The 288,358-nt window shown below is 43.0% G+C and overlaps 3 protein-coding genes across 3 annotated transcripts; 1 reads left to right on the top strand and 2 right to left on the bottom strand.

The window, feature by feature from the left end:
• Window positions 1-25,639: 25,639 nt before the first annotated feature.
• Window positions 25,640-174,584, bottom strand: KCNH5 (potassium voltage-gated channel subfamily H member 5). Its single transcript, XM_068192164.1, has 11 exons — window positions 174,405-174,584; window positions 161,755-161,878; window positions 155,036-155,142; window positions 150,625-150,753; window positions 136,181-136,296; window positions 131,839-132,231; window positions 116,115-116,544; window positions 76,000-76,199; window positions 64,530-64,782; window positions 53,706-53,902; window positions 25,640-27,362 (listed from the first exon to the last, which is right to left on the bottom strand). Exons 1-11 carry the CDS (start codon window positions 174,475-174,477, stop codon window positions 26,415-26,417), a joined length of 2,970 nt encoding a protein of 989 aa, XP_068048265.1. The 5' UTR covers window positions 174,478-174,584; the 3' UTR covers window positions 25,640-26,414.
• Window positions 174,585-219,696: 45,112 nt separating this feature from the next.
• On the top strand, window positions 219,697-280,280 carry RHOJ (ras homolog family member J). Its single transcript, XM_068192165.1, has 5 exons — window positions 219,697-220,603; window positions 264,458-264,516; window positions 269,936-270,100; window positions 271,193-271,288; window positions 272,588-280,280. Exons 1-5 carry the CDS (start codon window positions 220,426-220,428, stop codon window positions 272,732-272,734), a joined length of 645 nt encoding a protein of 214 aa, XP_068048266.1. The 5' UTR covers window positions 219,697-220,425; the 3' UTR covers window positions 272,735-280,280.
• Window positions 280,281-284,274: 3,994 nt separating this feature from the next.
• GPHB5 (glycoprotein hormone subunit beta 5) lies at window positions 284,275-286,737 on the bottom strand. Its single transcript, XM_068192166.1, has 2 exons — window positions 286,534-286,737; window positions 284,275-284,814 (listed from the first exon to the last, which is right to left on the bottom strand). Exons 1-2 carry the CDS (start codon window positions 286,735-286,737, stop codon window positions 284,626-284,628), a joined length of 393 nt encoding a protein of 130 aa, XP_068048267.1. The 3' UTR covers window positions 284,275-284,625.
• Window positions 286,738-288,358: the final 1,621 nt, after the last annotated feature.

The raw sequence follows: 288,358 nt of genomic DNA on the forward strand, positions 1-288,358 counted from the left end.
GCACACGTCAAGAAACATGCAAATATGTCAATAAAGTATTTCACATGAAAACAACAGCCACTAGAATAAACAAAATTAAAAAATTAAATTCTTTCCATTCAGCCTTTGAAAAAGCATGAAATAAATTCCCTTGTAGAAATTTGAAAGTATGCCCAGGCAAGATATATATGGAAAGAAATCTAAATTTGAGGTAGGAACATGCATCTTGTATAAAAACATTGTGAGGGCTTTTTTTTTTTTTTTTTTTTTTTTTTGTTTTTGTTTTTGTTTTTTGGTTGGGTTTGGGGCTTTTTCAGAATAAAACATTCTTCAATGAATTTTTTAAGACTCAGTTTATGCAGGGAAATGCTAATGTTACTGTGTAGAGGCAGCTGCTGGGCCAACTCAAATCAAGTTTGGACTGCATCCTATAAAGTCTGTCTGGAGGAAGCATATGCATTTTTGGTGCCTGGATTTGAAAAGTAGTCTCTGAAATAACTTGGTTCAATATTTGGCAGACAGGGAACACAGGAAAAAAGCTGAATCTTCAATAAAATTGTCACTTGTATTCACAAGAGTAATATAGACCAAAGTGAGGTGCTTTGAAACTGCACAAAGGAGCAAACAGGAAGATGGAGCAAAAGCCACACAAAACCACAAGAACAGATAAGTAAGAGTCAATTTTGTGGCAGAATTGACAGACTGCCTAAATGAAAAAGGAAATCACTTCCACATGGCAGCTAGGAGCCAATAACAAATGATAGATAAGAACAGGAGACAGCAAAAGAAAGAAGATCCTGGGCTAGAACCTGCAGAAACGGGATGAGGGAATGGTCCTGGACAATATTGCTTACCTATTAAACTGGAGAGTTCTGCTTATGTGCAGTACATAGGCAGCATACAAAGTGTATCCTGCCATCCTTTAAAACAAAGGATGCACCAAGTGGCTGGTGGCCTGGATCAGCAATCTTTTTGTAATTAGTTTTGTGGTGAGAAGATAATTTTGTGAGGATGCACAAGCCCACCTCCTCCGAGCCCTTGCTGGTGCACAGAGATGTGGTGACCAGTGCAGGTGGAGCTGGACTGAGCTGTCCCTCCACCAGCTGGCCAGAGTGGTGACCTGTGGTGGCCTTGGATTGTGGTGGTGATAACAGACTGAGCACTTCAAAACTTTCAAACTCTCAAATAATATCCCTCTCAAATTTCATTACTTAGCCCTGGCTCACTGCAGCTGGAGCTGTTCTGACTGCACAGTAGGGCTGGATTTTTCCATTACATGTCTCATGGAAATCCATAATGCAGAATTTTCAAATTGGACTATTGAGATGCTAAATTAATGGGTTGGCAATATTTTTCTTGTGAAATACTGCAGAGAAAGGAACCTAGATTTCACTGGTTTCTTTTTTGCTCATTTTTCTGTGTTAAGAATTTGTACAGGAGGAGTCAGGCTCTCTGCAGTCATCTTGGTCTTAAGGTTACTCCTGACACTGGACAAGTCATCCTGCAATTCTCTCAGAAGATGTTTTCTCCTTGGTTACCACAACTTCTGGCATTGGCCAAATCCTCGTGGCATATTTCAGGAATGTTTTCTTCCATGTTACCCCAGGGCCGTAGGAAATAGGAGCTGTTGGTAACCCTGTGGCTCATGGCACTTCCCAGGAGATGGTCTGAATTGTGCCTGGTCAGTGGTTGCAAAACACAAAGAGATCCAAAAAGATGGTAGTTAGGGAGTAAAATTAAGAGATCCTGGGCCACAAGGAGTCACTCTGATCAACCAGTCTCACCATTTGCATAATGAAAGACTTACTGAGGCAGAAATATATTTATGAAGATCAGAGTCCTTTGAGTTGCTTTGGAAATTTGGCCTTGCACAAATTTCTAGTAAGGTAAATTTTTTAAGTGTCTTACAAAATAAAGTTGAACATGGTTTGAAAGTAAAATTCTTTAATTAATTTCTCCTCTATGTTCATGTAACATTTTAAAGCAAGAATGAAATGTTAAACTTCAAAGATCCTTGAAACACTAGGATGTGAGATAGCCTGACTTTTTCCTTTTGTTTTGTTCCAAAGACAAAATCTTTGCAGAAAATCAACGCGACTTTAGTATTGATTCATAGTTTTCTTAAGCTATATTTAGTTACATTCAGGTAACATCTTTTCAGATTGTCATGGTTTGACACTGGCGCGATGCCAGCGCCCCCATGAAAATGTACTTTTTTAAATAATTGCTGTGAGATGTGATCAGGAACAGAGCAGAGCAGGCCCAAGCTTAGTAACAAATAAAAGAACTTTATTAAACTACTACTACTATAAAAACTACCAACACTAAATCCTGGATGAAGACTTTCCAAAACACCCCTCCTCCTCCCACCTAATTTTCCAAACAAACTCAGCAGTGAGACACCACCCAGGATCCTGATCAAGTTGTTACCCTTCAGATATTCAAATACTCAGTCTTTCAAGGGAGACAGGTGTCTCTCCTGTGCCACAGACTCCCCAGGAAACACAATTGCCACCCTTGTGTTTCCATGTCACACATGGCAACCGCCCGGAGAAAATCTGCCATGGTGACACTCTCCTTTCCATGTCACAGTGCTCTCACCACCGTGCATGGACAGACTGCTCATAGGGCTCCTTTAAGGATGCTTTGCCATGGACCAAAAGAGACAACAGTTCAGTTTCTCATTTTGGGACTACAGACCCCCCCATTTTCCCCTGGGGCTGAGGGTCCAAGAACAGAGGTCTTCTTCTCCTCTTCTTCTTCCTTGAAGACAGAGGGCTTCTCCACACCTTCTCCAACTCTCCTCTGTTCTCTCTACTCCTCTGCTGGTAATCACCGAATCAGGTCTCTTGGCACACCAACGCACCACCCTAAGTGCATCTTCTGTTAGGAGAATTTGGTTCAGTCTATGGCTAACAAGAAAAGTCCAGCCACAAGCCACTCCATCATCTCCTTCCAACTCGAGAATTTCCTCTTCCATCATCTCGGATCCCAGACTGTCTCTCTTCTACTCCAAATCAAGGAGGAGTAATATTTTACAAAGCCTTCATTTCTCAGGAAAGGGTTAAAAGCTCAGACTCCCTGGATGGCTGAAATCTCTGCCCAGCAGCCGATTCCCAAGGCCAAGGCTGGGCGCCTTCCCCCCGCTCCTTCTCCTCCGTGCCGGCAAAGTTACAGGTACCGTCCGGTCTCTCTGTCTCTTCCCTCTGTGTGGGGGATGACAAAGACATCTCCGCTTCTTTCCACCCTTCCGTCCACAGGAGCTGGCTCGGTTCCAGTCCTTCTACCCCTCGGCTCACCAGGCCGCATGGCTTCCCCTCCCCCACCCAGCCCCATGGCTGGGCAGGGGAGGTCTGCACAGCACCCTGACTGGAACCAAAGAGAGAGAGCTCTTGGGAGTTCCTGCTTTTAACCCCCTGTGTTCTCAGAGGCGTATCCATACCTTCAGTGGTCACTTCAGGTGCCAATATCCAAACTTGACCACTGATTGGTTTGACTCAACTTCCTGAAAAAAATCACTTCCATGTCAAACCACGACACAGATAAACTCAAACTTGCCTGAATCTGTTGATGGACAAATCTGACCACACATCTGGGGCTGGCATTTTTACTTAGCAAGAGAAAGAATCTACCATTGTTTCTCCCAAGATTCGATGTTATACACTTTAATTATTGCCAGTCATATCAGTGAAGCTGTCTGTGTAGTAAGGTACTTGTAAATGTTCAGAAAAATTATAGAATCCAGCCCCAGCTCATTACCATGGCTATACTGAAATGGTAATGGTGGAATAAATTGCCTGGTATAATTATGTATATGCCAGATGCTCTTAATCATTCCACTTCAAGCCTCCTTTGCTAACTGCAATTTTAAGCCTTTTCTGAATCGGAAGGAATTGGTAAACATGAGTAATTAAAAAGAAATTAAATGGATTTTAGAAGTGAATTACTGCAGTTCCTGCAACACTAATAGAATTAGCACCTCTAAAATCAGTCTGAGCTAGAAGATGTGCTTTATATGGCACAGAAGATATTTCATTTGTGGTTTGCACTAAAATATTAGTCACTGTGTTAGTGTGGTTACACATCTCAATAGAGCCATGCCAGGCTAGTAAGGAGAAACTTATTCTCTCAACTGATTTATTAAAATAGAAAGCCACATCTCAGCTGGTGTAAATCACAATATTTCCACTGACTGTTAGATGCTGAACTGGTTGAGCCTGTGGTCCATCCTCTATTTGGATTCATGCAAGCAAGGGTCTGCTGGTATCCCTACCAATATTAAATGATTTTTGGCTCTCTACCTAGAACTTCTCTTTCAAATGAGACAAAGTTCCTGCAGTGAAAGCAGAAGATACCCTACTATCAGTTCATTTTTTAAAATTATGTTGATATTTGAAGTAATTTTTTTCTCCATTTTTAATACTCAGGGGACATGAAGGACAAAAACAGATTGCCACAAAGAAAACAAATTTCTGATCAAAAGTTTTCCTCAGAGGCTCAAAGACACCTGTGTTTTGTCAGAACCTTGTGGCATGTCACAAAAGTTCCATTTATGTGGGAGAATGAAGGTTGACCAGCAGAGGAAGGTGGGTAAGAATGACACATCTGTTGCAGGAATCACCCTGGAGATCTATAGTCTCATTTACCAGTCAGATGTGATTTTGTCTATCTGTGTCTTGAAAGCCACCAAGAATGAGCCTAAAATCACCTGCCTGTGCAGCTTGCTGTAGCATTGTAACACCCTCCCGAAGACAGGTTTGTCCCTCAACCTCCAAAATGGCAATTTGTGGGGATTTTCCCCTGCTACATTGTCTGCTTCTAGTTGATCTACCTTTGTAATTCCAGCTGCAGGAATTTGCACATCTTTTCTTTAGACTCCATGAGTTTTCTGTCGTCCCAGTTGAATTTCTCAAGATCGCCTCGGACCAAAGTGAGGCATCAAGAGATAAGATTCCTTTTCTGTGTATTTTGTGCTAAACACAAGACACCTCCTTGATTTGATACCAATAAATTCTTTATTTGCACCTAATTATCTTATCCCAAGGGTGCTTCCTACAGACTGGGGTGGAAGAAACACTATTTGTGTTCTTAAATAGAGATTTATTGGAAGCTAGGACACACAGCTAGTTTGCAGAAACACAGATACTTGGGCTCTCAGAGTAGTACCTTGGCTGCTGCCTGCCTCTTGGCTGTGGCACCAAACAGGTGGGGATTTGTCTCCTTTCACCAGGCTGCAAGTTGAAAAGTGGAAAGTTGCTCCAGCCATCTGTATGTTCAGAAGTATGGAAAAAATGTGAAGGGGAGTTTTTCTGCTGAGATGCTTGTCTGCCTCCTTAGAAACACAGTGGACCAGATCTTCTGCTGAAGATGAGTTGGCTTTCACTTCATTGAAGATATGGATTTTTTCCAGCTGACAGCAGGGCCTGAGCAACAGCACTTTAATGGTTTTTGCCTTATTTAACTATTAACATTTGTTACGGGATCGTTCATTAGATGAGGCATAAAGTACAAGTATTTTTATTAGGTTTTCATCTCTCCTCTCCCATTAGGGAAAGCTTCCACTTTCAAATTAATGTTAGAAGGACTTTAAAGTCTTAGCTGTCCCCTAATCTTTATGGTTTCATTCGTGTTCCTAATACATCGTTTGGTTTATCCTGTGAGCTGGGAGCTATGTATTTGAGGGACTTAGTCCAAAGATACAGTATAAGCAGATAGTTTGGTTAAGCTGATTTTTGCAGTTTAAGTGGGTCTAAAGCCCATCATGTCCAGGATTATATTTATACTTGTGGTTAAATTTGACAGAATTTGAGCATTCTTTGTGTATTGCAGTGTACAGCTGGGAAAGTAGAAGGCAGCAAGGTTAGTAGTTTATATGTAAAGTAGAGATTGAAGGAGCACGTAGACAATTTACATTTTCATTCTTTTGTACATCACTCAGGGAGAAAGTAAATATTTTGGCAGCTTAGATCATGTGATAGCGAAACAAGAGACTTCATTAATTCAGGTATTTCAGATTCAGAAACAGCAGAAAGGAGGGATTATGAGTGCCCAATTTGAGCCAGCTGGAAAAAACTAAATCTAGACCAAGGTCAGGTATATCACAAATGAAGGAACGGTATAAAATGCATTTAATTTCCTGAGAGCTGTGATAAAATTAAGATAAGAGCCCTGGGAAGAGAGTGTAATACACCATTCAGCCCTATCAAGCCTTACAGGTTTGCTAGGTGTGTCATAGCTGATTTTAAAGGATGATTCCTAAAAAAACTCAACCTGCAGAATGTTCTATTTTTGTTCTTTTAAGAGTTCTTGTCTTTCTGAGTACTGAATTATATGATATTTTTGTGCAATATTGCTTAGTGAAAACACTGGTGCTCTGTGTCAGTAATGAGGGACAAGACCAGCCTTTCACTCCTGCAGCCAGCCCCCAGCTCTGTGAAAAGCTGTGAAAAATCCCCTCCCGTGGCATTGCAGACCCCAGCACTGCAGTGGGCTTGGCTGCCTTTAGCACTTGCCCTTCACAGCACAGGCTCGCTCCTGGTGGAAAAGGCTGCTCCTCACAAGCAAAGCAAAGCCCTGGAGGAGTCCTGCATCACTGAGGCTGGGAAGCATTTCCTCAAGCTTAATTTATTTTGCAGAGGCCAAAAAGGAGGGAGCAGCACTAGCCAGGGGAGAAAGAGACTGTGGGAACGTCACTGCCTTACACTGCTGTCTCCTCAGCAGTTATTCTAAAACCAGCTTTTGTTCCAGAGGGTGAAAACTTGCCATCTTCCTCTACTTTTTTTCCTTCTCCCTTCAGTCTATGCCTTCAGTAATTTTATTTGCATATTTGCATGCACATGGGAATATGCGAGTGCACAGGCATACATTCATGTGTGTAGCACACGTTTTTATACAGGGGTGTGTGTACATTTTGATTTGAACTGAAATCATGTTGCTGCTCGTCTCTCCCAGACTAAGGGCCCTGTTCTAAAGGGTAAATTTTCATAAATATTCACTTCTGCTTGAAAATCACACCCAACATTTTTTTATTAGTCCTGATCTAGGCTACAGGGGGAAGGAATTTACGCTGCCCCCTAACCCAAACCTATTTTTAATTCCTGACATGGCGAAGGTTAGATGCGTCCATGAAAGATTCTCTCTGTCTTCTGCCCACTTCTTTGTTCACTCAGGTAACAAAAATCCTCTGACCTCATCCAGAGTGTAGCAGCTGGCTCTGCAGCTCAAGCAACAGCAGTCAAGAGCAGGAGCACTGAAAGCAACCAGCAATGGAAAGGGAGGATGGCAAAATACCTGCAGGCCACTGAACATTTCCCAGCACTCAGCAATGGCCAGCTGTGAGTGCTAATTAGAGACATTGCATCGCTGACCCGCTGTTAAAAGGGAAGGGAAATGGGGCTGTTTATCTTTGCCGTGTTCAGTTCTGCTTCCAAAGGAGTGGCTGCTGCTCCTGGCCTTGCCAAGCGTGTTGCAGGTCTGATGCTGTGCCCAGAGCACAGCTCCAGCAGCAGCTGAGAGGGTACAGCCGGGCAGGGGAGCAATGAGAGCTCAGCAGTGAACTGAAAATTCACCTGGACTCTGATAAAAAAATCGGTATCACTGTGAAATTCAGTTGTGCAGAGTATCTCTCCAAATCAAAGTTAGATTAAATTTATGTTTAAACAGGAAAGAAATCAAAGGTGCTTTCAGAGCACCAAGTCTAGTGTCAATCCACAGTAGCCAGCACGGTGAGTGCTGCACAGCCAAAATCCATGAGCCTGTTTCCCCTCAGAGATCCAGGTGGTGCACGCAGCAGTTCGAGGTCATAACTTCCTCTGACGTTTGCATGTTATTCCCAAGGGTTGGTGAGCATTGATTTGCCTTGAAAACCTGTAAATGATGGCTCTGGTGTGTTCATATAGCTGTAGGGTCTAATGCTTGTACAGCTGCCACGTGTCAAGAAATTTTCCATAAAAATAGTAATAAAAATACAAGATTATTACTTTCTGTTACCCTCAGCCTAAGCAGGCCTTGTGCTAGATTAAACCCCACTTCTCCTCTGAATACCTCTGTGTTACCTGCTTGTGCCTGCTCTGCTGCTCTCCTGATAATCAGTTCCTAGTTGCAATTGTCTGCCACACTTCTCTGAAGGCAACACTTTGCTTCATTTATTTGGGATTTTATTGCCCAGCGTGGAAAGATGTGACTAGATAAAGGAAACATGAGCCGATTGTTGTAGCCCTGTACCAGCAGCTTGTTTTGGCTTGACACCAGGGTTTAAATGGAACACACAACTGCGAGCCTGAGCAAGCAAGGCACAGGTCTGAATACTCTCAGCACAGGGGCCACTGCAGAAAGGGCAATGTGGTTTCTGCAGAAAGGGCAATGTGCTCCCAGGAGCTGTGTCCAGCTGGGCAGGCATCTGCAGTGGACCATCAATCAGCAGAGCCAGCAGTGGTGTGTACAAGAAGCCCCTCTGATGATGGAGAACCTCAGACTGGAAACCTGGACTGCAATGTAGGCTGAAATGACTTCCTCAGGATAAGACTGGAGACTTCCACTGCAAGGGAGGAATTACCAAGACACCTTAGTCATCTCTTAGGAGAAGTTACACAAGTATTGAGCCCTCAGTGGTTTTGTAATAAACAACCCAACAAGCTCATCTTCCTTTGGTGGATCCCCAGTCACAAGGGTGAAGAATTTGCTGTTTGCTACAGCTGAGCACAGAACAACCTGCACTTCTTAGTAATGCCAGAGTAATGCTGATTTTATGCAGAAAGGATCAGCTGAATGTTGTGTGCTGCCTGTTTGGAAAGCAGGTTTTCATATGTGCCACGTGGTCAGTGAACCCTGGGATTCCCCAGGACCTTGCAGGTGAGATTTACCCTGCCCTGGGAGAAGAGGAGGGGCTGCACCACCCACCCAGGCTGGCACATGGCTCTGGCAACATGGCAAACAAACTCCACAGAGACATTATGCAAACTACTTCAAGACGGGTTAGAAAGAGGATCTGCAAATATCAAACCAGGGGCTAATCATGTCAAACATGCAAAGGGAAGAGATACTCACAAAGCAGCGGCACTGAGAAAGCTCTGCTGAGCACCCTGTTTAAGCCCCAGTGAGCCCAACAGAGTTTCAAATTGATAATCTGAGTAAAAAAAGTTCTTGTAGCCAAAACATGGAACTTGAAACAAAAGAAAGCATGAGGGCAGTAGCCAGGCTGCTGTAACCAGAGGCTGGGAGCCATGCTGCACTCTGGGGGCCCTGGGACCAAAAGTTTGTAGTTATCTGCTGGTCACAGTGGGATGCTTTGCCAGATCTTTGCCCATCTCAAAGAACAGATAGGATTTATCCATGCCAAAGCATGCACCTGCCTTTCTGTGAGGCCTAATTTAAAACAAGAGAGGAAGAGATGCTCATACAGCATGGCTCATCTGACCTATCTAAATGTTTTATTTCGAGAAAAAGTTTTGCTTAGGGAAATTCTAGGACCGGATCATCTTCTCTCTTCTTCTCTCTTTCTGCTGGTGTTACACAAATCTTTTGTCTATTACCCTAGGCCTTCAGGTGCTCAAATGGGCAGTACCTGTGTTAATGAGCACTGCTGGGCTCCAGGTGAGCAGGTCAGGGCTGAAGAGCCCCGGGTGGAGCTGGACATGGCTTTAAACAGAAATGGGAGCACAGAAGAGCCTTTTGGGGTGAAATCCCAGTTCAGCAGGTCACCAGGACACCAGCACTGGCAGCATGTTGGGCTTGGGTAGTGTCCTCTCTGTGACTCCAGCCCAAAGGCTTGGCATCGATTTTTAAAGTATTTGAAAGCCCTGAAAGGTTCTCTGCACCTTGCTGCTAATGAGATTTCAATGTAAAATAAAAGGAACATTGTCTAACCCAGATTAAGCTTGCTCCTGAGTTATTTTTAGCTTGCCCAAACTCTTTCAACCCCTTTGGTAAAACTCATCAAAATTCATCTCTACTAAAAGGATGTAGCTTCAAAGAAGGCATATGCATTAAATGTCAACATGCTTTACTCATTATAAATTACAGTATCATTAAATCTAACATGAGTTAAATGGGAAAGATTTAATTTCACTATCTTTAAAATGAAGGCATTTTATCTTGGGAATAAAATTTTCTTTTAAAAATGTTTTTAAAGTAAAAGAGGGCACAGAAGGTTTATTTTACGCGTTATCATATTTGTATGTAAAAACAAAAGAAAAAACTCCATTGTTCTGAGGAAGATGTGGCAATAGTAGCTGACTTCTCATTTTACAACCCTCTTTTTGGATACACTTCTAATTTAAACTGTGGAAACCAAAAACGTTCCTTTAAAACTGGTTGTCATGGTTATAAAATCCCGAAAGAAATTATGTGCGTCTGCATCTGCTGAGGGAAACATTTATGGCATGATTTAGCAGAGGGGGGGCCAGCAACCACCCACCACAACCCATTTTCAGACTCGCTTATTACATTACCCAAATTAATTTATCGCCCTCCCCAAAAAGCCACGGAAAGGATTCTCACACATTTCTCACTGCATGCAGCTCATTAGCAAATATCATATGGTGAGGGGTTAGTTCTGTTGAGTTCTAAGAGGTTGGGGGGTTTTTGTTTGTTTGTTTTCTTTAGTTGTCTTTGTTTCAGGCAAGCTTATCTAGAAATATAGAGTGTGCTAGACTGCCAGCATACAGTTGCTGTCACAATTGATGTCTTGGATCGCTTCCATTCTTTTTATTTTCCCTGATACCGTTAGAAAGTCATCTGGCCAGAATAAAAAGCCAAGCTGAATGCTGCAGGTCAGACTGGCCTGGACAAATGTCTTCATTTCTGCATGGAGCTCAAAAGGATAAAGCAAAGGACAAGAGGAAAAGAAAGCTAAAGAGGAAGAAAGAAAATAGAGAGAGAAAAGGAAAGAATAAAGGGAAAGAAAAAAGGGAGAGGAAAATGGAAAGAGGCATCACCTTACTGAAGGAAAACTAAGTCTTCTGTGAAGCCACTGTACTCCCACTCATATGCTCCCAGGACAAAGTTTACCAACCTGTTGAAACTGTAGATTTATTAGAAATGAGCCTATGTTCAGTGAGGCTCCTCTCTCACAGGGATGCAGAAGTCTGCTCATGGCTTAGAAACCATGGTTTGGCACATTTCATTTTTCATTAAGAAAAGCTGACTGCATAGACAATTAAAAAATTACACTGTGAAAGGCTGAGGTAGCATTTTTTAATCTTTAGGGTGAGTGATCTGTTGACTACAGGAAGTCTGTGCTGTGTCTGGCCCTGTTAATGTAAATAGCAGATAAGGATGATGAGGGCATTTTAGATGATCAATGCATTTTGTGTTATTAGACTGTGAGTCTGAAATGGGATTCAGAGTGTCCTTATAGCCATTGATCCAGGACTTTACCCATTCAAAAACTTCTGCTGGAGAAGGCAGTCCCAAGCATGAAGCAGAACCCTTGTGAGAAAGTTTGGAATACAATAACAGGCTGAGCTACTTCTGAAAGGCTGTGGATATTCTCAGACTCCTTGACTTTCTGCCACCCATGAAATCAGGGATGTCATTCTTCACTGTCCTGTTTCTGTGGAAAATTATTTCAAGTGAATATTTTCTACATTCCTGATGGAAGCCCTTAATTTATGGCAGCTGAATGGAAGAATATAAGAAACTGGAGAAGAGGGAAATCATCAGGGACAGAATTGTGCTTCTCCAATCCTCTTGCCTCCTTCCTTTACCTCTCAGCAACAAAACCTTGCCATTGTTTCTGAATCCTTTATGTGACTTCTGAATGTTCATGTGCTGCATGACCACAGATCTGGCTTTCCTCTTGTTGCCTGTTAAGTGAAAGATGTGCTTTCCCATGTCTGCACTACCTAGCTCCTCACTCTGATGCTTCCTAATGACTGGAATAAACCTGAGAACAGGCAGGCAGCAGAGCTGGAACCATCCAGCTCCCTTCAGCTGTTCCCACTGGTACCTCCTGCCTCACCTGCCAAGCTCTGGAGTAGTGCAGCTGAGGTCTTTGAATGTTACAACACACACATATATATGAAAAACAGGTAAATATGCCCAAATTCCCCTCACATATTGAATAGTGTCTGCTCTGCAGTCCTAGATCTCACACAGTGAGGTGCTTTTCTTTGAGTAGTGTCTATGTCACTGATTTATAATCCTATAAGTAGATTGCAAGACTGATTAATCCCTCATTTCTCTCTGTCCATCTATTTCTCATCTCAGTTCTTTTCTTTCCCATTATTTATTTACCTAGCAGGAAATAAATTGATTCAATCTATTTCTTTATCCTATCTTTTTTAGTTCTCTGCTAATTATTAGTAGAAAAACACAGCACTCTGTGGGAGGGTCACTCTCTGCCCTTTGGGTACCTTTGGAGCAGCAGTCTCACCTGCTCTCAGCTGGGATGGATCACACCCTTCTGCTCTCTCCAGGGGCTGATGACAGCCTGCTTCACTGCAATCAGATTAATTTGGAAGCATGTTACTTCCCTGGAGAAAATGTCACAGGATTACCTAGCGGAGGGATGGAAGAGTTCATTAAATTGGTCAGTCCATCTTCCTGCCAATCAGTGGCAGCTCCTGGCAGGGCAGGAACTTCAGCTCTGTTTCCTAGGTTCCTGGTGATGTGCTGCCAGCCCTTTTCCTTGACGAGGTTCACAGCCAGCACCTTCCCAGGTCAGGAGCACTCAGACCCACTCCTCCTGTGCTCTGCCCTTCTGCCTGATCACCCTTCCTCCTCATATGCTCCCCTCTGTGAGCACCACAGACAGTTCTTGCTAAAGATGTTGGGTAGCAGTAATTCCTGCAGCAGCACTTGTGAAGGAATCTTCCCTGGGACAGCTTTGCTGCTCTTTGGAATGTCACCTCTGTGCCCCTGTCCCATGCTGCCCACACACTTCAAACATCCCACTCTCAGGCTTGCAGGACCAACCTGCTCATGCTTGAGAGTAATGATTTATAAACTTTCTTTATTACAACCAAGTGAGCAAGAGGCTTTACTCAGACAGACCTGGCTAGATGGAAATTATTGACCAGGAGAGGGTCTCAAAGTGGCTAGAAAAATAGCTGACACCAGTGGCATACCTCTCTTTATCCATTTCTGAGTTGTGCATTACAAAAGTTCAGGTGGCTTTTGATGCCTGGCTCAATTTGTGCCCTGAACTGAGCAGCTGTTTTATTTCTGTGCAGACAGAGAATTTTCAGTGCTGAAGAACCTGCTTGGTCCATCTTCATTACTTCATTTAATCAGATGTGTAAGATGATTGTTTTAGCCTCATTCTCTGCCAAATCACAGAATCACAGAATGGTTTGGGCTGGAAGAGACCTTAAAGCTCATTCAGTTCCACCTCCTGCCATGGGCAGGGACACCTCTCACCCTGCCAGGTTGCTCCAAGCCCCATCCAGCCCAGCCAGTTTAACATCACTGTGGACAATTCGGGAAAAACTTCTGTAAGAAAGGTGCCTGTAAAGGGTGCACTGATGTGAGGAGGGAGCTGGACTGAACGAATCCTCTGTCTCTGCCCTGTGCTCCTGCCCTGTGTTGGCTACATGTTGTTTATATCTGGATCCCAAATCAGGAGTAGCATCAGCCATGGAGAATAAATCTTCATCCCGGTGTGTTGGATGATGCTCTCCTAAAGGGATTGAGGTGTGCATATATTAACTTGTTTCTTTGCCTTCCACAGGGCTTGTTTAGGCAGAGGTTATATGCCCAGGCAAAGCAGTCTGCAAAGCAAAATGGGTTCCCCAGGGCCTCAGCAATTTTGGTGACTGATCCTGCATTTTGGAGAGCATCCTTACCGCTGCAGGTTACCGTGCAAACCCTGTCTGGGTTGTGGAAGGAGTCTGGGATCTGGTGAGGGCTCATCCCATGGATAATGTCAGAAGTTGCCAGCTTGCTCAGGCACAGCTACAAGACCACACAAACCAGTGCTGTCAGCCAAATCAGTTCCTGCAAATAAATCCATTCTTGCTTCATGCCCCATCCTGACAGTTCCCTTTCCAGCAAGGCTCCCAGGGCTGGGATGTACAGCCTTGACATTTCCCAAATGCCCACTTGGAAGAAGCTGCGGCACTGATGCTGCCAGCTCTCAGTCTGGCAAAAGCCAACCCCAATTACAAAAGACAAGCAGCAGGAGCAGTCCCTGACACTGTTTTCTTCAGCAGTGGAAATTATGGCCTGTTCTACCAGGGTTTGAAGGCTTTAGCTTGTTCTCCCTCTGTGCTGAGCCCAGGGTCTTCTCACCCCAGCTGAGGATGCTGACAGTAGGCTCAGAGAGTCAAAAAAATTAAAAGCTAACTAATTAACATTTTACACCATAAATTGAAGTAGTTTTCTGCACCTGTCCCTACAGATGGCAAAACCTATCTGTGGACAACTAGATTTGGATGCTTTATCCTCAAACTGAATTAATGCCACTCTGTCTCTCACAGCTGTGATTACACCACATCCAGACACCATTCCTGGCTGGGACCAAAACCTGTAGGGTCTGGTCAAAGCCACACAGTGGAATAGAAAAAGCTCCACCAATTTCCACATGCTTTGGTTTCTGCGCTGAAGGAGCACCAAAGCAATGGTGGTTTCAAGAACAGGTCAGCAATGTTACGTGTGTTTATGTCAAAAAATCTCTTGTACCTTGGCAAGTCAGTTCTTTTGGGAATGCATTTGTGACCAAGCTAATGATGCAAGAAGCAAAGGGAGCCATGTCTTAGAAATTATTTAAATTTCTAAGTGAAATACTTCTGCCTCTATCCCACTGTCCTTCAAAATCTTCATTTTGTATCTGAAGTGTAATTTTTTTGAAGCAAGGTTACCCATTTGCAGCTAATAAAATTGAACATTTTATGAACAAAAGGTTATAAGAAAATACTTATTATCTACTTAGATAAAGTATTCCCTCCTCAGCCTGATTTGCTTGAGAGAGGGAATTAGAAGTTTTATGGATGAGGTATCTGTGACCAGCTCAACTTGATTTATTTCCTATAGTCTTCAGGCTAATGAGGAGGAGGGTCAAGAACTGTTTCTATTGTCCTGTAGAGAAGCTCTATTGTAACAATAGATTTATGTATCTCCCTCATCCCCAAACCACCTAAAAATAAGATTATGTTTTGCTCATTAATCTCAACAAAATGCGTTCTGCTTTGGTCAGGAAAACAAGAGCTATGGCTTTTATGGTGCTCAAGAAAAGTAAGGACACAAACACTCAAGGTCAATAAAATGCACTTTTTATTCTGTATCAATGAAAATATAGCCACATGTAAATAAAGACGTGTGGAAAAAAAAATCAACATTGATCCTCCCTGAAGAAGTACAGTTCATTGTGCTAAAACCCATTTTCCTTTGGGTTAGAAACAGTTGTCTGCCAATGCTTTAAAGTGACCCACGATTTTCCTTGTTGTTGAATTTTAGCAAACAGGAAAGTGCAACAAGAAGCTCCCGACAGATAAACCAATTTCCCCCGACCACACACGGCAACGTCCAAGAGTGACAGGAGAGTCACAATTAACCAAAGCGCTCCCACGCCTTCCTCCTGGGCAGTCACAGGGGTGCCCAAGGGAGCATCCACTCTGCACAAATGATGTGGGATTTTCAGCAGAAAGATGGTCCTTCCTTGATGCAATTCCTGATTGCTTTGCAGGTTTCAGATATGGTAGCAGAGATGCATTCCTTTCATAGCTGTTCGCTTTCAAACGCTTTATATATTTTTTTTTTCCTCTAGGTTTTTATAAGCTTCCTGCTGTCAAAACACAGCTCTCAATTGCTTTTGTATAAATAATCCTGAAAGGCAGAGGCATTTAAAATCCTCCCAAATCCTCAGTATATTAACAACAGCAAAAAAGATAGCTGGGCTGTTCAAAAATATTGTCGGGAACATGAATGTCATTTGCATTGGCTAGTGTACAAAGAGCAGCAAGTAGTAACAAAAGAAACATCACCCGAGCAATAACCCTTTCCCCCAATTTCTTCCTTGCAAAAAAAAGAGTTTTCTCAAAATACTTTTCCTCCCCACAGTCCAGTGTCTGTGACTCACATACATTCAAAAGCAGCAGTTACTCTGTAGATCAGGTTTTCCAACATGAGCTTTTAAAACCAGTTGTTTTGCCCAACTTCTCCACGAGGGTTGCACAAACACAATTATACCAGCTGGTGCTTTTTCAACTAATGGGACACCTTGAAACTTGAACACAGAAAACAAGGACCTCAAGGTAAAAAAAAAAAAAAAAAAAAAAAAATAAAAAGAGGATTTAAAGCTCACTATGCTTTCAAAGTCCTGCTAATGTTTGTGGAAAGATTCCCACAAGCCAGGGATTAGTCCCTGTTAGGTGCTCGAGGGTGGAGAGAGACACCACAGCACAAATGTGCCACAAATGTGGGGTGGGGAATGCTGAGCTGGCAATACAAGGGGAGAAAAAAAAATTCACATTACGATTTCAGCAGAAAAACAAAAAGGAAATAGAAGGCAGGTTATGCCAAGGTGGGGTGCTCAGCACAGCCCCATGGGTACCGTGTGAGGGCAGGCTGGTTTTTAGGTTCAACATCTCTGTGCAGGCTTGTACAGCAGCTCCTGCTCAGTTTAGTTTTCAGTTGTCATTTTGGGCGAGGGGAAGAAGCCTAAGGAAAAAAACCTAGAAAAACAGTACAATATTTTGACTGTAATGAGGTCCCCTGCGATGACAATTCATTAAAAAATAATCTACCCCTGCCACTAATTGTGATTATTCTGGGAGCATGCTCCTACCAGGATACTTCTGCAGACACCACTGCAAAGCTGAGGGTGCACAGATCATGCCCATCCCTTGTCCCTCTTTCTTCCCAGCATAAATTCCCTAGATTTTTCTTCATTTAGGAGCCTAGGATGACGAGTTGCCTAAATGTGTGGGAACTCATAAGCATATCAAAGGGATGGGGGAGGCAGGGGAGGAAGCCTAAAACCCTCACAGAGCCAGGACTTCAGCCTTCAAAGCCTGGTCTGGGGTGGGGACTACACCTCAGGAACCCCCACACAAGCTGCCCATTCCCTGCTCTGCTCTGCTCCAGGTGTGGACACGAACAGGACCCAAAAGTTGAGCACATCTGCCCACAGCTGGATCAGCAATGCTCAGATGGAGGGCTGCATGGCAGGATTCAGCCTCACAGCACCTGGGGCTGAGCCTCTTGTCTTTGTCATCATCTCTCTCTGTGGTAGCAATAATAGCTTTATTTTTAACTTCTCCCCAGAGAGAGTTTGCACAGCCTATGTACATATCTGGCTTGTGCAAGGATATTCTAGACAGTCATGAATTTTGAGCAGTTACTTTGGATGGAAATTACTGACAGTGCTGACACCAAGAATGTGTCTTTTGGATTCAAATATGTGTTAATTAAAAAGTGCTCTTTCCCTGATCAGGTCAGGTGATTTTTATGGCAATCCACCTTGCTGTCCCAATCTTCAAACACATCCTCTACATTTCTGCATTCAGCATGCAGCATTTAGTAGGGCATGAAATCTTGGACCCATTTGCATTAGACAAGGGCCTGAAATTAAAATTCTAGTTACCCACAGTTCTCAGTTTTGAGAAAGCTCAGCCCACGCTGGGACTCGGTGTCCTGGTGCCTCTGCAAGAACTGGGTTAGAGTTAGAGAAATTAATGGAAAGACTTCCACTGACCTTAGAAGGAATATTTACACAAGATGCTCAAAGCTTGAAAATATTTATCTCCAAAAGGTAGAACACAATTTAGAAGATCTGCTGAGACCACTTTACTGAACCACTCAGTCACTGGCTAGTATTTAAGCAGGACATTAAAAAATCAGCTCTTGCTACAATTCTTATTAGCATATTATTTCTTCTGAACACAAATAGCAAAACAGATCATTACCTCATTAAATCTGCTGATGCAACATCACTTAATCAATCTCCCCATTTCTACAATTTGCTAGCCTAATGATCTAGGCAAGAAAACACGGGAGGAAGTAAGGAGAGAGAAAGAGAAAAGATATAAACAAACAATTAATGAAGGAAAACACTGCTTTTCATTGTGGAAAAATATCCTGCTTCATATTATGTCACTTTCAAACACAAAAATTAACTCAAGATACGCAGCTACACCTGCACAGACAAGCCCAGCCAAGTCTCTACACAGAAGAACAGTCAATAAGTATGTAAGGTTTATGAAGCATATCATGTCCTAATTCAAGTGAGAATGGCTGGCAGTTCTAATGGGATTTTGTTACATAAACTGTGCTGATAAGGCATTGGAGCTTTAAACAGTTAGCAAGAGTATTTTTATGGCTGGCATGTTTTCCAGACAAGATATGATGAACCTTTACCTCTGCTTGCAGCCACACAAGCTGCAGCTTGTTGGGGAGTCCCACGTCCCTTACAGGGCTGCAGATCTCTTAAAGGGAAAATAATCAACAATCAACAAGTAAAGGGGGAACAAACCTGCCCTAGGAGAAATACTGCAGCACCAGCTTTAGGAGCATCTCTGAATCCCTGTGAAACCAGGGGCAGGGGCAGGCTGACACTGAGGTCAGCTGTGAAATGTGCCCATGGAAGAGAAATAGTGCCAGCTATTGCATTTGAGAAAACATGGTTTGTGTGCAAGTTTTCTGGGAAAGCTCATTAGCCAGCTCTAGCCTGCACAGAAAGGAGCCACAGCTCCCCTTGTCTGAATGCAGGGATTTTACTGGGACAGCTGAAAGGAACATTTACAGACCTGCTTCGCACTTCAACGTTAATGAGCTTTTCCACTGGTATCAATAAATTCTCCTGCTCTCAAGTTTAGCATTCCTTTGGCATGCATTGCCAGATAAATCCTTTATTGTCTTTCTGGTAGCTTGCCCAATTCCCACCAGGCAGATTTTTAAAACCCAAATCCTGCCTTACTGCTGGCTACTGCCTCTCTCACCCGATAAATTCAATTTACCACTTGATAGAATTAGGCAGTTGGTGGCCCTCAGCCCTTCCTTTAAATAGAAAAGAGATGTGTCTGGGAATCTACAGACCATCAACAGGCAGTAGGAAGAGCTGGGAGGTGCCATTGCATCCTTGCAACCATAATCCTTCTCTAAGAGTCCCACTGTGGGAGGATCCTGCAGCATAAAACCCCTTGTGTGACTGATTTCAGGAGAAGGATGTTCACACTCACCTACTGATGACTTCAAAAGGATGAGCTCTGAACATACACTGAGTGCAATGGGGCTGCTGGTATCCAAAAGCTGGGTATAAACAACTAGTTGAGGTGATATTTCAGCTCTGAAATTTTAAGGTACAACCTGACTGAGCTTGTTTGTAATACCAGGATTCCAAATTATACTTAAAATAAAAAAAGAAACTGTTGCCAAATAGCATTTGATTATTCGAGTGAAGAAGGCAGTAATTAATCCTGCAGGGACAACAGAGGACTAATTAGAAGCAGAGCAGAAATTTTGTTTTCCTTTAGAAAAAAAATGCCTTTTTCCATGAGAGCTCAGATAAGACACCCCATTTACAAACTGAACTGTGACCTGCAACTAATGGTCCTGGCAGAAGCCTTGGATGCAAGTGAATTCCCAATGATTAGTCAGAAAGTGCTTTTTTTTTTTTTTTTCCTTTTTTTAGGAAATAAAAGTGGTGACAGAGAAAAGAGGTGGAACATGTCAGGGAATTCTACTGAAAACAAGTCCAGAACAGGAAAGTGCCCACATGTCTTGGCATAGGACACGTGGAGAAGCTGAGCAGAGCCCTAGGTTTGCCTGAGGAAATACAGAGAATTTTTACTATCACTACATGGCACTGGTTCAAATTGCTGCTAGGGCTGAAGTTCACCCAAAGTGTAACTGGAGTAGGAATGGTCACACACATGGCAAAACTGGTGTCTCACTCGAGTTCCCCTTCTCAAAATGGCTCACTGAAACCCACAAACACCCAGTCCCTGCCATTCTATGGAACACTGTGCTGCTCAAGAGTGTACAAAAGGGCCAAAAATAAATAAAATAAAATAAAATAAAATAAAATAAAATAAAATAAAATAAAATAATAAAATCGAAGGTTTGTTTAATAAAATAATGCCCTGAGAATGGCAGAAGCCTTGCCCTGTTATTCCTGTTTAATTTGGAGACTTGTTGCTAAGCCACTGATTGGAAAGGACTTTGTGAGTAACCCTGTGAGCCATCATAGAGATCGAGGAGGTTACAGAGTCTGGGAAAACATCTAATATTAGAGCCAGGTGTAAACCTTTGAATGTGCCTGGACAAGCAGGGAATAAGCCTGGGAACAGGGCTTGGGCAGACCCTAGGAATGTGCCCAGACCCCATGGATGTGCCCAGATCCTTTGGACAAGCCCAGGCGTTTTCATCAATGGTGTTCACACACCGTGAGAGGAGCAGGCTGAATCCAGAGGGATGAGAATCCAGAGGGATGAAAATCACCTCCAGATCCAGCCACTAATGAGAAACCTGCACATTTCCTACAGCCTTGGATGTGCACGTCTGCCAGGGCAGCACTGAAAACCAGCTCAAATGCTATTGATATCTTGATGGTATTTTCAGACATTGTAATCACCTTTCACTGGACTGGGGAAGAGGCTGGAAGAGGGTGTGGGTGTTGTTGATGTATCCATATCAGCCCACTGCTTCCAGAAACTGCATAGTCACCGAGACATTATTCTCAGTGTTTGGCACCAAGTGTGGATTTTAGCTGATGCCCGACAAAATGCTTAATTTATTTATATGCAATAGTTTTAGAATATGCCAGATTTCTCTGCTGTCTGTTTGATGACTATTGGCTCTCACAGCTATTATCTTGAAAATTGGCAACATGCTCCTCCGCATGGCATTTAAACTGAAAACCAGAAAAAAATATGACATAACTAAAAACCTTCAAATTTTACCTCCTGTTTGTGCTATTAAAATCTACAGAATCACCAAATGATAAAACAGAGCTTGGGACTTTCTGGAAATCACTTGGTCCAACCCCCTCCGTTCATAGCAGGGCCAGCTGCAAATACAGAGTCCATACACTGATGCTACATAGTTTAGATCTCTATGCCCCTTTCCAATGGGTTTTTGGGATACTGGAAGAGTTTTGGCTCTCCTGAAGCCCACATTTTCCCCTAACAGCATATATGTGAGTATCCTTTAATGGACTTTCCCTGTCCCACAGCTGTCACCCCAGAAAAGTCTGCCAGCCTCATCCTGTCCTGGAGCAGGGAGGGCTGAGCCCAACCTAGTGCAAAATCCTTTTTATAGGGCTTTTAATTAAGGCTAATTGATGTATTCATGGCAGACAGCCAGACACAGAGTTGGTGCACACCAGTAGTCTCAGACAGTGGGCCAAACAAGCTTGCATCTCTGAGAAGAAAATAACAAAGCAAATAACTTATCTGCTTTACAGAAAACAGAATAAAAGGATAAAAAGGTTTGTGTGAATACTGCCTCAGCTTCCTGAGGTTCCACGTGCCATAAATCAGAGGGCTGATTAACATAATATAAAAAATAAATACAATTTATTCAGCATGGCCTGGTCAAGCCCTTTTCAAATGCTTCTGCTATTTGAGCATACAAAATCAATATGTGCCTTCTTGTCCCACTGTGCACTACAAGGTCAATTTTCTGCCTGACTAAATGCACCCTCAGTAAGGATGATTTTAGTTTGTCATTTGTTAGATATCACAGCACTGATCTTTGCACAATATTCTTTATGTCAGTAAGAACATTCACTGCTTCTCTGCCAGAAGAAATGTGGACTTTTTGTCAGTTTTAGCTCCATTCAGCACTTTGCTTTAAGAACATATTTAATTTGGAAATGCACCATAGCATATTAAACCAAATAAAACACGTAGAGATTGTGTTATCTGCTTGCACCCAAAAAAATTAAGGGAGAATTATAAAAAATATTCCCAGATGTGGAAATCTAGATGGATCAAACTTTTCCCCCTATAGCCTATTAAGAGCAATGTTAACAAAGCCCATTCAAACCCTCCTCTGAAGGAAAATGTTATTTGAAAACCATTTTTTAAAAAAAATAAAACAGGTATCACTTTGACACCACCTCACTTAGGGAAAAAGTGTTTATTTTAAGAGACAATCTGTCCAATTCTGACATCCAAAAAGATAGGCTTGGGTTTTCTAAATGCTCAAAATCCAAGTAAAAAACAGTGTAAATTTCTCACAATATATCCCTCTATGTCCTCACTCCCAAATTCCATATTAAACCTTTGCCCTTTTTTTTTTTTTTTTTTTTTTCCCTTCCAGTTCAGGACATCTTTTCCCCCAAAAGCCTCTAAGCTATTTCATGAGCACATCTGTTTTCTGACCCAGGCAATGATGACATCTGTGGAACGGTCTCAGTTACTTCCAGAGCAACTGCTCTTGGCTTTGCAAAGAGTGCATTTTTTTCTGCAGCTTCCAGCCCTCTGAAACTGTCCTGGGATTCAAAATACGTATGAAAGTCCTCTCTGATTATCAGATTCAACCTTCACACCTGTGCAACAGGGTTACTCTGCATGTGGTGCTAAATGAAGAATGAACTTGAGGCTAGCAATGAGCCCAAACTTTGGTGCAGCACCAAGCCCCTATAGTTGTGCTACTTCTGCAGAATACAGAAAAGAAAAATGGACAAAGCTAAAGTAGTTCACTTCCAGAATCAGCTCTGCTCTAACCCCTGTGCCCTGGCAAAGACAGGAAAAAAAAAAAATTTACAAATACAAATTCAGAAGAACTGAGTCCTCACTACAACAATATTATTTTTTTAGTAATTATCCTGAAGTGCTGTTCTATGTCTTATATGCAACATTACACAAAAAAAGCTATTAAAAGTACTCTAGTTCATTTGCTTTGGGAAGTGTTTACTTTTCTGTACACATTTTCTGGACGCATTTTATTTCTATTCCAAAGTCCAGAAAGATAAAATCCACTCATGTGCAGGTAAAATGCTTTGGACACACAAAGCACAGGGTAGGGTGCTAAGGATGCTGTTCCCAGCATCTGGCAGGAACATCTGTACAGGTTTTGAGTTCTTACAAGAAAGGAAAGGAAAGCATGCAGCCAAGAGCTCCCTCCTCATGGTGTGTCACTGCTTGAGCACTGGCCTGGGTGGAAGTGACACCTTGGTGTCCTTATTGCACTTAATGACTACAGCTGGTTGCTTTCAGTCCAGCCTGAACTACAGGACTGTGAATCATGCTTTTTAACAGAGAAGGAAAGCCCCAGTCACTCATCACATCATGCACAGCGCGAGGGGACGGGAGACGAACTGCTGACAACTCCATGAAGCAACATGTAATGCTCCCAACATGGATTTTGGAGACAGAGTCCTTCAGAATTGCACCAGCCATAGCCAACCCCACACACTGGGCCTCCCCCAGCACACAGAGCCTGGGACAGCCCATCCACAGGCTGTGCCTGCAGGGCATCCATCACACCACTGCTTTGTGCAAGGTACAGGCTGGTTCCACTGTACTTGCAATGGACAGTGCTGGAATATCAGAGTCAGAGCAGCACTAGAAACAGACGTGGAGACACTGTACTTGTCTCATGAACTTGGTATTTTACAATATTTAGCCATTACACATTTGAACCACTTAAGCTGTGCTTGAACTGCAATAGACATTCTGGGCCTGCCCAAATGATTTCCAAGGTCAGACTACTCCTGTTAACACATTCTCTCATTGTAAAGTGGCACAAAGTTACACCTGACTTGCAAGATAAACCTAAACAGAGATCCCTTTGCATGCCATGCACTTCTACCTAGAATTAATATCAGTCATAGAGAAAGAAAAGCAAGTCTGTCACAAAGGCAGAGGAATGCCATTAAGGCTAAAGCTTTCTAACAAAGCCAACCCCCATTATCCTGCTGTGTCTTTTACAGCATCATTTCATGGCAGGTTCTTATATTCCAGGAATTTTAACAAAGTCTGGCCCCCAGACTGAGCCTGTGTGGCTCAGCTATTCACCAGGCAGCCCTGGGCAGTGGCTGTGTGTCTGTCTTAACCAGCAGACCAAGTCAGGCAAGAACATTCAACACTTGACATCTTGGCACTTAAACTGTACCCACAAGGCGTGTGCAGACTCCTGCAGCAACCCTGTAACTCCCTAACCCCATAACCCCTCCCATTCTTTCAGAGTCCCAGGGTGGGACTTATCACAGGAATGGGAGGTCCTGTTGTTTTGCAGGTGCGGGTTGTTTTTGCAGTCCAAACCATGGCTGCAGAGTCATGGATTTGCACTTGTGTCAGAACAGCAGCTGCAAATTACAGCTGAAAATTTTGACAGAGGCAACTGCAGCTGCGGAGAACTAAAATGAGCGGGTGGCCTGATCACCAGGCTTTGGGAAGAGCTGTCCCCTACTGTGGCTTTTTTCCTAAAGAAAGGGCAGAAACGGGACAGAAAAAACTATCATCTCCCAAAAAGCCTCCATGAGTTGAGGCACAAAAGAAGCAATGACTTCTCTGGCTTTCTTATGAGCTTTTGGAGCTCTATGGGTTTGGATTTCACAGTCAAAGATATGTTCACTCTAAGATGTAGATTCCTAATTGCCACTACTCCAAGTGATGGTTTGTTTGAGTTTTAGGGATATTGTTAGTTTTTCAGGAAGTGATTTCATTTAGTCTAGTTTTCTAATGTTAAAAAAATTGATTTAATACTGGTGTGTGTTTAGAATGCTCACTAATTATACCCATGTATTTGATATACCTGATAGTGATGCCTTGTGGTACATACATGTTTTACTCCAGGCACTTTTGAAAACACAGGATCTTTATACAAGAGGTCATTTAAGCTGGAGCCAGGGGGGGATCCTTCTCTGAAGGAGCCACTGTGTTCTGCTGGGCTGGCCTCAAACTACACCAGGTAACATCTCTGAAGCTGCAATGGCAATTTCTGCTTATGCATCCTGTGTACCTGGATTCAAACCAGTGCAACTTGAGAGGTAAAAACCCTCACCACACTCAGGGGCAGTGTCCAAAATCCAGCTCCAAATGAGATCAAACAAGAACGAGTGCAAAGCCTGCCCTGATGCAGCCCTGCAAAGCCAGCAGCTCCAGCACAGGAGGTGGAGAGGGGGTCTGAGCACAGCCCAAGGCTGGGAGATGCCAATGGGAGTCAGCTAAGAGGAGGGACAGATCCTCTGACACCGACCTGAGGGACTCAGTACATGTGGGGACCTGTGGGCACTGCAAGCCTGCTCCTGAAACGTGGCCCCTCCATGCACTGAAACCCTCCACGAGCCCAAGGCACGAGCAGCACTCCAGGAAGGGCTCCATCCCACCCACCACTCTCCCACCCACACGTTATCATCCAGGCACCTTGGACTAAAGCGAATTACATCCTGACCAGTTATTTTCTTTCTTTCTAACGGCAGCTGCAGACTGATAAATGTCCTCATGACAGAGAATGGAGGGGGATTTACTGCAGCCTTTTAACTTCAGGCTTTCAAACCTGCTCATGTGGTTCCCAAGAAACTGAACTACGAGTGTTCTCTTCCTTGCTCGGACCTCGTGCAAAGTCTTTCTGCCAGGGGCAATAGGGGGGACAGTGGGAGAGCAACCTCACCCCCACAAAAATGGGACATACTAATGAAGATACTGACAGAACCAGACACCACCACTGAGTGCTGCAAAGAGAATTTACATAATGTTACTCTAACAGTTCAGTAAAAATGGCATCAGTAAAAGGAGGCTTTCAAGAAAGAAGTTACCCCCAAACACTCAGGGAGTGCAACTGAGAGAGTTTCTGTTAGTTTCATTTTGTTACATAAATCATCATTGTTATTATTCTTATTACTATTATTTCTTACTTACGATGTTAAAAGAGCAGGAGGATACTTGAAATAAAAGGCTGTGCATGCACAATACCCACACAAATAAATTCCAGTGATCCATCCTAGCACCAGGCACGGTGCCCTTCCCTGCCCACTGATCTGAACCCTCCCTTTAGGAGGAGTAGGGGAATTCATCACCAAATATACAGTATATTGTCATGGAATGATACCAGGAAACAATGCTAACAGGAGTCTGAACATGTCCTTCACGTCATATTAATCTACTGTTTAACTCAGCAGAAAAGACAGTGAGGAAATAAAAGCTCATTTCACCCAGCCTGAGATCAAAACTGTCATGGCAATATTGGCAGGTTAGACCCTGATTCTTTAAATAGTACATTGCCTTTGTTAAACAAAAGTCATTCTTTTATTACATAATAGAGATTATAAATAAATGTAAAGTGTGCATGCAGTCAACTGCATATTATACAAGCAATATCTATGTTAATAATTGCTTTCTTTGGCAGGCCAGAATCCAGCTGGACATGCAATATTTACATATCAAAATCCTTGGTGTCTTCAAGTCATATTGGATGCAAGTGAAAATATATATGTATATATATTTACCGTATACACACACATTTATATATATATATATATATATATATGTATAAAGGTATATATACACCTCTGCATATATACTGTATACATATATACACATAGGTATATGCTAAAAGTGGATTTCATCTTTTTCAGATTCAGGTGATGCAGGCCTTGAAACACTAAAAATATCCTGACAGGGTATCTGGGGAGGGGACTGGGGTGATAAATGAGACTTGGGGGAAGAGAGCTGAGATACGTTCTTTTCAGACAATATTTTTAAAATTTCTGCCACCTGCTTCTCAAGGGCAGCCATCCTACTGCTTAGCAGCTGGATATCTTCTTTGAGTTCGTGCTTGACTTCCTGCAGCGTGGTTTGTAAGGCCTGCTCAGGAATGGGGTAGAAAGGACACCTAGCATCCGCCTGGATGGGGCTGTGTTCCAGGGGGCTGCGAGTCTCACCAGCTTTATCCAAGCGAAGGTCACTTTTTGTTATTCCACTGTCACAAGAGTCTGTTTTCCTCAGTGGGTTTTTATTTACACCGTTCTCCGAGTCATTGGACTTGGGGTCGTCGGACAGCAACCCCATGGACTCGGCCTTTGTGACGTTGTTCCAGTCCTCCTTCTTCTCCTCGTGGGTGCCCATGGTGTTCTTCAGCCGAAGCCAGCCTTTCCCGTTCCCGTTTTTCATCCGCATGGGGCTGTTCACTTTGAGGCATTTCTGGTCTCCGTTTCCGTTTGGCTTGAGCTCCATCACGTCGCGGTTGTTCTGCTTCACGGCCTCGCTGGTTTTCATGTAGGCCAGGGTGGTCTGGATGGGCGTGATCTGGGACACGGTGACCACGCTGGTGCCTGTGATGGAGGCCCCGTTCTGCACGCTCCTGCTTTCCACCTGCAGCTGGTTCCGCTCGGGGTCGATGTGGGTCGAGCCTTGATTGCGCATCTCCTTTTGCTGCTTGAATTTCTGGAAGAGTTTCCGCACAGGGTGGTCCACAGGGATGCTCAGCGTCACCTCATTCTTCTGGCGCAGGCGCTCCTCTTCCTCCTTCTTGACATCGCTGATCTTCCTGAAGATAATCTGTGGGGGATAAATCCACAACAGAGTCACGACCCAAAGGACATTGCATGAAAATATTAATTTGAGATGGGGAAAAGGTTTTGAGAACAGCCATTTCTCTGTTTATTCTTAATTCTGATCTTCCTTTCCATGTTAATTTTTTGTAGTGAATTCAAATAAAGCTGATCAAGACACAGCAACCTCAAGGTTAACCACTACAGATAGGTTATGTACACATACATACACACACTTTCTTAACACGATACATTGAAAGTGGGTTTCATCTTTTTTCTTGATGCAGAAGATACTACTACTTGAAGAACTAAAAATATCCTGACACCAACAGAAGGAAAGACACTGAACAAAGAGAAGAAAGCCATTGACAAAGAACCCAAATACTGTGATGCCAACCTACCTATTACTCACACTCATACCTGCTCTGTCACTATCTTTAGTACAGATCAAGAAGAAACAGTAATTCAGCAGGGACTACACAGCTGCAAGATAAATTCAATGTACACACCCTTCCAGAGGCTGGAAAATCACAGCTTGCTCAATACCTTTTGGTTTTGCTGTTAGGGTTAGGGTTTTTTAGGAGTGTTGGAGGGTGCAATTAGGTTCCCCATGGACCACATGTGTGGCTTCACACATTTTACAAGCGTTTACTGCAGAATTAGTCTGTCTAATATGTGTAGGTGAACTGGAAGCACCACAGAGAAGCAGTGTAACAGGACTGTGTGTGGCTCTAAAACCCAGCAATATCCACCATCTCAGCATGCCATGCCATTTAATTCTGAGTTATTTAACCTGGCATCATGTCTCAGGCTGCTACAGAAAATGGAATTTGAGCCTCAAGCTGGGGAGGATCCACTGAGCGAAACCTTTTTGTTGATTTTCTGCATGTTACTCTTATGATTTTATCTTTTTTTAGGTTCATCCAGTTTTCTTGAATGTGGGACTGAGGCAGAGTGGGGAAACTGGTTCTCTGACAACACTGTGAAAAGCAGCCTATGATTAAATACAAATATGGACTGTGAAGGCATAGTGTGGTAAGAAAAAGAAAACAAAGCCCTTGAAACATACAAATAAAACCCTGTGTCAGTCAGCTGTAGGTTTTTGAAATATCACCTTAGTATCCATATTTGAGTTTCTATTTACTTTCAAGTCTCACATCTTCAGAAGTCAGCGGAGAAGTGCCACGATGGCTACAGATCCTTCACTGCATGAATCTGGAATGAGCTGGACTTCAAAGCTTCATTAGAGAGCTTTCAAATGCAGTAGATATATCCTTGCCTGCTGCTGAGAGATGCAGCTGCTGATAGATGCAGCTGCTTATAATAATTTGGTTAACTCGCTTATTAGAAGCCCAGTTCAAAAAATATAAACAAAACCAAGGGACAACCATGGAAGTGACTTTAATCTGACTACTCTGACCTAGATGCAGTGACACATTCCCTCATTTGGGGGCACCCCTTTATTAGCAGCTGCCCTCATGGAGCTTCTCTCATTCTCTCTCTCTTTTGGGCCAGTGGAGAGAGCAAATAATGGCATGAGAAACTGCCCTTGATTCAAAATTGAGTGATTACATTTAATGGAAGCCACACTCTCTAAAGGCACATTTGGAAGATGGGTTGTGTGTGACGTTTTGGTTGTACCTCTCTTGCCCTGGAGGGCAGCACAGCACCTCTGGCAGAAGACACAACAGTGAAAGCAACCAGCTGCAAGGATGTGTCCCCAAGGTGGGTCTCAGGGGACATGGCTGGCTCCTCTCCTGGTGTCCCCATTTGGCTGTGCTGCTCTTCTTTGTGCTGAGTCCCTGAAAACATCTGCAGCGGGGGAAACATCCTCTACCCAATGCTTTAAAAGGTTGTGTAGGGACAGGACAAAGGGGGAATAGCATTAAAATGAGAGTAGGTTTAGACTGGAAGCTAGGAAGAAATTATTTACTGTGAGGGTGGTTAGGCATCGACACAGGTTGCCCAGAGCAGCTGTGGCTGCCTCATCCCTGGCAGTGTTCCAGGCCAGGTTGGATGGGGCACTGTGCAACCTGAGAAAGTGGAAGATGTCCTTGCCCATGGCAGGGGGTTGGAAATGGATGATCTTTAAAGTCCCTTCCAACCCAAACCATTCTATGTTTCCATGATTCCTCTGCTTTCTGGCCACAAATCTGTTTCCCAGCTTGAGCACGCTGCTCTCCTGCAGCCAGCCTGTGCCTGGCAGCTGCTGTCCAGAGGCACTGGGGGGTGCTGGAAGGGAGGCAGCTCCAGCAGTCTGGCACAGGCCCACGGCACTTCCCTGGCCAGCGTGGCACGGGATGTGCCATTGGGAAAGGCAGGAGGCAACTCTGACAACTTCTGTGCTGCTGCATGTTTATAATAACCAGAATGACAACAACAAAGACCACAGCAGCAGTTTTTGATTCCTCCCCCAGAGCTTGCACTTCACTGAAAATTACCCTCTGCTCCCTTTCTCCCCCCACCCAATCTTGGTTCTTTTGTCCCTCTTCTAGACTCAGTTCAAACCTTCTCCAGACACAGGTTATCTCCCTGCACAAAATATAATTACCAGTGACTGCTGCTGCTGGGTTTGGCAGAAGAAAAGCCAAAACCTCTCTAATCTGACACCACCTGTACCTCATACTCCTGAAGTGTGTCCTTATAAAAGTCAGGAAATGACTGTGAAGCATTTTACCCCAGAACCACTTGGCCAGGTGTCATTTGGATGGGTTGAGCCCAGTGGCAGGGGGGTCTGAGCCCAATTGCTGCTGCGACTCAGAGCAGGGCAAACACTTTGGGAACAGCAGAAAGGGATGGGTGGTCAAGGTGGCAAATGCCATCAGATACACCATGCAAATCTGGTCTGGCTGTGTGAGGCCAAGGACCCACTAACCACTCACAGCCATGAGCTTTACCCCTCCTTTCTGCCCATACAGTGCAGAAGACACACACCAAAGCCCTGCTGTCACCTCCTCAGAACACACTCTCTCAGCTTCTTGCAGGACACAAGCTGGCAGAGCTCTTCAGTTAATTATTTCCCTTTTCTTCTCTTGGGACAGAAAATGCTCCAGCCTGGAATGGTTATGGGCAGCTCCTTTGAAGAAGCAGGTCTGCCAAATGCTGAATTAGTGCAGAAAATGCCCAGGGACTCAGAAATCCAGGGGTTAGATGAGAGTCAAGAATTCAGGACTGATCTATCTCAGTGGAGCCCTATTTCCAATGGAGCAAAGGCGGGCTGATGCACAGCCCTGGGCCTATTCCCCCCTTGGCCTTCTCACGTAACCTGTATGTGTTCATAGCTGTTTGTTGCTTTCTTTTTCACTCTGAAATGCATAACCAAGCAGACCCTCACATCCCAACTGACCCTGTGGGATAATGGCACTTTGGATGGAGACTGAGGTCTTGGTCCTCACTCTCCCACTGAACCACTCTGCCAAGGAAATCATTTCACCCCGTGGAGAGCTTCCCCTTCTTCTTTCCCTTCAACCAAGGAAGATGCACCCCTAGCACAGCAAGGACCTAGTTGTGGTCAGGAGTACTTGAAAGCAGTAGAATATGTACAAGTAAAAGAAAAGAAAGATCCTACACAGACAAAGAGCTGATGGAAAAAAAAAAAAAAAACAAGATGTGAATTCTAGCACTAAAAGAGCAATAGTTATTTCTCATTAACAATTTTTTCCATATTAGGAGATTTTTCATGCGGCTGGATTTAATCCGCTTCCTCAGTGGTTTAAACTAAACCAGAATAGTTAAAGTGTGTTTACATTTACAAATGTTTACATGGAAACTTAATTCTATTAATGTGTAATAACTTCAACCAGGTTTTTTTTTTTCCTTTATAAATAAGAATAGAAAAACATCTCATGCAATCTGACATTTCTCTGCAGATTGGGAGAGCATTATTTTGAAATCTTAAATTGGATGAGCTATTTAATTTGTCCCTGAGCCTTCTAAGAGAAGTTACACATAGGCCTGCCCAAATGTATGTCCCAGGAACAGTCACAATCTTCAAAGAAGAAGCTGAATTTAGTGTGTATAGAGTTTATTTCAAGGAGTAAAGAGCCTGTCTCACACCAAGTTCTAAATTCATTAATGTAACAGACATTAAGTGCAGGACTCCACATCCTTTATGGATCAGGTTCTGAAAAGCTGTTCCATGTAGCACAAATTTTGTCCTATGGGACCAGATTCCTGGGTTTCTCTTGGTGAACTTATTTTGGGTAGAAGGGGCAACATTACATTAATGACATTACATTGATGACATTAATTACTGAGCTGGCAAAGATGCAGTTAACTTTTAGCCAGCCATGGGGACTGAAATACTCAGTCCCCATGGATATGTCACTGCTGGAGCAGCTCCTGTGAGGTGCCAGCTCGTATAACCAGCCCCACAGCCAAGTGCAGATGAGAGCAACAGCAATGAGGAGTCAGGGAGCCAGCTCAAAGCTGAGCCACACACACTGAATTAAAGAGTAAAGCTGTGGCCTTTTCAGGTGCTTTGAAATGCATCCCTTGTCTGCTGTCTTTTTTTGTAGCAGTACTGTGAAAATCATCCCTCCATGACCTTGCTCCATACAGGAGATCTACACAAAGATCTCTTAATAAGTGACTCCAAGGCAGGTACGTGAAGGGATTACAGAACTGGTAAAAGTCTTGAAGAATTACAGTGAGTATAAAAAGTGGCAGGTGTTTGGCCAGAGATCATCCTGTCCTGTGCCTGAACATCCCATGCTGCTGTTAGTGGTGTTACACATGTGCCCGCTCCTCTCCACAGAAATCCACAGAAAGGGACAGCCATGGATCCAAAGGGAACAACACAGTTGTCATGGTGATGGATGCAGAGTGTGTGCACTGACTGGGAGGCAGAGAGGGAAGGAGGGAGGGACACCCACACAAAGCCATCAAAAAGCAAAGATTTTCATAGTGTGAAGACCCTGTCCTGGGAGAATTGGTTTGACTCAGCTCACTGGACATTTCTTCAGCAGAAACACCACACTTCAGTCCCCACAGCTAACTCAGTAACCACAGGTCACTCTCATTAAAGCACAAACCAGGCTGATGTCAGTGCTGATCATCTCTCAGAAGTTTGTTTCAGGGGTAATTATCCTGTCTGCATCAATGTCTTGGAGAAGCCCTGTCTCCCTTGCATCTGATTGTTCACAACCCAATGTATTTGTCCAGATCCTTGTATTTTTGTTCCTATTTGATACAGCAACTTCTTAGAAGGCATCTGAGATCAGTGAGATAAGAATCATAGAATCACAGAATCATTAAGGTTGGAATCAAGATCATCAAGTCTGAACCAGGTTAATAAATCTGAAGAAATATAGGGCTCTTTTTAACCTGGACCCATCTGGCAGCACAGGTCCAGAGCTGTTCTTGAAAAGACTGCAGATGGAGTAAGTGGGATGAGCAGACAAAGCGAGTTGGAGCTTCCCAAGTGATGGAGGCAGGATCTCAGGTAAAAATGCACCTTCCTTGAACCACATGCAGAGCTGGCAGCTGGTTTGCAGCTGGCTAAGACCCACTCAGCAGCTCCTTCACCAGCTTTCAGATCCCACCAGAAGGATTTGGACTGGTCCATCTCCTCCACAAATATCTAATTCCAATACAAAAAGGGAATTAGAGTGTCCTCACAAGGTGTGTTGGTCTTGGCACCCTTTTTTATAAGCCTTTTTGCTTTCTTTTTTTTTTTTTTTGGAAGTAGGAAAGCTGCCTTCCCTTGCCTCTTTGGCCTGAAATTACACAAGCTTAACTGAAGCTGGCAAATGGATTTTAAAAGTTTTAAGTGGTATAACCAATATCCAATACTGCAATAACACAGATCTCATTTTCTTTGGAAATAATGCTACGAGGCCGTACAACATAAATTTCCATAAAGACGTCTGCAAAAAATACTATTAATTTTCACATCTTGGAGTGCACTGTACAAAAGTAATTTACATTTTTGTCATGCTAATGTGGAAGGCAGATTTATGTCAGATCCAGGATTTAGACACAGGATACCCAGGCGCAGACGTGTGTGCTATTTCCTGCCCCTGAAAATACATAATACATAAATACATTTCCTGCTCCATAAAATACACCCAGTTTCCAGAACACAGACACTCGGAACAAGGCTCACCTACAAAGCCTCTGTCTGCAGCTGAACTCACCCTCCAGGAGCCCTGCACAGCGGAGGGAGGAAGACAAAGGCACTTGGAAGGTGTGAGTCATTTCACCTGCAGCTGGATGTTAAAGCAGGTCAGACAAGCTGTACCCTGAGCTGCCTGCTTGTCTCTGGTGTCTGTACAGGGAGCTCCGTGCCTGTCGCCTGCGTGCAGACACCCTCCATAGATGGTGGGGATGGAGGATTCAAATCCCCACCTCTGGCAGTGCAAATGTCAGGGTTTGGTGCAGAGAATGTAAAAAAGCCTCCTGCTCAGTTTTTCTCTGTGTATGTGTGTGTGTTCCGCACCCTTCATCTGGTGCTATTTTTATTTCCACCCCAGCGTGTTGGGGTATTGCCAGTTGCTGGCTGGGATGAATTCCCCACAGCCTCAGAGCCCGGCCAGTCCTTACAGACAAAACTTTATTCTTCCAAAAGCTGCAGAGGGAGGACAAGCCACAACTGCCCAGGAGACCCTGCCAGACTGGTGGCTCTCAGTGAGAGCTTGTTGAAAATCAGATGGAGAACTGGATGAAGCACCAGCAGGGAAAGGAAATCCACCCCTTCCCCCTGGTTCTCACTACACTTCCCAGGAAAACCTTCCAGCAGGGCAATGGAGATGCCCTTCCCACAGCCCCTAGGAAACTGGAGACCACCTGAGATGTGTCTGTTCTGTCCACCCACCTTTTTGCACTGCAAAGCTCATCCCACTCCCAGATGTTGTAGGACAGATCCTGCTTGGATCACTCCCACCACTGGCACAAAACACTGCCAAACCCAGCACACCCTTCCCAGGCCATTGCTCTGATGGGCTCAGGGGGGTCTAGGATGCTTCACCCCTCAGTTCTTGAGGACTGGTCCCCTCTAGGAGCCTTTAGTTGTCAAAACAGGGCATAGCTGGCATCCTCTTTTCTGATATTCTGAAAACTAGGCCAGTCAAACCCAATTCCTAATGTATAACCCTTGGTGGAAAGGCTTGCTCCAAAACAAACGTGTTTTTAAAATCAAGGCAGGTTCCAGAGAACTAGACTCACTATTAAAACTTGATGTTGAAATGCTTTTAAATCTTATTTTTCAGATTTTTTTTTCAGAAAGCTCCCAAGACATTACTAATATCTGTTATTAAAATGCTTTTAGATCTTATTTTTCAGATATTATCTTTTTAAAAAAACAAAAAACTTCCATTATATTAAAAAATTTCTTTATTTGTTTACATTAATTACAATGCGAATTTAAAAAAGTCAAACTATGAAAGACTGGACAGAAACGGATTAATAGGAAATGACCCCACACAAGCCTTTAGGCTGTTTCCCCTAATTCACTCCTGCAAATCTCTGTAAATTTTTAGCTCACTTTATTAATCTGCACTCCAAGGATGCAGAGTAGATGGTTTGAAATGATGGCTTTATTGTTCCTCTGCTCTGTACACTCTTCAGATAGCTTCACTTTGATGTGAAATTCAGCCTCAAAAACAAACTGCTCTAACAACTCTTTTAATTGCTCTCCAGTAAATTCCCCTTAATCCTTCTGTCCCAGGAAGTGTTTTGTGTTAAACCATTGCTTCATCTGCATGTGAGAAAGGAATCGCTGGCCTTGGCTGTGCAGTGAAAATGACTGACTGCTGAGCAATTAGTTAATCTCCAGGATAGGGATGTTTCACTAAACAGTCTTTCATGCTGGATTTTGGAGGAAAAAAGATTTCTGCAGGTTAGTCTCTGCAGCTGCTTGAAGAAACAGTAAATAATAGCCTTTCTGCAAATTTCCATTGATCCTGACTTCACAGACACAGTAACATGCTACAGCAACAGCTTCCTACCAAGCACATTTTAATTTTGCTTTGGAGAACTGTATTCACATACATTCTTCCTAAGCAACTGTTGAATTGGTCTGCAAAAGATGTGAAGATTTCCAATCCAAATAACAAAGTGATGTCGCTTCAAGGAAATGAGAATTATTTCCATGATGCTGAAAAAGCCCTTTTAAGGGACATTTAATGGCAGTTTATGTGCAGGGAAGAGGTTCATTTTTTTATGATGACTTAATAAAGACCTTTGTCCCCCAAGCTGTTAATCTAAAGAAAAATCAGGACATGTAAGGAGGGAAACACCCTTCAGAAAAGCACAGCAACAGACAACAACTGATTTCCAAAGTCCAGAAATTCCATCATCTCTTTACTGCTTGTCCTGTGGTTTAGAAATTGATTACTGTAGGTCAAATTTTAATCTGGTTCCATTTCATGTTTGCAATCAATTCTCACAGCACCTGAGCACTCTTGCAGAGAGACATCTGTGCACGCTGGCAGCCAATTAGGCTGATCTGCATTCGTGAATATTAAGAAGAAAGTGGTTGAGAGTTTGACCCATCCACTTCATACTTGGTATGGATCTGAAGCCATCCTGGTTTCATTTAAAACATGTCTGGATGGAAGAAGAAAGAGGAGAGAAGCGGGCAGAGATCCAAGTCTCATTTGCCACATCCCCAGAGCATTGTGGCCAAACACAAAGAGCACCAGGCTGGGATTCACAGGGATGGATTATCCTGCTGGCCTGACCTTCAGCCAAGTGGGAAGTCCTGTACAAATCACTCTGCCTCTCCATGTCTCCATCTCCCCCAGTGTAACAGAGGATAATAACACTGCCCTCATTTCCCCAATTAACTGGAAATCCCTCTGTCACTGCTAACTATTTACAACTGAGAGACTAAAACCCATGGCTGACAGCAGAGAGAGGTCACTGTGCTGGCCTGTTGCCAAAACTGAGGCAGTTCATTAAAAAAAAACAAAAACAGTGACTGAAAAAATGCAGATAGGTGTTCTCAGGGTTCCAGCTCAAGATCAAGGGCACAGGGCACTGCTGCCCTAAGATGTTTAGGGCAGTGCACGATGGATGCACAGCGCCACATGAAGTCCCGTCCTCATCCCCTGAGACATCAATCTCAGATTGATTAAAGGTACTAACACCTACTGACACCTACTCTGCAAGGAAGGATCAGTCAGATCACTCAGCTGGCATGATGGATTCTTTAAACGGTGTGATTACACATTCAGCCAAGTGTGGGCTGAGCTATGGAGTCAGATTTCCAAAAGAAATGCCGAAACCTTCTCCTCCCTTGGCAAAATGATACAATTTTCCACCAAGTAGAAAAGCGTTATCTGAGAGCAGCTCAGTTTCCTGAATCAGGAGCTCTCCTGTTCTTTCAGTCCTGTTCTTGAGCGCCTCCTGCCCAGAGATGCCTCCATCTTTTCACATCCCAGGGGAAAACAACTCATGGATTTCCTGTGGCTGCAGGTTCAGCTGTTGTCTCTGATGTCTGCTGGGCTCTGTTTGTCTGCTTGGAAAGGGATGCTGAGGAAGGGCACTGTGCATCTTTGGAAGTGGAGACCTTTGCCACTACTTTTAAATGAGATTCTGGAATTGGAATTGATCTCTTATTTTTGCTGCTTTTTAACTCACTATTTTCTGTTTTCTTTGCTGTAACCAAACAGCAGATGCTTTAGCATGTTGCAGAGCAAACAGATTCAGAATGATTTCGGCAATGCTATCCAAGTGAGCAAAATGCTCCTTCCACATACAAAATTATTTCAATCAATAAACCAGAAAGGCTACACTCTTTATGAATTTGTGGTGGGTTTCAACCATGGTCTGTTACTGCTTGGCCTTTTTTAGGGTCAGTCCATTGCAGAGTGAAGTATTGATCTGTGTGGCCTTAGGACTGTGACCTTGGTCCAAACACACACAGCCCCTCTTGGGCTCCTGTCACAACTGGGAGCAAAGAAGCCCAGCTTTAGCATCCTAATTCCTTTTCAGGACCCTAAATCCTACACTGAACTCAATAAAAAGACAAAACTGGATTGGAGAGCTGAAATAATGCATTGAGTCAGAGTCCAATCTGTTTTCTGTATATAACACAGAATTGGTTAAACATGGGGAAATTGAGCAGAGAACAATTTGAGCATGACTGCTGCAGTGTAAATATTACTGAGCACTGTCTTGTGGGGACCCCTGTTCCCTCTCACTGGTTAGGTTTATCCACTTTGGGATTTAAACTCACGCCTTCCTTCACTCCCTAACAACCTTCCCATGTAAACAACTCTAATTTGGACTGGTCATTTGGTGGGTGAGCAAACTACTTGTAGATGTGCTCTTGGAGAGTATCACATATTCATCTCTCCTTCCCTTTTCTCTTTTCTTCCTTGAGGATGCAATTATCAGAGAGCAACGGGCAAGGGAGATATTTCTCCTGTTTCTTTGTCTGGCATTAAGGCAGCAAGAAGAGCAGATTCCTTTTGACAGGATTTCTTTTTTTTTTTTTTTTTCATTTTTCAGATGTATCTTTCTCCTGCAAGAAGGCAAGCTGAGGTACTTACAGAGGGGGAAAGAGGGGCCCTGCAGATGGCTAAAAATCCAAGCCCATTAGACCCAAGAACTTTCACTGCACGTGGAAGTGAATCCCAGCAAGGACAGCCTCCACCCACCCCAACCAGACCATCTCATGACTTTCAGAGAACCCCACTGATGTAAGGAGATGGTGACATCTCCTGCCAGCACATCACCATCAGGTACCCCAGGGCACAAGAGCCAGAGGGAGCTTCCCACTGCCTCCCAGCCCAGCTGAGGGGTGCTGTGCTCACTGCCAGACAGTGCCCTCTTCCACAGGACTGCTCCCAACTCCATCAGGCAGGCTGGGTCCTTGCAAACTTATATTGACTGGCTGCTGGATCAATATCTGCTATTGGCACTGGCCTAATGAAATGTCAGTCAGCAGCACTGCCAATTGATCCACACTCATCTGTGCTGCAGATTAGTCACTGTCTCTGCATTTTACCAGAGATGATTAAAAGAAGAAAACAGCCTTCAGCTCTCCCAGGATCTCCTAAGGGGGCCACGCTTCTGGGCAGGGAGAGGGAAACACAGTTCAAAGCCTCTGCACGACAGCAGGGTGGTTTGAGCTTGGGGCACACTGCAGAAACAGGGAAAAAGTGCCAAAAGACTTTACAAGTTGCTCTTCAGCCTGATTTAACTTGGAGCAGAAAATCAGTAACAATATGCAGCACTAATCCAGCACTCCCCTTTCCCTGTATTGGAGGAAGCTGGATTTACGTAGCTGCCATTTGTGCCAGAGGCCAGCACCAGGGCACAGAGAGGTCATGCATCACTGGCCCGGGGTCATTGAGCTGTTTAGTGGATAAGCTTGGGGGATGGAACCAAGGTTTCCAACCTAAAGCCCCTATAGTAGGAAAATCCGTACTGCAAAAAGATTAAACATATATTTTTAGAAGTAAAAAAAAAAATATTAGTATAATAACAACCTTGCTTTTCACCACTGTCCTGTCCAGTGTGTAGAGTTCTGTATTTGAAATAATTGAAAGGCCTCACCTTTAATTGCAGTTAATTGCTGAAATTAATTCCAGACCAGGACAACTCACTGCTGCTCAAGTTTTTGTTGGAAGAGTGGTGAGGAGGGAGGCAGAACTATTTCTGTTTATTTAGTGACAAAGGTTGTGCTTTTATTCCAATGAAAAATATCAAAATCCTCATGTTTGGCTTTTGGCCAGCCCTGCTTGTGCAGTGTTCCTGCATATCCCCAGCACGAAGCCACACAGAACATGGGCACAGAGGATTTGCAGAATTTGTGTTTTCTTCTCTGCGTTTTTGCCTCTTATTGCTTTTTGCCTTAAGACTAAATGGTCTCCCTAAGTGCCTAAGAGTCTCTCCATTTACTAAGTAATACATCAGCAAAAGAATTGCAAATTGTTCCCCAAATATACTACTCTCTGCTGTCTGCTTTAAGTGGAAATTTAAATAAATTGGAATCATTACTGCTTTCTTTTTTAACTTAAATATTACTGTAGCAGACTATAAAGTGCCTGAAATTTAATCTGAAGTCTTCAGACCTGAAAAAGCGTTTTGTAACTGAAAGATGTTTGACTTTTTTCCAGCTATACCCAACTGGCCCAATAAAAAATAACATCCATTGCTATCAGCCTGGCTTCTGACATTGAGAACATTCTACCTGGCTTTCAGAAACCTTGGTTTTGTATGGAATGTGCCACCAGCTACTCTGTTGACATCATCACTTTCAAGGTTTTGTTAATTTATTGAAAAGCTTTTACAGCAGGAGCTTCAATTAAAACAATGCACTTCCATTGCTATGCAATGTAGAACACCATCAGTTTTGTTTGGAAGTGCTAAGTCAGAAATGAAGAAAGAATTTTAAAAACCCAAATGGAAGGGACAAGGGGCAGCCTCTGTACCTAGAGGAGCCAAGACACCACCTTGTATTACAAAACGGGGAGGTAAAGCATGCTGCTCAGTCACTGTCAGATATTCTTCACCTCAACCAGGGCTAGTAACAGAGACCAATTTAGTGGAGAGAGTCACTGACTCCAGACCCAAGCTAACTGCAAAACATTCCAGTATTCCTGATCAGAGCAGATTTACGTTGGTGGATAGGAAGTCATTTGTTTCTTTCCCATTTGTTTCTAGATTCCAGTCAAGGACCTGACCTTTTGGGGCTAAAAGTGAGGGCCTGCCTATGTCACACCACGTGGAAGGGCTCCAGGACTCCTTCTGTCCCACAGCTGTGTCCCCCTGCAGAAAGGCAGGATCCTGGAGGATGAAGCCAGGCTCTTCTCAGTGGTGCCAAGCAAGAGTAAATGGGCAGAAACTGATGCACAGGAGTTCCACCTGAACATGAGGAAAAACTTCTTTCCTATGCTGTGACTGAGCACTGGAACAGGTTGCCCAGAGAAGGGTGTGGGGTCTCCCTCACTGGAGACATTCCAGAGCCATCTGGACACGATTCCATTCTGTGTGCTCTGGGATGGCCCTGCTGGAGCAGGGAGGTGGGACCAGATGATCCACTGAGGTCCCTTCCAGCCTGACCCATCCTGGGATTCTGTGATTCTCTGATAGGCTGCACTCAGAACTGCTCTCATCTCTCTCCGTTTTCAAACCCAAAGCTCACACTGCACCGTGGTTCTGTGCTCAGCCAGCCAATCCTGCCAAAATTACCCCAGTTATTCCCTTTCCTATACAGCCTATTGCCATATCAGAGAAGACTGAAGCTGTCTAAACCAATCTCAGACACTTCTGCCAGCACTCACTCCCTATCTACAGATCTTTTGGATGAAACCTAAGTTCAAATGACCAGTGACCATATCCCAGTGCCCACCTTACCCATGGGATGCGCTGCAAACAAAGCCACAGGAATGCTGCCAGGGAGAATGTGCTGGGGCAATTCAACAACATCTCTACTTCTCAACTCAGTGACACAGCTCAAAATCCACTGGCAGGGTGACCTGGCAATTCTTTTAGTTTGAAATCAAGACTTGGAAAGGATTAACACTTCTGAAAGACAGGGTCAGCCCACTGCGCAATAGATGTGAAATAACTCAGTTAAACCATTGGGAAATCCAAATTTGACAGGAAAAGAAGACCAAAGGGTTATTTAAACTTTTAATATCTACTTCACTTAATTGCAGAAAGCTTGGTGAAATAACCTTAAAAAGTATCCCAGGGATTCTTCAAGTGAAACATCTCACCCAGCAAGAGCAAAGCTTTTCCCAGTTGGGAGCTCTTAGTTGGCTGTGTGTGATTAGGGAGTGCTGGCTGTTGGAATATGCTGAAATTGTCTTTAATATGACGACAGTCACTGCTTCAGTGGGGAAAAAAAAAAAAGACCCAAGACACAAGCATGCAAACATTAAGGAGTATGCTGTCAAGAAGAAATATACCATTAAGAGGATGTGCTACTTTCACCTAAAACGTCTCCCTTTAGCCTTAAGTGGCTGGCATAGCTCTGCCACTGATGGTGCTTAGGAGACTCGGGAATTACAGCTCAGGAGACTGAAGGAATTACAGCTTTTTAGAGGCATCTGTAATTGTTAGCAGAGCAGGGGCCTTCTATTTATGGCATGATCAAATCAAATTAATTTTTAGAGAGCAAAGACCCCATTTCAAAGATTTTGCTAGTGTTTCCTCCTACTTGAATGTGCACCAGCGAAGAGCTCTTCCTTTCTGGTGCAGAGTCAAGGGAAAGCACTCACAGCTGGGAAAGCCAGGAGGAGAGCTACCCACCAGCTAGTGAGCTCTCTACCACAGCACAGAAACATAGCATCAGCCATGTGAAAATTCAGAGTGCTGCTCCCTGAAGCCACTTGTGCAGAGATGGAGTTGCTGATGACAGTCGTGGCAGAGCCACTCGTGGACAGCACCACGGGGCTGCCTATGTGACACACACCCCCGAGGATGAAGTGCTCTCCCTGCCCCCAAAGGGACCACTGCGTGTTTTCCCAGCTCAGGAGATGTGACTGAGGCACTTGGCAAGCAGTGACTCTGCAGAGCCTTACATTTATTTCTGAAGGGCACCCGCAGGAGGAAGAGGCAGCACAGGAGAGCTAGCTGGTGGGGTTATGGGGATGGCATGAACAGATGGTGTGGTGAAGAGCCATTTCCTTCCCACTTGCACACTGACTGCATTAAATCAATCCCTGGGCTTTCATGGCAATGAGCTAAGGCTGTGCTGTGAAGGGTTTTAATGATCTGACCATATCCTGCTTGCGAGTATCATTCTATGGGGTCTCCACACTTCATCCACTCTCAGGGAAAGCTCCTTCCATTTTTCTCACGTGCCTCTTGGTGATCTTCCCTGCTATCTGTATAGCAGCCATCTCCTCTTTGCCAGCTGTGGATCTCTGTAAAGCTCACCAGCAGTGTTTTTGTTCCCATCCATGTACTCGGGCACTGACACAGGATGCTCCATAGGGGCTGAGCCTGCTGGTTTTGCAGCCTTCGCTTATCTCATTGCTCCAGACCTAAACAAATTAGTTTGTAATCCTCAGTACTGTATACTCTGGAAAACCTGGCTTTAAAAGTGATCAGAAATTACCTCATGTAAAGCTGGAGTCAATCTCCTCCTCCTGTCTGGGGCTAGAAGAAAACCTTGTACCTGCACAAATATCAGGTCTTTGCAATCAATCAATAATATTGATGATTCTGTATTTCCCTATTTTGGCCATGCTTCACCCTGTTTACACACAGTTTGTATTGCTTTCTAACACTCCCTGTGCACACACAATTAATGAAACACCAGCTGGTGCAGGATAAACACTGCTGCAGGGATGTAAAAAGACACTACACAAAAGTACAGATCTCTACCTCTGTTATTTTTCATCTCAGATGCTGTGTTTGCCTCCCAGAGCTCCTTCTGAGCTCAGAAACTTTGGCTAAAGCATCTCCCTGTTTTTCTCTTTTGAGTTGTTTTTTTTTTTTTTCTCTGAAAAATCCAGCTAACCCCAAGCCACCCACACAAGACAGCAATTCTTCAGTCACCTTCTCCTAGGAAATCCTTGTCCAGGAGGCTGACTCTCCTCAGGGGTGTTTGCCACTTGCCTTAGATGCTGGGGGACAAATGTGCAACTGTGTTGGATGTTAAAACCATGAAGGGGCTCAGAGGGCTGGAGCACCTCACCTATGATGACAGGCAGAGAGAGCTGGGCTTGCTCAGCCTGGACAAGGCTCCAGGCAGACAGACCTGAGAGCCCCTTCCAGTATCCATGGGGCTACAAGAGAACTGGAGAAGGACTTTTGACAAGGGCATGCAGTAACAGGACAAGGGGAAATGACTTTATACTGCCAGAGGGCAGGTTTAGATTCAATTTAAGGAAGAAATCTTCCCTGTGAGGAGGATTTGCACATGGCTGCCCAGAGAAGCTGTGAATGTTCTACCCCTGGAAGTGTTCAAGGCATCACTGGATGGGGCTCAGAGCAACCTGCTGTAGTGGAAGGTGTCCCTGCCCATGGCAGGGGGTGTGGAAATGATCCTTAAAGCCAAAGTGACTCAAACTATTCTGTGATTCTGTAATTCTCTGTTCCCCCATGGGTCAGGGCTGATCCATGGGGCCAGAGAATCTTGCCCTCAAGAAGGCCAGCAAGGCTAAAGAAGGTTGTTGGGGTTTTGCAAGCCCAGTCTCTGTCCTAGCAGATTCCTGACCATCCCTATTAGCAGCTGCCTGACAGGTTGGACTGAATTTGAGCCCAACTGGTCTGGCAGGAAGCTCTTCATGGGGCACACACTACTAAGATTTCTAACAAATGTGTTAAGTTATGGCTGATGGTTCATCAGGCTCAGCCAGGCATCTGTTTGGGACATCAATGCATGGCTGCACTGAGCTTGTAAATTATTATTCATGTACTTTTGTAGAACATCTTGAGGTTGTTGGCTGAGTCCTTCACTAAATGGGAACAGGGACAATTATTCACACATGAAGAACATGCATGATTCAGTTCATGCATTTACATTTCTAGTGCAGCCTTCCTTGGCAGGATGGCCAATACAGCCTGGGAGAAGGATGGTTATTCATAATTGAGCTGCTCTGACCAACAACTGTCCCATTTAAAAATGGATTTACCTCAGACAAACAATGGAGATGGAAATTCACTACAGTGGCATGGAGTCAAGGAAGGCAGAATTGGTGAAAATAGTGAGGTTAGACACAGAAATTAATTATGGAGATGACAGGATGCTCTAAGGCCAGGGACATGGACAAGGAAAACTGCATGTCTGCACACTGAGAGGGAAGCAGTGGGCATGAATGGAAAAGAAAATTTAATCATAATGAAAAGGCTTCATTTCATCTGATCAGTTAGAAATACCCTGATTAGAAATGGCTGTTCTTTGCTGCTGTCATCTGCTGGTTGCTTTAGCCCCCATTTTCACATTTTTAAGGGAGTGTGAAGTGTTTTAGGCTCTCAGAAGAAGCCAGAGCCTGTTCCTGAGGTAACAGGAGTGCTGTTCATAATAAAAAAGAGGACAATGGACTGCTTCCAAAGGGATATGTACTCAGAGAGCAGGGAGAGGTAAAGTCCCCCTGCTCTGCAGGTACAGTGACTGATGGAAATTTAATACAGGAAACAGTATATAGAACCTTTTTGGCAGCTGAGACAGCTTTGTGGAGTACTAATAAAAAAGTCTGATATTCACCCAGAAGTCAGAGAGGAGGTCCCAAAGTTCAAAATATCAAAAGATCACTGACAGTTTAATTAAGGAGTTAAGAGAATCAGAGGCTTTTATAACTGCTCACAGTGCTCCCTTTTTAACAGTAACCTACAACTAAAACCTATCTTATGGTTTTGTTATCTTCAGGAAGGGAAACAAATTAAGAGCTAGGGCTGTAAGCTCTGAGAAGTAAAAATATGGGGGAAAAACCAAATTAATAATATATATTCCTTCCTAAATGCACAGAATATTTTTAGCTTTCAGTAAGTTGGTCAGAAGTGCAATAATAGGGGACTCAGCTTATTTCAGGTGCTTCCCAGAATGTCCCTGTCCCTCCTGACAGCTATGCCCACCTCTGGAATATATTTAAGCATCTCCTGAATTTGTTCCTCCAGTCTTTCTTTGCATGGGACCTAAACTGAGCCAGCTTGCTAATCACAGCCACTGGCAGACAATTAAAAAAGGCACAGTCAATCAGCCGTCATCAAGTTGGAAGTGACAGGCTGGGTTTTATTTTTAACTAAAACTAGTGGGATTTATGCACCTCTTGCACTTTGTTTACAATTTAATACTTTCCTACATGCTCTGTAGAAAGCAGGCCCCAAAATACCACTGAAAACAAGGTAAATCTAGGATTGCAGGACTGCAATGATTATTATGTGCTGAACCAGCACGTTTGGGTATTATTGCATCTGTGAAGTGTGAGCTGAAAAATAATAGATTAATGGATTTATACTTGCACAGAAAAGAAAGGCCTTACACAGGGAGTTTTATTTAGCATTTGAGAAGCTATTTATTTATTTATTTATTTGAGGAGCCTTTTTGTTCAAGCCAAGGCAAAAACCTAATAAATAAAATCAGTGCTGTCTCCATTGCAAAACTGCTGTGAAATTGTTACTGACCATTTCTAGACGGGTCAAAATGGATCCCATTTTGGGAAGAGCCAGACAATTCCCACTTGGATGAATGCTCAAGCTCTGCCTGTGCCTTGTGAGCCCATGGGAATCCACTGATATGATCCCAATGAACAGGCAGAAGTTCTCTTTCCCCAGCCATGGCTTTGGGTGCATTCCTACCAGCATTCCCAGTCTGGCAGAAGTAAGGTTTAGGGAATGAGAAGTCTGGGGTAGAAGCTCATTTTGTACCTTCAAGTCATACTGTGCTGTTGCTAAAATGTCTGGTGTTTAGCTCCAGGAAACAATGACAGAATTAATCATCTCAGTTTTTTAACATCTCCCCATTTTCTTGAAGTTATCGGGTTGAAAAAAAAAATCATACATCCACACAGCAATTAGACTCAGCAGCCCCTGTAAGAAGAAATCCATTGCCCTGGAATAATTGCTTGGAGGAGTGTGAGGTAACAAAACACACCTCTGTCCCCACTTTCTGTGTGAATCCTGCCTGATGGTAAAAACTTCCTCAACTGGAAATCAAAAATGAAATGGCAATGTTCCTTCCCATTGCACCATGCACATTCCCTCCCTTTCCTCTGCAGTGGGAAGAGATCAAAAGCATCAATTTTAATCAATGAGGGAAGGTAAACACAATTTTTTTTTTTTAATATTTACAAGATTAAAAATAGCAAACCTTTGATTTATTTTTTTTATTAGCAGTCTTGTCCTGTGCAAGCAATGGTGCCTTGAACTGGTATTAGAAGACAGTCTGCAGAATGCTTTCTGTGTCAGCCAAGGAGAATATCTTAAATATGAGTGCTTTCTAAACAAGAAAATAGTATTAATTCACAGAAAGCACAATAGCAAATAATCATCAGTCTGTATCTTCACTCTAACACAGCCAGTCACATTTTTGTCTCCCCATGGACCTGCCCATCCCTGACATTCTTGTTTAATGACCTTTCCACACACAAACAAATCACCCAGGCTGCACTGCCTGCCGGAGGAAGGGATGCTCATACCTTTCACGGGGGTACATCAGCTGAGTGCCTTTAGTACAGCTGCTGAGTCTCTGTGTGCAAAAAGCATCACACCAGCACACGGGATTTTTTTCTGCAGCCAGACAATGCTGTTCAAAGATCCTTGAATGAGAAGTATGCTAAATTGCCTTTCATTCCTCATTAAAGACCAGCAGACAAACAACATAAAATGACCTTTTGATTTAGATTTAATTTAGGCAGGGAAGTTACACATACAGGAAAAGAATAAGTGTACCTCTGTAATGCCAAAGGATTATCAGAATTGGGTTCAGTCCTGCTTTTAACAGAGCTGGTGGTTTGTCTCTTGCTCCTACAGAAGCATGGTCAGGATGTCTGAGGAAGGTATTTAACTCAGAGATTATATCCAGAATAGAATATTGGCCTGCTGGTACCCTGGGGGATTTATGTGGCTCTGAAACTGCTAAAGATGATAGTGCACTGGCTGATCTCTGCATCTGCCTGCAGTCTGAAGGCAAGATGTGCTAATCCAGACTGTGCTGTGAATCCACAGTACCCCAAACCTCCCAAAGATCCCATGGGATATTCAGTGCCCTGGGTTTTGGGAGAGGAGAGGAGAGGAGAGGAGAGGAGAGGAGAGGAGAGGAGAGGAGAGGAGAGGAGAGGAGAGGAGAGGAGAAGAGAATCTACAATCATCATCTAATTCAATTGCTTGACCACTTCAGGGCTGATCAAAAGTTACAACATGATCTTAAGAGCAATGTCCAAATGCCTCTTAAACACTGACAGGCTGAGGGTATCGACCATCTCTCTAGGAAGCCCATTCCAGTGTTTGACCATCCTCTCAATAAATAAATGCTTCCTAATTTCCAGTAAACTTTTCCTGGAGCAGCTCTGAACCATCCCCACACATCCTGCCACTGGACCCCAGGGAGAAGAGATCAGCAGCTCTCTCTCTGCCCTCCCCTCCTCAAGCAGCTGCAGGGGGAAATGAGGCCACTCCTCAGCCTCCTTTTCTCCACACAAGACAAGCCCAAAGTGCTCAACTGCTCCCCACACTCCTTCCAGCCCTTTCACCAGCTTTGTTGCCCTGGATGCATTCAAGAGTTTCACACTTAGCGCCAAGTTCTGCACTCAGCCACGAGTGCAGCCACAGCCAAGCAAGAGAAAACCTCTGTGCTCCCTCTGCTCCTCCAAGGAGGGGATTCAGAGGTGCCACAGCACCTCATTTCCCACGGTCAGTGTGACCTAAGTGCCCAGAAGAGATGACCTGAAGAAGAGATGAGTGTATGGGAGATGAAGAAGTGGCAGAAAGGAGAGGGAAAGGAGTGAGGCACAGGGAAAAGAGTCCAGCTCACAGCTACAGAAGTGAGACAGCAAACCCACAGCAGCTCCTGCAGCACTCACTCTGCTCCCACAGCTGCCCCAGGCCATCTGGCAGGGGCTGAACTTGAAGCTGCTGCAGTTCTCCCTTTCAATTTTTATGCTGCTCTTCTACCTAGCAAAGTCACACACAGTCCTCCCAAGGACTCACTTCCTTGCTTTGAATGCCTTAAATTCAAATCCCCACATCCCTGAAGAGGGGCAAAGACACAAGGAATTGCTCAGGGGAGCAGGAGATGGGAAGGAAGAGCTGCAGAAAAAACTCTCGCTTGGAAGGATCTGTGGGGCTCTCAGTGGCAGAAGGTGGAGGATGGCCTTTGCTGGGCTGTCTGTAACCACACAGCTACAAATACACAGGGAATTACTGCATTATCTGTACCGATAAATTCCTCACATGGGCTTGGATTGCTCAGATCGCTCAGATCCCTGAGCAGTTTCTCCAGAAATTTCCAGCCCAGGACCACCATCCAACAATTTGGACAGGGTCGCTTTATTTGAAGGCTTGGAGTGAGCTCTTCTCACCCAAGTACATTTGATCTACAAGTGTAGACACCATCAGAAGTGGTATTAGATATAAATCAGTGGAACTGTCCTTTAGGAAATATGGCAATTGAGTATTAACATATCTGGAGTGAGCAGTGAATGCAATAAAGCTAAACAATACAAATCTTCAAAAATTTTCCAAAGTGAAAGTCTTTCCAAGCATAACAGCAGCTGCAAAGTCTGCTAAGATGTGAACAAAATAAAATCAAAAATTATTTTTGAGGATGTAACTTACTTGCTTGGTAATCACACTAAACAGTCACTAAAGATAAACTACAGCTATAGGACTTATTTTTTTGGGACAACATGTTCATATAAAAGAAAAAAAACCCAAACAACTGAAGACCAGAGAGGGAGAGAAAAGGCCTGAGACAAGGACAATGCTCTGACCCCTTTCCATGCAAGCAAGTCACTCCCCAGGTCTGGTGGGGACTGTGTGTAAGCACCAGCTGGTGAAGTGCAAACAGCTCTGAACTAAGCTCCTGCAATTGTGAGTAGCTTAATCAGAGCTCAAAACGTGTGAAAGTCCCCAGGGTCACCAGAACACAAGTGACCTTCAGGGGCAAGGCCTGATAGCTGAACAACGCTCTCTGTCTCTGGCATTCTGCATCAGGACTGTCACTAATACAGCACACCATTGGGAGGGTCTGGAAAATGAAAATAGGGATGGTGAATGAACCTTGGGACAACCTTCACTTTTAGGACACGTGAATGCAGAATTCAACTTAAAATAAAGCTTTTCTAAGAACCACGTGACACAGAACTGACGAGTGATTCAGTCAAGAAACCATGTGTGATGCATTAAAACCTCAAGCAAGAAGAGGAAGGCAATTTAAAAAGAAATTATTCTAATCTGAAGGAAAAAAGGAAAATAGGACGTGTGTGTTAGCACAGTCTGATGGCCTCACCTGCTAAAAAGCCCCAGAGATTCTGTGTGCTGGAGGTATTAGATAACTTCAGTTGCTCACAGTGCTGTCTCTGGCTTTAAGAGCATCACAGGGAAAAAAACCTGAGCCCCCCAAATGGGATTTCGCTGCCTTGAAGGCACTCATCTCTCCTCACATCTCCTCGGCTCACTCTCAGCACACCTTCCAGGAGCAAACACGCCAGGGGTCAGACAGGAACAATTGTCCTCTTCCCCGGCTGCTCCTGACTCATTCCTTTAACACAGCTCATTCTGGCCACGGTGGAAAGCAGCAGGATGTGACTGCGTGCCTTAAAAGCCGTGGCTGAAATCTTTGCTGGACGGAAGCACAGAGGAATTTTAGCTGTGATTTCAGGAGGGACGAGGTTTCATCTGGATTTTTTCCCAGTGCTTGCACAGGCTGTGCTGGGCTCGCAGTTCAGCAGAGGTGGCACATTAGCAAATGGAAGCAATGATGAGAAAAGGAAAAAAAAACCCAGAATGTGGCTGGAGCAGGGGCCTCCATATGGAGGTAGGGCAGCACTTTTCCAGGACAAACATTCTTGTTCTGGCTCCTGGAAATAAAAACAACACAGCAAAGCACAAGTGCAGGAATGAGGTTGAGATGTGGGCATGGACAGTAGCAGGGGATCAAGACCACCCAGGACCCTCAAAGCCTTCCAATCCAATGCTAGGAAGGTCTGGAAGAACTGACTGTGCATAATAACTAATTTGCATAGAAAATGAGAAACTTATCTCCAGGATGGGAAAACCTGTCTATAAACAGGTGCCCCCACAAAGCCTGGGCATGTGTGCACCCCACAACCCTGGACACTCCAACTGGACCTGGAGAGATCACAGGACTGGTGATCTCTCTTCCTCACCCTTCTTTTGCTTGTTTGCTTGCTTTCATTCATCTCTCTCTTTCTCTGCTCCCTTTCACCCCACTCCTTTCTCCAAAACCCACTGCTGTGTGCTTACACAAGGAGAGCAGGTATTAACTCATAAAAAATTCCCATGCCAGGTGTTTAATTTACTAATGAAATTTTGCAACCATTTGCAGACCCCCTGCCTTCTGTTGTTCCTTTTGACCCAAGATTTCCACCCTGGGTCCTCACTTGACAACTGGAAGCCACAGAGCCTCCTAAAAATCAGTCATGACTCCCTTCCTCAGGCCAAGCTCCATGGCTCAAGCTTGCAGAGAGGCCCCCCTCCAGCTGTGTGAAATCTTGAGAGGCACTTAATGAATTAGATATTATTAATATTCTCTTCCAGCATTAGAAGGCAGTAATTAACTCTTTGAAGACTTATCCCAAACCCCGCTTTATTACTCAAGCCTCAGAGGCAGCTATGTAATCTCATTGTGATTTTAAATAATATCTTTTCAGAATAATTTTCCTTGATTGAAAATAAAAATAAAAAAAGGTTCAAAGTCCTGATACTGCCTTGGAGTGTGCATTAGTGATGTCAGACACGCTGTAAAGATATCAGAGCACGAAACATGATATGCTGCAATATTTTTGCTGAGCAGATGCCTTAAGGAGGTCATTCAACATGCCAGGCTCTAAATGCTATTTGGGAGTGAGAAAACATTATTTTCCCACTTCAACAAGACTTTCGCTCCCCTGTCATGTGGAAATAACCTTTTGTGCTCAGCACTGTTATTAATTTATTAGCCTTTTGAACGTCTAAATGTTTTGCAGTCAGTGGACTGCATCAAAGTTCTGGCTGAGGGACAGGGCAGCACAAACACATGGTGTGTGCACCCAAATCCATGGATGTGTGTTTCAAAGAGCAGATCTGGTGCAAGAACATTTCTGCCTATGTATTTTTGACAGTGATAACAGCCATTTTCTCAGGCACAAACCCCCAAGGAGTTTATTTAAGTTATAATTAAATGTCAAACCTTATGAGTGATGACTACGTAGAAAAAGTGCTAAGTATATATTTCTATAGAAATCAATTAAAGGAGACAATTATTTTCTTTCCATTTAGGTTACATGACTCCAGCACAAGCTGCTGCAGCACAGTGCAGCTGTCAGCCCAGCTTCACTGCCTGAACAATTGCTTTCTCTTCACCTGGTGGAATCCTCCTGGACGGCACCGATTTTCCTCAGGGGTGAACGCACCGCCAAACGCTTCTGTGATTCCCAACAGGGAATCACGTATCCTTCCAGCAGATAGGAGGTTTGAAACAATCCCCTGAATATCTTTATGTAACAGGACCTGGATTGTGTCCCTGGTGTTGAATGTAGCATGATCCATTTTGTTCCCAGGAACAAAGCACAGAATTTCTGCAAAGAAATCTCTGGCTCAGCGCATCTGACTGCAATGCCAGGTTGCTTCCAAAACAGTTATTGACTGAAACTGCAAGAGAGGGGTGGAGTTCAGCTGATGTATGTGAGGTATTTAAAAGTTCGTGATCATGGACTCTGTGAAATCAAAAGGGGATGGTTTTCCCATCCCAGACTGGGCACTGAAGAGGTGCCGGGTGATTTCCTCCCAGAAGAACCATCCTTCATGGGCTATGAAGGTGATTGGTGACTACCCAGGACATCATCACACAATTTTTAGTGAAATGAACCCTACTCTGCATGCTCCACATTGACACAACCGTTCTTTGACTCTTCATCCACTCTCAGACTCTCATCCACAACCGTTCTTTGACTCTTCATCACTTCTCATTTGAGGGAATGTGCCCACACATTCCCTCAAACAGCATTTCCTTTCCTTCTGCAAAATCTAACGTTTCCTTAGGAATGCTGTTCCTTCTCACTGGGAGTCACTGCCCCCATGTCAAAGTCCATGTACCTGACACTGAGCTAAACACCAGGTATCTCTACTGGCAACTTGAGTTCCATGAGTTTTTCCACCTGGGTGATTCTCCATGCCAGGGCCTGCAGGGAAACCAATTCTCCTTAACAAAGGTGTGTGTGAGAGAAGAAATTCTGTGACAGCTCAGCCAGGAGGCTACTCCCCATATGCATCCCTGGACTGCAGAGCTGAACTCCAGTACACTGCCCTGTCAGGAATAGACATGTCCCTGTATTTCTCAGGAAGCCAGCCGGAGTGACAGATTCACAGTTTTAAGAAGGAAAGAATACATTTTGGTACACTATATGTGGCATTATCTTGTCCCATGAAATCACCATCAGCAATGCCTGAGCAGAGTTGTCATTGCAGGGCTGTAGCTGGTGAGATGGCAAGAGAGGGAATGCTCAAGTCAAGGCTTGGAGCACTTCTTATCAACAGACAAGTGATAAGCTAGAAACCACAAACCAGTTCCCAAGCCCCAAAGCCCTCCCTCAGGTCTGAAGTGGAGCTAACAACCTTGAGTCAGAGGTAAGCTGACAAGCTGGAACCAAACCTGAGTTATAAACTCAGCTCTTTCAGGCTCCAGCACAGAGAGAGGGGCACTGTAATCCCATTGCATCTGCTTCTTGCCATGGGTATTTTGTGCCATACTTGAGGTATTAATGAGCACAAGCAGTGCACAGAAATTGAAACCTCTGAAAGCAGCTCCATTGGCTAGAGAGAAGCTAGACTTGAAAAAGTAAAATTGTAGTTTTGTTGAACTCCTCTTACTGCAGCAGCTGAAGTTGTCTTGTGAAATACTGAGGTAGCCTTGGTACATTATCAGGTGAGATGCCCAAGGTGCAGTTGCAGAAAAACGTGTTTCAGCAGCTAGAGGATCACAGCTAATGCTCAGCAATCTATAAATCATTATTATGGGATTTCTCTATGCAAATGAAATTTATATAACCCTCATCAATCGTAAAAAAAAATCATAAAGATGAAATTTTGCAGCCTCAATGTGAATTAAAGGATCCCTTAACCTGTTTTCAAGATACGTCTTCATAGCTAATTAATTTTTAGATGGAGTGTTCTTTGAAAGAACTAATGGATAGTGAGCATTGCTGATTGATTATAAAATGAGCAGGAGGGTTTAAGAAGTGAGCTGTGAATGTAAAATCACTACCCAGCTTTATTAACTTCACCATATTAAAATTCTAGACTATGCAACTGCAAGAAGCAGGTATTAATACAGTACCTTTGATGAGTGTATTTTATTTATTTAACACCAATAAATTTCTCTTAGTTGGTCTGCAACATGGAGATCTCTCAGATTGTCCTCTGAACTGTATCTTAGAGACTTCAACTTTGAGAAAACCAGAATGTGGATTCTATAAAATAAAACTTTATACATTTATGCAATGGGGTGGGAAAAAACCAACAAAATGAAAAACAGCAGCTACGAAGAAAAGGAAAAGAAATGCAATCTATATGTCATCCTGCTAGGACTGCTCTCCAGAGCTGCAAATCTACAGGTAACTTTTATTGAGCCATCATTACCAACAGTGACAACAGCATTTATCGAAAGGCCGCTCAATCTGCGATAACCTGAAAACATCAGGAGGAAAAGGGGAGTTGTTAAACACTGCAAGCACCTGCAGGACTGTGCCGTCTCCTGGTGAGAGGAAGGGGAAAATAAAGAGCTTACCCGTTTCCTCAGATTGCAGGTGAGCGTGAGGTTCCTCGAGAAGGAGTTGGCAAAAGCGGTGTAAAAGTCCAGCACTTTCAGCAAGGCTTCTCGCTTAATTATATGCAAATCGCAGTAGGTCAGAGCCCGAACGTTGGCACATGCATGGGCCAGGCTGGTTTCCTTCCAGAAGATATCACCAAACACATCACCTTTACCTGAAAAACAGCGGGGTAGGCAGATTTGTTAAAAGGTAATGCTTAGGCAGAGTTTCTTACATGATTTTTTCATAACCTGTCTTATGCTCCCAATTATCCCAACGCAAGCTCCCAGCCATGAAAACTAACAAGGGTAAAAGTTTTAAAATTAGCTGAGGTACTTGAGCATCCTTAGCAGTAGCCCCAGGTTTTTAAGGTATTTATAGATTGCTCTGTGAAGTGTCACAAAGCATAAGAGCCAGATTGTAAAGGTCTCCTTGTAGCTGAGGATTCAAGTAATGGATTTTTCAAAGGCTACCGAATATAATGAGCACTTAACTAATGTTCAGGTGATTGAATATTTCAGGTGTCTGTTCCCAGGTGATTTAGGAGTCCTGGTCTTACAAAAACCTTCTGACATCTAGGTTCTTTCATGCTCATCACTCCACAGTGAGGGGCAGGAGCCAGCATCCAGGGCCCAAGGACCACATTTTAAAGGACTTTTAAACATTTTTAATTCAGTGTCAGTGGTAACACTCCTTCTGGAAAACCCACCAAAAGCCTCACTGAGACTTTTAACTTTTACATAACCACCTCTAAATCTTAAACACATCCAAAAGTATAGTTCTAAACCCAAATTCATCCATTTAAGTAGAGGCTTAGACTTAAGTCTGTATTTCAGTGTTTGCTGAGTAAGAGAGGGTTTGACACCTGAGACTCCTTCATGTATAAATACCCTCAACCAGAGGGGAAAATTACACCTGAAGGCTACTGCTGCAGTGTAGCAGAACAGCTGATTGAGGACTTGGGACTAGCAGTAGTCCAGTGTCATCCATGGAAGCATTCCAGGGACTGGAAGTGCTGTGACTTAGCCCAGTTTTCTTTCCTCTGCAAGGAATCCACACCCCCTAAACCTGTGCTAGACACCCAAGCAAGAGAAGAGGATGAGGACACCAGATTCAAAATCCCACTTCTGACCCAACCAGAAGCCCAGCATGGGTGCAGATTGGAGATATGCTTTCAGGTTTGGACCTTCTGGCTGTTCTGAGAAGAGGCAACAGAAAACACACTGAAACATTCCAAAGTTGCCTCTTGCTGCCTGGTTTGGCCAGGACCTTGGTGTGTGGTTTGTGGCTGACACCTCAAATCCTGAAGCAGAAACCATGGTACAAAGGATATTTTTTCTTTCAAGCCCCAAGAGATATCCCAGCTCTGTATTTTAGCAGTTATGAAAAGGGAACTCAAATCAGTCAGCCAGTGGCTATTGATTTCAGGCACCTCGAGCAGCCCCTTGATGAAGGTTAGGGATGTTACAGTTCTGGCATAAAAAAGGTCATGAATTTTAGTATTTCCTCTTTTAAGAACTTTTAACATTTTGCTCCACTCTATTGTGGAAACACAGAGGGGTAATCTATCCAACCTTATTACTTTTAGGGGTCAGAGGCTTGATTTCTCTATTTCCATTTCTGCTTTTGGTATTGTCTCCAGTAAAACATATCTAACATTTCTCAGGCAGACTGCAATAAAATGTGCAAGTCCTTGTCTTCCCTTCTCTGTTTTTATTTTCTAAAAAATATCTCTATTACAGAATCATCCCTTAGAAAGGTTATAACTGCATCTCATTGAGCTTCTTTTGATTCTACATATTTTTATGTAATTAAATTTAACTACAATACATAACACAGCTGGTATAATTTATAAAACAAGGTGCTTTAAAATGTTTCCTTTAATACAGAGCATTTTCTAGTAACATTATAATTTATCCACTGTACTCTTTTGAAATTACCTTTTGCAGTTAATTGTCCTTGTCTCAGAGTTCAAAACCCAGTTTACAGACATGCTTAACAGAGTTACATAATTTATAGAAAACAGTCCATCTCTGAAATGCAGAAAATTGCTTAATGGATTTGCTCTCTGAGGTGGATACAGGACAGAGCTAAATCCTACTTTCAGAGCAGAGTGCAGTTAAAAGACAGTGGTTTTACCACTGAAATGTGAGCAAACCACTTGTTCTCTTTTCAAATTTAGGCTAATATGTGATTAATTTTACCGAGAGGTTGAAATCAGTAGATGCTCACCCCGAAACTCAGGACAACAGTGTGTTACAGAATCTGTAATCTGTATATAGACCATGGATACATGAAATAATATTCATAAGCTTGAGAAGATCTTGTCCTTCAGTGTGGCAGGGATGTGGGACTGCACTGGTTGGGACTTAAAGGCTGGGACAAAATGAACTGAATTTATTCACTCTTCCATGAGCCATCACTCACTGGATTTGGAGGGTGAAACTCTAAACTCCTCTTACATTGTGGTTTATACTCTTCAGAAAGTACAAAATCTTGGAAGTCTTTAAGGGATCTTGAATTTGACATTTCCCACACACACTTCTGAGCTTGTTTGCTGGTTATAAATGTGCTAAGGAATGTACAGAATGAAAACAAAACCTACCAGATTCTCCAAAACAACGCCTCTTTTTTCATAAATACAGAGATTAATGTGCTATACTTTATCCCTATTAACTGAAGTTCACTGTGCAGAGGGAGGTAATTATTCACTCAGGACAATATCAGAAGTTAGGAAAAATTCTTTACTCAGCGGGTGAGGAGGCACTGAACAGGATGCTCAGAGAAGCTGTGGGTGCCCCATCCCTGAAATGCTCAGGGCCAGGCTGGATGGGGCTTCGAGCAACTTGGTCTAGTGGAAGGTGTCTCAACCCATTCCATGATTCTGAGGGTAATTTTACACATTGCAACTAAATAAAAACAAAATTTTCAGGGCTGCAAAACAGAAAATTTAACTGGCTAGGTCTGTCACAGCTACCCAGGGACACATACAAGTATTTTTCACTTGCAGGGGATGTTCAGAGCTCCAGGGAAAGTGCTGCTGGGGCTGAGCTGGGAATACAGAGGTGCTGATGCAGCCTGCATAATTTCCAAAGATTCTCTGGAGATTTATCAAGGCCTTAGTACATTCCCTCCAAAATCTGCCCTGTCCTGAGTGCTGACACCTCTTGAATGGAGGCAAAGCTCTGGGAAACCCTCCTGCTCCTGCTCACAGTGCCTGAAGCATTGCTGGAAGAAGGAATGCTGTAAATTAGAGTACAAGGGAACTACCTGCATACATTTTACACATTACAGATTCATAAAATCCTCTGGGTTGGAAAAGACCTCTAAGATCATCAAGTCCAACCCTTAACCCAGCAATGCCAAATCCCCACTAAAACATGCCCCTAAATGCCACATCCACAGAATTGTGGAATCATTGGGTTGGAAAAGACCACTAGGATCACAAAAATTCAGATTTTTGCAACAGAAAGGAGCATAGACAGCAAGAGGACATGTGAAGGGTGTTGGTGGCAGGCATAAGTTTTGCTGAAATACCTACACTGCTATAATTCTAAATACTATGTATGTGTGCCTGTACATAAAATATACATACTTTTTTATGCATATTCACATAAATATATTTAGGGGCAATCATATGGTATGCAGCTGTGTAACAGGTCAGGATATTTCTATGCACTGCTCTACCTTCTATATTCTGATAACCTAGCCAAACAGATCTGGGGGGACAGATGTTCTCTGCAGCCTTACACCATGGATTGACCTGCCAATTTGCAAGACAGGAGTTCATGCCTGGACCTTTCAGGTAGAAAAATTCTTAAGGGCTTTATGGAACCACCCAGGAGCTTGCAGATGGAATGAAAAAGTGTTTGAACTCAGAAACACTCTGTTTAAACAACATCTCAGAATCCGCATGTGTATTTATGTAAAGAAAAAATTTATCCTTCTTCAGATGGGGACAGAAACTGAGCTAATAAATATCCTAGCCAACATAAGAGCTTGATGGATCCTTTGGACAAAAGTTTAGACAGGCAGTAAAAGAATAAATTCTTGGTGGGAAATAGCACTGAGTAAAAACACATAAAGGGAACCAAGTCGTCTTAAGGAGGTGTTTTTCTGTGCAGTCTTAGCTAATAAACCAGCTACCCTTTAACCATTTCAAAATATCTGCAGAGCCTCATCAGTCACACTAGCACGAGCCGGACATGATGAATGATGTTGGCTTTCCATCAGGATGCACTCAAATCTTAATCTGCTCATGAAAAGCAAAGGCTGATGTTGTTTGAAGATCAGTAAAACTGTATCACAGAGAGAAAATATTCATCCAATCAGCTCAAGTGCCAAATACCATGAAGTGATGGCAGCACGCACACAAATGGAGGTCATAATTACATATTTTGGTGTCTATATTCATACAAATTCACATTTCTGTGTATCTGCAGTGAAACCTCCTGCTGCAGGACAGACATGTCCCAAACTTATGTAGAAACCCACTGAGCAGAGAGTGAATCAGCTCCTGAATCAGCTCCAGAGCAGCTCCAGGATGGGTCAGTGAGCAGTTCTGCATCTCCTTACCACAGCACACTGGGACTGGTTGCACAGGTTTACAAAATGATGCAATATATTCATGGAATAAAATCCATCTATAGCTACTAAACAGAAAAGATTTCCCTCTGGGTGAAATATGTGTCCAGTGGATGGCTGGAAACTTTCTGGGGAAGCATAACAGTTTCCTTACTTCACCTTCCTACTTTCTCCTGCACATCTGCTATTGACCACTTTTGGAGACAGGCTGCTGGGCTGGCTGGATTTCTGGGTGTCCCAGTTGGAGACAAATTTGGGAGGAAAAAAATGTGAGAAAAATAGGGGATACCTGAACATAAAGTCACCCCAAGACATTTGGCTTAGCTGAAATGGTTGTTTCTGCCTAAAGAGGGTATCTGGAGAAGGTGGGGGTGATGCAGTGGTGCAAATCCATCAGGTGCACTTCCCATCTGGGACATCACTGCCAGCACAGCCCAAGATGTGCAGAGATGATACTAAACTGTGAGAGAGGTCTTCTTGCCCCTGTGAATGGCTCAGCCTCAGCTTTTTCTGGGGCACCCAGAAGGGCCAGAACTTCCTTGAAAGTCAGATCAGAGCTGATCACTGAGCTGCATATAAACCCACCCCTATGGGACTGCACGTGAAAGGGCAGAATGACAGGAGAAAACAGCATTTCCAGCCTCTGAGGCATTGTCAAAGCAGTCAGTAAAGCAGCAATGACAAGAGACTGTGCCAAAGCCCTGGTCCATGCTGGCAAAGGTACTTTGCATTATTTAACACAGTGCAACCTTCCCCATCTGCACCTGGAAACACAAAGGAATTACCTTTCTTCCACCACTCAGGACTGCTGCAAGCAGGGCCCAAAGTCCAGAAAGATTTCTCTCCTCATCTCTCTCATTTTTGCGCAAGTATCATCACTGCCTCACATCCTTCTAGGAGCCCCAGCTCCTGGAGACAGATTATTTCCATTTTGATTTTATATAGAAATAGGTTTCTGTCCTTCCTGACTGAGGAAATAAACCTGAAAGCATGACCATTCCTACCACCTTGAAAACTCGTAGGGCAAATCAGATTGCCTCAAACTGTAAGTCTGATTTAAAAGAAATGTACTACATGATTTTTAAATAATTTTCTTATTCTTGGGCTGGCAAGACTTTCAAGTTTTGTCAGTGAAGCATGCAGATCTAATTCAAAAACATATCAATTCAGAGAAAGGAATCTTTCTGACTCTGGAGGCTGTGGATCAAATCTGTAACACTAGCTAGCACTAAATTAAGACTGATGTTTCTTATAATAATTAACCATCATTCAGAGACACAAAAATATATTAAATTTACAAAACAATATGAAAAATCCAGGTTTGTCAGCAAGAACTAATGCCACTTTTGAACAAGCATCAGTGGGACTAAATCTTACAATGGTACTGCAGATGTCAACCCAGATCTGCAAGACCTGACTGATTCCAAGGCATTTAAGGAGAACTGCACAGTGCAAACCAGCAAATCACTCGTTTTCAGACCAAAACCCTTCAAATATTTTGCAAAATACTTTCAGATTCAGCACTTAAAACCCAGCCTAAATCACATTAATCATTTCAGTTCTGCAAGCTGAAAAAAATTCAGCCCTTTCCTCTATGAATCATTTTCCTCTTAGTTAATTTAGAGCTTTAACTCATTGGAACACAGGGGACTTTTCCTATAGATGAAATAGGACACAGCCTGTTCTGTAAATTGCTACCAGGTGCATGCTACTAACCTGGGGAAATGTTCACAATTAGTCTGCCTCGGTCGACTTCACATGGAAAACAACATAAAAGTTCAAGTATAAATTAACAAGAGCTGATTTGACACAGGGGCCGATTCTGCCACCCTCATTCCACTTGAGAAGAAACCCAAGCTACAACTAAAGAAATTAAAATCAAGCAATTAGCCACTAATACTGTAAGATGAATTGGACTAGCAGGTTTTCATGTCACAACGTGCACCACATGCACAGTCAGTCTTGTCCTGCACAAAGCACATGCCCAGCTGCCCAGGCATGGAAATTCAAAGTGCTGATGCATGGATACCAAATATCATCTTGCTAATGCCCATGGATGAGAGCTATGGAGCTCCTGGGATTCCTGCTCACCCAAATGGGAGCTGCTACTTGATCTTCCTCTAAAGAACTTTTCTCTGTGTGATTTGGTGGGACACTCAACCTTTTGACCTCCAAACACAAGTAGCACTAAGAGCAGAAAAAGACTCATCCCTATTTTCACTCGCCGTACCAAACTCAAGACACTTGCTTTACTCCTCTGATACTGCATCATATCCCCTTCCCAGATTAAAAAATGGAAATATGTGGAAAATATTTCCAAATTATTTCCAAAAATTATTTGGAAATAATTAATGAATCAGACTTTTAATAAGGTCTGGTTGTCTAATAACAATTAACAATGGGTTACTTTGGAATTATATGCACAACATGCTGAGAATTAACATGTAATACATAAAGGCAAATAGCTGAATACTATGGGATCAGGACCCTAAGCGTGGCTGAAACATGAGCTATTAAATTTATATTCATTCTGACCTGAATATCATACTGAGTTCACTCAGCAGCAAACCCCACCAGGATTTCACTGCTCAATATATTTTTATCGCTATGCAGCTTGAGCAATATTTTTGATCAATTCCTACAATCAACATCTGAACGCAGTAGACCATTATTTTGCTGCTGAAAAAACAACTTCTTTAAAGCTTGTTAATCAATATGCCCAGTTTAAGTTACTGCACAACTTAAACAGCCAGCTGTGCAAGTAGCAGGAGCTGGAAAGCAACTTTCAGAGCCACTTGGCTGGCATTGCCACCGATGTGTAACTCCTCATCAGGAGCAAATTCAGGTTAATTGCAGCAGGGTGAATTATGAGGTGCCCTCTGGTAGCTGATGCCTCTTTTCATTAGCCTGGGGACTCCAAACCCCTGGTCCTCCCTGAGATCCTTTGCTGGTAACACCTCCCCGTGCAGAGCAGTAGCAGTTAAATTGTTTACTCCTGCTTGAGATGGTGGAAAATTACTGACGTGCCTTCTCAGGGTCACCTCGCTTGCTGGGAAAGTTTGGATAATTAGAGACAAGACTGTTTGCCCTTCTCCATTCTCCTGGCAGCTGCAGATGAGTTATGTTAAAAATGTCCGTGTCTCCTTTTCCCCAGTGTAGCAGCACCCTGCACATGGAGTGCTCCCTGCTACAGCCGGGACCTGCAAAAGGTGGGACACTGCTCTCGAGAAGGGGAGGTAACTAATGAGGGGAACATAATGGGGCACCTGGATATCTCCTTTAATGAGTCCTAAAAACTGCAGGTCTACAGTTGGAGTCATTCTCTTACTGTTAGTGTTTCTGTAATGCTGATTGCTGCAGCGGCTGCGCGTTTAATTATCCACAAATGAGAACAAAATCAAACTGGGGGGAACCAAATGTCACAGTGCTCCAAGTTGCCCTGTCAATCACCAGGCTTCACCTGATTTCAAGCACAGAGAACACCAAAGCTGGCATTGTTGAGGTGGGAAGAAAGCTGCTGAAAAAAAGGATGGCTGTTCCATGAAGGTGGAAAAAAAGAAAAGCACCTGGACAGGATGCCAAGTCTCCTGAGGGCACTGTTTCTGCAGACAGGGAGGCTGGATGTGCCAACTCACCCTGGCTGGAGGCAAGGGAACATGATAAGGGAAGATGGACAAAGGGAAAAAGCAGCAAAATCCATGGAGTGATGCATGCCAGGACCTGAGGGGGGATGAAGCCCTGCACTTTGGACGGAAGCACGAATGTCAGAGACGGGACATGATGGTTCTTAACCTGTTTTAATGTTCCTACCTGACTCACTTCTCTTGGATATTCCACATTTAAAAATACATCAAACCATCCATCTGTGGGTATTAAAAAACCAAAACACCCCTTCTCTCCCTCTCTCTCTCTCTCTCTCTTTCCTTAAGTAAGGCAAACAACACACTACTGTATTAAACCACATTGCACTATTATTTCCCCTGCAAGGAGCAGAGGCTGCAGACAGCATGTCCTGTTCATTTTCTGCTCTCATAGAGGAAATTGATGAGGACAAGTTTCCAAAGGATACTTATTGCATTTCCTCTACTCTAGGTCACTGCTGGGTGGTGGAGAAGATGGACAGACGGGCAGCACAATCCTGCAAGTTGTCTTTCCCTGGGAAAACCAGTGTGGCAGCAGATGCTTGGAGCATTCAAAGCAGGTACTGAGGCTTTCCCATTAGTCAGTTTTTTTAAACCTGGTCTCCCCCTTAGGCAGATTCATGTTCCTTGTGCTTGAACTTCTCAAGGCAGAACAGATCAGTAAAAATTATGTTTTTTCACTGTCTGATCTGCAGTTAATGTTTCAGGTGCCACAGCTGCCACTAGAAATGTCTTTGCAACTACATCTGGGAGAGATATTCTTGCACAAGTGAATTTTTAGGACTCAACATCCCATAATTACTCAGTTCACTACTCTGCTAAATAATCTGTCAGAGCAAGTAAAAACTCTTCAGTGTGTTCTAGGACTAGAGGAAGCAGTTTATCTTGCTTTAAGTTGCATTTACAGGTTCTGCCAATCCCTGTAGTACATGATGAACACAGCTCTGAATCATGAAAGCATTGAAGCCACTTTTGGTAATTAAAGGTAATTCATTTAACCAGATATGGTTAAAACTCATTCTGGTCAAATGGGGATTAACATAGATACTAGATTTAATACATCTAAGAGGTAGAAACAAAAAGTTCTTACTGTTGTGTCATTCCAAAACACAATATTCATTAATAAATGCAGTCAAGTTTTGCATGTAATCCAATAGTGGATTGCATAGCTCTTAGTTCAGTAAATTACATACTTATTGTTTTCATTGTAAAAACCATTTATTTGTTTAAGTACTGCTACTTCCTCTTAAGCCTTTTGTTTTTTAAATAACTGTAAGCAAATACAAGATATCATCACTGAGATTAATTAAAAAATGAAATGGTCCAGTGAGCTGGAATACAAGGAATACTTTCCTATGGAAATTGTTGATTTAGGAGCTTTCATCATAATGACTTCACGTCTGAATATGGAAACAGATTCATTCTTACACTAAATCTCTCCTTTTTAAAAACTTAGTGGACACTAGAATACAGAAAGGTGCAGCAGGTATTTCCAAAGAACACGGATGTGAGTTTTCCTGAACTCATACTCCAGCTGGGAGAATCCAAGGGATGCCCTGGGGGAGCTGTTCCCATGCAGCCCCATCCACACCCTGCCCAACCTCACCCCAGCCCCAGGCTCACACACATTTTTAGGGAAAGACATCAGGAGCCCTCTGGAGCCACCCTTAGAGGGAAGAAGCAGTACAGAGTTTCAGTGGGGTCTGAAAGCTGCCCTAGAACTAGGAACCCTCTGGATTTGCCCTCAGGGACTGACAGCACTACTTTAAGATAAGGCAAATATTCAGCAGGATATGAGTTCTACAATAAATGGGTCTATTTGAAACAGGCAAGACAGGCTCTGGGTAGTTTTTCTGCAGAGCCACCAGATTTTCCTCCACATAGTTCTGCCTCTGAGGAGGATTCCTGCCCCCACAGCGGTGCTGACCACTCAGTCCCACACGTGCTACACCTTTCCCAATCCCATACAAGCTAATGAGGCTCTACACTGGGCTCTTTCCCAAAACCAGACAGCACAGTGGAGGGAAAGGGTGATTTACCTAAATTCCCCCATTACTCAGACCTCTCATGACTGTGGTTTGATACATGGTGTAACCCCATCCCTTTGCAAAGTCAGATCAGTCTCTTTTTATTTTCTGTAAAGCCAGCTCACTACAAGCAAAAAATTTTCCTCCTTGCATAGACTGTTTGCAGGCGTTATTCTGGGCTAGATCACAGACAAATGAAAATCCCAGTGCGAAGGTTAATGTGGAAATCCTCCTGAGGGAGTAACACAAAACAATGTGCATTTCCTCCATTTAAAAGGTGTCAAGCACACAGATGCCATTCTCTTCTGCTCAGAGACACTGTAGCTGTGCCCAGTGAGCCATACTGGGCAGAAAGAGCACTCCCAATGGCACAAAAGATGAAGGATTTGCTTCTAGAAAAGGATCTCTGGACACAAAGCATCTCCATCTTATGACAACTGCCAGCTTCCCGTAGTCCCAGCTGATGTTAGGCAAGACTCGTTAATATTCAAACCTCAGCAAAAGGAAAACACACACAGACCAGAAAGCATTCCAGCAGAGATCACAGTACCTAAAATAGCCACCACCTCGTCGTCCTGGATGACTTCCAAGGATCCTGAGACCACAAAGCAGAGAGCATCAACGCTTTCCCCAGCGTGGTAGATGAGGTCCCCCGGGGCACAATGGATGGTCTGGAACTCCACGGCCAGGGCTCGCAGGCAGCCGTCGCTGGCCAGCCGGAAGGCAGGGTGCTCGTTGAAAACCTTCCGGTTCAGGTGCACGCAGATGTCTGCTCTCATGTCCTTTGGGCAGATCGAGAGGACCTGGATAAAAGAAAAGATGGAAAAATAATCAGCTGGGCATGCGACACCAAGGCCACCGCTGTGTGAAATAACTGGGTGGGTGGGTCTGAAGATGTGCCTGCGGGGGGTCTTGAAATCCATCCATCCATCCATCCATCCATCCATCCATCCATCCATCCGTCCGTCCGTCCGTCCATCCATCCATCCATCCATCCATCCATCCATCCATTTCATAAAGCTTCTAGTGGGAGTTTTATTCTGATTTGGGGTAATCTTTTCCTACCCATCTACTGCTTTCACTTCGTCTGAAAGGGTGATGTTCTGTTACACTCTGCTCACTCCTCACAGCTCTCACACTCATTTCCAGAGGTGGAAATGCTCTGTCCTGTCTGTGGGTGTCCCTCCAGACCTGGTGCCCAGACTGTCTGCCTGCTGCTATGCTCAATCTCTGCAGGAGCACAGAACAGAGCTGAAGGAGCTCGAGGACATGCAAAGACAGACCATCCACAATAGAAAACCACCACATTTTGTTCACACTCAGAAAACCCAACCTTCAGAAGTCTTGATGTAGTGACCACTTACCAACACATGTCCAAACATATCCAGGGCTCAGTTTCAGTGAGATATACAAGGAATTACCTGCTCAGGAGGGCCTACTAGACTAGAAAATCCAAAGAGATTGGAGGAAAAAGTATATTGAAACCTCATGAAATGTAAAGTAAAGGTGAGTGAAGAACCGTCCACTAAAACATCTTCATTGTAGATCAATGAAATAAGACCATAACTAGTTTCTTACCTTAAACACCTTTCCCTATTGAAACAGTAACACAAATACACCTGAAGAAAGAAAGTGAAAACCTGTGGGTCTTGTTGGGTTTGTAAACTGTGTTTAATATCTGCACAGCCTCCTAAACACACTAACATTCTTATAGCCCCAAAATGCACAGTAGCTAATTGCACTAAGAAACACATAAAGCTCTTAATGTTTTTTCCAGGATAAATGATAGAAAAGACCATGAGACTAAGAGCACCCTGGAAGTCTCATATCAGGAAGACTGCAGATCAATAGCACTGATTAATTTCCCATCTTATGGAATTAATCTGGCAGCTTGCTCTGCAGACAGTGCAGGAGACAGGGACACTGGGTTAATGAGTTGACTATCATGGAATAATAGCAGAGGGAGACTCTGGTAACCCTGACTAAGCTTTGAGGTAAATGGTCATGTTAATGAACTCAAGCCATGATTTTAATTTCTGTTTAATGCAGGAGAGGTATAAAACAAATTACTGCAAAGTGTTATTAAAGCTCTTAAAGCACAGAATGTGAAAAGAATAAGTAACTTCTATTTTAATAATAATAATAATTAGTCATTTTCTTATTCAGATAGATCAAAGTGCCTTTGGGATCAAAGACATAATGAATGCAGAAAGGTGAAACAAAAGTTATTCTCCCATTCTCTGTACTGTGACAGTGTGTGGTGAGAAGGGGCTACTGTAACCATCTGCACTAACCTCTTCCACTCCAAATGTTCCCATTAATCCCAGAATACCTAGTAAAATTATATCCTGGAAGGCCTTGACTTAATGTCTGCCAATGCTACGGGGTATTTGTTCCAATGGACAGTTACGCTCTCTTTCAAAACGTGTTGTTTCTGAACTCACTTTATTTTTTTAATTTTCAGCCAACAGCCAGAGAATATATGATCTTGTTGAGATAAAAGACCTGCAATACTCATAAATCTCTTCCACATGTAGGTGTTCGTAGAATATGACCATGTCACCTCTCAATCTTGAAAAAACAAGAGAGATAGAAGATGCTTTTTCTGTCTAGCACTATGAAGCACAGGCTCTCTTTGAAAACTTCCCCCTGCATGAGGTATTCTCACTTACAACCAACTTCCCAGAGCTACCAGATCACTAGTTTTTATTTTAGTTAACAAAGAGTAAGTCAATTTGAATTAATAGTATTTTTTCTGTAACAAAATGTTGTACAGAACACATTCAAATCCCATGCATAAGTACCTTTTATCACAAAAAATAGTAACAAACACATTTGACAAGGCATATTCTCTATAAGCCATCATTTGCATTAGTAATAGTATCTTGTCTGAGTCACTGTAGACCATATTCTGTATCACATTTCCATAATTTAGTAGGGGCAAATGTCAATTTTACAAACGTCGATTTACCTGAGTCATTCCATTTGCCAGTAGAAATATGGGCATGTCTTATTTTCTCAGTTAAAAAAAAAAAAAAAAAAATTACTTTTGAGAGTGATTGTTTCACCTTGGCCTTACTTGTGGATCAAACAGAAGGTTTGTCTTTATTACAATAAAACAGAAACATGCCATCTTTCTTCATCTCAGTAGTAACTTAATGAAAAATTCTGCTTTCTTTTCTACCATGATTGATGATTTTGAACATTTTTATCTACTCTTGGGCCTGAATCATGGTTATAAGTTTTTTATGTCCCTTTAATACTTTCAGAAATTTAAGTGCTTTTGACTTAACAAGGCCACGAGCTAGAAATGCTCAAACATTGCTCTTAAGAAAAATGTCTGTGTTCATACATGACTGATTACCAAATTTCAGCTTTTGAGCTTCCAAACTGCAGAAAAAAATCAGTTAAACTGTTGCAGAGATTGTTCCTGTAAGATTCTGAGATGTTCCAGGACCCTTTGTTTGTCTGGACTCTAAAATAATTGTGTCCCTCAAGAATAAACGCCACTTGGATGCAAAGCAGCATACCATTTCCTCACAAATACAGACTTAAATTCAGAGTATTACAAGTGAACACTCAAAGAATTATTTTTTTTATAGACACAAGCAGCATATCTATCATTACACACTGTAATAAGAAGAGACAGAAAGAATATCCATTGCACAGAGAAAAGCCAGTCTTAGAAAACATAATTCAGGAATTTTGTGATGCCATGATAAAGTGATTCTCCTAATGACAAATCACTGTACAGAGATATATGGAAATATCAGTTATCAACGACATCAGCAGTAAATGAGTAATGATCTAAGAGTTAGCCAGGAACAAATATGCTTAATTTGATTTTTCTTGCCTGCTACATAGGCATTGAGAACAGAGAATGAAACAGATGACAAGTAAAACAAATATTTAATATTAGAAGATTTGGCAAGGCATTGTTGACTGCTATAGATAAATGTAGATACATGTAGGGAAAAAAAGAGAGCAAAGATAGCAACATTCAGCTATGTGTTTACTGCATGCTCTTCAAAGGAGCACTCCAAATTCAGATGAATATTCATGAAAATGACCCCTTACTGACAATACAAGACTTTGGACATTCTTATTGCTCTCACTGAGATCTCAGCATTTTTAAGGCAGCATGAAACCAAAGAAATACAAACTAGTAGCACCATGGCTGTCCCTGAGTCCATACTGTGTACAAATGCACACGTGTGGGTGCAAATAAAAAAAATTAGGTTAAGGGAGAGGACACCCTGCAATGCTCAGTCAGTCTCCTCACTGTGAGGGAAATGCCTCCAACACACCCTGGTAACACAACCAAAGCTCTGCTGGGACACTGGTTCTGCCCTGTGTGTTCTTTCGGCAGCGCAGCAAAAAACCACCAAGACAAATTTCTTAAGAGGAGAGTTCCTTGGAGATTCCGTGACCTTTTGAAGTGAAACATGCAGTTTGTAAGGCAGGCAGGGTATTCAGGTGGCTGAGGGCAATACTTTGCTAAGTGAGGGGTTTGGAGCACTTGGAAGGGACAGGTGCTTGTGCTGCTACAGAATTTGCTCTGTAATAAAACTGCAGCCACAAGACTGCAGCCAGATCTCCCCTACGTGTCCAGGCAGCATGAAAGTACTGAACCTCCTACATATGAGTGCAAAATCAGAGGAGAAAGCTGAATTCTACCCAGAGGAGAATCTTTGCCGGCTGTACCAACTCTGATTTTACCAGGAAAGAAGCAAGGCTCCCTGAACAGCACACAGGTATCCACAAAGACCTGAGCCACTACAAAGCTGAGGGAGGAGAAAGGAAAGCACAGAATAATATTTAGCACCTTCCCTCTTTGCACAGGAAAGTGAATCTCCTCAAAGCCAGTGTAAGACAATTGCTGAGCTCTGCCATCACCACCTGGCACCCGGCTGATACAGACCCCAGCACGACGACTCCCAGAGCAAAGACTCAACAGCACCATCATGTCTAGATCATCTCATATGGAAAATGCTGACAGTGAGAATGGCTTGTGGTTGCTGCTAGAGGCAGGAACCAGCTCTGGAAGACTCATAGGGTATTGGCACAAAATGTCTCACAGTCTTTTCAGCTCGAGATTTGCCGGGATGGGGAATTAAACTCCCCAGGAGGTTCCATCTGATTTTTTAACTCTCTCATCCATTTCCTCAGCATGTGCAGGCAGTTCAAGATAAGCTTCCTGAACAGCTCAAAGAGCTCTACAGGGAGCAAAGATTATAAAAAATCCAAACAAAAGCAAATTAATCAAAACAAAAACTGCACAGATTAAGAATGTGTCCAGACAATATCTTTTAGGATGGGTTTACAGGTTTAAGTATTTGCTAAAAATCTTCCCCAGCTGGAAGACACTACAGGATGGCTTATCAGGTGTTACAGAATCTGTTAAGACTTGTCAACAAAAAGGGCAGAGGCCAGTGAATAATGAACATTAGCTATCAATCCTCTTTCAGCACACAGGATTCCCACATTTTGGGGGTTGTAGGTAGGGAATATATTGACTGATGGCCAAGCCAAGAGCTTTGACATTCTATGGTGTAATAACTAGGACTGTTTCCTGAATGAATAACTGTAACAAATATCAGAGATACTAAAAATGCCAGCTTTGAAAATAAAGAAAATAAACTCCTCCAACCTCAAACCCATTTGAGGCCACAGAAAGGTCTTTTTATTTTGTGGAGAAAGGCCACTCTGGGTTTTCAGACATATTCAGCAGTCAGAATCAAGGTCAGCTCTTTACCAAAAAAAACCCACAATACTCACTAGGCAGCTGACCAAGTTACTCAGATTTTTAGAAAGATTTGGCTCATATGAGTATGGAATGCTATTTCAGGCCTGGCTAAAAGTGTTACATTTTGCACTGGATGGAGGCCAAAGAGACAAAGGTAAGAAAACAGCTGATTGGCAAATCACAGCATTTTTCTGTAATAATCAGGTAATTTTGTAAGGATCTCAAAGATGATGTATGGAGCTGAGCAGTAATTAACCCTGCATGCATTAGGGTAGTCTTTAACACATCACTGAGTATCTTGGCACTAAGAACTGAATGTCAGCAGCAATGGTGTGCTCTGTTTTAATTGCACTAAGATCCAAGGTCACTTGGATTTAAATGCTCTGAAATCGAGATCTGAAAATCACAATTAAGTTGAGTTTGGGTTGTTTTCTTATTAATAATATATGATCTGAACCAGTGACTAAAATGGATGGATTTAGTGGTATCGCAACAAAATTAACTTGTTTCTTTAACCGAGTAACTGGTTAGAGACATTAAAAAAAAAATCTCCAGAAATTGCCTGTAGAGTCCATTAAATTCAGTTTGTCAACACAGATAGAACCTGGCTAAGGGTTTGAAAATCAGGGCAAGATGAAAGGCAACAACATGTCTTTTAAGGAATCAAGTGGTTCAACAGCACAGGGACTGCTGGTCTGTCTAATGCACTGAAAAGTGGCACACTAATCCACAGATGACCCCAAGTAGTAGGTCCAAGGTTGCCTAAAGGTTGCATATTTAAAGGTTTTATAGTTTTCAATTTTGTTGTCATATCTACAGCAACCAAAATTATTGCACAGCCTTTTAATGGGGCAAGGGATAGCACACTAGTGGGAAATCTATCCTTATAAAACAACTTTTTATATAAAACAAGGAAAAGAAACAGCAGTAAGAATGTGTCATACATCAAAGAATTTCTCAAGTCACAACAGTTTCCGGCACTTTAGGTCACCCTTGGAAGAATGGAATTGTTCAGTGCACTATTTCATTTTGTGCTTCTTCTGGAGGTGGCTTTATTTTCTCACATGCAGCATTGTGTAAAGACACTTAGGGAAATGAAGGATGAAAACAGATGTGGATAGACCTTCCACGAGATGTGGTCAGGAAATGACAGCTCCTTTGTCTCCTCCATCCCTTTGGTGACAGTGCCCAGGAAATTGCCTGGCCCATCCACTCAGGGACTTATTCCCCCAGGAATTAAGCTCATGACCTGCTCCATAGCCCTGGCATCTCCTGAAGCATGACAAGTTCACCATTTATTCTGTATTAATCCCAAGATATTACATCCAAGAGGCGGAGATAACTGTGAATACTCTTTCATGGTCCTGTACAGTGCATCCAGGAGGCAAACAATCCAGAAAGGGGAAAAAGGAAGCCCCACCAGTGCACAGGCCCCACTCACAGACCCATGGGAAGGACAGTGAGATCTTGAGCATCTCTCCTGCATCCCACTCTCCAGAGATCTGTGGATTCCAACTGTACCTGTTCCTAGCTCAGCTCTGGGAGGTGAAGCATGGCTCCTTGTTCACCTTGTCCTGATCGGCAAGGAACGACCAACAACCCCTACAACAAAACAAAAATGCTTGTCCAAATGCTTTTTACCTGCCCTTCCCAGCAGGGAACTGTGTGCAGCTGTCACAGCTCGTGTTGTGGAAGTTCTCTTTGGCCACAAAGCTTGGCAGGCTTCTACTCCTTGGTCATCCACAAGGAAATCCAGCCAGCACTGATGGGCACCTCAGAGTGATGGGACATGGCAGGAATGGCAGCCTGATTCCTCTATTTGCCTCAGGGCATCACTAATTATTTCTACAGCTCTTGAAGCTCTTATTAACAGTGAACATTAATAAGCTGCACTGTCCCCATGTAGATTCATGTTGAATGAAGTTACAACCTGTGTCTATTTACCATAAACCCATCCCCTTTATGCAAGCTTAGCAGTGAATAATTCTAATACTGTGTTACGTTCCGGTGATTTCCGTTTCAGTCAGTGCAATGTGGAATTGGCTTTCATTATCCCAATTGCCATTGATGTTCAGGTTGAAACTAAATAAGATCACTTTTTTCTCGTTCAACCTATGGCTTTTCTGAAGGAAACTGTTAAAACATGACAGACATTTATTTAATTGCTTTCTGAGCAAATTGTAAGCCATACAACAGCACAAAGGTCAAGATGAGAAAATCTTTGGGCTTTACAGACATTTCAGAGTGTTATCATTAGATAAGACCTTGAGACATCTGCATGTTAGTTAATGGTTGTTCTGCTTTCCTGGATAATGACCTATTTCTTACAGAAGAGCTAGTATCTATAAATTTCTCATTTGCTGCCTGGATATTTTAATAAAAACTAAGATATCTGAATTCAGTGTGTTTCATATACCAAATTATTTCTGCAAAGATTTTTTTAATCTACCTAAAAATGGTCATATACACAGAAAGTACTGCCTCTTTTACCTCTCACAAAACAACCCCAGATTCTGATGGATGAGAGATACTGCTTAATATATAAAAGCTTTTCAGTTTTGTCATGTTTATAACCCTGCTCGTTATTAGGTGAGTAACCCCAAAATCTGCATCACTAAACTTAAAAAAAAAAAATTTAAAAAAATTCCATCTTGTCTGAGCCACTGTCACACCAGGAGATAAGTGTCCATGTATTGCATATCTCATCCCAGCTGTCAGAGGAGGGCTCTCATGTTTAAGTGATTTAAGATTATGGATCAGAGGCCACTTGCTTCTCCTTAGGTAATAATAATAAATATGCTAATGCTTTTAGTGTCATTGTTAATTCCTTGTTTGTGAGCACTCAGAGACAGGCTGAAGCAATGTGGTCTGAAGGTAGGATTTGAAGATGAGTTACTCCCAAGGAGATCAGGGAAGCCAAAATTCTGAGCTTAAAGCGCCTCCACTTCAGTGTGGGAGACCAAATCCTCTTCCACATACAAGGAAAACACAATGAGGTTTTAAATTCTTTTCAGGACATCCTGCTACACAGGCAGCAAGGACTAGATCTTCACTTAACCTCCTCCACTCTAACTTCCACTTTGTCTTCAGTTCTCATGTAAGGACTCATCAGTTTTGGCCAAAATCTTCTTTGGGACTACACACCAAATGTGCTATTCAGGGATAAATATCTGAGGCAACAAATCAACAGATGTGAAGTGTTAGCAATTTCAATCAAGTTTTTAACTTATATTTTGATCCCAAGCACATCAATTTAAAATCTTCAGTTATCAAAGAAACACGTGTTAACTCTTGCTCCACCAACACTGGGATTGTTCAACACCATAGAAACCTAATGTAATACTCATATAAAAAAACCTCATTCTTTCTTCTTGTTCTTTAAATTTGGGTTTAAAAACAAAGCCATTTCAATGTGTTGAGTGACTGAATGAAATGTACTACAAATTTATTATTATTTATTACAACTGGGGGCAAATGATGTCGCAAAACACACTCCGGTGTGATGATGGAGATATATTTGGAACAATTTGGATGTAATAGAGTATATTAGGTTGAAAAACATCCTCGGATGATAGAAACTGTCTGATCTGTCTGATGGAAAATGAAAAGCTGAAAATCCTCAGTAATTATCCTGTGTCATGAGCACGTGTGTGTTTTGCAGGATAATAAGAAGCTTAATGAAAAGTTCATAACAATTAAGCAAAATGGGAGATCATGTGATGCAAATATATCTTCACAACAGACTGCCCAGAATGTCATTACTGGAGCTTTGAAAATGAAACTGGCAGAAACCTCTAAGGTCAGGTCCAGGCTGTCAGAAGAAGCAGTGCAGAGAAGCAATCCAAGACCTGGAAGAAGAATCCCCTCTTCCAAGCTGGAGCACTGTCTGGACTCAGCAGCTCAGCTGCAGGTGCAGTGCACCCCACCAGCCCCTCTGTACCCACAAAAATAAATCTGCTGTGACACTGGGTACCTCGGGGTCCCTCTGCTCCCATCCTCTGGCTGCTCTAGGTTCGGTGCAGATGGATGCAATTTAAGTGCAGGGGGTCTTACAGCAAGGCTTGAAGGGTAAATGAAAGACCTGAGGCAAGAGAAACCACCCACCCTAGATGACCAATCTCGAGGACTGTACCTCTGTTTCTATGATTTTTTCAGCTGGAATTTACAACGGTTTCTCATTTGTGTGGGTGATGTCATTACACCTTCCTGAGCGGAGATAAATGTGAGACTGGCTGCAACACAGCTTCCCAAGCTTTTGCTAAAGGCAAGGTTTTTGCAGCAGAAAGCAAACTGCCTGATCCTTGCCCTCGTACAGCCCCTGGGATGCTCTGTGCAGGCACTACAGGCCACTGGAGCTGTTGCTTTTGTAAGGCTGTAAGGGACACAAAATACCAAAATATCCAGCCCAGTGCTCAAGTTCTTCTGTTTCTCTTGTCTCTGTTCTTCCGTACCACGGACTTTCCTGGGAAGCTCGATTAGCTGCAACTACTGATGTCCAGATGCAGAGGTCCCTGAAATCCTGTTTTAAACTGGATTTGCATCCAGGCCTACGTATAGGCAAGTCTTCACCAAGGCAAAATTGTTAAAAACCTAAGTCACAGATTTTACAGGTAAATTATTTATCTAGCTAAGCAGCCACTCCATCTTATAGACCAGAGAACAATGCTTGCCATGAGTCAGAGATTAGGGCTCTAACTGTCTTTTTATCATCTATAAAACCGGACATGCGGAAACTGTGGTAGGAAATTTCAGTAATTAAAGCATAGGTTCTCCTAATTAACTGCAAAGCATCATTAAAATCTAATGAAACTGTAGTGGAGTAACACAGGAATCTGACTTAATAGCAAGGAGATAAATGCAAATGGCAGTTGAATTTTCATGTAGTTGGGAGTTTATACAATAGGACTGAAGGCACTTACAGGAGTTTAGAATAGCAAAGCTCACTTTTAACACTTTCCTAATCGGGATTAGGAAGTTAGGGTATTAGTGTATAAGAAGTTAACATATTAAAGAATGTGGCATACTGAAGCATAAGAATCAAAGAAATAAAGATTTTTGCTACTTAAAGTAGTTGTATTTGTGGTGATAAACTGAATTTCTCAGCAGATGATAAATAACAGAATTGGTGTTGCATCAGCATGATGTAAGACTAAATTTTTCTGTGCAGAGACTTCATCCTGGCACACTTGGACAATCTGCATCACCCTCACCCTCCCATATTGCACCAGAGATCCAACTGAAGAACTTTAAAACTCTGCAAGCACATGTCAAGAGTCATCTGTCATCTGTCATGACTCTTCCTTAACTCCTTTGGACCCTTGGCCTTTAAGTTCTTAGGATGGAAATCATGGATACTGGAGCTTGAATGCCTAATTTAAGCTGACATGTACCAGGTCCACAGGAGCCACAGGAGCATCGCTGATCCTCACGGAACAAAAATCTGAACCTAAAACTGTTTTATCTTGCCTTATGTCCAAGGCATTGCAGCTGGAACCCTTCCCTCATGTGACTTCAGCTCTCTGAAATATTCAAGGCTGGACAGGCTCACTGCACAGGCAATGCAGAAAGGGAGTTCTTGAGGACAAGCCATGAGGTCAGTCCTGGCACGTGATGAATCACTCTCCAAAGATGACCACCTTAAACCAGCTTTTGAAGAAGCCTAAATGAGATTCCTGCTGAGGGCTAAAGTCCTGTAGGGCTTCCACCCTGGCATAGATGCCAAGGGTATCACATTCTCTGTACCTCCCTACCAAAGGCCTGAGGTGCCAGTCCAGAGATTTGAGCTCAGGGAGATCAATCTCTACTGCCATCAAATCTTATGCTAATTATGCTGATGGATACGCCGATGTCCTGGGCATCAGCAAAAGGTCCAAGCCAATCAAACTCATTTAACTGCAGTGCACAGATGCCAATACTTCTCAGAATAATGCAAATGTAGTTTAGACACCAAATTATGTTCTTGGGCTAATTTGAAGACCAATTTCCCATTGATTTCAATAGTTAAGTACATTAAAATTATTTAGTATTTAGACAAACTAAGACTGGAAAGCAGAAAACATGAAAACAATGAAAAATAAAGGCATACATTCAAAGCAGCAAAACAGTCCACTTTTAAAACAACCATATTTTTTTCCAAACACAAACATAATAAAGGCGTAGCATGCAGTTAAAATTTTGTTAGTAAATTATAAGCTGCTATATAGTCCACTTTCTTAGAAAGAACACAGTGGACACAAACTCTTGCTGTCTAAACTGTTACCTCGGGTACTCATACCTTTTCTGTGTCAATTCCTTTAGACATGGACCAGGTTGAGACAATGTAATCCATGACTCTTTCACTAAGGCCTTTCGGGACTTGATATAATTTTAGGAAATCCCTCACGTTGTTCAGCATCTCATGGTACCGGTTGGTGTTGGCATACATTTGCTGGAAAATGGTGGTGACGTTTCCAAAAATAGTTGCATAAAGAAGAGCTGGAAAAAAGAAAAAATTGAAAGTAAATATGTATGCTCTAGTAAATGCTAATCACAATTCAAGGATAATGTCAGAGAATTTTATGTTTTACATTCTTGCATTAGACATTACAGACTTTTCAGAAAGGAGAAATATTCTGGTATCTCATAATACCAATGTGCTGCACTACTTCTGTTTTTGACATTATCAAATACACAGAAATGTGCCTGTCATTTTTAATAATCTTTGCTCAGAGGTACTTTATAGCAGAATTCAGCTATGCATTTCCATATTGCTTAAAAAAAAAAACAGCTGCAGCCTATAAATGGTAAGAAATAAGCCACTGTGAAAGGAGAAAATGCCTTCCATCACTCAGTGCACAGTCTTCCCTCTACACAACCCATTTCTACCTCATTCCAGAAATCTCACTTTGTTTCAAACCAATTTACTATTGTACATCACCCCTACGTGAGAGGTGGCATTTTTAAAGAAACATGGTATTCTCCTAAAACCTATCTAATAGAAGAACTGTACTTCCATTTCACACTGTGATATTTATGTGTCCAGGTAGAAATCAGATGTCGAAGTTCATCACAAATACAGGATTCAAACCAAACAAAGTCACTCAATACGTAGCACAAATGAGCACAAGATTTCTGTTTGAGAAAACAGAGCAGAATAACAGTGTGTGCGATGTTACAAGGGCAGGTTTTTTTCCTTGCTTTTCTGATTGCTGTGTCATACCTGCAAGCTACGGAAAGATTTTCTATACCTCTGTATCCATTCAGACATATATCAACACTTAAAAGTACAAGCATATGGATTATAAAAAGTTTAGATGGATGAATGCCACATGACTTTTTTATTTCTTTAGCCTTCTCTGCTCTTTTGGACTTTTGCAGCAGGACAAACCTGATGAAATATCACTTCTCTTAAGTGCAACATCCCTCATCCTTTTGAACAGTGGCTGATTTATCATGCACTCATCTCATCAGGTATGTGAGGGCACAATATCCCTGATGTTAGACGCTACTGCAAATCATTATAAATGTACAGAGAAGCCCTAACTTCCCCCAAAATATTGTGTTTTCTGCAGGAGTAAATCCCCACAACCTCTAACTACAGCTAGACTGCATCTGCAAATTCAATGCCTACAACCCAACTGGCCATGCAGACCCACTCAGAGGACACAGGCTGATTGAAAATGTGCCCTGCAAGACTGGCACAAAGAGATGCAACTCTGTCACCTGCCAGGCTGGAAACAGCTTGTCTGAAGCAACTGGCACCTACCACCTCCTCTTGGAAGAGAGGATTTGTAGAAAAATATAAAGCCAGAGAAGAAATTCTAGTTGTGTCTCATAATATATGGTCCTGGAAAAGTTGTACTTAAAAAAAATAATGTTTCTTCAAGAAATTATGGGTAGAATCAAGCACAAAAAAATCCCTGTAAACACCACCCAGCAATATCTCACTAAGCCAGAATCCACCAGGCTGTGGAGTCTGCACAGACAAACTCAGCATTATTTCTCTCTGTTGGAAACCAAAGCCTTCCTTTCGAATTGGAAATGGTAAAAATGGTTGAGTTCACCCAAATACTCCACTTCTCTCACAGGTGGGGAATCTGCATGGAGAATCTGCATGGAGAATCTTTGGTAAAGAGTTCAAGGGAACCTACTTAAGATCTTCACGGCTTTGGAGCTGTGCCTCAAAGGGTCTCCTCACTCGTGGTGCTCCCCCATGCCCAAACCAACCCAGCTGAGGGTGGTTTGCAGGTTTTGGGGGGAGAGAAGATTTTTCATAATTTACCTCTCTCTGTAAATCCTCTCCCCATCCTTGTTCTCTACATGATAACTAGAAAAGGAGGTCATTTATAAGAAGGTGATTTTATAATTTTGCAGGTCTTGGTATGCAATGAAAGTTTGGAGATGCTGACAAGCATCTAATGCTGCTGCCACCTTCAAAGGGTTAAGGCTCTCCATCAATAACCCATACTCTCCATAATTAGCAAGTGAAGACTTGTCACAGAATCTCTATTTAATGAGCAAATATTGAAGTGACAAGTGTGAGTCTTAGCCTTCACCTATTAAAAAAACAAAGGCAGATAAGCACTACCAAGGGTATTTCACTTTTGCTGTATTTTAATTATTTTTGGCAGGTGGAATTGGCAGTAAAAAACATGTGCAAAAGGTTCTGAAAGAAAATAAAATGCTGTGCCTCTCTTTACAGTAAAAGTATTTAAACAACCTCTAAAGAAATCTCTGAAGGTGTTCATACACTTAAAACTCAATAGTTTTAATTTAGTCTCTCTGTTTACAATAAACAGGAGAGATGAGGTTGAAGGTGAAATTACCCAATTTCATGAAAAGACTGCTTAGGTCAAACTGCATTTATTCACCTTCTCTTTAATGACTTGAATTTCTCCAAACATTTCCTGTTATTTTCCTACAGTCATGCAACACTCATTACCTCAATTGTTCTATGTGTGTAAATCTGGAACAGTCTTCACTAAATTTTATAGAGATAAATTTGGTGTAATGATGCAGAAATATTTTTTTCAGTCCTAAAGGTGAGATAAGTGGTTCAACTGTAATTGTAGTTTCTATTTTTACTCTTAAGTGTGGAAAATCTCCCCAAAATTACATACAAGAACCCAAGTACTATATTTTTACATATAAAATCTGTTACTACATTTGTACTTTTAAAACATTTCTGAATGATTTAGCAATGGTGTTATATAAATGTTTTAGCCTATTTAAAAATAAGGAACTTTCTGAAAAAAAAAAAAAATACTCAGAGTTACCTAAATAATCCCAAAGCATTTCAGATCTCTTATTATCCTGACTGTATGTTAAATACATCCAGATAGGAACATCTGCCTTAAGGAAGTGAAGGCTTAATTGAGAGATCTGATTTTCCTTATGTCCTGGAGTATTATTAATCCAAGCATATACAATGTTCCTCTAAACTGCAATTGTAAAAAAGATTAGTGAGGGGGTACCAGCCTCTTCTTCCAAATATCAAGTGGAACAAGGACAAGTGGAAATGTCCTCAAGTTGTGCCAAGGAAGGGTTAGATTGGAAATTGGGAAAACTTCCTTCACTGAAGGAGTGTCCAGCAGTGGAACAGGCTGCCTAGGGCAGTGGTGGAGTCACCATCCCTGAAGGGATTTAAAAGACACACAGCTGTGGCACTTGGGGACGTGGTTTAGTGGTGGTCTGTACAGTGAGGGGTTAATGGTTGGACTCAATGACCACAGAGGTCTTTTCCAACTTAACCAATTCTATGAGGCTGTGATCCTGGAAAAATATTAATTTCTGCATGTTGAGGCTAGCTGCGACTTCTTCTTCAACTAATTTTTGAAATTAGGTATTCCTGCAAGATTTTTAGATAAGAATCATTAAAGTTCTATCATTCAGGAGGGATTAGATAAAAACTCCAATATACATTTTTTGCATTGGGTTTGCATGGCCTAATTTTGGTACTGAGAGGGTGGCTTCTGTGAGAAGCTGCTGGAAGCTTCCTCCACGTCCAGCAGAGCCAATGCCAGGCAGCTTCAGGACAGATGTGCCACTGGCCAAGGCTGGGCCAATTAGAAATGATGGTAACCCCTCTCTGATGTCATATTTAAGAATAATAAAGAAAAAAAAAAGGTATTGTGCAGATGTAACTGCATCCAGAGAAGAGAAAGGTGAGAATGTGTGACAGGAACCGTTCTGCAGACACCACGGTGGGTGCCTGGCATCCAGACAGGGTCAAAACACTACAATTTACTAAATATAAATAGAGAGAAACCCAGTACCTAAATATCTGATTTATGCTTTTAGAAGCTGTGCAGTTTCCTGTTATTTCTTTCCACCTCACCTTAATACCTCTGCTCAGACTGAAAACATTTGCAGGCTCTGTTTGATGTAACACCAGGCAGTGGCCATCTCCTAACGTCAAACAGCCTTGCTGAGATGCTGCAGCAGCAAAAAGCTGCTACTTTCTTAACAGAAATAGCTTTCCTCAAATCCACCAACACATTTCAACCAAGTTACTACTTGGGAGAAAATAATCCTGCTAAGCCCCCTCCCCCAAGTGTTTTATAGCACTTCTTTGATGCCAGCCCCAGCCTCCCACCTCTCCCCCTCAAGGACACTCCTGTCTGCCAGCTGTGCCAGTGAAAGCACCAACACAGCCCCGTGGTTTTACAGCTCTTCAAAAGGCCAACCTTGATTCTGATCCCTTGGCCCTACTAAACATGTTGCTGTTAAAATACTCTCCCCCATCGCAGCAATGTTTTACATCAGTGTTCAATCACAGTTTTTCCCCATTTACAGGGAGATGCCAACACCAGAGCACACTAACTTTTACATTTTTCTTCCAAAACCATAAAAAATAATAAAAAAAAATACTTTCCTCCAATTCACCCTGCAGCCAGATCCCTGTATAATCCCATGACACATCATCCAATGTATTTATCTTCCTGTAAGTGTGAATTGTCACACCCGCTTTGCAGAGGAGAAGTTAATGGGCAAAGGTCTGGATTCAGCCATGAAATTCAGCTCTGAACTCCTCACCAAAACCATCTGACTTCTGAAATCAGGGGGGAGTTGCAGACAATTGTGTCTGGTCAAAAGCCCACCATGATTGCAGATTCCAGTCTGGTTCCACCAGCAGCCTGGCCCAGATGTGTGTCCTGCATTTGGTGGCATTCCTGCATCTGACTCTGCAGTCACACAAGGTGCACAGCTCCTCCCTAGGTCCAGCTGACATCCACCCCTGCTTTCCTGGCCCAGCAGCCTCACAGAATTCACAAAATTCACAGAATCATGAGGTTGGAAGAGACCATAAAGTTCATCGAGTCCAACCCATGCCCTAACACCTCAACTAAATCATGGCATCAAGTGCCACATCCAGTCTTTTTTTTAAACCTTCCTGATACTACAGTAGTGCAAATCCTAAATTAAGAGGATAGTGATAATAAAGATAGGCCTATAAAATTCCTGTTAACATTGATATTTGCTTGACAAGAACTAAAAGATTATGTAAATTAGAATACTATCAGTAGTAAACTGTAGGAACTCTCACTGTTCTTCCCCTTGCAGGGGACACTGCACAGAAGGGAGGGGCAGCTGCTTTGGAGCAGTTGGGCATTTGGCATTCCTTATGCATAAATTCTTATTAAAATGAAGACTTTCAACTGCACTTGCACGGTCAGTCACTAATTTTTAAATGGTGAACCTCGGAGCTTTTTGGTTTTTTTCCATGAGCACACTCAGCTAATGGAAAATATTTACTTTAAAACTCCAGTGCCTTGCCACCACACAGATGTGATGACCTGACCACCTGCACTTTTGCACAGAGCTGCAAGCCAAGACTGGCTGAAATGGTATTGCAAAACACAGTCTTAAATTAAAGCTACCATTGTCCACAGCTATCAGTGAGTTTGGCTTCCAGTCCTGTGGCAGTGATGGGCAAGAGCTGGATTCGGCTAAGGTTATTCAGCACCACAGACAACAAAATTCCTCATTTCAACCCTCTGAGGATGAGGGGACAAGGGCTCCCAGGTCTGATGCTAAGCAGCTTCAAATCAGTTTGTACACACATTCCCTGCTCAACATCCCCTTCCACAGCCACCTCAGCTTACTAGATTATTGTTCCTTCACCTGAGAAACATTCCAGCCATCAGAAAGAGAGCCCTGCACAAGCTCAGGGGGTTCCTGTTGGTATTTGGATTGAATTTCCTGCATTTCTTTCCATCTGAAAGCTTTACAGGTCTTGGGACTGCCAGGGTCTGCTTCTTCCTCATCACATTAGTCAAGGGTGTTAAGCAACATATGGGAAGGCACAGCCTGAAAAATGGTGGCAATTACACCACAACAGGCAGCAGGGCAAACAGCAGTACTCTGTGTTAACTGAATGGTAAAAGCATCGCTTTGCTGGGAAAATCCTTATTTTGCAGTGAAAAGGCCTTAATTCTAGAATCTTTTTCTCTAAGAGCTCTGAACTGAAAGGCTGATTAGGGCTTCTTTTACCCATTTCAGATGCAGGGGAAGCTGTGTTTAATGGGTCACAGCTTTTGATGGTGACAGTTGGGGCAGGAATATTTAACTTACCATTTAGCAGAACAGTATGACACAAGCACAGATAAGAATTAACCAGTGAAATGAATGAAACTATTTCTTATAATAATGCTTCATCATTCCTGTTTCTTCAAAAACCCACCACCTCCTTGCCAAATGGCATGTCTAGCATTTCACACACTCACAAAGTCCTGTGCAAAGGTCAATGGTAATTAAAACACAATCACTTCCCTGAAGTAATTACAGTAGGTGCAGGAGGAAAGTAGGGAAGCAGAAGTTAACCAAAGCTCACGAGAATTATGTTCACCATGAATTCCAGCAACTTCTGTGCCTCTATCCTTATTTATCATCTTCTCCATTTTGAATATTATCTCCAAAGTTGCCTCATTTCCATGCAAATCTCTCCAGTATTTCAGAAAATGCTGAATTGTGTATGTCAGACAATCATCCACCTATCACATAAATCTTTCTGTTTCCTTTCTCCATCAAAAAAATATTCTCAGAGTGCTATATTTACTCTTGTTACTGTCCAGAACTAAGACCCAGGGATCAAAACCATCCCGAGCCTCCCTCACTGTGCCTCAGTGTGTCAAAACTGTCACCAATAACAAGCACAGGACACAAAGGGTCTCCAGCACTACTGAACTGTAGCACAGGAACCAAAGGGATCATTGAAAAAAAAAAGTTTCCTGAGCAAAGCTGGCAGCTGTCAGTATCCCTGTGTGAAATGACTTTACAGCTCCTTGCTGGATTTGAGCCACAAGGCTTTTTTCTCTTGTTGATTTTTTGGTTTTTTTTGGGTTTTTTTTCCCTTTAATACTTTTAAAGGAATTTTTTTTTTTTTTTTAGTGGGACACCAAGTTCTTGTCACATTGAGATGAACTCAGGACAGCAATGCTGCTGGAGGCAGGATGCCAGAACATCACTCGCACACTGAGAACACCACCTAAATTGCCTGTCTTGTTAAAATATAATGGAAAGTTTGTAAACACACCTTCAAAGTACTGCTCTGTATGAAAAGATGCTTCTAGCTCTCTGCTCCAGGGTTCTTTTTTTTATGTGCATGCCAGTGCAGAAGTTTGTGCTGTATAAATCTGCGTGCTGGTGTGGTTTGGATACTCATAAATATACATATATATATATATGTACATACACACATACACAGTGTAAAGGTGAATGAACATACAACATCCGTGGGCTCAGAATTTTGGCAGCTGCAAATTTTCCTTTGAGTCTTCTAATTTGCTCGTTCTTTCGAGTTCTTTAAAATCCAATTTTGCTTATTTATTTACTTAAATGTTCAGTTTTATCTTAGCACAAATAACAAGAATGGATTTGGGACAATTAAAGGAATTATTCCAGCTTTAAATTACAGGCCATGTACAGCCTTGAGAGATGTGGTAAACACACCTGTTACCATAACAGTGAGTATTTATACAATATCTGTCTGAAAATATTAATGAGGCAGAGAACAAGTAAAGCAATATTGCTTCTATTCAGTAGAACTCAGCCTGAACTCTGTGTGAAGAAGGATTTTTATGAGTAATTATAGAGTATTTTTAGGAACAAAGTAAAGTACTTAACCCTTAACATTAAAAGCCTCAAATTTGGAGATGATGTTTCCATCCTGTTATTTTCAGAGTAATTCTGCTTCATAAAATGACCACAAAACTGCTTCACTGAACTCAAGAATAATATTTCTTACTCATCTAAGTCATCTACAGAAGCACTTTCCCTCTAATTCTCTATCCAGCAAATTCAGCACTTCCAGACAGAGCTTAGCAAACTTTTGTATCCAGAATTTTCTATCTGATGTTGACAGATTAGCTCTGATTAAATTTCTCTTCCCTGACATGTTTGCACTAAAACCAATGGGAAAAAAAAAGGTTCCCAAAAAGTTGAAACAATTCACCTCCAGGCTTTATAGAACTAAAACCATCCACAGCAAAACATTGTTTCCTCCAGTCTATTAATTTTAAATATTAGAAACCTGAACAATGGAAGAAAATCACATTTTGATGCACAAAAAAAAAAGAGTCTTAACAGCCTAAAAGAAATGGAACATTCATTATCTTCACACATACCCTGAGTTTATATTGCAATGGAATATTTTCCACAAAACCAACCCATGAGTTCCTAGCACCCTGCTAGCAATAAGGGACAATCCAAACTCCTTTCTGCCCAATTTATTAGCACCAGATTTCCATTTTATCAGAACATTTGTGCACATGACTGGCGTGAAGCCTGCTCCCCGCTCCCACACTTGGGCAGAGCTCAGGGCTGGGCCTCAGCACCTCTCCTCTTTTGCTGGAATAATGTTGGTTTTGTCTAAAAAATTTCACACCAACGTTTCCAGACTTTCAAGGTGAATTAGCTTTACTCTACTTTGATTATTCACTCTGGGAACCTGTCCTCCATGGCAGTATTGATTTAGCTGTGACAGATGCTGAGCTGTCACCAAGCCTGACAGCTTCTTCAGAGCTTCCTCTGTGGTTGTCTTGTAGAACAGTCAATAGCCAAGTGAAACCCAACTGTGAAAACAAGCACGTTTATCACTTTTATACTCTGTGAAATCACGTGTCCTGCTCTGTGCTGCATCCTTCTGGGAGGAGGAAAGAAGCTGGCCTCTCAATTTGGCACTCAGCACTATCAATTAACCCTTTGTGTATTCAAAGCACATCCACCCCCCTGCCCAACACGCTGGTGGGACCGTGTTTGTCACGGGTCTGTGGCATGGCAGTCACCCAGAGCTGCCACAAAACCACTTCTTACCAGGGGAGAAGGCTCTTTGGGGAAGGTGTATGTGCTTAAGGAAAAGGTTTCATTCCCTGAACGATGTTGATTTGAATTCCAGTGTATTTGGGGAGTTTTTACAGCACTTCAGAGAACACCTATGGTCCTACGAAAACTCTCTGTGCTTACCTTTGCAAAGTGACACAAGGCATCCTTGTGAAGGGCAAAATGGCAGGCAACACCCCAAAAATGTTTTTGAATTGTTCATCAGAGGATCACAAAGTAATATAAATTTTATATTTCAAAATATAAATATAAAATAGGTATTACTTAATATAGTAATATATTTTTTAAATTACTTATTTATTTATTTATTTATTTATAAATTTAGGTATAGAACTGGACATCAGCACTCCAAAGGCTATAAAAAGATCTGTTCTCAGGTGAAACAAGCTGTGCAAATACTGTACCGTTCACATTACCTCCACTTCTCTCCACCAGTCCCACAGCTCTGCACCATCCCTTTCTCCATAATACCAAAAATGAAAAACATTCCTAGAAACATTGCTAGCCATCAATGTTGTCCTGGCAGAAGGAGTTTGAGAGTATTTAAAAGAAAAACAAAAGATTGCACATACTGTCAAACTAAGACCAAAAACAATGCCTGGTTTTTCATTTTGGCCTCAGTGCATGTATTGCTGAACTCTCCATGACTATGTGAGACTGGAAAAGTATCTTTATTTCCTGGCAGCAGCTCCTGGAGCTCCTCTCCTCCCTGTCCAACTCCTGATCAGCACTTGTTTCTACCTGATTACCTCTCTGTTTTCTTGCTCACTATTCCAGGAAGGAGATGCTGGAATTAGATTTGCTGCATTTCCATTCCTACATTAACACTAATTTGACTGAAGTCAATGAAATTACACTGGTGTCTGGAGAGTGTCTGAGGAGAATAATTGAGTGTGTTTTATCACTTTCCTTCGACTTTTTTGGTGACTGTTTCATGGCATTTTTAAAAGTCCCATTTCACTAAAATGCACTTACTCTGCTCTGGGATGCTGCAGTGAAGTTGCTCTGTGGGACCACGGAGTTGTTGCTGTAAAGCTCCAGACAGTGCCTGGAAGATGCCCAGGATGGAACACGGAGATGTGTACAGTGATAAATGTGACAAGCAGCACCACACCAACTGCTCACCCAGCCAAAACCCATCCCCTGACTGCAGCCCCCTCCAGATCTTTATGAGAAGAGCTCAAGAAAGAGGGTGCAGAGTCCACTCCTGCCCTGGGCCACTCCTTTCAGATTTCCACAAACCCAGAGAGCCCAGGGACTGCACTCACACCACGTATTAGCCACCAACCATCTCCACTGGAATATCTAACACCACTCCACAAATCCATTTCTGGATTTTTTTCCTCACCAAAACTTTTTTTTTTTGTGCTATTCTGCAAGCCTGGCTGCTCCAGCCTTTACACTGACCACCCTCAGCCACCCTTTCTACAAAAAGTGAGTAATTGCTCCTCTCCATCTCCTTCACACCACTCTTGATTTTTTAAACCATCGCCCGCTCTGTGTTTCCAGTCCTCATCCCATGCCTCATTCCTGTCACCTTTTAGACACCCTTTTTAATCTTACAGCATCTTGCTGCAGAGCAGTGCAGTGTGGTGCAACAACATTAATTTCAATTGCCTGCCCAGGAATCCTATTTGCCTTTTGTTGACTGGGACTGAATATTGCACCGATATTTTCAAGGAACTCTCAGCAGCAAGAGTCAGGTGTCATCCCTCAGTGGGAACTGCTAATTTAGAAAACATTACTGTGTAGGCACAGCTACCTACTCATTTGTGTGCACTGACACTGAATTTCATCAGTCCTTTCCACAATCCCTCCTGTGGTGGGATTGCTGGATCAAGCCAGAAAGCCTGATTTCAGGATTCAGCAGATCTGCAGCACAAGGGAGTTTTCTCCTGTGCTTCTTCTAAGCTAAATTGTCTCCTAAGCTGCATTTAGATACAACTGTGAGTTTAAAATAAAAGTCTGTGCAAAATTTAATAGTTTTAATTTTTTTTAGGTTTATGCCAGTATCCCAGCTTTGGTCACAATAATTGGGAAGATTTTATCATCTTTCTACTACAAGCAGGACTGACTGTTTCCCAGAGCAGGACAAAGCTGCTCTTGGATGTTACCCAAGAGTGACTAAGCCAACCCTGAAAGTCCAGTGAAAATAAACAAGAGATTGTACAGAATAAAAATATCAAGATTTGACCCAACAATTACAACACTTATGGGATGGGATATCTCTCAAGCATTAACTCTTTAGGAGCAGGAGAAAGCATTAATTTCTAAAAGACATGTTCAACTCTCCAGTCTGGTAGCTTGAATGTGCCATTAACACTGAACATCTTGTTCTCTTTTTTCACACACCAGTGAGATCAGCCACAAATGCAAGAGGTTAATTTAAGTGGCCTTGATGCCTTTGACGTATTTGTTCACAGGTTAAGAGCTGAGGGAATGACTGCAGGGTCTCTCCCCCCAGTTATTTTGCCATCCTCAGCTGTTTCTCAGCTGTTGCAAGGCACTCATGGCTGGTCATGTGTGCCAATAATGTCCTTTTTTAGGGACAATGACATCTGAAATTGCACACAGAATAGGCATTGCACATGGAATGGGGAATTTGACAGTATATTGATGTTTTTTGCATGCTACTAAACACCTGCAAGTATCACTCACATTGAGTTGTCCTACCACCAACTACTTCTGTAAGAAACTGCTGCAAGCTCTGCAGGATGGAGTCTTCAAACCCCAGGAAAAAGATATTCAACAACCCATCTATTAGCACATCTCTTCAGGCCTTCCAGCCTGCTTCTCCCCAAGCCCTTGCAGTATGGTACATTAATTTTATACTGAACTATTAATTGCAGTTGACTTTGCAAAGCTCTTTTCTTTACATTTTTTATTCAGTTTCGCAAACCCAATCCCAAAGGAGTTCATCTTATTCCCCACAGTTGTTTGATCAAATTGCAAATATTTCCTTTAATCTTTTCAGGCATTCAGATTTATTAACTACAGAGCAGAGCCTCTTCATCGCCTCTACTGATGGTCTGGGAGAAACAATCTTTCACATATTTCTCATTTCATGCAAGTGCTTGTTCCTGCGAGTACACATTAGTAAGCATAACATTAAAACACATTTACCTAACCTAAATAAAAACACTTTGAACAAAATTTGCAAGCTAACCTGCTTTAGTCCTTAATGATATTAATCTGAAGTCATTTTTCCCAGAGGTTGTGGTCCATAATTCACTGAGGTCAATAAAAAGTAGCTGCTGATGTAAGTGAGTTTTAGGTTTGGCAATAAATACGTGTGAGTGTATTTTCCTTTGAGGAGCTGTATGAGACATTTCCCAAAGGCAGGAGAAAACGCCTTTGGGACACAATTTTAATTTTCTTCATGCCTATTCATAGTTAGAATTAGGAATAATAACAATCATCATCATCATCATTTCACAGTCATTTCACATTTCTCATTAATACATATATTTTACAAAGAAAGGTAAATTATTCAATTTTGTTCCATACTTAAACATTTATGATTAAGTTTCACACTTAATCATTTATGTCAATTGTCCATGTTCTATTTTTTAATAGGAAATTCAGAATTAAATATTTTATAAAATTGAGACGTGCACTCATGGTTTTAAAAATTACTATTTCCCCCTTCATTATTTTGCTGCTTTTATTCTATGAAATAGGACAAGCTTTAGCAACAAAAAAAAAGTAACACCGTAACCTGAGTCTTAGTCTGAATTTGTAACTGTAGAAGACCTTCTAAAGTCAAAGTAGAAGTCAAATGTCATTTTTTTTTAATATGTTCTACTTTTCCACCATTCAAGTAAAGTATTTTTTAAAAATAAATTAAGATTTCTTCCCATTTTTTTCCAGCAGAAAAACCAAGGGAGGGATTTTTTTCATTTCACTGTAGTGTGAAAGAAAATATCTGAAAAGCAGAGTAAGAGAAGGAGCAAGAGAAGACTTTTCAGTTCTCTGGAAATCAGGGACATATTAGTTCGGATGTAAAAAAATATTCACGCTTGTGTATATCAATTGTTTTCCTCAAAATATGTAATTTAGAATAAGAATAAATTTTCAACAAAACTAAGGATTTTCCAAAACACTTTTCATTTTAGCTGAGCAAAGATACCACAAGGTTTTTTTCACTCTCTCATTAACTCCCTTCATTTCTTCCTCCTCTCCACATCTGCCTCCAGCCTCTGCTGAATTCTTCCAGAAGTGATACAGCTTATTTTTTATTTTGTTTAGTAGCTCAGCTGCCTCCCACCTGACATGACTCTAAGGTGTTTTTCTTAATTTTACTCGACGTTATTCGTAATTATTTAACCTAATTGATAGGATGCCTCCTCTGAGTAGAGCCAGTTGCCATGACACTGTAAGAAATGACTCCATATTTCTCCATTCCTGGATCTTCCTGAAGAATTTATGCAGAACATCTTGCCTTCACCAGCTCCCTACCTTCTCACACATCCATAAAAAATAATTAATGAGCTAATCCTTGCAGGCAGATTTCACTGCCCTATTTTAGTAATAGGGCTAAAATTGAGGGTGTTTTTTTGTAAAACCTCCTTCTGTTGATAGTGACCAAGACTGCACAGCTTTATGCAATCACAGAATTGTTTAGGTTGGAGAAGACCTTTCAGATCGTTGAGTCCAACTCTTCACGCAACACTGCCAAGGCCACCATTAAACCCCAAATGCCACGTTCACACCTATTTCAAATCCTACTAGGGATGGAGACTCCACCACTGCCCTGGGCAGCCTGTGCCAGTGCTTGACAATCCCTTCCAGGAAGAAATTGTTCCTAGCACTCAGTCTAAACCTCTCCTGGAGCAGCTGGACACCATTTCCTTTTTTTTCCCATCACTTTTTACCCAGAAGCAGAGCCTGAGTCCCACCTGGCTGCATCCTCCTGTCAGGGAGTTGTACAGAGTGATGAGGTCTTCCCTTGAACCTCCTTTGTTCCAGGCTAAACACCCCCAGCTCCCTCAGCTGCTTCTCATCTGACCTGTGCTCCAGACCCTTTCCCAGCTCTGTTCCCTTCTCTGCACATGCTCCAGCTCCACCATGTCCATCTTGTCATGAGGGCCCCAAAATTGGAGACAGGATTTGAGGCGCAGCCTCACCAGTGCCCAGCACAGGGGGACTATCGCTGCCCTGCTCCTGCTGGCCACACAGCTGCTGGCACAAGCCAGGATGTGAAGACACATAGGCTGCGCTTCTTGTGACAAGCCAAGGGCACCCAGAGGAAGGCAACAAGCAGTGAGGTGGCACAGCACCATCAGCATGAGCCAGCTCATGAGGATATGGTTTAGGAGTCAAGCTGGGTCACAGCCGAGTGCTTTTGCAAAGCCCCCCCACCATTCACATCAATTAAAAACAGGGAAGGAAAAAAATGCAGTTTACAGTACACAGATGCCTAAGAAGATGGAGCCTCACCCTAAAGTGTCAGGCAAACTTCCCATAATTGCAGCAATGAGATTTGAGACATTGCACTGCAGAGCAGACATGAATGGCTGAGATGCTTTTCAGGGCTCTGCAGCTTTCAAGGAGCTTTACAGCTACAGAAAAAGGGCCACCTTGAGAGGAGTTCCTGCAAAAAGCAGGGGCACAGTCAGGAGCTCCAGATTCATTTGACATCCTGCTTGTAAGAGCGGTCCTTGGTACAAGTTCCCCTCAATTCTGGCAACCCCAACCCCTCCTGCCTGGCCCCTAAATTGCTCCAAACTTTAATCCCAATTTTATTACAACCTCCTCTACCTCCTGACCCAGACCATTCCAACCAGGACATTAATTTGAAAACATGAAATGAAGCCAAAGCATGTTAAGTACACACCAAGCAGCATTCACAGCTCAATCCCTACAATCCCTTTTGACCTGGCTTTGGACAGCGATCACACTGCTGGTATTACAACCCTCTGGGCAATTATGAGCAGTTCAGAGGACCGCAGTTTGTATCTAAGGCAGTCAGAAATGCACAGCATGGACATAGCGTATTTGTCCTTGTGAATGTCTATAGCAAAACAGAATATTAACTATATTCATTATTTTTACTTACACACACCACTAGAGCTGCAGTTCTGCTCTCCAAAACCATGCACTCAATACTGCAGAAATTACACAGATTGGGAATAGCCAAGCTTTGCATGGTAAGAAAAAATGCATTTATTTTCATTTATACATTATTAAGAAACTTACTGAGCAAAACCTGCTTTTATTGTTGTTGATGAGGATTCATTCACAAGGCTAGGATAAAAAGCTAATGAAAACTTAAGGAAAAAGTCAAATAACAAAACTGTATCTGATGTCCTTGATGTTATCTCCCTCTCACACTTCAGAGGCATAAGGCTATTATGAAATCCCATTTTTTAAATTATTATTTCGGGCATATTCACACCAGATTCAGGAACAGATTTATTCAGCTAATATATTTATTTTCATTTGTGAAACATTTCCGAGTGCTGCAACCAAAGTAACAGCAAATTAAAATTCTCAAAAGTTACAATTTACTGATTATAATTACTAAGAGCTTGCCCTTCTCCCATCTCATTTACACAAAATGAATTTGCAGTCCATTTCCAGGTTCCTCCCCTACAAGTAGTCAGCCAACAGCAAGTATTTCAAAGAACATAGAGGGACTGTGTGGAGGGTGAGAAATGATCCTTCTGGCCCTGCACAGGGCCCACAGATAATTTAGGCAAACCTGTGCCTACCCCGTAAATCTCCTGCCACAAGCAGACACAGAATCATGAATTGCTCCATAATTTGACAAGTAAAAGAAATTCATGTCACCAAGACATTAATGCAGCACACATGGCAAAGCATGTCCCCTTGTGCTCTCCTAATTAACAGGTACCATATATTCTTTTATATTTGCCTTTGCAATCTCCCTCAAAATTATGTAGAGATTGATATGGCTCAGATTTTCTTCTTCCCAGGAAGCTTTGATTTTGAGTACAAATGGGAAAGAAAGAATAAATTTTAGATTTAAAAACTGTGGGCAGGTAGGGGTGGGTTATGGTGATAGGAATTAAAATTAAATCGGTTTTGCAATATTTTATATTCCACTAGGTAACACGAGACAAAAATCTCAAAGCTAAGGATGGTTAATGACAAAAATGATAGGTCAGTTTGTCCCATATGGAATTTATCAGCCCATAATGGAATGAAGGGGACACAGAGTACTAACATGTTTTTAAAAGATGTTTTGGCAAGATCAGTTAAATGCCTCCTTTTTTGACAAATTAGCTTCTTCTACTGAAATAATATTCTCCCTCAAAGATTTTAACTGGCTTTAATAACCTCCCAATTTGTTTCCTAGGAAGGGATTTCTGCAATGCTCCAATGGTATTTGCATTCCGGGCATTCAGACTCACAATGGCCACATTAAATATCTTTGTATTGAAACTCATGAGGATGCTCAGGCCAGTTACCACTGTGGCACACTCCAGTACTAAATTACTATGATCAATTTGAAAGCAATTGTTCATCCAGCATCTTGATTTTTCTTAATTACTGGAAGAAGAAAACTCTTCTCTTTTTGATCTCATGATCCTCACATAGGCTGAGACAACATCTGGGAAAGGCTACTGAGCACATTTACCCTGACTGATCCCCACATGATATTTTTCACTTTCCTTCAGAGAAAAATAAAAAATAGAACTCCTCAGTGCCAACTTCTAAAAATACACAGCACAGTCTTTCAGAAGCAAGTCTATTTTTCACTGTGTTTCACCTACTTTATTTCAAATAGAAAGCGAATCATTAAAACTCTTCTTTGTTAAAATGATGACAGGGGCAGCACACCTGTCCACAGAGAAGCAGTGGCTTTGTCCTCTGCATGGATCTAAAAGATGACTTAATGCTGTACTGTCACTGATGAACTGGAGGCTCTGGAGGCTGTTCACCAGCTCTTTGTATCCAGCAGTTGGTCAGAGAAAAGAACATTACCCAGCACTTTCTTTTCCTAACTAAAAATAATTTTTAACAGGTTCTAAATTTATGGGCTTTACATTTAAATGACAAAAAGACAAGAAGAATCTGTATTAAGAGTAATGTCTTCTATTCAGAGAAGAGTGACAATAGACATTCAGGAGGGAAAAAAGTTACATAAAACTGGAATCAGAAGAATCAAACTCCAGTGATTGCAGCAGTCCTTCTCTGTGAGCTGACAGAACTTCTTTTCAACAGCCCCTTGCTGGGAAGGGAAAGGAAGAGAATGGAAAAGGGTGGAAGATGAGGAAGGAGGACTGCGGCTAAACTGAAATATGTAATATTTTTTTCCTGTTGTTTGTAGTAACGGCTTTAGAATCTTTTTACCTTTGCTACATGAACTTTTCATGCTCCATTCAAAATCGATACAGAAAAGCTGCCACCTATTTTGAGTACCCAAAAAGTGTCTGTATCCTGACAGTTTGACATTATCTGCATTGTTGGAGGTACTGAATTAACAGCACTGACAACAAACCTCCAGACTGACTCCTTTGCCCCAGGCAACTCCAGAGACGTTTCTGGGAGCTGTGTATTAGTTTTAGCACCAACAGAAGTAAAGAGGAAATGAAAGGGAAAAGGCAAAAGAATTTAGGTAGTGCTTTGCTGTGTTAGCCAAGCACTATTTTTGACTGAGAAAAGAAATGACAAACTGGGTGATCAAAGATTTTAAGAAGTCAGCTGCACTGGGATGGCAAACACAGGTGCAATCTTCTCCTCTCTGCCTGTATCCCCAACAACACCTGACCGTGGTTATTTTAAGCTGCCTGTTTTCAGCTTTTCTTCTCAAGAAATGTACTATAGCTGCTGCTTTTCCCACAAATAGCAGTAAACATGCAGTGAAAGGCATTTGACGAATAAAAGCCTAATACTTATGCAAAAAGTATACCTTTTTAAAACAGGCAAAACATTATCTTCATTTTCTCCCTTCTTTGTAAGGAGTATAAAATGGCTATAGTGTTCTCAGATGTTTTTCAATTGCTTATTAAAGTACTCAACTGTTTTTGCAAAAGTTGAAAAATAAAGCCTTCAAAAGTAGGAAGCATTTGCACGAAAAATATAATCTTGATAATTTGATTTTTTCCAAGAAGCAGGCTTTTTTTTCCAAGTCTATTAAAATACCAATTTTGGAAGAAGCACTCCATTTTAAAAATTTACTTTTTCTCCTAATGCAATTATGTAATTGTATTAAATGCTCTTAGTCACAAATTTATTTTTTTTTTTTTTAAAGGAACCAGGGGCAGGGTACTGCAGGCAAAACTGGTCTGTACACGCAGCTCGGCTGCGATGCCAGGGCATTTCAGCATAAACATTCAGGACACAGAACTTCACTTGGATGAGTGCCTTGCAAAGTGAAATCTGAATCATTGTTAGGGTCTTTGGACAGCGTGGAACAGATCCAGAGAAAAAACAGAAGCAGAAAACAAACTTTTAAGAAAATTCTGATGCCTGCATCATTGTGTTGCAGTAAGGACTAACCCTGGGATTACTCAGAATCATCAGCTGCTTCTCTTTTTAATCTAAATATTCCCGAGTCACCTTGAATGCTGCTTTTCTGCAGAGACTGAGAGACTCAGCGAAGATATGGGAGGGACCAGGCAGAAGGACCTGCAATCAGTGGAGGTTGCTGAAAACTCAGAGGATGTGGGAAAGGGTTCAGAAGAGTGGCCAGGCTTGGTCCTAAATGAGTGAGTTCACCTGGGAGTGAACACCTGGGGAAGAAACAGGCAGGAACCCAGGGAAGGGTGCAGGAAGAGGGATAAGCTAGAAAGGTGACCTGGAACCTCTAGAGGGTGAATGATGAGGGGCTGAAATCCCTCAGCCCACGGATGGTTCCACAGGGAGATTTTCCTAGGGAAATGGATGACCAGCTCCCCCTCAGGACACAGGGGAGGACAGTGACTCTGCCATGGGGAATCACTCCTGGCTGCTGGCAAAGAACAACTTCTGACTCCAGCAGCCTTTGTGAAGCTGCGTCCCAGATGAGCAGAGCATCCTGGTAGCTACCCTGCCTTATAACCTTCAGTTCATGGGGTTCCCAACATTTAAATACCCACTGTGTTCAACAAGAAACCCACTAAACCTCAGCAATCTCGTCTGGCCATTTCTACAGTGTTCTGCCCCCTGCTCCAGTGCAGGAAGCAGGGAAAAGGCACCTTTCCTTGGCCAGAATTTATAAAGTTTGTAGCTTCAGCCACTGCTTTGAAGATTTGTCATGGTGGGGCATTTTTGTAACCTCTGGTGTTCATCCTGCAAAACAAATCCTTGAAGAAGATCCTGTGGATGCAGTTCAGCTGTCCACGTTAACTCACCCTTGAAAGTGGGTATTTATTTTTGTCTTCAGATAACACTCCAAAGCTAGTTTCCTTTCACTAATACATCTCTATTAAATTTCTCTGCTAATTAAAGAAGCCAAGGCCATAGCTAAGGAATTGAAAAGTACCCTAATGGAATTACTACTCTGAGGTGACTTGAATGTCATAATTTCCTTCTCCAAACATAGCAAAATCTTGACAATCACCTTAAAGACAAAGAGTAAGAATAAATGCTGCTGGCTTTTTCAGGGGAAATATCATTATGGATATTAACACCTTCTGTGGTAACAGTAATACGGGCATTAAATACAGCAGCCTCAGTGGCTGAAATGCCTATAAAGCATCTGCCACAAGATAAAGCATAAAGAAAACTTTGGGCTGAGAACCACCCTGGAAAATTGCAATTAAAAGATCTCCAGCATAACTAAGCTATGGCTTCCATCTAACTACACACACAGTCCATTCCAACTCTTCTTCATATTTAAGAAATTATTATCTAAGCTACTTTAACATCAGGTTATGCAGCATTTGTGGTTTTGTCACAATATCAAGGCTTCTTTTCACTGTAATATTCCTATAAAATAGGGGTACAGTCTTTGCACTATCACATAATCTTAGGGAAGAGGTTAAATGATCCCTCAGCTTTACCCAGTGAACAAGGACAGGTTAAAGAGCTGTCTAACATCAGGTCTCTTGTCTTTCACACCACCACTGTTTCTGCATTTAACACAACTAAGACCAACAGTAAAATGTAGGATGCACTGACATCCCTGGTTTTGAGGAGTTTTTCCAAGAGTTTTTTGCATTACAGCTCTTCCAATGTTTCATCTTTGAAAGTCAATGTACTGTCAGGTATTTAATGTTTAAATTTCTGAGGCTGTTGAGTGGATACAGAGCTGACATTTAATTTTTCAAAAAGAGGAAGGAAACAAAAAAACAGGACAGGTGGAAGAATAGCAGAGAAAACCTTCTCTTTAATTAAAAACAGTATTATTTAAATAATTATCAGGATGATAATTTGCACTGATGGATTTTACCCCAAGTCAGGCAATACTAAGAAATAGAGTCATCAGGATAAAAAGGAAGCAGAGGATCTTCAGGAACAAATTTGACAATCCATTTCCTCCTCTTTTTTGTTTGATACTCTTGATGAGTGTCTTGTCAGCAGTTTTAATATGTACCTCTAGAGCTGATCAAAAGCTGGGATAAGCAAATGGAGTAGTTGTAAAGCAGTAATCTGTGGGTTCTCCAGCACAGTGAGAGTAAAAAATAAACCAGTATTTGAAAAATGCCTTCCTGCTGACAGTAAGAATAATTGCTTAGCAGTGGTTGAGCATCAAACCCCAAATTTACTCAGATTAGCCTTTCCCCCCTACATCTTCTAGAGAAGGTGGAACACAAACCAGATCTTCACAGGGCCCAGAAAACAAATTACTGCACTGCTGAGCTCAAGGCTATCCTGAAAACCATCTCTAGGCCACAGCTGCACAACAGCACATCCCTGCAAAGCTGCTCGTGTGGATGCTGGGAGCCAGCACCATTCCCAGCCTCCTGCACTCACTCTGCCCCTGGAAAGTCAACCCTGAATATCTGCTGCACAAGGGTGTCACAGGACCTCCGAGCCTTACTGTGCTTGCCAGCCACTGGACTCACCACAGACAAACACTGAGCAACTTCCAAATCAAACTCCCAAATACCATGATTATTTCCACAGAGCGGCAGACAGAAGGTAACAAAGTAAAGAAAGGGATTGAGCACTCAAAGTGACAAAATGTAAACAGCAGATGGTTTTACATAACTGGCAAAAGGGGAAAAGTAAAGGAAAAAATCAAACCTTCATTAAAGGGGCTAAAATACTGTAGATTGAAGTCTCATTTTAAAAATTGATGCATGCTGGGAAGCTGAAAAGCTCAAAAAGAGAGAAAATTTAGGATGCACACGCTTTCATCTCTCCATCCTCAGCCTCTGCTCAGTGCTGGCCAGTAAACCCATATTCCTGGATGGGTTCAAATACAGGCACAGTACACTCAAAGCCAAACCTTCCTGGTATTCTCCCAGCCTCGACATCCAACTCATTTGCAAATATTCCTAACTCAAATCCTCCCAGAGGACACTGCTGCAATAACAAGGTAATCATGTTCACAAGACTCATCACAGGAGTAGTTTAATGTTCATCCAAGCCAGTGATACCCCTGGTAAGGTAACTTGCCACTGCTTGCCAACATTTCCTGCCCTAAATGTCTCACAATAACTTCTGGGGTCAGAAATCGCCGGTTGTCCTTTGGAACGTATTTGGATATATGCATAAAAGCATTTTCTAATTCTCTTCCCACCATGTCAGCCTTTAATAAGAAACAAGGTAAGAAGGCACTGTACCAGATTCAAAGATGTGCTTACACAAAACTCCACTCAACCTGGAGCCCTGGAGTAGAATTAGCAAAGGGATTAAAACAATGAGGTCGAGAAACAAAGTTTCTGATGGAATTAGGATCACAAGGAAAAGGAATAAACTTCTCGAGGAGGAGAAAGTGCCTTGAAATTCTCCCCTGAGTGCTCCAAGCAGAAGATGCTGTACTTCTCTTTTCCTTCTTCCCCCACTGCATTTTTTTTCAGGCCAATAAAAGAACTGACAGACTAAAAGCTCAGAACATTTCAATCTGGCTATGTTGGTTGTTTTACTTAGAGAAATTTTAGAATTTAAATGCACTTATTTTATTATAAATAAAATAATGCACTGTCCTTTCCATGAAGGCATTTCCACTGCAAACAATCCCCTTGCACGGAACAACCATCCCAGTTTTACCTAGGTTTTAACATGAACCCAAGTCACTACTGACACTCCAAAGTCTGGGCCCTTCTTCTTCCATGAGGTCTGGATCAGGAAAACCACACTTCTCTGCCATTTTTCCCTTGGACCATCTCTGCCTGTAGTTTTGCTCATCCTTTACTGAGGTGAAATCTCAGAGAGCTGCATAAAACACACAGAAACCAGCTCTGCCAATGCAACCACTGGAAGGAGGAGGCAAACTGAATCCTCCTCCTTGGAGAATTCAGCACAGCTATTTGGTACTTGTACTTCCTTGAAAGTGGGAGTCTTTTGCTTCTGAAATAAGTTTGCTCTACTCTGTACTAAGTGCTTGATTAATGGACAGCTCTGTAGGTGCTGACTACAAAAAGGTGGGAGCCTGTCCTTTGTGAGGGAAAAGTGTGCATCAGATTTTCCAGTGAAAAATAGGCAAGATTAAAGCCAAAGCAAACAGAATGACTGCTATGAAATGGGCCCAAAGTGCCTTTTCAATAGATGTTTAAAATGTCTCAAATATTCTGTACTTAAAGACTTTGACAACATAATTCTGTGAAAATGCTTATTTATCCTGAATAAAGAACACAGAGCACTCACCTCCCAAAGGAAAGAAAATACTCATGGCTGTTGCTGTGATAAATGCTTCAGACAACAGCAGAATCTCTCTCTTCTACTAGCACAAAGAAACACAGGGAGGAAGCCTCACACCCCAGTTCATTTAAATAGCTAGGGATGGAAAAGAGGAAGAAAAAATTCCTGATCATAATTAATTTTAACCTTTTCTAATTTCATCATGATTCATGTTCAAAAATATTTTCATTAACTAATCCATACAATACTGAGCTACATACCTAGCCTAATTAGATTACAGAAATGGTTTTAAATCAGGATAGTTTAATTAGCAGCAATTATATATCCCATGCTATTTCCACTACATGATGGGATCACCTGGATTTTTCATAACGAAATTAAAAAAGTATTTTTCTTGCAATTCCATCACAGTAGAATTACTGTGATGCACAACACAGACTTCACTCTGCCTATACAAACAGATCAGCCATAAAAAAATAACACTGATTTGAGAGATACTTTTACATCTCGACATCACAAATGCACCCTGACTAAAGCCAGCTTGGTGGGAGAGGAGAGGAGATGGGGACTGAGGATTTCCTTGTTGCACTGAAAGGATGCCCCGTAAATCAGTCTCCAAGACAACACACTCCATGCTCTACCATGTCACAAAAAGTGAGCTGAAATCATTATTACGTGGCACAGCTGAGCCCATGCATCCTGTAGGCCTCCCCTTATTGTCAAAACAACAGGGGTATTGTAAAATGCAGGTGAACACAGTAGGAAGAAATGCTGATGTCTGACTCCAGTTCAGAAGACTGAATCATTTCTTTATTATAACTATGCTATAATACATTAATATATACTAAAACTACATACCTACTTTTCTAACTACCATATCTAACTCACTCACAACTCGTGACCCTCTGTCGAGAGTCCAGCCACAGGTGGATTGGATTGGCCATCGGGCTCAAACAATCTTCACCAGAACCCAATCAAGCAATCACCCCAGGCAAACAAGTCTCCAAACACATTCCACATGGGAAAAACAAGAAGCAGAAATAGAAATGGTTTTCTCTTTCTGTCCTCTGTGCTGCTCTATGAAAAATTCTGAGAGAGAGAAGAATGTGCCTGCCACACAGGGGTAACATGGACATCAGGATTTTGCCCTGGAACAACACAGATGGCCTGATCCCAATGGCCAAACAGAACTCCATAGCTGCATGTACAGTTGGGCCACAACAGCAATCTGGGGAGAAAGATTAGGAAAAAAAATAATTATCATCTTCACAGAAACCTTTTCAGGAAAAACAGTGTATGAGGATAGAATCTCTGAGGGTAATAAAAGAATAATTGACAAAACATCTCAATCTGATCTATGAGACACCCAGACTGCTTAAATGGAATTGAGTAAAGTCCATTGTTTAGTACTGGGTTCTGAAATTAATTAACAGAATCAAAACCTAAGAAATGGATTTGTCAAAAAATTAAATTTGTCCTTATTTTGTGATACTCTTAGCCAAATCTTCTGAGTAGGATATTAATTTTCTACCTAAATTAATATTAATTTTTTACCTAAATTTTTATTTAGGTATCTTGAATGTGAAGCAACTATAAAACGAATGGAAGAGGATATTGCAAATATAAAGCTGATTGCCAAATTTCATTTGGGGGAGGAAATGGAAGTAAGGCAATACTATGTCTCACAAAAGTATATTCAGCATTGGGGTTTTTTTTAATTAAAAAGTAAGAAAGTTAAACTATCATCTGCAGACTGAGCACTGCATTCCCCAGCTGAGACAGTTTCACCTCCCACTCTAAATTCCTTCCTTTCGTCAGACTAATTTGTTTTGGCCTGATATTTTCCAACGTCAAGGTGAATGTTCCCAGGAAATTTGAGGGAAAATTATTTTGGCTGGTTTTCATCTGTTGTAGCTCTACATGAAAAATACAGACTTTTTCATTAATTTTTGGAAGTATGTCTAAGAGTAACAGCAGCTATTGGCACACACCTCAAATTCAATGTAATTATTGATCACACTAGGATAAAATGCATATAAAAATTTTGGAAATATCCTTCTAATATGAAAAGCATTCAAAAACAACATTTGTTCATTTACAGAAGGAGTGGATTTATTGTGGGGGGGGGGGGGTTAAAGCTTAATCCAAAATGTTTCAGACAGAAACAGGTTGAAAGAACAAAAAAACCATGAAAATCTAATGCAGAAAATGCACAACAATATAAAAACTGAAACCAGTGAGACTGTGGTTTCCTGTTCTTTATGAAACAAAAAAAGAAGTGTCTAATATTAATTTACTCTTAAGGCTTAGCACTCCAAGATGTCATGCTCAGAGGTCAGGGGCCTCTGAGTGGTAGCATGATGGCTTTTCTTAACCCTGCTATTATCTCACATTTTCTTTTTGTGACTAATATTTCTGTGTTGTTTTGGAGAGCAAAAGGAGAGTGAGGTTCAGATCCTAAACCAGTTTGAAATGTTCGATGTTGATTGCAATGGGAAAGGCTTACAGAAAACAGGGACGTGATGCTAAAGCCGAGATCTCTCTGAGAGTGAATGGGACATAAAACTCCCCAAAGCTGTGTTGGTGTTTTAAATATTTGCATATTATCCTATACAACTCCCATTTCCAGCATCTGTTAGGGGTCTTTTGCATATTTGTAGCAGATACCTGTTGGGGCTTTGCAACGTCAGCCAGGCATTTCTTGCCATTCAACTAAATAATAGTGGATCTGCCTTAAACACGTTACTCTACCAATTTAAAAGATCGGGATGTATCAGACCATTGCCTTTATGCCTACATATGTTCATCACATTTGTCTGAGAAGCATGAGACAGGGACTAATTTCAGCACAAATCTGTCCTGTTCCCATGTACCCTGGCTATAATAATCCTGGAACTATTTACCATGGAACACATTGCTCCTGGTAGAAAGAATTTCCTCCAGCCCTACTTGTTAGGTTCCATCCACTGAAGCAAAACAATGTATGTATTTTATTATTTTTTAAATTAGGATGAGCTACAAGGTCCATAAGATTTATTCCCACAAATGCTACAGCCTAGGCCCATGCGAGCTCTTGGCTGTCATGGAATATCCTGACTGCAGACACTTAGACCAGCCAGTGCAATGCACAGTATCCTACATTTACCTCTGCCTTCACCTCAGCTTTTAAGCTGTAGATTGGCAAAGATTAAATATCTCCTGCACTCTTTGAACTTAACCCAAGGTCTGTGGAGTCAGCTACAGAAATTCAGATTAATTCAGTGCAGTAAGACTTTTTTTTACTTTTTTTTTTCCTTTTGATTCCTGGAATATTTTAATTTGTTTTTCTTCATTCCCTGTAACTCAACTCATAACATGAGTTAGAGGGAATGAAGAAAAACAAATTACAATATTTGGTAGGCTCTTTACAAAAACATGTGGAGTTCCTGCCCCCAGCCATTTAACATTTAAACCAACAAATCAGGTGTGGGTTTGGAGAGGAATAAAGCACCACAATATTTATCAAATGCCAAAGTTCACAATTCTACAAAACGTCAGATTTGGAAATTAAACTAAAAAATTTCACTTTCCTAGATGAAAGCCTCAACCTTTAGACACCTCTACCCAAAAGCTTTTGTTTCTATATTAAACATTCCCAATTGAAAGCAGCAACAGCTGAGTCCTTCTCCTTTTCATGTACACATGAAAACACATCAGTAAACAACCTCCATGTGTTGCCATTACACCTGACCATGCCTTGCTGCTGCAATTGTACCCTGACAGACAATAAACTTATAAGAAAGTCTGATTAATTCTGACATTTTCATTGTAGCAACACAAAAACCATTAAAGATATCATGCCACTGCAGACATGTCTGTGTCACATTGACATCATGATCTGCCTTTATCCACAGCAGAAATTTGGTTAGAAACAGTAGAGCAGCACACAAAGGAATAAAGGGATAAATGCCTTTTGCAGAGATAAAGAACAGAGGACTCTGTTCCCTTTGAATTTGTAATATTTCAGCAAACATCCTCTTTGTTGCCTTCTCAGCTGGCTGAAAGTGGATTAGAAGGTGAGGATGCATAACTTCTCCATGGCCCATTATTTCTTATTATCATCCAGATGGAGCGTGGCTATTAGAGCACCACTAAAAACTCTAATGAACTGCAGTGTTGTAGATTACTAATTCTGCAACAGCATGTTTGTGCATCAATAATAGACTGTAAAAACAACAACAACCTGACTAATTAGGCTGGATCAAATCTGCTCAGCTCAACTTCCCATCCCTCCTGTTCTGGGTGTCTGTGTGGGTGCTCAGTACTGCTGCAGCTTCCATTAAACTCCTTTCAAAGCCTCTAATCACTCATGGAATATTGCAAACACTCTGAAACATTTGTTTAAATGCATATAAGAAGCATTTAAACAAGAGCACACACCATGTTTAAACCATATGAATAATTTTCTCGCTATTTTGTGTGTAATGCAGGGGAGTTTAAATCTCAGTTGTTCCTAAGACAGGAAGAAGTGGGAGGGCCCCAACATTTATCATTAAATCCTCTGTTTAGCAAAGCACTCAGGATTTAATTCATTAATACTTTCTGCTGTTCCTGGGCTTGTTTGGGTTTTTAACAGGGTAAACAGAAACTTGTTCTAAGCTTGTGCTTTCATTTGCTTTGCTCCCTTAGCAGTTGGTGGAATATAAAAAAAGAGCTGCAGTGCTGGGCCCCACTCAGAAGCTTGGGAAAAAAATACTTTCTTCAAAAACATCCAAAGTCTGTGGGATCTATGAAGTAAAATTGAAAGCCTGCTTCAAAGCTCATCAACACACACAGAAATAAGGTGCATCTGTTGCAACCCCTGAAAAATATTAAGGAAGTTCAGCCAATAAAGATTTATTATTTTGACATAGAGTAATGTTTCAGATAAATCTCTCCAATTCTGTCATTTTACATCCCATTTCATAGCCAGTGCCACCCCTTGACTTCCCAGAGGAGACAGAAAGTGCAAGATGTGATGGGGCTCAGCACAGCATCACTGCCATGGAATCACACACACTCATCCTGGCTCCTCACTGGACAGGGCTCTGCTAAAATCACCTCGTGCACAGAGCAAGGCAGGGCTGGCCAAGAACCTCCAAGGACTGTGGCTGTGCCACAGGTTTTGTAGGGCTCTCACACACTTGTCTTCCCCTTCTCTCCCCCTTCATTCATCTTCAGATAAGAAGATTTGGTTACAAGATCCTTCTTGCATGACCAATCTTCACCCACACGTAATTATTTCAGACTTACAGCCATTAAATGCTTTCCTATTTTGGCACTGATGCCAGCAGCTTTATTCTGAACTTCTTTCTTACCTTATTGACTTTTTTTTTTCCTCTTTCAAGATTGTGTTTGATTCACTAGAAAGTTACATTTCCTTTAGGTAAGGTGGTTTATCAATTTCAGCAGGAAATGCTTGCATTAATGAAGGTCAGTAGTAACCTTCTTTATGCCTTGATCTCCTATTCAAAAATAAGGGAGTGGAAGCAGACATCAGATTTTGTGCTTTGAAATGTTCCTGGATGAGGAGGAAGAAGGATGAAAATGAAGCTTGTCCTTTCATCATATACAGGAATGATGGTTTGTTCCAATGTCTTTACCAATCAGGTGTCATTCAAACCTACCATGTAAAAAAAAAAAATTCCATACATGGGACCTCATTGAAGTGGATGCTGAGGATTTTACAATACACATACATGGATTTTAGGCCTGAGCCTAAAAATGGAACTTATTCCCCCCTAATTCCCTCTTGCTGATACTTGGAAGATTCACCAATAAACCTGAAAAGTCAGAAATGTTCCCTTCATCGTGGTTTGTGGCCAGAGAACACATAAATGTAAGTTCTCATTAAGCAACAATGAGGTTAGTGGGACTTGAAACACACCATGGGACTGGGTAAAATGAATTTTAAAAATAGACAGGAATTCATCCCACCTCATTCTGCTCTTCTAGCCTTTAACTTAACATCCTTTGATCACGTATGAGGCAAGAGAGATGAGACCTGGGGGATGCAGCACCCATTCAAAGAGTGACAGTGTTTGCCTGGGAGGCACTGATGCTGAGTTCAGGTTGCTCAACCTTGCTCATACAACATAAGAATCACAATTTTTCCATAGCTGCCACCACTGCTGTTGGAATGTACATGCAAAACCACAAATTTTGTGGGGCTGTGGATATGACTGCTCCTCCCAGTGTTCCAACTTCAGGAAAAATCCAATTTAAGGGGCTTTTACCTCAGAACTGACCACCTTCCACTGAGGAAGAACTGACACAATTCTCCCACCACGATGCCATTGGTACAGAGCTGGGCTTTTCCTGCAGAGGAATGCAGCCTCCAACTCCATCTCCCATTGTCACATCACCGTGCAGAAATCAGCAGCAGATATTTATAAACCCTTATCCATCAACTTCATCCTGTTTCAATTCTGATTACACTTCACAATGGAGAGGGTTTCAATTTTCATGAGACACTTTGGAAGAAATTAAATATTCTGCTCTATTGGAAAATCCTTCATGTTGTTACGCAACAAAAATTTAGACAAAGTAAGATAAAAGCTTACTAATCTTTCAACTTTTTAAAAATACTTTTTCTATCTGTTGGTCTTCTTCTTTTTACCTGCTTGCTTAGTTTCTCCTGGAAAAAGAGATAAATAGCTGAAAGTAGGAAAATTGCTCCCAAATGGGTCTTTTTTTTCTCAGTCTTCAAGTAAAATTTTACTTCCATCCTTCTACTATACTTTCAGCATATACTTTTGGTATTTTCTTATACCAAAATATGCAGCATTAAAAAAAACCCAAACTTTAAATAAGGAGAAGGGGGGGAAAGGGTGGGGGGGGAAACAAAATATCTTATATGACTTTTTTTTTTCTTTAGTGTGAATCTTCATTAATGAAAAAGTCATTATGAAAACCCAGAGGCAAGAACTTTTAGCTCAGAATTATATTTCAGTTACAACAATTTTTAAAGCCAAAAAAAGTCAGGAACTCCTGTACTGAAATTAATTAGACGTTTAGAGATGGTCAACCACCTAGAAAAAGTGAGCTTTGCCAGCTTGGCCTTGCTAAGACAAAACAGGGATTTGTAGCTGTACCTTACTCTCCCTCCAGCATCAGAGATTTTTAGGCTTGGGAGGGACCTCAAGGGAGTGCAATCCTGAGGGAGCAACAAAGATACCTGTAGCAATGCTCATCAATGAACCGGAGTCTAACAAATCTGGTGCTGACTCTGCCCATGATCTGCAAAGCTGTAAAATTTCTGGTGGACTGGTGTTGGAAATCCCTGTTTCCAACATCAGTCTTTCGTTCCCTCCTAAGTGACCTGACTGCCCTCCAGGAAACACAGATGATCAATATCTTTTTCCCTTTCAAGCACACTCTTTCCATGGTAGAAGTCAATATTTGTGCTCCCCTTAAGCTTCCATCAGCTTAAGCCAAAGTCAGTTCTTCCAACTGTTCCCTTGAGATCCTGCCTTGTAACATTTTTATGATCTCCTCTCCCTCCAGCTGGTCTACAGCTTCCTTAAAGTGCTGTATCTAAAAAAGAAAGGATCCTAGTCCTAGTCCCAGCAGAAAAAATACTTTTTCAGCTTGTTTTTAGAACTGCTCCTGATACTTTCCGAAGTGAAATTTACAGGTTTTACCCCACTGCCGTCTTGCTACTTTAATCTGAGTCACCTATCCCTTTCCTCCTCCAATATACTCCAAAATCCTCTCCAGCCTTGCAGCACCAGACCCAGTTATTCCTTAGACTATGCTTATGCATTTGATTTGCCCTCTTTGCATGTGGTGCACTGCATTTCCCTCTCTTGACATTCACCTTGCTGATTTGGGGACGCCTTTCCAGTTTATTGGGATCATTATGGATTCTGATGCTGTCATCTGAACTGCTTGCAATCCTTCCCAGAAATCTCCCAATGTGCTCTCTCTGTTCTGTCACTCATCTCTGCTAATGAAAGTGTTGAGCACAATCACATGCAGGGCAAAAATCTCGCTGGCAGTTCCCTCCAAGTTTGACAGCAAAGCCCTTGATTGTATTTTGGGAGAGACTGTTCAATCAGTTGTCACCAACTTTGTTATGACCGTGTTGAGATAATCTTTCACTCATTCACTGTAAGGCCACTAAGTAAAAAACTGTCAGAAGACTTCTAAAAAGTTCAGATATATTGTATCTACTCAATCCCTTTTATTCTCTAGGCAGTTATCTTGTCAAAGAGAGAAATCAAATTAATTTGCCATGAATTCATCTTGACAAATCCACGCTGGCTGCTGGCCAGTGGAAGAAAACTAGTCTTAATAATTCATGACCAAAATATTCCTACTGAAACGCAACTGGATTTGACTCAACACTCGCAGGGATGCACAGCAGGTACCCAGGGGAGAGATGCCAGTTTGGATGCTCTCCTGTCCTTCCTCCAAAATGGAAGGGAAAGGAGTAAAGCTCTTTAAGGAGGAACCCGCAGTCATACTCCCACACAGAGTATACTTATTTTTCCCAGTTCTACCAAAGTTATTGCAGAAGAAGCCACAGGAAAGATGAACGAGGATGAAAGACACACAAGCTGAGTCCTCAGTGCTCAGAATGTTCAAGAGGAACATGACATTGTACTAGTTCAGACCTACAGAAAGGAAGAAACAAGAAACCAAGAACTGCTATCTGTCATCTTTCATCCAATTACCTGATATCCCCAAGTACCACCAAATGTGCTACAGCACGACAGGCAGTACTGTGATAATGAAACCTCCCAGACACTGGGGCTTTTTGTATATTTTACACAAAACAACACAAAACCTCCAGCTCTGTCAGCGTCTCTGGATGTGTCTCTGGATGTGTGACAGTGTCACATGGTTTTTCAGTTCTCAAAGTCAACCTAATAAAATTTAAGCACAGAAATCTCTTGTTGGACATGAAAAATAGTATTTTAAGGCATGATTCAGTGGTATAATTCAAATTTTCTACAACAGGACACTTATTAAAACAACTTATCTCCTCACTGAACTGCCCATCCTAACTTCCCCTCCAGTTGATAAAACACAGCAGTTATCTGCAAGCAAAACTGGGCCAATATTAATGAGATTTAAGAGAAAATACCTGGTTTTCCACTGAAAGCAGGGCCCAGTGAGGAGCACATCTCCAGTGATATCAGGCAGGACTTACCTGTTAACTGGCCTGACTTACTTGGGTAACTCTCCCTTTTAAATGCCAAACACAGAGGTACACAAAATAAACCAAGGATCTCTGTGCAGACACAGACTCAGATCACTCACTTGGCTCTCTGAAACTTCAGAACAGGAAAACACAAAGGGTGTCCCGAGCCCCTTCCATCCAAGCAGTGTGATACCTTGGGGGTTATCTTTTATCTCAGATTTGTTTATCCCTCTAGCACAATATGCTGTAAAACTGAGCTGTGTTGTGTTCTTAGCCAGTCAGATTTATTTGCTGATCTAGCTGGGCTAATTAAACTTTCCTGAGAGATACAGTTATTTTGAGTAATCCAGGACTACTTGATAATCCCTCTGGGACCATCTCAGGTGATTGCTTGTACTCTGTGTGTGAGCATAAAGGTTCATTTTCAACATCTACGTATCATTTATTCAATAACAATTTTCAGTTGTTTTAAATAATATAGCTCAACAGCATGAAATAACATTTCCTTCTTCATTGTTACCTCTCCCACTCACTGTCCTATCTCTCTTGATACCATAATTTCCTTTAAACACATCAAGCCAATGACAATAAAAGTAAACCTTATATAAACACATGCTAGCTATAACCTTGACAAAAAAAATCCCATAAAGCTTCCCAAGGAGGTTGTTTTACAGTTTTAAAGCTCTTTATATAAAGACATATGTTTTTGCTATAAACTAGAACCTGAATATCTAAAAATCTCCTGCTCTGACAGAATTACAGCAAAACAAGGTACATATGGCCCCAATCTGGTGGATACAACCAGGTGCTGGAGCATGTCCTGAGAAGGGAAACGGAGCTGGGGAAGGGTCTGGAGCACAAATCTGATGAGGAGCAGCTGAGGGAGCTGGGAGTGTTTAGCCTGGAGAAAAGAAAGATGAGCGGGATCTCATTGCTCTCTACAACTCCCTGAAAGGAGGGTGCAGCCAGAGGGTGGTAGTATCTTCTCCCAGGTAGCAAGCAACAGGACAAGAGGAAACAGCCTCAATTTGCACCAGGGGAGGTTTAGATTGGCTGTTAGGAACAATTTCTTCATAGAAAGGGTGTCAAGCACCAGACCAGGCTGCCCAGGGCAGTGGTAGAGTCACCATCCCTAGAGATATTTAAAAGACGTGTAGATATGGTATTTGAGAACATAGTTTAGTGGTGGGTTTGGCAGTGCTGGGGTAATGGTCTGGCTCAATGACATTGCAACTCTTTTCCAACTTAAACGATGATTTTACGATCTCACTCTTACACTCAAGTTCCATTAAAAAGTGGATGAAGCTACATCTTTTACTCCCTAAGAGGAATTTGATTTTTTTAGTGTTGAGATGTGATTATACCCTTAAGGCTTTTTCATGCAGCTGCTCAGCGAATACTGAGATTGCCAAGTTCAACTGCTGCACTGACACCAATAACCTGGCTCAAAATATTTCATCTGCCCCAGCTGTGAGACAGAAGTAAGATTAGTAACAACTAAAAGATATCACGGAAAGACCCTGATATCCTTTCTCTGTAGAGCTAATAGCACTTGGGCTATGGCTCAGCAATCCGAAAGTGTCAAAATGCTTTTTCAATGGCACTCAAGAGGGGAAATTTTCCTTTGCAAGGCAACTTCTTGTAACTTTCTGTGCCACTTTCTTCTTTTTGCACTAATGGGTGAATGTGAATGAACAGTTTTACTCTCTCCTAATTTGGATGTAGCAGAACAGGTTGCACCACAAAATTGTGGATGTGCCATTCCTGCAATTGTTCAATGCCAGGGACCCTGAGCAACCTGGTAGGTGTCCCTGCCCATGGCAGGGGTTTGCACCCAGATGATCTTTAAGGTCCCTTCCAACCCAAATAATTTTATCATTTTGTGATTCTAAGAAACAATTAAGAGGTTGCTAGCAGGGCTGTATTGTTGTTGGAAGCGATATTCCCCTCACTGGCCCCAATTTTAAGAAACTTTAAGAGCAGCACAAAAACTGGCACCAGTCCTCTACTGCTGAAGAGGTCGAACAAACCCTTCTGCAGCTCCTTGATGCAGAGCGACATCTCTCCCACATCCCAGACCTCTGCAGGAAAAGCAACTGCCCTTCCACAGTACTGACTCTTGTAGGACACCCTTAGGGCACAGCTGGATTTCAACCATAGCTAAACACTCCAGCCTATGAATTCCTACAGGTGTAAAACCTTCTCATATTAGTATCTGTTGCTAGGAAAAATACAATTTAATCTACGTTGCTGGCAGTGATTTTTGCTGGAAGGTGCTATCTTACACACTTTCCTCAGGATCAAAAATGAAATTCTATGGGCTCTTGGGATTGCTTGTCTGGGAGCCTGCCAGACAAGCGCTTCCCTACAATGATACACTGTTGTGTCAGCGCGTGGGCTTAGCCACTGCTCGACAAATTTGCTAGATAAACTTCCATGATTCATGCAAACGGCATTCAAGTGGCTAACTCCCATATATTGGCAGGGAACTGACGAACGCTGCTCGAACAATGAGAGAACCCACTTAAATAATGAATTAGGTTTGACAGATCAATGGAGACTTGACTGACAGCCCCAGGCACCCCACGTCACAGCTCTGAAAGAGCTGAGCAGCAGCAAGGGGGGTGCCATGAGCAATCAGCAGCCTTGCAGCATTGTTTGCCAAATACAGGAGAGTTTAGGGCCAGAGGTGGCTCAGACGACAGCATCTCACCGGTTCTAAAAAGGAAAGAGCAAGTCCTATTCTCTCTGTTTAATAAAATTAGGAGGGCAGGACATCTATGTGTTTAATACAGGTAACTAAGATATCAATGATATATCTATTTATGTGTCTAGCAGACACCTTCTGGTGAAACATGTCCCAGCCCATGGCAGGGAGGTTGGTACCGGGTGATCTTTAAGGTCCCTTCCGACCGAAAGCATTCTGTGATTCTGTGATATCAAGAGGAACCCACCCACACTCTCCTTCATCATCTCTCCCATGAACAGTAATAACTTGGGGTCCAAGTGACAGCAGTTACATCTGTCTCCTTTTCAAATCTGAAAATCATGAACCTGGGTATTTTAAGAGGAAAACAAGAAGTTAGCATTTTGAGCCATTAAACTAGAAACTCTTGGAAAAAGGAATCTAGAAAATACTCCCATTTCCAGAGAAGGTATCCTTCAATAACACTACGACAAATTTTTCTGCTCATACAAAAAACGAATGTGAATTGCCAGGCCTGTTTTCACCATAATTTAAAACTAGTCATTGAAAAATATCATCTCTCCCACAACCATCTCCCCATAAATCTGGAGTAAATAGAAGCCAAAGTAATTATGTATATAGATAAAGTATTTCCCTGAAGGAAGAACAACAAAGCACTCTTTGCTCAGCAATTCCAGGGACCAATAGATAACTAAGAGATTCTTCTGAGTTTTTCACAGCCTGAGAAACAGTGAATTATTCAATGTTCATTGACACCCCTGGCTTCAGTATCTCGTTCTGACGTTCTCTTGCTGCACGGATCATGGGAGCATTTCAGTGACCGGTGGAATATACTGGATTTCTCCAACTGCCTGGATGGACATGCCAGGTCCACTCAGCTGGACAAATAAACTCCTCTAATTGCTGTATTTATGGGGCCAGACTGATGCTGCAATCTGCTTTTTCAGAGCCATTTCACTGTTACGCATGGACAGGGACAAACCCATTACTCCAGGTTACACCAGCAGCATGAAATGTGTCAGACACCCTCTGAGCCCCAGGCTGGGCGCTGTGCTTCAACCTAGCAGGCAGCTAAAACTCCCCCAGCCACCTGCTCACTCCCTCTCCCCCACTGGAATAGGGGAAAGAATCAGAAAAAAAGTCAAAACTCAAGGGTTGAGATGGGCACAGCTTCACAGGACAGAAAAGGAAGTGGAAAAATAATAATAATGATAAAAGAATACAAAAAATGAGCGACGCACAATGCTATTGCTCACTGCCTGCTGACCAGTCACCCTCCAGCCCCCCCAGTTTTACTGTTCAGCACGATGCCATATGGTGTGCCATGTCCCCTTGGCCAGTTTGGGTCAGCTGTCCCAGCTGTGTCCCCTCATGGCTCCCTGTGCCCCCCAGCCTCCTCGCTGGCAGGGAACGAGGAGCAGAAAAGTCCTTGACTTCATGCGAGCACTGCCCAGCAACAGCTGAAACCTCAGTGTTCTAGCAACATTTTTCTCATTCTAAATCCAACACACAGCACTGTACCACCTACCGGGAAGAAAATTAACTCTATCCCTGCCTACACAAGGACTTTGGGAGGCTGGCTGCTGTTCTCACAGTTAAAGTGCAGGAAGGAAGAAAGCATATGACTGTACTGCTGTTCAAACATTCACACTTGTTCCTTCAAAAAACTCCGTCTCTCCTGAACTTTTTGAGCTGTTTCACCCAACCACACGGCCACCTTCCCCAAAGTGCTTTCTCCCTCTTATTTTCTGCTTGCTAAAGGCCTGGCTGTGTTGAGTTGCAAGATAGTGATGGTGGTGTATGCACCAAAAAGTTTCTTGCTGTTCTCTTTCTTGATATGATTTGTGATTTTTTGGTGATTTTTTTGTTTGGTTTTTTTTTTGTTTTTTTTTTTTTTTTTTTGGTGGTGGGTTTTTTGAGGGTTTTTGGTTTGGTGGGTTTTTTTTTTTTTTTTTTTTTTTTCTGAAAGGCACAAACCCAATCAGTTTTACATCTGCATCTATGGCTGTGCTGCAGGAGACTTAGAGCTGCTTGTGGACAGAAGTAGAGCAACACACAGCAGCACAGGCTGAGATTTGGAGGCTCTGAGCTGACAGAAGATAATGGGGGGGTTACAACAAAGGTCCTTCCTGAATGATAAACGATTCCTGGTGCAGACAAAGGATCTGACAGACCTACCTATTTGTTCTGCTCTGCACAGAGAGGGGATGAAATGACCTAGATCAACACAAAAGACGTTACAAAAATCAGATTTTCAATGCATATTCAGCATCTCTAGGCAGCAAACGCACAACAGGTATTTAAACAACAACCATTGTAAAAACCTTGCTCATGTGTCATAGGATGCTTTCTTTGCTATTTTTAGCTTTTCAAATGTCAAGAAGCAACAGAAAAAAATATTGCTGAATAGCACTGGACACCAAGATAAAGCAAGTGAGGCAAAAAGAAATCTGAAGCAATCTCCACAAGATGAGGTTAAGATATTCAAAGCTCTCTTTCCTGCAAGACAGGTGATGTATTTCAGCTTAAATATCCCACTCGATCTGTCCTCAGTGAAGAAGCAAGTGACAAGCTGCCAATCCGACTGAAAAGCTCCCCATCCATCAGGGCTTCTCCCGCCCCTGCCCTGCACCAAGCAGTGCTTCATCAGCACCTACAGAATCTGAATCTGCCTATTTTTAACAAGAACACCATCCTGCAATCCTGCCCACCAGAAGGATTTGCACATCTCTCCAAATACTCCTCCCAGGTCCTGATAACTTTACCAGCATGAATAGGAAACTTGGGGCTTTCAGACCAAGCTGCAGCTCGCTGACAAGGCTGGCAAGATTTCCTTTCCTATCTGCAGTTTGCATGAGTAGGCAGCTGGGATTGTGATGAATTACTATCTCTGATTCCAGTGCTAAGTTTAAAACATTTATTTGGCATAGTCTGTTAGGAAAAAAAAAAACACTGCCAATATCAGCTATTGGTATTAGCAAACTTCTTCAGGAGAACTACCAAAGGTATTTCACAGCCTCTCTCTGCTTATAACAGGAGCGTGTTTGTGGACCAGACATATTTATTGACTGAACTGTAATTGAATTTTACTGAATGTTTATCTCAAAACACTGTTTCAAAAGAGAAACAAGAATATCTTGGTTTGAAAATAACTCAGTTCTTAGTTACACCTTTTCATGAGGCCAAATCCTTCTCCAGACCTCAGTGGTCACTCTGAATGCCTGAGAAATTGCATTTTCCATCAATTATTTGTTGTGCCTCCCTGTTTCATTTGGGAGCTCAGAGTGCCAGGCTTTCAGCAGCCAGCTCTGCAAAGCATGTCTATAGAATCCTGCAGGTCTGATCTCTCTGCACAAATATTGCAAATATTAAGCCCACGACCAGTGCCTGTTCCAAAGCTGATTTATTTTCTAACCAATGGAAAAAGATCAGTCAGGTTTGGATTTCAGTCAGGAGCACTCATCTCACTGATGTGCATGGATTAGAAATCTTCAAATCTGCACTGATGTTGTTGCAAAAGATTCACTATTTGATGATAATTGAGCACTTTTACTTGTAAATTTTACTTGTAAATAAACCAAAAAGGTTTCTCCTGTCTATAGCCTTCCTGCCTGCCACAGTGCTCTTCATTCCACTCACAAGAGCAGGCACATTTATTTTGCTGCTATTATTTTGATGCAATAAGCAACTCAGTAGTCCTTTTGCCACCCTTCTTATATTTTAGATTCTACTTTTGACTTGGTCTAAAAGCCTATAAAACTACACACAGTTGCCCAACTGCTAAACTCACAGCTGCCACTTATAAAGTTGATGTGAAAATTTAGTAATTTTGTAGGTAACACTTGTGGAAATTATTAGCCAGTGCCACATACACAGGCTGTTGTCAGTGTCAACTTTGATCCTGCTACTTTGTATTCCCACCTTTAGGATGAGTTTCAGAGATGAAAAAGCAAGGAAACAACCCACCTAGAACAGACACAAAGCAGGCTACAATCTCCCCTTCCTTTCACCTGCTGAGGCCATGCATGTATTTGTTGTTGTTGTTATCATCATAAATAGTAGTAGTGGCATTCATTATGTTTTTATGGCTCTCATCACACCCTAAGTCATTTACCACTTAGTTTTTTTCTGTCAAATCCCCCTCAACAGGACAAGAGAAGGCCCCACAAAACAAAACAAAACAAAACAAAACAAAAACCACCAAAAAAAAAAAAAAACACAGAACAAGGGAAGCAAATATTACAATGAATAAAAATGTTCTATGTCCACTTTATTCTCCAAATCCCCAGGTTCTGTAAATACCACAAATCAGTGTCAACAAACAGCACATCAGCTCCTATGGGCTTTTGATGACCTATCTGCAGTAGCTCACTAGTGCTCTGGCTTGGGGATTTGCTTTTTTATGGACTTGGAAATGTTTTGCAACCCATCATGTAAAAATGGTGTTCAGCAGAAATTTCATTGCACCACACTGCAAGAGTCCTAAAATTGCAACCTCTCTTCTAAAAAAGCATTTTAAAATTGACAAACAAATGTCTTTAATCTTCTAAAGATCTAGAAAGACTAAGGCAAGAAAACTTCCTTTTTATAGTTCAGTATTTCTCAGAGATGAGCTCTAAGTGTTAGCTGAGATAATTATCAGAGAGATTATGCAGATCTTATTATCAAAAGGTTTTGTTTGCTCTCCTGTTACATAATTGCTTAGTGTTTGCAAGGTGCTCAGCAAATAGAAAGCACCAGAGAAATACCACGAGTTATTGATTTAATAGAAAAATAATTCTCCAAATGGTATTAACATTTTAAGTTGTGTCTACTGTATTTTGAAGATTTCTGGTTATCTGTAGAGCCCCTCAGTGACGTAACACATGAAATGAGAGTTGTGCCTTACCACTCCTGATTTTGGACTATTTCAGGAGAGCTGTGAAACAGCAGGAAACAGAAAAAAGGTGCAATATATAGTCTCATAATTTCCTACACTTCCAGCTTTGCTAGTTACAAAGGCCACCACATTCGGAAGATAAAATGAGGATTTATATCTCAAAGCAGTGCCATAAAGCAAACAATCAATTTATGGAATCACTAAATGTTTCAAGAATTGGATAAGACCACATCACACGATTCCAGGCTTGTGTAAGTTTATAAGCAAAACTCAGACTACCTGACTTCAAATACACTTTGTAACTTTTAACCAAATTCTAGCAAAGACCTTACAAACATGTTAAAAGACATCTTAAAAGCGTAAAGATAAAGCCCCAAGTATAAACTTGCCATCAGGCACATTTACGTACCCAGACCACTTAGCCTTGCCAGAAATTTAAAAGGTACAGCAACGACATAATTTCAATACCTGTTTTCAAGAATTCCAAGTTCATTTCATGATTTTTTACAGGTAACACAGGTTTTCTTAGGATGTCAAGAAAGCTTAAAGCAAGTGCACTATATAAGCAGGGTCCTGGCCACAGAACTTCCTTTAAACACAAGAAAATCAGATTTTACTTACAGCCAACCATCATCATGGCCACCGAAAAAATCTTCTCCCCGTCAGTGGTCGGTGCTATGTTCCCAAATCCTATGGTTGTAAGGCTTGTCATGGTAAAGTAGAGGGAGGATATGTACAAGGAGTCTTTGCTGGGCCCTCCTTCCCACTGGCCCGAGCCCGTGGTGTTGTAGCGATATGGGGTCCCGATGCTCAGGGCCAGCTGGTAGAGCCAGCTGTCTGTTTTGATGGTGTTGGTCAGTTCATCGATCACTTCGTAGTCCCCAATGCTGTACCAGATGCAGGCCAGCCAGTGGGCCACCAGCCCAAACACACACACCAACAGCACCAGCACAGCAGCACCATATTCCAGGTAATGGTCCAGCTTCCTGGCCACCCGACCCAGCCGTAGAAGGCGCACCACTTTTAAGGAGCTGAAGAGGCTACTGATTCCCTGGAAAGGAATAAAAAGCATTATTTGATCTGAAAAATCCTGCTGGTTAGCACAGAAGACTATACAGCAATTCCTGCATCCGCTTAAAATCTTCCTATGCAATTTTTCAGGCCTCAAATAACAGAATACAAGATCAAACCCTCCTGTCTCTCCAGTGCTTTTGTCCTCGTCAGGCTAAATTCAGTTTGGCACTCACTAGGTGGATAAATTATTTTGTTCAAACTCGGTCTTTCAAAGCAACAGAAGGGTTCTGTAGAATACAAAGTGGAAACAGCAAGTTTATTACAAAAGGAGTGGTTCAATGCTTCACCAGTTTGAAGCAAATTGGAGACTCTTTTGACCCCAAGAAGATAAAAGGAAGTGGAAGAGGAGTCACAGATGGAACTACACCAACCCTGTGGAGCCTTCCTGAAGTTTCCCAGAGAACAGCCTTCTAATAAATCCAAGCAGAGGATTGTTATTCTGGCCAAAACAGGGGCACACCTCCTTTAAGAACCCTCAACATTAAGAGATGCTAGAGAGAAACATCAGAAAGTAATCGCAGTGGGAAACTCAGAGAAATCTGCCTATTGGTACTCTCATCCACCAAACAGGAGCTGAGTAACTTTCTCTAGTACAACACTCTCCACCTCTTATTATCCTTCAAACTCTGGATATTTTGTTATTTACAAGAAGCCTCACTGACTGAACATGGAATTAAACAACTGTGGGCACATCACCTTCCTGAGCAAGGGAAATATGGACCACAAGGCACGTGCCTTCGCATACAGGGTTAATTTCCTCTCCAATCAATGGATATTTTTCTAAAGCAAGTGTTGGTGCAGTGTTGTTTTTTTTCCTGTCACGCAAGATAGATGACATACAAGTAAATGGAAATACAAATATTTAGGGAATAAGAGCACAAGGACCATCAGAAAGTTAATAGAAACATCTGAGAAGGGATAAGAAATGTGTATGTCCTTCTCAATGCACAAATGGTTTGGGAGTTTTAGAGATGCAGAGAGAGAACAAAAATATGCTCTTGATCTACTGCAATCCCATGATATAACTAACTTGTGCATTAAATTAATTAGTGGCTCAAAATAGAAGGTTTGTAAAGGAAGGTTTCTAATATAAAACATTCAGAAGTTGAAGACATTTAATTTAAAGTAGAAATTAAGACATAGAAAGCAATGAGGCAAACATTCCTAGTTACTGTGCCAAGATTAAATTGCCCTTTTCTATGCATCATTATCAAATCAGTCTAGTCAAAACACTGGCTAATTATATTATCAAACAGTAAAAGACTGGAGTTTCTGGAGTTTTCCATACCAGAAAAACACTTGTCTCTTTTGCACCTCTGTTTCTTCTTCCTTTGCACCTTCTTTCCCTTTTCCCAGCATTTGAAGGGTAACATACATCTGATATTTCTAGATGTAATCTGTTTGGCACAGTTCTTCTATGCTTTTCAAATCCTGTTGGAATGTGTTTCAGATCCCCAAATCCTTAATAAATTGAAGCTCTATATTTGCATTCAAGCTCTCATGATGACTAATACCACAGAGGGAAGTGGAATTTTCCCAATTTGATTTCTGCATTTTGCATTTACACAAGACAGATATCAGAGTATCATCCTTACTTCCATCTAAATGTATATCTACTTATTTGCTTTAGGATTTATGACTGGGACACACTCTGAGCAACCAACTTTTCCAATAAACTGGGAAGTCCCTTCCAATATTTCTGGCACAAACGACTATGGCCAATGGACTACTGAACAAGGGTCCAACAACACAATAACAATATCTACATTAAAAAAAAAAAAAGAGAGAGAACTTCAGACTAGTTTCATAGTTATTCTGCAGTATATTTTACTGAGTTAACCTCAACTTTGAAAGCTTACAACTTTCATAAGAGGGAGAAAACAGCAGGGTGTTTTTCTCATAGGACCAAATCCTGTTGCATTGGTCAAACGGAGATGTATTAATTCTGTTTTTATTAGAGTCACCATTAATTTCCAGGATTAAGGCTAGGGAAGTAGTTAAAAACCTGGAATTCAAACTTGGGGGGCCCTTTTTTACACCCAGTAGTTTAAGTTTGTCCCAGTGGCACAGCTTACACTGTACTTTTTACTGCACAAACAACCCTTGAACAGAAGAGTTTACAGACTGCCCTCCATCTCCCACCCACACTTCATCTTCTCTAAGTTACATGGACAATTTAACAGTTATGCAAATAATACAAAAATACAGCATTTATTTCAAAATCTGGGAGAAAGTTTGTTCTGTCATTTTTTTCCCTAAGCAAAGGTAACAATCACATCTCTTATGTATTAAACAAAATATTTCATTTTAGCTGACACTGAAATGTATTATTTCCAAAGAGTAATTCATTTAAGTAAGTTTCACTGTAAATCTTAAAGCCTGTTCAGTTTGACCCCTTACTTAAGGCCAAAAAAACAAGAGATATATTGAACATTCACATTTCATGTCTAATCTTCCAAAATAGAAAGACAATACTGGAAGCTTCAAAAGCCTCTCATAAAGCACTTTGTAGGAAACAGCAACTAAACAAATGCTAAAGGAATATGTGATATATCACATATGGAGTGTATATATATATATATATGTATCAATCACATATGCACTAACTACTGGTTGGGTCAAGCTGGTACCTTCATACTTATAACATTGTCAGCAATTAATACACAATGAAATAATTAATAGGCAAAGCTCTGCCTCAGATTCAGCAACATCTTTGACAGAAGTTATGTGAAAGACTAGCTGCCTTGAATTCCATTTGGGCAATTAAGAAATTCAGTTTTCTAAACTCAATTGATTGCAGGCTGCCTTTAATTTCATTTTTCTTTTAACTGTATTTATGTTCCATAATGAATACTTTGGAAACTCTCCTACTCCAGGATGAGCATCTGCTCTGACAGAAGTAACTTCAGCACTCAAGGAATAAAAAGGTGATTAGAAACTGTGAATGGGCCATGTAATCCAGTTTGGATTTTATTTATGGTGTGAATAAAGCACTTGTTGGATACTGGAGATCCAACCTTCTGGGAGGAGCATTTGTGACTCCACTGCCATTTCAATGGAGCCAACTGTCTGTAACAGCTGCTGGGCTGTGTTCTCTAATTGAGAATATCTCCTTATGTTATCAACCATCCAATCCAGCCCCTTGGGGTTTTGGCTAATGTATTTTATCACTTCCTAATCAGATGAGGACACTCAGCTTGCTCATCATCAATCATCTCAGCTGCAGAAATACTTCCACTGAAAAACCACCTACTCCAAAACTGTGTTTTGGGTGTCAAGTTTGGAACCAAATTCCCATCTGACACACATCATCCATTTAACTATTCCAAATGTGAGTCACAGGAGTCCTTCCCAGGGACTTTTAAGGCCAATAGATCAGGAGAGGACAAGAGCAGTGGCTCTGAACCAGCCATTTTTGTACCACCATTTCAATTCAGGAGACAGCTGAAGATGTACAAAAGAGGTAGACTCTGTCAAATTTATCCAGAAAGATATTTTTGAGGGATGGATGTTTAACTTTGGAATTAATTTAGACATTCATGATTAAACAAAGCCCAAGTTGCTTGACACGACCACCTTGCAAAGTCTGTGTTCTCAAACCCTCTTGATACACTAAGAAGGGAAATTAAATTTGATAGTGGAGTCACAACTGATAACAGCACTCAGTCTGACATGCAGAGGGACCAATCCTTCCTTTTAAACTACTTGACTCTTGCCATTTCAGACCCTAGATGTTACCACACCGTCAAACTGCCATCTTCCAGAATGAAACAAGTGTCTAAGCTGTGTGTCTGCATCCAGCTGAACTTTTCCAGCCACAGGACTGAGACAGATGTTTCCCGAAATTGCCATGCACGGCGTGGGAACAGATCTCTGCACCTTCAGCAAGAACAGGGAGCAAAGTTCTCTTGCACTTAATGAATCCCTGATAAGCCAGTCAATAGGAATGATGAAGCTGATAAAGTTCTGTTATACAGGGGTCAAGAGCCAAACATGCAAGAGGATGAAGGGAACACTGTCACCAAAGGAAAATGAAGGTTAACAAGGGCAGGAAATCATCTGAGTCCACAATGACTCTAGCTAAAACCTCCTAAACCAGGGAAAAAAGAGTGGAGTCTGTTCTACACTAAAGGAGCAGCAGAATAGCAGCGCTGTGTGTTTGTAAAATCTGAAAAAGAATAGCTAGTTACTTGCTAATCTAATTAATCTTTTCTGAAGTTGGAAATTACGGCATAAATTTTTTTTGAAAGTAAAATAAAAAAACAAAAACAGCCATTAGTTTCAACTATCTAAATATACAAAATTCTGCTTAAACCTCAAAATTAAATCACAGTATGCTGAAATGGTAAATCATGCATATCTTTTTCTTTCTACTAGGGAACAGTGTGTTTTAACTCTAGGCACTTTTTCAATTAGATTTCACTCCATGATTATTTATTTATTTGTTGTTAGCTGTGGGTACACACGCAACAACAACAAAAAGAAATGAAATACGCATTTTAAACGTGTTCTAAACTGAAATACTTTAAAAATAAGCTTTAAGAATGGGGATCAGTACTGCATCATTTAATATAAAACACTGTCTCAGAAAAGGTCAAAGAAAAAAAGAACTTTTCACTCAGTTTTAACATTCAGCACACTGTGGCTTTGAAGAATTTATGGGGTGGCCAAGAACCAGAGCTATGAAATCTTGGTAGGACATGTTGCAACTGCAATCAAAGGGCAATCGCACCATATATACAGGTGTTAAACTAAATTTAAGCTAGTATCTTTATGCCGGACACAAGCAACTACAGCAAAACTTCCACTAAAGTGATCCAGTCCTCAGAGGATTTTGCAGCCAGGGCTCACCTCTGTGCAAATGAGCAAAATGGTTTTGTGTGGCCACAGCATGGACTGAGCTCCAAGCACCCTCTGGATCCCACAGAATGCTGCAAGCCGATGGCCAACCACCCTGTCCTTGTGAGCAGCCCATCCTTCCTCCCTGGAGAGGAGCAGTGGGGCATGTCAGGGGAGTGATTCACCCCATCCACCTCTGACAGATGGGGAGGGGATGAATCACCTCCCTCCCCTCCCACTGAGCACACAGGAGCTGAGGGCTATCACCGACACAGCTGCTGTCAGGAGAAATCAAACCCACCCCCAGAAACGCAGAGAGCTGGATCTGCACAGCAACCCAATCTGTGCTGTGTATCAGAGAAACAGACACTACAGAGCACTGCCTCCCAAGGTGAGACTGATCCTGCTCCAGATGAGCTTGGGGAATAAATGCTATTAATAACAGGAGGCTGAGATGCTCTGCAGATGCAGCAGCATGCTCATTTCTTCACTTAACAGCAAATTACTCCACATAATGTGATGCCACACTGCCTTCGGTTCTGGCAGGGCTTTGCAGAAGTCCCCATTGGCTGGAAGAAGGAATTGAATCTGTTCATAAAAAAGTGAACAATCACAAAGTGAAATGGACTGGGGTTCTTGCTCTCTAAAGGGCAAGAGCTGGTAAATTGTAAATATTGAACTAGAGATAGTAGTAAGTGAAGACACGTGGACTATGAGAGGTAGAAGAATCAGACACCTGAAATGTTCTTACATCAAAAGGTACAAAAGAAGGGGAAAAACTTGTAAAAAGAAGGGGAAAAACTTGTAAAAATGGGTATCAGTTATAAATAATAATCACTCAGAGGAAGAAAACAGAAGCAGAGAACTTATATGAAAAAATACTAAAAATAATTTTAAATTATATAATTATATAAATATATTTGTATAATTATGTAACTATATAAAATATATATTTATATTCTATATTATAATAATATAATGTAGTATATTTTATTAATAATGCAATGTATAATATATATTATATTATACGTAATATCTATTGTATAATATATAATATATAACATTATATATTATATATAAATATTATGTCTATATATTATATATAAATATAATAGATATAATATATATAATATATATAATATATTATATATTATATATGTGTGTGTGTGTGTATATATATATAAAATTGATCAACAGAAAACTACACCTTAGAGAGGAAGTAGTGATGAAGTAAGACTTGCTAAATGCCAGGTTGAACTTTTCCTTCCAAAAAATACGAAAACAAATACCCAAAGATCCTTCAAATTCAAAATTGGAAAAAAAAAAAAAAAAAAAAAAGGAACAACTAAAGTAATCAAGCTACAATGAAGTAAAAATATTCCAGGCTTTGGCTAAAAATTAAATTAATCATGAGTATTCATTTCCAAAAAGGATGTTGATATTTCCCAGAAAATCTAATGCATCAATCAGAAAATAAACAGATACATTACCTGAACAAATGTTAAGGGAAAGAGTAATTAGAAACTTTGAGGTAAATCAAAATGCAATCAATGGAGCAGTAGTTTAGCTAAGCTTAGCCTAGCTGGGATTCATTCATCCAAGGTTTCCTGATAGCCTTCTCTGATAACACAGACCATTTTCTAAATAAAAGAAATTCAGTATTTCAGTAACATAAGAGGTGAAATAATTATGAAACACAGGGAAAACGGGGACCACCACTGGGATACCAGGGTGACTGAAGAACTTGTGGACATGGTGGAAAAGTGGAAATCCTAAAAAGGGAGTCTAGCAGGGATTACAAGTGGTGACTCTTAGTGATTTTTCTGGTTTCTTAGTGACATAGGCAGAAATAGTATTTGGTCACTGAATCTGCTAATGGCACCTTTGGAACACACTGTCAGGAAAAGAGAATAACCATGTGGGAATAAAGGAAAATGTGATAAAGCTTGACAATATAGAGTCCCGAGGCATCCATTACAGCACAAATTAACAAAAATGTCTACAACTACAAGGATCTTTAACTGAAGATTTCTGAGAAAAATAAATATTTGGGTATATGGGTTAATCCCACATACCCATCCCACCTGACTCAGAGCAATCAGTGAGCTGCACTCACAGAAGAGGTCAATCCAGCTCCAGGACAGATCAGCTGAACGTTTCCATCATCAAAAGGAAAAGCCAAACCCCAGTTGCAAAGTGAAGATGAATTCTCCACCTGGAGTAATCTGTAAAGCTCTGCCCTAAAGAGATGTATTTGAACTTCACTTCCTGCAGAGAGAGGCAGCTGGAACAGCCACAAAAATGCTCATAAAATTTCATAAATGAGTTGTCTAGACAAGATCAGTCTGCTTAAACTAAGGAAAGGAAAATAGGCGTGTTTATGCAGGGGAGGGATGACTCTTCTTTCTAAGCACATCAAGGAGATAAACAGGAGGGAGGGAAAAGAAATATTTCACCAAGGAGGTTGGCACAGGGAGGAATGCACAGACTGCAAATTAAGAGAGATTTATCAAGACATCATGAGGAAAGGTGGATTTTGACCCGTTTATGAGGGATACAATGAACATATTTGACCAGGATGGGTGATACAATGAACCTGCTCACTAAAGCTGATGACTCAGAGACTCAAAACAACCCTGTGAGTTTTACACCTTTTGTTTTTTTCTGCTTTTGCTTTTATCCTTTGAAAAATGGATAGTGAGGCAAATATAGTCCCAAGGGGGGACATATTTCACCCCAGCCCGAACTAGACCACAGAGAAGTTTGCAACTGAGCTAGTCACAGTAATGTCACTACATCCAAGGACAAGAAATAGAAGTTTTAGGGCAGAATGACTCCTCAGACCTACCCTGGAGGTGCATCTTAGAACATGAGGAGCCATGCCCCAAATTGCCTGTACCTCCTTGTGGACAATGCCTGGCCCCATGTTTCATCATGAGAATCCCATGCTTAGCACATTTTGAAATACAGTCCAAATACTTTCTTTAAAGATGCGTGGGCAAAATTTTCCTTACCTTTCTCCCACCAGAAGTAAAAAACAAAACCAAAAAATCACCCAAATAAATCACGGAGCTGATTCTGTGAATTCTGTAATTAAAGTATTGAAGCAGTGAAAGGGGCAGGATTTTTGTAAGCCTTGGGCAATCTCCACCAAACAGTTGTTACACGATGTAAGAGAAAGCAAAGTGCTTAGAGATTTTGGGAATGATTGAAATGGTGAGCCCTGCCAACACGAGCAGGTGAACCTGCAGGCACACAACCAAAAAGTCCTGTTCTGTGCAGTGCAGGAGGAGTATCCTGGGGGAGGTAAAAGGCTGTTTGAAATGCAACCAGCAAATCATTCCCAAAAGAAATTTTCGAGCTTAGCTACTTAAATAGAGCTTAGCTTCAAAATCTCTGGTTAGCTCCTTAATTCTGCTTTACTGGAGTTAACGTTAAAATAAATCTTCCAACTTGTCTCAGAAATCTTTATTTCTTGGTAAACAATTAATATAATAAAGTTGCATAGTTACAAATCAAAATGAGTGAATAAAAAAAAAAAAAAAAACAAAAAACCAGTGACATTTCTGATTTGTCACCACATTAAGAGCAGATTTTAGAGTTGTATTCAATTATGTAGATACACACAGGAGTAAAGGGCTTCCCTTCTTCTGTACCAGCTATCTAGATCCCAGGTCCAGATACAAGCAGAGCCCAGTTAATACTTTACCCTGCACCCCTGGAAGCAATGGGAGTAGTGACTTCAGAGAGCAAAAAATTGAGTCCTTACAGCAAAATGTAAGCAAGTAGGTTCCTTTGTGCATTTTCTGAAAGTACCCCTAAATTTATTGCTTGGGATTGATCTTCCAGTTTTTTACCAGGGGGGTGGAGAAACTTTCCCTTTTTTTTTTCCCTCTAACCCAAATGTCAATAAGCTGTAACATTATAAATAAATTTCCAGTGAACTGTTTATGGCACAACCACACAGAGCAGCACATGTCAAACAATAAATAGCTGAGGTTATAAAGAGAAGGGTGATTTCAAAATATTTCTTCTAGATGCAAGATAAGGGGGATGCGGCATCTTGCACTACTTATTTGTTAGTGCATCAGTGTGCCCACAAAAAAGGGAGAAAAAACAGTCTCATGAAATATGATAATTTTCACTCACATAGGGAAAGTGGGCGAAGGACAAAATTTGTGGGAATTTGTGCTACTCCCATCAGCATCACTTCAGTGAGCATCTGAACAGATTATTTCATTTCCTCATCTCCTTTGTAAGCCTTCCCTTCCTTTGTGAGCAAAAGGGATCACACAGGACTCCAAGCTTCCCTCGAAAGTGCTCCACAAACAATTTCCTCTGCTGGACTCCGTATCAGCTTATACAGCTCTGCCTGAAGACTTGATTTAAATGGTTTGTACCCAACATCTGCTTTGCAGTAATATGTACATCACATTAAAATAAAATTCAAAAAAAGAAGAAAATGAATTAAAAAAAGACCACTGGGACATCTAATTACAGTTCAGTATGCCATAACCCACATCAGAGAGGTGTATGAGGCTCTCAGGTCACCCACCACCCCCTGCACTGGCTCTGGCTCATCTCCTTCCTTTCACAAGTTGCCCCTCACATCATGGAGACTTTCAGGTGGTGTCTCCACAGGGAAACCTGCAGACATATCCCAGACCTTGTACAGCACTAAAGTAGCTGGTTAATTAATTAAGGAAAAAAAAAAATTAAATGCTGATTAATTAAACAGTTGCAGAACTTTAATAAAACCTTAGAATAAAAGCCAAAGAGATGCAATTCTGCAAGTCAGTGCAATGGGGTGATAGAGGTTACAAAGTGAAAGTGGTGAAAATGGTTGAAATTCTACAAAATATATACCTACAGTGGACACATTTATAAGTTAATATCATACCCATGCCACTGTATTATTCTATTGTGGGTTTTCACACACTACAACAGAATGACAGCATTCTCCATATTTAATTGTCTTCTGAGTGCATAACCAGGGGGGAAATGCCAGGTCCCAGGGTTAGTGCTTCTGTCATTACTTGCTAGGAATTTCCATCGAAGTTTAACCCTTGGTTCCAGCCAGGATTTAGTTCTGGGAATTATTTTCTCCCTGTCAGCCATCTAGATTTTAAAAAGCTAGCTAGCCATAGACCGTACTTCAGAGCCAAAGTCACACTCTTGAAAGACACCAGTTTATCTTCACCTTGCATACACCACTTAGCCTGGTGCCCAAAAACCCTCCTCCAAATACCTCCCACAAGGGGAATGTTTGCAGTAAAGCACTGCAGGTGTGAACATGGCTACACCAGCTTAATCAGCTTTTATTTGCTTTCAATTTACAGACATTGCAATTTTAGTTTTTATTAATTGCAGTGATACAAAGACGTTTCTGACAGTGCTGAAATAGATCAATAACAGCAATTAAAAGAAAATTACAATTACAAGGAGTCTGTGCTTTACTATGCCCTGCATAGATTACTAAATTTTAAAGGCCAGTGGGTCATGTAGTCTTACATTATTAAACAACAGGCACAGAACTTTGGTTTAGGTCATTTAAATTTCTCTGCTTTCAATTCCAGCCATTGGCTTGCAAAAATTAATTACTGCAGAAAGGATGATCTTTTATACAACTCATCTGAAAATCTTTTGGATACCACCCTGACTTCGTGTCCCTTTCTTCACAGTATGTGACATATCATTCCAGGACCATGTTTCTGGCACAGAGGAGATCTAACTTCTAGGTTTTATTTCATGACAAACTCAGAAATTCATGAATCTCAGTTAAAATTCCCGGGGAAAAAATCATATTTTTCAAAATAGAAAGAGGCTTTCTCAGCTGAATTTAATCCTTGATTTGCGGAAGAATTTTCCATTTGGCCAAAAGCTTGTCCATCCATCTAATTTGGGGAATATTTACTCAAAATAGTTACTTGCAGAGGCTCAAATGCACGTGAAGACAAGAGTCAAACACCTGCCCAACATCCTGGTGTCCTGGGATGCCAATCAATGTATTTGGTGCCAAAGGGAGATTTTAGCAAGGTTTGACTATACCTGATCAGCATCCTTGGGCACCTGCAAATTTGCTGACAATTTCATCACAATATGAGGCTGATAATTCTGACTTGTATGGAGAAAATGGTTACAAACAACTTTTTGGTAGCCCAGACTGAGCAAGGTCAGATATTTCTCTCTCTAATAGGCAGAACACATATAAAGGCTAAGTCTCGAGATAACATCATTCTCCAGCTTCAAAAGCAGGGAATCATGATTCTATAAATCTTATAAACCAGTGCATACAGCAGTGGAAGAGTTGTTACATGAAGCTCATTACTCAGGGAAAAGAAAATGAGAAGCAATACAAGCAACATGTAGCTTCATGACAAAAATCCAATTTCCAGCCATTGCACACTTCACATCCTAACACCTACAGGAACCTCATGGGACCAAAATCTTTGGGTTCAAACACCCTATTCCCCTTTAATCCTAAGTTTAGTGTCTTTTTTTTTTTTTTTTTTGGCATAATGTTAAAAAAGAGACAGGCAGACACTTTTAGATTAAATCTGAAGTTTCAGAGAACTTTTATACTTAAAAAAAAAAAAAAATCAGCCAAGTTTCAGAGACTCTGAGCACACACACTCTGTTTTGGTTTGTTCCTTGAAAACTGCCTGGATTCCACACTATACTGTCCCCTGTCCCATTTCTGTATAGAAAAAGTTTTCTGTATGGTTTTGGTTTAGCCAGAATGTATTTCAGTGCAGGATATGCTGCCCAAATAGAAAAGATATACATTTTTTTGATTTTTTGGGACTATAATCCTAACAAGTTTCCTAGATCTAATGTCCCACTAAGGATTCTCCATTAGTTCATTTTTCTCCAGCCTGTTTTACCTGTTTTCCTGCCCTTTCAATACCACTTAGCCACTTAATTCCTCATCCATCATATCAACTTAGATCACTCTGTGCTGTGCAAGGTGTCCCTCATTATGTTCCCTTTCCCCCTCCCTCCCTCTCACACATCCCAATCCCCCTGAGCAGACTCCAACAGCCTGGCTCTGTAACTCCAATCTTGGAAACCTACACCTCTAATTCTGCTTCAAATCATCTTAATCCCCCCCAGTTCTCAATTTGTGTGTCATAATCCTCTCCATCAAATCCTTCTACCAAGCCTCTACATGTACTCAGCAACAAAATAACTTTGATTTGCAGTCATGTTTGCCTCAGGTGGGAACTCCAGCCTTCACCTAAAGTTGTCTGTGAGGGAAATAACACCGCTCCTACTCTGGCCAAGACTGGCTGCCTTTGAAGAACTACAGTCCTTGGTAAGAAAACACACATTTCCTTTTTTTCAACCTTTTTTTTTTTAATCTTTCAATTTATGTCCTTAATTTTGGCATTATAAATAGCACTCTAGTGCTTAAGGCATCTTAATTCACTTCAAGCATTTGTACCACATAAAGCATACATATACAACAAAGAGAGAAAATCCCAAACCTCCTTGGCCATATCCTTCTTCATGAGTGAGAGATCTGCCCATAGGGAGAAAAAGAAACTGCCTCCAATAGTGTTCCCCCTTCTCATCTAGCTCCTTAACAACTAGCAAAAAGGCATTTAATGCTTTTTGTGGGACTACAAGGGTCAGATGTGGGAAAAACAAGGGAAATTTGTAAAGTCACCTTTCACTCAGCTGGCTTTTAGGGCTATTCACTCTGATTTGGGTCCATCCCTCACCACCATATCAAAAACCCAAAGAGCACCAGGACCTGCAACTAAGGTTTTTACTGCTAAACTCATTTTCTGCAGCTTTATCTGAAATGCCACAATCATCAACTTTAACACTTTTATCCAGCACCCAGGGCCAAGACAGAGAGCTAAAACCTAGCAGAATCAAGAGCTAAAAGAACTCTACCCTCCCCTACTTGCCTTAAGAAGGAAACATCCACTTTCTAACGAGAAACATTGCTTTTAATCAGAGTATCTCTCCCAAATAAAGATTAGGGATTTACTTATTCTTTACAGTGTTTGAACACCCTGGTGCTGGGGAGCCAAAAAGTTAAATCCCATGCAAAAAGCACCAGTTAAAATAAATGTTAAAAACCAAATGAAGATAAAGAGCATTAATAACTGCAACCACCCAGAACACACCTATCAGCTCAAATGACTTAAATGTCACAAATCAAGACATATCACAAAAAAATAAGATCTCCCCCGAAGGACTGGGAAAAGAGAAAATGTAGACCCAGGGAGGAAAGGCTGACTGTTTACACACCTGTTTTCAAAATCACTTCAATTCTTTTCAGACACTAGGGAAAGCTGGAGTTGGAGGGGAGGGAAATCAAGTAAATATAAACTGGTACCTGCTGGAGGCTCCAGAGCCATAACACAGCTCTTCATGACAAGGGAATCTTACTGCTGTCTCCTTTATTAAAAAGGAGTTAATGTTTCATTTGTTTGAAAGCAAATGAGAGCTGTTTTAGGATCACTGGAATTCATGATACCTTGCTATAGTTATTACATTTTGATTAAAGTTTGTCACTTTAGGTGTGCCTCAATTATAATGCTCTATGGCAAGATTTTCTCCCCTGTCACAAATATTGCAGATGGTTTATTTCCCATGTATAGCTTAGAGAAATAAGTTAACCTCATCCTTTAAATCTGTCCTGCTTGGCACAGAAATTTTCTGTTTGTTTTACATATTAAAGCACCAAAAATCTGAAGATAATGCTGCATTTTTTATAAAAATCAGGTTCCTCTGAGTCTGAAACTGGTTACCTTAAAAAGATGTATTACATCTACAACCTTGCTAATATCACCTTCTTACACAGCCTGACTGTACAACCTGGTTTCAGATGGGCAGTCCTCATTGGATCTTGAATTTAAGCTGCAAGTATTATCACTTCTGTCATATTTGCTATAAATAAAATGGAACAATGTCAAAAGATGCTACTCAGCACGCAGAGGAATTTTAAAGGAGCTCTACAAAATTTGCAGCAAAGCCTGCTTTAAAAAAATTGAATGTAGGTTTTATATAGTGAGGATATAAAACTGCAGAATTGGGAATTAAAAAACAAACAAACAAACAACCCCACTAAACAGTGTTCTAAGAAAAAACTGTTAAAATGTTCAAAAATGAACTGAGGCTTTTTCATCTGTTTATGGCCCTGAAGATAAAAACCTCTAGAGAAAAATTAAAACAAGGCCTAAAGCCATTACAGTTCCATTTTAATAATGAATTTCTGTACACTGACTCGTGCATGCATTATTTGTTGTAGTTATTGCTTGTTTTCTGTATTAGCTTAGGCCACAAGCTCAACTGCATAAATGTTAACACATTTAGCAGTTAAAGAGCTTTAATTCAGCATCTATCTACCATATTTATGTTCTCTCTCCTCAATCAGTTTTTCAAATTTTAGCTGTAGTTGAAGAATTGTACCAAAAAATGGAAATAAATCTCCCTGTCAAACAAACATTTAAAATGGCATTAAAAAAATTACAGCCCAGTTCAAAAGGTAGCATTTAAAAAAACTCTTAGGGCAGGGTTTAAAAAAACATTTATTAAGAGCCATTCCTTGCTTTCATATAAGTGGCAAATTTGTCACCAGCTTCAGCCAGAGCAAATACAGAACTGCAACCAAGGCCTGCAATGGGTTGGAACTGCCCAAAGACTGAGGTTGGAAGGAAGCTTGTGACAGGGGACATCCCAACTGGCCCAGCCCACTTTGACAGGGATTTGCACCAATGCTTTTGGATGACATTCAAGCCGTCCTAAAGCCCCCATCTCTAAAATAAACATCCACACATGGTACTGGAACTCTAAGACACCTCTCCACCAACACAGGACTGTCTTGCGGGTAAACCCCAGCAGCTCAAGGCCACCCTCCTGTATTTGCACAGAGCATGATCTGCCTCACTGGGTGATGCCTCAGGTTTTGGCTTTTATATTTTTCAGATTCTGTGCTGCTTTAGTGTGTAGTTCTGAGCTTCATATTAGGGGTTAGTAAGCTCTTTTCACAGAGTAGGGAGACAAAACAATTCCTTCTCTAGCTGGGGACCAAGGACAAATGATCCAAATCTCAGGCCCAAGAGCACAAACAACATGGACTGAAGAGAGGAAAACAAGAAGGATGGGGCTTCATGGGCTGGAGCTGTAATTGGACAATTAACTCCAATATGCAAATGGAGCAGAACTTATAAAAGTGTGAGACCCCTGTGACTGGTCATGCATTTTGTGACCATTTTGGTTCATCTGGGTGTAGCCCTGGCTGGGCTCTTGTGCTGCCCAAGGTGGATCCATTGAGGCCTTCTAATAAATCCCTACTTTATTCTTTAACTCTGTCTGGCCTCTGCTCTAGGTCAGCCTTCTCAAGGCACCAGGGAACAAGTTTCTAAATGAATCCTTAGTTAAAACAATCCTTTTGAGACAGACTACAGTGACTTACCTCATCCACATTCTCAAAGGCATTGATGATGTCATATGGTAAACAGGACAGAAGATCAATCACAAACCACGTCTTCAGGTAGTTCATCCGTATGAGCTTGGGATCAGATATAACCTCTCCCCCAGGGCCAACAAAGGTGGTGTGAAAGTTCAAAACAATGTCAACCAGAAAAATAACGTCCACAACGCTGTCCAGCACCAGCCAGGCAATGTTGTTCTGCTTTGTCTTGAAGGACACGTTATATGGAACCATGATTGCTGTGTAGAAGGTTAGAATTAAGATGACCCAGTCCCAGGTGGTCTTAAAAGCACAATAGTGGAGTATAATGTGTGGTGGAGTCTTTGGAGCTTCTTGCTTGTACTGAGGAAGAATATCAGATCCCAGCTGGAGAACCTGTAAGAGGCAGAGAGGCAAATGTTACTGTTTTCAGTGAACAGGATCCAGTGAGGGCTCTTACAGATTTCTGTGAGCAGCAGCGGAGATGGGACTGTGCTCGTTGGACATTGCAAGGCAACCCACAGTTTCTAAATAACCTGATTTATTTAAGGTGTGTGGAGGCAGCTATCACTCAATGAACGGGAGGAGCATGGCATCTCAGGATATTCCTGCAAAAAGGGAGGTCTTTGCAGATGGACTGAGGGGAAACCATGCCAACAGCAAAGGAAGAGAGGCCCCATACAGAGGTTTTGGGTACTACCATGCCAGCGTAGGCTTTGTAGTTATGAACACACAACCATAGAATGGTGTACGTTGGAAGGTACCTAAAAGATGATCTATCTCCAACCCTCCTGCCACGGGCAGGGAATCTTCCACTACATCAGGTTGTTCCAAGCCCTATACAACCTGGTCTTGAACACTTTCAGGGATGGGGCAGCCACAGCTTCTCTGGCAGCCTGTTCCCGTGCCTCACCAGCCTCACAAAAAGGAGTTTCTTCCTAACACATAAACTAAACATGAACACTCATTCAGATTTATAATAGTTTCAAGACTAATTCTTTGTGCCTGACCTTATTTTAAATCACTGCTGAGACAGAGCAACACCCTATCAAAGGTGAAACAGACCCCAGCCTTGCTGGCCGACTTCCTAAAATGAGGCATCACGTGCACAACCTCTGCCTAAAACCCTGCCAATGTTGCACTTATTTCGTATTTTCTTCAAAAAGTTGTTGCTCCCATAAGCTCAACATCACTAGTGGGTTCTCCTTTATTTCCTGTAATTACTTCTCATTTTTTCTGCATAGGACTATAATCTCCTGTATGCTCACTGCTATAAAATTGTGGAACTGGAAACACTGCAAAAACAGAGCCAAATTCACTTAAGGCATTCCCAGCTAATATAATTACCTCTTATCTCAGTCCAACACAAGAAACAAAAGCACAAAGGAACACACTCATGGCAATTTATTGCACTGACAACTGAAAGATCCATTTGGGGATCCATCTGGGGATCTGATGTCTGTATGGGATAAAATAAGTAATTACAGCAACATTAAAACTCATTTCAGCCCTACACCTGCCCCATACTAGGGGTGATACACCATATTTCCAGGGACAGTTGGATTGAAAACAGCAGCCTCAGACGAGTAAAGTTGATGAAACACAGGACCTTCCTCAATGGAGAGGAGTAAATGGCTCTGAATAAACTGGATAACTAGGAATATGAACTCAAGTACCACAGACAGGGATTCTCCATTAATTCTTCGCAGTCTTGTCTTTTAGATGCTTTTAAGAGAAAGCTGTTACTGAGATCAGACAGTAAAAATCTGGCTGTACTGAAAATCTGTTCTCCAGGAAACACCAAGGGACAACAACAGCAGCCTCCCTCATTCTGTGATGGGGGATGTGGCTTCCTAAGATGTCAAATCTGGGACAATGTCAGGCTGAAGGGATGCAACCCTGCTTCTGCCTACCTGGTCCCACCCTCCCTAAGTCCATTTTTAGCAATCACAATTTGTAGGGAAAGTCAGTGGAGCTGACAAAACGAAAAACTAACTTGTTACATTAATTAGCCACTTTTTTTTCCTACAGGGTCAGCAGAATTGCACAAATTTATCCCATGGCTAGAAAAGCACTGCCACTACCCAGGCAGCAGTGAGAGAGCAGCAAAGACCTCCAGGAGCCTGTGGCTGCTCCCTTTGCCAACAGCCTCAGGTCACACCAGCCCCAGTGTAACACAAAGGCCTCTGTGGAGTGGTGTGGTCCCAGTGGCACTTGTCAGAGACAAGCACAGATGCCAAACCCTGGTCAGACCTATAAAAACATCAAACTCCAGGTGACCCTCCCCCAGTGCCCAGGACAGACTCACTGTCAGCACTTCTATACTCCTATAACCACTGCAGCACACTGAACTTGGTGGATCCATGGCGTTTTCCCTGGAATTAAAGCAGCAATCAACACAATCATTTTCTCACAGCAGCCTTGTGAAAATTTCTTTCAAAGTGAAAATTTTCACCTGCACTTAACACAGCATTTTGGCTTTGCCTCGTAATTTGGTTATCTCCAGGTATCTCTTTGGACACATCAGTTTCTAACACTTCACTGATAAATCAGCACTGGGACTTCTTTCCCTGGTTTCTTCAGGCCTGTTTGTTCCCTGCATTGTTCACTGGGGCAGGAGATGGAAATGTCCTCACTAAAGCTGGAAAAATAAACTACTTAGTGCTCAAGCAGAATGCGATTAACATATGCTTGATAGTTCCCTGTGCCTCTGGTAGTGGAGTGCTTGGGAGCTCCCACGATACTGTAAAAGCATAATTATTATTCTTAACATAATCTCATGCTGAGTTTGACATGGTGAGTGGGTGGCAAGTGGCTGTGGAGACCACTGAACTATAATGATTATTTCTTTCATGCTGCATGGATTTTTAATCACCAAAGAATACACAATATCTTTGTTAGTCAGCTGCATTCACCACAGACTGTCTGGATTATTCCTGTGTACAGCTAATAAAAATGACTGGTAACTGTTAAGTCTGATATGGTGAGCAGCACATTCTGCAAGGGATGAGCTATGAAGACAATGGTCCTCCTCAGATACCGAAATACGGAAAATGGGGCCTGTACAGCGATGGTGAACCCCCCCTCAGTCTGCCTTCTTCACAGCACTTTGCCTACAAAGCACTTTCCGGCCATAAACTACTTTTAAGAGAGGAGTTTGCACGCTCTCCAAGCAACTACCGCGGAGTACAACCTCATCCCAGCTATTCCTGAGCACACCTACTCCCTTACCTGAGGTTTTGCTGCTGCCTGATCTAAATCTCCCTTGCCATTTTTTTTCCTCTAGCTATAGTTGTCCTGGTGAACAATTTCCTCCCTCATTCTATGCAGCTGCTTTGGACTCCTTTGAATATTGTTTTTATATCTTCTCCAGTCTTCCCTTCTCCAGACTAAACCAAGAATGGCTGTAACTGGACTTACAGGACACTGAAACGTCATGAATTTTAAAAAGCATGAGGTGTCAGTAATCCAGCATTTATCCAAGCTGTTGGTATGGGATCATTCAAGGGAAAACGCCACACTGCCAACACTTGAAAACTGTGGGTTTCCATTCTGATAATTTGAGATTTTTATTATCAAAGTTCACTAAAACCAGAAAGGTAATGAAACCAGAAAGGTAATGACATTTAAAGCTGCTATCAGTTCTACAGGATAAGTTCTCTGGCACAAGGGCTGTCTTTTTCAGTAGCTCATATATTTTGACCCTGTATTTTTGACCAATTTAGTTTTCATTACCAGTGGACATGAAGATGAAGGCAGTACCTCTATTTCCTAAGTTAACTTGAAAGTATTCACTTGTTGCACCACCTTCACTGTTAAGGAGATATTTGCAACCTGCCAAAGAGTTCATTTCATAAGTTCTGAAGATAAAAGTGATGAGGGAAATATTGTAGGAATGGCTTTGCAGGAAAGTCAAGATCAGGGTATATATGCAGGCCATGGGGACCCAGACAGGGATGCTTCCAAAGTGGTTTCTCAAACAATCCCATTTTTCCAGGAGAGGGACGCAAGGACATCAATCCTGGTTCCATGTCACTGTGAGACAGCACAGTAGAGAAGCACACTGTACACCCCTAGTTAAGGAACAACCTGGAAGTCGAGGACTGTGTGCACAGAAATAGTGTCATTTAAGTAAAAGTGACCTAGAGAGAGTGCTTTTATGACCTGTCCTAAAAACGTGGGCTTGCCATGTGGTGCTGCTTTGCGACGAGTGGAGGCGAGGCTGAAAAAATCAGAGTCAGGGAAATATATTTCTCTAAGAATATCCTTTCCCAATGGGAATTAGGGTGGGTTTTCTTCCCCCCACTCCCCAGGAAGGGAGGTGGCTGGTGTCCACCCCACTTACTTCAGCCAAGCGGGAGTGCTTGTGCACCACCTCAGCCTTGTTCATCGGCGTCAGCTGCTGCAGGACGCTCCGGCTGTTGGTCAGCGCCCGCGTCAGCCGGGCAAACTTGGTCCAGCCTGCAGGAAAAGAAGGAAACCGTGTCAGAAATCACATCAGAACTACTCAGGCCTCATCCAGTGCTAGTAAAGCTCCTTTCTGCTCGGCAGTATTCATTCTCAGACCTGAATGGTTTCTCTAAATTGCCGCACAGAGCAGCTTCAGGCTCCGGGCTTAAAGACCTTGCAAAAGAGGAAAAATGCTGCTCCTTCAAGGCAACACAGGTAAAAGTGAAAAGAATCAAAACATTCTTTCTTCTGCCTTCTGGAGACATTGTGTTAGAGGGATGATATCCTGTTTTCAGCCTTCTGGGGACATTCTCTGCTGCTGAAATCTAATTCTAAGCCACTGAAATTCAAGCAAAGGCTTCCCAAACCTGCAAATCCTGCTGAAGGAAAATCCTTTCCACCTACAGAAAGGCTCCTGCTGATTCAGGACCACTGGAGCAGCCCCAGAAATCTGATCCTTAAGTCTTTACTGGTTTTTGCCCCAGCTAAATTCAGGGACAAAAATAAACTGGAAAAAAAATTTAAAATATTGCATCAGCAGCAATGCTTCAAACTAAAAAAAAAAAAATCATTAAGCATTTAGAGTCAGATTAAGAACTTGATTTTAAATGGCATTAAGTAATAAATTTAGCTATTATACTAATGATAAACATCTGCTTTAATTGTAGCCTGGAACCCACACACTGAGCTGCCCATGAGGAACATTTTCCTGCAGCACCCAGCAAGGAGCAGTTTGATACTGACAGCAGCACCAACCCAGGGACATGTCAGCAAGTCATTCCTGCTGGAAAAACACTCCAGTATTTGTGATGGTGTGGATGCATCAGTGGATGGGGTAGATGAGTACAGCAAAGAAAACACCAGGATTTTCAGGAGTGTAGCACCTCAGTATTGAGCAGGAAAACTGAAAATCCAAGTATCTTTAGGAAGGAAATATATTCCCAAGGACACGGAAGGAGATGCTGAACATTCAGTTTAGCCAGGTATAATGTCATTGTTTTATCAGAAAGTTGAGGATAAAATATCAAACAAGTTACAGACAGGAAAGGGGTTCAGGAGAAGGTTTAACTTTAATTTAATTTGAATGCTGAGTAGGTCAAAATTAGGGAAAATATTCATATCTGAGAAAAGAAACACAGCATTTCTACATTAGAATCATCACAGAATCACAGAATGGTTTGGGTTGGAAGGGACCTTCAAGACCATCTCATTCCAATCTCCTGCCATAAACAGGGACATCTTCCACCAGACCAGGCTGCCCCAAGCCCCATCCAGCCCGGCCCTGAACACTCCCAGGGATGAAGCAGCCACAGCTGCTCTGGGCAACCTGTGCTTATTTTTAAATGCCTTTTGCTGATAGGAGCCAGGGACTTGGAATATTAATGGAAGCACTGAGGGAGACGAAATAACGAGCAGGGAACAGAAAAGACAATAAAACTTCAAGAAAAAATGATGTACAAACTTGGCTTTGCCATTTACCACATACATATCGCATTCACACAAATGTAAATCCATTGTTCATCATTTAACAATCAGAACAGCTTAAAATACCATGACACGCCACCAGCACTGCACAAACATTTGTGTCTGGCTATTTATACATGACCTCAAAAATGCACATAAAAAATTCACTGGGAAAAGGTAAAAAATAGAAGCATTTTATTAACTTTTCAAATGTAAACTTTAAATGTGAGCTTTGGATATGTCTCATGCTTCTGGAGCTTACAGAGATATTCAATTAGGAATATGCACTTTATTTAACAAGGTCAAGGCAGACTGCAGTGATCTGTGAACTATTAATTTCTAGAAAAAAATCCTTGTGCTTTTCATTTTCCTAATTGTCTATAAAACTGCAGGAATGAGACAGCTTTAAGACAGAAGTCAGAACTGTTCTTTATTTTTCTAAACCAGCAATTTCAAAGACCAAGTGAGCCTGGTAACAGCATTGTGACAGCTCTGCCCCAGCATTTCTAGTAATTGCTGGAGGCCACATTGCCCGCAGGTGATTTATTTTGGGTCACTGCAAGCACACAGCAAGAACCAGGGAAAAAGAGCAGCTCTCCTCCTAGAAGGTGTTCACTCACTTCCAGACGTGGGCAGGTACTCACACACTCATGTATTCAGTCATGGTCCTCTTCCCCTGGAAAAATATTTCCCTGTGGTCCATAAGGACAATTATGGGCCACTCCCCAATCTTTATTTTGTCATCCTGCCTCACAGCTGATACGAGAGTGATGGAAAAGTGCTCAGCAAAAACAAAACCACCACAGACAAACTGCTGGGTACAGCCCAAATTTGTCACATCTGGGTGTTGTCAGCTACTCCAGCTCCTGACAGGGACATGGGGATGTCCAGCACGGAGAAGTGAAAAGCCCTGTACCTAAGGAGGTACAACCCCATGCACCAATCCATGCTGGAGAGTGGTTTGGCAGAAAATGGTGTGGGGATTCCCAGAGGATCAAGTTGAACGTGTCCATGGTGGAAATTCTTGGCTGAATGAGACACAGAACTGCCAGCAGGTCCAGGAGAGTGATCTCTCCCATCTCCTCCTCATTGGTGAGGCCAGCTCCTGCACTACTGTGAGGAGGATTTGGAGAAGAGTCAGAGGCTGGCAATGACAAGGAGATGGCTTCATGCACTCTCTAGAAATCCCCTGTCATGGTGCTTTGCAGGCTGAAAGATTCCTCTCATAAAAATATGGGGTTTAAAATGCCTCTCTTATAAAAGCAGAACTGGTGAGAAATCCATTGTCACTGTTCTAGGTAAGAAAAGCATCTGTCCTGCATTAACCACAAGTGCAGAATTCCTGGGGAAGTTAGGGAAGATGGAGCAGTAAACTGCATACCAGACAACAGCAACCCTTTTGTTGCAAAAATAAAAAGGAAAGAAAAACTAAGATTTTTTTTCAAATCCTTCTTTACCACTAGTGAGATCATCAATGTCATGTGAAAAAAGAAGCCACACATTTTAGCATTCAAAGTTACCCCTCTGCTCATCTGCTGTGACCTCTTCTTTTCACAGGACAAACCATTTCATTGTGTCCTTTCTCCACCAAGACCAAAGCTTTGCTTTGTGGCAGAGCAGACCTTCTGCAAAACCCTTCCAGCCTCATTTAGAGACTTCACATTTTCACTTTTCTTTCAGCCCTGTGAAGCCCATGATTCTGGACACTGGAAGCACAGAATACAATAACATGACTTTTTTTTCTCCAACTCAGCACGAAGTCCAACATTATTTTACCTGCTCCAATCTACCCATCTGCAATAGTGTGAAAAAAGTACCGGGTTCTTTTGTTTCCTATTTACAACCCAAGAGAACTAAAAACACAGCAACAGCAAGATGCTGGGTTATGAGTGGGAAGGTGAAAATGTATACAGGCTGCCTTGTGTCTGAAATAATCTGCACAGGGTACACTTCTCTCTTTCTTGACCTTGTTGTAGACTAGACAAGTTCAGAATTATATCTGAAACCAGTGTGTATGTTTAAATAGACCAGGGAAAATTTGCATAGCTGCCTACTGCTGTCAATGTTTCTTCAAACGATTCTCTCCTTTCTTTTCCTCTTTAGACAGACACTTGAAAAGAATGATAATTTTATCCCAAGTATTAGTGACCGTCTGTCCTCACAGATATTTTCAGTCTGGAAAGAGTAAAGGAGACGCACAAATAGCAGGTGCAAGAGGGGCAAAAACAAAAATGTACTTATGAGAAAATGCAACACTTTTGATGCTCTCTTCAGCTCAGCTGGATTGCATCTTTCTTCCACATCACTGCCTGAAAAATAGCACCCTGAACTTGCACCACTGCACTCAGGTTCTTGGGAAAAAAAGCATCATCATCAGATCACACACCAGATCAGGCCAGCAGCTGCTTCTTACAAGCAGTTAAAGTGGGTGTTCCACACAAAGATGTGAACCACCTCGAATGGAAAATTCTGGAGTATCATATAAATAAAATGATTGTTTCCCCTGGTTCTCTTTAATTACTTTCTTATCCAGGCACAAAATAAGAAGCATTTGTTCCCCTGTTTAAAAAAAAAAAAACCTCATGACCTGCATTCATTCTATTCATTCTCAGGATCCAAAGCAATGATCTCTTAAACAGGAACCTAGCAAAATATTTGCCTGTTTCTATCCATTATTCAAAGTAAAATTACTGCATTCTCAGTAAACTGGAGGTTTAACAGTTACAAGAACAGGACATGAAGAAGGCAAGCATGCTGATAGACATGGCCTAAACTACTCTCTGCCTTGGCCCAGTTGGAATGCTGCCCTTCCAAGCTGGCAACTTCCTTCTTCCTCCATGCATTTTAGACACAATTAAATATTTTACATCCACTATTCTCCATGCCTCTTGCCTTAAACCAGACTGCCAATTTGAAAGCCCTCTGACTGTGGGTCTAACTGAGACAGAGATGACTTTGTGATGTCCTTCACACAACAGCTGAGCCAGAGGTTTCTCTGAAGAGAAATAAAAACAGGAATACCAAATTAATTTTTTAAAAAGGTATTTTTTCTAAACCTTAGATGCTGTGACACTAGTTGAAGCTGTTGATGTTGTGACAGGATGCCTGGGGGAGTGCAGGAGCACGGGCGGGAGGTAGGGAATAGTCAGGTGAAGCAGACAGAGCACCCAAACACCTCCTCAGAGGTAGGAAAAGCTTTCCAGAAGGGTCTGAGGAGCTCATTCAGCCACTCAGCGGTTTATGAATGTATAGATTTCTACACTACTACAGCAACTACATGGCTCCTGAGGGGGAAATGGTATTTCAAGGTTAGAGCTCAATCCTTCTGTCCCTCTACCACCAGGAAGTCCAAACTATCCCACTCGCTACAGCACGTGCCTTTCCATCAGCTCCTCCTCCAACAACAGCAGTATTATGCCCACACATCCTTCTTCCTGAGATCCCAAATCCATCATTCTGTTTTACACTGGACAGCTGGGATGGGCACAGCTCTGTGCCAGCTGCTCTGCACAAGCCTCCCCTCCACTGCTGCACTCACTGCTTTCTCTGTGTGCAAAATCCTTTCCAGACTCATTTAGAGACTTCACAATTTCACATTTCTGCCAGCTGCACCCTTGCACTGCCACAGGGACCTCTCTCTGCCCTTCTGGTCAGCATCCTGCTCCCCAGCAACACACCCTGCAGATGGATGCAGCACACAAACACCCCCAGCCAGCTCCAACACTGCTCCTCTTCTCTGCTGCCTTCCCTGGGCAGGAAGAAACACCAGCCAGGTCCAAAATGTTAATGCAGTGTATGGCAGAGCATAAAAAAAAAAAACAGAGTGAAATGTGTCCAAAGAAAGTGCAGCAAGGGAGGCTTCCCCAAGCAGAAGTGATGCTGGAATGGATGAGACAGAATCATTGAATCGTTTAGGTTGGAAAAGACATCCAAGACTCTTTCCTAAAGGTTATGTGGAGACAAAACCTTGTAATCAGAAGGATTTCCAAGCTCACTAAGCTCACAAAACAGAAAATATTTTCAAGTATTACTAACTGCAAGTGATAAAACCTTTAGAACTCTCACCATAATTTAATTAAGAGTTGAAAATTTGCAGTCTCTCTGACTGGGTTTGCGTACAGTTCCACATGTAGAGCTAACAACCCAGCCAGCAGCCACACTGAAAAAAAATTATTTAGTTCTTAAACTGCATTGTGTTATTTTAAAGATAAATTCATACATCAGAGTTTATGAAGAGTTTAAAATCTCAAGGTGAAATGTTAATGTCCTTTATGGTGCACTTGCTCTGAAAAACCTCAACATGACTAGTTCCCCTAATAAAGCATTAATGTAACTCTACTGAGTTGCAATTAACCTTTTTGTCAGGTTTTGTCTGGTCTTAAATAATGATGACTTTAAATCAGTATAACAGGGAACTATCCCCTACCTTAGACTGCAGGGAATACACTTGGGTTAAGAATTATATTCTGTGTGAAAAAAAAACAATTGCAGAGGGCAATTCCAGCACTGCTTGTGCTGATTCCTGCCTCCAGGAGCACAGGGAACAGATCCCAGCCATGGAAAGATTGTTCTGATCTCATCGTGAAGCACAAAACAGTTAACATGCAGAATGCTTAAATAATATATAATTTATGACTTACCCACAAGAGCAAAGAGTGTTTTGCAGTGCTAACTGCTCAGAGTTAGGGAGTGTGGAATTCAATTGGTAACACAGAACATCCTTTGGCATAAATAGTTAGCATGTATAAATCCAAATTATTTCTACACTCTCAAGCAGTAAAAGCATGACAATGGCTGGATGTTTGCTGTTTATTGCAGGCAAAGTAAGTCTGAAAGAGTTCACTGTCTCTTTGAAAAACTTGATAATCCCAGTATTGGGTTTTTAGAGACAGAGGGGAATAAACAGGATTCCTGACTAAACAGATTAATAGTCAAACAATGTTCAGTCATTCCCATGGTGCAGTAAAAATATTTCTGGACTTAGAGTCTATTAAAATGAAATTCAAAATATTGGGATAAATTTCTGGAATTGAAACTCTGTGTGTTCCGCTGTCTGACAATGCACTGCACTCCTGGGATAATTTTTACATCCAACCTCCCTTCTTGCTCAGTGTTGTCTTCCCAGTTACCATCCACCCACTGCAATTGCTGGAGAGCTCAGTATGGATGAAGAACTAATGGGTAATCTTGGGCATATCATTTTACCTCTCTGAGCTTCAGTTTCTCCTCCTTAAAATGAAGGTAATGCTAATTACCTAATTTGCAAGCCATTTTGAGATCTACTGATAAGGAGAGCTAAGATTTATATAACTCTAGACTACACTAGGCATACATTTTAAAATTACAGAATATTTTTTAATTTAATTCTCAAATAGCCCTAAATGTACAGTGCCCAACTTCTTACATTTCACTTTTCTGCAAATAAGGCTAAACTTTATACACAAACACAGGGCCACTGGGGAATTAATTCCCATAACTGTACAAAACCAGGTGCAGATTTTGGGAAGAAGAAGGGGAAAAAAAGAAAATACTAATTACTGTAAATGTCAGTTAACTGGCTTTTTACAAGTCGGTCAGATAGCAAAGTGCTCATCCCATCCATCACCTCTTCCAGGTTCTGCATTTGAATCACCCCAGAGACACAGAGAGGCCAAAGCCTCTTGCACAGCAATCTTCACCAAATTGACCCTTGTGTGACACTCACAACGAGATATTGAGACCACACAGTTCAGTAAATTACAGGTTAAATGGGTGAAGAATTTATTACTTGGCAAGTATCAAACAAGGAGCAGTGGAAAGTAGTTAAAATTTATTACTGGGATCCTTCTGGACACCAGTGGCCAGGCATCCTATTCAGTGCTTGCCTCCAGGGTTTGAAAGTCCTTATAAAGTGACTGATGGAAGTGTCAAATGACAGGAGGATTAGAGGAATGTTAAAAGCACTGAGGACAGTCAAAGAGGATGATGTGCTTGATGACTGAGCACGTGCCATGAAAACACGTTTTAAATGGAAAACAGTCATCCAGAGAAAAGCAATGAAAACTGTAACTCCAGCACGGGAGGGGGAAATGTCCCAAGCAAAGAACAGGTCTGAAAAGGATCCAAAGGTCTTGGTAGATGAGCAATTCAGCATGTAATCGGCTTTGGCAAAAAGTCACCTGCTCCTTGGATACATAACAGTAAGAACCGGGCTTGGATGCTGAGCAGTGAGCAATAATGAGGAATTAGCTGGAAACCCACCTGGCCACAATAATTGCTGCAGAAACTCACTGGGGACCTGGGAGGCTGAAATCCAGGCCACCACAGCTTCATCCCTACTGCTGCCAATGAGCTGGATTAAAGGGCAACTAAAATATCCATGTATCTGCCATCACCAGACCTCCAAATTCAGTCTAGAGAGAGGTTTAAGGAGCTGAACTCATTTACTTTATCAAAGGAAGGCACAGTGATGAGCTGATTATATGTGTAAATGCCTTAGTGGGACTTTCTTAATACCGTGGGGAAAAAAGACATAAGAAGGTGCCACTGCAAGAAGCTGAAGCCAGGCTAATTTGACACTTCTTTAATGCCAAAAGCCTAACGGAGAAGCACAAAACATAGTAAGTAATGTAGTGGATGCTCAGCCTCTTCTAAATCAATCCCGGATGCCTCCCTGGAGGGGATGATTTAGTTACACACAAGTTCATGGGTTCAGCAGAGGAGCAACTTGGTGAAGTGGAATGCCCTCTGTTACACAGATCAGACTTTTAAACTGCACTACATTCATACTTATTATTTTAGATTTGCCTAATGATGAGTGTTCAGTTTTCTACAAACAAAGTGTATCCATCTACAAACAGCTTCTGCTTCAAAGATCAGCTTCCAGTTTAATTCAATCTCTCACAGGGTTAGATTTCATTTCAATGGGATTTCATTCTCATTGCACATTAAACTTCCAGAAATTTGCAGACAGTTAATGTGCATCGATGGGTTGCTGACGGAGCACACAAAGGGCTCCAAAGACTCTATCAGATTCAGAAAAAAAGTACTTCATTTCTGTGAAACTAAACAACCCTGGATATGGAAATTCCCTTTTCTTCATCACGGTGGGTCTCCAGCAGCAATAAAGCGAAAAAGGATACAGAGGGGGAAGAGGCAGTGAAAATAAGGCCTTGGAGCATCACTCCTGAAAGTGAGGAAGCAAATCTCTCTGTGACTGTTCAGCCTGTGCAGTGTCTGCAGAAAGTGCCAGCAGCACGCCACTGAACACATAACAGGGATGGATAACAGGAATGCTTGTCCTGCAGGAACAGGAGAAAAGCAACCTTGGAAGGTCTTCCAGGTTACTGGCAAGCTGTGCCTATCCCAAATGGATGGTTTAAAATACTACCTAAAATAGTCTTTTTTTCCTAAATATTATCTAGCTAAATTCTAGAAGAGATTATCTCTCAGCAGCATTGCACTGAGTTTTCTGCTCTTGGCACTGAAAACCCACCTGGTGTCCTGGCAAATGCTCATTGTGTCATATCCCCCTCCCCCACCAAAGTCCTTTCTCCCAGCCCAGGAGTCCCTGATTGCTGCACTCTAGACCCAGGGGAGAATGGAGAACTGGAGGTGATATCCTTGCTGCCTGGAAGGGAGGGAAACTGCAGATCACAGCAAAAGGAAGCAGCATGAGAACAAGTGGGTCTCTATTGTGACCCTTGTTATTACAGCCACAGAAAAGTGCAATAAAAACATGTTAAGGATATCCAAATTGTAACCTATTAAATTACTGTGATGGATTACTGTCAAGCTGATGTACTCAACAGGGTACACTGTGCTTCAGCTAAAGGTAGAAACCTTATTTTCATGCTCTAATCCCTCCACCCACTTCCTCTATTATCACCAGGATGGATACCCCCTCAAGGAAAAAAAGGTTCCCATGTGCAACTAGTTATATATGCTTAATATCTTGCACTTATTAAAGATAAAAAAGGATCAGAATTATAGGCTTAGCAAGGATTAGCAAGCCATAAGTGCATATTTCTGCAACTACTACACTTTTTATAGCCCTGTCACACTCTGAGATAGAGTTGTATCATTATGTAGAGTTATATAACCATAAAGAGTTATATCACTGGAAGTATTACAGCATTGTCCCAGACAGACTTGATTGTCAGAGTCTGGCTCTATCAAGTGAAAAGGGAAAAAAAACTTAACCAAAACAACTTCAGGATCTTGCTGTGCCATTTCCCGATCCCATCTGTTAACAGCACACCGTCCTGAGTTGTAGGGGGCTCGTTAACACAACTTTGCATCCTGATTCTACATCCCTTCATTATTCACTAGAACTTCCCCATCACTACAGATGTGACAAGCCTGATGTTTCACTCCACAGAGACCCGAGATAACCAGTGAGGATCCTAGCCAACAAAAAATTCTAAGTTTATATAGAGGCCATGTTTTTTCTTCACTGATGATAACAAAGGGAATAAAACCATTGCGCAACTAGGTGAAACTCCACTATTAACCAAAATTGCTGATCTTTTGGGTTTTTTTTCCTATTCTTAAATTTTTTGTTCCATAGAATCTACAGCACTCCTGGCTTCAAATGGTGTTAACATTTTAAGTGGCCCCATTCACCCTTCTAATAGTTAGGGCCCAGAAAAATGGCTTATTTTTTTTCCTGACAAATAAACAGAAGATTATTACCACTGTGTGTCTTTGGAGAAATTGAAAGTCTTCAGATGTTTTTAAAAGGCCATTGGGTAAAGACAGAATAAAAGCTCAGCAAGCTGATAAAAGTATCCAACTGTGACCTGACAATGGTACAAACATTAAAAAAAAAAAAAGAAAAGATCCTTTGGGTTTTATTTGCCTAAAGAAAATACATGATATGATCTTTCATATGCTTGTGATGATGGCTTTCCACCTCTGCTGTGCACAGCCTCGAGCCAGGAGACCTGGGGATCTGGCCCTCTGCCACCACAGGTGGGACCTGCTGCTGGCTACTGAATCCAGATCAGACAAATACTCCTATTAGCAAAGAGGAGCAGGAGAAAAAAAGGAGAGATCAGACAAGCACAGCTCCTTAACCAGAAAATAAAGCACTGGCCCAGTGACAACCAAGGGAAGCCGTGGCCTCCTTCCTCAGCACGAATTCTCACACCTCTTCTTCTTCCACACTGCCCCCATCCACAGCTCATCAGCCACTGGCTCAGGAGCTGGGGCACTATAAATCCAAAACCAAACCAATGGAGGGGCTCTCTCCATCCTCCAGACCTCCACAGCTGCCAGTGGCACCTTCAATCAGACGGGAACACATCAACCAGGAGGCTGATCCTTCCTTCTATCATCATTTTTGCTGCTTCTGCTGGAGCTGCTGGGGTGGTTCAGACACTTTTGACTGGTTAGACACTTTCTGAAGTAATTTTCCATTTACAAGGAATGGCTTTACAGCACTTTTTGGTCACTGTTTCATTGCCATACATCATAGGTCTCCCACGCACCATCCAGCAATAATAGACTGGAGCACAAGTAACAAGAAAACAAGTCAGTCCAGTCTTTAGTCAACAGTTGAAGGCCTGTACCGTCTCAGAAAACAAGGGTTTTGATCTCTGTCACTGTATTTTATGAGAGGAAGGTGGCTTTTAAATATCCCTTCTCTCAAGTCTTGCTTACAGTCCAGTAAGTTTCAACAGCTTTCTGGTCTGCAGCAAATTCACAGCCCCCTGGGTGAGCCTGGCAAAAATTTTCATTACTTTTACTCCCTCTGGCAAGCAAAGCTCCCTCCTCTTCCTCCTCCTTTCAGCATTAACAGAGCAAGAGCTGAGCACACAGGCAAGCAGAGACACACCATCTGTCACAGTGTCCCAGACCTCTCTGACTCCCTCTGCTCGCACGGGGCTTGTCCCCGTGAAGTCAACTGCATTTTTTGCACTCAACAAATATGTTTTTAAACCCACACCAGGAAAAAAACATCCCACCTCACCCTGGCAATGTGCTTTGTAGTAGGACAACTGTTTCATTTGTCTGTCTTCTTTTCACAAACCCAACAAGCTGCTTGACACTTTTGGGCAGATCTGCATCTTCAGCACCACTCTGTGTCCCCCAAACCTGCTGTTCCCTGTCAACGTCTCCATGAGATGCCAACCCCACTGCACGCAGAGCTGGCCAACCCAACCAGGTATTTCCAGGAGTGGGGACACACAGACACTCTGCACTGTAGATACAAACAGTGCCATGATTTAAATACCTCACAGGAGCATGACATACTGAAGCTTCACAACAAAGCAACACACCTTTGAAGAGTGCAGAACATTTTGGTACGGAGAGATTATTGCATAATGGCATCAATATTTTATTCCTGCTGAATTTTTTATCTCAAATTTACTGCTCCCATAAGTAACACACAGTAACTCATCTGCACCATAGTTACTCATGTATTATGTATTGCATGGTCCTGGCAGAATTTCTTAAGAAATATACTTCTTTTAAAAAGGGAAAAAAAATGGCCCTTTCAATGGCAAATCCCAGCAACCAGCAGCAGCATTTTATTGAAACCCTTTTCCACAAGACTTTAAAAACTCTCCGCTAAATTTTAACGTATGTGTTTATCAATCTCATAATTCAAAAAGGAAGTGGCCTGGCAGCTTCTAAGTACAATGTAATGTTATCTGCAGGGACAATGAATTATGTATCTCTCATAGCACCATGTCTGACACAAAACCACTATGATCCCAGTGCTGTGGGATCCCAGAGACCCACACAGCTGAGACACACAGGGTAATGCAACAGTGCTCTTTTCCCACCCCTGTAGTAAAGTGCTGCAAATATTTGAACATGTTTTCCTTATATAAAGGATGCAAAAGACAAGCTTTAATTTATACAGAAGCAGAAGAAAGATCGGCCCAGTGGTTTGTAATGATGAGGTTTGTTGGAGGTACAGATCAATGCTCTTCAATGCTCTAAACAAAGCATCCTGAGCAGACTCTTAAGGCTCCAATTCTATGCTCTAAAGGCACTTGGGAAATGTGGCTGCACTGCATCTGCAATGTTCTGGTTGAGTTTTGGGGGTTTTAGAGTATGACTTTGACAGAAGTAAGGGCTCTTTAGACATAGAGCCAAACCTCTTTGACTGCTGAGGGCAATATTCTGTAATTTCCATCATTAATACCTGGCATTTTAACTAATGGTGCTCTCCAGTGCACAGCAGCAGCACACAAGTCATGCATTTCACTGCTACTGCTCTTTCCCATAGGAACATATATTCCTGTTCTGGATGCCACATGGGTTCTGCTCCTCCTCAGCCACAAGATGGGGAAGGGAAGAGCTCAGCCCCTGGAGCACATCCCTGCCTCACCAGGGAAGGCAGCAGAGTTTAAATCTCCCTGAGGCTGAGGATCCAAAGGACAAATATTCATCATTTCTGCATTTGAGAGCCACCTTCAGTATGTACTCTCTGTCCTGCGGCAGTCCAACACTTCTCAGTGCAACTCAGTCCTGCGGGAAGTGGGACGGAGCTGGGTAAAAGGGGGGATCTGGGAGCTGGTTCCATGTGAAATACATCTTGGTTCCCACAGAAGGCATCAAATATGAAACCTTACAAGGGGATTCTTGTAAACACTGTTTTTTTCCTTGGTGAGCTCACACTATGTATTACATACACTGTAGCAAGGAGCCAGTCCCATGCCTTCAGATACCTATAAAGTCCTTTTAATTAACTGGCATTTACCCTAAAAGTCTCAGATTATTTCCAGGCAGGAGAATTCTACATTATGGAGCTGAAAGTGAAATAAAGAACATTTGCAGGTTGCTAGCTAAATTGTCGAGGCAATAAAGTTTATGATGGCTGAGAAGGTATTCCTATATCAGGATCTTATAATTTTATGGATAATACTCTCTAGACAAAAAAAAAAAAAAAAAGTCATATTTAGTGTTAGCTTGGAGGGGAGCCTTTCATTTTAAGTCTGCCTTTATAAACTGACTTTTCAGTTATCCAAACACTTTCAATAAGTGCTATGTAGATACTAAGAAGCTGTTTGCATTCAAATGACACCAACTTTATCCTAAAGATGATGGCTTAGAGCACACTAGCTCCAAGTAAGATATCAAACCTTCTTCAAGCATGAAGAAAAAACATAGTAAAGAATTAATCATCAGCAGGCAACTTCCAAGAGACGTGGATAATGTCATAAAGTCCTTCTTTATGTAAGCATGCATTGTTTCACCCAAAGCAATACACATGTAAACCTGACACAAGACACGTGTTTTGTAACTAAAGCAGAGGATGATGCTGCCAGATCCTCTGTACCTTTCCCCATCAATTTCTCCTGCAAGGCTGCAGGCCTGGCCAGGAGCTGTTCAGTGACAAGAGCATTCCAACAAAATCCTGCCCTGCAGCTGATAAGTAACAAGCACAATGCCCATTGCCATGCAGTCATCACTCCTGAGCAGTAATAAATGACTCAAGCAGGCTGTTTCACATTTCACCTCCAAGAGGGAGAATGGGAAGAAATATCAATATCTCATCACAAGGAGCTGGAATTATTTTTTCCTGAAAAGATGACACCTGTCCCATAACAGAAAGATCTCCAAAACAGCACAGCATTCAAATGACTCAAAACTGTAATTTTTAGAAAGTGCCTCCTGTAGTGATGAAGAAGTGAATTACAGAGAAAAATGAAGGCTTGTGACTCTAGAAAAACATTAGTAGGGAATTTCCACTCATGGTGACTTACCCTTATTTTTTTTTTTTTAATAATTTAGGAGAGTGGCATTGAAACCCTGACAGGTCATGAAACATTTCCTCAGTTCAAGATACAGATCACAGACAAGACACGTCCCTGTGACAGGTCTGAGCTCAAGCACTTACTTCTATCCTTCACAAAAAATAATAATATACTTCATGTTTACCTTTTGTTGAATCATCTTCAATCGGTTGCTTGAACAAAGTGATATCCTTAAAAGTGCATAAGAACAAAACCACTTTTTCGTGTTCATTTCTTATAGGTGCAATTTGCATGTAGAACCAAACTGGGGTTCCTGGAGCAGAGAAAAAAGTGACATTGGAATGTGGTGTAGCACAGACTACCCCCAACCCATAACATTTAAACACTAAAAACCCATGTAGTTTAGCTGTGTATCTCAATATTTCTGCATCCTCCAGAGTTTTTAATTTCACTTCCTCCAAGGAAAACAACATATTCCCATTTTTACAGCTTCGTTAATCTAACTAGATGACAGAGACAGGAGGCTATATAAAAATTCATTCAGAAATAAAATACACTGTTCTTCCCCTCTTGCTCTTGTTTTTTTCCCAGCATGTTGCACAAACTTAGGTCTGAAACGTGGAAAGGTGAGAAAAAGTCAGGTAGATGGCATCTTTGATTCCTTCTTTAGATAATATGGAGCTATCAAATCCAAAAATTATGGAATATACTGGGAAGTGCTCCAAATTTTATATGACTACATTATTTAAGAGGACCTGAGTTGGACTCTCAATGTCCTATCAGGACAAATCAGATTTGATTTCTTTTTTTTTTGTTTCAGGTCACACCTCCAGCTCCTCACTGCCCTGCCCAGTGCAGCACAGTTATCTCTACTTAACTTCTGAAATGAAACCAAGTGTTTTTCAAATCCTACCACCCACCAAATAAACAGCCAAAACCAGCCCTTGGTTTTGGAGTGACCAGCTTGGCTTTTGGTAAATCCCTCCTGTTTGCAGAGGGCTCCTGCAGGTGCTCAGGAGCTGAAGCTTCCAGGCTGACACGCACGTGGCAGTTCCCTGCAGACCTGCAGGTGTGCTCCACAAGGGGTGAAATCCTAGAACACTGGAGCAATTTTCTTAGAAACACCCTGTTCCCCTGCAGGGCTGGGAATGTCAGACGTTCTCCATCCCAAACGAGCACCTACGCACACTGCACCATAAATGCCTTCACAGCCAGATAATTACCTCTGGGATTTGATGTGCTTTCAGCCAGTTGACAGAATGGCTTTTCTCCTGAGCTGCCTGAGAGCTGGCACATTGACACAAGCCTCTTGCCCACTGTTATCCCACACGGGCACTGTGGCCCCCCCAAACCTCCTCTGATGCACCAGGTCCGGGAGCTGTGCCAGGAGCTGCAGCACAGATCCCAGAGGGCTGAGAAAACCATTTGGGCTAGGATTACTGTGGGGAAGGTTAAAACCCACAAGGGTTTATTGAAATACAACCCAGATTAAACCAGTAACTCACTACCAGTAAACTGGAGAAGTGGGAGAGATGTGGGACTGCTTTTTGTGATAATTCCAAAGCCATTACGTTGATTACTTGATTATCTTAATTCCCAGTTGCTAACCCAAGACAAAAGACTTTTCATAACTACTAAAACAGAGTGCTGCAGCTTTCTAGAGAAGTAATTTGCACTTGTACCTGGGAATCCATTGGTACCCTTGGAGATGAAAGCAAGTAGGCAAAACACCCTGTACAAGGGTGCTGACAAAAATCAGAGACAGAGGCAAGGTGGCTACTGCTGCAGAAGCAGCAAAATAAGAAAAAGCAGGAAAAGAGGTTTCCTGAGTATTACCATCTAGATAAACATATCTAGAGAGAGCCACGCATAAACATATATATATATATATATATATAAATATATATATATATGTATATGTATATGCAGGCATGCCTAATGTGGTTGGTGAATAGTTGTGTGGGCAGAGGGGCAGAGGTAAGGACTATATAACATGGGAATGGAGCAAAGCAGAAGAGAGTTGTAGCAAGCTTTCAAGTCTTGAAGCTGGAAGCTACAAGCTGGGTTAGAACACCAAGGGGAATGTGAAGGCAGCAGTCAAACAGATGTTGCCAGAGAACATCAGCCCTTAAAAATCATCTCTAACACAGCAGAGAAGGATGGGAAAACAACCTGAAAAACCCCAAAATCTCCCTCTTCCAGAAGCAAAAATAATGGGTAAAGGAAAAAAAAAAAAAAAACCAAACCACCAAACAATTCACATTGTGCCACATTATCAAAAATACACAGCACACCTGGACCTACTGTTTGAAAATGGGTGGGAGGGCGCTCTGAAGACACTGCAAGCCTCATGTAGGTGATAAACACAAGCCCTTCCACAGAGTAACCACCTACACTCTGCAGAAGTACATTCATACCAACAGATAACTAATCTTTATTTCCTTCTCTGCTCCAATTTTCAGCCTGGAGGATAAGCAGGCAGTGTCTTGAAGGACCATCTTCCACAAGGCTCAGAGAATGACAAATGGAAGCAAACCCTGAGCACACCAGCTGCTGAGCTGGAGCCCAGAGGTGAGCCTGTTAGCATCAGTGAGGGTTGAGGTTCTGGGCTTCAGGTGATGGAGAAGAAAGCTGGCAACAGATGCTATGGATGGGAATTGACTCGAGCCCGGAGAGGAATACTGAGTAATTTTCCATACAGTCCTTCTGTAATCCTGCATAATTTATGGGAAGTGTAGGCTCGGAGATCTGGGCAAAGGTGAAGATTGTATTAAGGCAGCTGCAGCTCAATAAATCTCTGCAGCATCATCAAGCTCCAGCAGACAATCCACAAACCCAAAGCAAAAAGCATCTGCCTTGTCACAGGAAAGTCACCAAGAGAAAACTTTTCTCTTTTTATACATAAATAGAATATAATTCTGGTCCGTTCTAAAGCAAGAGCTACTCCAGCATTTACTAAGAGAAGGCAGGGCTGGAGAGAGCACAGGGTCTCCGGGAACCACGTTGGAAATCACATGGACACAGGGCATGGCAGCGTAGGGCACCACCACTGGCAAAGACACCCAACATGAGCCTGTCCCAGGAGACTCCCCTGATGCAAGGGGGCATCCAGCTGACCTGGAATGCACAGGAAACAAGAAGAGAAGCAGAAAAAAATCTGTGGAACAGACACATCCATATGCTTAGGAACCAAAAAAAGGTCATTTGGAGGGCTCCCCTGGGCACCTGCAGGAACAGCTGGACTTCAGAGCTGGTCTGGCTTCTCTCTTTAATTAACATGTTGGCTAAAATGCCTTGATGCAGGCAGAACTTGAGAACTCTACAGGCATTTCCTGCTATTTTAGTGCCCACACAGGAAGATTTAGTCTAAAAAGGGAAAACAGAGGTAAAGCATAAGAGGAGGTGTCAGGACGCTCCCTTCAATGTCATGAAAGTTTAGGTGAGTTTGCAGTGAAATGGGGCAGTCAAGGCACAGGGAGCTCTTTCCTGAGGAACAACATTCCCTTCCCTCAGCCACAACATGCAGGGAAAAGCTCTGGTAATCCCATGTCAGCATCAAAGCCCACCCAGGGGAAGCATGGCCTCAGATTCTGGGCTCCAGGCACATGAACAAGAGGGAAAGATCCCCGGCCCCACAGCACCTGCACAGGGCACTGAGAGCCAAACTGAGGAGAACATCTCCATCAGGATTGGTCTTGGACTGCTCTTGGCCACCAACCCAGTCACCTGGACCAATTCTGTGCAGAGTAGAGGAACCAGCTTTTCTGGAGCACCTTTAATCTGAGTTTTGGTTTTCTATCTTAGGAAGGTGGTCTGTGCTAGTGAAGGAGGCCACTCATTTCCACTGACAACAACAGGAATCATAACCACCAGCTCAGCAGATCTGTCCACCATGCACAAGTCCAGCGTGAGGCCACACAACAGCATGGGCTGTGCTCAGAATGTGCTCTGAGGTCAACAAGCCAGTACTGCCCAGGACAGAAAATGTGACTGGAATGGCTCATGGTTAAGACAAAATGAAGAAAATCTCCGGTTCTGGCAACTTCCTGCAAACCCAACGCCACCAAGAAGGAACACAGGCCCTGAACCTCATTGAGCCATGGAAGTCCCTGGGTTTCTAATCCCTGGGCTATGTGCCAGGCTTAGCACTCTCTCCAGAGCTGGTACGTGTTGGTTTACACACCACGGAGGCATCTCGACAGAGCTGGGAGCAGCCACTCCACAACCAGGACCTGGCTTCTCACTTGTGGAGACATGGGGGAGTTTCCTGAGGGATGTGGGGGAACTTCATTCAGCATTTCTTTTCACTTAACCCAGTCAGTTTCCCTTCAGGGAAACAATCCTCAAAACTAAATATATTTTTGAAATAAGGAGTCAGACTAGAGACAGCAGGGAACAACTACTATTCCTGGCAATCGGAATGCTTGGCCTGAAAAGAGAGCTCTCTTCCTGAGCTGTGGTAACCAAAATACCTGTTTCTTCTCCAAATCTTGCCCCAGATTTACCCATATGTCAAAATATAAATTTCTTTCAGTCTATTGCATGCTTTAAATATGCTTTATCACTCCCAGCACCACACACACATATATACATACTGTTTTTCTTGTAAAGGAGGATTTCAAAGCAGTTTGACTCATAGTTGTCGAAAGTCTGTCTGACTTTTTCAATGGTCTTCTTGTCTGTCAGTTCACCATACATAAAACTGGAAAAATAAAAAAATTCTCTTTTTTTCTAGAAAAGCAACAACATTGTTACAGTCACCTTAAATAGCAAAAGCATTGAAGATGCTATGAGCTGTCGTTTACCAAGGTTTAATTATGATTTACACTCCATTTAAATATTTAGAGTGTCACAAGGACACCTACAATAGCAAGTAACCATGACCACCTTCTTACTGCAAATAAATCCAAGATAATGCTTCATTAAGTGCTTTACTGAGTATATCTTTAAGGATATATGGTTAGAAAAAGAGCTGACAGCTTATGAAACCATTATCACCACAGCTGCAGGCCATGGGAGTATTCCTGTCAAAACAGAGAAAATTGAACAAAACCTCTAAAATCTCCCAAATTTTGTTCAATCCTCCTGAAAATCCTTCTGGAGGAGGGATGTAATCTACTACAGGTAAAGGCTGTTGGCTGAACCAGTGGCTGCAAATCTAATCTTGTCAAGCTGCATCTGGGACAATAAAATAATTGAAATTCTTTTACTAAATACCAACACAAATAGAGGTAGGATTTAAACAGTGAGGCGCAATGACTGCAATGTGTAGCTTTGTCTGCACTACTGTCAAACAACCAAATTCATCCTCATTTTCCTTACTGTATACTGCATTTCTTTAATAGCTCAGTGGAAAATACTAAAACGCTTTTGGAGATTCATCCCTCTCCAGACTGAGAATATAAAAATGTAATTTTAACTCCGCTATTTCTTGCCACTTAAGCATCTCATCTTTGCATTCCTTTCCAGGTCAGACCTCCAGCTGGTGTAAGCAAACCCAACCCCCTGACCTTGCTTTTGACAGCCTTTGTAAGGAAACAGCCAGGCCCTTATTGTCATTCTCCCCTGGATTAAAAATAAGCGAAGGCTGCTCTGTGCAAATTCCCAATTACAGAACGGAAAGAAAATGGAACATCAGATAAAAGCTTTTCAGACACTTGGGTGAATATATTTTTAATTGATCAGACCTTTTCCCCCCCCCCGCCATTCTCTTCCTCCACAAACAGTTTGTGCCTCAGCTGAAACCAACAACAGAAAACCCTGAGAATATGAAAGGGAAAAGCTATCAGTGCCTCTGTGGTTTCAGTGCAGCTTCTCTTATTGATCAACAGACTTCCAAAGGTTCAATAAACATTTATTTTATGTCTACTGGTCTGAAAGAAACAATAAAACAACACAGTGGTTAGAGGCTCAGCAAGCATTAACGTACTCAATGAAGGCCAGACCATGAATCTTTTCCCTTCATAGCCAGCCCAGGGAAGCAATGGAGCTGCTCCCACAACAAGGTGGTGCCTGGTCTGGGTGATGGAGGCATCAGAGTGGCTGCAACATCTGAGTGTCACTACAGCTGCCCCTTCACTGCTAACACAGACATTGATTAGATTGGGTACTAGGAAAAACATCACTGAAAGGGTGCTCAGGCACTGGAGCAGGCTGGCAGGAATGCTGTGGAATCAACACCCTTGGAAGTGTTCAGAAAACACGAGGATGTGGCACTTGGGAACATGGCTGCGTGGTGAAGGTGGCAGGGCTGGGGTAGTGTCACCTTTGGGACAGCAAAGGAGGTGCCACTAGAGCAGCTGACAGCAGGAAATGGTTTTACCCAGGCAGGAGGCTTCAGTAATGTCCTGATAATCATTAACATGCACAGATGTCTCGAGGACATGCAGAACACAGCCTACTGCTCCTTTTCAAATGACCTGCCTTTCCCCATTTCACCTGATAACATTTTATACATTTATCTATGAGATGACAACAAAAAGAGTTTGATATTTTTAATTTTTTTAATCTATGCCTTTTTTAATGCTCTGATGCATCTCTTTTTTGTTTTCTTGAGACTTAAAACAGTGTTTCTCATAGCCCTGAAGGAAAAAATAGCAAGAATTTGTTGAGTGCTTGATTTTACATGATTTATAATACAGAAAGTCATCATTAATTAGTGTTAAAATGACAAATCCTACTTGATGATGAGAGGTGGACGATACCAGTTAGTGCTGCAGAACACAATCAATCAACTTTATGTTTTAAATTACAAGCATCTTATTGTTGCAGTAAACCTGTAATGCTCAAATCTCATATTATATTCACACATAAAGAGACATTTTAAAGGCTTCTGGAACAATAAAAACATTTTTTCAGAAGGCAATTTTTAACAGCACCAAAGGAACCTCAGAGCCTTTTACTCACGAGTTATATAAGATTTTGCTTATCACAAGTTTAATTTAATTTAGTCTATTTTGTATACATGGAGGGACTCCTACTTCTTTAGTCAATCACTGTCTTTTTCTGTCTTTCTTCTTTTTTTTTATTTTTGTTATTTAATGCTTGTCAAATGCCTCGAGTTCAAACTGTACAAGACATAAATATCAAAACCACTCTGCTACTGGGATTCTTACTACATAGAAAATACACTTATCAAAGAGAAGCAAGACTTGCTGAAGTGCACAAAGAAAAGCACAATCTTAGATATTTTCTCCACCTCTAAAGCAGACCACTTGTCATTTAGGATGCCTGGGCTCCCACCTTCTTATTAAAGCATCTCTTGGCACAGGAAAGCCTCGTCTGAAGTTTCACATTGTGCTGCTCTGTCCTTTGCCAGGATGCAGAGCAGCAGCATCAGAGCAGGTCTGGGTTTGCAGGGCAGTAGAAACTCTTTGAGAGGAATTATCCAGGACAGAGGAAAGGTGAAGCACAGGAGGCAACCAACCCTCCACCAAATTTAGAGCTCTCTTCATCCAAAAGCAGTCGGGGCATCATTTACAGGAGACAAACATCCACACAGGAGGAACAGCAAATACAGATACACATCTGTACACAGTTAGCTTCAAAACTCTGCAAGGTAAAGAGCAGACATCATTCCTCAGATGGGTCCCACAGTCATCCTCAGTGGGGCTCCTTTGCACAGCTTTGGCACTGCAAGGACACACAAAACTCAGGCCACAGAGGTGCCATCCCAGCACCAAATCTACCCTTCTTCAAGTCCAGCTGCACCCACCATGCATAATCCCATTTCTTTGAGCACAGTGGGAATTTTGCCATTAGCTTCACTAGAGCCAGGATTTCCCTTTCAGAATGGATTTTAATCCCATTGTTCAGGGCAGTAAATCAAAACAAGGCAGGGCAGAGATGCTGACCCAGTGTTCCAGTGGGAACAGTGGCTGTGAAAATCTCATGTGCAAGGAAAGGCAAGCAGAGCAAAGCCTGGAGTGAATGCCAAGTACCAAATGCCAGGGTGGGTCCATTAAAGGATGTCTGCTCCTCTAAAGGCGTGATGAAATCACAAAGCTCAGCTGATAAGCAGCAATATTTAGAAAACACTGGTATAACTTGCAACATTAAACTGCATTTCAGTGTTTAACAACTGTTCATTTCAACGTGTTCATGAAGACACACATGGTCATGACTGGGGACAACTGGGCACAAAACCAATGATTTTCCTGGGTGCTGGCTGACCTACTGATACACCTCCAGGCAGAGCCTTTTTTTGGTTAAACAGAGGTTAGAGGCGTCTCAGTCACACATGAGCCCCGTTCTTCCTGGACTGTCAGCTCATTTTCACCTGGCAAAGCAGATGAAAAGTTCTTCCACCTAAAAATTCTATGCATTTTAGCACTCACTTATACCAATTATTCTATATATCAGCCCAAGCTACACATGCAATTTTGAGTGCCATGTGAGCTCAGAAAGAACACATATCAACTCCCATCACCCAGTATAGCCTGACTTGTATGTACAATGTACTTTTCATATAGTGCCTGTGAAACTAAGGAGATTGGCACTCATACTGAGGGATTTCTAAGTGATTTTCCTGCCAGTGAGCATACTGTTGCTGATTAAAAAGATGAGAGAAATACAAAAGCAAAGGAATTACCAGCCTGACACAGGACTAACTCATTGCCTGAGCTGGAACAAAAATCACTCACACCACCAGTGCCTTCAGCTGATCCATCCCTCCCTGTGGTCTATATCAGGAAAGACCATCTGGGACTTAAAATCACAGAACCACAGAATTATTTAGGTTGGGAAAGACCTTCAAGATATCAAATCCAGCTGCTAACCCAGCACTGCCACATCCATCACTAAACCATGTCCATGAGTGCCACACCTACACAGCATATGAACAGTCCCAGTGTAGGGGATGGGGTAGGAAAGAGAATGTAGTGAATTCTCATTGGACTACCAGGAGAAAAGTATGGCTGAAAGATGATTTTGAAGCACTTATAGCCTGAGTCCAATTGACCAAACATTGCAATATTTATAAATTGTCCTTTATCACACTCATCAGTAATAAAAACTACCTGGATCAGGGGCTAAATATACATTGTTTGTATCTGTATATTTAATTTGGTTGGATTTTTGGCTTTGAAAAGAAGACCTTTCCAAAACCTGCAATTAGAAGGTGGCACCACAGCACTCTTAGCCCAAAGCACTTGTCTTAGAAGAATAAATCAAGCCCTGCATATAAAGCAATTTTTATATATAATGCAACATAATCTGGGCATAACATAGCAAAACTGGACTGGGAGCCTGACTCAGAAAATACTGTAAATAATAACCTCAGATATCAAAAAAAAAACCTCCAATAACATTCTGCTGAGTAGTCTAATGAGGAACCATTTGCCTTTAAGACCAATCATCTCCATATCTCTCACCAGAAAGCAGCTCCAATTTTCTGGAAGGCTGCATGTTCCATGTTACCTACACTAAAAATCTGTCCAGCTCTCACTCAGTCTGAAATCTGTCCAGTTCTTACAGGTCTGGAATGTCTCCCAAAAAGCTAGAAACATCTCTCTGCTCATGTAACTTATAGAATCCCTGAATGGTTTGGGCTGGAAGGGACCTTACAGATCATCTTGTTCCAACCTCCTGCCATGGGCAGGGACACCTGCCACCAGATCAGTTTGCAGATCAAGCCCCATCCAACCTGTCCAAAAGACAGACACAACAGTGTTGATCACGCTTTGAGTGTGGAGAGGGTACCCCTCAAAATCCAGAGGTGGGTGTCTAGAATGAAGATGAAAGAAAAAAATAATCTTTGCTACCAATTCCATTTTCCACAGTAATTCCTCCTCGATTTGTACGATTCACCTCAATGACCTGTTTGAATGAGCTCAAAACAGGATCCTTATAAATGGCAACAGGAGATTATCACATTCACAATAAGCACCCAGATGGAACAGACCTTTTGGTCTCCTCAATAGTTGAAGCACATATGCATCATTATCAAACAGGCATTGCTAAACCTTCCCTTCCTCAACAATTTCCTACAATCCCATTCTGTAATTGTAATTATTTTAATGGGCATGGGCTATAAAAGCACTGGCTCACAGCAAACACAGACAGTTCAGTACAAAGGATGGCAGAGAGAAAAGGGGAAAGTGTGCAAGGGAAGCTGTGATCAGGCTGTTTCCTTTGGCCCCACAGAGTGTATTGACTCTGTTGCTGCTGTGTGAATGAATATTTCATTTCAAAAGCATGTGCCCATCTCCTGCCTCCTGCCCCTGGGAGGACATTTGGCTGCACAGAGCAATCCCAGACCTTGCTTCCTCCTCTTCCTCTTCCCTGCAGATGAGAGCAGTGACCACACACCAGCACATGTTGCTTTCTGGAGACAGCAGTGAGTGCCATCCAGGGACAGGCTCCCTGCCCACCCTGCTCCTGCCAGCTGAAGCATCAGCTGATCACCAGTGTATGGCAGCATCATCTCCCATCATCTCTGTAGATCACAGAATCATCACAGAATCACAGAATGGTTTGGGTTGAAAGGGACCTTAAAAATCCAAATCCCCTGACATGGGCAGGGACCTGCCACCAGACCAGATTGCTCCGAGCTCCATCCAGCCTGGCCTTGAACACTTCCAGATACTCCATCCTCTGTCCCCAATGCCTGGAATTGGTCAGTCCCTAAAGGCAGAAAGGGAAAACCTATACAAACTTGTATCTCAGCCCTCCCTTCTTGCCCCTGTCCCTCATTTGCTTTGCTCACACATACATTCACACACATCAGGGAGCCAGTCCTTCCCCAAATGCATCTCTTTCTAAAGGATGCAGCAGGCACAGCTCAAATGCACATCCAGCCACAAATCACAGCTGCTTGCTCCTGAAAGACCACCAATAAAAGAAAAAAGCCATAAAGCTGCAATGCTTAGAGTAAATATATCAGCAGCCTAATCACTCTCTTGAGAATAAAGATGCACTTTGTGCATTACTGGGCTCTGTGTATGTTTAATAATAGGGGCCAGTGTGGGCTACAGAAGAGCCCACTGCCTCCTGGCATGTAACAGCAGAACTCAGAACAATCTAGCAAAAGTGCCTTTGAACTATATTACCTAAAACCCCCCTCTCTGTACTGGATCATTAGCTAGAGCACATGCTCACCAATACTAGCCAGGATAAATTTCAAGGTGCTTTACCATGTTCTGTATAAGTTATGAGTTGTATAAATTTCGTTTAAAGCCTGTTTATAAGACTTCAACATCAGCAAAACAATGCCTTTCTTACCTCAATCCTTTCTCCTCAAAACCTCACCGTTCTTCCCAGCAGATTAAAAGTTTCCAAATGCACCAAGAGGCAGCAAAAAAGGCAATGGGCATACCTGCAGGTGCTACTCTTCTGCATGACGTCAGCTCGGTGGTATCCAGAGAGTTTGCAAAATCCGTCATTACTGTAAACTACGGGCCAGTCCACAATCTGGGCGTTTCCCAACAAGAAACTGGATTCTGAAAGGACAAAGAGCAAAAGAGAGAAAGGGCTGCTGTCAGTGGCAAAGTAAAATTAAATCCTCCTTGTGATACACAGCAGATGCAGAGTTATTTGTGACAGTAATTTCTACCTTGACGTTTCAGAGGGAAATTCAAGTGGTCATCTGAAAAGAATTTGTGGTCAAACAGGATAACTCCTGGTAATGCAAGTAGCTTCCTACACCACAAAACACCAATATAAGCCCCAATGCTTTAACAATTTAGAAAGCATTCATTTATTCACAACATCTAGGCAAGATAGCATGGGTTTTTTTTAATTTTATAGATATCTTGAAAGCAACATTAAATTAACGTGCAAGCTGAGTTTTAAACGTGGAATTGTATGCGTGCTTAAAGCTGATAATGATTCTTTTGCTTGAGAGAAGGAATTTTTTCTTCCTGGCAAGTCTGAGTCTGTTTTGCAGGACACAGCCAGCATCCCTGGGATAAGGGACAGAGTACCAGGTGACGCTGGGGAAAGCAGATGTTTTAAAATTGCAGTCCATGGTAATCTTCAATGTTTTCTTTATTTTTACTGTTAGTTTTCAATTTCAGCCACAGCTATGGAACTATATGGTCCCATTCACTGGTGCTAAAAAGCTATTAAATGTAACTATTAACAATCATTGCTGCACAAAAATTACAGGAAATGTTCCTTTCAGCAGTTCTTATAGGAGGAAAAAAAGGATATTTTTACAAATTTTCCTCATAATAGAAAAGAATGGTTATGACAACAAAAGACGTTTACTCAGGTGTGCATACTGATTTTATGAATAAAAGTGACAGAGTTTGCATGAGCTACAAATGCCCTACTCAGAGTGTTTATAACTGTGACTGGATTGTACATTCTGCCAATATTATTCTATTGACTATGGAACATGTATTTTAAAAAAGTGTCTCTATCTTTTTTCTTTATAAGCATGAATTTTGAAAAGAATAATCTGGAGATTATTGGATTTTCTACAGAAAAGCAGATTTTACAATATTTAAAAGCCAACCAATGGGAGAAATAGAAGTTTAGATTTTGTGAAATCTAACACTTTTATGCTCAAGGCATTTATTTGGAGCCATCACAAATATTCTTTAAGCCTAAATGTCAAATTTTAAAATTTGCTTTCCTGCTCACAGGAAGATGCCCTCGCTACAAACAGCAGGAGACACTGAGTAAAGCCTGAGCATTACATAAAATATCCCTGGATTCCACCAGCTCAAACCCCTGGGAACAAAGGGTTTGTTGGAGCTCATCCCACTGTACTGGCATTCCCCCCACACCTGCATCTCCACTGACACCTAAAGATTTTTTTAGCTTTTTATATATTTTCATATATCTGAAGCCTTGCAGATTTTTAATATGTGTCCACTTTCTAATATTTTTCCTGTCCTTTCTCATAATACGCTAACCCTTTTCTAACACATTCTGGAAAATTCTGTTTAATCTTATACTTAAGGAGAGAATTTCTCATAAGGACATTTTGTTTTCCACCGGAACTTAACAGATATAACAAGAAAATAGGGCAAATAAGCCCCGGGAGGAACTCCAAAGGGCTGTGTTACTGAGGTAACTGATTTCCTACTGGATGTACTGGCCAGATATACTAATTAAAAAACCTTCTAGAAATTGTGAAAATCCTTTTTCACGTGTGCACAGAGCCATATTTGTGCACCGTATTTTGCAGCTTTCATTAAAGAGTTGCTTTTTATCTTACCACTTTAACACAGTTGCAAGGTTTCTTTCCTTCTGTCATGAAGCAGCACCTCCACTTTGGAAAAGGGGAGACACCCCCAAACCCGGGCTCTCCCCATGGCTGCCACCCCATCACCACCACACTCCAGAAGCTGGAGATGCTGGGAGCATCAGCAATTCTGAATTTCCCATCCCACAGGGAAACAAAACAAGGTTGCAAGTTAAATTTGGAAAGATTGTCTTTATAGAACCATCTCTGGCCGAAATTCTGCTCACACACCTCGACACAAAGGGCACAGCCTGGCAATGATGCACTCAGGGATGCTCTGCACATCCCTGAGCTCCCCAGAGGGCCACAGGCCAAAAGCAAACAACCCTCCTGCAAAGCCTCCCCAGCCACAGACATCAACTCAGCTGTGGATTCCCACCACGTCACTGTTTCAGGAAACAGAGCACACAGCAGAAGATACGTGGTGCAGCCAGACAAATAGCATTTGATGCTTGTCTTCTATGGATTTTATACTTCTTTGCACCTGAGGGTCTCAAAATACTTGATAAGGCATTCGCCAAACTGATCAAATCCACAAGAAACTTGGGAGGGGACAAAATGTAAAGCCAAGCTATTGACAAATTGTTGTGGGTTTGTTTTTCTTTTAAATCCTATAAAAGTTGAGGTTAAAAAGACACTAGAAACATCTTGGTAGATATTAGTAATTTTAATTTTTAAGGTTAGATCAGATCTCTAATATTTGTATTAGAAACTTGACCAGATATTAGAAGGTATTTTGTTTGGTCCTGTTGAATTTTCCTTTACCTAACTTGGCTTCTTTTTTTTACCCTTATCTTCTAAGCAAGCAAATCTCATTCATCCATGCTCAGCAGAGGAATATGAATCATAGTATCTTTTAGGTTGGAAAATATGTCCAAGATTATTGAGCCCAACTGCAAATTCAGCACTGCAAATTCAGCACTGCCAGGTCCATTATCAATGTGTGTGTGTGTGTGTGTGTGTGTGTGTGTGCGTGTCCAATTCCAGCCAAAGGAAAATCTTGAATCAGTGTTTGCCTCTTGTTAGAGACCAATAAATCCAAGTGCAGGCACAAAACCACAGAAATCCATGTTTCATTAATGGTGCTGCTCACTGAGCAACTTGATAAAATTGGAGCAAGAACAGGTCAGCGTCTGACCCTTCGGTTTTATTGGGTACCTAAATCTCAGTATTCACAGAACCCTCTGTATTTAACCTACCTTATATTTTATCACGACTCATTATTTTCTTCAATCAAGAGACAATTAATTCTTCCCTATTTCTACAGTTACAAATCATAACTCCATGCAGATTTAATTCTACATGAGCCAGTCCATATCCAGCTGTAAAAATCCAAACTGTGTACTGAATGACAGGACATTTTGAGATAACCACTCTGGTTTTGACCATAATTTTATAAAATCATGTTATCACCACTAACTACTCATTGAAAGTCCATTTCTGCAGTTCCCTCCAATGAGGATGGATCCACAGCCAGTTCTGGAGTAAATCCTGTATGCCTGACATTCATATTCCCACAGTTCAGATTCATGATTTCCTGGCTAAGAAAGGTCATCACAGTTGTGTCTTTGATTATGATTTCCACAAGTCTATGGCAAATTCCACTCTGTCCAATTTCCTGCTGGCTGCCTGAACCAGGTGTAAGAGAAAAGGGCTGGAAAAAACCTCATTTTATCTCCATCTCCAGTTGTCACAGGGAAGCCAAGAATGGAGGTGTTCAGACTCCCTTCATGGGAGAGGCAACCTCTCCTTCCCTGCTCAAGTCTTTGACAGATAAAAGGGGTGTTTTAGGCCTTAGAAAAAGAAAAGGAGCCAGCAAAAGATCTGGATGTGGCAGGGTGATGGGCATGGCACCAGCACTGGGATCTCCACAGCCATATTCAGATCCAATAGACAAGAGCTATATTCTGCAAACAAGTCTTTTGAAAGAATATGTTCTATTGGAGAATTTACTTTAATTATGAATTTATTTTAATTATGTCACAATTTCACAGCAAGATCGCAACAGGGATTGCCAAGGACAGCTAAAGTTATGAATGGCAGGGCATAAATACAGCTGATATCAGCTGTAAGGTGCTGTAAACCAAAACTTGTGCAATATCCCTGCTGTGGTCCAGAAAGGAAGATCTCTCTCTGTGAAGCTCCTAATCTCACAAGTATTTTTCTACACAAGCTGGGGACTTCCCCACTGGTCAGCGAGACACTGGTCACTGCTGAAAGCAGGACAGTAATTCTGACAGACTCTGGTCTGATCCAGCACATGGTGAAACTCCAGGAAACTGGGATCCAGATAACCATGGTGTGGTATCTCATACTCCGAGAGCACTTTTACATGCAGCTAATTTCAAAACTCACACGATGATTACCCCAAAGTCTCTGGTGACGTGTCCATCCTTCCTGGATTTCTCCGATGCACTGAAAGTGCATGTCCACTTCCCATTTCCTTACAGATAAAGGGTCAATTTTTATTATCTGTAAGCTTGTCTTGATGTCATTGCCTCCACCAACCAACTTCCCCACCCGTTCCCCTTTGTGATGCACTGTAGGGAACCCAAATCAGAACTCTGTAGGCTGTGCATGCTCCTTGACTGGACACCTGTAAACACCAGTGTCTGTCTGTCTGTAAGGAAAGCAGGGTCTGCCAGCAGACTCGTCTGTCTCAGAGTTGCCAGATTCCTCTCAGGAAGACAGGCTTTTTATTAACTAACATAACTCCTATTTGCAAGGTTTAATGCTGATGGCAAGGAAACAGGGTATTAGAGGCATACAGTCAGCAAAACTTCATGTTGGAAAACACAGTTGAGGAAAACAATTTTTTAAAAGGCACTGCATTTGCTGTTGCCACGCTTTTATTTTGCAAAAAGGCTCTTTTGTATAAAAGCAGCCTATGCTGTAGAGCAGAAAGCTTTTAATCTTACTCTATCATGCAGTAGCTAGCACTCAACACGGTGCTGAGCCTTGTGTTTGTTATTAAAACAAAATAAAAGACCACAGTGTGAGAGCAATTTTTTTAACTAACAAAATGCCTAAAGCAGTGTAAAATTCATGTTATGTAATGACAGGAGAGCAAGAACAGCTAAATCATTCCAGGAGATATGCTTAACCAAGTGAGAAACGTTGTCTCTAATCATCTTTTCTCAAGAATGCTTGGGTACCACTTGCAACCAAAATTGTTTAAATCACCATTTTTGAGAATTCCCTTTCTTCTCAAGGAAACTGGCAATTGACCTTCTTTAGAAAGGACACGACTGAAAAGATGTTCTAAAGAAAATAAACTAGTAGCAGAACACAAACAACAATAATTATTATAGTAACAAAAAGAAGCAGCTTGTCCATCTGGAACAAATTCCTACCTCTATCAACTTTACACAGAGCTGTCCTTCAGAACTACCACCCTTCCACTGCACAGCAAAGGCAGCTCAGAACTCATGGGGGCTGGGAAATACCTGGAATTTGCCTTTTTTTCACTAATATAAAAGCCCCAAACCACTTCAACTGCTGTCAGTTGATTCTCCTCAAAACTACACAGGGTCAGCATATTGCTGCAGACTTGTTTAAAGCACTGGGGGTGCTCCTCTGTGGGTGTACTAAAGAAGTTCTCTTTTTTTAATTTTCTTAGCTTTCCTGAGCGAGTCCTGGCCCTGACAATACCTGGTGTTGTCTGTGGTGACTCCAACCATGTGCTCAAGATGTGCTGTGTCCCCATGGAAGATCCTGAGCCCTCTTGGAGGGCACAGCCCTCTGAAATCTGCCTCAACAGGCACCAACATCCCTCCAGCTCTGGAGCTGGCTGCAGACAAAGCTCTATTCTTGAAGCACAACCTCCACCAGCACTTTGTACTCCTGTCTGTAAAACCACAGTGCTGTTTTCTAACAAAGCTATAATTTCCCCAGTGTCTTTAAAGCATGCAAAACATCAGTGTCATCCAATTTACCCAGTACATTAAGTGTTGCTTGCCTGAAAAAAAAACCTCTCAAAGGACTGACTCTTTACGTCACCTTTCCTTGCCAGTGCTGTCTTTATTTAATACTCTTATTATGAAGATGCAGTGAGGGCTAAACTCAGAGCAAGGTGTCATCACACTGACTATGCTGAAATTATCCACTTCCTGTCTCAAAAACATGCTCCTCAAATAAAACAGAAGATGAAGAACACAGCACTGGCTGAAATATTAAATCCACGTGTAAGCCACTCAGCTGGGAACACAGCAGCTTTCAGCAAGTGAGCTCAAGAAAAGAAATTAGAGCCTGCCTGAAATTTACCTCCTCGAAATTAAGAAAATTAACTACAATCATTTGGAATGTGGAAGCCCACAAACAGCCCCTGCCTTTACTGTGGCACATCACTGACCCCAGGAAGAGCTCTGAGGCAACAGGACATGAGAGCATCTCTATGAATTACCTGAAAAATGACATTTCCCACAATTCAGATCACAGTTTCTCCCCCACACACCCATTTATCCTAGAATTAAACTAACCCTCACCTATCCCAGTGATCATTTAAATCCCACTGCTGAATCTGCTCTCTATTAAAATTATGCAGAACACAACATAGATGTACTGAGACTAAATTCAAACTGGAGCCCGCTGTAGCTCTCACTCAAGGCACACAGACAGCCTTAGGGAGAAGCAGAATGCAGACTTCCAGCTTTGTACAAATGAGAGTGCTGCCTTCACATTCCCAGAGGAGAAAATTGTGGCAACAGGAGCTCTTCGGACTGGGGGCTCCTCTTGCAAACACTGAGCCTGCAGCGAGTCCTGGCTGCAGTTCCACAGAGCCTGGCTGCTTCTCAAAAAAACCTGTTTGGGCAGAAAATCCGCTGCACCCCCTGTGCTCTCTTTTCTGTGCCAGTGGCTGGAGCAAAGCTTTCAACAGGACTGATCCCAGAACCTCTCCCAGGTGAGGAGTCAAGCCCTGGCCACTTGGGGTACCCAGGGCTTAGCAGTTACAATAGCCAGTCCCCTGAGTGTGCTGATTAAACAAGTACTGTCTTTTTTTTTAATCTGAAAAGTACATTATTAGAGCACCAACTCCAAAATCTTCTATTATTTAATGTTATCAAATCAGAAAAGCCTATCTCCTTCAGCGATCCAAGAGAATAACTTAAAATCCCAGTTCACTGCCAGACAGCACCTATAAAACAGGCTAATTAAATGTATTTCCACTTCCTGCCATTATTCTTTGGCTGCATACTCCTTCCAACTGCAACAAGAAAACCTGAACATTTCCTCAAAACAACGAAAAAAAAATTAATCAATTTAATTTTTGCCTTCTCTCAGGTTTGAACATTAACCTGGGAATGCAGCAGCTCTTGCAGTGACCTCTTGTGGCAAGTGCTGCTCAGCAGCGCTGAAACTTCACCCAGAAGAGAGGATGGAAACCTCTCCCAGGAACACCCCAGCCCACCAAGCACAGAAAGAAAGATAAGAAAGAAAAATAAGAAAAAAATTACTAAAATAAGAAAAAATTAAGGGAAAAAAAAGAAACAGTTACACAAAAAAAGGGAAGGGAAGGGAAGGGAAGGGAAGGGAAGGGAAGGGAAGGGAAGGGAAGGGAAGGGAAGGGAAGGGAAGGGAAGGGAAGGGAAGGGAAGGGAAGGGAAGGGAAGGGAAGGGAAGGGAAGGGAAGGGAAGGGAAGGGAAGGGAAGGGAAGGGAAGGGAAGGGAAGGGAAGGGAAGGGAAGGGAAGGGAAGGGAAGGGAAGGGAAGGGAAGGGAAGGGAAGGGAAGGGAAGGGAAGGGAAGGGAAGGGAAGGGAAGGGAAGGGAAGGGAAGGGAAGGGAAGGGAAGGGAAGGGAAGGGAAGGGCCACAATTACAAATGAGACCACAAATCAGCTAATCATATGTCAAGGAAATCCAGCTTTTCCTTTCGCTAACAACATGACATTCTCTAAGTTTCTAAATTAATAAAATGACACATAGCTTCCATAACTATTTTTTAAAGTAAAAATAAACACTTTAGACCATGCAGAACTCCCCAGTTTCAGCAGCAGTCAGAGATGCTTAATCTGTCTGTGCTCAGCGAGCCCACTTGAAAAGCAAGGAAAACAGGGTGTCTGCAATTGCAAACTCCTCACATATGTCATCTAGTAATGCTTGTCAGTGTAAAAATCCACTTTGCATTGATTTACGTGTCAGCAAGTGCCCTGCAGTCACAGAACCTGCAGAAGGAACCCTGTGCCTTCGAATGCCAAAGAAAACCCCAATGACATTAGCACCTTGGTAATCCCTTCTTTAACTTCTGAGCTGAATTGGAGGATGGAAACTCTCACCCCACGGTGCATCCTGCTTTTATGCAGGGATTTAGGGGATTGCTGAGCTCTGCATTTTTCTCAGAGGATCCCAAGTGATAGACATCCATTAAACTTGAAGGACTTTGCTTTAAAGAACTTTCTCTGTGCAGCATGTGCAATTTAATTGGTGCCAGATGAAAATGCAGCTTGTTTTAATATAGGGGAGAGAAGCCCACATGCATCACGTCCCACATCCCTGCCTGGAAGACAGGAACCCTACACCGCTAGTAAGAACAGAAGAGACAAGAGACACTTTATTTTGTCTGTAATATCAGTGGAATAAAAATTTAAGAGGTGTCTTATTGCTACAGATGTGACACTTGTTCCCCCATCCTTTCCAGGTAACCCGCCTTGACAAAAATCACCTATGAACAGGGCTGATCCTTTCACCCACCAGTCACAGGGACCCAGCAGGGCATCAAGGTCTGTGTGAAGGAATTGCTTTTTAGGAACTGAAAAAGACCAGGAATAAAATGCTAACTTCATTAGAACTCATGCAATTCCCAAGTAAGCCTTAGAGAGCTAAGATTTCATCCCAGTGTCAAAATGCTTTTGTGAAAGACCCACTTTCATGAGGAAGCTTCGAAGAGTTATTGCAACAGAAACAATATCCAATAATGATGACGCTTATCATATAGGTAAGATTATATATAGTTTTTCACTAAATTCATCCCCTCTTCCAAACTGTTAGCAGTCTTTACTGCGGATTGCTGCCTAGTCCCAGTCACCCTTTCCACAAATTCATGCTCTACCATAAAAGCAAATTATGCCATTAACAAATACTTAATTTTTCTACTGATAGAATTTGTGAAGGCAAGAAAAAACTTGCATGGCTCATCTCGCTGGATGACTCTGCCCATGGGACAGGTCCATAAATCCCAGGCCTGATCTAGAGACTTGCCCAACTCTGTACCCTCTGCGCTTCCACAGTTCTGAGACAGGTCAGTATCAGGAAGAGCTCTGAATGCACTGAAGAAGTGAACAACAATATCAGTAATAACAGGCACAGCCTGCTAAGAACATCTTGGGAGAGAACATTGCCCTTAGGATGGTCCTTATTAAACATCCCAAATACTAATGGCAGTAAAAGGCAGTCACCTTAATGTGATTTAGCCCAGTGCTCTCACAAAACACCTTTCAGCTCAGCAAAACACCTGGTGCTCTTAAGATCTAGGGCAGAGCCAAGGCTGTAGCGAGATCGTATCAATCTTTGTGAGCCTCAGATAAGCCCCAATGTATTTTCACTGTTCTTTAAAAGAAGAAAGGAAAAAAAAAAAGATTGTAGAGAGTGCACTGAGATTACCCTGAAGACAGGGCTGCTTGTCCCTTTCACCAGGCACAGCCCTAAGGACAGAGCCACTCTCCCCGTGGGCTTTGGCTCTCCTTAAGTGGAGCTCAGCTGTGGTGAGGGCAAAGACCCTGCAAAGCAGAGGCTGCCATGCACCCCCCCATGCTTTGGTAAGGACCTGCAGCCTGTGATGCTGCCCAAAAACCGACCTTCAATGCTGACCTAAAACCACAAGCTCCAAGGTGTAAAGTTGTCTCCAAAGGAGACGTTCTTCCCCCACGCAAGGTGACACTGTGGGACCTCTCCATCGCTCTGACAGCAGCTCCATCCTTCCCAAACACCCTGGCATGGAGAGGGACATCCAGCAGGGCAGCCCAGCCTTCCCACTCTCCAACACAGAGGGCAAAGAGCCACGGTCACCCCGTTTCATGGCCACCCCGGTCACAGCCATGCCTGGTCCTTTCTGCTCAGCTCCTTGGTGCTTTGCTCTTGGCTGCATCCTCTGAGTGCTTCTCCCACAATTTTAACCTGATGAGCAGTCAAAGATGAGGTAAAAAGGAAGGGTTCATGACATTCCTATAGAGAAAGTGCCCAAATAATGCTAAAAATTCAATATATGATTGCTTTTAACACCAGGCTAGACACCACATCAAGCCTACACACCGGGTTCCTACTACACCTGCTCCCAGTCCTGACTTCCCACATTTTAAAATTATTACAAATTTGTCTATAAATTTTATTATTAGGATCCATCTCTGGTAACTCTGAGTAATTTGTCTCCATCAACACTTCATTTTGAAGCCATTGTTTCTATTATACCTGAAGAAGAGCCTATCTGCTGAAATACCTGCCTGATTTTTTTCCAGCAGTACCTGTAGCCAAATAGAAGTTATTACCCATACCTACAAACCTTCTCTTGGTTGTCAAGAAAAGATTTATGATCAAGAAGTGCAATGGGATTGCATAAATGTGACAAATCTCAAAGGAGAATGTTCCTGAACTAGGAATGGTGACAGAAAGGCTTTTTTGGGGGGGGAATGCTGAAGATGTATTTTAAAAAAAACAACCATCAGTCTTTCCTTCATCCCATTCCTCAAATTGTCAATGAAAAATCCCTTGGAACTTGGTGAATCCAAGTCTAAAAACAAACCCAGCATACAGCCAGCAGACCAAATCCTTGTCTTCTTCCGAGCACTGGCAGGAGATATTTGAACCAGATTTGCTCCACTGTATACTATAAAGTTTGGATTAAACAGTACTGAATCCAATGAAAATTACTATTTCTATAAAGGATAAATAAGGCTATGTCCTGGATGACAAAAGTAAGAACTAAATCATGTTTCAGCTCACAACACTAACAACTTACATGAGTTAAATACAAATTCCCAATCTACTTTCCTCTTTGTGTCCAACAGGGAATATTTACCTCTCTAGCTAGCACCATGCTTAGACATCATCAGTGGCAGAGAAAAAGCAGAATGAATGACCAGATCAGCACGATTTATGCTCTAAATTAGACTAGGCTGAAAACTGGTGGGGATACATGCTTTTAAAGTATAATGTTCAAAAGCCTTCTGAGCTTTTCCAATTTTTGATGTCTCAAAGCTTTACTGAGCTTTCACAGGGAGGATGTGTGATTTAATTAGAGCACGATACAAAACCATGGCATTCCCAAACCATGCTCCCAGCCCTGCCACCGACATGCTACATGACCTAGGGAAATCAGCTATGATGCCCCAAGCCCCCATTTACGCCACAATTTGATGAACAGGTTGAGAAAGCCTCTGTATGTCCTCTTCCACAAGGAGCCATGAAGTGTAATTAAATTCCACCCAACACTTTGAAATTGTCAGAGGGAAAGTGCTATATAAATGCCTATTAATTAAACCTGCATTTAATATTCCGGTAAATAAATACACTACTGTGGGAAAGCAGCTCTTGGAGATCGGGCAGCTACAGGGCTTGACAGGGAGTCAGCTGCCGACCACAGAACTGACAGAGGAAACCCCCCAAAAACAGCTTAATTCAAAGCTGGCATTTTAACACACAACATTTTAAAACAAATTCCAACTGCTCATCCCACTCCTGCCCATGAGGAAAATCCATGAATCACCAATTCACTACCTGCCATCAAAATCCACTCCAAGCCAGCACACCAGACCACGCTGGTGTGGCCGGGAGGTACATCCAGCACTGTGCAATATGGAAAGGTGGAAAGGAACGTTTTTCCACATCATTTCACAACCCACTGGTGTCTGGATTAATACTAAATGTAGTAACTCTTCTCAATGCTCTGTTCACCTTTCCCACTCCTGTCTCCAGGTGTACACTGGCACAGCAGTGCTTCCCCATGGCAACGTCGCCCTAAACTTGGGCTGACCAAGGAGATATCTTTTAGCAAAACCCAAAGCCGAGCTCTCCTACATTTGTGCAAACACTTCTATGTCTCAGTAGTTTAGCCAGTGCAAAAACTACATTAAAAAATGAATGCAACTAGCAAAGGACTTGCCTAAAGCAGCATCTACACCAGCACATCCAAAGAGACAGTGGGCTGCAAACACATCGTAACTTTAATGGAGCTGCGTACAGTGCTCTTGATCAATGCTTTGCACTGGAAAGGGTGAAATTAACTCCGGCAGCAAGGGATAACTGGATGCCACAGTCCTGAACTAGCCCTGTAAATATTCACCTAACAGAGGAGCCGTAAATGACCAACTGCAGACAGTTCTTTACCCATTTGCTCAGCCACAGGATTGCCATCATCCAAACCACAGTCACTCCCTCACCGCTTTCCCGGCACCTTCGCCACAGACTTTAAAGTGCCACAGAATTGCAAAAAACTTTGAATCCCCTAAATGGAAATAGTTGCAAGTCCTAATTGTTACAAAACTAAAGAACAAGAAAAAGGGGGGGGGGAAAAAAAGACTCGATGAGCGGAGAGGATGACAATTTATTGTCTCATAAAAAGAGAAGAAGGTTCGAATTGGCAGTCGCGATTGCGATGTAAGAAGTGCCGGGAGACAGGGTAAGGACCGCGAGGGGATGCTCCGGAGGGGATGAGCGGATCCCGTTCCTTGAAGGCACCGCTTTGGCACCACCAGCGCGGCAACGCCGGGGCGACAAGCCGGAGGGACGGAGGGATGGATGGACGGGCGGATGGACGGATGGACGCGTGACGGGGGATCTCTCACCGCTGGAGCGCCGGACGATGTTCTCCAGGAAGGTGTTCTGCGGTGCCACCAGCCCTCTCTTGCCCCCCGGCATCCTGCAGCGCCGGGCTCGGGGGCCGGGGGTGCGCGGCGGCAGCGGCGGCGGCGGCGGCGGCGGGGGGGGGCCGGCGGCGGCGGCGGCGGCGGCGGCGGCAGCGCCCGGTGCCCGTGAGTCGCGCAGGGGCGGCCGCGGCCGCTCATGGTAGTGGCGCCCCCGCGGCGGCTGCAGCGCGGTCTGGGGCCGCGCCGCGCTCCGCGCACCCAGCGCCGCGCCCGCCCCCCCTGCGCCTGCGCGCCCGCCCCGCCGGGCCGGGGGACGCCCGGGGACGGGGGGGGACGCCCGGGGACGGGGGGGGGACGCCCGGGGACGGGGAGGATGCGGGAGGCACCGCGCGGAGTCCGCGAGCATCCCCCGAGCATCCCCGCCCCGCGCTGGTCCCCTGCGAAGTTCTGCCCTGAGCGAAACTCACGCAAACCCCCTGGTTTTGCATCTGTACATTGTTTTGTTCGTGGTTGTTCTATGGTTTTTTTGGGGTTCTTTTTTTTTTTCTTTCCCCAGCGGCTGGGCTTGAGGGAAAACACTCGGGAATGCTTGTGTGGCACACTGGAAGGCGGCCGCACTTTGCCCGCAAAAGATAAACGCAAAGTGCAACGTAACGTGTTACATGCCGCTAGCCTTTCCTGAAGCCATCACGATATTTCTTGGAGGATTCCCCCCTCTCAACAGGAGGCGGATTTGGGGCTGGAAACCTCTTTTCTCCACGTATTCGGGGCCAGGCTCTGCCGCGCCGGAGCCCCAGAGGAGCAGGTGAGTCAGTGCCGTGAGACGCCACGCCCGAGCTCCCGGCTACGCTGTGCCCTGCTCCTGACCCAGCCGCCGTCCTCCCTCCAGCCGTTCCTTGACTAGGACAGTATTTTTTAAAGCTATGGACAGTAGAATCCTGGGAGGAATTTCTCGACCTACTGCTTCTGCCTCTGCTAATTTTGCATGCTGCTGCAGACAGGAAAGGATCGTAGAAGGAACTAAGACATGGAAAATCAGTGTTTGTCCACAGCAGGAGCGAGCTCTGCAGAGCACATCCCGGTGTGCCGCACGCTCCTGCCCTGGTTGGCACAAGCAGCAGTGCTTCTCCCAGAGGACATCATTCCACTGTGGAAAAATCAATTTATTTATTTTTTCATTCTGCTTGCAACACCTGCTCCTTCCTGTGCTTGAGTCTTGGTCCAGCAAGGCACACTGAGGTCACCTGCACTCCACAGCTTAAAGTTTAAAATCTCTACCACACCAGGAGCTGTTGCTGGGGCAGCACTTTCCTGGGTGCCCGTACTGCTGTCCCTGGAAAATGTCTAGTTGTCCTTTCATTTAAACAAATGCAAATCAGGAGCAGCTCAATTGGGAATGCTGACAGAAAACAAGTTTGAGGTGTGAACCACACCCGATTTGTCAAACATTCCTGTTTTCCTCCCAGGTGTGGCATCTTCAGGGCTTTCCTTAGAGTGGTGTAGTTTAAAACATGCTCCTGCTGAGCGCTGCCCCGAGGTACATGGAAATTTTTCTCCCGGTAATTGGATGGCAGAGGGCAACACCTTTGTTTGTTTCAAGTGAGCTGTAGCTCACCTAACCCAGCTGTGCACAGGCAAATACTGTGTGACTGATCTGTCTGGACAGTGCTGCCAGGAGCTCTGCTCCCCAATTCCCTTCCTCCCTCCCAAGCAATCTGAATTTTTCTATTCATTTCCCAACCTCATTTTGAAACCTGGACTTGCTATTTGCCCTCCCATGCCCCTTTTCATCAAACACCTTCTTGTTCACCCTTTCCACTAAATTTTTCATGCCCAAGAGTCACTCCATCCTCCCTGCTCCATCTCCTCAACTTCAGATCCCTTGTTTAAGTTCTGTTGCTGAATTTCCAGTGGCACTCATTAAACAATAGGTTATGGAGAGGGACAAGCTCCAAAAACATATCTTTAAATGTCACAGACGTCAGATAGAAATGGCAAGACGTGGTGGGATGTTTCTATACCAAGGTTGCAAACAATTCCAGAGGACACTTCTTTCTTTTCCTGGAATGCTGGATGAGGCTAAAGATAACCTTGAAAAGAAGAGACTGACAAAGAAGGCAAACTGGGAACTGCAAAGAGACTCTTGTCTTCTTTTGGGAATCTTCGAATTGTGCTTGGAAACAGTATCGAGCCACCACGCAGGAAACTGTCAGAAAGGTTTGAGGTCAGTGTAAGTAGGAAAAGACAACTAGGCAGCTTCTTTCCACATCAAAAATACCCCAGTCTCAACCAGCTGTTCTTAAGTGTGGCAGAAAACCCACTGTGATTCAAAATGCCTTTTTTTTTTTTTCCCTGAGTAGGTTAAGTCAAAAGTTTCAATTTTAAAGAATTAATTAATTGTTAAAATATTAAAAGAGGGGAAAAAAGCAGTCTAGGCTAAACGTAACAACATTCCTGATGGATGATCAGAGCATTCCTGGTTCTTCTTTCTTCCTGGCTTGCAAACTTTATTTTTTTAAGGGAAGAAAGTAGTTTTCCTTTCCTAAAAGGAAAAAGGCAGAAAGGGAATGAGCATATCGCTGTACCAGAGTAAAAGCAATCATGATTCCTTCCTCTTCTGCTTCAGCATTTCCTTTCTTCTGAAATTTGAAGCACCTGCTCAGGGTGACTTACCCCTTTTCTGGCATTTCTACAAAAGGCACAATACCCCAAATCCACCCAGCAGTGGGCAAGCACCGAGCTCCCACAGCAAGTGGAGACAGCACACACTATGAAGTTCAGCTGCGTGTGGTGAAGAGCTGACCCTTGGAATCTAAACCTACAGGAGAGGCTTATTTTACTTCAGGGACTATTAAACATTTCAGAACTGGTTCTTATTCACAGCACAGAGCTTTAAATGTGTCTTCTGTGAATTTATGAATTGAAGAATCATCGCTCCCAGGGCTCCTAGGAGAGGAGGGAGGCACAGAGCAGCATAAACAGGTCAGGCACTGATCCAATCCAGCAGCCTGAGTCATTGGCACATCCCAGCTGCTGAACAGATCCACATTTCCTTTGCTCTCAGTGCTGGGTGTAACAAGGTGAGTCAGGTTCCCTGGGACCGCCCTGGGGACCCAATGAGACTCACCCACGTAGGTCTAGAAATGTTGTGAGCAGAACTGAGTCATGGGATACCCTTGGCAAGGCTCAGAGCTGTTTTCTACCCCAGGTGCACACAGAAGACTTCCCATTCTAAAAGCCATCATCAAGATGACCATGGGCTTTTGTTATGAACAATGTGATTTGCACATATGAACTCCTAATTAGCAATATTTGATTTCCAATGACCTGCATGTATTCCTGTAACAACAGCTCAAGTGGGAAACAAATGCCAGAGAGAAACATTTGAAGGATGTTAAATGGTGGAAAAACAGGTAGAATTTTCTCCTTAAAGGCAAAAAAATCTGCACCAAAGAATGTGACAGAAGAGACTTTTCTGCTAAGAGGCATCAGACCCTTAATAAATCTTTCTCCATGAGTAAAGTATATCTGTTGTCAGATACTGGGGTGGGACAACAGGGGAGCTCATACTGCAAGTTTTCCTCCTCAGCAGGGAGGACTATAAGGTCAGGGGTTTCTTTTGCTGGCTCCAAAACCATTACCCAAGGACTGTGGGGGGGTTTGTCAGAAATCTGCAAGAAGCAAAGCACCATCTCTGAGCCCATCATCCTGCTCACCATAAAGGTGGAATCTGAGTCTGAAAGTTGCTGAGGGGATGGCATCAGATCTGCATTTCTGCATTGCCTTCAGACAGTAGCCTTCAAAAAGGAGGAAATACCTCTGCTCATAGCAGCAGCTGATAATACCAGAAAAACACTTAGGTGACAAAAAATAGAGAGGGGGAGGAAATAAATTGCTGTTTCTTTCCTAAAAATAAAAGTTGCAGTTTCTTTCTTTCCCTGTTTTGGGGGCTTTTGCTTCTTACCCCATTACAAATTTGAAAAAGCACTTTGGCAGACAGGAAATCAATAAAAACTTGACAAAAATCACTGCTTTTGGTATAAAAATTGATGGAAAGTATTGATGAAACCTCAGACCTAAAGTACTCGCTGGATTCTAATTTGGCACCGATGAGAATTCTTTATTCTCTGTTGTGTTGGGAAAGTTAAGTCTGGACAACTAGACCTGGAGGTTATGAATCTCCTGTCCCTCATTCCCTTTGGCAGTGCAAAGCAAAGGAATGCAGAACTTAAGGGAGGCAACAGCATTCAGCTGAGTCAAGCACACAGGAATTAAGAAGAATTAAGGTGTATCCTGCACCTGGGATGCACTGAGGATGGCTCAGTGCATGGATAATGGCTAAGCCTTTCCCTTTTACACTTCTCATTCAACATGGCCCCATGCCACATTCCCGGGACCCCAGCCAACCTCTGCTGAAGTATGGCATGATTAATTTTTTGTGTGTGTGGTGCTCATCACTAATCTGCTGGTGCTTTGTAGGCACCATTGAATATCTTCTGCATTTTACCTTGTCATACTGGGATCAGACAGGAAACTGGGGCACAAGGAGATTAAGGTCAAAATGATCAGGGAAATCACAGAGTCCAACTTGAGACATCCAGGATCCTTTTGCAGAGGAGTCCCAGTCCAGCAGAAGTTTATGCATTCAGTATCTGGAGGCTTTGGTTACAACTGTGAGAGCAAAGCACTTCTCCAGATCACAACCTCTGCATTCCCCAGGAGCTCATGAAAAATAGAGGAAGAACGGGCAATGGAGAGCCTAGTCTTGAATGACTTGCACAGCTTCATGGAAGATGTGGTATTCACATGCCCTCTGAACAGAGAGAGACTTAGCTTTCTAAGGATTTCTCCTGAGAGAAGCAGAGAAAAGAGAATCAAAACAATTCTTATCTCATTTGCTGTTTGTGCCCATGTGGAATGTGTTCTGGAGATTGTTTACCCAAAGTGATTGCTTGATTGGATTCCGGTGATGGTTGTTTGGATTCATTGACCAACTGGATCCACATGTGTGTAGGGACTCTCAGGAGAGAGTCACAGGTTTTCTAGTTAGTTAGTTAGTGGTAGTTCTTGTTAGTGTAATATAGTTACAGTATAATATAGTATAATAAAGTAATTAATTAGCCTTCTGAAATCACTGGAGTTCAGACATCATTCTTCCCGTGTCAGGGATCCCAGCACCGATAGGAAGATCCACATTTAACAGGAGATTTAACAGTAACAGCTCTTAATTGTTTTTAACATGACACTTTTTATAGCCCTTGCTTTATTATTTCATAGATTCTATTTTCTCTAGTGGGCACGCCAAAGATATTACAGGCCAAAGTTTCACACAAGTCAGAAATCAGTGGGGGAGATTTATACATACACATACATGAAATATTGTGGGGAATGTAACTGAAGACTGTGTTGCAATGCACAGACATAAGGGCAGAAGCAACCCAGCCATTATATGGCCATTGCCTCCTTTTGGAGTGCCTAGAAACCCAATTTTTCTTTTCCACAACTTTTTCTTAAGCCAGTATCAGACACTTGGGAAAAGAGCCTTTAACACATTATCATTTTATTAATGTTGTTTTTCATATTCCTTCATCTTCAAGGTCTGTGCTTCAGTTATCATGAGTCCAGCTGTGCAGACACAGGGAGCCATTAAAGCTCCTGAAATGACCTAAAATAACACCTAGAATTGAAGAGCATCAAAACTTTCAAAGTCCATTACCACAGCAACAGGCAGGTGCTGCAAGGTCCAAACCAAGGCTTGTGTGTACTTTCTCCCCGGAAGAAAGGAAGTCCCTCCTTTTCAAGGGTACAGAGCTCATAATTCTAACCCTGAAAGGAAATCCTGACACATGCTGCAGAAATTCGTGGCTAGGGAAGAATACAGTGATAAGAGTGAAAGTTTTCATGTCTTCAGGACCTTTCAGGAGAGAAGAGGTGGAAATCTCAAACTCCTACTTGGAAAAGGAGAGAAGAGTCCTCTGATTTAACCTAAAACCCCAGGATGACCAGTGCCATAGGCTGGCAGCTTGCAGATGCCCAGGAAGCAATGTTTGGGACAAGGCTAAATCACAGTCAGAGTCAGATGTGAAAAGTAAATGGTTGGTGTTCAGTAGTCAAAAGGGTATGTGGAATAAGGGCAGGAAACGTTCTTCCATCATAAGGACAGCAAATATCAGCACCCACATTAATCACTGGGCGCTCTGTTGAGTCCATGGCAACTTCCTCTCCCAGGGTTTCATCCTGAGAAATAAGTTGATAGCAACCAATAATTCATTGGCAGGATTTGCAGAGATAAATCACTGTATTAATTACAGAGGACCAAGAGAAATGGACTCATGCCCTTTTCTCCTTGCTGGTGTTTTGGTTTTTTGGGTGTTTTGTTTTGGTTTTTTGCAGGGTTGTTTTTGGGGGTTTTTTTTTGTTTGTTTTGGTGGGGGGGGAGTGGGGTTTTTTTTGGGGGGGGGGTTGTTTTTGTTTGGTTTTTTTTAAGGGGAAAATATTTTTACCCTGAACAGGTAATACATTAAATAACAATCATGTGAAGATGGGATGACAGTGCTTCAACATCATACTCTCCAGCTTATTTTTGCCAATAGCTGAATCATCACAGAAAAGATTCAGAATTGGAAACAATCCACTGGTTTATCTTAGAAGAAGCATTTTGCATTTAAAGTAGTGTCCATCTAAGAACATGTCGCAGAAGCACATTCTGCTTCTCTTGGCCTTTTTGACTAATCCTGGATTTTTACCCCAAAATCACCCTTGCAGGCATGCTCTGGGGAAATCCATGACAGAGGCAAGGACTGCACAGGCTCACAGGTCCTTCCTGGGTACAGTTTGCAATATAGTTTAAAAAACCCAGCTCTTCACTCCAGGGTTGCATATTCTGGGCAGTCTCTGGACTACTTGAACCAGCAATAAATCCTTGGCACCACAGAGGCAGAAAACTCAGAAATAAATGCTACCCTAGCAGCAGAAAGGGATATTATTTTCGGGCAGGAGTAGATAATAGTCTGGATTAAGTCTGATAGAAGTCCCAAACAGCTTGACATCCCACCTTGCACCCCAAAGGTCATAGTTCCAGCAGAGGGGAACTGGGGGAGTGTGAAAGGAACAGCAGCAAGTAACCCCCACTCTTCTGGAGCCATGGCCACACATGGGAGATGAGAGGAGAGCAAGCACCCTGCTGGAGAATGGAGCCATTTTCTGCATCAGAGCTGTTTTTCAGGCTTCCTGCAGACTCTAAGACTTGAATTGCTTTATAGGCTGTGCTCTGACCAGGTTTCCAGGCTTTCTGGGGGATTCCAAAGTGAAGACATTTTCTTTGTTAAAGAAGGGCAAGCTGAGAGTCCTTGGTCCAATGACTCAAGGATCTGGGGCTCTAGTTCTCATCATGGCTTTTTTTTTTTTTTTTTTTTTTTTTGGATAGTGAATATTTTTGTCCTTCTCCAGGTGGTAGCACACACATGGGAAGCTGCACTGGCAGGAAGGGGGACAGACCAGTCAGTCATCACGGGTGCCTGTGGCAAAGTGAGACACTTCATTTTCCTCCCCAGAGGTTTTACAGGTTATTCCCACATCTGACACCTCTTCTGGACCCTTCTCCAAGTGAGAATCATGCCAGTTTGAGGGCCTCTTCTGAAACCAGCAGGAGCTACAGAAAAAAACCTTCCCCAGAACTAAAAGTCCACTGTGTTCACCACATTTTATGTCACAGGGATACCTCTGAGTGCCTGGGGATTGTGCCTCAAGTACACTAGGAAATCTCAAGACTTTCTGGCAGCTGAAGGATGGACATAAGTGGGTGACATTAAATGTCCTGGAAGTTAGGTACCTAAAAACCCAAACACCAGAAAAAGGTGTTAAACACAACATTTGCTTGTAATGCAGACAATCTAAGTGCTTTATAGGTTGGGGGGAATATGTTATAATAACAATGATGCAGTTAAGAACAAGTTGTTGGGGATTTTTTCCATTTTTAAACTTGTTTATAATAATTATCTTTGAGAAGGAAATCACTTGCATCAGAGCTTACCTCAACTGCAATTTTCTTTTTTGGTTTTTTTTTTTTTTTTAGAAGTTGTCATTAGAGCTCAGCATGGGGCTAATTCTGAGTTTAAACATACTTGTTAGAACTTGTGTTACTGGAAAGCCAGAAAGTGTAGCTGTCCAAGTGTAGGATGAGTTGTGGCTGGCTGGCTGCTTTTTCTTTTTTAGATTAATTCAGTGTGAGTTTTCATATTGATTTTCACGGGAGCAGAACGAAGCCCTTGAATTGGTATGTTTATAATAGTGACTCTTCAGAGAAGTTAAAAAAGACTTAGCATGGAATTGCCTCTTTTTAGTGCAGTTAATCTCAACCTATCACCTCACTGGCAATGCTTTCTCACATTAGGTTTTATTAGGATTTGTTGCTGGCTCTGCAGAAAACACAACATAGAGGCAGAATCTGCTGACACACAGACCTTTCATAACAAGTCACACAGCTGCTACTCCAGCACTTCTTTGGAAAGCAGGAACATCTTATGTGACTAATTGATTAGCATGGAAAAGGTGTCCCTAATTTGCTGTTCTGTTGGATACACAGAATAACAGCACTCTTCACTAACACAAACTGGCCCGGCAGATGGGACCCTGTTTAAAATGCTGCTCCGCCTAAGTTAAGTATTGGAGGACACAAAATTCTGCTCAGTGAGAAGGAAGGATGTGCCAGGGCATTGACCAAGCAACTTCCAAAAAAAAAAATCTTCCTACATGCTCTGGTTTCTTCCCTTGTGTTTACAAACAGTGCAAGATAAAACACACTTTTCTGTTTATAGTGGCTGACCAGCCTGAAGCCTACAGACCTTGTACTGCCTGCAGCTCATTTGGACTACGGAAAAGTCTTTGGATGAAATGTCCCTCAGAATCAAGCCACTGATTAACTGGATCCAACCCTCCCTCCAAACAACTTCTTGCTGGATAAAAATGAACCAAGCTCATCTTGCCTTTTTTTTTTTTTTTTTTTTTTTTTTTTATGGCAGAGGTTTAAAGAGGGTTCAGGGGAAAGGAGTTACTGTGTGCCACTGATCCATTAGAATTTCTCTTCTCTGACAGTGGGGGAACAAAATCTGCTGAGAGTATCCCAGGCAAAAAGTCTGCAGTTTCTGGAGGTTGATCATTTCTTTATTTCAAAATCCTAACTTTTAATTTACTTTGAAAGAAGTTATTAGGTGGTGTAAAACCCATTTTAACATAAGGCAGGTAATTACATCAACTTTTTGGAACAGAGCATCAGAACATTTGCGACAATAATTTGCTGTGACATTGCTTTATGAAAGCAGGTCACAGCTGTATCCCCTAACTATTTGACATCTAATTCCTTAATCTATCTCCTTGTTTCCAAATGCAGCACAAGTTAACTACAGATTGTAGAAATCACTTCACCTAAAAAATTTTCCAGCTGCTTGGGTGTGACAGGAGTTCTACAGGCTGCAGTGTTCTACTTCGAATGTGAAGAGGAAAATATTGCTCCAACAGTCAGTGCTGTGAATACAAAATATAAATACAAAAGGAACGCGTGTATGAATAGTGTCATGTACAGGAATATGAGTGGTTGTAGCCATAATAATTATCTCTGTAATAAATATTACTTTCATTTCCAAAGACCACAATTTGCACTTGTACTGTAGCTCCTCACCGAAGTCCTTTGCATTCAGTAATCAAATAATTCAGGGCAAGGATTTCTCCAAAATAAAGGGCAGCAGTTGACTGTGCACTGCTGAATCTCATTTCCATCAGAAAGATGTAATTGCAGCTTTACATTAATTTCTGGTTAGAAAACTGGGAATTATCAATACAAACAAATTTACACCAGAAACACTTATATTCTCCAAGTGCTTTTTGAGCTGCAAATCATGCAAAAATCATCTGATTGATAATTACATCTATCTCGCTTATCTTTGTCTCAGAATAGATACAGGCTATACCCAAAGAAGAGCAGACTTATACAGTTACTAAATCTTCTGGAAAAAAAATAAAACAAACAACAGAATCCTGCATCTTTTATAGGGTACAAGATTCACATCCTGCTGTTTTCAATCAAAATATTCGGAGATTTTTCTCTGCTAGGAATAGAAATACACATTTAATAAGCATAAACCTAATGCCCCCTGTTGGTTATATACAGTTTAAACCCTCGCCTGGCACACGGGGATGCCTCATCTCCTACTGCTGACTAAAGCATCCCACAGAACATTTTAGGCTTTACATGGGCACAGAGATTGTGCTCCAGATTCACCTGAATTTACTTCTCTCCTCCCTCACAGGCACAGAGTCGTATTCTGGTGTATAAATTGTTTCTGTACCTACAAAGCCAGCCCATACCATCAGAGTGCTCTGCAATATGCTGTCCTCAATCACTGCACATGGAAATTGCAGAATAATGGATTCATAGAATCATTAGGGTTGAAAAACACCTCTAAGATCACTGATCCCAGCTATTAACCCAGCACTGCCAAGCCCACCACAAAACCATGTCCCCAAGTGTCGGAACCCAGAATGCCCCTTGGACACTCTTGGATGTTCCGGGCCCAGGTCAGAAGTATTTGAGACCCTGGAATGCAGCCACAGACCCCTGTGGCTTTGAACCTGATCCATGGAACAAGTGACCAACCTTGCAGGAAGAACAAGAAATCACAAAAGTTTAGATATTATAGTAGAAGTAGTCACAAAGTGAGAGGAAGAGTTTTTGAGTGCTGTACAGGGGGGGTTTAGGCCTTGTACAGAGGGGTCTGAGTTTTGTACATGGGGGTCAGAAGTTCTAAGACGGAGGGACTTGGTTGTGCCCTGTCCTTTTTTCCTTCTTCTTCCTAACCTCCATGTTCTTGGTGGTGTTGGCACTCACAGATTGGTTTAGAGTAGAAAGTCACTGTTCAATATAGGTGATGGGCATTGGGGAAAAACCATAAACATTTAACACGTAATGTATGATATAAAAGAGGGCACCAGCCCCCTGGGAGTCAGTGTGTGCCCTTGCCTGACTGCTGAACGGACGGACCGCAGCAGCTCAGGGAGAAATCTTTTAGATAACACACAATAAACTACCCTGAGACCGGATGACTGAAGACCACTGAGTCTTTCTTTGGAGGCACGGGTTGGAGGAGAGACTTTTCCATCTTTCAGGGTCACCCCAATCTGGGGGTGAGCCTGGACACCCAAGTGCCACATTTACACATCTCTCAATCCCTCCAGGGATGGTGACTCCACCACTGCCCTGGGTAGCCTGTTCCACTGCTTGACACCCCTTCAGCAACAAAACTATTCCTAATATCCAATCTAAACCTCCCCTGGCACAGCTTGAGGCCATTTCCACTTGTCCTATCACTTGTGACCTGGGAGAAGAGACCAACTCCCACCTGGCTACAGCCTCCTTGCAGGGAGTTGTAGACAACAGCAAGGTTCCCCCTGAGTCTCCTGTTGTCCTGACTAAGCAACCAGCACTCATACAGCCTGGGGCTTCTGTGTTGCCCCTTAGAAAAAGGCAAAATGCTAATTGTGGGGCAGGTGTTTAAAGCCAGAATTATTTGGGGTTTTTGGCTTTTCCACAAAACATTTCACTGGTTTCTGAGGAGTCCTCCAAACTAAAAACTAACAGCATCTCCAGCTGGTATTCTGTAGTCAATTTAACCTAAATTTGAAATTGCCCTTCCTTGAAAAAAGTCTTAGGAACAATTAAACAAAAATACACAAAATTAAGTGAAGGACTTTTTACCAAAATTCCTTTGGCCAACAGCACCTTTTCTGTTGAGTGAATGTTGAGCACAGCGGTTCACCTGGCTCTTCACAGCAAAAGATGCTGAGAGACTCCTGCTGCCTGTGGTCTCAGGAGCAGTAAGAGCCAATATCTTGAGAGGCAGGAATCACTCCTGTGAGGGATGGGAGGCTGCTTGTACCCCTCCCTCTCTGTACCTCTGCCTTTCAGCAAGAGCCCCTGCCAGCCACAGCTGAACACTCCTTGTCCCTCCCACCTGGCAGGAGGGAGATACGGGACAAATCCTCCAGAGCTGGCTGACCACCTTGTCCCTCAGAAAGACACCACTCAGTATGGAATCACAGAGCCATTCCAGATGGAAAAGACCTTTAAGTTTATGGAAGCAATAAATAGCTCAGACCTATGCAGCAGAGCAAAATGCAAAGATCATCCTCTTGTCCTCACCTGGAAATAGCATCAGAATTGGAGGCACACAGCAGGAATTACCATCCTCTCACATTTTACTGCAAATGCCACCATTAAGGTTGTTACATTTGTGAGGCTTCCTGTGCCACCTGCTCTTGTCTGAGCCTGTGATGCAACAGACTCCAGGGCTCCTCAGAGAAAGGAAGGCCAGGGCTGAGGATCTGCAGTAGCAGCCTCCTCCTGGGGACACAGCTGGTGTCCGCCACACAGAGAGAGAAACCTTTCAGAGCTGAAGGGACTGTCAGTGTTACAGAATCACAGAATGGTTTGGGTTGGAAAGCACCTTAAAGATCCTCTATTCCAAATCCCCTGCCATGAGCAGGGACACCTTCCACCAGACCAAGTTTCTCAAAGCCCCATCCAACCTGGCCTTGAACACTCGCAGGGATGGGGCAGCCACAGCTGCTCTGGGCAACCTGTGCCAGGGAATCACCACCCTCACAGTCCAGAAATTCCTCCTAATATCTAATCTAAGCCAGCCCTCTCTCAGTTTGAAACCACTGCCTTTTAAATCCTACTCCATTCCCTTACCTCAGCTCCTGGAGCATCTGTCTCTCCTTGTAGGACAGCCTAATTTCTGTCTTCAGATTAAAAGCATGCCAGTGATAGCAGGGTTAGGAGCAAGAGGGACAAACTGAACTCTCTATGAAAAGACAGAACACTGAAATGCAGGGGAACACGAGGAGATATTTTATGACTGCTGGCCAAATGAACCTCATCTCCCTCAGCCGCAGCAGCCACAGCCAAAACCAGCACTGCTCCTTTGTCTTGCTTAAATCACTGCAGAGCGATTTCTGCCTGCCTCAACCCCCCACACCTGGCTGGGCACAGCTTTTCTCAAGCCCCTCTCCTCACTCTCTGCCAGGCTGTAAGTGGCACCCATGCACTGCAGGGCTGCAGAAATCCCCAGGGACCCAGGATGGGAGCCCGTGAGCCCCCCACGTGCCACCCAGCCCCTTGGTGCCCTGCAGGATAACAAGTGTCACTGGCAAAACCAGGCTGATTTGCCCATTTTTATTCTTTGTCCCATTTTCATTCTTTGTCCCAGGTAGGGATTGGGTTGGTGCTAATTCAGCCACCTGGGTCTCATCCAGGAGATCAGGAGGCAGCTGGTGCAGGTTTTCATATTGCACCCTGGGAGCCAGGTTTTGGGATGCCACCCCTCCAGCCATCTCAGTTGTCTCTGGATGTGGGAAAACCTAAGTTTCATACCCAAAGTCTCCCAGTTCCCCATCTCTGGAACAGCTGAGCTGTAAGTTATAAAGGTCCATGTTCCTTAATTGCAGCAGCATATGGAAAAAGACAGCGCGGCTGAAATTACAGTACAAAACACAGGCAACGGAGAACCAAGCTGTAAGCATTTCTCTGAATCAAATCCAGCAAAGCCTGCAACAATTTTCCAATATCCAGTTGCTCCTTCAACAAAAGCAAATGTAATTTCCTCTCTGCCCTTATTTTGAAAACATTCTACATGAGATGATATTTTGGATAGTCATTAATGAAATATAAACCCTATCAGTAGTTAGGCAACAAAATTCCTTTGCTGCTTTTGTCATAAAATATCTTTACTCAGCCACTCTTGAACCATCATTATTTGGATGGAATTAAAATGTTATTTCAGGTCCTTTGAAAAAGGTTTGGGGATATTTTTGCTCTTCCTGGCACTTTCCCCTCCTGTCTTCTTTTAAATTAATTCAAGAAATCTCATCAGTGATAGGAGAGAGGGGAGACACTGCAAAGAGTATCTGGATTTATGTGTTAATGTGTTTTTTGCAATCCAGTCTGACTTTATTCCATGCTGGGGAACCTGATGCTTATCCTTACATGTAGTTCTTTGTGACCTCCAAGGCCATGGAGATAAGACGAGCAAAGCTTTTAAAATAATGCAGTGTCATATCTCTGAAAGATTCCTGTAAATCTGCCTTTGAGGCTGAAGGGAGGGAAGGGGAATCCATCTGAACAAAAGCTTTAAAAAACACATGTGATACACTACAAACCTGTGTAACCACTCAAGGAAAATGGAAGAAAAGGAGCAAAGAAACTCCTGCAAAACAGCGCTGAAAATGGCATGTGATGCAAGAAAATGATAAAGGAACTCTTGCAGCCTTTAAGGACATCAAGTGAAATGCAAAATGCTCAAAGTTGGCTTGGCTTGATCTCTGCTTGGTTTGAATTTCAAGCTCTGATGTACAAAAAGCTTTGTCTCCACGCAAGGTTTTGAAGTCCTGCAGGACTGCCTGCCTGGATGCTTTTGCTTTGAAGCTGTCTAAAGCTTCCCTTGTCATCACTGTTTTGCATTAAAATATATCTTCTCCATTGCAGGACTTAGCAAATAGATTTTCAGCTGTTCCATCCCCTTCCTTGCCCTATCAGATTGTTTTCTTCAGGCTCCAAGTATATGCAGATTTAATGGGGAGATCTTTAAAAAATAATGCTTTCCTTAGAGAAAACAGTAAGTTAAAAGCCATTTGTTGTCTCATGCTGTCAGATATTTGCCAACAAAACCAGAAAACATAATACAATCAGAATTATCTATGTTGTGAAGCAAAACTGCTTGCCTCTTCTAAGCCATTCTTTTGTCCTGGTTACATCAATTCCTGACACTGAAGTGTTTCCATGATTTCAGCCTCCTTCCGGGTGATGCCCAAGCCCAGTCCCATGAGCTGAGCAGAAGACAGCTGGATGCACTTGAAGGTTCAAACCACAGGTTCTGCAGATTCCCCGTGCCCTGCATTTCAAGCTCAGTGCTGGGTCCTCTGCCAAGCTCCAGTGGCTCCCACACACTCCCAGCTCAGAGTATCTGTGCCTTTCCCTCCTTTTGCAGCCTTTTCTTTCTCCCTCCACTTCATGCTTCCACTCACCGCTCTCCATTTTCCTCCTTTTCACGACCCTTGATCTCTTGCCTCTTAAACTCCTCTTCCTGCACTTACCTCCTCCACCTGCCTCTTCCAAGGGTGGAATAGATTAATAAGAAATAAACACAGTGGATTCAGAGAACAGCACCTCGATGGAGTGAACCACCAAACTCAGCCAAAGATATGATGTTTTTGCAAAGGGAAAAGAACACTCCCCTATTTTATGTTCCATATAATGAGTAACAGTGATCAGGATCTGGAGATGATCTTTACCTATGGCCAATTTTAAGAAGGTTTCATGCAAAGCATTATGTATTTCAGAAATGTGAATATACTGTGGTTATCTGTGAGCTGGCATAAGCAGACAGAGGAACAAGGAGCTGCATCAGTAAGGAACACCCTTAAAAGAGATTAAAGCAATTTGATCTACAGCATGAGCAGGTCTGTCTCCAGTTACTCTGTTGTCTTTGCCTAGGAGACTGAAGTACACCTATTAATTGGAAATTAAATAACACAATTCTGCTTTTAATGAATAAGATTTACTAATCCTCTATTGTGTAGTCTGAACAGAGGCTCAGTGTAGAAAATATTGCCTGAAATTCTTTTTTATTCAGATCGTCTATGTTTTTTTCTTACTCCATCTACTAGTTTATTTCTCCAATCCTGCAGCTTCGGGTTGTCCTTATGTTTTGAATCCTGTTTCAGCCCCATAAATCACAGAATGGTTTGGGTTGGAAGGGACCTTAAATATCATCTCATTCCAACCTCCTGCTACGGACACTTTCCACTGGACCAGGTTGTTCAGAAACCCATCCAAACTGGCCTTGAACACTTCCAGGGATGAGACAGCCACAGCTTCTCTGGGCAGCCTGTGCCAGTGCCTCACCACCCTCACAGGGAAGAATTTAATATAAAATTTAAATCTATCTTCCTTCATCATAAAGCATTCCCCCTTGCCCATGTGCCCACATGATCCAATCCCCCTCCATCCTCTCTGTGCCCTGCACACAGGAGCTCTGTGTCACACACACCTCCCACAGAGCATCACCCCTGGCTTCCCTTTGGTGCTACCAATCCCACTCCCTCTCCCCAGCACTCCTGTATAACCTGAGATCCCTCTGGAAGTGAAACACCCAACCCCCTGCGGTGTTTACATCTATGCAGCAGCTCTTGGTGGAAATCACTTTGAGCAGCTCTGGTTTATATCCTTGTGAGGTTTCTTAAACTGCCGCCCAGCTCTGATTAATTTGTCAAGCCCCTGGACTTTCTGTATTACTCCCTCTTCCCTTGTTACCACAGCTTCCATCCTGTTCTGGGCTTTTCACAGCTGCTTTGCATTGTGGAGACATTTTCCCACATTCACAGGGATAGCCAAAGCTGTTCTTTTCATGTAACTCAGACCCTGTGTGCAAGGGTGCCTCTGGTCTACCCTGATTTTAAATTTCCTCTAGTTTTCTTAGCTAAGAGTATCTCAACTGGCAGATTTTGAGGAATTAATATGAATCTTGAGCAAAAGTAAATTTTGCTGGAAATTCACCAAGCTCCAAGGCACATGATGTCTTCCACATTCCTGCAGGACATCTCATACCTCATCATGTTTTCCAGGCTTGAGGGACCAACATGTCAAACACAGCATGCGATTCTGCCTGGGCCATCAGAGGCAGAAGCTGAGTCCTGCTTCCTTCTGGGCAGATTTCTATAAAAGAACACAGAAGACCTTAATAAATAACAGAAAAATTGGTAAATTGTCTTGGAGACTGCTGGTGAAAAATAGGCATAGCCTTATGTTACATCCTTCTGGGATTCCTCAAGCAGCTGTCCGGTTCAAATTAACTGAAGATATTTGTTAAGGCAACATGTCCTCTTAATTTGTAGTTTCCTTTTTTGAAAGGTGTTTTGATTAAATGGTTTTTCACTTATCAAACTTGAAGTCTTGAGTATAAAATTCAGGGAAAAAAAAAAAAAAAAAAAACAAAACCAAAAGGGAAGATGTGTAGGTTTATTTTTTGACAGCTGGGATACTTTCCAGGCAAGCTACCACAAGGCAGGGTGCAAATACACCCCTCCAGGTGCATCAGTGTGACCAGAGCTCATCCAAATGGCATCAGGTGAGGGCCAGAGGCACTCAGCAACAGTAAACCAGATTATTTAGGCATCTGCAGAGAGGCCTTTTCTTCTCTAACACACAATCAGCAATTCTTTAAGCAAATTAAACCCATCAAAGAACTCCCACTTTGTCCTGATGATGCCTTGTGAAGGCTGACCTAGAACAGAGGCTAGACTGAGTTAAAGAATAAAGTAGGGATTTATTAAAAGGCCTCAGTGGATCCACCTTGGGCAGCACAAGAGCCCAGCCAGGGCTACACCCCAGGTGAACTCAAAATGGTCACAAAATGGACAACTGGTCAGGTGGTCTCTCACTTTTATAATTTCTGCTCCATTTGCATATTGGGGTTAATTGTCCAATTCCAGCTTTAGCCCATGAAGCCCCATCCTTCTTGTTTTTCTCTCTTCAGTCCACATTGTTTGTGCTTTTGGGCCTGAGATCTGGATCATTTGTCCTTGGTGCCAATCTAGAGAAGGAATTGTTTTGTCTCCCTACTCTGGGATGGTGAAGAGAGCTCACCATCCCCTAATGTGAAGCTCAGAAGTGCACACTGAAGCAGCACAGAATCTGAAAAATATAAGAGCCAAAATCGGAGGCATCACTGACAGTGGCTGCACCAAGGGGCTGTAGAAGTCAGAGCTGGGGCTCACAACATCTTGGGGGTCCACTGATTATTTCTAGTACAAAGTTCTCCAAGACTTCTACAGCCAGATGATCACCTGCAAGTGCTGCACTGCCCTGAACCATTTACTGAAACTTTCCACTGCACTGCTGCTACCATGTGTCTTTCACACTTCCCTGATCCAAACACTGTGGATGCCAAAATGACTGGGACTGAGGAGAAGAATATGGGTTGTTTCTGACTCCCTGGCAGCTGTGAAAAATGATAATTTGGGCAACCTTATTAAATCAGGTATATGAAACTAACCCATTGTTTTTCCTGCCTTTGAGAGCAGCTCTCACAAAGAATTTAATCAAGAGGAAATCAAGCCACAAATGAGCTCATACGACCAGAGTGAACCACACAAATAGTTTACTGCTTTGATTGTTATTTAATGAAGTCTGTATTAAGCTTTTAAGGGATTTTCACGAGGTTTTGTCACATGTCTTTTTAATTTTTAGTGGTTACTTTCAAACTGTGACAGTTTCCAGAGTTACCTGGGGTGCACCTTATTGCAGCATCTTTCTATTTCAATACACTCTATTTTTTTTTTTTTGTTTCATATGCAAACTTTGCAATGTAGATTACCATATCAACAAGCTGGTTTATCTTCTGCTGTGATATGCACCCAAAGCAGCTCCAAAAATCAGGTGTGTTGCTGCTGAGAAACATTTTTGAAGCAGCAAAGTTTTTGTGGTTTCATGACATGGAATAAAAACACGAGGACAAAAACCAGAGATGCTGCTGCAGATAAAGGACCCTGGATCATCCTGTTTCCAGCACTGACTGAGAACAGGTGTACGGGAAGGAATACAAGCACCTGGCGGCCACGTGAAGGTACTCTCCAAAATGGATATTTGCACTCCAGGAGTTTCCTAAGCCAGGGGTGTTTCCTTTGCATTTAACATTGACAGGCAGTTTCTTCCTCCGTGAGCTCACCTAGCTGCTCTTTGAACACTGAGACAAATATCTGAACCAAAAGTTCTGGTTTTTGTTTGTTTGTAATAGGAAATCTGAGAGGCAGCAGCTGCCATCACGACTGATTCTGAGAAAAAAAAAATCCCATACAAAAAGCATAATAAACCTCACAAAGGTTTATTATTCAACAAGGCCAAGTGCAACACCCCACACATGGGTTAGAACAATCTGAGGTTTAGATTGGGAATAAATTCTTCCCTGTGAGGGTGGTGAGGCCCTGGCACAGGTTGCCCAGAGAAGCTGTGGATGCCCCATCCCTGGAAGTGTTCCAGGCCAGGTTGGATGGGGCTTGGAGAAACCTGCGATAGTGGGAGCTGTCCCTGCCCATGGCAGGAGATGGAACAAGATGGTCACTTCCAGCCCAAACCGTTCTGGGATTCTTCATTCGTGGACTTGGCTTCCAGGAAAACAAAACCAAAATGAACAGACCTAAACAACAACCATTTCTCAAAGAGCTAACTTTCACACGTGTAAATGACAAGTTGTACATAGCAAGACAATTTTTTGTAGCTCCTACTGGTAATTCCCAATAAACATCCTTGAGCCTACTGGAAAAAAATACTCAAACCCCATCCCCCACACCCAGCTGAAAATTCCAATTGTAGACAGTATTTCTTTTTTTTAGTTTCAACAACAAAAACAAAAGCACCCTATTTCAATCATCACTACCAAGTTCTGTTTCCAAGGACAAAAATATCCCATAGAAATGCAGGTTGTCAGAGATAATGTCACCTCATGGGTTTTGATCTTTATTCACTGTTTGCAAAACACATTTCCCCAAAATGAATTAATTTTGTGTAGTTCCCTAAAACCCAGGTAACCCCAACTCCTGACTCCTTCCAGGACAGCCACTGAAATACAGTGAAAGAGCCAAGGACATCTGCCACTGCTGGGGCCTACATTTCTTACATCACAAATGCTGCTCAGCCCAAACAAAGCTGGTTTATGCCTGAAAATGCTTCTTTCTAATTGCCTTCCCCTGCCAGAAACCAACTGACCAAGAAATCTGCATGGGGTATATTTTCTCTTGGTGTGCACTTAACCACAGTAGCATATTTCTTTGGGAACATCACTGTGTTTCATGGATGTGCTGGTGCTGCCACCAGCTTTGCTCATTATTGCTTCCAAAAGCTTCTGGCCGGAGCCAGGCACAGCTTTTCCTCTCTGAGCACACAGACATGGTGTGGAGCACATCCTTTCCAGCCTGTGCAGTGTTCACTTGTGCAAATGCAAGAGTGCTGAAGGGATAAACAACTGGTTTCCCTCTTTTCCAGCTGTGTAACTCCAAGCCTTTGCACAGATGCATCCTTTACATCTTCTTTCAAACAAATTGGCAAACCTTGAAGGAAAAATATGCTTTTGGCATCTCTGGATCATAATGAAATACGTGTCTGATAGACATGCAGCTTTCTGGTGACTTTAAAGATCGTTGTGGTTTGTTCTTTGATCACACACTCAGTGCAGACACAAGCTTGAGGTAAGAGTTTTCATATCAATTCCACATAAGCAAAGAGGCCACCCAGAAGGGCCAGATGAGCCTTGGACCCTGGTTTTGAAGAGCAGATGCCTTTTAAATTTTATATTCTTGTATTGTATCACTATATTATGTTATACTTTGTGTTACGTTACACGTAATGTTACACAGTAATAAGGGAAGATTTATAGGCTCAAATTTTACTCTCAGCTCCCTGAAATATCTGCTTCCTAAAGGATGGAGCATGTACCTAACATTTCTATGAGACTGTTTTTCTTCCTTTTATAATAATGCTGCATTCTTATCCAATGCTTTCTTCAAACCCTCTATTGAGTTAGTGGAGCTGTCCAAGACAGGAGGTTATTGGTTCTGCTTGTGAAGGAAGACACACTGAGGGATTAATTGCTTTAATTATGCAATAAGCTGTCTGTTCCCATCTAACTGCCGCTGCCTTTGTTACTACAGGACCTGTGCCCCTCAGTTTTGGCAAGTAGGAATTGCCACCAGGCTTCCATTGCCTTAACATTCACTTTCTTTTTGATGTTTCATCTTTTGTTAGGGCTCATCCATACAGTCTCTTGGAAAACTTTTGATCACCTAGGGGGCTCTTGTTCACTCAAAAGTCCTTCTCTTGCCATATCTGTGGCCAGCAACCTTCCCACGTGTCCCTCTGCAGCCTTTGAACCACACCAGGAGGTGACAGAACATCTGGCCCTTTGCAGGTTCAGTGGGTAACACTTGCCCTCAGTTTCCCCAGGGCTTGCAGCTGAGGAAGACCTCAGGGCCAGTGTCCCCTGAGAGCCTTTTCTGAGGTCAGGGAGGACAGAAATAGTGACTGCCACAAGCTATGGCATGGAAACCTGCTCCAGACTTCAGCAGAAGGGTAAAGAAAATCTGAGGAATGGTGGGACTTAGGGAATTTTCAGGCAATTTGCTGCTGTTCTCCAAAATTATCTTTTTGTGGGTTTATTTCCTGTGGAATGTTTCTACCACAAACCCTTATCTAAGCACCCAAATTAGGGAATAAGTTACACCCTAGTTAGTATATGTAATCCAGCTGCTCACCACTGCAACTGAAGATTTTACCTACACAGACATAACTCCATTTCAGGGTATTTGAAAACTGCCAAGGGAAAAAGATAAGCAAGCATATATCACAGAATGTGAGAAAAAAATCACACATTTCATCCAAACTGCCTGTTGGGCAGGGTAATTCTAAGGTAATTCCTAAATTACCTTCCTAAGGTAATTTTTTTTTTTTAAGTTTTCCCACACAATCACAATGTAGCTGTCAGTGCAGTTTTACACAGATCCCCAGTAGGTGTGAGACAGTATGATCTCCAAAAACTCCATTTGTCTTCATGGAGGATTTGGCCTAAGGTGTTAAAATATTTACTGCAGAGAGATTAATAGATCTATTATAATTACATTTTATCTACTGATCCCACCTCTGACTGTTCCTAGTGCCTTAATTACTAAACTTGGATTTCTTCCAGGAAGAGATAAACACCAGTAGACAGATGGGGAAGAAAAAAAAAAAGACAATTTAATATTTCCCTGGAGAAACAACAGAGAAGAAAACATTTAACAATAACCCAAATTAAGAATAGATTAAGAAGTTCAGTAGTCATTGTTCAGGAACAAAATCAGACACACTAGAAAGGGACACGGGCCACAGTACAGCTTCCTGTACCCAGCCGGTCCCTGGTGCCCACTCACCCACCAAGGCTCCTCCTGCCCATCAAATAACCCTTTTTACTGGACTTTTGGCACTCCTTACATGGATTATTCAAAGCTAGAGCACACCACTGAGAAAATTTCCTTGTTATTCCACACAAGGTTTTACCTTCTGATCATCACAACTTGGGCTTTAGAGGCTCTGTGACCTGCTGGCTGCAGTTCTGTGACACCACAGGAGTTCACCAGTTTCCTTGCAATAATTTGTTCTGGTTTTCAGCTGGAGATAGAAATTAAACTAGAGGAACACACAGGTAACTCACATTAATCATCACAACTTCCCAATGCTGCAGAGGGGAAGCCACTACAAGCTTTCCTGTGAGCTGTAGTCAGGAGGGCAAAAAAGCCTACAGGAATTGTGCAAGGCACAGTTCCCACTGAACCCTTCCTTCAGTACAAAGGTGTCTGGCATGAGCAAGAGCTCCAGGAAATCTGTTCCAAGTCCTTTCCTGGATGTGTTTCACACACACACATGCTGCTAGCTGTTGGAGAAGAGTTTTCCATAAAGACCTCACATGTGCACACTCAAAAAAACCCCACCTGAACAAAACACTGCTCTGCCCACACTTTTCCTACCCAAGCAGAAGCCAAGAGTACAGTCTAAACACACACAAGAGCTGGTTTATATGTGTGCTGTTGCAAGGTGCCCAGAGGAGGGAAGGACATGCCAAGCTTGTAGACACTGTGTTGGCTGCTTCAAAATGGGGTATGGGATAATTTCCAGCTGGTGGCTTTCAGTTTGCTGCCAAAGGCCTGCAGATTCACTCCTCCCTAATGTTAAGGGCTCACAAATGGTAGAAAGAGAATAAGACTAAGATCAGAGCATTTAAATGCACTTTTAAAGAAAAGAATAGAGGTGCCTGTCTATGAAAAGTGCTGAAAAAACCCTGTTCTTGAAAAACAGTGTGGGAGTGTTCCCTGTCCCCATATCAACTCCCAAATCCCAGAGTTGGTATGAGGAAGGAAGGAAGATGAGGGTGTGTTGCTCTGCAATCTCATCTCTTCTGCTCACCTGCCCCCCACTTCCCAGGGGAATCAACTATCCAAACTCAGCTGGAAGCAAGTTCAGCCTGAGTATTACCAAGCCCCAAACACCAGCCAAGAGCACCATGTGCATGTGGAAGACAGGGAGTGAGAGGGGAAAATCCCACTGTAGGTGGACAGGCAGTGTCAAGAGTGCAGTTCATGCTTTGAGCTGGTTGTTAGAAGAGTTGCCAAGTCACATGCAGGGCAGAGATTTCACTTCTGACGTGGTCGTTCCTTCAGTGTGAAGTAATTAACCAAATCTGGACCCCATGCCTGCACAGCACCCAAACTTGCCTCTTCCTGACTTAATTTGGATGCTCATTTTGCCATTCTTGCTGTACAGTATAAAACCATAAATCACATTTCCTGGAAGAGTAGAGGAAAATGCATACCTTGCTCATCATACAGGACAAGAGAGATATAATTTAAATACAGATGGTTTGAAGAAGATCTGAGGCATTTTTTCAGAAAATCAGACTTAGCTCTAAAACCATCTGGAACTTGAAAATGAGTACAGATTTCCCAGTTATATCATTATAGTTTCAAAAATAGTACATTACATCAGATACAAACTAATTTACCTGCATTATTAGTCTTCATTAGTTGAACTACTAATCCTCTCAGGAGACTCAGCTGTGAACAGTGACCACCATGAACAAGGCTAAGTGCAAATAACATCAACAATTATCTTTTTACCTGTTTTTGACATTTATACAATTTGTGCCAAACTAATCCCAAGAACAACACAAAAATGGCACCCTGGGTCAGTTCAGTCCCCTTCCCTCAAATCTTCAGTCAATACTCATTTATTTTCTTAGACAGATTTCCTGTTTCCCCTAATTAAGCACGTTCTGTCTCAGACAGCACACATTAAATGTTATTTAACATTTAAATATATCCTAGAATTCCTTGTTAATTTGTTTCTCCGTACAACAGTCTCTCTTGGTCTTTGCAGCACCATCAGCTCTTTCCAAGGGAGCAGAAATGAAGCAAAACCTTAATCCTAGCAAACATCCTGCTGTCTGTCTTTAGGAGGGATCTAATGAATTTCCATTCCCTGGCAAAGGAGGGAAATTGTGTTTTGTAGGTTGTTGTGGAGCTGTGCGTTTCTTTGTCTCCCCAAAGCCAAAGAGAAATATTCCCTGAAATATCCTCAGCAGATTGTCACTGCTTTGTCCTCTGTACCTTCAGAGCCAACTTCAGAGGAGCAGCAACTTGCCAGCCCGAATTATGGATGGCCTGACTGCTCAAACGTCACTTAACTAGGTTTTTTTTTAAAAGATAACTCCGTGAGATAAGTAAAGCCAGCCAATTAACCAGGAGAAAAAGAAATGTGTACCTTTTCTTCACATCCCTTTTACTGACTTAGGATGTGGGCCAATTCTCCACCTTTTTGAAAAGGTTACATATATTCCAGCTTTTTCAACACCCTGTTTCATAAAGTGTTTCATAAAGTGTAATTTGCTCAGTCTCTGCTCTTTCTGGGTGGTCAGTGTCAATTCATCATCTTCACGTAACACTCCATGGTTGATTTCTGCTATGTATTTATTTAATGTTTCATATTAACAGGGACAGATGCTCTCCTGAGTTTCTTTAGCAGTGTTGCACCACTAAGTCAGTGAGGTTATTACCAAAATAGAGGAGTGTTTGCACCAAAGGCTGTTCAACACCTCCAGGGTATCCCTAAATACCCAGTCATGCCAGTGCCACTGGGGTAATGTCGTTGTCACTGCCCACTTTCACCTCACTTTTATTTAGATATATTCTTAGGATGCAAGACGTTGTTTCCTTAGGGCCATTTTGTCAGCCACAAAAGAAAGAAAAAAGTGACTGTGTTTGTCTTGTGAGATGTCTTCCCAGCTATGGTTTGTTAAGAGTTTAAATAGGTTTTGCTGTGAGCACAGTCCATCCTAACCACGGGGTCCCACAGGTTTCTCCATCACCAGGGAACAGCAGGACACGAGGACAGAAGCCAGTACCCCTGATCTCACTGAAAGCAGAGGATTCATTTTCCTAACAACCCTTGGGTCACTTCCCCAAGAGCCAAGGTGAGTGTACTTTGCAGCTGATCTCAACCATGATACTGACAGGACAGCACACCACTATACTGACAGGATTTTGGACTTTGCTTTTTACTTCTAGTGACCCTACAGTCAAATCTTCCACATTTTAAGTACTCTTTTAGGGAGAGAAGGGGTATTCCTACATAAGTAAGCTGCAGTCTGTCCCGTGAGATTCCCATTAAATTGTCCCCAATACTCTGTGAACTTGGCTGCAGTTCCTGTTCACCATGTCTGCAGACACTTGACCGAGAGCTCTCTGTAATGGAAATATTTGGCAACTGGGCTTTGTGACCATTTTTTCTGCTGACTTAATTTCTTCTGACCAAATACTGAAGGAATGAAGAAGAGATCTGTTTTAAATAATGACAATATTTGACTTGGGAACATGATGCAGCTGCTTTATTATTAAGAAAAAGATAATCACTTTTAAATTATTTTGTCTGTCACGGGGCAAAGCGCTGCAGAAAGGCATTGGGAAAAGAAAGCTACTTGCCATCAGCAAAAGTTACTGAAAACTCGTGGTGTGAAGGAAAGAACACCATGGCAGAACTCAAAGAGGACCTGACTTGGCAACATTTATCATGAGCCAGTGTGTGCCCAGGTGGCCAAGGAGGCCAGTGGCCTGAATCAGCAACGGTGTGGCCAGCAGGACCAGGGAAGTGATACCCTGCACTGGGTGAGGCCTCACCTCAAATCCTGGGTTCATTTTTGGGCTAAAATATTGCCTCACCTTCAGGAATTCAGTCATCCCCTTGTTTCCTTCAGTGTTGGCTTGTATGGCCATGCACAGGACTCACATTTCATAGCAAGGGGCAAAGGCTGAGACACCATCCCATACTGCAGATGGAACCCCAGGAACCACTGCATAGCATCAAAGCTCCTCCTTAATCTTAAATTAAAAAATATTTAATGTGATGGTGCACATCAAGAATGTTTTAAACTGAAATTCATTATGACAAAATGATGCTATTTCCCTAAATTTTCATTTTCTAAGCTGTGAGGAACAGAAATTACAAACTCAGATCCAAGATTGCAATGGTACACTTGGATTTATGCATTTACTTTCCTTAATGGAAAGACAGGCAAAGGGAAAATGATGAAGTTATTAATGATAAAAATGTCTTCTGAATGCTCTGTACTTTTGCCTTGTGTTATGTTCTGAACAATAGAAAGGATGCAGTTGTCAGCAGCAAGAAGATAATAGTTTTCATAAGGGATGTTTGTGTCTAGCACAGCTTATTAAGAAAGTTTATATAAGCATCATGTCCCAGTACCTAATCCACCAAAATAGGTCAACCAAGCATTGCCAAAGAAAAAGAAAGTTTTGTGGTCTTTTTTTTTTTTTTTTAATAAACTGTTTGGGAAGTTAATTCAGATTTTATTAAACTACAGGGTTCTTTCAATTTTTTTTCAACACCAGGGATTAATGGTAGAAGTTACATATCTGACTTTGGCCTGTCAGTTCTTTCAGTCCATCAGTCCATTCTGGAAAAGGCAAGTTTGGCTTTTCCACACTGGGAGGTGGACAGCAGTGCACCTCTGCCAAAATATCAAAATACCAGCAGCCAAACACCCAAATGTTTGGATTCTGGTGATGCTGCAGCATGTGAAATTCTTGTCTGGCAGATGCTTTTTCCCTCTTGCAGCCTGTCCTGACTGAGCCACCACTGCTGCCACCCACCCTCTGCAAAGATGGGATGCTGCTGGCACAGCCTTTCCCTGCTGCCCTGTTATCTCTCTGAACATTCAGGTCCTATCACTGCTGTTGTTCCTGTTTAATCCTCAGGATGACTCAGAATAGTTGCTACAATGCAATATTAGTTTGCTGTTTCTTGCATAAAATGTTTTGTGTTGCACAACAGGAGAGTAAACAGAGTACTTCTCACTTTTAAAGGTGGAAAATGAGGGTCTGGGGGACAAAAAAAAAACATCAGTCTGGAAAGAGAATAGCTCAAATTATTAAACAATCTGTTTATAAACACCAGGAGAACTATAGAGTGATTTTTAAAAAGCTAGAGTGAGTGTCAAGAACACGTAGTACCCGGCCCAAACTCATTTCCCTCTTTGACAGGATGAGTGGGAAAGCAGGAGGTGGTAGATGTTGGATGTCTTGATTTCAGTGATGAGAAACAAGGGAGGTGTGGTTTCCAGGAGCTTGCAGAAAGGTGTCCCAACAATCTGTCCTCAGACTGAGAGCACACATTGCCACTGGGCTCCTGGCATGCTCCGTCCTGCCCGGTTGCACTCAATACTTCCATTCATCACGTTAATGACCTCAAGTAAAGCTTCAGCAGCATGCAGGAGGCCTCTGTTAGGAGGGTCCAACCCACCAAGGAGGGCAGGACATGCCCACAGACAAATCAGAGCTGGGTGTGACCAGGCAGGGCCAAGAGACAGGATGGTGGGGAAGGGGATGCACTCCCCCTCCATGCTCGCGGAGCTGTGCCAGAGCAGCGATGCATCAGCCCCATACCCCTCCAAACACACCCTTTAGGTGTTCTAGGTGTAAATTAGGGTTAGCTGTCGACCTAACCTAATTTGAAATTAGTCAGGTAATCTACATTGACAGCTTCTCTGGCACCCTCTGTAAGGGAAACATCTGCTGAAAATAAAAATATAAAAACCCCAAGCTATCTGACATTGGCTGTCAGTAATATCTTATTTAAGCAAGACGATGTGTCCACAGCCCTGTCCCATGCTGTTATATATTTCAGAACAGTTAGCAATAAATATCAGACTCTATGTTTGGCGAAAGCCACGGTAGCTGGGAGCATTGACAAGCGAGCTCCATTTCCCTGTTATTTACTGTTCAGCAGAGGTATTGATAAGAGAGCTAGAGAGAGGATGCACATTTCTCTCCATCTGCTTTATTATATCACTGTAAGGCACAGCATGAAGGTCCCTGTAGAGTCAAGTGGAGAAAATAATAACTAGGTTTTAGCTGAGAAGGAATTTAACTTGCACTTCTTCCATCCCAAACTGATCCCACTTTACCCTTCAGAAACATGGTGTCACATGTGGAAACCTTCTGCCAGACCTTTTTTCTCCTCCTCACCTGAGCCACAGGATAATTTGATCCCTTCCCACGGGCTTTCAGCTTCTCTTCCTGGTTTAGGTATTTATTAAAGACAAAGTCAATCTGACACCTGAGACAAGTGGTGGGAAGTCTGAGGGGAGACATCTGTCTTCTCGCCAGGGAAGCTTGTCCCAATTTGCTAGAGCTGAGAGCAGTTCAGATCTCAGTTAAAGACTTTATTAGTGTGCAGGAGGGGAAAGCTCATCAGCAAGCAGTGAATTGGGTATCCCAGGGTGAGATGGTGGAGTAGCACCGTGAGCAAGCAACCTCTGAGTCCCCACACATCACCTGGGTCTGCATTCAGAGGGTAGGGACAAAGAGCTCAGGGCAGCCAGGATTCAGTTCTAGGGATTTTCTACAAAATTCATTGAGAAGTCTGTCTGTTGGGGCATGAGCTAATGACCCAGACCCCTGCCTTGGCCCGGCTTCCACATGTGGGACAGGACAGGGGCTCCCTGGGACTTTTCCAGCTGGAGGGAAGGATACTCGAGCTGCCCTGCAAACGATAAGCCTTTGTCAGCACTTTGGGCATAGCTGCAGTCTTTAATCACAGTTTTCCACTTTCATTTTCGAAGTTTTATTCACAGCAAGAAAAATATCATTACCCTCATTTCACAGCTACAGATTAGCAAAACTGCAGTGAAGTTCTGGGAATCACAGCAGGAGATCATCTAGATCTGAGGCAGGGAGACATCCCTGGGTAACCCAGAGGCAGCACGAAGTACCAGAGGGGCTCCTCTCTGTGATGTCTTGTGACCTGCTCTGAAGGAGGGGTAGCAAAAAAAAAGAAGCACTGTTTTCCCCAAAAGGCCCACTCCCCACAGGATATGTGTGATGAGCAGTCTCAGGGAAGGTAGTGGAATGTCTTGTGTACTATGACCATGTTTTTGCCTCACATATATTTTCCTCATGTTACTGATAACTCCTTCGAGCATTGGAGTGGGATGAATTCAAACTTTGCTTTCACTGCTTACTCTCCTGACTTACTTATTCATATTTAGGAGAGTCAGCATCAGCTTTGTTTAACATCCATATTCATTTTAATTTCATATTCCTCTCCCCTCACCCGATGCCACACTATTTCCAGAATTAACCACAGCCAGGCCAAACACACTGTTGAGCAATGAAGATGTTTCTATGCCTGTCACATTTCAAACTTGCTCTCACTCACCACAAAACCCACAGAAGGAAGATTACAGCAGAAGGAAAAATCAGCAGCCACAGCCCAATCATTGGTTCACAGTCATTTCCTACCCTCAGTTCAGTTTCTTACCCTCACAGTATTTTAAGAGTGTATTGGAGTAAAAAGGGAATCCTCCAGGGATTCCCCTCTCTGCTTTCATCTGAGCTAGACAACCTACACCAAAGGGAGCAACCATCTCCTCCCTGATTTTCCCATTTTGTGGAAAAACCAGAACATGGATCTACTGCTGAGCCAGGTTTGGCTGCTGTGCTGTTAAAAGGCTCTTAGTGACCACTAGGTGGGGAGAGAAACTTAATCGTCCTTCAATCCCATGGAAAATATGCAGGCAGCACGGTGTGCTCTCACTCAAAACCCTCAGTGCTTAACCTGACCTTTTCCCTCCCTTCCCAGATAAGTAGTGGGGCCATGAACTCCATGTAAATAGAATAAAAAAAAAATCTCAGTATGATCTGCAGGTTTCATATATGAGCTGCAGCTCTTCTGGACTCTCTTGCAATCCCTGAGCTACAGAATCTTAAATTTGTTGATGGTGCAGGAGTAAGTTTTATATTATGTAACAGGAAATGTTGGGCCAAAGCAATTTTTAGGGGTGAGTTCCTTACTGACAGATTTATTTGGCAGAGGGATTTGGACTATTGTGCATTTCTTTGGTTATTAGATAGAAGGCACTTTTAAAAAAGAACTGGGTTTGCAACTTGTGAGTCCTAGGAGAGAATGATCAGATTCAGACAGTTTAAAAAAGATGACTGAAGAGATGCAAGACGTGAATTATCTCTCCAGTTATCTCAGAGATGCCAATATTCCCTCTTTCCAAAGATTCAGTCATCCAAGTTCTCATTAGATGAGTACTTACAGGGGTGCCTGGGGTCTGTGGAGGGGTGGATCTCCCCAGAGAATATCAATCCCTCTCTGTTGGCAGCCAGAAGCCCCAAGTCAGCCACTTTTATGAGCTGGCATGAATCTGAGCCTGTGTGCCTGAGTGCTGCCTTACAGGATGGACCTTCTCAGCGTTAGCTCCAGACTGAAATGCTGCCTTCACCATTTTCCTGTGAAGACAGACACAGCTGGTGAAGGTGTGGCACTGCCATGGCCAGTCCCTGCTCACACCCAGCTCCTTCTTTAAGCCTAGGCTGGGTCTGCACTGAGAACGTGGCTGCAGCACCAACACGTCCTCAGAAACCCGAGCTCCTGGTATTTGCTTTAGAGACAGAACCAGAAGCTCTCCTTCTCACTTGCAGCCTGAGCTGAGAACTACAACAGCGCCCACAAACAACTGTGGTTGCTATAAAAGTTGTCTTTTAGTCACCTTTCAGTAGCAAATACCTTGAAAGCATTTGGATTCAGTAGCTGTAAGTTTCTCACTTCGTGCCTGGTAGTAAACAACATTATCCTTCAAACAAGATGTGAAGGTTGCCATGGAGCTCCCAAATCTTTCTGGTCCAAGAGAAGTTAATGTTTCAACTACAGCATTTTGATGAGGATATTCTGTGTGGTCTTTTTCATCCACATTCCCTGATAGAGGAATCATTACCTATGACCAAATAAGAGAAGCGCTTGGCAGCTGCTGCCCTCATCTACCAAGTTCAGCGTAATGTACTTCCAAGAGGAACATCTGGCTCTGTAATTTTGTTCCTTGGCAATGCAGCTGTTGTCTGCATGGCTGGCTACCCCTCTCTGCTGGCAGCTGTGAAACTGCACTGGGGTATGCTTTGGACACAGACTGCTGCTTTATGATGTCTGGATGTTCTTTGTCCTTTCCTTCTTCCCAAAACTACCTACTCCTAGGAATGATTTTGCTTTGCAAATGAATGCAAGGTGCTACCCCTCAAATTTCACCCCACTGCAGATGGAAGCAGCTAGAGAAGAACAACAGCATGAGCCTATTTACCTACTCAGCAGAATTAGCAGCAGGTGTTAGTGAATTGAACACCCCACCTGCAGTTAACAGGCACACATCAGCACATATGCTGCCCCCACACAAGGTAAGAGAGGAAAGAATTCCTGTCTCAATCACAGGCCATTTTATGGAAGCTTTGCTGAGATCTTAAGTGAATCTGAGACGGAAAATAATGCATTTTCAAGGGAATGTAAATGTCAGATTTATCTGTTTAAGAACAGTACAAATTTAGGATGTACAGGTCTCAGGCCACCACCATTAAATCTGCAGAGGGAGAATGCAGCATTAACAACTACAGTGCTGCTTAAACACAGAGGAAATGGCATGAACCTGAATATGGGGAGGTTTAGGGAGAAGTTTTTCTCCCAGAGGGTGCTTGGGCACTGGAACAGCTCCTCGGGGCAGTGGTCACAGCACCAACCCTGACAGAGCTCAAGAAGTGTTTGCACAATGCTCTCAGACACAGGGTTTGATTCTTGGGGTGTCCTGTGTAGGGCCAGGGGTTGGACTCCATGATCCTGGAGGGTTTCTTCCAACTCAGTTTATTCTGTGATTCTCTCATTCTGCACTGACAGCTGACTGGTCCGTCACTCAGTTGTCCAGTGCATTCAAATCTTTTCAGAAACAATTTGGATTTTCCATAAGACACATAGGATGAACATGCCAGAGCAATGCCTAACACTAAAATAAGATATTTTCATAATATAATAGAGATATGGAGAGAAAAGAAATTGAGAACATAGAAATAGAGATTTTCACTTATGCTGGAGGAGAAACTCTTAGGGTTAGACCGAAGAACCAAGGTATGGGCTAAGAAAAGGTGAAAATGCCAGTAATACAATGGATACCTTTAAAGACACCTTTGTGTTGGGAGAAATGAGCCTTGAAAGGGATATGTGAAAAAATAGGTTAATATTCTATAATCACAGAATCTTTAAGGTTGGCAAAGACCTCTGAGATCACTGAGTCCAACTGGTAAGCCAGCAGCACCCTGTTACCACTGAACCATGTCCTGAGCCACCAGAGAGCCCTGAATAATGTCTTTGTGTTGAACACCACACCCTTGCTCACTGAAGAGGGTGTCTGCAAGGTGGGCAACAGAAGAAAAGACAGAATAGGCTGTAAATCTACGAAGAATCATGTATCAATAAGGGCAGGACAGAGTCCTTGACTGTAGCAGCCAGATCATAACAGGAATTTGGGGTGAAGTCAAGATACTCCATAGGAATGAAAAAGTATCTTCCAACAGAGCACTTCAAGTTCATCAAGGAAAGGATGACAGGAAATACCCCTGTCCAGGCAGAGCATGCACTGGGTGAACACTGCCATCAAATTTCATTAGGATAATGACAAAACACCTGAGACAAAACACCACGTGAAGCCAAAAGTTTGAGTCCACTGGACAAAATTTAAAAAAAAAAACCAAAAAAAAAAAAAAAAAACCAACCAAAAAACACAAACAGAAAAAAACCCCACAAACTTGCACATGCTGTGGCCCTTGTCAGTGTCTGGCCCAAAAACACAGGCAATTTGAGGTGTCCAAGAATTACTGTGCATCAGTGTGCTCCTACCAGAAATGGACAGAGCAGGAGCAAAGTGATCACAAGGGCAATGAGAAGTTTTCTTGTAGAAACAACAGAAAATCCCAATTCAGAAATGAAAAAAATTCCATATCAGCTAATGAATGAAACAACAAAACCTTTATTTTAAATTAGTTTCGAGGTGACAAGGCAGTGTCCTGAGAAACAGTGACATTAAGGGTGTTAGAAGTCCCCTACCTGCCTGCTCCACAGAGAGTGGGAGTTTGGATAGACCACAATAACAGCGCTCAGTAGCTCAAGGTGACACAAACCCTGTTTTTAAACTGTAATGTTCCCACTTTGGTGCTCCATGTTTTTTCCATCAAACAGTTGGAGCAGTTCCCCAGGATCCAAACCACAGTTGGCCTCTGACGCTTGGAATAACCTTTTGAGCAGATAAACCCCCCATTTTCTGTCAGGTACAGCTGAGTGTTTGTTACAACTCCCTGGTGAGTTGCTATGAAAACCAGTGTCAAATTAATAAAAGCCTTAGGAAAAAATGTCACAGGGTCAGACACTGCTCCATATTTGGGGCTGCTAATTACAGAGAGGCAGGAGAGGCTGGGATTTCACCTGCTGGCACCCCGCTCACCGCTACTCGTAAAATAGAAAATGCTTTCACGGCTGGACACGGAGGTCAGCTGTGGGGAAAAAGAGAGAGAAGGAGAAGCCAATAGCTTGTTAGGGTTTGAAAGCTCAAGTTCTCCCCCTGCATCTTAACAGCAAAGCTGTGTGTATCCACAGTGGGAAACAGCAGCTGTGAGCAGCTGCCTGTTGTGAGAAGTAACCTCGTGGTTATGGGAAATTGCTTGCCCCACCAGATCCATCCTGCTCAGATGTAAATGTGGTTTCTGCACTCTGGAAGGAAGAAAGAGTGGGATGTGCTTGTGCACCTGAGAAGACCTCATGTCCATATTGTCTTATCTTTTTTGTATTCCAAGCCCATTTTGAACCCACTCTTCTGAAACCCCAAAATTTGGCAGCTTGTTGGTTCCCAAACTGATTTGTGTTGGCTGGGAATCAAGGGACTTGCCAGCCCAAGAAATTTAGTCACAGGAAGCGTACAGACTGGGATTTTGCCTCTTGGGGCAGAATGGCAGCAGCTGGTAGGAGTTGTGTGATGAAACAAATTTAAGCACAAATTCAAGCCCAGTCAATGGAATGGTCTCAATGGGAAAAGGCAACAACAGGAGGATGAAAGAGCTGAACTCAGGAAAGGCCCCTGTGTCATCAGGTGTTTGTTCGTGAGGTCTTCACGGTCTTTGATACAGCTGGGTAGGGAGAAGAAATGTACTTTCCTAAAGGACATTTCCAGGCAAACATCTCTGCTGTAACAGAGAGAAGCAGAGGAGCCCTGACCTGAGCCCTGAGAATTGTCTGCTCTGCTTGAGTGGCACCTGGAGGACAGTTTGCACAGAAATCACAGAGTCACAGAATCGTTTGTGTTGGAAGGGACCTCAAAACCATCTATTTCCAACCTCCCTGCCATGGGCAGGGACACATTCACTAGGCCAGGTTGGTCAAAGCCACATCCAGCCTGGCCTTGAACATTCCCAGGGACGGGGCAGCCACAACTTCTGTGGGCAACCTGGGCCAGGTCCTCAGCACCCTCACAGTCAACAATTCCTTCCTAGTATCTAATCCAAATCCACCCTCCTTCAGTTTGAAGCCATTCCTCACTGTCCTATCACACTCTGCCCATATAAATAGTTCCTCTCCAGCTCTCCTGGAGTCCTTTTTGGTACTGAAAGGTCACAATATGGTCACTCCAGAGCCTTCTTTTCTCCAGTCTGAACGGCCCCAACTCTCTCAGCCTTTCCTTGTAGCAGAAGAGCTCCATCCCTCTGATCATCTTTATGACCTCCTCTGGACTCACTCCAGCAGCTCTATATCTTTCCCTTTTAGCACCTTACACTCAGTCCTTCCCAAGTGCTGCAGAGTAGCAGGTCCCATAGCAGGAAAATCCCATAAACAGCTACTCTGGCCCCCAGCTTGCACTCAGAGCAACCTGCTTTAGGCACAGCACATGACTCAAAGGCATTTATCTTAGCCAGAGATAACCAGTGCTCATGGGTCAAGGGCATGGGCTGCTATTTCTGGCAGCCCCAGAACCTCACACATCAGCTGGACAACACTTCCCCTTCTGGTTCCCCTGCTGTCACTTGCACCTTTGCCCTGCTAGAGGCTGGAGCTGCTGAGTGTCCCTGTCCCTGCTGGAGCTGCTGAGTGTCCCTGTGCCTGTGCACAACGCTGGCTGTGACAGGAGCATGTTCCCACTGCCATCTCCAAGGCACTGCTGGGTGCAAACCCTGCGTGCCAGCACAGAGCCATGGGAGCAGGGGCCACGGTGGCACGAGGGCATTTAAACCAGGAGATTTTACAAACATCGAATGAGAACACAAACCAGACTTTTATGGAAATAAAAAGCTCTGGTTAGGTTTTCCCTCGTTTCCACTCACCCCAGTTCCATCAAAAGCAAGGCAGGCAGTGACATGGGTGAGTGCTGAAAGGCTGTTGCTCTGCTATTCACGGCACGACAAGTCACAGAAAGAGCTGTCACATGAACCCACTCTCAAATGATTTCCCAATGGACTGTTTTCCAGTCCTCCTTACCTCAGCACAAATTTGGAAAAGGACTGTTAACAGAACCTGCTCCAAAAATTTGGGAAATTTCATGGGGACAGATTTCTGAAGAGCTTGACAGCTCCTTTTCTGGGAAATCCTATAACGTAAGTTTATTTGTGTTATTCCACGTATTACTCTTTTTCTTTTTTCTTTTTATTATTTTTTCTTTTTCACCAAAAATTAAAATGTTGCCCAAAATCATCTTGGTGAAATTGAAAGAGGCATTGAAATGGTAGCGATCCAAGCTGTACTTTCAAAGTGGTAAAAAAAATTAACAGTACTCAAGACATCTGAGGGAGAAATGTATGTAAGCACCATGCCATTATTCAGATGTTCTGCTACAATTCAGATATTTAATGAATGGCTTTAAATGGGGATTTTAATTTGTAATGGTTAACCAGTGACTAAACTAGGAAAATTGGCCTCAATGAACATTTTGAAAGTGGATGAAGCTCTGAGGATGAGCTACAGGAAGGACTAAAGCCACTGAAGGATTTCAAACAGTGTGACAGCGACAGGCTGAAATGAAGCCTCTTATTCCTGCTGTTCATTTGCTAACAAAAGATAGGGCTGTCACCCATGACAGAGGGAAAGTCACACCACATGCCAGGATTCCAGCCCTTTTCCTCCTCAGGTAGGGCTGAGACACGGCTGAGAGAGGACAGGAAGGGCTGAAATGCTCTTGGAAGCCATCTGCTTTCTTTGCTGAAAGAAAGGTTCTGTGCACCTGAACAGCATCTGCCACGTGGGTTTCCTGGCTCAGCTGATGATGGTGATGAAGGCTGGTGGGCTCAGGACTGAGTGTGGGAACCTGGCTGTGCTTCACCATCCTCACAAGCCCTGTGGGCCAGGGGATAAGGAGGAATTGCTCTGGAGGGTGTGACCATGGTGGGATTTCTATAGCCCTGTGCTCTCAGGCTGCTTGGGTGCCCAGGTGGAAAAAGACAAGTCTGTGACAAAAGGAAGGCTTTACACCCGGGACCCCTGGCAAACCCAGGGCAACACATGGTCACAGGGCTCAGATGAGCATAGTGAGCTTTGGGAAAAGCTTTTCCAAGGAAATGTTCTACTGGATGATGCCTACTGAGATCAGGCTGTGTCTCCAGATTGCCTGCAGGAAAACTGGGGGCTGTTCTGCTCCTACCAGTGATGAGCAAAATCCATCACAGAAGTCTAAGTGTAAATTACTGGTGCTCATCAGCTGCTTGTTGTCTTCAAGTCAGTTTCTCTAATATTTTCTTCATTTGTGAAATAAACCCACTTGGTTTGAGATGTTTGCTCATCTCCACACTGTACTGATCCCCTCCTGAGAGAGGGCACAGAGACCTCTGCCCAAAATCCACCACCACAGGCAAGGAGGAGAAATTATGTGCTCTCTGCATATCAGAAAATGTAGAGTTCATCCCAATTCAACCCAAATAATCAGATCTCATGCCTGCAGGGTGCAAATCTAAGAGACAAGAAATAAAAGTGATCATCCTCACCACTTTCTAAACATTTGCTGTAACAACAGCAACCTGTATCTATTACCAAATACCTGAAAACAGCAGAAAAATTATGTTGGAGTTAAGCTCAGTCAGTAATATTTCACTGGGAATGGATCCACATGTTATTCACTGTAGTTGTCACCTACATCTTATTTGTTTATCAAGCAAAATTGGAAAATCTTATGGGTCCATTTTGCCCACTAAATCTCCAGAGGTATCACCAGTGCAAAATACACTGCCATGAAGACAGGATGGTCCCAGCTGCTCCTAAACTAAGGAAAATAACCCACAGGGATTCCTGCTATTCAATGGCAGGCACTGGGAGCAAACCCAGAGAGCTCTGAGATGGTGGCTAATGTTCAGCCAGGCACATTTTACATTAATGTGCCACTGTGGGAGAACAGGGAGCAGGGAAAGGGAGCCCTGAAAGATTCATGGGGCTGCCTCAGCTGATTGCAGCCCAGTGCAGAGCACAGCACCACTCGCAGGATTCAGCAGCCACAGATCCCCCAGCAGACATTATACCTGAATTTCACTGCGAAATCAGCAGAGCTTCCTCCTGAGAGATGCCAGCACCCTCACAGAGAAGGAATGAGCCAGAAAGAGGAGGCACAGATGGGTGAAGAGTTTCTCAATCAGCCTGAGTGTGCCCTGAATGCCCAGCATGGTGTGTCTGCAGGGCTGTGACTGCAGCTCCTGCCACACACAAACCACACCTATCAGCACAGGTACACTGACAGCTGCCTTACCTGCAGCAAAAGCGCTGCTTCTGACTATTTTCCACTTCTCCCTCCCCCTTCCATTGTATGCTCAGCTATTTGTAGGTCCTGAGGCTTTGACCTAAGGCCTTAACCTTAAGCCTCATGTGATTTTTGGACATTTCAGCAGCCTAGGTAGGGTCCCCACGCTCCTCACACTCCTCACTCGTTTTACCACCACACCCAGACACCTTTAAAGCAAGAGGATTATTTGGCAGTGCAAATAAAGTCTCCAATTCCTACAAAAGGAGCAAAGTAACCTGCTGCTGCCAGCACTTCTCCCATCATTCTCATCACTTTTGGAAAATCAAGCTGTCCCTATAGCGAGCTGGGGGATATCAGCCTGCAGAAAACCAATGCAAAGGGGGAAAAGAGAGCAGAAGAGTTTTCTATGCATTTTCTCCTTTAAAAAGCTCGTTGTCAGGTTAGACCAAGTACCTTCTGGAGTTGGTTCAGTTGTGTCATGGGCCCACACCCTTCAGACAAGGCAGGAGCTGGTCCCTGCCCTGAAGATCAGCAGTACAAATAGACAGAAAAAAGGAAGCATTCCTCATTCCTATTTCACTCATGAGATAAGGGCTTTACTTGGATGATCCACTCCACTTGAGCCAGTCTGAGCAGCAGGTTTGGAAATGATGCTCCTGGGCCTCATTGCAGTGCTTTGGCAGAGGGCTCTGCTGAGAATAGGCTCAGCAAGGAGACACAGCACAAAAACTGTGACATCCCTTTGCTTGTCACCTTGGTCCTCCTCCTGTCTGCCTGCTCCTGGGTTGTGGAGGCAGCAGCAGCCTCCTGCTTATTTTTGAGCGGAGGCAGAAAGATCAGATGGAGCAAAAAAGCACATTCCCTTCCTGGAAGCAGCCTGCTCCCTTCTTTCCAAGAGAGTAAAAACTCTGCATGAATGTTTTATGAATCAGACGTGTGTTCATTTCAACGATAAAGCCAGCTTGGCAATTTGGGCTGGAAAGGGGGAAGCTGAAAACCTACAGATTCCAGCTGGCATGTTTTTAGACACGGACCTCTTCCCTCATTGGAAACATTACATTTGGACCCATCTAACTTGGGGAAGTTTCTCTGCTTTTAAAGAAATTGCAGATTATGTCCCAAGCATTACTCAGAGGTGAACAAAACAGATTTGTCCCTGTAATGACTTCACTGAGTACCTGCACACACGGTGCTAATTGATCACAATGTTGGTGCCCTCAGTGCTGCTTGATTTCCTGATTGCAGCCTTTTACATTCCCAGCAGTCCACCATCAGCAGAGGCAAATGCCATTTTCGAGATGCAGAAGAGGCATAGATGAGGTCTCTCTTTGTTGAACCCCCTGCTGTACTGCTCAACCTAAAATAAATGTAATTTAGGGGAAAAAATATCTACAGAAAACATCATAGGTAGGAAGAAAGAAATTGCCTGAAGTGATGTTTTTTCTGCTATGCTAATCCCAGGCTGAATTCTTACCTAAGTCCACTTCTCCCCACTGTGACAGGGAGAGGTAAACAACTTCTGTCAGGGGAAGGGAAGGGAAGGGAAGGGAAGGGAAGGGAAGGGAAGGGAAGGGAAGGGAAGGGAAGGGAAGGGAAGGGAAGGGAAGGGAAGGGAAGGGAAGGGAAGGGAAGGGAAGGGAAGGGAAGGGAAGGGAAGGGAAGGGAAGGGAAGGGAAGGGAAGGGAAGGGAAGGGAAGGGAAGGGAAGGGAAGGGAAGGGAAGGGAAGGGAAGGGAAGGGAAGGGAAGGGAAGGGAAGGGAAGGGAAGGGAAGGGAAGGGAAGGGAAGGGAAGGGAAGAGAAGAGAAGAGAAGAGAAGAGAAGAGAAGAGAAGAGAAGAGAAGAGAAGAGAAGAGAAGAGAAGAGAAGAGAAGAGAAGAGAAGAGAAGAGAAGAGAAGAGAAGAGAAGAGAAGAGAAGAGAAGAGAAGAGAAGAGAAGAGAAAAGAAGAGAAAAGAAGAGAAAAGAAGAGAAAAGAAGAGAAACGAGACAGCTGTGGAAGAACAAAACCAGAAAGCAGAGAAGGCAGAGGCAACAGCCAATGATTTTCTGGAAGGAAATGAGAGAATTCTGATGCAAACAGGGAGAATATGCACCAGGTGCAGATATTCCAGTATCCAGAGGGAACTTTCACACCTCCAAGCAAAACTCATCCTCAAAGCCCAAATTCAAATACCTATGAACAGAAAACAGCTGGAAATGCAGACTCTGGATAAGTACCACCAGCTGGGGGGTGGGTGACACACACAGAGCACTGTCTGCAGTCAGGGATGCAGAATTAGGTAACAGGGAGCACTGTCTGCCCTAGTAAAAAACTGCCCTCCCCATTCACAAACACACAAATACAACATGTGCAGTTCTCATTTTACAGCAGCACCCCCTGGGAAGCAAGAGGGGTCTCTGCTTTTCTCCTCTCCCAGAAGCCTCTTGTTTCATCAGCTCCTCTTTGCAAAGGGAAATCCAATGGCACTGATTATATCCATGGCAGCAGCTTGAAGCAGGGAACCCCCACTGCTGGCATGGAGCACCACGGTGGTGCTGGTGGCAGCTGCCTGATGGGGTGGGGTGGCTGGAGAGAGGCTTCCTCTCTCTCAACAAGCCTCAAAGCTGACTCTCAGCACCTGTCCATCAGCAAGATGCCTCTAAAAAGGCTTCACACAGAGCACTTCCAGACCTCTCCTGTGGTCACTGTTAAACTATCACTTTTTTTTCTCCTGAATTTGCTGCTTCTGCTTTTCAATACATCAAATTCACTTGAGGTCTCAGTGAGCACTTCACTGGGGTGGGAGGCTGATGAATGGGGCTGACAGAAAGAAAGGGGGAAAGAGGGTGGAGGGAATAAGGATAAAATGTGCTCAATTAAATCTTAGCACAATGTGGAGAGCCATCCAGGCAACCCTAGAACAAACAGGAGCCGCCCCAATATCTAAGACTGGAGGTGAGAGATATGGTGACTGTGGGGATGTCTTAAAGTTCCAAAGATTTTTTTTTACTGCAAAAGGCTGGCTCTTGCAACAACATAGCCCAGGCAAGGTCCTGAATTTGATGGCCAGAGAAACTTGGTTTTGAGCAGCACAGTTATAGTTAAGCTTAATATAGTTTTTCTATGTTCAGTCCAATACCAACAAAATTCCTGCCCTAAAAAAACTCAAAATCTAAACAGATTAGACAAAGGATAAGAAAAATGTGAGAAGATTTGCCTGAAATCAATTTACAGTTCAGTAGTAGTGCCAGAAAATTCATTTCCTCATCAACACTGGTAGGTGGAAGGAGAGGGGCTGAATGTGTCTATTTCTAGCAGCAAGGCACGGGGAGAAAAGCTTCACAGCAGTGTTGTCACCTTCAAAATCCCTCACCCTGGGGAGCTTCTGTAGAGACAGATCTGCTTGCTTAAGGCCAAGAGAGGATTTAGGAGAACAAGACATAAAGAAGAATAAGACCCCTTAAAATCAGTCAGGTCTGGTGAGGAAAACACTTAATGCAGAACATTGCTCTGACTGTCAGTTTTAAACTCATAAGATTGCACAAAGTGAGACCACTGCATTTCAGGAGGCACTGGAGAAATGTGGGGATGGCAGGCTGGCCAGGGGAAGAGAGCAGGGAGAGCACGACAGAGCATCATATCCCTTTTTTCCTCCTGTAAGCCTGCACAGAAGTACAGAGTAGAGTTAATTGGCCAAGATACTGCTAATTGCAGAGCTAATTTAAAAATTTGCAAGTCCTTTGTGTCCTGCAGATCTTCTCACCTAAAATTTTTGCACCAGCCTTGAACTCACTAATCCCCAAGGGAGCACTGCCAGGCACCCCTGTCTGACCTGTGCCGATGAAGATGAAGGTGATGCATCCCCACAGCACATGGGAGTTGGAGATACTCTGCAGCCTTAGGAAGAGATCTACTGCCAGTAAATCCATTAATTAACAAAAGGTCAGAGGCACTTCATCTACAGCAGAGATTGCCTGAGAAACTTGGCTGGAAAGTGCCTCAGGTGACATCTTCATTCCACGGTGCTCGTCTTCACTCCACCTGCCCAGATCTGTTTGTGCTGTGGTGCCCTTGCCTAGAAACCTGTAAAATCAGTGGGAAACAAACTGGGCTGGATACCCAAGAACGACACACATTTAAACAAGATTTCCAAGCATTCAGTCTAGTTGGTTTTACTTTTTTTTTTTTTTTTTCCCCAGACACATCTTCCCAAATTGTGGCTTGTAACCAGCCTGCTCTTATTGCGTTTGTGAGATGGTAATGATTGAAATCTTGAAATCTTGTGAAAAATCTGACAATTCTAATCTGATTAGTGAAATAGAAAGAAAAAAAAAAAAAAAAAAAAAACAACAACAACAACAAACAGACCTGGATCTAGAAAATCATTAGACCTCTCTGACATTTGCTAATGATTACCAATAACCACGTGGCTTCCAGGCTGGGGCTTGAAGGCAGCTCCATTGCTCAGAAGCGCTCTTAGGGGAGCTGAAACTTGCACAGCAGTGCAGAAGGGTCAGCTTAACCTGTAGAATTGCCACTTGCCATTTGCAGGTTAACAAATCTTCTGTAAAATGCCACAGGATTGCCTCAAACTTTGCCAGACTGCTAGATGACAGGTCTGACCTGTTAATTCACACAGTAAAGTCAGAGCTAACTTGATAAGTAAAACAACAACTCCAGAGCAGCAGAGGGGTAAACACTCTCTCAGTCCCCTGAGAGAAGTGCTGTAAAACAATGTGATCAAACTTTGCTGAAGCTAAACCAGCTCTTAAAATGTTTTGATCCAGCTGATCTAAATGGAGCCAAACTGAGTTAAAGTAATGAGATTAAAAAGAACATGTGTTTGCAGTCTGGATATAATTATTGTTTTATAACTTTATCATAACTCCTCTAAAGCTGCACATATCACTTATATAGGTAAAGCAAAGTTGTAGCACCGAGTTTGAGTTTTGCAGGTCAGATGTCAGCTTTCTTTCACATTCAAGATAAACTCCTCCTGTTATTTATTCCAGGCCATCCATTATTTAGGCGCTGGCTTCACAGCTGCACTTCCATTATTCACACTGAGGGATATAAGGCCTTTTATTGATGCATTTTTAACTAAAACTGGTCCCCCACAAAGTGTCCCATGCCTCAGAGCTTAGAATTGGAAGGGTCTGCAAAGACCTAAGGATTTCAGGAAGAATTTCTCCCTTGAAAGGATGGTCCAACATTGGAATGGGCTTCCCAGGGAGGTGGTGGAGTCACCACCCATGGAAGTTCTCAGAAATTACTGGATGTGGCACTCAGTGCTCTGATTTGGTTGATGTGTGATAACTGAGCAAAGGTTGGACTCGATGACCTTGGACATTTTTTCTAACCTTAATGACTTTGGGTTTCTCTGATTCTATGATCCTCCAGTTCAGCCCCTTAATAGCATAAGAAAACCTTTAAATTTTGGAAGATTTTTTTTTTTAAGGGGAAGAGAGAATAAAATCACTTTAATCCTCCAGGAAAAACAGCAATGAAATTTCATCATTTAACCTCTTGCAAAAGAAGGGGACGTGGGCACAGTCCTGCTGGGACTTGTCCAGCTTTGTGATCAGGGAGGAATGAGCCATGGGGATTTTGTTGCAGGCCTAAATCTGGCCCAGTTAGCATTAAATCTTGCCTTAACTGGAGTATGTCTGATGTTGAAAAAAGCTTGCAGATAGATTATGCCAGTGTAAAATGGGAAGCAAGGCAGCTTTTGCTTTTGTCTGATAGATGCAGTGGGGAACTGAACCATGAATTGTTGGAATGTTTTTCTTCCTCTGGCTCTGCAGTTACCTTGCAACAGCATGGACCTACATATTTGGCAAACTTTCCCCACCAGGTCACCAGGCTAGTAAGCAAAGGCACAGAGGGGATCAGGGTGCTGGTACCTACTCAGCTGCACAGCCACTAAACAGAGCACAGGCTTTGAGTTTGACCTTGATGACAACTAGAAATAAGCTTAAAGAACAAATTCCTGTAACATGTGCTGCACCTCAGGATGGCCCAGCCAGGTTGCTGATGGTGGAAGGGATCAGCAGAGCAAACGCTTGGAGAATGGAGGTCCTGATGCCCAGAGCTCACAGGTTTTCTTGGATGAAGCTCAGCCTTGGGCTGCAGTTTGGAGCTAGGAGGATGCACCTGATCTCCTAACTCTGGGAAACACTTTAGTGATGCCTCTGATGGCAGGCGTGATGCTGGGCCTAACACTGCCTGCTCAGCTCCCTGTTATCAGCAGGGAGGGGGAATGGATGAGGTGAAGGTCACAGGGCACAAATTACTGAACGACCAAGACTCCTGGTTAGACACAGCAAACAGAGCTCCCTGGGGCTCTCCAGGTGAACAGACAAACCGTGCTCACATGTTTTATCCATCCTCCATCCCTTGAAGTGTTCAAGGCCAGGTTGGAGGGGGCTGGGAGCAATCTGGTCTAGTGGAAGGTGGCCCAAGGCAGGGGGATTAGGACTAGATGATCTTTGAGGTCCCATCTAACCCTAACTATTACAGGATTCCGTAATTCTAGCACCTCTTGGGGAAGGTGTCCAGAGCTGATCCAGCCCAGGTAGATCATTGAAGAGCTCTGACAGACTTAGCCTGTCCAGGGGAGGTTGCAGGTGGGTCTGCCGTGCCCCTTCACCACAAAAAAATTGAAGGACACACATTTTGAGACTACAGACTTCCATTGTTATGGTTTTGTTTGTCCTTACTCCTACAGTTTGGGGCTATAAGTTTTCCTTTCTAAGGCTGTGTTGCTCTTTGCACTTCCAGGTGTGCACTTGGGTGTATTTTTGGGCATTTATCTCTCACCAGGTGTGAGCAGGGCAGGGGAAGTGTTTATCACCGGTGGAGTGCCAGCAGGGGGGTGTTTCCCCCTCTCAAAGCCTTCCAGCCTCGTGGAGGGGAAATGCAGCCAGCAGGATGTGCTGAGCTGCTGCACTGGGGTTTGTGTCAATGTCTGGCTCGTTTCTGCTGGAAATTGCAAAATCTTTCCTGTTCAAGGAGTGGGAAGTTTTGCTCTTCGTGTACATGTAGATTGTTGTGTATTTAAATGGGGAGAAGACTTAGGAGGCACGTGAAGCACCGGAACAAACCAGAGGAGGCGGCAGGAATCATGTAGTTCAAAGGTGGTTTTTCACAGACTGCTATACAGGGGGTTGTTTGTTTGTTTGTTCAATTTTTTAATTTCTCTAACTCTTAATTCCACTTTATTCTCTCTGTCTGTGTTTACAGCTTTACATTAGGAGGGGGAAATCTGTCTTTTTTGAAAGAGGGGGGATGAGGGGAAAAGCAAGAGAAACTTCAGAGTGTGTGAACTGAAAAATCAGTTATTTATTCATATAACAAACACTTTAAAGAGCTATAGAGACAGAAAGTTGACATTATGTAGCCACTATACCTCCTCTCTGCTTCTCCACCTCCCCCTTTCCCAAATGGGAGAAAATACCTATTTGAGATGAGAGAAGGTTGTGCCTGGGATCAGCAGGAATCCCTGGGACAGGGGCAGAGCTCACAGCCTGGCCGTGCATCTCCAGGACTCTCGTATTCCAAACTCTCCCAAATCCTCCTCGCCGGGGCCGGCAGCCCGGAGAGCAGCTGGATGGAGCAGAGAGCCTAAAAAACTTCATTCTGCAGGGGGACCTCTAGTGTTTTCCTTTCCCCATGTCCTGGCAGAGTTCCTCCAAAGTACAAATACACACAGAGCTCCCATTGTTTGCAGCCCTTCACAAGCCCACTGATCCTAATATGGAATTCAGCAGGAAACCCATGATTTCCTGACACACAGCAAGCTGGAGAAAGAAAGGAAAAACTCCATTAAAAGCCTCCAGACTCTCCTCCATGTAGAAATGAGATGGAAAATGGAGTGGATTTAACAGGAATCCCTGGTTCCTGCGGCCAGGCTGGAGGAAGGGAGACACGGATCGAAGCCACAGGCTGCTGATATTTTTTGAAGTCGCGATAAAGACTGGGAACGACCGGGCAGGATGAGGATTTCCTGACTGGGACAAACGAAAAAGGACAGATCACTCTTTTTTCTATGATATTCCTCTCTGTGTGTTTAATTTATTCACCTCGATGATCCTCTTGACTGATCTGGTAACTGTTAGAAGCGGCTGTGACAGCCTGGAAACATTAGTATGATTTCCTGAGTTTGAGATTTGCTGCTCTCCCCCCACCCCCCTCCTTCTCCAAACTCAGGAAAAGTCAATACAATCGCACTTCATTTTTCCTTCATGTGCACTTGGAAGTCCTGGGAGCAGCAAGAGCAGCGGCAGCAGCAAGAATGAACTGCAAGGAGGAAAATGACAACTGCACTGACGGGAGCAGGAACAACACCAAGAAGATGCTGAAATGCGTGGTGGTTGGGGATGGTGCAGTTGGGAAAACCTGTTTGCTGATGAGCTATGCCAATGATGCCTTCCCAGAGGAGTACGTCCCCACTGTGTTTGACCACTATGCAGGTAAGAAAGGGCTTTAAAGGAAATTTAATCGAGAGCTGCAGGACAGCCAGGTGGGAGGTGAAGGCAGCTCGAGGAGAGGACAGTTCAAAAGGGATGCATGGGTTACCTCTTGTCCAGGAATGTCATTCAGGCCTGGATGGCTGTCAGGCAGCTTAGATGGCAGCTCATGAAATTGGGACAATGCAGGATTTATTCAGAGAATTTATTTGTTTGCTTCTGATTTTTGTCTTGGTTTTGGCAAATAAGAAGCATTAGGGATGCAGTTAAATCCACTGTGTTTTGGGACAACAAATGTGATTCAGCCTCTGTCACTTTGTATTCTTGCTTAGTTTTTGAAGTTCTGAGCTTTGCAGTTTGCAGTTAAGAAGACTATATATATATGTGTGTATATATATATATATATATATATAAATATATATATATGCTATCACAATCTTGTCCCTCTTGGCAAATGATACATAAATTACAATATATATATCCTATTTAAGGAATAGTGTTTGAGAATATATCCTATTTTAGGAGATCTTTGAGAAAACCAGCATAGTCTCTTTCCAAGCTGTCAGTATATAACTCTCCTTTCAGAGACGTTTCTTACTCCATCTATAAATAGATTTTAATACTACAACTTGATGGTAGTGAAAAGCAGAAGATGTGATTGATTTGAATCCTTCATAGTAGGGGAATTTGTAGCATAAGAAAAAAACACAAACATAACCAAGATCACCAATGATATTCACTGCATTGCTGTGCAGAACAGACCCACAGATTAAGTACAATATTCACAGGCCTCTTTCTGTAGCAATTACTGACTTTATCCAGCTGTGTCCAAAGTTATCACGCAGATGTTTCATGGGCTAAAACTGGTGTTCAAACATCTGCTTAAATTTTACTGTCCCAAATTCTGCTGTTTTTTTTCTCACAGAGCTCCGTTGGCTTAGGGAGATTTTTAATGAGATCCCTGACACAGATTCTAGAAGCACTGCAAAACTCATTGCTTATCTTGCAGCAGTAGTTGGAGTTTCCCTCATCTCTCCCCACCTCCTTAAAAACTGAATTTTCATGGCATGGCTTATCATAGATTTGGTATTCTGTAATGGGAAAAAATCCTTGTTTGCATTCTGGCTCCATGTCAGATTTAGCAGATGAACTGGCCAAACAAGAAAGCTGTGTAATTGCAGAATCTGATCCATGGAAATGTGAAGACCTTTTCCTCCACAAGAGTGGGCAGCGTCACTTCTAATGCAAGCAGCTCTCTCTTTTCTCTGCCCTTCCCACCAGATAGATTGAGTGATCCCTTTAGAGAAAAAAAAAAAAAAAAAAAAAAAAAAAAAAAAAAATTCTACAGACAAGATATACAACAGAATATTGCCTGTTGGAAATATGTGCTTCCATGAGCCAAAGTCCCTAAGGGCTGCCTTACACTGCAACAGCACCCACTTTCCTGTGATAACTTCAGATCTGCTCATCCCTTACAAAATGCTGATCCCAGCCCCCATTGCCCTTCTCCCACTCTCCTCCATGCCCTGCAAATACCTCTGCCTATGGGAAAAGCCATCCAATAGCTGGTGCCAGACCACGTGGGCATCAGTCTTGGTGGTTTTGGTGTGAGCCTGAGGGCACACACGTGGCACGTGGTGGGGGCACCACTCTGAGTTTCTCCTCTCTAAGCAGCCACAGGTGACTTGCAGGGACTTGCTTTGATTCCCTTTCCTCTGTCAGAACTGCTGGAAATTGCCACTGGGCTCAAAAGCTACTGAGAGATACAAGGGCTGAGGGAAGGATGGGAAGATGAAGTTGCATAATCCTGATTTCCTTGGGATAAAAAGAGTATGAAGGCACTTTTAAATCAAGTCTCATTTTCAGAGTTTAAAGATTTAACCTCTAAAATATCTCCAGCTATTTTTATCTGCCTTCTTAACTACTATAGCACATAAATATGAAAGTATTTTCAGTGAGAAAACTAATAAGGGGAAAAAATAGCTCTGTTCATTAACATGCTGTTCTGAGACAATCCCTGCCCAGTGGCAGTGGTCAAAACTAGCACTGATCACAAATGAAATTTCAGTGTTTTGAGGAATCCCATAATTTATTAAACCAATTTCACTACAAAATTGCACACAGAGTTGAGCAGTAGGAATGACTTCTAGAGCAGAGTACTGGAAAAAAAAATCCCACTCATAAAAATATTACATGGCATAAAGTATACCACAGCCTATTTAAAATACTTTGGGTATTGCCCGAGCAAAGAACTCACTTGGAGCAACCTTACCCCTGAGCTTACAGTTTTTAGGATCTTCCACTGGATTTCCCACGTCCATCTGCGTGGCAGCCCATGGTGAAGAGGAGAGGTGGCACAGCAGTACCATGGTCACAGAGGTACCATGGGCATGGTGGCAGCACAGCATTTGGGAAAGCTGCATACATGGACATGTCCTGAAAGGTGTAGGAGGCTCTGGAAAATCACATTTGAATTTACCCCAGGAAAATGGTTTGTCTACCCCTGTCCCTGCCACTGCTGAAAACAAGTGTTTCAGTTTTCCCAAGCAGGCTGAAAACATCAGATTCAATGGTTCATTTCTGTGCTGGAAATGCTCAAAAGCAATTAATTCCTGCAGATTTTTGCAAAGCTTCACTTTCCATGGAAGGTTTACCACCCAGGCATTATTTCCAGCAGTGGTGTGTTAGCAAGGGCTTCCTCTTGCCTCACCAGGTCACCTCCTGCTTGGGACTCCCGGGGCATTTACCAATTTACTTCTCTCTAATGGAAAATGTAGGGGGTGGGGAGGGGAAGCATTAAAACCCAAGGATTCCAGTGGTGATCTCAGAGCTGTTTCTCACTGCCACGACTCCAGCGACTCGGGGGAGACAGTGATGCTCTCCAGCCCAGCTTTGGGAAAAGCTCCAGCTGCACCAGTGCCGTGGCCAAGGCGTTAACTGTTCGTGGCCCTGAAGCACCAGCTCTGTGCACTTGCCCTGCTGCATCTCATCTCCTCAGCTCCTGCAGCTGAAGCAGGTGGACGTAGCAACAGGAGTGGTGGGAGGAAGAAACAGCTGAATTCCTGCACTGTTAGATCTGCACGGTGCTTATTCAATGCCTTTCACATGAAAGAGCTTGAAACCACTTTATAAAAGTTGGGCCCAACCTGCCTCTAAGAAAATCAAAGGCAGGAGCTGAGTGTCGCCCAGGGAAGGAGCAGATATTCCTGCAGATAACTCACACAAGCATTTACAGCTCGGACGAAGCGGTGCCTGGCACAAAAAGCTTTTGGTGGCTCACCACGTGTGCAGCTGCACTGCACAAAGGTCCAGACCAGTTATTAGCTCCACACTGGTAATATCCTGCCTCAGATTTCACCCACAGTCCACAAAACCGAATTTCTTCAGGGCCTGTAGCCAGTGCTGAGATGTGACAGGTATAGAGTAGGATCAGAGCAAGGCCAGACAGATGGGGAGGGCAAATTTGTTACTTGGATATGAAAATGGTTTATTTCATTGGATGCATGGAATTTTATGAGTCTGGTTATTTCTCAAGGCATTTTGAAGAGGTTTTGCTGGAGGCCAGAGCCCTGAGTAGGTTTCCTTGCTTTGGTGAATTTCCAAGTCCTGCACTGGAAGTGTTTAGCCACAAGGCAAATGGCTGTTTCTAGGGCAGGCTCACCAAAGTGCTATCCTAGTGACAAACAGGATATTGCTGGCAATAACTGTAACAATAGGGGCTGTTTGGATAGTGAGTAGATGCTTTAACATGCTGGTTCCACTCCTTTGAACACCAAATGCTGGTTTTCCATGAGCAAAGGTCTCTCAGCCAGGGTCACTTGTATTGTGCCTAGCTATGTGAGGTTACAAATGTTTATTTAGGGCTGAGGTTCGACCAGCAAAAAAATGCAATTCAACAACTAGCAGAGTTGGTTTAATAGTACCAAAGTTAGCTGGCTTGCTCTGTGAAATACATAAGAAAAATGTGTGTTGTTACTTAGGAAGCCACTGAGCATCCCATTTTATATTCATGAAGCCTAAAAACATAGCAATTTTTAGCATGAAATTTATTTGCCCTAAAAATTATATTCAGGCTTCCTAGAGAGGTGATCAATGCCCCAAGACTCTCAGTATTTCATAGGCATTTGTATAATGCCCTTAATTATGTGCTGTGAGTTTTGGTCAGCCCTGAAATGGTCGAGCAGGACTAAATGATCACTGTAGGCCCCATCCAACTGAAACTATTCCATTCTATTCCAGAAGTGCATTTCTTGTAAGTTAAAAAAAACCAACTCTCCATGCTTAAGGAGCAGTAACAATGGCATGCAGCTAACTTGGCCCACTGTGCAGACAAGGGTGATTGGACCCATCAGATGGCTGAAGTCTGAGGAGAAGAGGGTTGTGGGTTGTGAGTCTTAAACTCAGGTCTAGTTCAGGCATAGTACAAAGATGAATACCATACAAACAGCTTTAGGGGCCAAAGTTGCATCTTTGATAAATGAGAGAGGTCAGTTCCTCCAAAGGAGAGCTGCAAAGCATCTGCAAAAAAGTAGATGCTGTAAATATGTCCCTCCCTCCCCTCGTGTAGGCACAAACTGGTGAATATTTATAAATAGTGAACCCATTTGAAAAAAATTAGCATTGGCATGTGACCAGCTAATTAATAGCATACAGAATATCTCAGCCCCAACTGGGGCTCTGTAAATTAAAAACAATATAGAAGAAGAGAGACATTACTTACTGTTAGGAGATGCATTTTTTGTAGTTATGATTCAATGTAATGTGTCTGACTTTGCACTGAAGTGGGCTGGAGCATCACCAGTCTCACAGAGCAGTGATCCCAACCTTGCTGGCCAGACAAGCTATGCGAGAAGGGAGAGTCTCCTGCTCTGGCATTTTTAGTAGCATAGAAGCTGTACGGCTGCTCTTGCCCAGAGCAGGCAGCTCATACCTGTGCAAATCCACAGATCTATTATGTCCTGCCTGCATGTCACAGCACTGACCCAAATGCCTGTTCCTCATGTCCCCCCATGGAGGAAAGGAGTTGGAAGTGGGCTATCAGTGATCCCAGGGATACCTATGGCTGGTTGCTCTCTGTCCTGGGGCTGGCAGGGGCACCCAGGGGAGACAGGCCAAGCACCAGGCAGCTCTGCCTTGCAGCCTCTCCCCAAGGAGCAAGAAACACTAGCCAAGACATGGGAGAAACCAAAGGGGAGCCCTAACATCCCAAATTTCTCCAGCTACAGGCACGAGAGCACATCTGACCACACTTTTGGTGTGCTAGCCATTTTGAATTGATTGCTAATGCACTCTGCTTTCACCCTATCCCTGCTTGCCATGGTGTGTAAGTGATAACCCTGAGACCGTCACTTTTTCTTCCCTGTTGAAACTGACAGGAAAAGACTGCCCAAGTAGATCTACAATTTCTGCATGGGTGCTGCCGTGGGAGTCTTCACACTGCCACATTCTTGAGACAGTTGTCTCCTATAAACAGTCTTGGTAGCACATTAGAGAAACTCTTCATACAATGTTTGGGGTCATTAAACTCAAATAGATATAAATAGCACTGAAAGAGAGCTGTGATGTTTATTTGCATGGATATTTGCAGTGGGGTTTTTTTTCCTTTTGATGTTCATCCAATTTTGATCACACAGATTTGAACTTTAGCCTTGAGACAAGAAAGCATTGACTCTTTTAAGAGCTGGTTCTTTAAACTGGCAGCCACTGAACAGATATGTTCATTTTGCCTCTCAGGAGCTGAAAAGACTTCTCTGCCAATCTTCCTAGTATCATCCAGAATAGACCAGGGATCTCAAAAAAACATTCAAGGTATGATGACACAACAAACACACCAGTGTAATTCAAATATTTCCATGGCTGGATTTTTTGAAGATGAATTTTCCAGAACCACTAATTGTCAGTCTCCCCACAGAAGGTTTAATTCTGTCCTGAGTCATACTAGTCAGAGGTGATGTAGTGATCCTCAGGTTTTTCACATCCAGGAAGACTGAACAGTCTTTTTACCAAAGCATGCCTTTTGTCTGAATCAACGTGGATATTCCACACTCATTTGGGAGGCTCCACATACACCCCCAAGCATCTTAGGGCCTTTTCCTTCTGAAGGTGCTGTCAGTATGCAAAGACCCGAGATAACTATCGCTGCTATCTCTTCCTCACACACATCCCTGTATTGTCCTGAGGCTGCACAATCCACTTGAAGCCCATGGAGACAGAGGTGTGTGCTTTGGGTTTCTGTTTCTCAGGGCAGATGGTTTCTGCAGCAGTGCTCTGAGCACTGTGGTGGCAAAGTCCCCATTGTCCCCTGCCCCTACAGCTGGGAATGGGGATGAGCCTGCAGCACCCTAGCTGCTCCTTGCCTTTGCCTCTGGCTGTGTTATGCAGCTTCTCTTAGTACTGCTGGCACTCCTGGTTTGGTTTCATTTTGACTTTGTGCTCCAGAGAGGCCCAGAAGAGCTCTGCACCAATCCAACACCCACCAGGAGCCAGGACTCAGCAGACAGCCCAGGACAGGGAACTGATTTCTCCAGCCCATGTCAGCAGCCAGTGGATGTCCTTGTACTTCAAGCACAGCAGAGGACAACACTGCACCGTGAATGACATTGGCAGTCTGAAAACTGGGTATAGAGAGTAAGGAAACTACAGCACACATCACAAAGGATAGGGGCAGGAATTAGAGGAGTAGATGGAGCAGCCATGTTGCTTTATCCAGATTTATCCAGTCTAAATTCCACCTAAGCCCCACTGTCTACTCTTTTGTCTTAGATATGTGATGCTTGAAGGGCAAGAGGAATCACAAAGAATACTAAACAAGGAGTTAGACCATTTGAATGTGTGTTGGTGGTTGGGATGTAGAATGATGGGATTTTTCTTAAGGTCAGCCACAGGCCTGAGGGAATGATTGGAAAGAAGGAAAAGTCAAGTGGCTTAAAAAGAAATATTTCTTTGCATGGTATGTGATTAACCCAGGGAACTTATCACTTTATAAAAGTTCTTGAGGATAGAATTTTAACAAGGTGTGCAAAAAACCAGGGTTGAACCATGTATCAGGAAGATTGAGTGATATAATAAGTTCATGAAAAAGACTTCTGCAAGAAATGAGCTGGCACAACCTTGGTTTAGATTTCAGGACAAGACCTAAATTTGGCCTGGTGAATGGCAAATTGTCTTAAAGTTGCTCACTGTTATGTCAGAGATGAAGACACCAGGCTGTGAGTTTGGCCCAACCTAGCACCTTGTGCCCAGAGCTTTAGAAAATAACTTTTTGGCGTGATTCTTCTGATATATGGATGGGCAAACAGATTTTTAAATTTTGCAGCAATGGACTGCTGCAAAGAGACATGAAGGGATTTTTAAAAATTATCCTTTTCTTCTCCACTACTCTAAGACAGTCAGGCCTAGTCTTTCCCTCCCCTTGTCATCTGCCTAGCATTGCAGGAGGTGACATCAGCTGAGAAGACCAAAACTGAAACTGTGGCCTCTGGCCCTTGAAGGACAATCTCTACAGCTTGAACTTAATCACATCCACTATCTCAAAATCAATAATTGACTCAGTACATGTGGCCAAGCAACCCAGATGAGGGGACAGAGTCACTTTATGGGTGGTGGCAGATCAGGCAGCCAAGCCGATGCTTCACAGCAGAAGATGCTCCACATGTAGGAAAGAAAAACAAAAATTTAGCAAAGAAGTCTAAGAAACCAAATTCCTAGACATTAGAACTTCATTTCTGCCAGATGTGGCAGTGTTTTCACTAAGTCATCATTGCAATGGCTTAGTTACTGATGAAGCCAATGCTAAATACCTCTGCTAAAACTTGCTTCTCATTTTCTGCTCTCTTCATAAACTTGATACTTTGATGTCTGCACTAGTGATCCACATCATGGCTACTCTGCATCACTGAGTAGATTTTGCCATGCAGGCAGTGCCTTTCCTATGTTCTGAATTTCCAGTTGTTATGGCCAGACCTAATGACATCATGGAAATGGCAAGGCATGAGGAAGAGCAAACATATTTCCTTCAATTGTTCTGTTCAGACAAAGTCATTAAACAGTAATGACATCTCCTGTCAAATTATTATTTATCTTTGCAATAAAAAAATCCAAGTTATATTTCTCATCTGCTTTTAAAAGTGACCATTTGCCATTCTCCACTTATATTGTCCTTCTACCTTGACCTATGGGTCTTCCACCTAAGTCAGGGAATATGTTACTAAAGAACGAAAGTTTTACAAATTGTCACCTGATGTTTTATACCAAGGGGGAGTGAATGAAAGAATTCTAAACAGGATTATTGAACTAGTATTCATCTCCCTTTTCTCCTCAAATAATATCTGGGGAAATTAGTTTTAAAGTAATGTCTAATAATTAAAAGATTACCAAAAAAAGTTGCTTTACCTTATTTAATATCTAGCGTAATTTGCATTCAAAGTGAGAGGTCTCCTCCCTTCATGGATTTAAGGCCAAGATCAAAACCCTCTTCTTAAATGGAAAGTCATATGTGAGGCAAGATGGCTTGGAAGGGTCCTGGGGGACACGGTCACCTGCTGGGAGTTGTTGTCCCCTAGCTAATCCTCATATCCAAAGTGGTGTTTGGGGTCCCAGGGAAGGGGAAGGCATGAAAGACCATGACAGGCTGTTAGTTCAGCTAACACAGTTCTCCACATCCAGAGTGTGTCCAGTGGAGCAGCAAAGCCAGCGCTGGGGCTGCCCCAGGGTTGCCATTTTACCTCGGGAACTGGCACAGCAATGAATCCATAAATACACCAACCACCCTCAGGGGAAGAAAAGGCTGGAAAAAAACTTTCACTGACAGGAGAAATACTGGGGAAAAAAAAAAAAAAAAAAACTCCCAAAGGAAGGAGATGGACAGCTGTAAAAATATTCCCAAGCACAGTGGCACAGGAGGCACAGTCAGGAGGGTGATGGCATTGGAGCAAGAGGGAAAAAGCAGCACAGTGCAGTACCAACATCCTCACTCCTGGTTCAGGACAGTGTGCAAGTGTCTCATGGAAACAGCAGTCCCAGGGATGAGTGCAGGAGCCAGCACTTAGACACCTGAAAGAGTTAAAGAGGGCTGTGCAGAGGGGCTGGACAGAAAGGTCCTGCTACAGTGCAGGAGGATGCCTGAGATGACTCACTGAAACTGCTTTCCAACCCCTGCAAACAGAGGCCACGTCTCTTACTAAAGACTCTCTGGCACTGACTCCAGCTATAACTTTGAAGTAATGGCATTAACAGTATCTGCTCATGCTCTGCTTTCTGCAGACTTTAAGGAAAAGCACAGCTTCAGCAGTGAGTGGGAAAACATACATGTTCAAACATAGCATTAATTTCTGTCCCCTGGGAGTTGGGACCAAAAGAGCATCTATTTGCAATAATATGCTGCTTTGCTGAGAACAGACTTAAAGGAAAATCCCATAAGGTTGGAAAATGTGTTTTAAGTTCACAAACTGTCTCATGCTCCGTCTTCTGGCAGCCATCCAGGTGCTGTGTCCTCACAAGCCAGACCCTCCCCATCTAGGACACACATGGTTTCTGAGCAATGCCCCCAGCTCCATTTCAGAACTGGCTTTCTCCAACAACTAGGTGCAAAGTCAACACCTATGTCTAATTTTGGGAGCCCAGTTGCTGAAGTCTCTGTCCACAAGCAGCAGAAATGCAGGGACTTGATTTTTTATTTAGAAGATGAGGCATTTCCACAAGGGAATCTCAGCTCTGGCACAAACTCACACTGAAAATGCCCCCTGAGACCATCTATTTTATGCTGTCTGTATCAAGCCATGGCTTGTGGCAGTAATGCCCCGGACCTCAGGCTGTCCATTCCAGCTGGGTTTGGGCTGTATGATCCTGCTTCCCAAATGGCTCCACATGGGCACACAAACTTCACTGAGGGCTCGTGGTGTATCTGCATATAAATCACAAAAGAGCTCTAGAGAGCTGTTCTGAAATTGCATCTTCATTTTTGTTTAGTTACAGCTACTCACAAACCTTTTCAGCTGTATCAAGAACACAAAGGAGATTGTAGAATTGCTTGTAGTTCCTGTCTAGTTTGAACCCATTTTTGCTCATTGAAAACATGCCATCAAAATTTTCAGCAAAAGCATGAACAACTTCTATGAGGCCATTAAGATGATATTATTTAAGCTCCTAGAAAGACCCTTTACCTCCACAGTACAGCTCTGCTTTGTTCTGGGTAGCCAGTAATGTAACCAATGAATTGCAAAAATCCAGCACAGTTCCCTTCATCTCATTACTTTCTAGTTACTGCTCAGGATATTTTAAACCTCTTCCAGGAATACAAGGGAGCAACACTTCTCGTTAAAAAAAAAATATATGTGAAGTACAGCTTTAAGAAAATATTTTCCAGGAATATCAGCCATGAAAACAGGATCAATCTCAACATTAAAAGAGAAGTTCATACTCAAAACAAATTCAGCTAATCTGCCAGAAACCAGGCCTTATGGATGAAGTCCAAATTAGCTGAGCCAGTTCATGATGTCATTAATATGGAGAATTTTCCTTGCCATGCACAGAAATAGTCTCTCACAGATTGTGCCACTTGAAGATCTGCTAGGCATTTACCTAAACCATTTGGTTTGGTTCAAGTCCAGTTGGGTGAGGTTGCTGTGGTTCTTTTATTTTAATACTTTAGAGTGTTAAGTGCATTTTCTCCCTCGAGTGTCCCTCATGGGAAGCTGCTAAAATGGTGAAATAATTCATTCTTCCATTATTTGAATCACATTGCTCAATTTACTTCCTTTCCTGTAAAGAGCTCCTTGTAGCAATACCATAAGTCCCTCCTAATGCTTCCAAGGAAGCAAGAAGCAACAGGGAGTGTGAATATAAAATGAGGTCCCAAATCTGAAGTAATGTTTGACAAAGGAAATCTGTGCCAAGATAATGGGGGAACAGCAATAACTTGTGTTCTCTCCATATGGTGCTCCCAACTGGGTTTCTCTCCCCCTGCCTTCTATTTAAATGCATGAAAGTGAGAGATTAGGAAAAGAAAAATAATAATACGAGTCTTGCAATGATTTTGTAAGGAGAACAGTATTTTGAGACTATGCCCAACAGGGTGGAAAATCCCAAGGACACGGGGGAGTCTTGTCCCTGGCCAAATGCATTCACAGTATGTCTTGGTGAGGTGCATGAGACAATTCTTACAAAAACCTCCTGACTAGAGAGCACCTTGTACTTTCCATCACATGTAGTCTTTACAGGTCCTGATTTCCTTTCTGCTGCTTCCTCCAGCTTTCAGATTGAATAGCCACATTTCCTTTTCTTGGTATTTATTTTCCACGCTGCTTTTTTTTTTTCTCATGAGCAGGGTCTTTCTACCTAAACTGTTAAAGAAAAAGAAAGACAGAAGGTCTTCCCAAAGCTTTCCTGGGTACAGCATAGGCCATGGAGCTGGCCAGAACCAGATATGGATCCTGCAGAGCCACCTCTGAGGCAGCTGGGTCCAAAACCAAACCACAGACATTGTGAACATAGCGGCTGCCCCACACGCGCTGGGTGATAATTATTACCGGGTGTCTCTTCTGATTCCCTCTGATGCTGCCAAGCTGGCCAGGGCTAAGGGCATGAAAGCAGATGTTCTTCCTCCTGACAGATGTCAGCTCTGCCCCATGGAAAATGTCATCTGAGATGAGTGAGAACCAGCAAGCATCCAGACAGGGCTTTGCGGGATGGTGGTGGGACCACCCCATGGTGTCCAATGTCCATTCCAGCAGCCACCTCTTTCCTGGCAAAGCCCTGCCACAGAATTCCATAAAAATATTATCTCAGTATTGTGTAAGTTAGGGAAGGTCAGACAAGCCAAGGAGCTGCATGAGAACCAAAAAAATGCCCAAGTAAATAGAAGAGAAGAAGTGGAGAACTGTGGGAAAGAAATGTACATCCTTAGAGGATGGCGGGGAAAGGTATGTTTAAGAGCAGACAGTCCAGAAGATGTCCACAAATCATAAAACAAGTGATTTGTAACAACTATGGTTTGGGGGATATGACTCATAGTTTTGAACTTTTGGGGTTAGCAAAAGTCCTGGCCAGAGCATTTTTCATGAACTGTCCCACCAAGAGAAAATGCTGATTCACGAAAGCTGAAGCATTTTTTAAATACTTGAAAGGACAAATTCTTGAGGTCCAGGGCCCTCTGGTTATTTCTGACAGTGCAGCAAAAAAGGCCCAAATTGAAAACATAATATCTGAAGGTTTTGTTTTCATTCCATTGTAAAATGAAAACAAATTGTAAAACCTCAGAAGTTGTCACAAAGCTGAATTATCATCCCCCTGGCCAGTTCTACTTAGCTGTTGCTATCCTTTTTCCAGTTGCTGTATTGCAATCATTATTAACCAAGGGTAGGCTTCCTTTAGTTGAAATATTTGTGCAGCAAAGACAGAAATTTCCAAAGAAAGTGCTTCAAATAACATGAGTTTAGGTGTGATTTTAGGCTCTCTCAACATGAAGAGCTGCAGTGGTTGCAGGGAGAGGTTGGCAATCCTCACAAGCCTTGGCAAACCTGATGGCAGAACCAGGCAAGTGCTCAGGAGAAGGGAAAACAGTCTTTGAGCTGAGTGTTGCTCATTCTGCCTTCACTCTCTCTGGTACAGGCTACTGCAGAGGGGTTTTTTCCTCTTCTCTCTTGGTGACTTCTGTCATCATGTAAATGTCCAATAAATCCACATTTCTGATTTCTGATAAGATGATATATGTTTGATTCCCAGGAGAAGGAAAATACCCCAAACACTCTCAAAGGTTTTCAAGGGACATTTTCCCTCTGCCAGACACAATCTTGCTCCAGTGAGTGGTCTCCAAAGTTAGTGACACTGGAACAGGGACTTAGCTGTGCTGCCCAGTGGACATGGAGGGAGGTGTCTGTGGCCACATTCAAGAAATGTTGCTTGTAAATTATGGAGGAAATATAAAGGACCTGATTGGGAGCTCATTCTGCATTTACTTAGGAAGAGCACCATTATAGGGGAATTGGGTTCTGTGCAATCAGTTCAGTTGAAATTCAACCTATATTCCCATTTCTGTCACAAGGATCCCTTCTATATATCTGCATTTCTGTTCTCTGTCATGTTAACAAACCAAGGCACTGCTGTTTGATAGGAGGGATTCATTCCATAAGCCTGGAGCTAAAACAGTCAGTCCTTCCCAGGAGCTTCTCCAGGGAGGGCTCAAAATCCTGTCATAAGTATGAATTACATCTGACCTAAGGAAGTTCATTTGGGGTGTCTGAGGACCACTGAATTTCAAATTTCCTATGTGGGCAACCCTTTTGAATGCGTTCCTGCTGTGAGCTGTCAGGCAAGAAATAAAACAGAGACAACAGAAGTAGTGAGAAGTCACTACTGATGGTGCCTGATGGATTTTCTTCCTTAGAAGACCTGGAAGAATAACCTGAAAGAGGCTGGTTTCCTTTCCCAGTCAGTGTGGTGGGTGTGAGTGCCTAAATTTAGATACAGCCTCTATTAGTTGTAAATATTTATGCCTGTTGCCATAATAAATAGCTTTTAGTCTGACAATCTTCAGCATGAAGAAATTGTGGTAAATACATTTTCAGATTGAAAAAGGAAGAAGTGATAGATTTTTAGGCAATCTTTTTCAAGGCTGACTATGTTCACACAAGACATGGGTTCATCTGGTTTTGGAAGGCTCACAGAGCTGGGGCCAAGCAAATCTAAGTCAGGAAACCCTTGAAGTGAACGAATGTATGACATATAATAAAAAGACAATAGATGAGTAAAATAAGAAAAAGAAGCAGGTATTTTAATTAATGCAATTCTGTACAAAATTCTAAGCTCCTGAGGAATCAGAATAAAGATACAGATACACAGTAGATAATTTCTCGAGAATAAAGTATCAATTTTCTCCTTATATATTTACAGAACATGCAGGGAAATGTTCATGTATTAATAATTCTATGCTTTATTTTTGTCAAAGAATTTGATTACAAACAAGCCATATGTTTGGGGCTTTTTTTAACCCAAATTTTGTTCCTTGTTGTATTAATTTGTATAAACAAATAAATAAGTGCCTATAGTTTCCATCTCAGGGAATTTTCCCCAAAATCATTTCACAGATGCCTCTTGCTAAGCAAAGACAACAGTTCTAATGTCCCTCTCTATTTCCATCCCTGTTAATTACAGGGGCTCATTAATGAACTTTATTTCTCTTCATGTTTTGGAATAATCAGAGGAATAAGAGGCTGATCAGCAGGGGAATACAGATACCATTTCTCCAATTCTGGGAAATCTCCCATGTACCTGCTAAGAGAAAAGCAACCCCACCAAAATCCTGGTAAGGGCCAGAGTTCACCAGCAACAATAGGAGAGAACAGTAACAGGAACCAGAAAGTCAGGGCAGATCAGGCAAAATAAACACCAACTTCAAAAAATGTGCAGAGCCCAGAAGGAAACTGGACTTTGGCATTCACACTGTACAATGGAGTCTTTCCCAGGGTAGAAAAATATGTACTTGGCTGGAAATTTTTTCTCTCTTGCCTGCACACCTCAGGCCATGGCCAGATGTGAGAGGATGAAAAATATATCTACCTCTTATGGAAAATTAGGGCAGGGTTTGTGAAGCCACCTTGTAGAGCTGGAGATCCCGTTCAAATTCAGTTTGGAAACAGACATTCTGGGTTCCTTGGGAAATCCTCGCCCCTCATTTTGACTTCCAAGATGTTCGGATTCTCTCATTCAGCTTCTTGAGCTGCTGAAGGTTCCCAGCTCCTCCATGGCCAAGAGTCCTGTCACAGCCCTGCAGGACAGCAGGAAGCCCACCCTCAGCACCCACTGCATTAGTTTATAGAATGGCTTATTTGGGTGGTCATTCAACCCTTGGCTATGGAAATACAAGTGCTCAGTAGGAATCTCAACATCAGAGACTTTGGTAGCTGTAGCAGAGGATGTTTGACATCACAATTTCTGCAGTCACCCAGTTGGAGGGAAGGCCACAAATTCCCTTAGCTCAGCAAAAGTACAGAGTAACTGGGAGATGATCACTGACACAGGGAGTGCAATGGATACACTCCAGATGTCTCTTTAACATCTGCTGGGATTTATATTCACCCATTGGCAGATGGGAAACCGCAGTTCTGAAAAAAAAAAAAATCTATGGGCTGAGTTTATAGTAAGGTAGCCAAGACTAGAACTTCTAGTGGTTTGTTTGTCATCCAGCTATTTCTAGAAATACCTCCCTCTGCCCTCTTGGACACCAGGGTGTGTATTTCCCAGACTTGTAGCTGTCTTAAAAGAAAACAGATCTTATACCAGGAAGAAGTGAGACTGTGGAGATCAATACGTCTGAAGGAACAGGGGTGGGAATAACTCCAGGGAAAAATGTTCAAGAGGGAAAGCACATTTGCTAGAAAAATCCTCTGCAGTTTGCCATCATCCACATAGCCTTGGATGAAAAAAGAGCTTTTTGGAGTGAGCAAACATAGGCAAACATGGCAGCAGAGGCTAAGGGATGTGGTGCTAAGTTCAAAAGGATACGGCCCTTGTTTCACCTCGAAATTACAAAGTGAACTGAAGGTTATGAGGATGAAATGATTTGTAGGATTGAGTTAATTTGTCCCTGGTGCATTCCTGTGATTACAAGAAGATGTAATTTTTCCACAACTCGCCCACAGCCTACTTTAGCCCTGGTTTTCTGGACACCAATCCATCACTGACCAGGTAGATATAACCTGAGGAGTGTCTCACTTCCCCCATCTGTTTAAGTGTCAGGGAGCCCCTCAGACACCCCAGGCTGCCTTATGAACATACCAGCAACAATTTAGCAACTGAAGGGGATGAGTTTGAAGAGATATATAGGGGTACATTTCCTGACATTTTTCTCATCCTAATTTCTCCAGAGGGTCTCAGCAGTGGTCAATCCATCTTTTATTTGAGAATCTGCTCCTAACTCAAAGTCCAAAGATCCTGAATGTACAGAGGAATGTTGCTGTTCTGAGAGGGCAGAGATTTTTGAGAAACCCCTTTGTTTTGAAATCCTCTTAAAACCAAACCAAACCAAACCAGTTTCTTAGTGGTCCTCAGTTGTGCGGTATAAACAAGATTTAATTCTCATATCTTTGCCATTTGCTCACTGCTTTCCCCACTGAAATGGCACCAGCTGGCCATTATTATTTCACACTCTGGAGGGTTCAAATGTTCATGAGCTCTCCGATTCTGGGAGCTCTCATTACCAAGAGCAAGAAAGGTTTCTGGGCTGTTTGGTCAAATAACACAATTCGTATATGAGCACGGCATAATAATGCATGCGCTGCCTAATGTTAAGCAACCCATTGCACACTATTGCATGCTTAAAAACAAAATGAACCACTGTTATTGTAGATGATCTTGATCATTAAAGCCCTGCGGGCAGCAGGCATCACAGCAGTTAATAGTAACAGTATTTAACATCAAGGAGTAGGATATATTAAGCAAACATTAAGTTCAACCCATAAGCAGTCTCTAGTATAAGCACAGCAATACATAAAAGCAGGTTTGTGTCAATATTCACATTTTATTTGGAGGGAGGCACTGCCTTGGGAGGGTCACACAGCTGCAGGGCAGGAATCACGGCCAAATCATCTGTGTCATGGACCAAAGCCTTACCCACAGCCCGCCCCGCCTGCCCTCGCCGTGTGCACTAAAGCTGCTCCTGCCTTTATTTTTCCCCTGAAAGAGCTCGAGGTTTAAGCCCTGTTTGCTTTGCCAAAACAGTTCCCAGTTGACCATCACATCGTGATTTCTTTTCTGTTTCAGTGTCTGTTCATACACAGGGAGTGGAATCACTCTGCTGAAGGCAATATTCCTGTTGGCATGACCAGGACAGGGATTTCACCCTGTGCCCCAAAGCGTTCCCAGCTGGGCAGCCAGGCTTTCCCTTTACTGCCCTTCATGCTGTTTCTCCCAGCATTGCTGAGTCCATACCCACATGAGTGATGTTGGAAATCACTGAATTCTGTCCTGAGAGGAGCAGCAGAAATACAGAGTGAGGGACTATGGACCAAGCAAGTTCTTGTGCTTTCTGCGCCTAAAAATATCCCTCCATATCTTCATTCAGCCCCTGTGCAGGTGTAATTACACGTTGGCCTCCATGCATGGCAAGGAAAGTGCTTCCCATAATCATGTTTACACTCATCTGGGTTTAAAAACTCATTGAAGATAAGCACACACTTGTATGTTCTGCTGAAAAAAAAAAAAAAAAAAAAAAAAAAAAAAAAAAAAACAGAATGAGGAGAGTCAGAATTACGCAATATGGAAAGAATACTCTCCATTTTTTCAGCGTGTCTTGACAGTACATAAAAAAAACCATTCTGGAGCTTTCTTCTGGGCCAAATATTTCTCCCACTTCATACCATAGGTATGCTCCAATTGTGCTGGGAGCAGAATGGCAATGCTATGACTCACTCCATATTGTAGGCTGGAAGAACCATATTTTGTTCCAGAATGAAATCAATCGTAGGCATAAGATTTAAAAGGCAGCTTTTTGTAAACTCTGCTCCAGTGTGCTCTGGAGCACATTTTGATCAGTTGCACCATCCAGTCCCTCTCCAGCTACAGCCCTGGCTTTGCTTATTTTTAAATTTATAACTGTGCTGGGAATATAACATGTCCAAATTACCTTGCAGTGGCGAGTGCAGGAGTTAAATGAAATTTTTGTGTTTCTTTCCAGAGCAACCCTCACGGCAGTAATTGCTGCCACACACTTTTGCCATCAATTCAGTGTTGTGACTGTGCTGAAGCACTCAGGCACAGATGAAATGATGCTGTTCTTGTGTCTCATAAGGGCCTACTAAAGTGATCCAAATCTTTTTGTCTGCCAGCCTATAGGGAGTGAGAGTGATCATCCTCCTGCTTTGCTTTTGTATAAATTATACAGGGTTGGAACCCCCAAGACCACCACGGGCTGAAGGTTTAGATTTAAGTTTTCTTCGGTAGAGTGAAAGCAAATAATAATTTAATTCCTGGGTTTTAGCAGATGATGCATGTTTAGCATGCTGTTTAGCACCCGTTTCATTTGTAACAATCCAGCATTGTCCCCTCTGCGTAGGCTCAGACACCAGCCAGCATCACTGGCCCCAGCACAGCCAAACTGGAAACTTCAGAGGAGCATATGCAGTCCTTAAAAAATATCCACAGGCTTAAAAACAAGCCCTGGGAATCAGTCCCTTGACCCACAGCCTTTCTCACTAGGACTGAAGCATTTTTAAATTCAACTGCCTGTCTCAAAACTGAAGGGACTGTTGCTGGTGTTTACCCTGGAAGTGCCTTAAGCACCAGCCATGTTTTTCACTTCTGACAAGCAAAGCCCATGTGGCAGAGCTTTGGCAGCCACATCAGCCAGCCACGCTTTCTAGGGCTTGCCTCTGAAAAAAATAGCATCAGGATCCCTGTGTGGAACACACAGAAATCATGTACAATGTTGGAGGTTCCTGCATATCCCAGCCCAGCAGGATACAGGTTCCTGTATATCCAGCAGCTGAAGAGCAAGGATTCCTTGGTGCAATTCCCATTTCATACGTGGGTTTATGTTCAACCTGCCAAGTCCTCGACCGCCCTCTGCACATCTCTGTGGCTGTTCCACATCCAAGAAATCAGGACAGATAGAGCAGCTCTGTAAATCTCCAGCTGCCTGGCCTTGGGTTCTGGCCAGAAATCCTTCCTTCCCCCCTCCATGGCCCACTCAACCTCTCGTAAGCCCTGAGCTTTCCCGGGATCAGCTGCACCTGACGCCTTCGTTTCAGGGCTGCATTCCTCCAGGGAACTTTGAATCCCTCAAAGGGTCTGCTCCAAGCAGGGTTTTTTTTCTTCCCTTAGGAAACCAACAGTGCAGGATACCAGAGACTCCCTTCAGAGGATATACATGCAGATAAAGCCTTAAAACTGTTGGCTGTGTGGAAATAGTTGGATGGCAGACAGAGGCATTTTGCTTTTGGTGGCAGCATCCTCCGGAGACAGCCTTCCCCATCAGCACAGCAACCCACACAGCTCTGGGAAAGCTCCACACTCCCATGGGTGCAAACCTGAGCTGTGCACAGCACCCGTGGGAGCATGGGGAAGGACACTGCAGGGTTAAAAACACACGCTCTCAGGGTGTAAAAACATGTCCCGTTAAACCAAGTTGGGATTATTCCTCTCTATATCAAGTCTGTCTTGCAAAGAGTGCTCTTGAAATGGAAAGTATCCCAAAAGGTCACAAAAATAATAGAAGGTTTCAAAAATAAGGTGTGTAAAGGAAAAAAAAATCCAGCATTGCAGACATCAAAGCCAGGGACTGTGTGGAAAAACAATACAGAGCAACAAGGTAAAAGTCCAGAGGGAGCAGGGAGGAAGAGAGAATAGGAAGCTCAGGGCAGAAGGATCCTCTTTTTTTAAATGGAGCTCATACCTACAGAATAGCCTAAAGGACCTTCAACTGCCCAAAATTTAGAATAAAAGCTTTATACTAAAATTCAACTGCCCAGTGAAATTCCTGTGGCACGGTCAAAGCAGATATACAGTTCAGAGGAAGAGTGGGCAGGGAGTGGATGCTCATTCACATGGCCCAGCATCACATCTTCACCTTCTAAAGTCACACTGTCTTTTCTTGTCCTGTTTATCTGGTCAAATAAGAATCCACAGTAATATCCAAAAAAAGCCATTGAACCATCAACATACTGTGATGGTTGAAGAGTGCACAGGCAAAGTAAAACAACCCTCACAGCATCCCTGCATCCTGAATCCAGTGGAAGTCCCAAGGAGAAGGGCATGTCTGTGGCGTCCCATTTGCTGTTGATCTAGCCTCTGGTTTCAAGTTTTAAACCTTCTGTGCAATAATGAGGTTTCCATTTCTTTTCTGATGTGTTTGAGGCCTGCAGGTTATTGAGTTTAAAAGCCAAAACATACAGACATAGAATTTTGCTTCAGGGTTGAAAAAACATATAACCTATTGGAAGGGTGGGATCAAGTTAGCCTTTGTTCTCCCAAATTTCACATAAACAAGCATGCTCATGTATCATGTACAAGACAAGCAAAATCAAGAGTGCCTTTTTGAGCTGGAATATTACTGGCCTATGGTGGGAGGCAGGAACATATGTGCAAGTTATAATGCTTGAAATTTAGGACTTTGGTCTATAAAATGCCCACATGGATCAGATGAGAGATTGCCACTCATTGAATGAAATGCTGTGGTCTGGGTCAGATCCTGACAGCCTGAGCCACCTGGGACAGCATTTGCAGGCAGTATGTGCATCAGAATTTGGTCAGAGATATTTTGGTCCTCAGCAGTATTATTTGTCAGTGAATTGTTCTTGAGAAATATGCATTGACAACATGTAGAGATTGATGCAAAATAAAACCACGACAATATAAAACAAGTAATTTCCAGTTCCTGTAGTGAATAATACTTTATGATGCATGAAATAGCTGTAATGCAGAAATAGAACAGACAGAGCACAGATTAATGATTTGGGTTTTTTAATTGTGATAATTATCCATATGACTACAATATAGCCATATAATTATACATTTAAACATATATTCTGCCTTTGTAAGACTTCTGTTGTAATTTCTCAGCCATTCAAAGCAATCATTAAATGATGCTGGGAAACAGTCCACTTTGTCTGATGTATTGCCTGCCTCCTCCCCCTCTGCTTTTGTGTATTCTTCCTCTCTCCTCCTCCTCCTCCCAATCAATTTCAGAGCTAGAAAATATCACTGCCTGCCTCAAACTGTGGAAACCAGGGGCAATTCCACCAAAGTGAAGCATGGGGGAGGTGGATCTGTTCAAACAGTGAGGAAGTCTCCTGGTCAGAGGAGGGGTTGAAGCCAGCTCATGGCAAGTGATGCCAAGAGAGTGCTTTAAATCTGCAAAGTCCATCTGAAATTCTTTCTAAATGTAAATGTGAGTGCATGTGTGTGTGTAAATGTGTTCCTACAAAAACCCATTGATTTTAGAATACCAATGTCCCCTAAGGACATTAACTGAGTATAAGGATAACCAGATCCATAGTAGAGCCTATGGAAGATTCTGTTTTGCCATATTTAGCATATATTCATGAGATGTTATATGTGTGCAAATACCAGACACTGAATCACCTGTCAGCACCTCTGGGAGATATCTGCCATCTGCTATTTTCCTGCTACCTGCCATTTCCTATTTCCAATGTCTTGCCTTGGACTGGCAGGTAGATATGCAGTCAGGAGGTTTTCTGGGACCCTATTTCTCCCCTATCCCTTCTTGTGGACCTGCATGTAGTATCTTCAAGCCTCACATAATTGTCTTTGGAGAAGTGTGTTGTGTGAGCAGAGAACTTTTTGTTGAAGGTTACTTGTCAAAGGAACAAGGACAAAAAGCAATAATTAAATCTAAGGAGACAGGAAAGAGAGAGAGAGGAGGACAAGAAAACTATGACAACTTTCACCCCTTTATCTAAAATTAGGTGTAAACATTCTCTGCTGTGAAAAAAAAAATTATCTAAATGTATATGGCCAGATGGGTATGGTAACTCAGTGCTGCTTGAGACACAGGATCATTGGAAAAAAAATTATTATTAAAGCAGGCCCTTCCCAAGCTATGCAAGAACTGGTTTCTGATTTTGGTAGTTGTTTTAAATTATGTTATGTTTTGCTCAATAATAGAGAATCAAAAGCACAACTTAGTTTCCAGACCAATTCTGACCTCTTAGCCAAAATAATGGAAAATTTTCAAAAAACACCAGGAGAGGATAGAAAAGCTCATCACAATGCTTTTGCTGTCATTGCTCTGTTTTCCCAGGGACAGCTGATGGAGGCCTGTTCCACTGGAGGTGGAATTTCAATTAAGGATTTAACATTTTAGCAAGTAGAGACTGTAAGAACAAACTTGTGGAAGCAGAACAGCCATATTAACCGTATTTATGGATTTGCATTCAGGCTGTGCCTAGAAAGGACAATGCAGGCTCTTTCATTTCCTATGGAAAGCTGGGTACAACAGAGCCATTCTCCTGAGTACGTTGCACACAGCGGAGGCATTGGCTGCTTTTCATGTTGTGCAGAGTTCAGCCTCACTACTCTTAGCAGATGGAGTTCCCATTGTATTCCAGATGCAGCACACACACATCTGAGTACAGCAAATGATCCACAGTTGCCTCTCTTCTGAAGTGAAAATGAGTCTTCAGCTTCTGCAGAACTTAGTGCTTCTGAAAGCTCCTTCCTGAAGAATTTTGCTCTTCCTTTCTCCTACTTTCTTAGTGCAAATACATAACATCTCTTGTGCCTGGGCTGAAGACAGTAGGCTGTGCCAGCAAACAAGGTCAGCTGCAATCATTCATCATTACATGCAGACTGTGAGGTTGCCTTCAGAGCAAGGACAAGCTCTTCTGGGTGATCTGAGAGTCCAAAGCAGTGCCTTAAACTTCGGCTGTCATTTGGTGTTGGATCACACCAGCCATGTGCTTCTTTTGAGAGCTGGTTTCCATACAGCCACAGAAGGGGCATCATATCAGGTGCGAAGCTCCTGTGATTTATTAATGGGACAGAACTCCAAATGACCATTTTCTTCTGGTTTGGCTAGTCTTGAACACCAGCTTAAATCATCTAACATGGCTCAGCATCTTTTTTTTCTGTCTTCTCATATTCAAAGTGACAGCTCTTAAACCTTTTGTGCCAATGATCATTACTATCCTAAAGAAGAATCTTTAAGACCGAGTACAGAGGGGTGAACACAAGTAACCACTTTGCATAGTGATTTCACTTCTAAGGGTGACAGTTAACCTTCATTCCTAGGCTATTATTATCCTTCTAGTTGCATATGTTGTGAATTACAGTCAGTGTCAAGGTCAGATTAGGAAGAGGGTCTTAAAAGCCAGTTCTAGCTTTCAATATTATGAACACAATTTTTCCATTGACTCACTAGGATTCTACCCAAGGGAGACATCAGAAATGCTGAAACACCAAAGAACAGAAAACATAACCAAAGCCATAGGCTCTGGGCATCTACACAAAAGTCACTACAGCAGCAGAGGAGCAGGCTGAAAAACACCAAGTTTGGTAGCACAGTCAATGGAGTTTTTCTACATTTTTAAGCTTACACAGCAATACAAAAAAAGACAGCTTACTCAGCCTCTGAGTGTACTTAGCAGATTGTCCCACTACTCGCTGTCATGTAAGATTTTCAAGTCTCGTGGTGAAGCATGACCTTGGGAAGCCTGGAAGGGAAGACATCTTTTAGGAACAGACGTCTCGGGAGAGCGCAGCTCCTACGTGCTCTCCAGACAAATTTGAGACTGTGTCACTGACAGACAGACAAACAGCCACCTTGACAGGACAAACTTCTGGGGCAGCTTCTAGCAGCAGAGAGACAGAAAGACAGAAGTGGTATGTGGTCTCACAAACCTTACAGGAGCTCTGTTCTCTCCGTTCTTATTTCTGCCACAAAAATAACTTGAGTGCACACAAAAAACCCAGGTCCTAATATCTGAAACTAAATGTTCAACTATGACCTTAATGTCTGCTGGTTTGTCATCAAAAAGATTTGAGTAAAAAAATCAAGATTCACTTAAAACATAATTTTGTTTTTAGACAATTTAATGATTTTTCATACTCCAGGAATCACTGCATAATGCTACATGCCCAGGGAAACCTCATGGATCTCTGTGTGTTTCCATGCAAGGCTAATCTAATCCTTTACCTAGCTGGTGTCTAAGTGGTTGAAGATGAACAGCATGAACAGCTGAGGGCAAAATTCAGGCCCTCATGGCTGGTAACAAGGTAGGACTTAACAGGACAGAAAATGTAAATGTTTGGAGAAGGGAAAAGAAAAATTAGAAATATTTAGACAATTTCTTAAATAATAAAGCAACTTTAGAGTTTCAAAAGAGCCTGCCTTAATTTCTGATATACAGTTCTCAGTGAGAATTGGTGGCTTTGTGCTCTTCTGTCATTCATCTACCTCTCAAAACTCCTTGCTAAAACCCTGTCCAGCAAAAAGCTCAAGGCAAATAGCTGATTTAAAAATATGTGTCCTCTCCCAGCAGACAGAGATGGTCTGCAGGAACACACACATCTGCCCGCACACACCCAACCGCAAGATCACGGCCAAAGTGTTGATCAGTGGAACCTCACCAGAAATTTTTTTTTAGGTCTATTTGCATAAATGTCATCATTGGTTTCTAAGCTTTTCCTCAATTTGACAGCAAGTGACATTTAAAGGGACAAAAGATCTTTTTACACACAGAGCAACAGAGGCTGTCACGCAACTGTAGAGTCTGTAGCAAGTTCAGAGACACAAGCACCGTATCCACTCAGATGAATGCTATATCTCCTCAATCTTCTGCAAGGAAGGCAGGTGCCTGTCAAATGCATTTCCCCATCTTTTGACACTGCTGTCAGCACAACTGTCACTTGTTTGCAAGTCCACACGTGAAGTAACCTTCCTAAGAATAGTTTTAACGTTTACACGCACAGAAGTAGTGTGACGGGGAGGTGAATGAGGACAACACTCACAACCTGTGATACAAGAGGAGGAAGAAGTCATACATTTGCCATCCAGGTCCAAAAAGTTTTCTTCCTTCCTTCTGAGGTGTGGATAAAAGATATCATAGAATAGTGGAATGATTTGGGTGGAAAAGAACCTTTAAGATCATCTCGTTCCAAACTCCTTGCCCCTGGCAGTGGCACCTTCCTCTAGATCAGGTTCCTTAGAGCCCACTCCAGCCTGGCCTTGAACACTTCCAGGGATGGGGCATCCCTATCGTCTCTGAGCTGTACCGCACTAGCCACAATTCTCAACAGAACTGATTAAAACCAGGCTTCCTTTTTTCCCCCTGCAATTTCATTCCATTCAATTCAATATTTTCCAAAGAAACACCTACAGCTCCCACTTAATCTGTCTTTAGAGAAAAGCAATCTGTTTCACCTTTCACAGACAATATTTCCTTTTATAGACTTTAATTGAAAAGGAAATTTCTTAGGAAATGGCCATTCTTTTAAATAAACATATTATAAAAAGCCAGCAAAAGACACAGGGAAATACTCTTTTTTGGCATTCATTGCTGAGTCAGTTTTGACCCTCCAGGCACCTTGTTGGTCCAGGGGGATGATCTTTAAGGTCCCTTCAACCCAAACCATTTTATGATTCTATGATTCCATGATTCTGTGACTTCAGAAGACAAATTGTTTGAAGTGGACCACATTAGAGCAAGCCATAAGCGCTTTAAGCACCTCCCTGGCTGCCTCTCTCTGTCGTACACAACACAGCTGAGGGAGCCCCGCTGTTACTCAGAGCACTTCAGCCACGAGCTGCAGTGACAAACAGCAACTCTGACTCATTGTTGATGTACCTCCAATGCCGAGTGTGTCTAATTTCCACTGGGTATGTCTAATGAGCTGATATTTTATGGGTATTTCCTAAGCACTGTAATATGAGTCCTACAGATCCCCGTGCTGGAAGTCAGCCTGCTGTTCCCTAAACACAAGTCTTGGTGCTGCAAGCCAGCAGTGGTTGTAAAAGTCCTGGTTTCTGTGGGGCGAGCACGGCATGGCAGAGAGGGCAGAGCTTCACTCCATGCTGGTGTGAGTGGGGAGGATGCAATGCTCCATGTCAGGGTGCAGAGGGAGGATGCAGTGCCTGAGCAGAGCCCATCCCTTTTTCCATCTGCTCGCTCTGGTCCAGCTGCCAGACTGACTCAGAGGCAGGAAGTCTCTCCCCCAGTGGGGAAGGACAGGGCAGCGTGAACCACCAGAGCAAGATTAACATCAGTGATGACCTTGTGGGGAAAGGGGAAAATGAGACACCAACATTTGAGAGGAACATCCTCAGAAGGGATTTATCAGACCTTTCCTGGCAATATACTGAACTGTGAATAAACCCAGTGGAAGTGTGTCCCACTCCTGCTCCATGCCCACACTGTAAGATCAGTCCTTTTGAGAGAGCACCCCAGAGCAGCAGTGGGATCAGGGTCAGCCTCTTTCCCTGGCTGAGACAAAGATGATCCGCAAGTCACAACGCAGCAAAATTCCAGGAAGGAAAAAATGCCACCAGCTCAGGGAAACAATTGGCCTCTGGCCCTGGGCTGCCTTTGCACAGACACATCCTGGCTCCTCTCTGTGCAGCTGCTTTGGATTCACAGCAAGCACCAGCCACAGCCAGGGGCCAGCAGCAAAGTTCAAGAATTAAATGATGCTTTTGACTCTTCATTGACCTGTGGAGCTGGATGATCTTCTAATAATCAGATTAGAGGTGGGTTGCCTTTTTACATTAGTCAGGGGAAAAGGCACCAAGGTGTGAGCTTCTTAAAAATAGAGTGTATAAAACCAGGACCAGAATATCTAACCAGCCTGTCCAGACACACAGGGGAGCCGCAGGCTCCTGCTCTCCGGGCAGAATTGCTGCATAAATCTTTAGGATGGCAAGGCTGTAGTGACATTTCAGTATCTAGGGCAAGGTGCTGTTCCTTCCACAGGCAACACTGCCTTGCAGACATCTCCATACATGTGGACTCGAGACATATTTCAAACAGCCAGAAAAGACAGAAGTATGGCAAGATGAAAGGGAAATTATTCAGGAATAGGCACCAAGCAGCAGTGCTTGCCATCTGAGCCTCAGCAGTGAAGCCTGCCAGCTTGTATCAGACCAGACTCATCACTGACCGTGCAGTTAAATTGCCAAAAATAGTGCTGTGCACCTCAGACAGAGAGACTCCATCCATCCTGCTCCCATGCCAGGCTTCTGCATCACATCCCTCTTTCACAGAGCTGTGGCTCCATTGAGTTTGGGCAGAGGGATTCCCACCACAGATTCTGATTCACAATTCTTGGGCTGGTTTTAAACCAATGGCATGTGGTGCAGTTGCACCAATGGGCAGGGAGAAATCCTGCAGTGAGAGAAGACTGCAGTCATGCCTGTGCTCTCTCTTTCCCATCCTCCTCCAAATCCTGGCTCTGATTTACAAAGGATCCCTAATCCTTACGTATTTCAACAGTCACTAAATCAACTGCTTTACATGGCTACCACTATCTCCAATCTCAAGAAGACTAGGAAGCCTTTCAATGTTAACATATTTATAGCCACTGAAAGAGCTGCCCATTTCCTCTAGCATCTCTCTAGGAACTATAGCAAACTGAAACGGTGGTCAGGCACTGGAACAGGCTGCATGGGCAAGTAGTGGAATCACCATCCCTAGAAGTGTTTAAGACATGTAGATGTGGCACTTGAGGACATGGCTTAGCAGCAACATGGCAGAGATGGACTTAATGTCTGGGCTCAACAATCTCATGTTCCAACCTTAATAAATCTGTGATTCTATGAAATACAGCCTGTCAATCTAATATGAAAGTATGTGCGTTAAACCAGAGAAAGCCGCCTCCATGACTATTTTCAGCCTTATTCAATAATGCAGGTATAGCCCACAGATATTGCAGCTTACTTTTCAGTTATGATGCTAAATGCTTTGAAAATAAACAACAAAGTGGCTGTTTGGCAGAGGAGAAAGAGAGGAACATCAAGTTCACTTTGTGTGGTAGGAAAGGACAGTAATTGCAGTGTGTCTATTTTGCAGCACAGGTTTGCTGCACGCAGGAGATTAAATTGTTAAAAAGGGGAGCTGTGAGCATGGTTGGGAGGGGGGAGAAGAAAAAAGAGCTGAAACCACAGTTGTTCAGACAAATGGGCTAATCACAGCCTGAGTTACACACACATGTGCAGGTGCAGACTGATCCCAGCCAGCATCTGTGGAAAATGTCACTTGGCAGAGGGACACGTCACACAAAGCAAACGCTGTGCACTCACACGGAGCTTACCGCTGGGAAAGGGTCCCCTGGGGTCTCCATTGAACCATGGCCTCTCAGAAGGGCATGAAAAATGGTAACGTGCCCATATTCCATCAGGGCTGGCTCAGTTCAGGCGCAGCAGAGCTGTTTCCCTGACCTGCAGAGGGTCTCTGGCTGATAGGGAGCCCTGAGGGGCAGCTGCCATGAGAGCTGGCAGAGGGGCAGCAGTGCAGGGAGTGGGGGGGCTGCGAGGCTGGCACTGGAATAAACACACCACCCCAAGAAGCAATTTTCTCACCCTCCTGCTCCCAGTTCTATGTGGTTGAGATTGCACAGCCTTCCCTTGCCTCTCCTCCCTGCCTGGTTCTGTAACATCTACAGCCAACCCATTCATACACAGACTTTGTCTTGTTTCTTCTTTGATGTAAGAGCCCTGGATAACCCTGGGATCAAAGAAAAAGACAGATGGATAAAGTACACTAGGTGAAAGGAACTGACTTCATTCTGCCTTCTTCATTTCACTTATGCCCTGCCTCCCTGTGAGAAATGTTGGGTGGAACGAGAACAGAAAAACACAGGCAGAAGGAAAATAGAAATGATGTTATTCTCAGAGCACTAGAAATATCAGAAATTTAAACAAAAGTTATTCCTTTTGTTGTACTTTAGCTGTGCTTTTGGGCTTTTGGACACAGCTCTGTGGTCCACGCTTACTTCGTCTTCCCTTCCACTTTGTTTGGCCCCAAGCTGTGGCCGAGCACACAATGTGGTCACTGGCTGCAGAGCAGAGTTCCCAGTGCATCAGAGCATTAGCTGGCAGCTGGGCAGATGGATTTACACATCCCAGATGTCCAGGGTGCTGCCTCCAACTCATGCAGGCAGTGTCAGAGAGGGTTTAAAACCAGCAGCATCCTCCCCCTTGAATTTCTCTCCCAGTGGCAGCTCTCCTTATAAGGATGGGTTAGAAAGCAGTCAAAGGGATAGCCTTAATAATTCCAGTCTGTGGCAGCAACAGAGATCTTCAAAATGCAACCTGGAGTTGCTACATGAGAGCCCTGGCCCCACTATAACCCCTGCAAATCCAGGTTTCCACCCCTGCAGCCTTTCTAAACCAGTTCTCCACACCAGAGCTCACTCACACCACTGGCATGAGTGAGAGTATGGCACAAAATGGCTAAACCCATCCAAGAATCATAGAATTATTTGGGTTGGGAATTACCTTAAAGATCATCTAATTCTGACCCCCCTGCCACAGAGACAATTTCCAGCAGACTAAGTTTCTTAAAGCCCCATCCAGCCTGATCTTGAGCACTTCCAGCAATGGGTCATCTGAAACTCCTCTGGGCTTAGTTTAAAGTGCTTCAGACTATTTTGTTCACTCCAATTTTGTGACACCAAAGCAGAGACTTGAAAGTTTCACAGTCTTTTCTAAAGCAGTTGCTATGAGAATGCACAAATATGCTCAAAACCCTTTTAAACAAGAAAACAAAGCAAACAACTTGGCTTTTGTCTGTGCAGAGAAGTATACTTCAGCTGAGCCCAGAGGTGTCTGAGTTAGTATCTGTTTTACTTAATCTGGCAGCCTGATTTCTTCAAGGATGTGCTTTCTGAATTGATTTCTATGCACCTGTCAGACACATTGCTCTGGCATGGCAGGAACTGGGAAAAAATGTTATCTGATGAGTTCAGCTCTGGACAAAATCAGCACAAGACCCTGAGGTGCATTTTTATACAAACATCAGCATGTTTCATTAAAAATCAATGGAAAATTGCAGAATGCATAAAAACTCAGCAACATCCCAGTGACTAGAGAGAAACAAAGCCCTGCCAGGCAGCTGTGGCTGAGAGGAATGCGTGCCTTGCTGATGCTCAACATCAATTTCCAGCAGCAACACTGCTTCACCACTCTAATCATGTTGTCAGGGAAAACAACTCAAATAAAATATTGCAGGGACTTCAACTTTCCAAAAGCACACATGGAGAGTGCACTCTGTTCTCTGCTGCTCCACACACCTGCCAGAGCAAAGTGTTCAAGAAAGAAGTAGACATGGATCCTGACACACAGCTTAGTGTGAGATGGGATGGACAAAAGGGTGGACTGGATGATCTTGGGGACCTTTTCCAGCCCTGATGATTCTATGATTCTGTCATTCTGTGATTCTGTGGTCTGGGAGCATCCTGCAGGGATGAGCAGGTCAGGCTCTGAGGCCTCACCTCCAGTCCTGTGTCCAGTTCTGGGCCCCTCAGTTGAGGGAGGACATTGAGGTGCTGGAGCAGGTTCAAAGAAGGGCAATGAAGCTGGTGAAGGGTCTGGAGCACAAATTCTATGAGAAGCAGCTGAGGGATCTGGGGATGTTTAGCCAGGAGAACGGGATGTTTTATTGCTTTGCAACTCCCTGACAGGAGGCTGTAGCCAAATGAGGGTCGGGTTCTTCTCCCAGGCAGCCAGCGACAGGAGAGGAGGACAAGGCCTCAAACTGCACCAGGGGAGGTTTATGTTGGACGTCAGGAGGAATTTCTTCACAGAAAGGGTGATCAGGCACTGGAATGGGCTATCCAGGGAGGAGTTGGAATCCCCATCCCTGGAGGTGTGTAAGGATAGGCTGGGCGGGGCACTCAGTGCCATGGCCTGGTTAACACGGTGCAGTTTGGTCATAGGTTGGACTCTCTGATCCCAGAGGTCTTTTCCAAGCCCACTGGTTCTGTGATTCTGTGATCACTCCGCAGGATGTGCTGCCTTCAAGGATGGCCAAACCCAATCTCTGTGCTGAGATGAAGCCACAGGCTGAAGCTCAGGGTTTTGTTCCCCAGCTGCCCGGCGCAGCCCCGAGGAGCCACGTCCCCTCTGTGCACCTTGTTTCCCTCGCTGTGAAACAGGAAATTTCCTTTCTCCACCTTCATTGTTGGTGTTTGCTCTGCAGGGCCTCTCTCAGCCAGTTTGCACAGCCTAATACAATGGAGTCATAATCCGAGGTGTTGCCACTGCAAAAATAGAAACGGAGAACAATGTCGCTCTTCAAAACAAGACTTTTCATGTATCTCATTGTGTAAAATACACTGCTTAAAATCCATTCACTGTGCTAAGCAGCAACTTAAATCAAAGGCAGAATTCACATCATACTTGGTAATCAATTGGGGGAAGTAGCTGTGGATTTTCTACCTTGATTCATTTCTCCTTTATTTGCAATTTTCTGTGATTTTTCTTCAAAGTCCCTTTCCTCTGAAGTCAGATGGGATCCCCATTAGTGGTACTTTCATGTAGCTGAAGAAGTGTGTCAACGTTTTCTAATATAGATTAAAGCTCCAGAAAACAAAAGGGAATGAACTGTTGGGCTCTCAGGAGAGCAGTGGGAAATAGAAAAATTACCAAGCATGATGTTTAAGACTCTCTCAGAATGCTTAAGAGCTGTGTATTTCAGTCAGTCCTTAAGCAAATACAGCTTTAAATAAAGCTAGGTATAAAATAAATAATGTTTATGCCCGGTAAAAGAACACTTTGGAGAGATGCCAAATTTCATATAGGCTAATATTTTTATTTTCAATTGAGCTATTTGCTGCTCTCCTGTATTTTTCTGACTGTGTTCCTTTCTCACCTAAGGCAAAAAATTAAATGTTATAAAAATAATAATTTCCTCCTAAGTTTCTGCTCTCCGCACCTAGTGACCATTGCATGCATAACATTTTAACAGCAATTTACATGAAAATATACACTGCTTGTTTCAAAATTAGTTCACTTGTTTTGCAGCTACATGATTGGTGTTTCTCCCAGCCAAAAGTAACTCCTCTGAGCTCAGCAGAGCTGCCTCTGGTATTCACAAAGCAGCAGAGAAGGTGAATTAAACCTAATAAATCTTTTCAAGAGTAAATACACTCTAAACGGAGTTATAGCTAACAGGCAGTACAAGAAATTTGTGGAAATACCACTAAATTACAACATTTGATTCAGAAATTGTATTCAAGCATGGAATGATTAACAGAACAGTTAAATTATTTAATCCTAACATGAGAGTTAGAAGTTTAAAGAGCTTTGTTTAGAGCAGAAACCCATCACTAATTCCTGTCACTTGGAAAAGCTACACATCTCAGAATTCATTTTCATTGTACATGTGGATGAAAGGTTTAAAATTATAACATTTTCATAAGAACAAACTTCCTGGAAAAAAAAAAAAAGGTAAATAAATGGATCTGCTGAAAAATACTCAACGGTTTCACTTCAAAACTTTTAAATCAAGGTGAGGGTTGTGCTTATCCCTGCCAGCAGTTTAATGCATTTCCAACAGCCTGAAAAATCTGGACTCTGTGCTAAAGCTCGTTTTCACCTCTGTGTAGAGCACTCCATGGCAGCTGGAGGACCAGATCTGGTTACTTGTGTTTGCTCTCAGTCCAGGCTGCAGCTCTGGTCTCCCAGAAAGCCACCAGTTGTCCCAGTGCCCATGGTGCCTCCCTGGCACCCCAGGGCTGTGTCCCCATCCAGGGTCGCTGCCTCAGGTGCAGGAGTCACTGTCACTGTCAGGGAAACAGCTTTGCTCAAACTGGCTCAGGTCTTCTTAAGAGGGAACAGGGGGAGCAGTTCAAATCAGGGTCAGTTAGTTCACACCATTTCACCTCATTTCTCCCAGAGGAAACATCTGAACTCCTCTGTTGAAAGTGATAGCTTCCCATGGAAACCTCGGATTCTGTAGAAATCACATTTTATAGCTGAAAATTCCCCTCCAGCTCTACAGAGGAATTTGGATTTATTTTTTCTGTTCAAATGAAAAATCCTCTGGCCTCAGCTCAACCAGACACTTCAGAAGCTCCTCTGTACACCCTGGGCTGCAGCCAACCTGCAGCCTCTTGCTCTCCTGAGAGGAGCCTGCAAGACCCAGTTCTGTGCTGAAAGGGCCACCAAATGATCCCTAGAAATTGCCCCCTGAGATCATGGAATATCACACTCTGCTTCATATGAGTGCAACCATGCTGAAATAAAGGATAAGGGTATCCAGAGCTCAGGTTTGCTCTCACCTCTCCCTTTCACACGCACACAAAAACACACTGAGGTTTAAGACCATTTCATCCATTTCCATCTGTTGCTTTTCCAGCATTACAATCACTCCATTGTCTGCAGCGCTGCCCCACTGGACAGGAAAGTGGAGAGATTCTCTAAGCAGGGCATAGAGAAAGCATTAGCAGCATTTAAAATCTTTGTGGTAGCCAAGAGAAAAATAATAATTCCTAACTTCAGATTTTCTTATCAGAAAGTTTAAATATTTCCAAGATTTTTGTTCACAGTGTTTAACTTCTGCTTCTCAAGCCATACAGGCTTAGAGCTGCTGCCCAAATGTTTGGCTAATCTCTGCAAGCTGCAGGGCAAATAGCAGCTGAGGTGCAAAGGACAATGGGCCTGATTCTTTCTCTGGGAAATGCAAAGCAAAGTTTCTGTCCTGGTCCTCCTTAGGCTCAGGAACAGGTATTTTGTTGTCAAGCCTCTTAAGCAATGCCTCATGGGGAAAAATACATGGGAAAAACCAGCATTAAGGTCAGACTTGAACAAGATGCAGACAAAGTGTCAGAGAGGCTGGTGTTGGGAAGGGGTTGTAAAATACCATTTAATCTTCCCCCTGCCCAAAACAGGACTGATGGCATGTAAAATGTCAGCTACAGAAGCACTGGAGTTTGGGCAAACCTGATGCTCCTGAGCTCTCACACCGACCTCAGTGTTACGCTGGAGCCTGCTGGATTCAGTTCAGTGTGCCAAACATGCCCCTGCCCCATCAGTTCACAGCTCAGAGGACCAGATGCTATTTTAAGTCACACTACCCAGAGTCATCAGATGTTATTTTCAGTTATGCTGCCCTAACTCTGGAATGATGCCTGAGGCATCGCTGTGCTGGCTGAGCCAGGGAGTGCCTCTGACTGCAGAGGTCTTGCTTTAGTGCTCATGGGACACACACTCTCACACACACACAAACACACGTGTCCTGCAGGTCTGTGCCCAAATACAGCACCCAAAACACCTCAGCCTGGCACTAGACACATCTTGGCTTTAGGTACCACAGCCAGCTCAGGACAGGCCTGCCCAGTTTACCTGGCACCAAAGTTGAGGAAGAGGAGTCTTTGCACAGACAGCAGCCAAGCTGTGGCTCCTTCCTGGCTTATATTCCTATGTTATATTATAAATCATATTTCCCTTAATATCAGGTTCTTATAGAAAGCACACTCTTGTCCCCATCTTGTATATCAGGTACATTTTTTATTTCTTTCTGGCTTTGGTATCTGTACTTTTTGTTGAAGATCCTGGTAAGCAAAAAGGCCATTTTTTCCCCCGGAATCACACCTGGTGGAGGTAGGATGTGCCATAGTGCTCTGCCAGTATTGATAGGGCCTTCTGCCAGTGTAAGTCACTGGGACAGAATCACTCCATCACTGGAAGGTGCAGCCCACAACCCACCCACTGCAGAGCTGACTTTCTGTGCCCTTCCATCAGCATTATCTGCTCCCACTGTCATCTAACCCAGACCAAAGCAGATCACCACAGGCTTTAGGAGGACACCTAGAGCAAGGAGCCAGCACTGTTAGGCAGCACTGCCTCTCCAGGATGCATTCCTCTCCTTTCCAGGGAAAAATATCCCCCTATTCTGACCTTTGAACAGTTCAAGTGTAGAGATGAGCTGCCTTGATTCCCCCCAGCCACACAGGGAGACTTGTCCCCCCATGCTCTGGGAAACACCCTGTGTATTGTCTGGATACATTTCAGTACAATTTGTTTCATTTTGCCACTAATCTCCCATTTATTCTGATGCTATTGACCAAGTCTCATGTTCCCTTGATAACCAGATGCCTGACATAACTTTGGGGATATTCTTTTTCTCAGCACTCAGCTGAGTTAGGGGAATGAATTTTGCCTCACATTAATAGTAGAAAGGAGACAGGAAAATGGTCAAAAACTCTCTTTATTCCTATATTTTTCGCCTTTCATTCCCACTTTTTGTTTTTGGTGGAAAATTCCCACTTCTTTCTCTGCTTCCATGATTTCAGCATCACTGTTAGGAGTCTCCAAATACATCTTTCACTGTTAGGTTTCAAGATTTTATTTAATGATTAACTGACATTATCTGTATTAAAAGAAACAGAAAATGCTGTAGTATCTGGTCTTTTATAGGTCAGGTTAGCATAACTAGTTAAAATACTAGTAAAGATACTAATAAAGATACAATTATCAGTTATACTTTAAAAATCTCAGAGCTTTACTGTGTTCGCTGTGTTGCTATTGACTTGAGTTATAGACCCAGCTCCAAAAAATAGATTTTCCTAAATATTGTGCTAGACTGATGGAAATGTCAAAAATATTTGGTAGAGCTAAAAACATTTAAAAAATCTATGTGTTGCCTTTTTTTCTTTTGTAATAGGTTTACACTACAGTCGTAGCCAAAACTTTGTTCTTTGATTCATCTCAATGTCACAGACAATCACATGGTCTCAGAAAAGGCATTTCCCCTCCATCAGGATTAAGATAATATCCAGTATTCCTCATTGTTTAGGAACAATCACATTTTTTTTAAGAACATGATCACGTTCTATCTAGTCATATTGCTCAATGCTACAGTTGTAACTCTGTATTGCATTTGGTTGGATTTAGTTCTGTAACTTTCAGTAAAGAGCAAAAAGATCTTCAATTAGATTACCATTGAAATTCACACATCAGAGCCTATTTGCCCAGAAATTTACTACATTTATCTGGCAGTTATTATTGGTTTCTAACTCAGGAGCAGAACTTCCTTCTATGAGGACAGCTGATGGTGAACAAGGAGCTGAAACACTCAGGAAGCACCTCCCAGCCTGTCCCAGTGCTCAGCCCTCCATTTAAGACAGAAAGGAATCTAACAAAGCACTCTCTTGACACAATGTCAATTGCTCTTCAATTCCCCAAGCACTGTAATCATGTTTGCCTTTTCTACCCAGCATGGCTTTGTACAACCTGGAGGTCCCAAGAGCTCCTTCCACACTGTGTTACTGGAGAAACTGGGCAGTCTTCTTGCAGAGACCCCAAGGATTCCTTGGGCTCTGCTATCAGTGGAGCTGAATTTGTTCAAGGATTGATTAAAACAGCGATAATTCATGGGGACACAGGGGAAGTCCTCCAGTGCTGATTTTACAAACAATGAGGTCGATGATTCCAATAAATCAACTTCATTCATGCTGTCTATAAATAAGTAATGTCCCAGACTGAGAAGTAGCTGGCTCAAGACATAGTGTTGTGCTTGTTCTGAAAGCTTTGGGAATTTGCATTCTCTTTCATCCATTTCTGGACCAAATTCATTCTGTTTCATTTTCCTAATCAACCTCCACTGCTTTTGTGTTCCATGTCATGTATGCTGGCCAGCACTGAAGTCTGACTTCTCAGTGCATTTTGAAACTTAGAACATTTCATTTGAGCTGCTCGATTAAAAATAATTGGTGGACTGGTACATCTCCTCTGTTTGCTGTCTCTGAGTGGCAAATACCCAGCTATGAAGAGCTGCTTTGTTTATTCCCTCAGGTTCCAAAAAAAACACAGAGCACAAGTTGGAATCCTCCTCTATGATGGCACCGTCTACAGGAATCTGTTGCTGTTGCAGAATGGGACAATGGAGCTGTCATTTGGTGCCAGCCTCCTTCCCCAGGGTGGCTACAGCATGAGTCAGGATTGGGCATTTTCCCACTGATTCCACTGGAATCTTCAAACCTGTATGGACAAGGAAGTGAGGAGGTGGTGCCCCTTCGAAATAAGAGCCTAGGTGAAGAGCAGTCCCTAGAGGCAGTGGGGAGATAGAGAACATTGAGAAGTGTTTAGGTATCATTTCTCTGCCCTGAAACATTCTGTTGAAAAAGCTTGTCACTGCATAGACAACCCCAGACTTCCCAAAGCCTTTAATACTGACTTCCAAAAAACCTTTATTGTTGACTTCCATGCTCTGGGAGCATTGCAGGAGCGTGGCTGTTTCCCCTCCCCTTTTGTGAGATGTCTTCAGTGGGTGCTTGAGTTACAGTCTCCAGACTTTCCACTCAGCCACAGAGTTAAAAAAGAATGTAATAAAAAGGCTTGCAAATACAAAAGCCAAGAATGACTGGACTTTAGCCTTAAGAAAGGAATAAAGCACTGCAAGACTCATTAAATAATCAGGATAATCAACCAATGAGAGCTTTAGATGAGCCATTGGGGGATGACAGGTAGGAATAGGAAAGTCATGCTACCTCTGGCTAGATCATTAATGAAACCATTGCTAGACCACACTGTCTGGTCACAGCAACTGCTCAACAAAATATTTGGAAAACAGCTGCAAGAGTGATTCAAGAACAAGAAAATATGCCTTGTAGGAAGACACTAGATAAGCTATTTAGAGCAGAATAAATGATGCTATGAATCCTATCTGGCTTTCGAATCACTAAATGTCTGTGGCCTAAAGACAAAGCAGTGCATTCCTCACCACCTCATCAGACCAAGAGCTACAGGAGTGAAATCAGCTGAATCCCAGCCCTGGAGGCCTCTCTGTGCTCCCACCACAGGGAGCAGACTGGAAATGTTTTTCAGATATTGTAAATATCAGATGGGCAGAAGTATTTGCTCAGCAGAACATAGATGTCGTCCATTGATGAGGTGACAGGGAATGCTGAGGTTTACTCAGAGCCCTTCTTTTGGAAAACACTGGCTCTCAGAGGTCTGTGTGTGACTGGTGGCAGATGATTACAGGAGCAATTAAAAGCATTGAGGAAAATTTACATACAAAGTTGGGCATTTAGGCCAATTACAGGATAAAATAGCATGCTTTTGATTTTCTTTTCAGAAGAATGTAGCCAAGCTGCAGGGTAAGTTTGGGGTAGAACATCGATTTGGCTGTAATCAAATCTTGTTTTGCATGAAGGAAGGAGTGGGGAAACATTCCTTGAGCATCAAATCACTCAGATTCCTGGAGATGACCCTTATGCATGGAAGTGAAGAAAGGCCTAGGCTGGAGTCACAGACCCTTGTTGAGCCAAGGGTCCTGTAACACCAGCTCTTACCTGCCCTGGGTGTATTGGCCATGAAATATTGCAGAACTGCCTTTCAGCCAAAGCAATAGGGGATATTTCCAAGGGCAACACTGCAAGTGAGACTTCTGGCTAAAGTGGCAACCAGTCACAGAGCTCAGCTGAGCTGATTGTCATGGACTGGCCTGGATGTCTGTCCTTAAGGTCTTTCTTACTATTTTTTTTTATGGTCTTCCCTTGGTGGGTGCTGGATTGTAGCATCCCCAGGGCCTTGATTCGCAGTTTCCAGAGCATTCCCAGCTTCAGTTGCAGCAGTGCAACATCTTCTGAAGGGTGGTCCACAGCAAGAGAAATTAAGTTTCCCAGACAGTGTCCCAAACAAAGTCAAAGCAGTGTGTGACACCTAATCACTGAGTTTTATTTTCTCCACCTGGATTAGCCAAAGAAAGATATTCTGAAGAAAAATATTACCCAAAATGTGATTCAGTAATGCACATGAGGCACTTAGAAGGGCTATGAAAATGTACTGCCACATTCACTTTGTTCTCTGATAGAATATTCAAAGCTCCTATTTCTTAAAGCCTGGGATATGTAGTTCCAGTTCAGTTGCTTAGATGCCTGACCATTATGGGAACCAAAGGGAATTAGAGATCTGAATATCTTTGATATAAATGCCTTTGAGGTGTTTTTGAGTTTCAGTGCCTAGCTGGGACAGGGATCTTCAAATTCCAGCCACAGAGACCCTTATTTAGGAGCTAGGTGGTACAAAAAGAAGACAATTTATAAACCAGATTTTTGAAATCATTCATCTTCAAACAAACTCCTACCAGAACACTCCTGTCTTGTCTGGGGTAAGCTCCAGAGAGCAGGAGACATCTGTAGAGTGGAGGGGAATTCCCAGTTCATTACATGAGATTTCACAAAACTGCATTTAGGAAGGAAGGAAAAATGTTATCCAGTGAGCAAGCACACAGTCAGTATCCCCAGGGACATCAGCTGCTGGAGAACAGACCACATCCACTGGATCAGTAACTTCACAGAAATTACCCTGAAGGTGCCTTAGAAAGAACTTGCTGACCAAGATCTGTCCTTTTGTCCATGTTCTGGTTTTATCCTTTTTCCCAGATGAAAAAGAAACAGACTTGGGCATTTCTAGTGCCAGCAGATCAACCAAAGCAGCAATTGTCCTATTACTGGTGGCCATCCCTGGGAGTGTTCAAGGTCAGGCTGGATGGAGCATTGAGCAACCTGGTGTAATGCCAGATATCCCTGCCCACGGCCGGGGGCTTGGAGCTACACTGTCTTCCACACAGATTGTCTTCCCTTCCACCCCAAACATTTTATCATTTTTTGATTATTCTGTGTTAAGTAACATGCACCAGGTACATACAATCATAGTGAACAGTCAAATGCACAGATTATTACTCAGGGCTTGCTGCCTAGGGCAGAAGACGGCCCTTGCGAAAGTCTGAGGCTTGAAGCAGTCCAGTTTGCCCAAAACCATGAGAAAGTCTTTCCGCCCAGGCAGGTGCCACCATCCCTGCTTGCTCACAGGCTCCTGGCTTCTTTCTCTGAAGCAGCTGGACCTTAATTTGTTGGCTGGAAGGCACTAGAATAAATAGATGACTTTTCCTGTCTGATGTCACATTAGACACTGCTTGGCTCCTGTGTGTATTCTGGCTGGTGGTTTCACAGTCTTTGGGTTCTGCAAGCACTTCTTCACTGGCATGGAAAAATTCTCCCTGATGTGCAAATCTGCTCTCCCGTGCCACAGCTAAGCGTGGCTGCGATATTGCATCCTAGCTTGGTGTCATACCAGAGATTTATGTGTTGCTTTGCTCCATTAATCAAACTGAAGATCTTCTGAGAGTTCAGCAGACAATTTATGTCCCATTTCTGTCAGTGCAGTGAACATTGCTGCTGTCTGGCTGAAGGGCTCTTCCACAGGTGCAGTTTAGTCCCAAAAAGTTACCAAACAAAGTACAATGGGAGAAGAGTTTGGCAAAGATTGGCCACTGACGGGATCTGGGGCAATCTGGGCATCGAGAGCATCAATGAAAATTGTCACATTGTCCCCAGAAACACAAACTAAGCATGGATTTAAAAACAGAGCTCCCAGCTCAGACCAGTTCATGGTCCACACACCAGGTCCATCCCACACAATGTCCATCTACACCTTGTCCTTCTGCTGTGATGGTCAAGCTGTGTGTTGAGGTCCATTAGCAGAACCCCAGACACACAGACCTGCAACAAAGCCTTGGAAGTGACCCAAAATATTTATTCAAACTCTAGTAAGGAATAGCCAGCTAATTTATGACCTAGCAATCATTTTTAAAGCAGTGTTTTACACATTCTGCACTTGGTTAAAACCACCTAGTGAAGAGAGGGGAACATCTGCCCTGCTGCTTCATCTGGTGCAACTGGAGAGAAATGAGGGCCAGGACTGTGCAAATATTCAGCCTTATTTTACTGCAGTCTCTACTGCACTCAGTGTTAAAGGCCAGGTTGTTTCAGTGCTTAATCAATACATCAATACAGTCAGTAAATGACAAGGAGAGTTCATATTTGTCTTGTTACTCCAAGACTGCTCATACAGTCGAGTTCACAATCCCATAAAGGAGCCGGCATTACCCCAGTGGCTGGGAAGGAATTCCGCATTGGCTTCCCATAGGCCTGTCCACGGAAAGAACAGGAAAAGATAATAACAGGGTAAGTAAGAGTAAACTGGAATAAAGCCAAAAATAAGGCCTACAAATCTAGCAGAGCAGTCTCAGCTCATAAACATGACCCACCAAGTGGCTACTCTGAATAAACTTTTGCCTGACAGAGGCAGACTGATAAACTCTTGGCATAAAAGCACCATGAAGTTTTCACAGGCAAAAGTAATTTATTTTCACATCTGTTTTGCCTGCTTGAAAGTGTGGTGGAAATTTTAGCACCCATACATTAACCTGGACATCACTGTTTCAAGAGCCAGGGATCATTTGATTTGCCAGTGTGAGCCATGTGGTCCCCACTGCATTCAGAGCCAGGAATCCAAAGACAACACTTGAGCTTTAGCCAACAAGGCAGTTTTGCTGGGGTGGTAGCTGCAAATACAGGGGTGATATGGGCAGGAAGAATATCTGATGATGAGACAGGTTAGAACAATCGACAAGAAGAAAGAAAATATAAGGTTTGATGGGAAAAAAAAAAAGCAGGGGAGGGGAAAAAAAGGGGGGAAAAAAAGGAGAGAAAGAGACAAAAAGAAAGAGAGAAAAAATAAAAGTATAGGACTGGTGCCATGCAGAAATTCACAGCAGGACCCATAAGGGACAAGATGTAGAAGCAGAATTAAAATGTGATATGCAAGCTGGGTAGACTCAGGATGTATTTTTCCAAGAGCTCTTGCAATTCTTATCCCTTGTGTGGGGGGAAGAGTAATGGTAGGACACCACCAATCTCTTTTTTCCCCCTCAGCATTTCCCAGAGGCGACCAGGAGCCAAAGTGAACTGCACAAGCCATCAATCACTGCTCAGTGTGTGGCTCCACAGACCTGCTGCAAAACATCCACCGTGACTTCATGGACCACAAAGCACAGATAAGAGTCTAGAAGTTAAATCCTTCTGGCAGAGTGTAGCACACTCGAGGTGGATTGCTCCTCCATCCAAACAGCTTCTCTCCAAACCATATTAATTACTGGAACACGGCAGCAATTTGTGTCTGCACCAGGGCTTTTTGCCAGTGCAGCTCTCTCAGTCACATGCCACCAAGAAAGAGATGGGCCAGCAAAACTTCACAGCAGAGTAAATTTCAGTGCAGCTTTTAAGTTTTTTAAGCACTGAAGATGTCTTTGCAAGCAGGACCCAACCCAGTCTGCCTGTGCTCAGGGTGAGCCAGCAGGAGAGGCAGAGCTGGATAGCCCTGTCAGCACTGATGTGTGGCACATGTCTCTTCATATTCATCAGAAACATCAGCTGACCTGCACCTCCATGTGCCTCACAGCTGTCCTAAGAGCATCCTGCTTTGGAGGAGCTCTGCAAGCTCCATGCACATTCCACCAAGGGCTGACAGTGCAACTGCTGTTCTGCAACTGCAGCCCTAGAGACCGCGTGTCCTCCTAAACACCGCCTCGGCCAGCTGTGCACTGCAGCTGGAAAATTGCCTTCAGCTGAGGGGTACATCTTCCCACAGCTGGTCCTAGAGCAGAGTAAAATCTTCAGAGCAGGCCTGGCTCCTGCATTTCTTGGCACAAAGGCAGATTGGAGGCTTGCCAAGGTTGCAACTGGGGGGAAAAAAAACACATTTCCCGCTGCCTCCGGTGAGCTGTGCTGACCACCTGTAACCCCCACTGCTTCTGAGAAGGCAGCTAAGAAAAGCAGGAGTGTTGCCAGTAACTTACACAGTTCATGCCCCTGCTGGGGCATTCTGGGATTCCCTACACCACAAGAAGTTGAAAACCACAGCGCCAGGGAGGATTATTTTAAATTATTTCATTCAAGTCAGGTTGAAGGAAGAGGATGGGGCATCTGGACTGTCTTCTGTCTGTGTTGGTGCCCATGTCCCCACTCTTGTACTTGTTCCCTAAGCTCTTCCACCCTTGGGCATCCATGCCCAGTGTCCTTGAGTTCCCCTGGGAGCTGTGCAGTGCAGAGCCACCTGTGAGATGAGGAGAGGGAGCTCTGCTCCCTTCCCCACCTCCTCTTCCAGTGCACATCACAGGGCAGCCCCAGCAGTGGGTGAGTGCAGCCCATCCTACTCTCATCAGCAAGTCTGGTCCTCACTGAGTCTTTGTACTTCCAGGATGTCAGGTTTGCTCTGTTTATGTGCTGACAGCACTACTGTGTCTCTGCAAGCAAATAAAGCTGCTCAATAGTCAGCCTGTCCAGTCACACTGGCAGAGACTTTCAGTCCAAGAGGCTTCAAACAGGACATTGTTCCCCAGTGCAGGAGCTATTAAATTCCATAAATTTGTAGCTGCTTTTCTACTACAAATTTTATCACCAAACAAAAAAAAAAAATCAGCAAGATACTGCGCAATGTTTTCAAGTCTCTCCTTTTTTTTTATTGTCCATAATAACTATTACTCATTCCCAGCCCTCAGTAACTGCAAGTTGTGATCACCTGATAGGCACCAGTCTGAGCCTCTTCCCCCATTCCCAACAAAGCTTTATATTCATTCCTATATTCTGCCACTTGTCCTCATGTTTAAAAAAATTAATAGTCCATATGCTGTAACAATATCATTATTTTAAGCAACCTTCCTGACAAATGTTTGAAGGCTTCCTGTTGACTAATGGGTGGAACTGGACTGCTCCCCTTTCTTTCCAGTTGAGTAGTAATGATTTAAGCAGATTAACTGGTTAACTAAATGTCATTAACTCAGATCATGTCCTTTACACAAAATAACACCAGTTACAGGAATCAGCTAATAATGGGGTTCATCCAAAGGCAATGAGAAAACATTTTTGTCAATATCAAATTTGTCAATGGGCTCACAATGAAGTTCAATGTGATTTCTGCTAAAGGAGTAAATATGCTGGAGGTGATGAACAAACTAAGCTTTCCTCCTTCGTTTGCAACAGAATATGGTCAACATCCCTGAAAATATTCAAGTTCCTCTTCCTTCCTGTCCTTCAAATCATCCACCACATAGCCCCAGGTACTAAACACTGCCAGTTCACCTGTGATGGCACAGGGCAGGACAGCTGCACCTCCAGTGAGACCCACCAAACACCAGCCACTGCTGAATGCTTCATCATTTCACAGCCTGGAAGAAATAAAATAATAAAAAACCCTCCCAATGATCCATGACCAACCCACCCCAATGCCTATGGTGGGGAGGCAGGAATCCTGTGCTTTCAAATCCAGGATGTTCATTTGGTGGCTGCAGAGACAGGCAAATGTCCCCCTGTCTCTGGACCCTGATGGCAGCAGTGTGTGCAGCTCATCACCCTTGGCTCTCTGTACAGAAATAAGATCTTGGCATAAAGGATTTGTTTTTGTTGTGACTTAGGTTGCCTTCAGTTTGGGTTGGATAGATGTGCTGGGTTCAGGATGCCCAACGGAGGGCACGTGCTAATGTGTCTATTGGCATTTTGGGATTGAAACACATCAAAATGAGGCCACTGGCCTGTGCATAAACAACATTTCTTCTTTTTCTCTTCCAGTAACCGTGACTGTGGGAGGACAACAACACTTGCTGGGGCTTTATGACACTGCAGGGCAGGTAATGCATTGCAAAACATTTATTATTTTCCTTCCCCATGGTTGGTTTGTTACTATCGTGCGCCGGGTTTGTTGTTGGTAATGTTTGTAAAGTTTGTTGGGGGTTTTTTCACAAATAATAACAATCCGGTTTGAGTTGTAATGGTTGAACTGCTCACTTTCTCCCTTTTGTTTTCATTCTGTTTCAGCAGTAAAATACACACAAATACACTCATCCCTAAGATTGTGTTTTGCCTAATCAAAAAAAACAAAGCCTGATGAGGCTGTGCACCCCCCATATATCCACCTCCTACTGCAAATACGATGTTTTGTGTAGTCAGTGTTTTCTTACCTTTACCGCATGGTTGCATTGAAGATACAGAGAACAATTCCCATTTTCAAAATCAGAAAGCTGGTATAATTCAGCACCAGTCCATCAGTCACCAGCTGTTGATATTTTAAGTGGTAACCCAGCCAGATTTGCATCCATCCCAACATCCCAATGTTCTTCTCCCAGGACAAGGGTGTCCATTACAAGAGAGTCTGTATCCCATGCTTACTACATTTAGAATGCTTTTGTTGTTTCCACTGTCCACACTCTGATAAGGTGTGATTGCACTCAAAGCTTGCAGAATAATTTCACTCCCCTAGAGAGGAGAAGAAATTATTTCTCGCTGCTTTGCTCTGCCAGCAGAAAGGCAGAAGAAAGTCCAGGGAGCAACACATTTTTTGTGGTGAAATTTCACTCCCCTGCTCCAAATGCCGGCGAGTGACAAAATAAAGAAAAGGACATAGTCTGCACAGAATCCTTGCAAAAAATCATCTGCTGAGAGCAGAGGGAGCAGGTTCCAGGTTCCTCACAGACTGGAAATGTTGTAACCCACATCCACCAGCTCCTCCAGTCACAGCTGACACTGAAGCCAACAGGAGAGAAAGCAGATTTGGGAACTTGTCTCACTCCCTCTGGGTTCCAGCAGCCCTGGATGCTGGGCTTTGCTTTCACCAGGAGCTCTTCTTGGCTGTACCACTTTTGGCCATGACTGACTGCTAAGAAAGGCACAAACAGTGCAGAAGGAGATTCTCCTGTCTGCAAAAGGATATTTCTTGCAGAATATACTTTGCAGCACTATGCAGAGAGATCAAAAAACCCACACCAGAACAGACTATCACTTCCAGAAAAACCTGCACTCAGCAGAACCGGAGCTTTGATGCTTTGGGTTTCACTTTCTTTAATTTTATTCTTATCAAGTTTCTGTAGGCAGCATCAGTCTTAGCTGCTTTGGTGGCCTTACAGACCACACGTCTTTCCTATCCACATGGTGAAAACAGATGAAAAGCCAATCCCAAAATATGACCCAAGCCCTTGCCCCATGTCCAAAGCCTGTTCAGTCTTTTATTCTGTGTTCACAAACTCTGAGCTCAGAGCCTGTGTCACGATCCATCAGCACTGCAAGCCTTTGCAAGCCAGACTGGAGTTATATTCAGTTCCCAGTCAGTTTTCACCCCGTGCCTTAATATTCCTGCTTGTTTTGTAGGGCTGACAGTTCCACCTGCCACCCATTTCCGCAGCAACACCTCCTCTCATTTGTCCTCCTGAGCCAGAAGGAACACTCAGCTGTCTCTTTGACAAGCCTCACCCCTCCATCCATTCCTCATCATTTTGCCATCCCCTGCTTCAAACTAGACAGTTCACCACCTGCCTCCAAACCCTTCCTCTAGCTCACCAAGCTCAGGTCCCTTCCAGACCCTGCTCCAGAGGACGTGGCCATCTAGCCAGGGCTCAGGGTGTGAATCAGCCCTTGATGACTAGATTGTCCCCGTGGAGGCTGGAGGGATGATGCTTCCCACATGCTCCAGTTATAACAACAGATCATCTGGGTTGTTTCCTCCCTCCTTCTCCTTGTGCTGTGTGGCTTTCCAAAGGCATCAGTGTGAAGTCATAGCCAGAAATAGCCCTTGACACTGCGATGCTATAAAACATATGCTAATGAAATAACAATTGAAAAATGTACTCCTGCAGCAGGACCCTCTGTCGGCCTGAAGGGAGAGCTGGCAGAGACCCCAGATTTGAGGTATCTGGCTTTCTGTATCCCTGGCACAAATGGTCCTAGGAGGAAAAAAATGGTGATCTCTTTGCTGGGCTGGACTCAGGTGCAAAATGCTTTAGCAGAGTGTACAAGAGATCAGCACAGCAACAACATAAAAAAAAAAAAAAAAAAAAAAAAAAAAACAGTTTTGCTGCATTTTTAGGGCCCAAACATTGCTGAACTGATGGCCAAGATGGAGGGGAGGGTGCAGCACCAACTTATCTTGGTCCTGGCAAGTCACAGGCAAATAACTCAGCAGGGCCAGGTCTGGCACTGGCATTTCCAGGCCAAACCAGTGGCCAGGTAATGTTAACTGGGAAGCCTCAAGTTCCCTGAATAGCAGGCAGCACAAAGCAAGCATGAGCTGGGAAAATAAATAAATAAAAATAAATTATTGATCAGCCACAGCCAAGCCCACAAGGACTCAAGTCCCTTCCCAAACACGACTGTCACTCGCTGTAGCACCCCTCCCTGGATACCCACACAAATGTTCAGTCCCCTTTTTACATTATTTGTGTGGTTGACCATCTCTGAAGGAGAAATGACCCAGTAGGGCTGTCTTTTCTAAAGGTCCATTGCAAGGTTTTATTTTATTTTATTTTATTTTATTTTATTTTATTTTATTTTATTTTATTTTATTTTATTTTATTTTATTTTATTTTATTTTATTTTATTTTATTTTATTTTATTTTTTGCAAGGCCATCAGGCCTTCTCCTGGACAGCAGGTACAGAGAAGGGGTCCTTGTCTGATGTGGTCTGGAGGATCCTGCTCATGTACAGGAGCCCAGATTGACTCTTATCCATGATATTTGTGTTTTAAGCTGTCTGTGAAAAATCCCATGTGCCCCGGTGGGAGGTGAGACCTCTGCTATGAGATGCATGGCTGTCCCTGCTTACAACTTATACAATGCTCTGTGCTAATAGCTCAAATCAGGAATGCTCTTCCTGGAAAAGGATTTTCTAGGGATTCGGAAGGAACAAGGAAAATAAAATTAAATGCATGCTCTTGGAGCTGTCACAGCCAAGCAGAACACCCATGGTTTTAATCTGTAGTTTTAATGGTACAGTAAGTCCCAGCCCCTCTAAATATGCACGTCTGGAATATTGAAACCGGTTATATTTAGCCAATTTCTTCCCAAACCGCCTGGATGAGGATTCCTTGAGGCTTGCTGCCACCACGTGGCTGCTTCAGGAGCTAAACCAAAAAGGCAGCAAGGCTCTTTGCCAAGCAGCCGCTATCAGCCCGTGGTGGCCGTGCCACAATCAACCTCAGGTTTGATCTTCTGGGTCAAATAACGTCCCATAATCAGGCCAGGCTTTCCTCACCCACAGCATCCACATAAAACTGTCTCTACAATGCAATTTCTCCTCTGATCCCCTGACTTTGGCATCCACTTTGTCTCTGTTAAGCATCTGCAGGGAGCCTTGGATAAATCTCCCGTCACTGCCTTTGCTTCTTCATGAACTGCATCGCTGGTGTACCCACAAACATCTCTGAGGGGTTTTTCCCTGCTATTCCTTGAATGTAGAGAATCCACTTTCTTGGGAGGTGATACATCCAAACACCTCCTCTTGTAAATCCTTCTTCAGATCCATGCTTTCTATGCCACTGGAAAGACACAGTTATTCCACTTGAAAAATACTCTGGTTTTACCCCAAATACTGTGGCTGTGAGGGCTGGAGGTAGTAAATAAGAATTTATTCTTCCTGACAAAGTGGGTTTGGGACAATAAACATCCAGTTAGACAAAACAAAACATTTTGTTTGTGTTTTAGGATGTTTTTTTAAACTTTTCTTTCATGACACAGAGCTAAATTTGGGCTCATGCTTCCTTTCAGAATAAATAATTAATTTTTCGGGGATTTTTTTTTAGAAACGGTGCAAACAGGTTTTGAGTAATTCATTTGTATATTTTGGAAAGTAGTGTTGATTCAGAAGGAGTCTGAGTCAACTTATCAGTATATAGTCAGTGAAAAAGACTTCAGAAAGGTGATTTGCCAGTCTCACTTCACAATTAAGTCATTTAACATTCAACATTTGTTGACCCAATCAAAGCAAGGCAGAAGTAAGACTGCACTAAACCATCATCTACTCTGACACACACTCATACAGTCCTGCATCACTTTCTCCTGCAGGACTGGCAGCAGCTTGCATTGTTCCTGCCCCTAATGTGGGTTTTGCCTGCCTCAAATAAATGTTCTTGAGTCTGAGAAACAGCACCCAAGTGTCTTTCTTCCCCTCTTTTATTAGCCTTATTTCCTTTTATTAACTAGTCTGTATGGCGAAGCAAATCACACCAGTTGAGTTTTCACACAATTATAACCAAAAGTGACCAGACTGCAGAGATTTGAGACTTGTCCACAATGCAGAAACTATAAACTGTAGATTTACTTCATAGTCAGGCTTGACAGCAGCATGTATTGTTGTTTCCCACACTCCAACTTTGTGTTCCTTTCCCCTTTTTTAATTCTAGGACCCCTAAAAAAGCCTTTGGAACACATGGATCCTCTCTAAAAAGCATCTGTTTCATTGCACTGAGATTTTCAAACAGGTTTCATTGAACAGTACCCACCAGACACAGCTACAAATGCTCCCACTCTCAGAAAGAGCCAGGCTATCCCTTTCACATGGCTAGCAAAACCTCCGCTTGCTCTCAGCTTCTCAAGCTTGAAAACAGACCTAAATTCTTCCTTGAAACTCAGCTATCAAGGCCAGCTCATGACATATCACAGCTGTGATTCGAGTGTTTGAAAATTCACCTTCTTACCACTAGCCCATGGAGAAAACATCTCTCCTTCCACCATCCGTGGCCTGTGGAAACACTAAATCACCCACAGTGAGTACCCAGGTGCTGCAGGCTGGATTTGATCTGCTTTCTGCTTTCAGGATGAGTGTCTTCTGCTGGCTGGCACATTGCTGTGCACCGTGCAGGACTCTTCAGCATCACCTTCTGCAGCAACATCTCCACAGATAACACAAACAAGATTTGTTCACACAGTCACAGGATGATTGAGGTGGAAGGGACCTTCAAAATGATTTAATTACACACACACATACACATACCCCATCAGGGATAGGGACACCTTTCACTAGACCAGGCTGCTCACAGCCCCATCCAATGTGGCTTTGAACAATGCCAGACATGGGGCATTTTTCAGCTTTTTTTGGTGAAATGCTGATAAATCATCACCCTTGTCCTGTGAGGGGTGGTTTCCCCCTACCTCCAGCAGCCACCTGGAGCTTAAAAGTGTGAATGAGTATGGACAGTGCTGGCCACTTCATCAAACCCAAAGTGACACCCCCGCTTGCAGTCATCCCCTCCTTGTGACACTCTTGCTGTTGTCCCCTGGCAGGAGGACTACAACCAGCTGAGACCCCTGTCCTACCCCAACACAGACGTGTTCCTGATCTGCTTCTCCGTGGTCAATCCTGCCTCCTACCACAACGTGCAGGAGGAGTGGGTGCCCGAGCTGAAAGTCTGCATGCCCAACGTGCCTTACGTCCTCATAGGAACACAGGTAAAGCTTCTGCTGAGCATCTGGAAAATTTCCTATTTAACTCATGGGAAATTCAGCCAGATTTTCCCATTAGAGGAAAATTCAGGGACTGGGAATGGAATCCAACGTGCAGGTGTCCAGACTGGCAAAGCTCATCCCATCTTTTTATTCAAATGTATATTAATGTGGCAACAAGTCAAATACCTATAGGGAGAAAAGTTTTCATACAGGTCTCTAATGAGGAGGAAAAAAACATCAAAGTTTGTGGCTAGAAGCTGAAGCTAAACTTCAAACTAAATTTTAAGAATGGGAGCAATCAGCCAAATGACATGGGAAGGAAGTAGCCTCCCTTCATGCTTTTGCATCAACATTACAACTGGTGACTCACCATCCTGCTTGTGTTACAGTGATTGTCAGACTGAATGATCAAACCCCTTTATTTTGGCCTTAAAATCTATTAATCTGTCAAACAAATAAAAATGCCTTAAATATGGGTTTGTTACCAAAGTGGATAGAGATTGTGAGGGTAGGGATTCAATCACATGGAAAATGTCAGAGCACTGGACAGTAACCTAAGTCAAATTAGAGAAAGAGATCAAAACCAAAATCTTCATGCCACAGGAAAGGCCAATAATTCAAACACTGGCTTTGTTTTCTACACTGGAATAATCTGAAACACCCATTTAAAAATAAAAGCATTATCCTTTGGATCACACAGTCTGAAAATGGGCAGGTTTGAAATGCCAGAATACTTCACTTTGATGTTTTCCGTGGAAACAGAGGATTTTGTTTCAAGTCAAACCGAGCTGTGTCTGTCTGGCCTGTCAGGGTGGGGTTTGGGTGATGCAGTGCAGGGTTGCAGCAGCTTCCCCTGCCAGTGGAGTTCTTTCCTGTACCACACCCATCTGAGCTGTGGCCCAGTAACCTGCAAAGGAGAGCTAATTTATGGTAAACTGAAAAAAAAAAAAAAAAAGGAAAACCTAAATTTTTTTTTTAAATAGAAGGGTAAGTAAATGTATCACCTGAGTGGAGGAATGATACAGATGCCCTGATGTAAAGCCATGAGTATCTGCCTCAAGAATTACAGTACAGATTTTGTGTATTTTGCACTAGATTGACCTCCGGGATGATCCCAAAACTTTGGCACGGCTGCTTTACATGAAGGAGAAACCACTGACCTATGAGCACGGAGTGAAGCTGGCAAAGGAGGTAACAGCTTCTTCTGATGCCACATGAAGCTGACTGATCACAGCTTTCCACTGGGTTTCTTCCCTTCAAGGCTCCCCCAAGGCCCCTTGGCCCCAGACAGATTGAAGCCTCTGTTCAAACAGGCTGGACCCAGGCACACCTTGTGACCCCTGAGCCTGCACTTCTGCTGCAATGTCAGTTGGAACACAGAATATCCTGAGTGGGAAGGGACCCAAAAGGGTCAACGAGTCCAACTCCTGGGCATGCACATGACAACCCCAAAAACCACACCGTGTGTCAGAGAGAATGGTCCAAACACTTCTGATCTCTGGCAGGAGCCATGACCGGGCTCTAAGAAAAGCACTGAGGAACACAAGGCAGCAGGTGGCAAATGGGCATCAAAACAGATTTTACTGCCTGTTTTATCTAAGTCAAGTGTTTCTTGCTCAAGGTTCTGCCAGGAGATGCATGTGGCAAACCCCTCCCTGCAGTCAAGCCGCCTCCTGTCAAACTCCTCCTTATCCCTTACAAAAGCACAGACAACTGGATTCCCACTTATCCACTGCACTTCAGGCAGCAGAGAAGGTGCTCCCACAGTTTCTGTGGGATTGTACATTTCTCCTGGAAAGGCAGGGGGTTAGAAGCACTCTTCAAGCCCTAGGGTGCAGTGTTCGGGATCCTGACTTTGTCCTCTTATATGCTGCAAGTGCTATTACTGTCCCTGGTCCTCAAAACCAGAGCATCCATGAGCAGAACAAGCTGAATAAGCCACAAGGTTGCTGAATAAGCTGAGGCTGCTTTCCCAGGCCTCTGTGGGTGTTTGTGTCATGCCAGCATACCCAGGAGACTCCTATCTCAAAATGATGCTTCCCCATTCCCAGAAGCCAGCTGGAAGCCCTCCCCAGGTAGCAGCTCCCTGAGACTGGGGGAGGCAGGACACAAGAGTGACAGTTCAGGGGAGAAGAACCAAGTGTGTGAAGGGGTTCAGCTACCACCCAGCATTTCCTCAGAAGCCTCCCCAGCTGCACAGGCAGGAGGCCAAGCTCCTGGTCCAGCCCTCAAACATGGGTGCAGCCTCCTTCTCTCTGGAGAATGGTGCAGGGAATTCACCCCCATTTGGTGAGATACTCATGTTGATGCTGATTCTTGCTCTCTTGCTTGGGATAACCATGTGAGCTTGTCCCTTCACCCCACAGGCAGCCAGACACAAAACAGAGAAATGGTCTGACCCCTTTCTAAATGTAGAAAGATGCTGGAACAGCATCACTCTGTGTCTCCCAGTAGTGGATACTCACTCTCATTTTCCCTCCTCTCTTTCAGATCGGAGCCCAGTGCTATCTGGAGTGCTCAGCACTCACACAGAAGGGCCTTAAGACTGTCTTTGACGAGGCAATCATGACCATCTTCCACCCCAAGAAGAAGAAGAAGCGCTGTGCAAAGTGCCACAGGTGCTGCACCCTTGTGTGACGTCCCCTGGGAAGCAGAGCCAGCTGAGTTCAGTGCAACCAAGCAGGTTAGAAAGGCAACGAAGGCCACACACAACTGAAACGGGGAGCATGACCAGAAAAGGGTCCTTCTTACCCAAATATAGGAGCTCTCCATTCTGTGAAACCTCCAAGCTCTATCACTCTTGGCCAGCTCCTGTCTCTGTGCTTTCCTAACCCTCCAGAGCTGTTTTGCAGCCTGTTCCCACTGCTGCAGACTGCGCCAACAGAAACCAGGATGCCTGCTTGTCTCCCCACCTTAGGAATAAGGTGAAGGTAGCTTGTGACAAAACAAAGAGCTAAAGACATCAAAAGAAACAGGAGAAACTCCTTTTGTGGCCTTAAGTAAGAATTGAAATTAGGAATTTGCAGTCCTTAGGAATTGAATCTGAATTGACTGAAAGCACATGGAGATCTGTAGAAATCTAATATGTAAGATATACACTATAGGTAGGATGTACTTTAAAACTGCTTTTCTTTTATAAGACTTGGTAGTTCAGGAGATACTTTAGTTTGTTCAAACCACATGGAAGCAAAGGTGGAGTAATTCCAGATTGTTTTCACTTAATGGTGAAACTTCACAGCATCAGGATGTTGCTGCACCCAAGCTATCAAAATGGATCAACATTTACCTCCAGACTCAAGGAATGTTCTTACAACTAAACAAAATGCAAATAACTGTATTTTTACAGAGGAATGTTCAGGCTGAGCCATGTTTCCGTAAGCTGGGAAAGGAAGCACAGAGTTGTAGCATTAATGTACTGAAACAAAGAAATTTTGCCACCAAAGATTATTGCCCTAGACATGAAATAGCAGCATGAAACAATCTCTCTTCCAACTGAGAACAAGAACGAGACACATTGCCATGGCAACTGAGAATTTACCTTATAGATCAGCTGGATTTCTACATCTCACCCAACAGCCAAGAATAGAAAAAAAAAAAAAAAAAAGCCAAAGGTCATACTGACTTTAAGTGCTTTGAGGTGATCCAATTGCCTTAAAATTATCCTTTTTTTATGAAGTATTTCTGTAAAAAACCTCATCAAAGTGGAGTTGTGAACTTGTTGACTTTTTGTAGCCTCCCTCCTCCCATTCGTTTCTTCTCTCTCTGCTCCCATTTTCCCATCCTCACAGAGAGTGCTGTTCCACAGTGTGGCTGCAATCCTCAGGAGTGGACTTTTCCACGAGTGGCAGCTGATGGGCTGCAGCCAACAGCATGGAGATGGGAAGCCCAGCCCATAGGGGAAGGGAAGCTCCTGTGATCTCCCCTTGCTGCTGGGGAAATTGTGCCTTGTCACTAAAGCCTCTCCCAGGACCCTGCAGTTTTGCACATCGCAGCACACTCTGAGCTGAACTCAAGGGTGTCCCCTTACCTGCAGCTGCCTCTGGGCACCCTGGGCAGTGCCACGAGACTGTCTTGTTGTGGATTTCATTCCCCAAGCAGGGAATCCCAGCACCAGCACACACAGATTTGAAGATGCACCTCCTTGCAGAAGCTGTGTCTGTAGCCAGCGTGTCCAGAAGTGCCAGGAGGGAGCAAGTGACAGCAGTGGGGCAACAGTCCCAGCCCAGGGACACGGGCCCTGCTCCCCTCTGCACCCCATCCCACGAGGCTGGCAGCCCCTGGGAAGCACGGTGTCCTGACTGAGAACACACCTGTCACCAGACAAGCCAGGCAACTCCAGACCTGCTGCTGCCCAGAGCGACTGCAGCAGGGCCGTGGGAGCAGCACCCAGGGCACAGGGAAGGGACAAGCTTGGTGCAGTGCCCAGTCCTGCATCAGCACCAGGCTCATGGATCTGAGCTCCTCCTTCAGCACAAATTCAATTTCATACAATCAGATTAAATTGGCTTGGAAGGGACCTCAAAGGTCATCTAATTCCAACCCCAGTTTACCATGGACAGCTACAGAAACCAGCTCTGACACCCCAGAACATTTCCAGGTAGAAATCAACAGTTCTCTCTGACATAAACCATCAGACCCGAGGCTTATGCTTTGCTCTTTTTTTTCCCAGTGGCTTCTACTCACCATCCCTTTCCCCTTGCACACAAACATGGATGAAAACACAGTTGTGCCACACCTGAGACAGACAAGTTCCCCTCATTGCTGGTGATTTTTTTGTGCATATTTTCCGTTTGGTTTTAATATGCCCCAGGCATTTACTTCAGATGGCCTGGCTGCTAAAGCCCAGCTCAGAGTGAGGTGCAGGGGTCCATGCCATGCCACAGAGTTTGTGTCCATCCCCAGGCAGAGCAGTGAGTGTTCACCTCAACAGGACACCATCTATCAGGTGAACTGTAACATGTAAAAATATATTAGAAGAGTATTAGGAGAACTAGGCATAGATTGATGAAATAAATTGATATTTAGGCTTACAACATGACTAGAAGTCCACTGAAACAACAACAACAAAAAAGCCTTTAACAGATTTCAGGGAAATTATATCTGCATTGTGCTGCCTTTTACTTCAGTGGAAATTAATTAGGATGATTGGTTTAGCTCATGTAGGTTGCTGGAGAGTGATGTATGAGTCTCTGGTGGAAGAAGGTGAAGTCTGGTTTAGCTGAAGCACAATGCAAATGCTCAGGTTGGAGGTGCCTGGTTTTCTTAGAGCTTTAAAAATGTGGAAATAGAGGAAATAGAAAGTCCAGAGTGACAGCTGAGCTCATCCTAACACAACGAGCACAATGGAAAAGTGAAATGGAGCACCCTGGCATGCATCAGGGAATGCCACAAATAATCAAATTGGTTTTTTGCCTGCCACTGAGTACCAGGGGTGATTGTTAATCTTAATGGAATGGCACAGGAATGGCAGTAAAATGAAAAATCAAGTGGGAAGTTGTAGCATTAATGTAACTGCAGTGGTTTGAGGGAAATAACCTACAAAACATATGGTGATGGAAAAGCTAAAATGCTGCTGTTCTAATGTGTTAAACTGCAGCATGCTGAACAAATCCTTGCATAGAGGACGTGGATAGAAAAGTGTTAATACACATACAAAAAATGTTAAGGCTAAGTAGGGGTTTCTTTGCACTTACAAAATGGAGAATGTCAAGCTTGTGAGGCAGTAAACTTTCAAGTTTTTCATACTGATTTTGACCAAAATTTGAATTCTGGGGGCTGCAAGAGAGGGACAGTGGTCACACTGTGAGAAATGGCCTCTGCACTCCATTTATTTTAAATGTTTTTCCAGCAAAATGAATGTTTTCTGAAAAGCTCTGCTTAATGCAGGTCCCATAAACATTATTCCTGTGTTAGGTTATGTACACACACCTGGCCATGAAATGTGGCAATTTCTCAAGGATCTGCCCTGTTACACTATTTTTTGGGGGAGGCAGGGACTGCACAGGCCAAGAGGCTTTAGAAAGGGATTGTAGGCAGATGTAGGGAGAGTCATTGACTATCTGGCAAGTCATACCTAATGCCTTTTTTTAAAGCAGCAGATGGTGTGTGAACAGGCAGTAAAGCTTATTTTCAGAAAAACCACAACACCAGACATAGTGCAAGTGCAGGCATCAGGCCACAGATATATACTTCAAGTTATTTTTCAGGCACCATTAGTAATAAGGAAAGAAAATCAATAAAGGACTGCCAGGTGAAAGGAGATGGGTTTACTCACTGTGAGATGAGCTAGAAATCAGATCCCAATTTCACCTTTAAAGGAACACTGTTAAGGAGAGTCATAAAGGTTAGAAACCATCCCTGGAACTTATTTGACAACGTCCCCTTAATGCAGCTGATGTCAAAGCCTTTCCTGACAGACCTGCCTTTCCTAATAGTCTGCTGTCATTTCAAAAGCACTCACAACTTACAGGAAACTTGCTGGATCCTGTAAAACTCATCTCCTTTGGCCTCTTCTGAAACCTTCCTGTTATACCAAGAGTTCTTTACCTGAAGCTGCAGTTTCAAAGAGAGTTCCCAAAGTATTTTCATGCAAACCCCTGCAAGGAGATATTAGAGGTATTTGAGAGAGATCTCGATTAATCAGAGTTGCTACCACATTAAAACCACCTACAGATGCCTCTGCCCTTCAGAGCCCCGTGAAAACACCAGGACAGTGGAACTGGGACAGTCCTGCCACTTCCAGCATGACTTGAAGGAGGTCCCACAAAAACTCAGAGTTTGTCCTGTGCTTCCCAGAGCTCTGAAAAGTTGTGGAGAAGACAGAAACAAGTCTCTAACCCCACTCAAGTCTATTCTCCTTTATTCAACTGGATATATTCCCTGTGTAGGTTCAGAATTCACCCCAAGTCCAGTATGACAATCAAAACAGTCATTTCAGCAGCTGACGTTGCTATTTGTCCCCTTTTTTCTCTTTTGAAGCACTCAAATCATTCAAAATAGACACAGAATTAAATATAGCATTGCATCTTAATATGAAATAAAGGTATTCCAAATACTTTTATTAAAGGGACAGATTTTGGCAGTCCTCATACTGAAGAGACTCTCTCTTCACAAGGAACTGTCTCCAAGTTGTTCATGTCTCATTCAATCCCACTGGCACTGCTCAGGTCATGAGGGAGGCTGATTGGTGATCCATCCTTGCAGTTTAATAACCAGAAAACCTCTGCCAGCTGCTCTAGTGGTGGTGGCCTGTGTTCTCTTGAATCCCTCCAGGAATGGTGACTCAATCACTTCCCTGGGCAGCCTATGTCTCCCTTCAATTCATATATGAGAGATGCCCATCTGCTTTTATACCTTGCTTAGAGCCCATGACCTTTTCCTGTACCTTATTTCCCCAAGTGACACAGCAAATACCTCTTGACCCACCACACGGAAACCTCACCTGGATTAAAAATAATTTGCAGTGGCATCAATCTGTCTCAGGCCAGGATTGTCTAAAAGCACATTTGTCCTCTCCAACAAAGCAATCCATATGCTCACATTGGCCCAGGGACCATTTGTTGAACAAAGAGGTAGAATGTAGGAATGTGGCTGCACATGCCCTTCTCCATGTATTTTCTTTTTCCCTGAGGAGGACCTGTAATCTTGTTTTATCCTACATTAAAAAAAGAAAAATCTGGAAATAACAGAACATTTTGTTGGTTCACAACTCTATAGGACTGGAGGAGCATCTGCTGTGACAGGAGGTGAGCATGGAGTGACCTACGTCAGATAACTTCTAGTCACATTTGAGCTCTTTGCAAAAATGAAGACAAATTTCCACTATGAATGTTTATTTTCCTCCTTGTGAATAAAGACCATCTGAAAGCAGGAAAAAGCCTCCCACTGATTTTGGTAGTGGCTTGTGATCTCAGCTGTCTTCACCTATCAAAACAAAACAGGAATAGAAATATTTTTGCATCAGTCAGGACAAAATCACCAATTAGAAGTCATGAATGCAACAGAATCACTTCTGCTTCGGGGGAGAGCTGCAAAATCAGGGCCCAGAGCCACAATTAGTCAATTTGATCCTAAACCTTAAATTTAATTTTAAGATGTTAAGGGGACGCCCATAAGTAGAACAGCAACAACAAAATATCTTCAAAGTCTCTTTTCTTTGTTCAGTTAAAGCTTTCAGAAACATGGGAACAAAAATCTGTTCTCTTGGGCCATTTCAGAAGCCACATCATAACAGCAAAAAGAGTCAGAAGCTCATTGTAAGAGGAAAATTAGTTCAGAAACCCAGAACAACAAGTAAAAAAATCACGTGAATTGCTGTCAGTGGTGAAAAATCTCTTCAACTTTGAAAATATGGATCCCCATCCCTTTTCATATTGTACAGACCATAATGCAGTGTTTGGCTGCTTCTAACTATAATGGTAGGGTGGGGTTTTCAAAGATGCTCTATGCTGGCTTCATTTCAATTCTCATGAAGGCAGTGGAAAATTTCAATGGGGTCCACACACGACTAATGTGGAAAATGTTTGAGAGTCTTTATATTTCCTCCTTTTCTGACCTTCTGTTTTGGCTGACCAAGCTTTGAGCACACAGATACACCGAGCCAGGTCCAAGAATCCTTTATACCTTCTGGCAGCTGGTTAAGGACTCCTGAAAGGAGTTGGGGCATCCAAAGACTTTGCTGATCTCACCTTTGGAGGCTGGATCTGAAAAGCCTCAGTTCAACCACTACTGAGGTGAAGATGAAAGTTACATTTTATTAACAGTGTAATATTCAAGACATAAGGTTATCTTTGCTTAAAGACCTTAAACTCATTGCTGTCACTTAATTTCATCTCATGCCCTTCAGGACACCAGATTTGATGTGGTTTTGCTGAAGATCAGTTTGAGTTGTCACTGATACCAACTCTGGTGAATTTTGACTTTGATTGGAGGTTAATAAATTCAGAGTAAACAGTTGTCACCAGTCTGCAGTTTCCAGATCTTCCAACACAACATTTGTTCATATTGATAACATGCAGAAAAATTTGTCTGATGTCTATCAAAGTAGTTTGTGGGTAAATCATATCTAGAGTGTGGCTATCACGTCGTCTCTCTCAGTATTTTTCCCCTAAATAGGCAGCTGCTCTAACTGCATCACAGACCTGGCAGGCACTGAACTGCCCTGTCAGCATGGAGCAAATGAGCCCAAACTCTCCCCAAGCTTGTAAATATTAATTCACTAACAAGCAATAACAAAAATTCCTGTGAGAGGGGAAGGACGCTGGCAGTCTTCTTCACTCATGAGCAGAAGTGACACAGGGTGCCAGGTGGGAAATGCTACAGAGGAAGACATGGTGTGGTGGCCCTGATGCCCCAAAAAATATGGATTGAGGCTGGTGAATGCGTTGGGAGGTGCCTCCGTGGAGTCACACCTGGGTACCTGGGGCTCAGCAGCACCTTGAGACTGGGAGGACTTCAAAGAAGGCTGCAGAGAGGAGCAGGGAGATGGAGTGTGAGGACAACTGAATCCAGTTTAATGTGGCATGATGTTGATGCACTTCTACAAATGCAAAAATTTCACTGCACAGAGATTCTCTGCTCCCCTAAGAACACAAAGACAAGGACATTTCATTCCTTTCTTTTTGTGCTTACTTAATAGTAATACTTAAAATTACTCCTTAAAATGCTTAGAACTAACAGTTCAACAAGTTATTCAGATTGAGTTTGTGAAGCAGATGTAATGACCTCAACACAAATCAGGACCTAACTCATCACCAATCAGGTTTTAGCCAGTTTGGAGAAAGAGTCACTTACTTCATGTGAGCAACTGCATTTTTCTCTCTTAAAACTTGCTGTGTGCAATATTGCTGGAATATGGGGCTGGTGAAACCAAAGGATGGGCACTAAAACAGTATGTCTGACTTTTGAGTGGTATGCCTTTTTTCCAGAGATTAACCAAATCTTCAGAGCTCAAAGCAAAACAATTTCAAACCAAGGAAATTCAGTTTTCAAGCAAATGCATTCTGCATAGTTTAAAAATCATGTAAACACTATTAATTTCCTATTTACAGCACATAATTCTGTACTCTTTTGTTTATCATCTTTTAAACATGTAATTACTGTATATTGTAATGCACATTAATATCGTTTATTGTACATAGTTTATTTTAACAAAATAAATGTATTTCAAAGTATTTTGACAGCATCCTTTTGGGGAGGTGTGCCATTGTGTTTATTTTCCCAGATGCTAATCCCGTGCACCTCTCAGGTAGGAAAAACACCTACCAACATATTGGCAAGGAAGAGGATGAGCTGTGCACCCTGTGATCCAGCAGCCAGGGCAGGTAGAGTCAGGAGGGAAAGTTAAAGGCTCATGGTGATGAAGAATTTACATGAGGAAAGACAGCCCTGCTGGTCTGGAAATAAGAATATGACTGGCTCCAGTCTTCCAGGGGTTCAGTGCAGAAATGTGGGTCTTGTTTTTTAAAAAGTAACAAAATTAATTGCCCACAAAAAAAAAAAAGTGCCTTTGTTACCCAGATGTTCATTAAAATTCATTTCACAACCAGAAGCAATCTCATTGACCACCTGGTCTGGTCTTCAAGTTAAGCCTAGAAATCCCACCATTCCTGAACAACATCCCTCATCTTGGTTGGACCAAAGCAAGTTTCTCCAGAGGAAGGCTTTTTTCATGTTTCTGCAGCTTGTGAACCTCAGCAGGTTTAACTAGCCCTGCCTGCAGCCCTTGCAGAGAAAAGGCAAAGGATATCAAGGTTTATTCCTAATAAAAAGCACTGCAGCCCAAATCCCTGGCTGCTATAAATGGATATGTCCTCAGAGGATCCAGGACAATTCAAGAGAGCACAGTATATAGCATGGAATATATTTTATTCACCTTCTCAGAGGAAGGTAGCATTACTCACCAGACTTTCCATGGCCTGATTCTATCTGGGAAGAAATGGCACGGAGGACCCACAAGTCTGGGGTTAACAGCAATGTGCCAAAGGCATCCCCCACAGCAGACAATTCCTAAATTGCTGGCAGATGAGGCTGGGTGGAAGTAGCCAAGGGAAGGATGGAACCATGCAGCCCTGATGCTTTCACATGTCCCTGAATACCCACGGCTGGCTACACTCCCTGGCAGGATGTTGGGCGAGGCGGGCTTTGCTCTGAGCCTGGGTGCTGGTTCCAGTGTGTTCATGTGGGTACAATGAGAGCAGGAGGCAGCTGCCTGTCCCATCTCCCAAAGAGAAATCCAGTCAGTGCAGGGAACACCCATCCAGGGAGGCCTCCTGCCCTCCCTCTCATGGCAACTCAGCTCTGTAGGTGGGGTAAATATATTGATTTCTGGCATGGTCATTGAGGCTGGGCACACCAGCTGCAGGGGAGCTGAGCTTCCAGGGCCAGTGGATTACTGGGGCTGTCATGGAACAGGAGGGCGTTTTGACAAATCAAAGCACTGCATGGCAGTGACCATTGCCGTTCAGGTTCAATGAGCCACAATAAACCTGAGGCACTGAGTGCCCTGCAGGATACAGATGTGACTGGGCGCCTACAGCCTGTACACTGCAGAACACACTGTAGAGAGGAAAAAATCATCTGCGGCATCATTCCCAGTGTCCAAAAGGGAAACTGAGGCACAAAGAAAGCCACTGCTTTTTGTGGGAGAGAGAATACCTGAGGTGTCACGGCCTTTGTGACAAACACTCCTTGCAAACACATACCGAAGCTGTTCAACTGCTTGGGACAGGTTGGGTGGTGACATCTAAGTCCATGGCTTTAAAGAGCATTAAAATGCTCCCAAGGAGGTGGCATTTGCCTGGGAAGAAGATTCTCATGCTCTGAAATATGTGGGCTGTGTTGACTGCCTACAAATTCTGAGCAGGATGTACCACCCCAGCTGCAGCATTAAGGATGTGAAAACTAAAGATCTGGTCGCAGGTTGTGACAGGACAAGGAGTAATGGTTTTAAACAAAAAGAGGGTTGATTTATACAAGTGTTTTACAGTGAGGATGGTGAAACACTGGCTAGAGAGGTGGTGGATGCTCCATCCCTGGAAACATTCTAGATGAGGCTGGACAGGGCTCTGAGGAATCAGGTCTAGTGGAAGACGTTCCTGCTCTTTGCAGGCAGGCTGGACCAGAAACGACTCAAACTATTCTGTGATTTTAAATATGAAAATTGATGTGAATTTAACGGAGTTAAGACCTGCTAGTGTAATAACTTCTGAGTAGTTCCACATTTGCAAGCTGGGGTTGATTGGTCTTCTGTCACTCAGGGCAGATCCACAGCATCTCTTTTGCTCTCCTCCTTGAAAGAACATCTCAAAGTGGCATTTTGCTGAATTGGTTTCAGTCAGTACATCCTTCCCACCTCCCCCTTCTGTTCCCCAGGCTGGCTGCATCAGTCAAAACCCTTTTCTCACCCTGCAGAGTTTTGCTCTGATCACTTGCTGAGGTTTCTACTGTCTCACCGTTCTCACCGTGTCCGGGTACAGCCCTGATTTCCTGCTGGCTGCAAAGGAAGGAAGGCTGCCACTTTCTAACCCTGCCTCTAATCCTGAGACTGCAGCACAGCCAGACTCCATCAGAGAAATTCAGTGAAGGAAATGACTTCACACCAAGGAGATGTTTTGCAGGTGTTCACAGCTCTGGCAAAGAGTTTGTAGGAGCTTATAGATATTCTACGTGAGAAATGTCTACACACAGAAAAGGAGGGACACATTGCTTGAAATTGCTTTCATACTACAGTTTTGAGGTTTATTAAGGACACAAAACAATTTGCAGGTTTCCCATAATAACTGTAAAGGCAATTGACAATATCAGAGGGATCATGAGGTGCAATTTGAAACAAAACGTGAGGACTATTTTAAGGGTAGTTAAACTCTCCATCAGCAAAAAAACCTGCTTCTGCTGCTGTTGGACATAGCAGCCTCTATTCAGAATTACAAAATGGGTGATCTTCCTACTCAGTCGTAGTACAGCTTTTACAGATAAAAAAAATTATATCAACCAATAAATTAGAGGTTAAAATAAATCTGTCTCAGTGTGGACAGGACACCTGGGGTAGTTTCAAGCATGCATCCCTGTAAATGAAGGTGACTGTATCCAGGAGACAAGGCACTGAGTGGGGGGAGACAGGTGCAGGTATTTCTCTGAGCAGCAGCTCTCTCCTAATGGCTATCTGAGAAGGTGTCTTTGTTTTGTGAGCTCCTTTGGGCCTCTCCCACTTGGCAAATCTTCCTTCATTCACCTAATTTCCCATTTTGCTCAGGGGAGAAATGAGGGATGAATGTGAGCGTGTCCTCCTGCAGGTGGGAACCAGGGAACAAAGGCACTTGTGTGGCTGTGGTCACAGGGGGCTCTTGTGGCAGCTCCCAGGTGTCCTCCTAGTTTGTAAAGAGTGGGTCTGAGGAGGTGTGAAGTGTCATGTGGAATGTCTGCTCTCTTTCCTGTGCTGGACTTGTCTCACCCACCATTACTGGACACTCCACAGCTTTCCTGCAAGCCCATCTGGCTGTCCCCCAGCTCTGTGTGCACCCTCAGAGGAGCAGGTCTCCACGGAGCTGAGCAGCTCAGGGAGCTGTGGGAAGGAACACCCTTCTTTAGCCCTCTCTTTCCCACCACCTCAGCCAGGGGCTTGCTGAAACCAAACCACGATCGTTGCATTTTGGCTTGGTCCCTCTGACTCTGGAAATTGTCAGGAGAGATGCCTTGGGCTCTGCAGAGTCTCACTGATTCCACGTGAAGCCATTTCCCCTCCAATCCCTGGACAAAAGCAGATGGTTCTGCACATAATGTGTATCTCTCTTTTTTTTTTTTTTTTTTTAAGGGATTGTCCCTTGTGAGTTTTTTTCCAACAAAACCTCTCCAATAAAGCAAAGCTAAAAAACTAAAATACATGCTTAACTGTAAAAGCCCACTGATATTAAGCAAAACACTTAATCATAAGCTTAAGTCCTTGGCTGAGTCAGGGCCGAGTATGCATTCTCCCTAATTTCAAGGCAGTGATCTGAATACTTATTTCCATTTCATTGGCCTTGAGACCTTTTTCTTTGACTGTTACTCCTGAATGACTGCAGGGTAAGATTAACTAATGGGGCTGGGAGGGGGAGGTGGTGGAAGTGGTGGTAACTGCATTTATGTCACTGGGAAGGAGCTAAACCCCAGATGAATCAGGCTGTTGTGGAGGAGGCAATGCCTTTGCGGGGTGCTTCCACACCCCAGTGGCTGTTCAGTCCATGAGCACTTTGTGCAGGGAGAAAGGTCACACAGAGTGAAAAGCTCATGAGGAGGAGGTAAAAAAGGTAAAAATCCTTTTTACCACAGGATTTGCTATTGTAAGGCTGCGGGTTTCGACAACACTAATGCTTTGAGCAGCATGAGGGGAGGGGATTAAAGCACATCTGCCCAGAAAAGTCAGTGAGCAGGAGCATTACAGGGTGCGATCAAATTCTGGGCTGATTTACACCCTCCAGAATGCTGGAGGTACCAAGGGTAGGAAGCTGGGGGAGAATTTGTCCCCTCCTTGCCCAAGCTGGGACAGGAGGTCAGTAGGTCTCACACTTGGTGGTGGCAGTGGAGCAGATGTCACAGTCACAGCGGATGGCCACCGGGTAGGTGTAGAAGGGGTCCACGTCAGGGGCACACCTGGGCAGCTTCACCGTCACCATCCTGGTCTCGTTGTAGGTGCAGATCCGGTGGTGGGACTCGATGTAAGGAGGCTCCAGGATCGGTCTCTGCAGGGGAGAAATGCTGGCCTCAGGCAAGATGCAAGACAAACACCTGGAGCCCCAGTTTCCTCAAGGGGATTTTGTGGGAATAGAGGAGCTACTGGATCAGGTGGAAGGGGCCATGGAAATAAATTTTAGGCTACATCCTTCAACGCTTGCTTCTTGGAGCCCTGCCATGGAGGGGAGTGGGTGCATGTATGTGTTTCAGTTTGCTTAAATCATAAAGCTCCAATTAAAACCTTCTTGAAGGAAGACAAAAATTATCCCAAAAGCTGTTTTTTAGGAGAGTATGAGTGTTTCGACCAAATGCTGCCAAAAGCAGCTGCTTTCTTCCAAGAGCATTGATTTTCCATTAAACGCATTCTTTCCAGCAAAACCCTTCATGTGCACAAGCTGTCTAAGAGCAGGGGTGCATCCAGGTGCCAAGGGCTGGGGTTTTTTCTCAGCCAGACCAGTCTTCCCTGTCAGGCTGCACTTCCCACAAATCCCAATGGCTGTACACTGTGGGGAAAGCTCTCGGCACAACAGCTAGCATAGAAGTCTGCAATTCCTCTGGAGAAAATCAGTTTGGCCAGAGACCTCAGCCATCAGAAGATGATCGAGAAAGCCTTGAAACCCACCCTGCCATGTGGTACCACAGTGGCATTGGTTTTGCTGAAAAATCAGTTTCTCCTTAACAGAGACACCCGTTTTCTAAAGACACCAGGATGGGCAGCACACACGGGAATGGGAGCCTACTGCCTCATGTCTCCCAGCCAGGAGACATTTTAATTCCTTTCTTTGCCTCTGTGCTGGGAACCAAGAAGTGGGAGAGAACAAATACAACGTTTCAGCAGGAAGATGTGCAGAAACGCTCCCTCTTTCAAAGGCCCATCCAAACACATCATGGTGCCTTCTGGAAGCTGTTGAACCCACAGCCAGGTGCATTCAGCTGAACTACACCCCGGGGGTTCTGCAGTACAGCAGGAGAGGCTGCAAGGTCTGAGCTTGGGAGCAGGGGGAAGCAGGGGTCGAGAGATCCCTCACAGGCACCTTATCCCAGCGTGGAATCTGGCCACTGGCAGCCCTTCCCCTCATCCCACCAAGTCATGAAGAAAGGGAATCAGGGCTGGCACAGACCCTGGCTCCTCCTCTGGTCACTTATGTAGAGTCCTTGTCTTCATGTGGACAAAATCCCTCTGAGTTACTCGAGCTTTTCTGAATAAATTAAACGGGGATCGGCCCCTTGAGCCTTCCAGTTGCAGAACGGCAAAGAGAGTCAGAAACTTGCTCTCTGACGTGTGTGGATGAACTTATGCTCTTTCTTTCTCCCTCTGTACACCCCTAAAACTTAAGTACTTCATATTTATACAGGGCTGTGACTTAAAACGGGACCAAATTAGAAATAGACATTATCTTTGGGATCTGCATTTTGGAACAAAATATATTACCCATTAATCGGGAGCTCCATCCTAATCTCCAAGGAATACTTTTTTTCAAGCGAAGTAATAAAGTCCCTCTCTCCCTAAGTGTTCAAGCTGTAAGAGGCTTTCAGACTGCGTAGTAAGAGCATTACATAAGTGCTCCATTAATATCATCACATGGCTTCTGTTCCCCCGTGGGGCAGTGGCAGGACGGAGGGGACACCCAGGGGGCCATGGAGCAGGACACTGAGGGTGGCTGTCTTCAGAGGGATTTTCTGGGGGGCAAGCACCAGCCAGGGATGTCCCCGAGCCACAGCCTCACCTCCCAGGTCTCGCAGCGTCCCCAGCAGGCGTCCGTGGTGACCCTGAGCCCCCGGCAGCCACGTTTCCTGGCCAGGAAGGTGAATTCCCTCACGGCGCAGCCCATGAACGTCTGCAGGTCGAGGGCCGAGGCCTTGGCGGCGGCAGCGCGGCCGGACAGCAGCAGGACAAGGAGAGCTCCCAGGATCAGGCAGGGGAGATTCATGCTGAGGGCAGAAGGAAGAGGAGAGGAGGGCTGGGGGAGCCAGCAGAGCCCAGCAGGCGAGAAGTGCGACTGGATGGGCTCCGCTGAAGTGGGGGTAGCCCTTCCTCCCTTCGAACACAGGGTTACCCATCCTCGCTCAGCCTGGGGGAAGAGGGGCAGGTGGAGGAATGAGGGGTCAGTACTCCCAGAAGTGGAAAATTTCCGTAAAAAGGTCTGTCACAGAATGCAGCAGTGTGAAGGCTTTCCCTGCAGAGTAGTGGGAGTTTGCCTGGAAGACATAAAGTCACCAGCCCATGCTTCAGCCCCACTGAAATCTCCATATTGCAGATTTGTTTTGCAGCATATGCCTTTCAACCACCCTGCTTGGGCTGTCTTAGCTCACACAAAGCCAAGAGCCAAGCATCCCTGAATTTGTGCTATAATCTCAGCATCTCCCAGAAGTGTTACTGGAGTTGCCAGTACCACCACCCAGTGCACTGGACTGGTGCCATTCCTCTTCCAGGGCTGCAGCCAAAGGGGCTGGATGTCCCTTCAGCACAGCTCAGACAGCCCAGGCTGCCAAGCCAGTAATCTGAGCTGGGCAGACAGGGGGGACATGGCCCAGGTGACCAGAGGAACTCTGAACTCCTCACACCTGAGCAGCCCAGCACCCACCAAGACCCTCCGATACCTGTTGACCTTCTGTCTCAGCAAAGAAAGCAAGCAACTTCTCTGGAACAGCTCCTCCATCAAAAGAAGAGAGCTGGGAAGTAGCTCTAAGCCACAAGGTCCATTTTACAATTCACATACTATCACTGCATTTAAATATATCTATATTAGAAACTCCAGATTTGACACTTAATTTTGGGAAAGCTACTGCATGGGGCACAGACTGGTGTGTGCTGTCCTCAACTGGACAGACCAAAATTAAGTGAGCTGGGACTGCCATTGGCTGATGGTTGAGTCTCTAGGCTCCTCTTAAACAAAATAATTTAAATTTGCTAAATCAGAGCTCTAGATCAGCACGATGTTTGCACCATATATGTCACCATGTATACACTAGAGTCTTACACGTGATTAAAGACAGTATGATTATATATAACCTTAAAGAGGGTAAAAAATGCTAAAATTCCTTATTTTTAAAAAAAATTATGTGTAGCAAAATAGACAAACTTCAGAACAAATCAAACATTTATCCTTTGCCACTTTAGCAAATCCTGATGCTTTTTTCATGAGCCAGAGCCAGACAGGGAGCAAACACAGACATGCACTCACCTAACTTGTTGGAGTCAGAATTCCTTTTGCAGTTTTAAATCGCAGATGGTGTTTCAGGATGTCAGGGTGAGCAGCAGGAGACCTGCACTGCAATCTCTGTCAGCTTTGTGACCAGTAGATCTCCCCAGCAGCTGCTACTGGGATGTCTCATTGCTCAAATTTATAGAAAGGGTCTTGTCAATCAAGGCAGATCCTTACTTGAACCACCCAAGGCATCAAAGCCATTGAGTGTAAAGCAAGGCTCCCCTTTCCAGCAGTGATTAGCTTCAAGGGAATTATTGTTATTGCAGGTTATTGTTTCACAACCTGATCAAAAAAGGAGTATCTCGGTGAGTGAAATTATGAGCATGCACTGGGGCAAAATGGA

The sequence above is a fragment of the Anomalospiza imberbis genome, chromosome 6 (assembly GCF_031753505.1).
Source record: "Anomalospiza imberbis isolate Cuckoo-Finch-1a 21T00152 chromosome 6, ASM3175350v1, whole genome shotgun sequence".
NCBI classification, from domain to species: domain Eukaryota; kingdom Metazoa; phylum Chordata; class Aves; order Passeriformes; family Viduidae; genus Anomalospiza; species Anomalospiza imberbis.

What these genes read in the sequence shown, in the direction of transcription:
- GPHB5 (XM_068192166.1), bottom strand. Translation starts at nt 286,737, where the DNA reads ATGAATCTCCCCTGCCTGATCCTGGGAGCTCTCCTTGTCCTGCTGCTG. An exon ending in GACGCTGCGAGACCTGGGAG is followed by an intron (nt 284,815 to 286,533) that starts GTGAGGCTGTGG and finishes TCTCCCCTGCAG; the next exon opens with AGACCGATCCTGGAGCCTCC.
- RHOJ (XM_068192165.1), top strand. Translation starts at nt 220,426, where the DNA reads ATGAACTGCAAGGAGGAAAATGACAACTGCACTGACGGGAGCAGGAAC. An exon ending in TTTATGACACTGCAGGGCAG is followed by an intron (nt 264,517 to 269,935) that starts GTAATGCATTGC and finishes GTCCCCTGGCAG; the next exon opens with GAGGACTACAACCAGCTGAG. An exon ending in GAGTGAAGCTGGCAAAGGAG is followed by an intron (nt 271,289 to 272,587) that starts GTAACAGCTTCT and finishes CCTCTCTTTCAG; the next exon opens with ATCGGAGCCCAGTGCTATCT.
- KCNH5 (XM_068192164.1), bottom strand. Translation starts at nt 174,477, where the DNA reads ATGCCGGGGGGCAAGAGAGGGCTGGTGGCACCGCAGAACACCTTCCTG. An exon ending in AGCACTCCCGCTTGGCTGAA is followed by an intron (nt 132,232 to 136,180) that starts GTAAGTGGGGTG and finishes TGCCTCTTACAG; the next exon opens with GTTCTCCAGCTGGGATCTGA. An exon ending in CGAGGTGGTGGCTATTTTAG is followed by an intron (nt 53,903 to 64,529) that starts GTACTGTGATCT and finishes GCTGTTTTTCAG; the next exon opens with GTAAAGGTGATGTGTTTGGT.